Here is a 285,272-nt window from a genome sequence, read left to right as displayed (position 1 = left end):
AATAATTTGCTGTGTTTAGTGTCCTTGAGAAGATTACGGATGTTTCTGCTGTTTCATTTGATCTTTATGACACGCCCAGTAACGCTACGGCAATTTTTTCAAACGGGCTCTTAATAGATGATACCTACTTATATGAAAATCTTAGTTCTCTTACGTTTTTACACAGCTTGCTTTATAGTTGAGTTTACAAATTAATGACTTTTATACACAAACAGATTTTTTTTTAAATCAGATTACCAAAAATTATGTTGTCCGAGTAGGTAGGTACATTTCAAAAGTAAGCTGAACATACTACAAATCTCATACAGAGCTTTGAAGAAATAAAAATTATCCCATCATTACAAATTGTATATAAAAAAATAAAAATTAGAATAGGGTAATACTAATAATAATAGGATAATACTCGTCCGCATACTTCGTAAAGGATACAAAAACAAACTGACGAATTGGGAATTGGGCTGGAAAGTTCTTCCTCAAACACCACATACCCTAGCTTAGTTGTTGCACCAAGCGACTACCGCGTGTTTAAGTCCTGCATAATTATTTTTCGCTGGTGAACACCTTTCAAGAGTCGATGACTCAAAGATACTTTAATTAAAAAGACAAGAGTTCTACCGCGCCGAGTTGACAAATTATGTGACAAAACGTTGAATCTTGTTGAAATTTAATAAATTAAACATTATGGTGCGAAGGTATATGCATTACAGACGTCTTGAAGAGCTAAAGAAACAAAGACTGCGAATTTTGCTAATTTAATATTTAACACATTGCTCCCTTAAAAATTATCATTTCTTGTGTTTTACGAAATAAGTCAAGGAACAAGGAGTAGGTATTTGAATTGTATTTAGCGTCCTGGTCGTCTCGACCGTAAGTAGACCATATAATTTTGTATTAAACAAAGTGACGTCAAATGAGATTATTTTATTTGCCTCTAATAAAGGTTGGGTTCGTGTAATTACAATCAACTAATTACAGTGTATTAAGGCTAACATACTCAGATATACTAAATTTTGTATGCAAATTGTAAAGCACCACAAAGTGGTAAACCTTCCATAAGAGTGCCAAAATGAAAATTATAATTTCTCAAATTTCTGAATCTGGTCATGAATCAACAATAACGAATGGTAAATGTGTATACGTCTGCAGAACAATTTCACTTACAAACAAAACGTTAAGTCTACATGCAAATATTCCGATGAAATGGATAGTGACGCGTTGCTGGTTGCCTAGCAACATTGTTGTCAAGCACGGGAGCGCATGGAGATTAGGGAGTCTCGACCAACACGATTCTCCTTGTACTTCTTTATCAATACGAAAATCGCAATTTTACAATGTGAAAATCAATTTGTACTAACATCGCAAGAGAACTACAATAAACAGTGGTGTTTCCCGTTTAATATTATGTTAAATATATTAAGTGACAATGTCGGTTTTTTGAGAAAAATCCAATTTGGTAGTCATGTGTAAATACTTGATTGAACCGGAATGGAATCTTTTCACTCTCACTATCTTTATTTTGGAGAAAATGAAGACAATAGAAATGAACAAAGGTAAGTTGAATTACGGCCCTTTTAAATAAGTATATGTTCCATTATTCGCTGATTATATTTCTAACTTTCGTTTTAAATTACAATTTGAATTTGGCGGGGCTGTGCGCCCTCTAGGGTTGGTGACACTAAACTGGAAAGAAGTGTTCTAATATTATTCAAAATTTACCCTAGAATAACTAAGTTTGAAAAAGTACGGCGATGATTTGTGAGACAATTTCTGTTACTAAACGAACACTGCTTTTAATTATTTTTAAACATAATTACACAACTAGAACGCAACAAATCCAAGACGTAAATGTCTTGGACGAATTAAATCGTCACATTTGGTTCATTTCTGAAAATCATGTGAACCTGGAAAGAATATAAAAATGTTTTTGCGTCGATTTTGCTCTCATCCCTTGTAAAGAACAGTTCAATAATGTGGCGCCTCAAGCGGTGAGCTTACTTACCTTAAAAGTGGATAGAGCGCACCACTTCGCATCAACTCGCATGAATAAAATCAAAATTACCAAATATCAGCACTGGTAACGAAATAATTACAGTAACGAACAGATAATAAAAATCCACATTTTCGACTGTAATTGGTCCTACTATTATTGGAAATATTATTCGGGAATGAATTCACGCTGACAGGTGCATGTCAATGTTTTGTCCATAACCTTGAATTGGACCAATGGGAGATTGCGCCGCGTTACTTCGACCAATCAGATTTGTCTGCGAGCCAGGGTCAACAAATCCTTGTGAAATAGCCGAGTTTTGTGTCGGCCATGTTGAAAACAACCTTTTCTTCGACGTGTGCTATTTTTTGGTATTTTTCACGTGTTTGTGTGCAATAAAGGCCCATAACAGTCCTACAAGTGTTGTGTCTTGGTTTTCAGTCGGTGATCTGTGCAGTGCATAAATTCCGATGGAACTATTTCGGGGCAGTACGCGGTGTTTTCATGTAACAAGACCTTGAATAGTGTTTGGCTTCCAAGCAAACTTTTCAGTTTTGGATACGACTCATTATGATTTTTTACGAAACAGGTAAAGAAATCTTTGTGCGCATTCATATTAAACCTATTTTAATGTCGAAAGTATGAGAATAATTACATACGAAGCGTATCTTGACTCTGTGCAAGGTTAGGTTAGGTGCATTCAGATTCTAGGTAAATATGCCTGCACAGTGAAACAGTTTTTTTGCTTACTCGGTTAAGTTGCCGGAATGTACAATAAAGAACGCTATTACATATCAGCAATAGTGAAAATTATTTGGTTTATTGATTGATAACACCACATTTTTATTCCCACCTGTCTCGTCTCTACTTTTGGTCCTACCAAGTATCAACTGAATATCTCCTTTTACGAATTGTATGTTTTGCTCAAACGTGTGAAAAATCAATTTTCTGTTTGAAACGACGTTAAATTGTCAAGATAAGATATTATACGTAATTCAACACCTAGTATTGAGTATTAAAAAAACATACAAATAACAGATTAGATCACTCCTAGACACATTTTGTATGTATTCCTTTATCAATTTTTTTTGTTAAATATGTCCCACAAGATGTATTATTTGAAACTGAAATCTATTGTAAATTTTAGTTTACACATGCCATAATATACAGGCTGTATCTAAAATGCGTGTGTTTATTTTAACACGTAGCAGAGCCTGTTAAATGAAACGTTTTTTCTATTTGCATTTTTTACGAAAAAGCATCACAAATTGATTTAATATTTTGAATCAATTGGCGATTCCAGCTCTCAGTGAGACATCTGGTGTGAATTGTATGCAAAATTTTAAGACACACTCAAGCCGGTGGCTTGATTGAAATTTATTATTTAAACATGACTAAAACTAAGATCGATAAAACAAATTGTTGTGTGTCGAAAAAATGAACTAGAAGCATGTTTCTATTTATTTCCGCGTTGTGGCGTAAAAGCAAAATATGTTTTCATCGAAAATATTTTCGGTTCTAAAGACCGGGTAGAGAGAAGGAAACATGGGGAAGTGCTTTATTAATGGGAAAATCTTCCTCTAATTATATGGGGGTCTGTAGAAAACACTTTAAAAAAGAAGACTACATTTGGAAGTTAAATAAATATGTAGTATTTTAAGGTTATATTTTTTAGTGACACTGAAGGCACTTGCTTGTAGACATAATCCAATTTCGTACCTACCTTGTTTCCACCACTTTAGTAACACTACATAAAATTAACTTGGCACACACCTTCCACAACACATCCACTTTCTGCTGTAGCCCGTGATAAACTAAATAAAATAAAGTTTGGTCGTTTTGTGTAACCTTAAAAAAAGCCATCACAAAAACAGCAAATTTACGTAAAACCAACAACTTATTTTAAAAAACAATGCACAGACATAAGCAGATCGAGCGGGAGTATGACTTGGCAACAGTGGCGCCCCCAACGGTAGCCGAAATGGCCAATTAGCCTATGGGTAAAGTTGAATTTGCTATTGTTATAAAAACGGCGCTTTGTCAAAAAAGTTACATTGTTATAGAAAAAGTTAAATTAAAATTAAAATTGTCATGGTTACAAAAAAATAGAGACTTTAAGTACACAACACGACTCGTTTGGTAAAAATTGGGGGGCAAAAAATCTTGGAAAACGAATTTTGCAAAATATTATAGAGAAAAGTTTCATAAAATTGGAGTTCTTCCACTGGTTAAAATTAACACACGTATTTCACTTCACATACACTCTGCATAATTCTTTAGTGGTATAAAAATATTATGGAAAAAAATCTTGAACGGATGTTGAATCAATAGATGTGCATATTATATCACCATACATGAATATAAAATTTTATTAAATCATCCAATATTATCGCAAATGCTAATCGAAAACAACCAAAAATTATACCTATACAGTTTGAGGTTTAGTTATTTAAGCAAATACAGTGTAATTTCGAATTAAGTGCAAGACTTTCCCAGCCTTAGGCGATGTGGTGAAGATGTAAAAGATCCGTAATTTTGTTTTAAGTAGTGTCTAAATCTTTACGTTGATGTTTTCCAATCAATGTAAACATTAACATGACGAAAATACAAATTTATTTTGATTCTGTCAACGCTGTCGATCATTTGGGTTGACGAAGAAGATAAAGAAAGGTCGTTTGATCCAAACTGAATTCACCAATAAAATACTAAAGCAGTTTTATATGTTTAAACAATATGCCACCGAGTTGTACGAGAAAATGAGTTCTGACACTTAGAATGAATTACAAATTTTATTTTTTTTAAATTAATGTTTTACATCGTGATTAAAGTTTATGATAAAACCACACGAATTTGTGTTTTATGTTATTTGTCAGATATTTATAAAGGTAATGCTACGTCTTTTAGTACTTAATTGATTTGATACTCAGAAAAATATAATTTTATACAATCAAGAAAAATGCTATTCAAGAAAAGGAAACTGTAGTAGTACCTACTAATGAGGTAATTTTAACATCCTGTCTTTAGTCTTCCTTTTATCAGCAAAAGTCATTTTAAAACAATTTTAGGTAGAATGAAATGCGTCTAACGAGTAAAATGATCGAACAACAAAATTATGGCATTATTAGTGAATTGATTGGAAAATTAACAATAATATTAGACTAGAGAGACTGTTTTTCTGATGGGAATGATTTTTTCACATTTATTATTTATGAGTTCACGTTGGAAGTTGCGTGTGTTTGTGAATAGTTTAGATGATTTCCAAAGATTCTAAACAGACTAAATGAATGATAATATTTAAACCAAAAATAGTATTGTACTTTTCCAATGTATGTAAAGGTATATGGCCTAATTTAACTAAAATATCGATCGCTAAAAGTTAAACTGCTGCTATCTGTATTGTGTATCACATAATGACAATGAATACGTTTGTAAATAACTGCTTTAAAAACATTATCATTAAAAATTATTATGTAATTAGACGTTACTTTGTTCGTAAAAAAAATGAAACTTATTTGTTTCTATTTAAGCTGTGTGCATTTTTTTTTTGGCAAGTTCTCTTTTTACAGATTGCATAGTTACTAATAAATTCGCAGTTTACACTGTGATTTGTAAAAAATATATAAAGAATCACCATTATCACTTACGCCTACATGTACAAATTATATTTTTACTTTGTTCGTGTTCCTGCTAAGCCGTAATAACCGTAATCAACACCTTAAATACAGATTAAACTTTTATGCTATTATGTATTTTTAAATATACATATGTATGTATATGTATTTTATTTTTACAATTGGCTTTTCATTTGATGGAGCTAACGCAAAAGTGCGTATTTTCCCGGCCAAGTTTTTGCAGATTGGCAAATTTAACTTAAAATATTTTCGGTTTTGCAATCCGTATTTATTTTTTCAAGAAGATTCATCAACAACAATTGTTAGCAAATTCCATATTAATAAAAACAGAAATTATACCGTGTGCCTTCTATTTTGATGTACAATATATGTATTTATGATAGGGTTGTCCAAAAAGTAATGTTGAAATTAAATCAATAACAAATCACGAGATAAGCCACATCAAAATGCATGCATGTGGCGTTACGTCTGAGATTTATTACACCCTGTCTCAGGAGCAATTTATTTACTGTCTTGTTTTACAGGTATTGATTGCTTTTACGCAATTCGTACTGTAAAATTTTAATAAATTGATGATCACGGCGAAGTCTAATTTTTGAGTAATTACACTCTCACCAACTTACAAATTGTTTGAGTACAATAGTTGCTGGTGGTATTTTTTTTTTAATTTGGAGTTTCTCGATGGAACGTAAATATATTTATTTGATTATAAGAATAATTAATTTTAGAAATAGATATGTAGTTGTAAGTACAGTCATGCTCAAATAAATCTAGGACAACTGCTTGTTTGGGTTTTAAATGTGACTTCGAGCAGTTAATTAACATTTAATTTAAAAAATATTTTGGCTAAAATTAACAAATCAATGGTCCTTAGTTTATAAAATACATAGAGTTTACAAATACAATAGTCCCAGTTTTATTTGAACATGATATAAGCGTGTTGTTTGTCTTGTTGTATTCTGTGCAATTATTTTTTTTAATGAAAATAAAGTATATGTATTACCGAAAGGATAAAAGTAACAAGGAAAATTAATTGAATGTTATGGTTTTAATAATGCGTTAATGAAATCGGATTCGCTATCAGCAATAGCGGCGTGCGCTGTTAAAAAAACAAAACCAGCAATATGCCTACGCGTTTCCATTTACCAATATGGCATGTAACATCATCTTCATGTGCGTCGGTCGCCCATATCTGTCTCACTTAATCTTAATATATTGTTGTAACAGGTGAATTTCTTTACGGTTGAATAATTTTACCAATGATAAAATCGCCATGAGTAAGTGAGGTAATGGCGTTTCCGCTGCCATTATTCATTGAACAAAGATCCCGTTGGGGAATGGACAGCAAGACTGGAATCGACGCCGTCCGCGACGTCGTTTTGCTTCACGCCACGAGCGCGGATTTTATGACGGTCCTAACCTATCCCATGGTCTATTGTGTCTGATGTTTGATGAGGCCATCACACTCGATTTATGACCCCCCATAACGACACGAGCAATTTTAATTGCATTTTTCATTGGTTTCACCATTAATCCGCCGTGAACTCGCGTGTTTGTTGTTTTATTTGTTGTTGGACTCTGGCGGTTATTTTCAGAACGAACAGATGTATCAAATTAGCAATGTATTTGAAGGCCGCTGCGATTTTAAAACCAGAATCCATTTACTCTGGTTGTTCCTTCCGAGAAAATCCGATGAAAATATAGATTGTTGGTGCCGATAATATCAACACGTCGCAACTGTGGTGCTTTCGTGTACTTTTTGTTGATCAATCAATGTTTGCTTATTTTTCTCGATGGCATCTTTGCAAAAAGCCCCGACGAGATAAGGTTTCTTGGGTGCTGTTGTTATTCATTTCAGTAAATACATGTCGAATCCGGCGCAGGACGTGTTATCCACTTTTCATATCGTTGTTTGTTTCCTTCGATCAGAGCAATAGAGTTGGTGGTGAATTTGCGGTTTTCCCGTCATTACATCGCCATGGAGATCGGTCCCTAACAACCGCCAACTTTTACTCTTCGAATAAGCTCTAAATTGCTTGTGCCATTTGCAAGCAGTAAGAAAATTAAAAATGTCATTTTCGTCGTTTTCAACGTCAGATGTTTATGCTTTGATATTGGGACGAGGACAATCCTTGGAACCTTTTAACAAAATAGGTTTTGTTGTAGACGTTGTAGTGTTGAAGCTATCAAACTTATTTGAAAGATTAAGGCTTATTGGCGAGAAACGTTGGTGTCGGATAAATGTCTGTATTGTGAAAATTAAATGTGCATCATATGACATAGACGTCTGCGTTGAATCCCAGTTGCAAGGAGACACTTCGTATAGTACACATATTGTAACCGTATTTCCGCTAAATGCGTAACTTTTTGCTCATTGTGCCATCTGTAGACTATGTTGTGGGAGCTTCATTTGATTATTTACATCTTTATCTTCTACAACTGCTACCAATGGTATTTAATTTCAGAATTTAAAGTAACTTGAGAATGTTTTTTACCTCTTTATTTGTTTTTACTATTCCTAGTCATAATGAACGCAATATTGATAAAGTATAATCTTGACGTTATTGACAGATAATTTATGATCGATTGTTATTAACAGTTATTTACGATAAACTTTCTACTTTTACAGCATCGAGATTCTGGCAAATCAAAAATTTGTATTGCCCAGGGTTGTGTGCGTATTTTTTTATTTTTTTAAGTACATAGCTATGTACTGCATATGTGAAGTTGTATTTTCATTCTTCAAAGAAATGTTGTTTAAAATCATATGTAAGTATGTATGTAAATATGTACATACTTACAGTGAAATTAAAAAAAAAAGTGATCGTCAATATCATTTCATGTCATTCAATTTTATGCCAAAATGTGACATTGGTGACCACTTTTTTTTAATTTGACTGTACATAACGGGTGTTTTTTTGGCGCCGAAAAGTCGATTGGGAACGCACCTTCGTATTACAGCTCCGATCAGCTGTTTAATTCTAATATGTATTTTTACGTGTTTTTCTGCCAAATGGTTATTTCTCATTCTCTGGGAGTGCATAGGGAGTGTAGTATGTCGAGGATTTGTCTCTTCAGTAATATTTTTTAGTTCAAACTGGCCCTTGTTACATTTTATTTGTAGGTAATTTCTCTATTTCACAGTTTTACACTTGTTCTATCTGAAGCTCAATTTGAAGAAGTAATTTAATTGTCGAGATTAAGCAACCAGTTAAGAGAAGTGATCTTTTAAATATGTGACATTTTTGTGTACATGTTATTGGTTTCGTGCTCGATTTCCATGCTTGTCGGTGTTACTTTGTGAAAATTCTAATTCGTTTTCTTTAATCTGTGGAAATAAAGTTTGGAAAAGTTCTTACTTGCTATGGTCGAATTACTGATTGTACCAACGGACAACACGATTGTGTCATTAGCAATAAATAAAAACGTTGATTGCAGCACCGGCTATTTACGTCATCCTTCGGAATAAAACGTTTACCGTGCAATAATCGATCCGTTTAGTTTATCTTGGACCAAAGACTGGTATTTTAAGGTTACAATGCAAATTTTATTAGGTTTGGTACTAACCGTTTTGGTCACGTTTGGAATCCACGCCACAATGTTAATGTTGCAGATAGTGATCGAACACGAAAAGAATAATTGATTTTCGCTGATAGTTTGTCATTTTTAGAAAGAGTGATGACGGCGAATAGGACAGAAAGCATGTATGTATCGCATTGTAGCTAAATGAAATAGATAACCGTATGGATGTTATGTAAGTATAATAATACTTGTTTGTTGGAGTGTTGCAATCCACCTTTCTAATGTTGTCGCCCAATTTCGCCTGACATGCTGCTGGTTTTTCCACTGACATCACGAAAGTCCTCCGTTATTCGACATCCGATTTTCGATGAGCGAATCTCGTGCCATCATCCGGTGCCATTCGGTCCTTGGATGTGGCACTGGTGCTACAGGAAGTCGTACGTTTGAGTGCGCGTGCCATATATCGCGTGCTGTACGACGGGCTGCTGGACGTCCGGCGTCCGCTATCCTGGTGCAGTGGTTCCCGATCGGCCTTGTTCGGTCCTTCACCGGTTGTTACCCCGCATTCGACGGCGCTGTTTCCAACACCGCGGATCGCCAGTCACAGCGATGCCTCTTAATTCCCAAGCTAATTTGGATTACGTCGTTTCACTCGATAAACACCAAGGATATAACGAAGGATCAGGACTGTTTAATGAAAGTCAAGAGTCGTAATGACACTTGACTTCTCGTGTGTATTCAACGTGGAAATGTTCCGATTAAACGGGGACCCTGAAGGGTAATTGATTGTTAACGATGTCAGATTACGTCGAGGGTCTCGAGGAAAATAGTTGGTGGCACGTGGTGATTTGATAATATCTGTTTGGTAATCGAATATCGCAGGAGAGATTAAATTTGATAAAAACAGAAAAACTGTACAATAAAAGGGGGTCACAGTTATCGACGTTGAGGATTTTTAAAATAAAATGTTTTTTTAATGAGTGGGTTTTCTGAGATTCATGTCCTTTCCAATGTATCCCTAACAAACATTGACATTGTACGATTCGCTACGCAGAACAAAAACTGATGCTTTTATTTTTTATTAATTTACTAACAATTAAGTGCATCGGTTTGATCGCTTTGCAACACCTTTTGTGTGAAATTAAATTTAAAACTTTAGTGCTTGTTCAAATTGAAAAAAAAACCGCAGAATAATATTTAGTTTGAAAATGTTCAGCCTACACAGTTTGAATTTTGTATGAGATACAGAGAACTTCAAATAGTTATTTATGGTAAAATGTAATTTCGAGGCCAATTTGCTTTACTTATTGTAAAGTGTAGTAACTATGTGTTTTATAAGAACTCGACCATTAAGGAGGATCTCTAAAAGCGTTTCTAGATTATGTCTGCGAGGCTCGGTTTGAAAAAAAAAACATAGTAGTTGCTGCTCAGCAAGCAACTCTAATTACAAAATTTGTCATGTTGTTTTTCTGGTGTGTCTCTGGAGGGTGCTTTTTGGTCGTTTTTTTGTGTTGGTAATTTTGTAAATTAAATTATAAAAATAAATCTACTAAAGTAAATGTGACAATATTAAAGGAAATCATGCTGTTTTATTAAAGAGACTATTATTTACCAACTATTTAGGAAATTGTTTACTTATCAGTTTAATTATTTTACGTATTAAATATCAATAAGTTGTTTCATTATTAAATGTTAGTGCTTTTTTGTTATGATATATAAACTAGTTAGCAAATATTTAGCGGGTTTATTTGAATTATGGAAGTAAAAATTAGATAGATTTTTATATATCGTGTGAGCTAACTAAGTGATGGAACTAAAAGACCTTTGAAACGGTGTGTATGACCTCCCTTGCTCCCTTGCTATTGGAAATTTCAAAGTTGATAGTGCTCTCAGTTCCATCTTGATCTAGTTTTTGTGCGATGTCGATCTATCTTGCTTGGTACAAAAGTTCGAAGGAGAGAGGGGGACTATTTACGCTCAGACTTATGTATCTAGTACATCTGTTGTCAGTAATTATGTGATTTTTTTTCAGTTTTTAGTATATCTGAACACCGAGTGTTGAGAATGTGTAGATAAAACAGTGCGTAATTAATTATCTTCAGATAACCGTAATGACTTGAGAGCTATAAATATTAGGTTCACGCAGCATTGGCGCAATCATGTTTTTTTTTTTTTTGTAAATGTTTCCCTATCTAATTCTCTACGATTTGATTGCTTTAAGGGTGAATTTCTATGTACATAACTGCAAAATGAATGTAATGAAATCGCGAATTAAACCAGTTACGTTGATCGTTCAATACATCAAAGTAAAAATGGTTTAATCATACTTTTTACGTTCTGTACGCTTTGATGCGGATTTGACACAAACCAGGAATGCGTAACCCTAAATAAAAAATATGTAGTTGAAAAAAGAAAAAAAATCAGCTTAAAACATTTTTCAGGCCCTCCACAATTTTAACCTTCTACACTGAACATGTTGCAGATTTGTAATGTCATTAATTAAAAAAAAATGTTTTTATTACTTTGTTACTACAAATATTTTGCCAAAATCAAATTTAAAAAAAAGTTTCATATACAATAAAAACGTAACATTGCACAACTCATTATTGTTTGAATTACGCATGTTGAGTAATGGTTAATATTTTTATATGGCCGGTTTGCAAGCTGACACGCCATGTAGTATAGTGTTGGTATGCTGGATTTATCAAAACCAGCAAGAGACAGTATAACTAGTTTACTATTATGACGTCAGTTGAGTAACGGACCAAGCAATTTTATGTTGTTACTTAATGCTGTGTTAGCACTAAGTAAATGTCTGGCTGGATTTGTAACATTTTAACAGCTCATTATGTTCGATACAACTTATTTCATACCTGTCAAGTTGGGCTTCTATTGAGACAAAGTAAATAGAGAATTCAAACACAAATTTGTATTGTGCCGTTAAATAGAATTTTGTACGAAGAAATATAGATACATATACTAGCCTGTTGCTGAGGATCTTTATTGTTTACTTGTTTAGAGAGTGTTTACAACATTTGTAGTTGGTAGTAGTTAATTGAAACATGTGAAACCGACTTTTTAAACAATCACAACATTATCTTACATTATTCCAATACATATTGTATTTTTTTTTTCCAGAAATTGTATTTAACAAGTAAGCACTAAATATTTAAGGGATAAGTAATCATCATAGTGTGCTTGTCACTGTGTAGTACAGAAATGTATTCGTTTTGCTTGTTTCAATGGTATTCTGACGGATCTTGCAGGATCCAGCGAACTGCTTAAATATTTGAATATATTTGTTTTCTCTGATGGTTTGTAACCATCAGCGCCAAATATTGTAAATGGCTTGCGGCAAATAACAGGGCCCGTCGGTGTATGGATAATGTCTCACAACTCCTTGTATATTCATAAGGAAAGTAGATAACTCAAATTGATTGAAGAGTCCCTTGAGCGATTATATTTTAATTCCCGGTAGCTTTGCCGCATAATTCTGTAGATATAAATTGTGTAGATCACGGTTAATGGAAGACATAGACGGAGTAGAAGCCTATAAAGCATCTGCATTGAATCAACATACCTATTATTATATATTTATAGAGCTAATTATTTTTGTAAAAGGAATGAACTCTTTATCGATTACAGTGTAAACATGATTCACTTCGCTTCGAGACTTACATTAACCATGATTTACTTTGTCTCGTTATTTTTTTGTTTAAATTTAATTCTTATTAATTTCTATCAGTGCTGAATTACGTTGAAATAGGTAGATACTCTTCATTATGTACGTTTTAAGATTACGAAACTTATTTTGTAATCTTGAGGTTTTTTAAATATCCTTTTGCAACATTCATTGCTTTCAACCTGATCGATTGATCGTACTTCCGAAGAACTTCGTTACTTGGTTGACAATGTTTTTTTTTTGGTCGCCTTATTGAAAGAATACTTTTGCTTTCATTGCATTGTAACGCTCCTGTTAACCTGGGCGTAATTATGCTGTTTACGATCTGAAAAGAGATATGTGCCCGTTTCAAGTGCATCATCCCAGAAATTTGCATGTATAAGTTTTTGTACAAATGTAAACGAACGTCCGTTTTCTTTTGATGTTTATGCCAAGCGGCACCTGTGGGCGATGCAGTTGAATGCACTTGCTAAGTGATATTTTAAAATTATAATCCTAATATTGCACTAGTGTGAAATAGACTCTGGACATCTACGAATTTTAGATGACTCATTCTTGTTTTTATGTCTTGTCATCGTCTAATTTATTCAAAATGTAATTAAAGGTCAGAAAGATTGTCCACCATGTGGAACAAATAGTATTTAGATGTTTGAAATTGTATACGTTGGTAGGTTGTCATAAAAATTTGTCAGTGGAAGTAAATATATGTATATTTTATTCATTTTAAATATTTAGTTATAGTTTATTCTTGATTGAGTAATATAAAGAATGAATGTGCATGGCTTACTGCAAGTGTACGCAACAGATGTGGAAAATAGTGCAGTATCGACTTCCGCGTAGTTATGCTCCCACCTTCTAAATTTTAACCGGTTTTACTACACAAAAATACAGTTGCTGGATATTTATGCAAGAAATAAGCTTTCAAAAAAACGCAAGAAGAAATTGTTGACTACCTTTGATATGCTGATATATCCAGTGCATTCATATTTCATTATTTCAAACTGTCATGGTTTAGCCCTAACAGCGTCTACTGTTTTTGAAATTTCCAAATTTCTTTCATGTCTTTCTACAGTGTGGCGCCTGATATTCAAACGACTCATGTAAAAGATAAAAAATTCTCGATTTAAATTTTCATTTTTTGGGGTTTAGGCCTGCTTGGTTAAAGACTAATTTTTAAACATAGTTTTAGTTTTGAAAAGTCAAGAATACCTTGGAAAATTTTAAAAAACCTATTTTTCTATTATCCTACGTACTATTGGAGCAAAAGAAGTGGGACATCAACATCACTGTGTCTTGGCTTTTAATGTGAAATGACCCGTATCTGTCCTAACCCTACTTTGAATTGATTGACGTTGTCATTAAATATTGTAGGTTGTAGGAGTTGTAGTAAGTAAGCACGTACTAGTGAATATTTATTTAATGCAAAGTCCCAATCAAAATCTACCTTTATCAAAAGAAAAGGGCATTTGGAAAAGGAAAATAGGAGTATAAAATAAATTTTTAAACTGTCTGCTAGAATAGTGTCAAATTTCAATGACAATAAATAATCAAAGGTAAAAGGGCAATAAAGCTTGAACTACATTGAATTTTTCAAAACTGACAGAAATTGAATGTCCCACTTTTTATGTTCCCAATAGTACAATTGGTTGCAAAAAAACGGGAACTGTCAGAGTAAAATTGACACATTTTAACAATTTTTCCATAGTGTGAAACTTTCTTACGGGATAGATAGGTTAGAATTATGGTCAAAATTCAATGACATTTAAAAAAAATATTTGATAAGAATTGTCAAGTAGACAATTAATTGACAAATGGACAAAACCAAATTTACATTAGGAAAATTTTCATTTCCCGTTTTTTTTTTTGCAACCAACTGTACATAGTTAAAGGTAAAAAATGTGAAATGGCTTTATAAACATTTTTATCCATTGTATTGCATCATCGAATGACGTTAAATTTGTCATCTGCTGCTACTTTTGCGGTTAAGAGCAATAAATGATTGTTGTAATACGTATTTAGATTTCTTATTTCGATAGTTTTGTTTGTAATTAACTACCTAACCACAAGGATATTGCAGTAAAACACATCCTGTATATTGATAGTGAACAAAAACGTCCAACCACGGGAGACAGTGTAGCCCCGTTCGTGGGTGGTATACCATAGTGGGAAATGCGATAGTGTCTATCAGAGCTGATATATGTCCGACACAGTGCCGCAATATCTTTACGTTCCCCTGTGGATTCAAACACCATTTCGTCCTTTGTTTCTGGGGGAAAAACTGATTAAAAGCTCTTCACCCACAAACATCCACCGCGTGTTCATGGTAGGAAAACAATATACTGCACAGCAGTTTCCACCGCAGATTCGTCATCGAATGGCATCAAGCCAAAAAAATTTTTAAGACATAAAATGGATTGTTAGCATAACATTAAGATTCTCGTCTTTGTCGTATTTGCGTTGGTTTATAACACGGGTTTTGGCTTTGCTGTATTAGGTCGAGCTGCCAGTTCAAGTATGCAAACAAAAATGACTGAGTGGGTACAACATTTCGCGCATAATAAAATACTTTTATGAAAACCGTTTAAACGTGCGACTTCAGTTTTATTCGGCGGCACAGGGACTTTATTAGTGGGTTAGTAGGACGTGCGTGTAATTCATTATCGGTAAAGAGCGGCAAACACCTGTTTCACAGACAAATACGAATGTTAGGTGATTCATAAAACATTTGCTACGATTTTTTTCGCATCTGTCTTAAGATGAACAGATCTAATTTTGAACCTGTGAGTTTTTTTTATCAAGAGAAAATGGAATGTTCAGTGAGGTAGGAAATGGTTTTTTCTACTCCATTAAACGAAAATGGTGTGTGTCAGTTCTTTTTACTGGCACTGAATAAGAACAAAGAATTGTTTAGGTGCAACGAAAACTCAAGAGATTATGAGGTGCACGACAAATTTTCACCAGTTCGTGTAATTTGTATTGCTATTAAATGTGGTAGTTTTACAATTTAATTGAATGTGTCGTTTTAACTTGTTTAACTCTTGATGGTACACAAAAAGTGTCTGTTGCCGCCTCAGCGCCAACCGAGATTAAGTTTCTTGCAAAGCGAAGTCTGTAATAGAATGAATAATAACGTTCGAAAGAGAAGAAACGGCTAAAAAAATTCCGAACAGGAACAAAGACATTCCACAAAACCACAATGGTCGTAAATACACCTGCGAAACAGAAGTTTATCTATGACGCCTTGACACAGCTCTTTGATTCTTCAGACCTTGCCGGTTAAATGTAGGGACGACAGCTTTCGAAAGTGAAGTTAATCAAAATTTTTGTCATTCTTGCGTGCATGCGGGATAATTTGAATAATTTGGGAAGCCCCTATAATCCAAATGGATTGGATCACTTCAGAACAGCCCCGATGCCAATTTGCATGCAATAGTTACAGAGAAGGAAATAAACGCGTGGAATAAATTGAAATGAAGTTGCACCAGCCAACATAATGATCTGCACAAGCGGCGCCCAATTACTTACCAGTTGTTACATACAGGGGTTCGATTTGGCGTCGCGCATTGTATGCATCCCTCACAAATCGCGTTTTAATTAAATTTTGCTGTATTGGTGTCAGGGCTGGTGTTGTTATTACGAAACTTGCCATCACGTTCCCTGGGGATTGAAAAATATGATTTTGATTTATTGGAGCGTTATTGGATTGTTATTGTATTGTAATGCGATTAGTGTTGCATTTATTGAACTAGAAGAGGTCGAACGACCTTCCTATTAAATCATCTCATACTTATAATCTAAGGAACGCTTACAAAAAATATTTTTACCTCGCTCAACGTAAACATTTAACACTAATAAAAGTAGAATAAGCTGTTAAATTCTTCGTCATAGTTCTGTAAAATTGACACAAAACCTTTTGTATTTTTATTGATGTTTGGTAAAGTGGCATTTCTCACTTCAACTTGAATTACAACAGGAAATTTAGTTTTTGTACCTATGCAAAAAATCCTTTGCAATTTTATGATTTTCATTAATTTCATAAGATGAAACCCTCTCACCCTCTTGAAATATTGACCAGTCAATTAATGTTGAGTTGCAAGAATTACATGAAGTATTCCCAAGTATCGAAGTACATATGTATGTACTCGTATTAACCGCTACGAAACGAGTTCTGGGGTACTCGGAGATTATGATGTGGAACGTCCATTTCGTCAATTTATTTCTTGCTCAGTGGACATAATAAGATCCACTAACTTGACAGTAGCCATGCTCAGCACAGAATAATGGTATAAAGTGCTGGCGACCTACCCCACCCCTGCAACTGAGTGATTAACCCCTAGGGGGCAATGATCACTGGGGGAATGGCACGCAGTGTCTTATTTAATAATTACACAAATGGTATGTACGGAATAGTACTGTAAGTACTAAGGGATTGACGCGTGACGTATTTATTTCGAGTAGGTACTTCTCGGGTTGTTCTCGGAGGAAAAGGAAATTGGACTGCTTAATTAAATTAGCTCGACATGTTTCGGGCTCAACTTCGTTAAGTAAAAACGAATACAATATATGATCACGCAGGAAAGATCAATTATTGAAAATAGTTTGATATATAAAGGTTTACAGATATGTGTGTTATCTTGGAAATAGATCAATAATGATCAAGTGTAAATAGATGAGTTCCTTTTTCCATTAACGAACAACAACTGCTTTAAAGTAGTTGAGATGTAGAACTAGAGCAATATCATCCAAGCAGGTCATGTGAAAAGAGTGAAAGTCATTGCCATGTCTCTCTCACTCTTGCCAGCAGACTTGAGCGCTCTCCTTTATTATTGTTAATAAATATATTATGTAAGAACCGTTACTTACATCATTCTTTATCTAACGTTTTAAAAGGTGGTGGTGATTTTGGTATTTATTTTCTAATTTAAATACATTTGACGCCAATATCACTTGGCTTAAGTACATTCTTATTCATAATGTGAATTATTGGTTTTGCACCGAATGTAGTATTAAACCAATACGTAACTTTGTAACTGCGACAGTTGCCTCCAGGTATGCTGTTCAACCAATATGTTCTGCTAAATCAGAAGTGGAAAGGATACATACTTCTGTTTCTTGTGTTTCTTTTTGTTGTTGTTTTATTAAATCGTGATTCATCTTTTTCCTTTAAAATTTGCGTTTTTGAGCATCATGCAATATGCATTGACCGGCAGGCTAGACGGGTACAACGAATGTTGCTGAATCCTAGAAGCGTCACCGAAGCGGAAAGGCGGGCATTTAATGAGGTGTGGAACGTACTTTAACAAACACATCGAAAGTGAGAGTGCATCATGGTTAGCGTCACATGTTTGCCAAAATAGCGAGAGTCACATCCTGGCAATGGGCCATCACCGAGGCCATCATACACATTCTCAACTCCTGCGATCACAGTTGATGGTAGTTTTTACTTTTAAAAGCCCCCAGTACACACTTGGTCACAAACAACTATAACAACGCAGTCACCATGAACACAAAGAAAGTTTAAAAACCAGGTGCGAAAACACGAAATCCCACTTCTCAAAAATAATTAGCTGAGTAATTACTCTGTTTAACCTGCGCAGTGATTTAATATTGAGCAAGATGACGTCAGATGATAATTTGCGGCATTATATTAGTGTTTATCATGGTTATTTTTTAATTGTTAGAGGTCTGATCTAATTACCATTTTTATCTTCTTAATTTCCGGTTAGGTTGTCGAAATAATGCTGGTGGAAGTCTGAAAAGTACTCTGCGACAGCGATTTCGTAATTTCAAATTCAGGTTTCACGTAATGATGTTTTAAAATCTCAAGCAGTTGAGCTTGTCCGACTTTTGAATTTTTTGGTGTGGACATTTACGGATAAGTGTTAGGCGTAGACGTAAACAAAAAAACAACATTACAATTACAAATTTTATGCATTAGTTTTCCGGGAAAAATCATCACTGTAGTTTGTAAAAAGTCAAATTCTTTATGTTGGCGTTCTAGGAATTGACTCTACACTATCATTTAGTAACATTACTTGCAGTTTTTTTGTTGGGCGTTTTGTCGACGCATTTCGTACATTTATGTACATACACATACATACTTAAAATCGATAGGAAAAAGTGTTCTGAACGCATCATATCAGACCCAACGTTAATTTTATAGGCAGCGCTAAAACCTGTTAGCGTACCCATAAACTTCGAGGATTTCCATGTTCTTGAATATCTAAAATACCAAACGAGTTTGTATCTGCATAAAATATATTACAGATGTGTTCGTGGCATGTTGCCGCTTGTTAATGCATCTAATATGCATCCAACAATAACTCTTTTCTGAAAAGTAAGTTTCTGTCTGCAAGGAAAAATGTCGTTTGTTATGGTGCTCTAGAACGCGATAAATTTTATAGCATGTGGATACCTGGTGAGTTGGAACAGTACTTTTGCGATTATTCCAGATTAAAGATGTTGGATGTTATTCAATTAACACGTCTCTTCTCTGTACTCGTACAAAGACAACATTAAAATAACACCGCGCCGGTATCTTGTCTAAAGGCAATAGTGTCTGGCAATCTTGTTAAGATCTCGATCACGAACTGTTCGGCACCCGCTTCTGGTATATGGTTTGCCACGTGGGTACCGGAGACGGAGGATGCTGAAAGAATTATAATAAATTCAGAAGTCCTTTAAGTTTCATTTGGCTGCTTCGGATAACCGATGAGAGTCAGCCTTCAAATTAATTAGTCTTTGAATATAGGCTCGTAGTTATATTCTGTACGGACATTCTGCGTATAAACTTTGTATGGTGATTAGAAATCACTCTGATCCCTAAACCTCGTTAAAATTTTGCTAGGATACTGTTGTTCGCACAATCTAATTAATAGTCAGTCGAAATGTTACGTTGCAAACAATAAATCCTAACGAACCCAACTCTCATATTATATTAATAATGAAGTAGTACGGCTGTTGAATTTGAAACCGCAACATTTGTATGGCTGAATCTGTCCCAGGACGTGATTGAATTGAAGTCTTCTGGTAATGGAAAGATATGTTTAATTTTAAAGTTGACTGTTGGCATTCAGTTATTATTTAGTAATTATCTTCCAAATGAAAAGAAAATATTGTTTGGTGGAGTTTGTATTCCTTTTCAGAATTGTACGAACATAATATTTGAACACAAAAATACATATAACTAACTGTTATGGTTCCCTGGAATCTTTTTGAACCCTGAAAATAATGGTATGGACAGAATGTGCTCACAAACTGTATAAAAATTTAATAGGCAGTGTCATATGTGTCAATGTGCTGAAAGATTTAAAATTTGAATTATATTAATTTTTCTATTGTCAAAATTGAAAATAATAATTATGTACTTACAAATAACACAGGTCAATTTATTTTTTTAAGAAATATTGTTCGGTAAATCTCATTTTCCGCTCTTTTCCATTTCGGCGCAATGACGGCATTGCCATTTTTTTAAGATATAAATTATTAAATTCTCATTTATGATCATGCACCATGCATGACTTTTGGACTGTTGATTCCTGATATATCGATTTTTTAAAAGTGAAAAAAATAAGATCATGTTCGAGGTTTTTTTTTTGAAAAGCTGAAGGAGTAATTTCCAATTTTCCAAACTTTTGCACGCACTGTATGCGACCATGTGGTTATGTACATATTAATTTATGAATTTTGCAAAAAGTTTAGGCGATAAAATAACTGTTTAGTTAAGGAATTGTTGAAAAGTATAATCTAAAACGAAAAATTGGACAATCATAATATTAAACATGTGTATGTATTAAAAGTAATAATTACAAATTATATTATGTATAATTATAGCATAACACCTTTGCATTTATCGATTAATTTACCATAATAATAATGTCAAAGGCTAGTGTTAAAAATTTGCAAATTTGCACGATTTGAATCGCTGTCCAGCAAGTCTGAAAATTAATCGTGAATAATTCGAAGCTTGAATGGTATTTGATTAAATTGTTTTAGACGAACTTATAATAATTGTATGAGGAATTCTAAATGAATGCATTTAATTGAATAGATGGTTGTTAAACGCCATTGTCACGTTCTTAAAAATGCGATTGGTTGAGCAACTGAGGTTTTATAGAAATTTAATCGTAAAACCATCAAAGTTCCTCAAATGACAAATTTTGATTGATGGATTTGGGCATGTATAATAAAATAGTCAACATATAAAATTAAAATTTAATACATTCTTAATAATTAACCGAGATCGTCATGCAACAAGTGATAAAAAGTAATATCCAGATCATAGAAGTTTGGTTTTTCTGTTGTAAATGTGGTTGACATACCAGAACTAGTATGTCAAGTCGGAACAGGTATAATGAAACTATTTTACATTCAACACCACAATTCTTTTAACATAAGATGTCATTTGTAATTTTAGCTGTAGTTGGCCATCTTCCGGTTCTGAATCAGCTAAATGTAAACAAAACGCTGTCTGTTTTAAGCTCGTACAAATGTAGAGATATTTTCGTTTTTCGTATGTCAATGTTTGTGAACATTGTAATGTATAACTGTATTGATTTTAGCAAATTATAATTTTAAATAGCGTACTATTTACATGTTATTGAGATCACACGCGTCATTATCACGATCAAATCGTATTTCTTATTTACATCGTCTGTGGCTTTTCTCCTTGTCATGTGAATTTCTGCCTTCGGGTCTGGAGTTCAATTTAACGTCATTTTATATTTTAAATACTAGATAAATACAATATTAAATTAGCAGTTATATAAATATTTAAAGATAAAAACCGCCATTTTTCAACTATATTTACGTATTTAATCAAATGAATCAATGACACATACAAAACTGTGTACCTAAACTTACATAATTCAGTGGTTTTAGACGCACAAGTGTTGGTTTAAATAGCAACAATATTGATTTTAATACATATGTACATTGAATTTTACAAAATTTGATGGTAAAAGTAAATAAAGAACAAATCTTTCTGGAACGAAAAAGACACCGATATTTACGAACAACTGTTTGGAGGTAGGTAATTTTTTTTGGTTTCAAATTTTTGGTACAAATTGTGCAACGTGTGACAAGTTCGATTGTGGTTCTGCACGAAACATGTTTTTTTAGTATTACGAAACTTACAATTGTAACGATTTTATGAAAGCAAAAGGGTACCTAACCTTTGCAAATTAGCAAAGATTTTTTGTATTTCCTGTGAAAATTAAATTTTTTATACATAGTTTAAAGATCTAAACACTTATTTATATGAATTCTGTATTTGGAAACACGCGTTTTACGTAGCCAACCTTCACCTGATTTTCCCAACGATGAAGTGCAACAACAATGTAGACTGTCGCAATGTCGCGGTTTAATTTTTATAATCACCTTACGCCTTATGACATGTAGCATTTATTATATCCACTATTTTTTACAATGTTTTGAATTACATGAAATGCGTATTTCACAATATGATTATGTTATATTACTTACTATACTGCAATCTTTTGCACTACAGATCCCCCGGAAGAGCATGTTTTATCATGTAGAGTTGATAATTAGCATTAAAACGTTTTTGTAGGAAAATGGAAATCGATAGTATGGTGTTCCTTGCATGTTAGACAAAGAAAGATTACATCAAACTAACCACAACAGAAAAACGACTGTATTTCTTAGAATTTATCAACTTCTAATTTTTAACACTTAAATAAATCGAAGCTATCTGTAGTGTATGCAAATGTAAAAGTAAATAAGTAACAGTAGATTAGTAGAAGAATTTATTGTTCAGATTTGTGGTAAAGTGTTTCTGGAGTCCTGTCATAGAGAATACTCGTACATTCCATGCCAAAAGAAGACGTACATGTGTTTTTACGTATGTAGTACTGATTGCCAGAATATTAATCAGACTTTGATATGAATCGAAAAGAAGAAAACGTAATTTGCAGCATTTCCTCGTTGTCGGTCGGCATGATTACGACGACTTACACGTGTGTTGATTACCCTCCGATTATACAATCTTTGTTGGAGAAACGGTGCATCTGTTTAATAAACGATAATACTTAGATGCAAAAGGGATTTTACTAATTCATGATTTCTGCTTCCCCTTTGTGCTCAAAGGTTTGTTAGAATCTCCCTTATTAAATAATATTCCTGTAACAGAAGCCAAAGCAAAATGTCGGTTATTAATTTGTAATTAAACTTATGCGAATACATCTTAAGGTGGTTGTAAAGCGAGTAAAGGTTTAACTTCACTAGTGTTGTGATAATTGTGCAAACAGTTTTGTGGTTTCGCGTAGGGTTGAGCATTTCGTTGGCCAAGATCGACCGAATCACTCCGGAGCACCAAGTCGGCCCTCTACCGGCATGTTTGTACGAAGCGAAAAGCGAACATTAGTCAACTTGGTTCTGTCGGAGCTTGCTGGCGCGTCGGAGTTGATCCGTTTGTAGTTTGTTCGAGCTGTGGTTTTCACATTTTAGAACACTCGTTCAAAATAATCTTATTGTCGCCGTTAAGAACTGTGTTGCTTCTAAATATATTCGTGCAATATGTTTATCTAATTGGCTTTATGTGTCTTGGCTAAATCCTAGAAATAACGTCTCGTTTAAGTGTTTTTCTATACATTGTTGGTGTTTGAAAACTAGAAGAAGTGTAACGTAATGTATGTGGAATGTTCGTGTTCCCACGAAAGCCACCCCTGTAATTACAGGAGAAGAAATGCTTACGAGGATTGTTTGCACCTGCGCATAATCAAACACATGCCTCAGTTGACACGTGTGTTTTGTCATAATGAGCCCAAATTCTTTAGAACGGGGATGTTAGAAAATAAAAGAACCAAAGGAGTTATTGCGGGAGATCTGGTCTTTTTTTCCATAAGGTCGTGTACTTGCAGTCGGTTGCCAAAAAATGCAAAAAATCCCGCTGGGACGGATGTAATTTATGTGTTGTTTGCCTTAATCCAGAAATTATGGGTTTTAATAACGTCGCTGATGGGATTGCAACGAATCCTTCTTGAATCGAATATCAATTTAGGCACTTATGTAAATATAAACTGAATATTTATAAACATGTCTGGCGTGTTTAAATTAACTTAAAAGGCTAGGTCAGTTTTCTAGCAGCCACAGTTTTTGTTTTTCGTTTTTTTTTATTTCTGAGTAGTGATCGTCGGAAATGTTGAGAAGTTTTCGAAAATTCTAGGAAATTCGACTAGATTGTTACGATCCGGACTCACCGCAATTCTTCCGTTTGGATCGTTCCACTTCTCCGACTTATTTTTATTTATTTTGATCCTTGAGCCAATAATTTTAATGTTTGGTCGAGTGATATTGGACTAGATTTTTTTGTAATTATTTTGAACCGTAACCCACATCTACATGTTACAAATTGAGCTCTTTGAAGTTGTCTCAGGAAACAGAACAAAAATTTTGATGTCCCCAGGTGCAAATGTTCCTTTCAAACAGAAATCTTCTGTGGTCGAGTGCGGAGTGCAATGCTCATCAAGGTCTTTTTTCGAATGTGTGTTTAGTGCTACGTTTCGGCAAACATGGTAGCTAGTTGTTAAAAGGTTTCACCAAGCAGAAATTCCTCGTGTGCCATCATCCTTTGTAAATTAGAACTGCGACAGTGTATTTGTGTCCAAATGTGATTCCATATATAGGAAAGAAGTGCCGTTTGATATTTGATTACAATATGTGCGTCACGGTGTGTACATTCCCATTTTCGTTTAAATAAGGGTTACCGTCAAGCTGTTTTATACGAAAAGAAACAAGGGCGCCGGGGACGGCCCTCGCACTCCTCTGGAGTTGTTCAGACAGGATTTTCCCACGGCAGAGGCGGCGGCCGGTCCAGGCGTCTTTCTCGGATCCTTGGATCGGGCCGATTATTTGCCGCCGCCTCCAGCCGCTTCTCCGCCTCCCGCAGATGTTGCTCAGATGTCCATCGGTTTCGTGGAGAATGCCGGGTAAGTCCACAAATGGTGAAAACAGTTGTGGTTCTCGCATGGGTTAAGTGCGCAAATCAGAAATGGTGGAAAAATGTCGGTGCTCTATCAATTCCGTTCAAAATTTTAGTGTTTCGGTATCAGTCGCGTACAAAAGAGGCCAGAAGGATTTGAACTATGTAGTTGAACAGTTCGGTAATTGGGGATTGTGCTTTGTTAAAAATTGGGTATTTGAAGCGTTGAACGTTCGTTGTAATTTTTTTGAGTGTTCAGCTTCTGTGAAAATATGTCCACCCGACCGTACCGCCTTTGATAAATAATAAAAATGACATTGAATACAAAAAGTGTTTATTTTCGCTAGTTTAATAAATTATACGTTAAATTAAGGTAAAAGACAGTACCGAGGAAGTGTCAAATTTGGTTAAAATGGAAGTAAATTTGTTTGAAGTCTCGATTATTTCAGCAACGTACCTACAAACTTGAAAAATAAATTACGGTTTGTAAAATTAAAGTCACGCAGGTATTACAATAACAAAGTGGTCTTATGCTGTCAGTGAAATTGCCACATCCATTCAACCATGAATATGCTCGCTACTTGACATAATTCAATCTTATTGTGCAATATTTCATGTAAAAATCGCACCATTTGTCATTTGTTACGCTTCTTTGTTATTTATTTATCTCGCATATTTACAGTTTGATAAATCTAACTGTCATTCTGGTTTCAAGGTAGCTAATTATCAATTATTATCGTGGTAAGAATGCTTGATGTTCTTGTAAATCGTTCATTTATGTATCTTTACCATAAAGTGGGTGCGATCGATTTACTGCGGTTTGCAGAATGCAAACTCGTCTTATTAATTGCTTCGACACCTTATTCTATATTGTCCAATCGTTAGGCGTTTCATAAATGGTAATTTTTAGAGACAACACAAAACACACCCTGTAGAATAAAATTTGACGGAAACGTGTAATTTCAATTTCAACGCATCTCTTTGTCAACTCTCGCCTCATGGACTATTAACAGTTCATTAAATTTAAAAATAAGTTTTGACTACTTCCACTACACTCATCTTATTGTTGGGATTCTGTGGAAAGGATGAAACAGCGGACCAATGTCTATGAAAAAATATAGTGCAGTGTATATAGGCTGTTTACAAGAAAAAAAGTTTATGAACAAAAATTTTTTTGCAAATATTTAAACTACATAAGTAATCATAAAATTATTATATTTGCAGTAAACGAGAACTAGCAGACACAAATATTTTATTAAGTGAATTTTTTTTTTGGTTTGTTTAAATTTATTTAAGCGATACAGGTTTTTAATGAAATGTTGCACCATTTTGTATACCGTGAAATTAAATTTCAGTGTAGCGACGTTGCTTTTATTGCTATCATTTTTATTCTTGAATTTTTTTATTTAAATAAAAGTAGTTCAAGGTTTGTTATAGTTAAGTTAGTAAATTTTAATTACGAAATTTCATTTTTGTGAATGAGTTTAGTAGATATTGTAATTGAAATATGTAGTAGTTTTAGAAAGTTGTAGTTTGATGTAACAGTCTTATTTCTACAAAACAATAAGTAATGAATGATGTGTAGAACTTATTGTTACTTAATTATGCCGAATTTACACGACTATAGTAGCTAAAGCAAGTTACTAAATCAAGTATGTACCTAATTGCATTTAGTACATAACTTGTGTTCTGTGAATCTTCCATTTAACACTTGAGACAGTAGGTAATTTAAACACAAAGGTAATTTAATACATTTTAGTTGCTTGAGTTAGTAACTTGGCTTTCGTCTTCAGATTTTTTAATTTTGTTATAAATGCCATGATCCTCTACATGAGTGATGGTGCAAATTTAAAGTTATCACAAACTTTTGAGTCATAAAATTTTGTTTGATATATACTTTCAGTCGTGAAGTTTACATGAAATTTGAACATACAACATACACGTATTACTTTATTAATTAACTTAATGTACGTAATTAGAACATCACTTTCTGCTGAGCGAGAGGATTTCTTGAAGTTCCTCGGAACAACTTTATTAATATTCAGGCGATGTTTTGTTTTTTTCTTACCTTTCAGATTTCGTGATCTTAGAACTTGAAGTTTAGTCTATTATGTGAGAACAACAATAGTTGATATTAAACCAACCGAATTGTAAACCTCAATGTTCCGTGACGTAATTACATTCTATCTAAGTCAATTATATATAACCATTATATAAATTCTTGGTATTAAAGCTATTCTTCGGAATAATTTGCTGCGTAATGTTAGGTGTTAAACGAAATTGAAGCAGTTTGTCTCTCTGATTAAATGGGCTTTTGTGGGGTTGCTTGATAAATTCAGTCGCAGCAAGTTTCCACGATGAAATGTAATATCACTTCGAAATTCGAAACACTCGAAGTCTCGACTGTTGGGTTGCTTGTTTGAGTCTGATTCTTCTCCATGTTCGATCAACAATGGGAGGGTTTTAAGTGTAGGTATAATAAGATGGATAGCCTTGGAAATCCAACATAGTTCGTTTCCAACCGATCTCTCCCAATTTTGCACGGACAATTCTTGTGTGTAACATGTTCTGGCAGTTTGGCAGATGAAGTATATCAAAATTGCTGGAGTAGAGGAATTCGAGAAAATATCTGGAGAAATATGTCTAATCCGCATTTCTGTCATGTTATTTTTCTTGTTTTTAACGAAAAAATACCAGCACATATGTAAGGTCTTTACGTTAAAGCTTAAATGTGCCGTCAGAGATGAGGACGAATGTCGATGGCGAGACATTTTCCCGGCGTGACCACGATTTTCAACAAATCTAATTTTATTCGTCCCGAAGATCAATCATAAATTCAATCCGCCCCGATGGTAACATATTGGGTCTCTCTATTCAGACTTGACGAATCACGTGGTGGCATCGGAGTGGTTGTTACGAAATTCATTATTGCTTTTCGATGTTGGTGCATTATCAGTGTAAAGAAACATTAATTAACAAAAATGATTTTGGTATTTTTCTCGAGTAGATAATATAAACAAACGCGTTTTATTTTTAAAAGGTGTTTAATGTGATTCTATATTCCGATTGTGGGTTATTGTCCCAAAAAAAATGTGACCTTCTCGATAGCTAATGACTCACAAGTACTCCGCACTATTTTGAGGTGCTAAACGAGATGGCGTGCACAGTAATTTGTAAACTGGACACAAGAGCGAGAAGTTTTAAATCTACTCCGTATAGTGTAAGCATGTTGATGTTTGTGCTCATTATCTATTCACTAATACGCCAGAAATTATCTCAACGCAAACATGTTTACTACTGTTAAACGACCAAAGTTGTTTAAAAAAGTGACTGCTATTTCGTTACGTATGAGAAATCGTGTACACGTACGCCATATGTCTAAAAATACTTCTCATTGTGTAGGTCAGGCATCATATCTAAATATTTTTTAAGCGATGAGATTAGTCTATAAATTGAAATTAGAATGTTTAAAACAATAAGATTTTTCAAGATGTTTTTGTTACATTTTTATAAACATTTTTAAATGTGCAATAGCTTGCGAGATACATATGTATGTACATATTTAATTTTAGATCTGCCTTATGTGTAACTAATACTTGTATCAAGTTTCAAGTCATTTCTACAATGTTTCTTTGAAAGTGGAAAAAAATAACGGGAAAATTACATTAATTAGGTTGTGTATTATGTATGACATAATAAATTCAAATTGCATAATAATAATAATAAATAACTAATGGTAGGTACATAGTAATTATGTATACCGATACATTATTTTGTAATTTGTGGAATTTATTTCCTACCACATACGAAGACAACAATTTGCTGAATGTCGCATGAAGTCTTGATAATTTAAATTAAGTAATTTAATGGCACCCCGCTTGTACAACTACATGAATATGAAATCAAGCAAATGAATACGTGAAATTGTAATTATCAATCATTGTACAGTTGTATACAAATATTGAGTTATTATTTAGATTTTTTTTTATACAGTCTTGTTTACTTACATGTGATGTTTTCTGAGTGTACGACTCATATTATTGTAAGTACGATTAAAAAACATGTTTTCATTCCTCTTTGATTGTGCAGAAGATACATTCTTGAATCCAGTAGAATTTAATTGTTTGGAAGAAAAAGGTTTCTGCTGATAACACAGACATTTTCCACCGTTTAGTTTTTATTGCTCACATTAGGATTAAGTAGTTATATAATTTTATTGATGATTTAAAATTATCAATCTGTAGTCAATTGTGCATATCTTAGTTTCATATTTATGTAGAACATTTGTTTGTATAATCGGTAGCAATTTAAATGCCATCGAAAGCATTGTGGTCTCTTATTATTTACAGGTATACAGATAATTAAAGTTTTACAAAGCATCAAGCATAATAATTTAGCAGTGTGGGAATGTTAATATAGGGCATCGTTTAAATTTCAGAAATATTCTTATCAAAAGAACAAATAAACAAAATACTGGACACTTTGACGCTTGGGAAACTTGCATTTATTTTGTATTTAAGGTTTTAAAATAATAATGAAATTTATTTTTGAGACTAATGAATACATTGTTTTACTTTTTTTTTGTACTGGAAAAACTTTCCACAATACATAATTAATTTTTTATTATATGTACCTGAATCATAATCCCCGTTTTTGATACTAAAATGCGTGCGAAAAGGGCCCTTAAAACACTAAAGCTTTAAGGTCGTTTAGGTAACAACAAATTCACCTATATTTTGAACAATGGTAAATAGACATTTATACACTATTTATAATAGCAACGAAACAACAACAATTGACCATTTCTATATCAACGATTAATGACACAGATTACTTCGGAAAAGGTATTTCAATTCACTTTTTTTTGTTATAATTTTCAGATTGTAGTGCAGGTATAATAAAAAATAGCGTATGCTACATGTTTATAAGGGCTTTTAAAGCACTTGTGACGTTAAAAGCACTCCGCTACGCGTCGTGCTCTTAAACTCGTCGCGCGTGCTTTAAAAGCTCCCTTATAAACTTGTATCATAATACATATACTATTTGTTTGAACAATTTTTAAAAGTAAATTTAATACATAATGACAATAAAATTGAGGTGTTCAAAATGTAAGACGAGAAACCTCTCGTAGAGGAACGAATTCTAACCGTCTTCATTGTTATTTTTCGTTAAGTCAATCCACGTATAAAAAGAGACAAATTAAGACAATAATTACCTCGCACAAGTCTGTATATCGATAAAAATGACGTTCAGATGACGAATTAACTAATACACCAGTAAAAAAATGAATGCTAAGTATATTGTGAACAAAAAGTAATGATCAGTAATAATTTTCACCGAAAAAATTGCCCGTCCCATCTTCTTTCACTGCGATTAGTCGACTCTACTGAATCCATTTTTAAGGAAATCTAACAAAAAGCCACATAGAACACAATTTTTCTAATACATACATATTTAGTTGTTGAGATCTAATCAAAATTCAAGGAATTTCAATTGAAAGAGGTTATTCTTAATTAAAAATGTGTTATATTTCTTTAACGAGGAGATGTTGATGAATTCTTATAAATATGTAGTACATACAGAGTATTTGTGTGAGCCATTTTTCAATGCAAATTATAACTTTTTGCTTTTTGCTCAAAATGCTTGGTTTCCAAAAAATGTTTATCGTCATTACATTAGAACCTTTGAATAATTTGTTAGAATTTCAACATATGTACTTAATTAATTTTCTTAGTTATTGGTAATAAGGACTTAGCCTTTGGGTGAAGTTGGTTATTGCATACGTTTTTATTTAAATCTTTTATTCACATTTGTCATTTTCACCTTTAACTATGACACTATGAGCAAGATGAAAAATCTTTTTAAAAATATCATACGTAGGTGGTATCTCTTATTAGTTTTTTCCAAGGAGGGGGTGCTTTTCTGATTATGGATGTACCAAAAGGAATTATGCTGCGGCTCAGAGCATCAAACAGAATTGTCATATACATTTTATTTAAAATATGTACAATGGATCGGTGAAAAAATAAGTTGTAACACATATTATGTAAATGTGCAAATGAAATTTAACAGGGATAATGCAGAGAAAATTTTTATATCTCATGTAACGTTCGTAGTTGATGTTATTATGTAACATTGGGCACGACATAATTAACAACAAAATTAAACAATTTAATTAGCTAACTGAAAAATTAAATTAAATTTATGTATGTTTATTTAAACGAGCAAAAATGAGTTGAAACATTTTTAGCTAATTGTACGCTGAAACTTTTTGCCATCGGAATCGTGTTAATCACCGGTTAATTAATTGCACTGATTTCAGGTAATAGTCGCTAAAGGAATATTTAATGAGGATATGATTGATTTGCAGCACATTCAAATTGCAGCAACGCCATCGTCCGTGAATAAAGTACGTCGTTTTATAGAGCAATAGAATTGTAAATAGAATGAACGATTGAATCGCAAATTGCAGTGTTTCTATCTATGTGGAAAACGAATGGTTTCCGCCGTCCCGTTTGGTGATTTTCATCACCGAACCGGTGTGTCGGTGGCGACGACGTTGTTTACCGCTCACAGCCTTGGCCTTGGCGCGGTGACTGCTCCCGAGCACGCTCCCTCCACTGAGCCCCCCGAGATGCCCCAGTGCCCCCCAATCCCTGCCCGTGTTGTTCAGCTTGCGGCCACATAGATCGCCGCCGACATCGCGAAACCGCGATTCCAAGTCGCACTCGTAGAAAACGCTTTGGTGTTCACTGTTTTTCTGTCTAACAGTTCGCGCTCCATCATGAGCTCCCACGTTAATTGTCGTTTTTCAAAAGCGGAACTTTTGATGTCACGCCGTCAACTTTTTATTTTTGGTTTTTCAACGAAATAGAGCAACGATGAGAGGCAGGTTGGTCGAAAAAATAGCAGTTTTTGACAGCGATTGATTGGTTTTTGATTGAACCAATCTCGTCTTTTCAAATTCAAGAAAGAAATTGTGTTCTGGTTGTTGGTGAATTTAGTCAATTGTACGCAGTGTGTATTTGGAAATTGATTATCCATTAAAAAAATGTAATTCTCTATTCAAATCTTGATGTTCATACTCTTCTAAATTTATACAGTGCGTGTTCCTCGGTAATCAAGAGTATCTTATTTACATATAAATAGATACATATTTATTGACACTTTTTGTGCTTAAAAGTAACATTAATGTCTAATGAAGTTTATAAAAACGTTGGATAGTGTTCAATTTGATTAGAACTGTAATAAATAAAAAGGAACTAGCTAGTGCTGTCTTCATAATTAATTGTGTGTTGTTGGGCGTTTCAATTAATGTAATAATTTATATAGTTGTTTGTACAACTATGTTTAGACTTTTAAAATATTTAGTTGTAAATTAAACCCAAGAATTCACCAACTGTCGTTTTGTAAATTGTCGCAACATTAAATTATAATTTTAACAGACATAAAATATTAATGAGTCAAATTGTTATGTAGAGTTACAAGGATAATTTTGGTTTTTGACCTTTTATTGCATTTTATTAATTCATTTGTGAAACATGAAAAAGGATATGGCAAGTACACTAGCTTGGAAACGTGCTCGATATAGCATATCAACCTTTTTCATGTTCCCTAACTTGTACCTGCAAGTCAAATTAATAAGACAAATAATTGTGTTCGATAAAAAATAGTACGGTAGTTATAGGAATGATTTTTTCACTTTTGAAAAATAGAGTAGGATACGTAGCAAGCAGCGTGAAAATTGAAGTAGTTTCTCGCAGATGTAAAATAATTTATTCGCTTTGACGTCATTAACAAAGCACAGTAACAATAATGATCATTTGCGGCACGCGCAATCAATAGATGTTATACCGTAAAGCTAGTTATCCAAGTGCAAAGGAAACACGCTCGGTTGGAGCCGGTCCGAAATTTATAAGGTGATAGGAAAAGTGGCCCAACTCGTATCGCCTACGGCACAGGACGTGTGTTCGCCCTTCAGTTATCGTTTATCCTTGACGTTTGTATCTTTTTTTTAATAAAAATGGTTTTCACGGTTGTCGTTTATGAAATTGTGACAGGTAAGTGGAAAAAGATCCATATCTGAATCGCCCGCACAGGCGAGACTCTTGCTGACTTCGAGATGGTCTCGTTCGCTTTTATGGATGTCATTATGCCTACATTACGACACATAATGGGGAAGGCATCGTCGAAAGTGAAACGTAAAACGCGTACCGCAATGTAGATTAGTATCTCTATTATATCTACTTGCCTGCACAAGCAACGTAGAGTACGCTACGTACGTGCATGTGCGCGATGACAGCACATGAGTTGAAACAAAGTGATTGTAATGACGATTGCAACTAGTAAATGGCCGTAGTATAACTTTGTCGTTTTATATTATTCGGAAAATATATTGCAACACAAGTCTTAGGTATTAATTTAGTTAAGGATGTAAAATGACAACGCAGAATTTTGTTGAGTTTACATAGTTCAAAACGTAGGTTGCGTATTATATTTGGTAGCATTGAAAAAGTGAGTGAAAATTGAGTTCTAATTTTGTTCAATAAAAAATGTTTGGTGTTTTGATGTACATACGTGTTATAAGAAAAAATTGAGTTGGTCATGAAATTAAAACAGAAATTCTCAAACGATTCCCTAGGGTTTTTTTTTCTTTCTTGCTTTATTCATAATATTTACTCTGTTATACAGTGTGGAAACTACTAATGGAATAAACTCAGAAATTTCTAAACTAATGACATTTGTCGAAAACCCTGAAATAGGTCAATTTTTATTTCTCATAGTATTTATTTTAAGATGCTTCGCTTGTTCATGACGTCATCCATTTTTGAGCTATGACGTCACACTCATTTTTCTTAGCTGACAACCCCCATTTTTTTCGTTCTCTTTCTAATAGACCCTCCTACTACATAAACGATGAATGAAAAAAATTGGTACTTTACGTAACAATTTTTTTGAAAAAAGGACAAATTTTATTTCAAAAATTATTAAGTTATACTGAAAGTGATTTACTTTAAACAGTTTCCATTTCAAGTTGCAATATAACGGGTGACTATTAAAATTTTCACTTAAGGTTGGCTATGGATCATTCTTTGTTTTCCGTTGCACCTTAGACACTGACATGTTTGACATTTCAATAAATGTTTTTTCTCTTAATTTGGTTATGTTTCAATTGTACTGACTGACATTTGTCGTTCGTTCTTGCGTGTGTCTAAAGTAACAGAAAAAATAAAAACTCGTTCAAAGCCAACTCCAAGTGAAAATTTTAATAGTCACCCGTTACATGTGGTTGAAACATTTACTAAAAAATTAACACTTCACTACATTGTGCTGCTCAATCAGCTGTTAAGTTGTCGCTGAAGTGTGACGGTTACTGAGAGACAACTGATAAAATATTCTGCAAATTTCGTTTCTGTTGCTACAGTAAAATATATTGACTTTTAACTGAAATTTTATATTATAAAGTAATGCCATTCAATATGGAAGTGTATTTTTTCTTATTTTAATACATATAACAATTATTTCGCTGTGGAGTTGATAAACGAGAAAATGTTTTTACAAAATTTACAAGTTTGCAATTTGAAGTTTGAAGTGGTTTAAAGGCAGCAGAAAGCGATAATAAGGATATAAAATATTCCAAGTGAGTATTTTCCGTTCTATTAAATTGTGTCTGGACTAATGAAGTATTCAAAGGGTGGAATTAATCTAAATGTGAAAATATTTGTAGTTATTTGTATACTTGTTTTTTCAAGATAATTATCTCCACAGACAATTTTTAATATTCAAGAGGGATTATTCTAAGAGACAACGTTAGGAATTTGCATTGCTAAAAGCATTTTTTTGAATATAAATTGGAGGTTAATACCTTTTGAGCAGATGCCATTAGCAAAATATTTTTGTTAGCATTGAACGGAAATAATGAATTTTTATAGGATAAATGCGTAGTGTTTATCTGTTGGAGCAAATGCAACAGTTACTTGAAGAAAAAACCCTGTTTGCGAGAAGTTCGTATATTGAAAAAAATGTCTTGTTTCTTGTCATTTGTCGCAAGTTTTGATAAAGTTTATCGACATTTGATTAAAATTATTTTTGTGGTTCACTTAAATTTTAAGCTTCTTTACCAGAACGAAGCGAAATTTAGGCAGTGGATTTGGATTGGATAGCGGTTCGGACTTGGAAACTGATAAATGCGGTTCGGACAACATCCTGTGGAGATCGGAAGTGAACACCCTTTTCCCAGATAACCATGTTATATTGTAGGATGTCGATACGGAAATTGACTTACTTACTACATCCTAATGCTATCGATTCAGCTCGTTTCAGACAAATTTCACGCAGAGGGTATGTAAATATTGACGATGTCAGTACAATTTTAAAATAGCCAAAGGCTTTCGGTGAATTCTTTCGACTTGGCCAAGAAAAACGTTCAGCCCTTGTTGCAGTTTGATAAAGACGCGTGATAGTGTTATGTGGCGCCGAGTTGACGCTGCTGTCTGCAATTTAGTTTGGTGGAATCTCGCTTGTTTCTCCGGGAATTTATCTTTATTGCGACAGGGGATAAACGACAACGGCAAAACTAGATGAAATCCTCGCGAGTAAGGGATGTTAAATGCAAAGGGTTGACCAAATGTAGAATCGAGAACGAGCAACAATATTTTGTGATTTATTAATTTGTCTCCATATAGTGTAACATTTGTTGAAAGAGTAGGTATAAAAGATGTATCTAGCAATTGTCAAGAAGCGAACGTTGTGCTGTTTTATTTTCGCTCGGGAGGATGTGTCATAGCTCCAATAAAGGCAGCAACTGCGATAGGTGCAAACCTGATTTGATTTATTGCTATTATAAAACCATTAGGTCTAAGTACGTGCAGGATTGGATTTTATCTGTTTCACGAATGCAACCGAGTGCGACGAAGCGTCACAGTCACACAAATTCAGTTGTAATTTACAGCCAACCTTGAGCCTTGGCTGTAATCGAAATACTGTAACATTGACTCGGATGCACTTTCAGTTTGTCAGGAAGAGTACATTTAGTTTTGCCACCATTAATTTTAACCCGTGTCATTATTGTCTTACAGCGGATGAGGATCTCGAGCGAGTGCGAGAATTCGCTGAAAACTAGTCTATTCATTCGCAGATGCACCAAAATGAAGGCAAAATTATTGTAGTTTGCGTCAAACTACAACAATTGTCAAGCTACAAATAGTATTTATGATAATAATGATACATTTGAACTTGTGTTACTCATACTTGAATTTTTCTTTAGTCCGGTAGCTTTAATTTGTATTATTTATTTCAGGTATGTAACCAACATTTTCAATTATTTGAACAACGTTAATATAGATTAAAAAAAAACAATCGCTACTTATCGAGTGTTAAATGGGCGAGTACTTAAAATTATTGTTTAATGACAGTTTTTATTGTTTATTAATAATTGTTACTTTCTACATATGTATATAATTAATAACAATTAAAAATAAATATGTTGAAGCTGTTCAAGTTTAATTCAACGTGATATACATACTTGTCATGGATTATAATTTTGAAATTGTTTAAGTAAACATCGTGTGATCAAGAAAACTGTAATCAAACCATTTACATGATTTGAAAACTAATACATATAATTTTGGTTGCTAACAATTGAAAACATGCACATAATGTTTTAAAAAAATTCTTGACAGTACGTATAATAAAATAAATCTAATTCATAATAATTAATAACACCGTTCGCCGTTTTTTCTTTTACTTTTTTTCCCATTTTATTTGACGATTATCAGTGCAGTTTAATTACGGACACCATTAATAAGAACTTCAAAATCCAACAGAATTACAATTTCAAGATAAAACTTAAGAATCAACACTGAAATTCGTAGTGGATTCCTGACAGGAACTGTGACAAATTTGCTTCGGATCAATTACATATGTAATCGAATTATCAGACGTTAGAGTGTAGGTCAATATTTGAATTTTAACCTAGCCGTTTTAGTTAGAAATTATTTAATTTGATTACTCTTCTGTTAATGTCAAATTACCACCATGATTATAAATATTTTTTTATTTGGATGCATAGTTTTATTGAATTTACGTTGTGTGGGCTTTGCTTATAAAAAGAAATTCCTGTTGAGTTTAATATTATCGGGTAGTGAAGTATATCGGATGTATACTGCTGTATACAAAAATTAATTAGTTTTGATAAGCCCAACGTATTTTATTGCTGGTACAGATTGCAAATTAACATATTGAAGTATCGTGTGTTCGCAACATTTGTGATCCAAGAGCGGCTGTGAGAAAAACAAAAGCATCGAAAACATGTGGTTAGCTAATATTTACATTATTAGACCATAGATTAAAATTTACACATCCTAACTTTGAATTTGTGAATTACAGTAGAATCGGATCGTGTGTACGGAACTGCGGCTCGGTAAAATAATGTCTGCGGTGACTCATTCATCTAGGAACCATTCTCAAACCAAAACCATTTTTGATCTTCGTTTATGACAGCTATCCTAATATGTAATTAAGCAATGGGTTTTCAAATCTTGCTTTGCTCGATCACGTGCAGCACTGATACAAAAGTGCAGAACCTAACTTTATAATTGTGAATTACGTTGCAATTATTGGCCTTATCTAAGAATGTACCGACAAATGTAAGTTACGGTGGTGTATTCACAGAACCCATTCTTAAATCAAAAATATTTTTTACCTACCTGAAATTGTTTGCAACACCAGCAAATTTCTGACAGTTCGTTCGTGTGACAACTATCGTAATGTTGTCGTTTACGGTTGGATGATTCAAGTTAAGCCATCAATTTGTAAAGTATTTGTTTTTGACAACCGCTTTTAACCAGAAATTTTTGAAACACAATATTAACTAAACTTTGATGTACCTACGTAAATCTCGAACCGAAAATAGAAATGAATGAATTTGCCAAATCTTGCCTTTTATTAAACCACGGAGGTTTGCTCTAACAACTGGGTACTGTACCTAACTACACAACTACACATTGTTTATAATCATTGCCTCGATAATGATAAACTTGGTTAGCAAAGCCATGCTCCTGCATTGCGTGGGCTTTACGCCGAGATTTGGTGGAAGCTTTAACCGAAGTCTGAATAATTCAGGCATTGCAATAACACTTCCGAAACAAGTAATTTTAATCACATATGTTTTTTTGTAAAAACTTATGTTTTATCTGCAATAATCGTACAAATTGTACCGAGAGTCATACTAGATTTCATAAGTGCTAATACGATGTTTTATAAAACCAAGGTTAGACAACCAATTAACAGATTAATATTTTGCCAGTGGTAAGATACATGTTAATATTATTGTAGATAATAAGTCCTCTATTAAAATGACTTCATGGTAATAAATTACCTGCACTAATAAATCATTAGTGAAATCTTTTTTATATTCAAAATTGGTAGTGTAAGTGTTCAACAGGGTCAAATTTAGTTATTGGGTATCTGTTTATTTTCAAATTGTTTGTACATATTTATTTTTAATGGTCTTTATAAATTTTGTGTGTATGGCTTTTAGGTTCAGGTTCGTTTCCCACGTTACATGTGTTGGGTGTGTACACTGCCTAGAGATATAATTTAAGTACAGTTATGCGACAATGAATAAGGTATTCTCTTGGTTCGGATATGATTAACTCCAGGCGAATCGGGTGAACAATAAATAAATAAATAAATAAATATTTTTCAGCATTTTTGTGACTAAAATGCACTGGTTAAAGCGGGGTTTAGTAAGAGGAAAATATTTTTTAGATTATCTAGTTCAGCGTCATTTTTACCAAATGATTATGTTTTTACGTATAACTGCAGGTTATAGATCGTAAGTTTCAGGGAAACATGATGGGTAGCGGAAATAGTGTAGTAGTAACTGTAGGGAAAGAAGTTAAATAATTATGTTATTTTAATTACGTTATATTCATTATTTTTCTTAATCCTACATGAGCGAATTGCTCACCATTCTGTGTAATTTAACCGTCTGTAGTCCATACTCTATGTAGTGTTCCGAAGTTTAATTATGCATATTGAAATGCATAATGGTGTCTCATATTTGATAAACGGAATTAATGTGTCACACCATCGCAATAATGTCGTGGTATCTGATCTCTGATGCGGTCATTAGGGGTCAGTGAGACCAGTCAGTTTAAATGAAGTGCAGCGTTTCAGATTAAAACATCTTTGTTAAAATGGAGAATTTAAAAACATGCTTTTACTCTAATAGAGAATAGTATAATATACCAGTACATTAGCTTGTAAGTAAGCATAAGTTGGTCACACTTCGCTATAATGGTGGAAGTGGAAATGGAGGTAATTTACCGATTTAGAACATTCAGCAAGTGGATGGGTAATTATAGCCAAACACATAGTAATTAAATGATTATTTAAGTTTTAATGGTATTGTACCGTTTATGTAAGTTGTGTAAAATGAAAATACATCAAGAAATACATACTAAGTTTCACTAGTGTTTTTGTGTTTATGTTGGGCTACAAATAAGTTGATTTTCTATTTACGTAGGGCCGAAGATTAAATATCAATCAATTTTTACGTTACGGTTTGGTGATTCAAGTTAGTGTAAATGAAGATGTTGTGCATGAGTAACAGTAAAAATGATGTATTGTTATTATGACCGATATTGTAACGTAATTGTGGGCATTTGAGCTCTTTGATATGGTGGAATAATCACATAACCACATTGTTTCGTCAATGAATCTCGAAGACGGCTGTTTAGTATTGTTGCGCTTTTATTAATTACCTTCATGAATAATAAATTTAGTCACTTAACGGTACTTCATAATGAATTAGTTATTGTAGGAGAGCATTTTTTTCCTTCTTTGAATTCACCTAATTTCTACAACATCACAAGATTAGACATGAATAATCAAGTTAAATGTGCCATTCTTTGTCGGCTGCGAACTAACCGGCTTTTTTCTTTAATAAACCAACAGCTTTTGCGTTCCAGTGAGAACGACGGTCCTTTTTTATATAAGTTTCATTGTACATTGCGAACTCACCTAATGTGTTAAATAGAAAGGAAACTTCCCAATGGCCAGCTTCCACTTAGCTCGAACAGTTAGAATTGTTCAAGAGATATCATCGCAGTCTTGAAGTGTTTTTTTTTCCTTTTGCAACGTCATTTTTTGGCTTAGTCATAAACAACAGATAGTAACTGGGAACGGGTTGTCGAATAACCAAGAAAGACCGAAAGGATGGAAGGAGAGAACGGATGCGCGAAATCGACCTTGTAAATCAACTTGCATTCTCGAAGACATTATTATATGGCATAGCGGACGCAACGCAACACAAAACACGTCGTCGTAACACATCGTCCACCAGATGGAGCAGTGTTACAGGACAGGTAGTTATTGGGGTCGCGACATTATTATACACGGTTTTATGACGTAATTTTGCGTTTCGTTCTTTTGGATTGCTTTACGTGTCACAGGAGCCGCACGAGGAAACAATGTCGAAATTTCATTTTGTTGTTAAACGAGAGTAATGGACCAGGCGAAAGTAGCGATAATGTTAATTCTCTCCTGCAAAACTCCACCGAAACTGAATAAATTAATGTTCATTAATTATAATTACTTGTAAGTTTTTTGAAATAATTACTTTGTGATGTTTAATTAATTCTGAAGTCAGCGATTCGTTGAAAATTCGTGCGATAGACTGCGTTAATTATAATCATTTATTATTATTCCCTAAGGCATAATGAATGTTTTCTCAGTCACCACTCGACAACCAACCGTGCGTCTAGGTTGTGCTTTTTTTTCCTACTGCAATAGACACAAAAGACCGATTTAGAAATTGCAATAGACTCTGAATGGAGAGAACAGGTTTCTCCAAGTTATTCTGCGTCAGACAAACAATATCGCCACCTACACGGTCATCATCACAAGTGCATAATAATTGCACAAGGTTGGTCGCGTCCTTGTGCCGTTGACCAAATAGACTAATGCACAAGAGTTCGCGTTGAAACACGAGCAAGAAGCCATACAAAGGACAAAATTCTGTAGCGTTTCAATTTAGTTGACGTAACGGTGAAATATTGTTCAATATCGGGAGGAGATGTTTATTGGTGAGAGAGACAAGGTAGGTGGAGAGGACAAGATGAATCGGACGTTGGAGAGCTTCTGTCAGCAAATTACCTTTTTTGTCAACCTTCGTTCCAATATAGGAAGATTTCCATGGAAAATTGTTTTTAAACATCAGTTTTGTCAAAGAAAAATGAAAGAGCAACGACTTCTTTTATTTCCTTTCTGCTGCAAACGATTGGGAAGATGTTTGGAATGGACAGCGGCTGCTTAATGTTTACGTTGTTTAGCAGTAAAGTAAGCTAGTAGTTCGTTAAGGAAGAATTTTAGCAGTGTTGCAGGACAGGTCCCAAGTTTTTGGGTCTTTGACCCGTCGAACGTTTCTGATTCCGACCATCGAACTCGGCACACTGTCGATCTAAATTGTTTGCAACACACACTCACACGTTACACGCACACGCAATCTAAAGTTCGATTGGAATTGACTAGTTTTATGGGCGAATTTGGTCGAGTTAAGTTGTTTTATCCGACAACTTATACGATTTTGACCACACGTAAACAATCAAACATTAAGGATATACATAAACATATTTTGCGTCGGAATTGATACAACATCTAAAAAGCTATTTCAATCGGTTTCTAGGACACCAGAGTAAACATAAGTGGTAACTGAATTATTGCTGTCCTAACAACAAAAAAAAGTCAAGAGATCATGGCATAATTTATAAATCATGAGAGGATTCTCATCTTCATGATAATGATTTAAGAATTTTTTGAACAACGCTCTTCTTCTTTTCAGAAGTATACCTACTTTGTTTTATCAAGATTTTGGTTCAATTTAGAGATACATATGTACTTCCATTACCGTCCTCTGTTAAACTGTAGCAATGCAACATAACACAAGGACGGTCTATAAAAGAAGAATTGCGCACATTACCCTATTTTAACTGTCAACTTTAATTGTCATTTACTTTTTGTATGGTTTCGAGAAGCCGGGACCGTATAGATAGATGCCCGATATTTAGTCTATTCCTGTGCAAGAGATTTGGTATGTCGGAAGAACTGATCTGTATCATGACTTCTTATATGGAGGAGGTCAGAGGTCTGCTTACTTCGTCACGCTCGTGCACCCGGAGCTTGCAGTCTTTGCACCTTTTTGACGTACATTAGTTATTTCAGGCAACTCAGGTTGAATGTCAAAGTCGATAATCACTTTTCTTCACACTATGGTCATATTCATGATAATGATCGCATCTCAGTATCCGAACTAATTTGTTTTTTTTTACCAGTTCGACTTGTTGAGTTATTCGAAATTTAATTTAATTTATCGATCCTTAATGTGTATAAATTACTTTACAGTTCTATCGAGATCAAACTGAAAACTGAGTGAGTTGCGTTCTGTATTAGATTGAAGTTGGTAATCTGTTTAAATCGTGATTAATTAAGCGTACAACTCTGACTACAATCCTTAATTGCAGAAAGTTTCAAGAGAAATACACCGATTACAATTAGTTTCAAAGCTCCGCAAACATTTTAGGTCTTTTATGCCGGAAGAAATTTGTTTCATTTAATCTTTTACAGATTTAGTGTGTTTGATGTGTAACAAGTGTAATCTCGGATTTCGTATTTAGTCCGGTTACTCCCCTAAACATCATGCTCAGAGAAACAAAACGTTGATGTAATGATGTATAATAATACGTGTACTCGTACATATAAACAGTAAATATATTTAACTTCGTAAAAAGACAAAAATTGCTATTTATTAATTTATTATACATATATACATACATGTTTTCTACCAGTTAGAAGCGGATCTGTACGCAATGTTGAATGTATTGTTCGTTTCGGATAAAAAGAAATCACTAAACTGTTTCGATAGAAATGTTTTTGCTCCATTGACTTTTCAACGGGCATCGAGCTGCTAATTGTTAATTTGATGTGCTTGACATTTGAAGGTTCACAGGTTGAAGCGATCATAAATAGATGTGTTTCGATATTTGCCTACCTGTCTGCAGAGGCATTTATTTTTCACGTTATCGAGTGGACTTCCTGTCAGTGGAAAATTACATTCCTTTTTTCCAAATAAACGAGTAAAATTTTGTTTTGCAAATATTAAATTCGTATAAAACGATTATCGACACATCAGTTGGCAAATTTGTGTAAATCGAAGTTTGAAATTTTCTTTTAGATTTTCGTCTCAACTTTGCAAGTGTTTGTAAGCAGATTCTGACTGTATTGTGTGTGTATGTAAATTTGTCGCCCGGTACATTAAGGACCCAAAGTTGGAGGAAAACTTCAAATGTAACCTTTCATCCCCCGTTTCACTTTTATATACCGATTTTGTGCGGATCATGTGTATCTCGTTAACGTTGAAAGTGGAAACTTCTTGGGAGGCCAACTTGATTTTTAAAACATAAACATGTTTTTCTGAGTGTTAAACGTTTTGTAAGATATCGGCGTTTAAATCGATCTATTATAACAAAATAAGTAGAAAAAGATAATAGCCAATTTTTATTAGGTTTATAAATTAATGTACGATTAGTGTTACGTCCATTTAAGCATAGTTAATATTCCTCGGTTTCAGGTGAAGAAAAATCTTTAAGGTTTTGGTTTTCTCTTGAACAAATTATTAGGTAGGTATCTTAGACATGTAATCTTCCATTTTGAAGTTAAAGATACACATCACGTTCGCAAGATTTTTATTTTCTCATTTGAAATACATTGAATTTTTACAAAATATGATCATAGTAATTTGAAAAGTGACGTTGAAACTGCTGACAAATAGTAACGGTACTAGGCCGCCACTGAACGTGAGGTGCACCACGGGCAGCAATAAGCTACGAGGAGTTAATCACCATTTCCGTTTGTTTATGTATTTCCGTGACTATACGGTATCCTAATACTTCTGCGGTTAATTACAATTGTCTTTGCGGTCGTTGATGATAATGAATCTTGCAGACGTTCTGAATGTTCAGATGATATCTTACGAAGAAATCGCTATCGTATAGTTCCGAAATTATGTTCGACACACAAGTTTCAACACAATTAGCCATTCTTACTATTAATAGGACAATGTTGTTCTACTCGGCGAAAATGCACAAGTCTTGGCCATGATTGCTTCTCAACTTGTACGAGTATCTCAACAAAACATTGATACATTCATAAAAAAGTCAATTATCATCAACCATATGGCGCTCACTGCGCGTCAGCGGTTTTTTTTTGCCAGTTCATACTTTAATGGTGCAGTGACGGAATTGCTATGACTTTGTTGCCTGTTAGCGTCAGCATTATTAATTTTTGTCTACAGAATCCAGGTGGAATTTAGATTTTTACCACATAGCAGGAGTTTATTCTAAAAGACAAGTATTGTGGGTTGCAAATGCAGTACATACCACACGAATTTTATCAAATCTGACTGCCTGGGAAAGAGTAAATTATTTTTTAGATTATACAGAAGAAATACAAAGTTAACTGATTTTAAAACATAATTTATTGACACTTACATGAGTCATTTGACAATAGAATTGCTTAGTTTGTATGAACTATTGTTAATACATGTATGATCAGTTAGAAGTACATATAACGAAATTATCTTATATTGGTTATGAACGCTATTTTTAGGGACAGTAACAATAAAACAGGCATAGAGAGGTAATTTTTCTACCTGGTATATAGTTTTGTGGAAGTAATTTTTATACTTGATGCAAATAGATTGCCGCTGAAGAATACGATTCTGGTATGTGCCGATTCTTTTTAATGGAATCTTCAATTTGGTGGAATGTTTTATCAGATTCCGAACAAATTTGGCAGGAAATGATACAAAGGTGAAAGTACAACCCATCAAGGTCTCGATTCGTCTTAAACCATTGGAGTTGTTTCATTTGTAGAGTAATATCGAACAAGCTATAAAGTAAAGTGGTAGAAGTGTAAAACAATAAAATTTGTCATTTCTACATGTTTTTTTAAACATGCCACACCCATAACTAATCAACGTTGAAGACTAATATTAACTGGAGAGAAAGTATTTAATTTCACCAATAGGGTTTCACTGTTTTGTGGGGCAACCATTGATCTACCGCAATTAAGGTTCTGGCTGACAGAATCATTTGCACAATCATAAACATTAATTCACACCGTTTTCTTACAGAGTACTAACTAATTTGTAGATTGTTTTCATGGGGAGATATTACAACTTCTATGTTAGTATTCTTAAGTAGAAGAAATTAATTTTTAATGTTGAAGGTGTGGACTCTGTCAGCCACCGAAGGAAATGACGAACAATAAAATTTATTACATCTAGTTCCAGATAATGGGCAGAGGTAGTATAACCTGGAACGAAAAGAATCTACCATCAGTTATTTTACTGCGAGATAATCAATATTTTATTGCGAAGATAACCACTTAATTCCAATGTATGATACTTAGAATTTGTTAATTCTACGAATACACGTTAACGGATCGAGTTTTTACAGAGCCGGCTTAAGACAATATTTCTCATTCAGTTTGCTTGAGATCATCGGTTGACGTCACTGAGATATGGAAAAAAGCGAAAGTTAGGATCATTTGTGGTTACCAGTTCTGAACATCTCGATATGGAGGGACCTCGTATTAAAATTAAAATCTCTTCAGCTTGAAGGTTGTGTTCACAACGCATGAAACGTAATTTTGTTTTTTTTTTTATAAGCACCGTTTTCAGTTAGTTAATTTTTGTTTATAAGTTATGTAAACTTACGACGAAATAAAAAAAAAAATATTCAACTATGTATGTAGTAGAAGCTTGAACAGTCAAATTAGCTTAAAATGTTTTACCGTTCCTTGAGTCTGCTTTAATAACTGAAAAAATAAATTTGGAATTTTCTTCTACTACGATGAACTAGTTTTCTGAAAAATATCTTGATTACCTATTTTTTTTCGTGACTGTGTCAGTACGTACAAGTTTTTACACGATGAGATAATTATAGTTATTTATGATTGTAAATTCTGATCCTTTGTAAGCACAAAGCCGTAGAAAACATTATGGTGTACAATAAGGTGTGTGGTTGTTACGTCATCAATAATAAACAATGATACAACGATCAACTTTTCCACTTGTTTGTTTTCCGTTTCGTTTCTAATTATTCATGAACGAGACGCTTATTTCGTCATAAACCATCTAATTCATGCTACATATAATAACTACAGATATTTAAAATTACGGATCACGTTGAGTTCTTTTCGACAATTGATTGCTGTGAGTTATATCTGATTGCCGTAGAACAAATTGGGAATTTTTTCGAGTAAATTATAGCCACTAAATAATAGAGTATCTGTAAAACTGGCTTAGAATCACGTCGCAACACGTTATGGTTGCAGTAATGTGTTAACAACAAATCTGGTCGCATTCTGTAATTTTTTTTTTGTACCTTCAACAATTGCTGTGCTGTAATAGCCATTGCTCCTTGGAGGTACTTTTGTGGACCACAAACAGAAAATGGAGCCAATTCTTCATTCATAATGAACACATGTTTCGTCCATTATCCAAAATTGGCTTTTGAAAGTTACATAATACAACATAATAAGTAATTTATAAAATTATTAAATCTCTATCCCAAACGAAGCTGCAGAATCGGTCTTTTACGTGAACATGAGATGTAACTTGATTGAAAATTGTTTGTCAGAACTTAATGAAAAGAAAATGTCACAATTTTTGTATTTTATATAAAACCGCTGTAGTTGAAGGCAATATGATTAGTATTTCACTCTTAAGTATGTTAATTTATGATATACCAATACATGAATCATTCTTTGCACAATTTATGGTCACCGGCATAACGATCTCTTATCTTGTTTTGTGGTGTATTTATTAACAGAGTTCCATGTGCATGAAACCAGTAAGTTTCTACAAACACAATTTCATTCGCCATCAACGTCGATTAAATAATAGCATTTGGCGTCTATAGACGTGACAGTCATGTGTACTTACAGATTCAATTATTACCAGTGCTGATTACCTTCTTGAACTGAGTATCGATTTTATAATCGTAATAAAAGCTGTCACAATAATATTGTACTTAGTTTAGTACAATCGACGAGTGCAACAAGTATTTTATATGCATTTCTTGTCGATCTTAACCGTCACATTCCAGTTGTTTTCTGTCTTTGTTATGTGCGATTTGTAAAAAAAGGGAACGTCTGCAATACGGAAGGAACATTTCAACAGGAGTTTATGGTACTTTGGCTACTAATGAAATGGAGAACACTGCCGTAATTCGAACTGTGTCAACTTTACCTTGAATGACAATTACCTGTATTTCCTTTTCGATTTGTATGAATCATTATTCTGTTTGTATACAGTAATACAATAAACCAAATGCCATTATTTTATTGTAAATAAATGTATTGTTGTTATGCAAAATTTAAATCGAATTTGTATATTTTTTTTTGTTTAAACAAATGGAAGTGTTATGTAATAGGCCGTAATACAGTTCTGGTTTACTCTTCGAGTTAATTAATACTGTTACAAATGGCATTTAACGCCGATTTAAGCTCTGCGTACACACGAATTCTATTAATTGATTACAGGTAATAAATAGGTGTACAGTCGAGTTAAAATGCAGTTATGTGATCAGCCTTACAACAAATTAACACAATGCATACTTGTACAATTCTTGGATTGCACGTGTGTTTGGCTAACAACAATACACTGTTTTAGACATGATGTTGATGACGTGAACTGTCATTCTTTTCGCGTTAGAATCCAAAGTCATTGTGACTAAAACAATATTTTCTTTAAACCAGTATTTGCTTTGTAGGAGTTGTACTAGCTCCGCGTTAATAGCGTTATTTGGTCTATCAACATACTCTCAAAATAAATCTAATTTTTCCGAGTAAATTGCATAAATTGTTACTTCTGAAGGTAGCTTTTACTAATTATCGAACTTGAATTCGTTAAGATGTTTATCAATGTGGCGTCTGACGGTTTAGTAGTTAATGAATTTATTATCATATAGAAATTAATTAATAAACGAGAAACGAAAAAATGTTGAGACAGAGGCTGCTGTGTTGGTCTCAGCTTTTTATAGAACTTCAGTAAGAGTTTTGTTGTGTCAAAAGTTGCCTGTTTTGAACAGTGATTTTAATCTCAAGCTACAATTGAATTTCTATTAAGGAAGCAAATGTAACTTCGAAATTACGTTAAATATAGAAGGTTGTTTTCACTAATGTAAAAGACCGATATCAAATTTTAACAAGCAAAAATAAAAAAGTTTTTTTCTGGAAATGTCTGTCCCTTGATATGACCATTTCCGGTTAAAAGCCAGGTGCAGATGGTTTTATTCAGGAGATCTTTTATGTTTCTGAAATACGGCTAGTTAGTGATTTGGTGACTCCTTACAAATGGTTTGTACATACATACGAGTATAATATGTATTTGCATCCACACCTTTAAAAATAAAGCAGACTTCATTATCTTATAGACTAGTAGCTGCCCGCAAAGAAACCCCATAAACCTGTTTTCTCGTGGCTACCAAATAATAAGTAAAAATTTTGGGTGTCATTCCTTTTTAAAAGTTCTAAGTTTATTACTTAAATTGGTGGTTAACTTAACTGGTAAGTTGAGCCAGAGCAATTCACTCTTCCAGCGTTTCATAAGGCGGATAGGTTTAATTTTTTATTGTAGAAAAATATATGTTCATTAGTGTATGTTTTCACTAATTGTATTACACGAACAAGGTTGAACGATATTAGTATCGAATGTCAGCTTCTTTTTGTGGGTCAAAATTATCGTTGGTGCAGTATAGCAGTGTACCTCCGAGCGTTGTTCCTTTCATGAAACTGTTATATTTAATCTCATCCATCTTTTTTTTTTTTTAATATAAAATATGTACATTGCATTATGCAAAAGCTGCTCAAAGAGAATTTTTTTTAACTCTAACGTTAAACTAAATAGAAACCAGTTTGCTATTTGCAAATTCCCCTTCGGTGACAATGTGAATAATAAAAGATTCGCACGGTTTATAATTCTTCAGACTTGAGGTCTATTGAGTTTCACTGTAGGGGATGAAAAATAGTGGTATATAAACAAGTCTTGTTTCGTATTAAAGGGATGTGAGAATCTGGTGCACACTGAAAAGTTGTTGTTTGCCATCAGATGAAACTTATTTTGTAGCTTTCGCAATCTTCTTTTGCGGCGTTATTAAATACAATGCTTTGTGGATAATGAGAAATGTGTCCTTTGGAACAGTAATTATTTCCACAATTTCATAACATTGTACAACAAAGTAATCATAACTTTGAGTTGAAGTTAGAAGATTTCGTTGATCTGCTACGTGCAGGATGTGTGGTGTTGCAGTGTCATTTCACTATAAATGTTATCGGGACAAATTTATATCACATTATAGTATGTATTGGTAGATATATTCTGCTTTTCAAGCAGAACTACTTCAAAAAATTGTTGTAAATATGTATTTGTGTGGTATTTTGTGATCGTTACCATTATTTTACAGATTAACACAGTTTCGATATTTAATAAGAATTAATGTATAGTCACTGTTTGGAGTTATATTATGTTTTTTTTTTCAGGTGAGTTCGCTTGTTTTCGGAGGAGATCTGAACCCTTCAATTTCGTGAGATGTAAGGTTTGAGGAATTTTTTTTTTTAACGAAATAGGCCTAAATTGTGTTCTTTCTTGCAATTATATGTGCACGACATATTTGATTATTCTGAAGATATAAAAAGTGCCAACTGCAAAATGCTTCAGATTTAGAATTAAGATAAAAAAAATTAAAATTCGAGAAATAACCAGCCACTTGATTTTAGATATTTCCAGTTCCGGTAAAAAATATTCGTATTATGGTAAAATATATATTTTTTTAAAGTGGCAGGTGGTGCATTATACTCGTAAATACATACATACATACTTTTAATTAAACTTGAAAAAATATTGAAGTAGATAGGCAGCTGATCCTCATCCACATAGAAACAACATTTTCTTTGGCAGTATATATAAAATTCTAATATTATTAATACAAGCAAATCTGAGAGTTTTATGGTCGAAATGTAAACTGGATTTTCAAAAATATTTTATTCTTCACTGTAAACGCCTTCTGGATATTTAGTTGTAAAGCTTTTTTTTTTTTTGTTGAAGTACCTACTGTAAAGTCCGTTCAAAAATGAAAAAAAAAAACAACCGACGTCGCATTTTCCTCGATAATTACTATCGGCAACGCTGAGTGTAAAATTTGGTTTATTAAATGTCTTGTTTTTCTAGGCATGTTTAAGTAAAAATAAGAAATAATAAGAATCTATTGATCTATTATGTATTTATTAAATAAATGCAACGTGCTGCTAATAAAACAATATGAACGGAATTCAAAGCAATTGAATTTTTTTTTTTTTTATAAATGTCATAATTTATAGTTACCAACATAGTATGAAAAAATATCTACCTAGGATTTTTTAAATTCTACCAACCTAAAGCAACAGGTGGTGGTTTTTTGATTTTTGAATGGACTTTAGATTTGTGTGCATGATCAACTCCCCAAAGAAAGATAAGAGGAGGATTTATAAAAACACTTTCTTTTGATTGGTATCTTTTATGTAGTAAGTAAAGTATTTTAACTTAGCTTTTTGCGATGAAATTAAATGAAAGATGTTCAGATTTGTTTTAAGAAAAATATTTCTTGTTTTAAATTAATACATTTTTTCATATTCCATATTTCATTTTGTACTTTTGATATGATGTGGCAATAAATTATGTTCATGTTTTAATTTGTAAAATTACTGAATATCGTTTTGAGTTTAGTCTGATTATGATGAACTACATATTACAACTACGTTTACCCTTTCGGTAATGTTTGTTTCGGCACAAATCGGAAAAGATTGTCGATAATAATCGAAGTGAAATTTAGTACACGCGTAAAAGATATTTTATTAATGGTGTAAAGTAGTTGTTTGATCACAATTATCGTAGTTTGCGTAACTTCATAAAACTAATGGACTTGATGAACATTGCCGTCGCCGCCACCCTCATTGTAAATGTATAGCTGTTGAAAACGTGAGTGTTTGGGCGGCGGCCGCTTCTCTGCTGATTGTCCTTGACCCTCGACTAACCTGCCCCACGGCCACAGCTCGATACCACCACCGGCAGGCACTGGTATCGATCGAGGCGACGCCGCCGCCGACGACGCACGCACTGCGTCTAGTCTTAACTGAATATCACGACTACACTCGTATGGGTTCTCTAATCGATAGTACAAACCGGCGTCTGTTCTAACGGATTTCAGAAATACAATGCACTACCAAATATATCGTGCACATTTGAGATTTGTGGCGTTATTTTAACAACTGGTTAAGGCGAAGTCCCACCCGGATCCCGACGTGTGCCTTGGAACGTACAACGTGAAAATATCAAAATCGTCGTCCTAATGGATAGTCAAACACGTTGAATTTTTCCATTCTAGTCGACTGTTTTGTTACTGAACGAGCGTTTGCCGATGCTGTTCAAATAGCATTCGTATTTTAAGTATTGTTGTGATTTAAGTACATAAACGAGGAGAATAGCGCAATCGCATCGTAAAACGGCGTTCGTGTAAACGTTGCCGAAGCGTCTGGATGAGCGACCATTAAGACGTCTGGATTCCAACAAGGTGGAACTCCGTCATAAATCATTAAATCCCAGGCTAGAGACGCAAACGAAAGGGAACAACCGATCGCGATTGTGGTGCTTTGAATTTAGAGACTCCTCTTGTTTTCCCCCGTTCTCACTAGAACAGCGTTTGCGGAGCCGTTTCATTTCATTATGTAACGTAATTTTAAAAGTGAGGAAACAGACAATTCTCACTTGGATTGAGTTTTTAACGTCATAAATTGCTTGGCTTTGTGTTTCGCAAAGTAAACTAAACATGAAATAGCGTGTCGAAGAGCGAGAATATCAGATGTGCCTAGATGAAACTTACGCGTGCAGACATTTTTGTGTGTGCTCTTTAGAGCGTGTAATAAATCAAACCTAGGTAGATTTTAACAGTTGTGTGTTAAAGATTAACACTGACGATCTATATAATTGTGTAGATACACCACAAACATGTGGTACATTATATTTTTTATCTGGGAAATAATTTTCATGATTTTTTTTTTGCACTTTGGAAGAATTTATGTTTCCTTTCTTGAATTTTCAAATAAAACATTTCTTTTTTCACTTTATTTTGTAGTTTTTACTACTTATTGATCTAAAACCTGTGGGAGAGAATAATCGCCTAGTTTGAACTAACTGAAGATTAAGTCTCTCTCGCGACACCACCCACATCTGATGAAAGAGCAAGTAAACAACAAAAAAAAAGATAAGTGGAGCTTAAGCGGAAGTGTTTCCTTTGAAAATCTGCGTAACATATGTCATTAAACTTTTTTATGCGATGTCGGCAATGTAACCAACTCCATTCCTATCAAAATTATGCGATAATAACCAAGGCTCCCTATTTTTTTCTTGACATTTAATTTGATAAGAACTGTCGTGACATTTATGCTTTCTGTTACAGTTAATTTCAGACCTTTAAAGTATGTACATATGTATGTACATGTTAAACGGATAAATGCCCAAAAAGTTGTCTTTCACTTTACGGGTCCCTGATTATTTATTGATTCAGTACAGATTTTTATTATCGACATCATCTATCTTAATGTGTAACGGTAAAAATGTACATATTGCTTAAAATAACCCAATATAATTTGCATACTTTTTATGTCAATTTGTAAATAATGTGATTATCCGAATGGTTGGAAAGACGTGTAAATGTTAATGGCTACGACTGTCACAGTAAAGAATAAACTGTATGGGTGCTGATCACAAATCAATACAATTTTCTTTTTTGCTAATAACATCACTGGATTCTCACAAAAATAGGTTTTTTTTAATAAATCAAAGATTTTATTCAAAGAATTGGTTACCATCAAAAATTGATCGTGAACAATTTATGAGAACTAATCTTAACAAGCCAGGTCAGGCAAAATCCTGTTGCCTCTTCTTCATCACCTAAGCAGTTCGAAGCAAAATAAAATTCGTCCCTGATTAACAAGCTTCTGATTGTGTAAAGTAGTATTTTGTGAAGGGTTCTAAACGTACGAATTGTAAAAAAAGTATATTTCAAATTAATCGTACAGCCATTACTGTCGATTATCTATGGGAATATTTTCAATTTATGGGAGCCATTCACTAGTTGTGCCTCATCACGTTCTTTAACGGGCAAAAACTAATAATCATTGAAGGTAAACAGGCCAGTGAAATATTTTCAGTAATTTGTGAAATATTCATTCTTCAGTTTATTGCACATTGCAAATTAATTGTTAATCGTAATTACATACTGTTTACATCAATAAACTGTACTAAAATGTGAAATGTCTTTGATCTCATCATGTCATCATGCTTAAACCTGAATATCGTTTCTGTAGCTGTTTTAATCTTGATGCAGCATCAGACACTTGTTATTTGTTTTAAAATTTGTTTAATTATTATGGTCAATTTTGCCAAGGTGGGTGGTTGTTGTTTATACCTTGACAAATACTTTTAACTTTTATTACAGTGTGTTTTTAGTCGTGGTCACCTTGGAAAAATTAGCAAAATTCATCAGATAAACTAATGGACACTTGGTAATTTGAACATAATGTATCCACAACATTTGAACAACAGTCGTACGGTTTATAAAATGACAAGATACATTTTAGATTTTGTTATAATAAAGGAGGTTACGAGTCTATAGAATATTATTTTATCTAAACATGCCCGATGGAACATGGACAGCATAATACATAATTATGTTATTATTCTTTTTTTTTAAATTACCTGGTGGTACATGTTCTTCACAATTTTTTGTTGCCATAGAATTAACGGAAATATGAAAGCAAAAATAGATGTTTACTGAAGATAAAAACTCGTATTATTCTTACTTAAGTAGGTATGTATATATGTATGTACGTTTACAAGTTATACCGTTAGGTAAAACCATCATAATGATCCGTTGTGGTTAATCCGCTGCCTAATTCATCATCAGCATATGCAAATTGATAACTGTTTTAAAATAATGATTTTTATAAATGATTTCTTAAATATAAATGCGAATAAAATGATAAATAATAAACGTACTGCTTTTAATTATTGTAAACGGTACATTGTTCCCAAAATATTACACAATTTCTAATTCATGTTTTAGGATAGGCAACCAAATAATCAACTTTTTCGAATGTACGTGTAACACATAAGTGACCTCCAATTATTATCTTTACGATAGTATTAAGACAAATTCAAATTAGTACTTGGTGGTTTTTCTTTAAAATGATTTAAGTTTTCTTGTGTGATATTGAAAGGACATTTAGTTACAAGTTCTTGAGGATTAATTGATTCTGTTCCAACGAGGTTTAATAAAACTTCTGGAAATTTTCAGAAAAATTATGTTACTAATTTATGAAATTTTGTCAGCATCTTAAATTTAATTTTGCATTTACTGTAGACAAATAATGTACTTACTTTATAAGCAACAGTTGTTCACTAAGGTAACTGGCATTTTCTTATCTAATCCTGTTGAAGTTTTATCAAAAAAATTCACCAGAACAAATAGATAAAAATTGTGTAAATAAGTACTCCTAAGAGATTTAATTACAAATAAATATAATTATATCAAATTCAACTACAATATTAGTTCCTTCTTTGATCGTGTAGAGATAGGCTCCTCTATTTACTTTGTCTAACTCATAATCAGTTTAAATATTTGAAATACAAAGATCGGTTATTTTTTGTGTGGCTGTTAAACAGCCATTTCGTTGTTAATTAAGGAACAGTTTTGGATTTTCGCAGCTGATAGTGTGTGTCACCTTCTGTGCGAGAAATTTCACCGCTGAAGTAAGTGTGTTGCAGTTCTTTCGTTTTCTTCTGCCGGTGTGTGCATGTGTAAAGAAGTGTATGAGAATTTCTCCGCTGAAGTTTACCTCACTCTGCACAGGATAGATGGCAACATTGTAAATAAACAGTTACTCTTACTTTATGGCTGACATTGATAACAGCTTTCGCGAACACATACACATATCGAGCGGTGACGTCACAGTGACGCTTTCCGTATAACTTGAACCAACCCGAAGTGTGATGGCGCTGCTGTTTATAAAATAAAACATTTTGGAAATTTATACTGTACCCTAATTATTATCAATTATTATATCCTTTGTATGTGAAACTATATGAATTTTTACAATGGCAATCTGGGTTTGTTGTATAATTTAACATCGTCATTGTCAGTAGTGATGCTATTATAGGTAATTAGTTATAAGTGGTTTACAAACTAAAAAATTAAATATTTGGAATCAGTTTCTTTTACTATTTTGTCATTTTAGAGAAATTAGGTTGTAATAACGTATAAATCAGTACACATACTCTCCGATAAAAAATAACCCTGAAGTTATATAGTGTACTGAAGTAGAATTTAAAATGTAGAACTAAAATTATTTCAAAATATGTCACAGCGACTCGGCGAAGGTTTTTATAATAAAACGATAAGATTCCGATTTGATAAAATTTTAAAATAAGGTCGAATGCGTGCGTTGACGATTTTCAACGTTATTTTTTCGTGTGAATTCACATACACGCGTACAATCAAACCTTAAAACAACACATTAAGTGGTTTATTGATTTTTGCTTTTTATGATAATTATCAAAGAAAGGTAGACTTGACAATGTGAATCTTTTTTATTTGGCAAGTCGAAAATTTATTGTTCTTGGGATATGAGAGTTCTTTATATTTTAAACAAGTTTTAAAAAATATGAAGCCAAGTTTTTCAGTTGTTGCACGTTGAATGGTATGTATCATAAGAAGAGACTAGAAACACGAAGATGCTCAAAAGAAAAAAATATTACATAAAAAATAATTACAGATTAAGGCTTATTCAAGACTTTTTTTGAGAACTTTTGAGAGAATTTCATCTTTCTGATAAACTATTTTTTTTTTTAATTTTACATAAATATTATGAGGGTATTAAAATGTGTGATCTTGAAAAACAGTAACACAAACAATTGTTTATAAAAAATATATGTAACAATACATATGTGCTTTTCTACATAATTATTCGAAATATGTATTAATTTTTAGAGAAGCAAAGTACAAACATACCTAAAAAATTTGTTACACAGTCTAGGACTGGTTTACAAATGTATGAGGGGCATGATGACCAACTCAATAGACCGGGACCAATGGCTTAACGTGACTTCCGAATCACGAGACAGAATATAACTTTTTTTTTTTTAATTTCGCCCTGGGTCGGAATCGAACCCGCGACCCTCGCGTCTCTGAGCCGAAACGGACTCCCTTACGCGTCGTCCTGCGTGAGCGACTAGCTTACGACGGTGCGGGCGGTGCGGCCGAACCGGATTTATTAAAGCATGGAGTACTATAGCCCTGTCCTACGTGCGGCCGCGTTGGTCGTAAAATTGTTTCGTCCGAAATCCGGACGGCAGAGGCGATCAAATTCTTTGATTTTTCCGCCTGCGATTCGCCCGAACCGTGCATCTTCGACAGTGCAAATGCGTACGGAATTTCTGATTTTATAATTTTATCGCGTTCACTATACAGTATGTTTTTTTAAGATTGCCCATAGGGTTTTACATGCTAATTTTTCAACCCCTTGTTAACGTTTATTTTTGGGAAAATTACAAAGTCTAGCGCTGTTTTTAGATATTATTTAGTCAATTACTTCATTTGATAGCTAATGATACCTAAATGGTTGTATGTAATAGAAAATTTACAAACAAAATGTTATTTGCAAAAAAAATACTGTGCTATCACCATCGCCAGTTCGCCACTCTCTCGCCGCGCCGCAAAACGGCACGTAGGACACTCAAGCTTCGCCGGACGCATCGCCCGCACCGCGTCGGATCGGCCGCGCCGGCCGGTTCGTAACATTGGTCGCTCACGCAGGACATAGTGTTAGGCTATATTCTGCGTAATTATTGATATTTTGCAAAAATAAAAAAGTCCGTTGTAAAATTTGAACATTTCTGTATTTCGTCTCCGTATTTTTTTCGTATTTTGATTAGATAGATTTCATGATATGGGACACATAAAGAGAAAAAATTGCAAAAATTGAACTTTGTTATCATTTTTTTATAAACAAGTTTTGTTTTTCAGAATCACATATGTATGTATTTTAAATACCTTCCACAACATGCGTAAAATTCAAAAACATCCGTGAGTATGACCGAAAAACTGCACATATGTATTCGTGAAATGACCGTGAAGTAATATTTTTGCGAAAAATAAACAAAATATTTAATGTGCGGTCCATTATTAAAAGTTTCCAACATATAAAACATTTTTTAATTTACATCGTGATATAGCTTAACGGTTGCTTGTTAAACAATGGACACTTAAGAAGGGTTATGCAAGTCTGATTAAGAGCCTGTTTAAGGTGTTAGTTAACATAATTATTTCAATTACATAATTGATTCGATAAAAGTAATTAAAAAAATATAAAGAACTGTTTGTCATACCAACAAAATTTTGAAATTCGCCGAACCACCGTAATGAGGACAATTTGCAAAACAAAGTCTTTATATATTAATAATACGTATAGGACAATGGAATGACGTAGAGGTTTTTAGATAAAAGTCGTGTTGGATGATAACTAAAAGCAATTGCCCGATAAGTCACGGGATGAAAATATTTGTTTAGTTTAAAAAAAAAAAATGAAGCATATCTTACAGAACATCGTATATTGTTTTAACTTTTTACCATTTACATTTACCAATTTACCATTTAAAACGGAAAAAACAAATTTATAATTATTATGTATCTATATGTTTACTTGAAATTGATAATTTTTACTCGATTAATTATTATTATTGTTTAACGTTATCACCATGATTATAATTAATTTTTGCGTTAATTGCTGCACAACTGGCTTTTTACAATGTATTTAATTTTCTTTGCTCATGTGTGCTAGTCAGGTACTGTAGCCGCTTAGCACTGAGCTGTTGGAATAATTATTGTTGTCGTCTTAGTAAGCAGTAAGTAGGACATCCGCACATGACATAGGCATTGTGAACAGCTCATAAAAACCAATAATATAATGATACGGTGTTATCGGTTATAGGTGTCGAAACACAATGCCCCCAAAACGGGGTGTAACTTTTCTGCGAGAATTTTTCTTTTGTTCTTTTTTTGTTGTTGTTAATTAGAATAGCTTAATTGAGATCTGGAAAGTTTTTGACATACATTAGTGTCGCCAAGTTTTGTTTAATCTGGAAATTAAGTCTAAGATACGGCCCCCCAAAATCCAATTTATTTGTAACTTAAATTCAAGGTAATTTTACGTGCTGTTCACATTGTGTGTCGTATCACGCAACAACTGGCTGACCACGGTTAGCAAGAAAGAACCTAGGACGAATGTTGTGTTTGCCACAATGTTCACGTTTTATGTCGTCGCAATTATGTCCATTTCCAAACATGGTCGTTGTGACGATGGTCTACAAAAATTCATAAGTTTGATGGTTTGCATGAGCATCTTCTCGACTGCTCGCTCACACTCTTGCATAATTCAGGCTCTTGACTTTCAAATTCAAGTGTAGCTGAACCAGCTATTTACAAGTTCAACAATAGCGAAGCAGCGTTCATTCCTTTGATTAGTCGGTGATTGTGATGCAATATTGACGCCGATCAATTTCATTAGGTCAGAATCATTGCAGATGAATGAACGGTCTTAACATATTGGTTTGCTAGTTAGTAGTTCCACGTGTTCGTCATGAGAAGAAGAATTTTATTAACAATTATTTAAGCACACTTTGGTGTTAAACGGAAGAATTAACAAGGTACGAGTGAATTCGTTTCTCGCAAGAAAGTGCCAACTGGGAAATCTTTACTTAGCACTGTAATTGCCGCCTTGCTCCTTTTCTCTGTGTAATGGTATAAATTAAGAACGCCATGTAAATGTCTTAATTTTTAAAGTAATAAGCAGGTACACTGCGACGCCCACAAATGACCCTAATGGTGCAGCATGTAAAAACGTTAATTTTGTTTGTTTCCACACTTCTCGTTTCTTGATTTTTTTTTTAAACGAGTTGGATTTTTCATCATTACGTAAGTTTTCTGACAAGGTTCGGGTTTATTCAGAGGTATTTTACCATACTGTTCCTGTCAATTTGACTCATACGCATTTAGTTTAGTTATGCGACATTGACCCACTAACATTGCCTTTATCATTGAACAAGTTGATGACGTTTCGATGAAACCGAAAAAGGAACTATTGGTTTTACAACAAAGTAATTTTGTCGTACCAGTGGTTTTTGTCTGTTGATTATTTCATGTCTCAACTTAAATTACCCGGGTAATGGTTGAATAATCACACAGACTAAACAACAAAAATGAAAGTAATACACCACGAAATATTTGGCAATGATTTTGAAATCGAATCTGCTGGTTGTGGTTATTTTGTTGCTTGTTTGCTGGCTAGCCTCGCTTCGGATCCGTTCATTTTAGTCCCTTGATAAATCCCACGATTACCTTCATATTTACATACACCTATAATTTGCGGGTTTTTTTTTATCAAAATGCCACAATAATTATGTATGTATACCAACGCATCTGAAATGACCGTAGAAAAAGTGATCACGGGTACAAGAGGAATATATAATTTATTTTTAGCGAACGGCCAGCAGCTACCCAAGCATTCGCATGCCTTTGATGTTTTCAAATTATTGCTTCGTTAAAAATCAAAACACCATTTTGTCAAATATGTAACGAATTTATTGTTAAATTGAGTAAATCACCTGGAACTCCCGTACATTCATGATAATGACTAAAACGAATGAAATACGTATACCCAACGAACGGAAATGTATTGACGCTTTTTAATCATTTCTTTTTCTTTATGATAGTGTACAAAGTCAAAACTCGTGAAACCGATTTAAGAAGAAAAGAATGATTTATACAACGAGACATATCTGAAGTCGAAATACATAAGTACGTAGTTCTGATATCGTTTTGGCTATGAACTACGGTGAAAACAATAGTTGAACCGTTGAAAAATATCTTCTGGGTATCAAAAAATAATGACAAGGAGAAAATTTAAAGATAGGTAAAACTGTCATGTTAAATATGTATACGTGGTGACAAATTGTACTTTAAAAACAATTTTAGTGCCAGCAGTTTAATGTTGCTGTTATGATTTTGCGTATGTGTTTAATAATGGAAGCATTTAACATTGCGACGGTACAGCTTTACGGATGTTGTGTAATTAATTGTGAGATTAAATAATATTACAGCTCCGTAATTAGTCCGTGAAATTTTAAATTAAATTATAGTAACTTCTCGCAGGAATGAAGTTGGACAGTTCTTACAAATTCAGGGGAGTATTTTATTTGTTGATCATTGATTTAATGTTGTTAAAGCTGCGTGTTTTAATTTTTTTTGAAGAGTATAAATAAATTTGGCGTTAATTCTGTAGTACTTTTTTTTTGTCAAAGTTAACTATCGACCAAAGTTGGTAGGTATGTCTTCTTATAATTTAATTTGTTGCATATTACGAAAATTTTCAAAAATTTTCTTAACGAAACAGCCTACCATTCTTATGACTTTTTCCAAGTTGATTTTTTTTAATATAGTTTTTTTTTCCAGTGTAAGTTGACCGTTGATTATTTTCTCTAAATTTAAGTTATACAAAATATTAATGTTATTAAAGTTAATCAATCATTAGTGCAAACAGGTAGAAGTGATATATGTACAACTCTTATGAGAGTTTTGTCATTTATGTTCGAAGTTTTTATCGTTACTAAAACTCCATCTGAATTTAGTCAACAGGAACTTTAAGTTAGACATTTCTAATGATTAATGTTCATTTTTCGATAAATGATCAACTTGTAGTTTCCAGTTTTGGTAAATTACATATTAAATAAACATATAAATGCAACAAATAGCGACGGTGTCTGAAAAAAAGATTTTAAAGGTGTTCATATTTTGCATAGATTTGCAAAGTGCAAGTATTAGACTTTATTTTTATGTATTTACCAATTTAGAAAAGATGTAGTTTGATGTATAGAAATCTCATTTTTTGAATCACTTTAATTACTAAATGCAGTATTAATATCAATATAAACGAAATAATCGATCAAATTAGAGGAGTACGTGTACATTTCCATAGCATAAAAATAAAAATAGCACTGTCAATTTTCCCCAAAATATAAATATAATAAAAAGTTATCATTTTTATATAATACATATGTATACATAATATATTTAGAACTATAAAATGAACATATTCTTGTTTTGTCAACATTTTTTAATACTTAAAGGTAATCATTACATAAGAGAGTAAATGATAAGAACAGTAACAAAAATTCTAGGAAATGTTCCGTCCATCCTTTCAACTGTTAAACACGGAATGTTTTGATATTCTGAATAAACGTGAATCGGTGAATACAAATAAATAATTGAGATTTTAGGTTGTAGCATTAAAATTTTTCCACTCGCTTTCACATCATTGTCAGTACATAATACAATTTGAACAGGTTTTTCTAAATCACCGAAACCGATTCATCATCCATCAGTTCCAATAGCACTGTGGTGCAATTATCATGGAAGACCTCAAATTTTGTTGGAATAACCCAAATGGTGAAGAAAGGATGAATCGTCAAATAGTCGGTGACTGATTCGGTTAAAGAATGCATTCGGCCAAAGGAAGTGTTTTAGCAATAGGCGATGTAGCTCTTGTTCACTGTGGTTAGAAAAAATGTTGTTAAATTTTGGCTTTTTAATCCGTTTCAGTCTCAAAAATATATGTATATACTTTTTTGAAACAATCTTTATCAACAGTTGATATCATGCAGAGAAAAATCCACTTGAAATTTTTGTAAAGCAGACTGTGCGTTCATGAGATAATTAGCGAGTGAAGAGACCATTACAGTCCGAGAATGGAACTTTTGCCCGAAAGAGGCTTTTTTGCGATAGGTGAGGTTCGAAAAAAATCCTATTTTCGATCGACAGCCTTGCCGTTTCGATCAAAACGGCGAATCGGCTTCGTTCGCGGTATCCGACTGCGTCACGGCGACCTACTAACCCCATTTGAAATCCTCGCGGCGCGGATACGTCGACGTTGCCATTGAGTCGCCGGCCCGCAAGGTAGAAGTACGTTTGTACGTTGCGTTCCTCAACTTGCTTCTAGTGCGCATACTATACCCGTTATAGTGTTTTTTCATTCTGTTAATTCTGTTCTGCTGTGCTGCCGCCACGAGAATCGTCGAGCCAACGAATTTTGCGCCAAAAGGAAATAATGTCACCGGAGGAAGTCGTCGAGGACCTTCGCTCGTTTGAACCGACTCTGATTGAAAGATGGTGAAGTGTGTTGCCGGCGACCGGATTGTAGTGTTATTGTGAAAATTCCAAGGAGCTGGTTTTAGTCGGGCGTGTTTTTCGTCAAAATAGTGTGTTTGCTGCTTTGAGTTCCACTGTTCTTCTAGTCATTGCCCCTTACCTGTGATAATGTTGGAACACAGTGCTATGTATTTGAACGTGCCTCCACAGTACGAAGACGACACGTCTTTTTTCCCAGATTTTTATACACGGTAGGTCCTTGATTTGGGACTCGTCCAAATCGCATTTTGTTTGTGTTTTCGAACACACTTCGCAAATGTTGCGGACGAACACCATGTTTACAAACATTCTGGTCTTCTAAGTACGCTTTTTGATTACAGGTGAAATTGTCGCGAAGCGTTGTAAAATTGTTTATCTAGATCCGCAACAAGGATCTAGATAAAGTTAAAATAGAAAGATAACATGAATAAACAAATGCTTTCAATAATGTAAACCTATAATATAATAGTTGTTATAATAACTGTTATTTTTAAAGGTTAGCTGTTTGCTGCTGTGATTAGAATAAACTTTATCATACCCTCCAGTAATAGTGCCTTGTCTAATTATTATTGTGTACTAATAAATCTACACGCAACTACACAATTCTGTTCTTAACAGAAATGTGTGCTTTCTTACTACTTTCTGGTAAAGCACCACTGGAAGTGTTGCCAATAACGGTGCGGTATGAGTCACAAAATGATCTAGGATGTTTTCTTTGGTGATTATTGCGACGCCTGACGAAATTGAAGTGACCGATCAAAAAAGTTGCAATGCACGTAATTTCAATTTTTGTTATTTCTGGACGTATAAAAATCAAGTTAATAATGAATTTGTCACTGTTCCAACACAAGCTGTGTACTTGAACATAAAATCGCCACTTTTTACGTGTATTTATGTAACACCAGAACAAAACAAAGTAAATGCTTTCAGCTGGAGCACAGAAGCAATTTTTTAATGAAGTTAATGAATTGGAAACCTTGTTTCGGAATCAGTTTGTAAACAGCAATTTTTATAATAATTGATTAATGGCACAATTGAGTTCGGCAATAAGCTTCGACCAATAGCAACAATTATTGCTTATTTAATATTATAAACACATAAAAACTACAAAGCGTTTGGTCATTACAATTAACGGTTTTTCACTTCAGTCCAAAAATTTTCCTTCATCTAAATATCGGCCAGCAACAAACTCATGGTCAACTTTTAATTGATTTCAGAAAGTATTACTGTATTTTGAAGTGGCAACCCACACTAACACACAAAAAACTGTCTTTTGCACATGATTACATTAAATATTTATACAACAACAAATTTTACATAGTTGTATCGCTGGAAATTATACTTAATGCTATTAGCTTATAATAATACATACTCTTAAAAAAGAAGAGCTATACTAATGATAAAGAAAAACGTTCATTATAACATACGAACGAAGAGTGGTTACAAAAACTTAGTCGATATTCGTAATCATAATTCGTATAATGACCACAAATTTGTACATCCAGTTATTGCAAACTGTTGTCTAACCGGATAATCTGAATTGGCTGAAAAAAAAAAAGAATGAAATCGACGAGGACTTGATGCAATATAGAGTGATTCATAGACGATTTTAATTGCAAATTAAATATTTGTTTTCAAAAATTGATAGGAGCTGTAGGGGCATGAAAAACTTGGTTGCAACATCCAGATCTTAAGGCGGCCTTACACCAAGGCAACATGTTGCCTGTAACATTTTTTAGTAATGACCGGCAACATTAATAAAAAATGTTGCAGGCAACATATTGCCCATTGTTGCCTTGGTGTAAGGCGGCCCCTATGTTTACAATACTGCCATATTTTGGAGTCCAACTAGAGATATTTGTGTAATGTAAAGCGTGTTTTTTTTTTAATTTGGCGGCGAAGTTGGCGTTGAAGAGTCGATTGTAAATGAACCACTCGTCCTTAAAACACAAAGTGAGGTTAGATTTAAACAGCTGATCAACCATTGGCCTTAAAAAACAGATTGATTTTTCAAACTGCATTTTAAAAACACGCAAAAACTGAGGTTAGATTTAAACAGCTTGCAGAGTTGTAACCCGGTGGTGCGTTCACAATCGACTCTTCAACATCCACTTCGACGCCGAATTAAAAAAAAAAAACCGTTAACGTAACGACAATGCTTTTCAAATACGTGCACCAACAATTTAGTAATTGTTTATAAAACAAACAGTTACAATTTTTAACATTGTTGATTGGTCATCAAGACGTGTTTGATTGGTTAAAAGGTGTACTTACTCTATCTATCTTAGAACAATCGAGATAGCTGCAGTTGATTATTAACGGTGAGTGAACTGTCATAAAGAAGATTCGAAATCACATTTTATCATATTTGTATTTGACTCGGTCTAGATAGCAATGGAGTATACTTTGTTTTTGTTTTACTTTTTTTATCAGTTCCCCACATAGTTCGCACAGTATTTTGGGGAATATTGTAGTTGAATGATCTATTTGTAAATGAATGTACGGGGTCCACTATCTAAACAGAAAAAGTCGCCTCCATTTTCATTAGAAGACATGTTGTGGGTTATAATATTGTTTTAATCCGCCCCCAAAATGTAATTGGCTAAGAATATAACTATAGTGTTCATGAATTCCTAAGTAAGCTAGATTAATAGTTAATTACGAACCGAGTGCGAGAAGACATTTTTCACGCATGAGCGCATTATTTGAGGCACGAACGATGAAGGAGCGAGTGCTTCATTTGCGCGAATGTGCCGAAAACGTCTTCTCGAAGTTTATACAACATTTTTTGAAAAGAACATAATGATTTGTCATGTACCCTTTGTGAATAGATAGCGCTTGCCAAAGTGTCAATCGAATTAATTGGGATTTATTTTCACTCTTACGAAATTTTCAACATCCAAATTGGTGAAATTCCATTTTATAAACGTTTTGTAAGTCAAATTATTTTCAAAATACTCAAAAAGGCGAATCCTTTTTGGATGATTTTGAAGGGCTAGTGCGCGAAATCGACGTTCGCGGTTGACTGTTGCGGTCGCGAAATGTCATTTTGAAGGCTGTGAATTCAAAAAGATTTGTAAAAAGATGCCACCGAAACTTCTATTGATCAACAAGTGGAAAAAATGTAAGTTGTGGTTCGAACAGTGAAAACTGCTCACAGGATGCAAAGTAATTTGGGTATTAAAGGTTTGATTGATTTAATATGTACATTTATTTAATCCTTTTACAGTTCCACAAACATTACACATCTTCATATTCTAAGTAGCAATACACTAGAGCGTCGATAATCCGAACTAATTGGGACCGGAGGTGGTTCGGATTATCAAAATGTTCGAATTATCAAATATTGCCACTAAATAGTACAAAATATGTACATACGAGTATAGGATACAAAAATAAAACACCTGCATCCCAGAACTCAAAAGTAATACATATGACTTTTAGGGCAGCCGACTATGTGATATCCAAAATAATTTTCCAGTTAATATCAATAATTTCAAACAATTTTGAATCTTAGAACCACAAATGCTTAAAGGGTCTTAAAATACACGTCAGCATTTACTTGGACAAGTTTTCTTTTCTGAACCTTGTTTGTACATTTTGCAAATTTCCTTTCTGTAACAATAAGTTGCGTTTTTATTCATGCGCATACTATTTTGAAAGGTTCAACGTTTTATGAAATGTACATACATATGCATAATATAAAGTGTGACGAAGAACCTTTATTTATTACAATACTAAAATGTTGAAATAATGATACCTTTTTTAGACAAAAGTTCGTTGTCACTTTTTGTAAACACGAAGTGATTTAAATTATTATTTTACTTGCAAATATATCTGATAATACTACCATAATTAAGAAAAGTAAATGTTACGACTCGACATAGCCGTGAAATCTCTTCTAATATAAAACTGATTCTGCCAATATGAGAAACATAATACAGGGGGGGTCTATAAAAGAACTTATATCAAGAGTTCTCTGGAATTCGAATACATATACATATTTGATTTTTGCCGCTCTATAGCATATTGTGATACCAGATAGAAAAACGGAGGTTATGTAAGTCCATTAATGAGAACTTTTTAATAAAAACTGTTGGAAGATGAAAAGTATGTATGTAATTAGAACATAGAAAAATTGAAAAAAATCACAAGCAAAACAACTAAGGCGTCGAACTCACAACTGACGCCAAGATTTAATAATTTTACATTTGATTGTTGACATCTGATTTGACGGCTTCAACGGCTCGACATATTTCGACACGATAAAATTATACAGCCGCACAGTGCCACAGGACTCTTGATATACGTTCTTTTATAGACACTTTGTATGTACCTCAGTGGAGTAATGTTCATCAAATAATCTCAAAAATATCGTTGATTTTGTTGGAATGTAATATACCTAGATGTTTCCATGTACAAATTTAAACTGTCAAAATCGACCATAAGTGAGTAAGTCGAATGCAAAATCGGATGTGGTTCACGAAAATTTGAGGGTTGAAAGTGTAATTTTTTGGTAAACTACAATTGCAAACAACAGTTTTCCTAGGTTGGTGATATCGACTTAATGCAAGTAAAAGTTGGTTATATAAATGTCGATACATTCAGATCAACTATTCGTGTTAATATTTTATCAATAATTTTTCTGTGGACTGACACCTATCCACAATTTATGTGGTTTATAAGGAAATATCGGTTTTGACATTGTCGATCATTGTAGAGTTGAGTTGACTGTGTTTAACAGTTGACATACTTACATAACTTAATGATCTTACCGTATTCTAAGAGTGTCGAAAAACAAAAACAAATTGCAATATTATCATCCTGATATTTATACAGTTGCCTGTTCCATCCAGTTTGCGACATTATCAGTGTTTAAATTTTACTGCAGTTATCAGAGTTGCCTAAGAGTTTTAAGTACGTTTTGTTTTCGAAGTTAATGTTTCCTCTATTTCGGAAGCCGATGATGATAGCTTTTCGTTTCGTTTTGAAGCACAAGATTGTTTTATACCTTCAATCTAGACTGTTATAAAGTAATAACATTTTATTGCTCGAAATAGACCTTCAAGTATGTATTTTCACTTGGAATATAAACTATGGCGAATAAATCTACTTGAGGTTATCATATCTTATGACATTACAAAGATACAGGATAAAAATAGTAAAGTGTGAATACTGTGCTTGTTTTTTAGTGGTTAATTTAATGTATTTTACATAAACATTTTTCAGAAATGTTTTGTGAGGACAATTGTAGATGATCTTGTTACAATGTATGCTGAGATATATGTAAGTGTATATCCTTAAAAGTTCCACTGGTTGCCTTAATCGAGCAAAAATATAACTAAGCTGCTCACAAAACTTGTTAGACAAGTTATGTTCTATGGCCATGAATATGCAAGCCGTTCCTCCGAAACGTAATTATCAAAGACACGATCGCGAAGCCAGCAGCGACAGCTGGTGAAAAGAGACAACACTACGTATCTTGGCGAACATGTAAACGTACAACACGCCGTACAAGGCGTTTAATTACCTTACAATTGTTAAGACGAAGCATTGTTACTTTACAGAATTTTCGTTGTAAAATCGCCAATTCGTCCCGATTAATTTCCGTTTTGGTACGCTGTGAAGCATGAGATTTGTGTCAAATTGAAAGAAAAAACGACAGGATACGTCTCCCATTCCGAGCGGCTTGTAATCAATCCTGTTACAAAATGAATAATAGTTGTCTCATTAATTTTAAGTTTTAACAGGATTGTGATAAATATGATTTTAATGTGTGAATTTCGGCAATGTTTCTTTCACTTAGAAAACCAAAAAAAGAAAAGAAATAAGAGCGGCTATAGAAAACAAAATTTCTGAAAACGTGCGTCGTAACTTAATAAACTGTCACTTGTTAATTGTGACATTTGTACCTGATTTTTATTTTAAAAAATTTGAAATGAAACTAAGATTACGATGGCTGAGTTTACCATTCACGTTTTTTTTAATTAGAGTTGGGAGTTTTCAGAAGGTTTGTTTTCCATGGTCGCCCCTTATCTCTTTTTTTGTTGATCATATTGTAGGTATAATAAACGTTCTCAATAAAAGTCTAAAATTAATGTGGGTTATGTAAAAAGAAATAATAAATAAAAAATAGTTTAGCATATAAAGTGGTATAACTGGACAGTTAATTCGATTAACTACTTGTAAAACGTATTTATAGATTTTAAATATGTCAAGATTGACAGTCTTACATAGTCATCGCTTTTCTTCGTACTTTTCGTATAATTATTTCACAACAATCAAAATAAAGATTTGTCAAAATCGAACCGGACAGCCAAATTTTATTTTATAGTCAGCATACTTTCCACTTTGGCGAGAGTAAAAGTTAACGTTATCATATCAATTGTTTGGTTTCTTTAACAATTTTATGATTACAGTAAACATTTTAAAATTAAATTTTATTCCTGGCTTTATTAAAGCAGAATATAAATGACTATTTCCTTCGAAAAAGTTGTAATATTTTATTTTTAGCCAATAGCGATCGAATTACAGCGATAATCTGCACTAGAACAATTATCGATAATTTGCACTAGAGCAAAACTGTCGTCAATAAATCACAGTGCAAATGTTATGACCGTCAACGGCCGCAAAAAAATTGACAGAAAAACCAATTTTTAAACACAGAATTACGTTTATTTGTACTTACCAAAATAATTATGTTGTACTGCCAAAATATCCTCTCGTGCATATCAAATTGTCTCATAATTTAATTTAAATTAAATTATCGACAATTTGACATGCACTCGGGATATTACTATTGATAATACGAGAATTGTATGTATGTACCGTGCGATCCAAAAGTCTTTCTATCAAGTAGGTCAGGAATGACAATGGAAACGAATGCCGTTGGGCTGCAGCCTATTTGGCGCATATTTAAATGAAAATTAAAAATATGTTTTATTAGTCTGTCCGTATCCTTTGATATTTTTAATTTCACTTTTTTTTCTTTTATGGTGTAATTATAATAATGTCATGGCTCATTTGATAGAAAAACTTTTGGATCGCTCGGTATTACCACATATTGCGTTTTCGTATGACTCTGAAGGCTCAAGTTATAAAACTATGTAATCAACAAAGGGGAATTTTGCATTTTTGTGCGCTACTATAGAACAGTATACGAGTAAAGTTGAATTTTGCTAGCAACGCTCGTCGTGGAACAATTATCGGAAAAACCGGGGTTTTACATTTCTTACTTGCCCATTAAAGAAAAATAACCCTTGAACTAAGATATTGTTGGGATAATTTCACAATGCAACATCAAAATATGCGAAAGACAACCCGTGTTCCTTTGCTTGTTACAGTTTTGTAGCTCGAGCCTTTAAAGTGAAATGAAAATACTGTAGAACAAAATTGATGTACTCGTAAAATTGTAAGGGTGTTAGGTTTCAACTTTGAATTTTTGTAAGACTATCTGAAACATAAAGTTATCTGATTTTTTTTTTCTTTCTTTTTTTTTCCTCACGAGTTATGTACCAACCAATCCAAAAAGTTTTTTTTCATTTCCTTTTCTTAATTAATGTGTAAAAATGAAAAGACACGGTTGGTTATATAAATTAGTAATTCTGACAATTCTACACCAACTTCGGAGTTATATCCAATTAAAATTTTAATTGGACGGCTTTTGTTTGTTGCAAATATATTTTCTTATATTTCAGTTTTTATAGATTAATAAGACAATTTGAACAGGTTACACATTATATTTTATTTATGAATTTACAACATTTAATCGCGTCTAGTCCCGACAAAGACTTGTGGGTAGCGAAAGTTGTGGGTTCTCATATCCATGTATTTTTAGCAAACATTAATGATTCATAAATATGACGTGGCAATATTTTCTTGACAGGGTTGCATGGCACTTTTATTGCGAATGTATCTTAAAAGTTGACTGCCTATTCAATTTTCAAAAAGGTCACAAAAATGTTGAAGATACGAATTGTATTTCAATATCTATTTGTTGCATGAATCTATTCTTCAATGTGCATAATAATATCGTGCGTTCATTTAAATTTATCCTCAAAGTTGGCGTTGAAAACTCAATTAATTGTGAACGTACTATACGGATAACCGATCACGGATCAGCTGTTTAAATCTTAGGCTTTTATATACACAAGTGGTGCGTTCTCAATCTACTCTCCAACGCCAATTTTCAGGATAAATTTAAATGAACGCGCGATACCAAAACGCACAGATTTGTGATCAGGATTTATGTTCATTTTATTAATCAACAATCACTACAAGACATACATTTTTTGTTTCGGCTTATTAAGCGCTACGGTTACATTTTTTCTCAACCAAGTGCGTCCTAGAAAATTTAAATTTATTCCAAAGGGGTCATTCACGAAACCGGGTAAGGCTCGATAAGACATTGAAAAAATTCAAAACCATGACAACTGACATTGTTGATGCATTGTATTTGCCGTTTCGTTAACAATTTGCAATTTATCTGAGTTTCTCCTACATAAACAATATACTGGGTGTTGTGGAAGTCCACGTAATAAATTTAACTACCAATTAAAATAAACTTTTTTCTTTGTAATTTTTCCCGCAAATTCTTCAAAGTAGAGTTAAAAATGAATATAAATTGAACCCTAAAATTCATACCCGCTCATGTGTTTACACATCCATTGATAACGAAGCACGAACAAAAAATTACTCGATTAAATTACTGCAATGAAAAACAGTAAAAACTTTTAGAACAGCGGTCGTTCTTTCTTCTAAAAAACTGTAGTTTTTATCGCACAAAAATATTTTCACTCACTCTTTCGTTTCAATTGATGATTATCCCATGAGCGAAGTGTCGATTTAAAAAAAATAAATATGTACGTAAAAATTGTTCATTTTAAAGAGATTGGTGATTAAATTTATTACGTGGACTTTCCATAACACCTGTATATGTATGTAGTTACTTAAAGCTGACGTTTACTTGATGTACGTCATACATTTTTGTACATAATGCTGACAAATTTTGGTGTGTAACAAGCATTAAGAACGAAATGATTACAAAAATTGAATGAACAAAGTGGCGTAGTTATAATAAAATTCGCTAGAATTATTTTGGCAGCTAACAAGAAATAAAAGTTTCACGTTGCAATTTCACCAAAATTAGATTCACCCTTTTGCAATTTATTGTACGATGCAAATCGTTTTATGACGGTATTCTATTTTAGTTCTGCGGTGAAATTCGTTTTGATTTTACGACTACGCCTCAGCTGTGATGTTGAGCCGCGACCTGCCTCAACCGAGGTGGCCTAGCGATGCGTAGGCGTTCTTCCAGTGCGTCGGTGGAGACGCAGGCGCACGCGCCTGTTGCGTGCCGACGTCGAGACGCCTTCACTCTTGAGTATTGATTGTTATTTTTCAAGAACGGCGGCCCACCATCTACGTCGTCGTTGTCTGCTTGGTCGCTTGCTTCCCAGATTAATCTTCAGATTTACCTAAAGGAAAAAATATTTCATGATCATTTAACATTTCAACCTGAAGGTTGTACATGTTATCGCAATTAACTGACTAATTGATTAAGTACTTATAATTCCAAAATTAGAACCGTCTAACAAATACACTCAAACCAATGTTAAAATAAAAATGTTATAAGTAAAATTAAAAAAAAAATGTAATGAAAGTCAAATATGAAAATTTCAGTTGATATAACGTAATTCTAAATTTACTTGTTTTTTGCGTTCACTGAACATTATTCAGGCCGTTACTGTATTTTAATGTTTTAATAGGCTACTCCTTTCAGGTAATAATTAAAAAAGATCGTAATTTGTAGAATTTACAATCGAAAACCTTGCTACAACCAGATGGTATTCTCAATTTTAGCACCGTGACAAGACAAGACCTAGCAATATTGTATGTACTTTTTTTTATAAGTAAAATTCCAAAGTATGTAGGCATACCTAAAAATTACAACATCTCTTATTGTTATATTAAGCCTCTTTAAGATTTTGCTGAATCAACAAAACTACGATAACATTAAATATCTAGTCAGATATAATGGAATGGAAGACAGTGCCAATAAAAAGCACATTTCTACGTCCAAAATATGTACGTGTTGCATTTGAGTTACTGTCATACTACTCGACCATACGTTAATTTTATTCTATTGCACGTGATGACAATGTGTGAAAATTGTCATGTTAATAATTTTGATGTGAGGTTTTTAATCGTTTTTGTGTTGTTTCAGGCTCGGTCCGTGTGAGTTACAGGACCCGGTGTGGGCCAAGATGAGTGCTTTGGCCACCGGTGTCAATAAGAAAAGGAAAAAATCAGAAACAAAACCCCAGGCGCAAATGTAAGTTTCAGTATTAGTTTTTGCTGTACGAAAAAAAAAGAAAGAAAACGTTGTCGCTCAAGAGACTTATCGTTCCGCTGACAGATTATTTTCATACATGTCGCATGTGCGGAGTAGAAAGAAGTCTTGACAAAGCAGATACTGTAATCCGCATCTTCTGAGAATCTAGAGACCGATAGGAAGTGCTTAACTGCACAATAGACGAGCGCAATACAGTTTTGCTTTTATCAGCACCACGGCGTGCTATCTATTATTCCTTTCAAGTGGATGTAACCCTTAAGAAACTGTTTGAATATGCGACTAGTCTTCACGTGTACGTTCCAAATTGTTTGTCATTTCATAATGTTGGTTGCTTACACTTTAACAACAATAACAATATTATACCTAGTAGGAGTATATAATGATATCTGGATTTCCCATGCATACACGAAATGTGGGTCAGGTTACGTTGCATGTTGTCATTATTCTTGATATTTTATACATACGACTGGCGAGCAGTGTGTACTCAACATGATGCAATTTAATTACTAGTTGGTCGGTTCTGTTTTTGGTTAAAATAATAATAAAGTCACAAAATTTCAGTAATTTTCCAACAACTGACGGATTAATTGTCGTGCTTCCTCGACATATTTTAATGGGGAAGCGAATAAAGAGATGATGATGATGATGATGGAACATCTAGCTAGCGTAAGAAAAATGTGAACAGGTGTTCTGCTTATATTGCAGGAACGCTTTCAAGATGGCGTGAACCTCGTAACCTCGAGAATTCTTGGGTTTATCGCGGTTAGTCCGCGGTATGAAATGATTAGCATTCGGTGTAAGATAAAAAGTAGATTCCTTCTCGGTTGCTATCCTGCAATTCTAGTGAAAAATAATCAAGTCATGATGGAAGGTTGAGAATTTATAAACTTTTGGTAAAAAACTTTAAAATATAGAAGTTTTCTGTGACTCGATTTGAATGATATAACTAGGTTCCGAAGAATTTTGGTATATAAATATTTCTTTACGTTGTTCTTGTTACTTGGGATTTCACCAAAACATACCTTGGTAACTCGATAGTTTAATAATCGCTTTGTTCCCCACCATCTTTCTTTTTCAGTGTTGAAACATGCTGACCAAGCTTTTTGCGTGTAGTAATAATTGTATGTTATAATCAGAACAGTATGTAGTTACGTTCTAGTTTTGTAAACGAAATGTAGTTAAATGAGGAGGTCTTAAAAAATGAGTGATAAGAGTTTTTCTTCTTGCAGCAATAAATGCAACAATGAAAAACGGCGCCGTGAGCAAGAGAATATCTACATAGAAGAGCTGGCTGAGCTAATCTCCGCAAACTTCGGGGACATGAGCTCGTTGTCGGTGAAGCCAGACAAGTGCGCTATCCTTCAAGAGACCGTCAACCAAATCCGTAGCATCAAGCAGAGGGAGTCCGCGTCGCAATCTTGCGATCCCGTGCAGCAGGGAGAGGTGTCGTCGTCTCGCCCGAACATCCTCTCCAACGAACTCTACGGTCCACTTTTGCTGGAGGCCCTGGAAGGCTTCCTCTTCGTGGTGAATGCCGAGGGTAAAGTCCTGCACGTCACCGAGAACGTTTCCAACTTCATCAAATTTACGAAGGACGAGATCCACGGCAACAGCATATACAACATCATACATCTGGGCGATCACGCGCGTTTCAGCGCTAATTTGATGCCGATGACCATCGGATGGGGTAGCGAACCGACGACAACCCGATCGAGATCCTTCAGCGTACGGTTCCTCGTGAAACCGGACGATCAGGACGAAACCGTGGAAGAGAAACAGCAACGCGTCAGTTGTTATGAATTAATGCACATCTCCAGTACCCAGTTGAGGAACCAGGCGACAGTTATCGAAGACGAGGGCGGCGAGAGCGGACCGTATCTGTTGTGTGTGGCTAGTAGAATTTCTCACAGGGACAAGGGCTCCACCGGGATTGAACAGTTTACTACCAAATTAGACACCTCCGGCAAAATCATCGGCGTCGATGTGTCGGGGGTGTCACAACAGTACTCGCAGTTTCTTAACAAGGACCTTGTTGATCGCGCGCTCAAGGAACTGGTGCCCCAGCGGGAAGTGCCGAAACTTGACTCACATCTAAGGGATACGATTAATGTGGGACAGTCGACCAGTGTCCTTTATAGGTTGCAAGTTGGTCAAGACAAGTACGTGCAAGTGCAAACTAAATCTAAACTGTTCAAGACTAATCCGCACACCACCACCGAAGGCGACTTCATTATGGCCACTCACTCCATAATAGCGTAAGCATTATCTTAAGACGTACCAAAATTGTTCTGCCGTAATTGTATACGAATTGTCGCAGATGAAATATCCGAAGAGATTATTTGTGTAGAAAAACAAACATACTGCGATATCAATTCCTTATCTCTATAATCGAACTAGCGATGATATGTTTATATTCTAAACGTAAACAGAGAACTCAAATAATAGTTCCGTAACAACTTGAAATACAAGTTGACGGAATGTGCATAAGTTCAACATTATTTGGTTGGGATTAATTGTATTCTTTTTTGTATTTACATAAATGCCATGTATTTAGATAAATTTAGCCGATATTTATTTTGTCCGCATTCTTGACTGATTACCAAAAAAATGACGCATCCGTAAATATCTAATTAGCACAAATATCCTTTGTATATTTGTAACTACATCGCTTTTGGATTTCTGTGTTGTTATCTGTACCAATATTATTATTGATAAGCCGATGAATCAATGCATAGATAATTCTTCGTTCTTTGTCAGATGCGGTGGTTTTAATTTACAGTGTTTTACAAATTTGGTAACAACATCATGCTTAAGGTAATTTATGTAATTATTAGAAAGCGCATACGAAAAACTTCAGATTTTTTTGGTGCTTGGATTAGCTTTTTATACAGAGGCGTCATCGTAGTTACCCAGTAATTTTTACGGAATATATTTAAAATACAATTAGAAAACACGCCCACAGTCGAAATTTAAAAAAAATGAGAAACGGATTCTTTTATCTTAATTTTGAAATAATTGCATAAATTTGGTGGGAAAACTCGAAATTTGAGAGAATTTTACAAAACGAACGTTATCCCTCCGGGCAAGAGTTCGTGGAAATTTTGAATTTAATTTTCATCAATTTTCCAGTGAATACGACGCCATCGGCCCGTCAGATCCGGGCGGCGGGGGTACGAGTAGCGTCGGTGGACCCTTGATGACCAGCGTCGTGAACGGAACCCGTAACGGTACCGCCCCCGTCAGTTCTGGTAGTGACAGTTCGACTGCTTCTTCGAACGCATTGATGAACGCCGGCAACGCATCTTCTTTCACCACCTACACCATCGACAATGAGTTTCCTTTCGACATATTTCCGACGTCGACGTTCGAGCTGGAACCGTCCGCTTGGACGGAACCGCGGCCGGACTCGCGGCAGAGTGCGACTCCCGTATCGACGCCAACGCCGAGGCCCCCCAGCAATCCTGCCTATAGTCCTGCAACGACGGTGGCTCAGAGCCCGCTCGCTCCATTCGTCACCCAGCCGAGTCCGTCGACACCCGCCGCTCCCAATCCGTACACTAGTACCTTCCCGTTTAGTCCGTTGCCAGAACAGAACTACAATGTCGAAGAACCAAAAGATACCAAAGCAAACGTTTTGGATGAAGCCTCAAATATGATGGCCGATTCCGGTAGATTAAGAAATTTGTTAACTAAGCCGCCCAATGTAGCGGACTCATCGGCAAACGATGCGGACGGTAGGAATAAGCATAGAATATTGAAAGGTCTGCTGAATCAGCAGGATGAAGATGATAATCGTAACGATAACAGAGCTAGTCCCAGAGGAGGACTCATTAACAGAGGTCCCGTTGCCGGACCGTCAGAGTTACCGAAAACTTCAACAGCTGGAGGAAACAATATGTTACTGCAGGTACGTTATCCAATAGAATATGATCGTGTGTGTTCGCCATAAAATCCTAATAATGCGTAACACCTTCACGTTACATTGTGTACGGTCACTTTTCACGTTTTATAAAAAAAAAAGAGATAACTATTATTCATTTGTTTGGGTTTGACTTTTTTATTGCTTTGTGCAAATTGTGCATTTTTACTATTCGTTGAATTATTTAACTAGAAGTAGATGGATCGATAGATTGCTTTAAAAATATACAGACGTTACAAGTGCATATTTGGGAGCCAAAGATGTTTGACAATCGCTAAAAGCGTAACCCATCTTATTGGTGTTGCTTTGTTCAAATAAATACTATTTGTTGATAAAGTACTAAAATCCTACGTTTAAAGCAAAATTCTAAGATCATACAGTTAGCGCTAACATACAGAAGTAACTTGAAAACAAATTTGAAAATTGTAAAAACGTCTGTCTGTCTGTTGTATATGGATATCCATTAACGTTGTGTGAAGGTGAATTTATTTTCTGCATTTGTGAGAAATTGAAGCTCGCATTGAGAAGTTACTTATGTTGTCGTAGAAGACAATACACACTAATGGATCATCGAAGTGGAGAAGTTCATGTATTTTCTTGACTTCACACAAGACAAGGACATAAGTTTGGAGAGTACGCATATTAACTTATTCATGTTAATTTCCAGCGTTAAAACCTTTGAATATAAAGCCATATCATTGTTGCAGATTTAATCTCACCGTCGAAATACTAGACACATTGTTTTATTTAATACTCCTATCACTTTCTCTGCGAAATAAAGTTTAAGTTATCCTTATTTATGCATTAGAAGAACTTTTATTATACTCTAACTGGGGAATATGAAGTAAATAGGTGCACATTAAATAAACGTCTAACGTAACCTTCGTTAGAAGGTTGACAATTGTTGAAATATTTAAAAGATGTAGATAAATTTAATACAGCTGAGGACAAATTTTTATTTTTGGGTAAACATTCACATGTTACTCTCAAGTTATTTAATTTTTTTCTAAAAGATAGTGTATTAATGGACCGCATTAATACACTATTTTTCATTAATCAACGATTTTTGCGATTTTGACGTTTTGATGATATTTTGATGTATAAACAACCTCGAACATGCACTTACCAACACTGCAGTAGGTAGTGCAGCAGAGTTTTCTATATTTTATAGCTCCATAACTGCACAATTACGAATTCACTTTTTCAAAAGCCGACCTTTTTGGTTATAATTCGCATGTCATATTTTTCAAAGGTAACTAGGTTTTCTTAACAACCGTGGTTTTTACGTGAAATTGCGAATGAGTTGACGTCTTCTGACACTCTTTGTAGAAAAGTGAAGAGAAAGTGTTCAAAAATTTTAAAATGGCCTACACTGAGAACAAAAAAAGGATGAAGGTATTTTATAAGGTCTCATCTTTATCGAAAAAGATGAAATTGGTTTTGATTTGGCTTTAATTTGAAATTTTGTCACAAAAAAAAGTTTGCGGTCAACGAAAAAATTTTGTAATCAACTCGTTTGTTAATTGGCGATTAATAATCCCAACTATTAAAGGCACTCACGCGCTACACTCGTTCGTGCTTTAAACAGTTTCGATTATTAATAGCCTTCATTAACAAACTAGTTTATTAAATAACTATTATTTTGTTATTTATTTTATATTGTCAATAATTTAAATTCTTCAAATTTTTAATTGTCATCCTCATCAGTTATAGTTTAGACTACCAAACTTAAATAGAAGATAAAAAGATTTATCAGTAGAATACGACAAGAAATATCAGATATGATTTGAAACAATTTACAACTGGTTCGTAGTTTTATATAATTTTCTTATTTTTTGAACTGGGAAATCGTATTTAAAGCAATCAGAATTATTAGAATTAATATACATACTCAAAAATAATTAAATAGAAAGATTCAGATCATAATGATCATTCTCTAAAAATTAAGTGTTTGGTATATTTGCCTGTAAGTACATAGGTGTTGTATACCGGGTATTATGGAAGTCCACGTAATAAATTTAATCACCAATAGAACTCTTTAGATACGAGTAAACATTTTTTACATATTGATCTTTTTTAATCGAATATTTTTTTTATATTTTTCTAACCCCTAATTTGACACTTCGCTCATGGGATAATCATCGATTGAAACGAAAGAGTGAATGAAAATGTTTTTGTGCGATAAAGACTTTACAGTTTTTTCAAGAAAGAACGATCGCTGTTCTAATACTAACAGTTTTTACTGTCTTTCATTCGAGTATTTTAATTGAGTAAATTTTTTTTTCGTGCTTCGTCATCAATGGATGTGTAAACACATGAGCGGGTATGAATTTTAGGTTTTCGTTACACCCGGTATACATAGTTACTCAATAACTTGATTGAAAAATCATCACTACAAAAATACATACAAATCAACACATTTATTAGATATCGGAATACATACACCGTTACATAGGTACATATTAAATTTTATAAATTTGATGGTGAAAGCAATATCATTGATGCCACAAAAATGTCTTAAGTATTTTATATGATCAAACATCTCTGCCTTTTTCAATTCCAAGAAATTAACAATTAATTATAATTTTATTATTAAATTTTACGGTTGTTACTGTTGTATTTATCTAATTAAAAAGTCCAGACATGATGAGATACGCATGGAGTGTTCTTATTCATTACTAAATTAAATTAAATCGGAAGGACACGTTCTTAATTATTTTTTTATTTACAAATTAATTCAGTTTATTTAAATAGTTTCGAAACTCATTATGCATTATCAAATTGAACTCTTTTTTTCATTTCTAGTGTCTGGAATAGTTGCTTTAAGCAGAAATAAACTAAATGAACTTTCTTTGTGTCCAGTTTATGGAATTTTGTAAAGTCTGGACATATTAGAATATTTTTATTTAGAACTTTAATTGGTACTTTAAACGGGCGCACTCGAATTCCCGTCTGACTTATTTCTTGTCATAAAGTAATGCAAGAATTCCCGTCAGGTAATTATCAACTGATATAATCCATAACTCGAGTTCCCGTCAAGGGTAAAAGAGCGCTTCAATCCCTTACTTACCTACCCCTCTAGCCGTTGCCAGGTACCATTGTTGTTTACCATTACGTGGACCAAAAAAAAAATGTTTAAAATTTTAAAAAGTTACAAATACCCTGTGATCAACAATTATATATGTACATAGATAAGGGGCGGCTGTGATTTTGACAGTGTCAGATTTTTCGTATCTGTGCTAAGTCAGCTAATAAACGTCAAACAACTGTCACTATTAACCAAATTTTAACGCAAAAATGGTTTTTACTTCAGAACATAGAAGATTCATCATTGAATCTTACTTTCGTAACAGTGCTTTCAATAACCAAGATTTTTTTCTGACGGGAATTCGAGTCTAGAATTTGTGGTGCATTTTTGCCTTGACGGGAATTCGTGTGCAGGATTAAAGGGCCTATGTCCAAGGCCAGGTATAAAATATTATGCTGACGGGAACTCGTGTGCACCGCTTTAAACCTGTGTGACCTTTCAAAAGCACGGATCCAGGCGGTAATTACTGACAACGTGAATATTTTTCAGTATTATTTCCAAATACATACCTAGAATACCTAGATAATAAAACGATGCATAAGTCGTCAAAATTTTAGCATCTCTCAAACCAGTTTGTAGATGTAAGAAATTTTCAATAAATTTTCAAAAAGTTAAGAAGCTATGACACAATTGTCAGAGCTTCTTAACTTTTTGGTTTTAAATATGTACATATGGATGTAGAAAATTAGAAGTTTTTTTGCATGATTAAAAAGTGATTAAACAAGAGTGAAGCATTGGTTTCCGGTAGTTGATTCACTGATGACCCAGATTACATAACACTACATCATTTTGATAACAGATATTTCAAAACGAAATACCTTTTAGCTGCATCTTGCGCCAAAATATGTGGCTACACCTGACAATTTTCATAAATTTCTTTTAAATAATTTTATTGTTATTGTGATTAAGCAAATTAAGTAGATTTCTCATGAAATAAAATCTGTTTGGGCTATTCAAGTTTTAGTGTGGAGCTTTGGATTATATTTTTATTTTCCTTAGCGAATTTGATCAAAGTTTATTATGTGGTATGTATGCCTTCACAAATGCTTTTAAAGAAATTACGAATGTTTGATGTCAGTCACTGAACGCTTCTTGGTGGATGTAAAACCAGTAAGTTCGTGAAATTCTAGCAAAAGTTTGGAGTTGGTAAGGGACTTCTTTACCTGCTCCTGTGCGGCCCTATTATGCCTGCCATTGTAAAATCCTCGGCAATCAACAAATACTGTTACAACATGTACAATATTGAATATCTGGTGCTTTGTCGTTGTCTCTCCCATCTTTCTCGCACGCACAGTATTCGTTTCATTTTATGTACCTACTAAAGTACAAAATATTATCAGATATGCTTTTTCTCAGTTGGCAGTTCCTCAATGTGATAAAGCATTTACCCAACAGACAGGCAAGCAGCAAGACGTTTCGGTGAAACGAGAGCTTATTGTTGTTCAGTAAATTTTTGTTAGAGAGATGTGTGTGTGTGTTGTGCTTGAGTGATGTTAATATTAACCAGTCGATGATGATAAGCGTGCGTAGTGTAAGGATTTTTATTATTATTTTTTCATTAAATAAAAACCGACGAAACTGTTCTATGAGGTTACCTTACCTGCGCTATCAATTGTTTTTTCAAAAATTGTACCATGCGATTTACCGGACATCTGAATAAATATAGGCTTTTGCGTTGTTGCACCAGATGAGACTCGTAGATTTATTGTTGTCATTTATTTGTTTCTTTAATTGTTTATACAGTTGCTGAATGAGAGAAGCGATGACGACGATAATCTCGAAGCGAGAGCCGGCGTAAGGAAGAAAAGCGAGTTGCTTCATCAGCTGCTCAAAACCGAAAATCGCGAAAACGAAGACGAAAAGAAAAACGACGTTCAATCGCACGATGATTCGTTGTTACGTAGTTTGGGCTTCCCGATCACCAGTTCGCCGTCACCTCCAAACGGGGAGCCAGGAAGAGGTAGGAAAAGACCCAGTGACGACAGGGACGACCCTGCTGCGAACAAAAGGACAGCCGACGGATCTCAGGTACTTTTTCTTTTTAATAGAGTTCGTGTTCCCGTTCAAGAATTAAGAAAGATTTCCCTAAAAGTAATTCCGCTGTTGTAAGTTTATGCACTCGAGAACCCTTGATGGATTACTTTTAAATTACTCGTTAAATTTTCATGTTACAGTCCTCTTTATATTTTTAAATTTACAAAAACATATTAATCCACATTTTAAATGTTTGAGAACATCAAGAAAATGTCCTTTCTAATCGGTTTAGTAACACAACAAGAACTAACTAAGAATAGTAATTTTAACTGTATACTTGGTACGTTTTAAGACAATACGTCGAGATTCAGAATTACACCAAAAATGTGATTAGACATTATTTACAATTGAGCAAGGATAAATTAAATGATAACGATTACTTGTTTGATCAGTGATTAAATGTCATGCTTAACAAAAATGGAGTTCCCAAGAAGAAAACAAAAAATTGCATTAAACTTGCGAGCAGCTGGTGTGGACACGACGGAATGATGAATATGATTTTATTACCAAGTCACACCTTTCAATGTGCACGTATTTTTATCCGTTTGTTGTAATAGACGGTTAATGAAAATTTCAACATTGAGATCATTGTACTGTATTCTATGAAACTGATTATCTACTCGTTGAATAGATATTTTTTATTCATATTTGGAATATTTTTTTTAGTTTTGAAATTCATTTTCAGATGCGTCATAAAATTAAACAAAACTGCTTACAGCTATTTATTGCAGTATTTGGTGGCGTTATAGGTATAGTTTTAAATATTTCGCAGGTTTCATCGACGGGAGTGTCGACAGGAAGCAAGTTATGCGAAAGAAACAAGATGTTGGCGTCCCTGTTGGCGAAGCAACCGAGTAACCAACCTATCCCTCATATTCCCTCAAGCATTTTGTCGGCGACACCGCAAGAAATACTACCCCGGATCACACCAGCCGAAGCAGCTAAGATAACCAAGTCCATGCCTACTCGATCTACTACCTCTGTGACGCAACAGCGGACTGTTGTTAAGAATACAATTCCGGACAACATGTCGCGAATGGGCGGCCGACAACCAAGCACCAACTACCTCAATGCAATGTTGACGCATTCGAATAACATTCATCATCAACGAACGACGGATAATCGACAAATAGGTCAAGCAGATTCCGGTTCCTACACCTCACCTGCCACCTCGAGCACGGACGGAAATATAGACACCCCTGTGTGGGGTGACAATAATAATGTGCATTCGAACGATCCTCTGTTGTCGGATATTTTGGATCAAGTTATGGACATCGTTCCGGACGAAGTCGGAAGGGCTTATTCGCACGGCGAAGGCCAACAAGCAAACAATTTCCAAAATGATATGAGCGAAACAATGGCAATTAACATCATACAAAAGTCTCTTATGCAAATTGAATCCTCCGTAAAAAGTCCTTCGTCCCCGACGATTTCTTTGGCGGGAACTCCACCGGCGTATACTCCGACTACAGTAAGTGCATTTTTGGGTGGTCAGATTTGAACTGATGTATATTTTTCGTTTGTATCATAGATGACAAGCCAGAACAACCAAATGCGACCGTTTCCGCCTCCGAACTACCACCAGACGGGATTCATGTCCAAGCAGCGGATACCGGTCAGACCAGGAGTGCCTCAGTTTGCGGTTTCCAGTGGCGCAATCTCTAACGCTCAACAATTGCTAATACAACAACGTAAACAGCAAGAAGAACGACGTCGTCTTCTTCAGCAACAGCAGCAGCAGGAACTATTAATTCCGTCCAATGCTACAGCAGCTGAAAATCCGGGCTTGCAGAACATTGACAGCCTCCTAAATACAGTAGCACCCAATGTATCCTTACAGCGATCGGCTAGTTTACCGGAGTCGCAACTGTCTCCAAATTATGGGGGCCAATTGAATCAGCAAAATCAGAGAATCAATAATCAACAGCCATATTCGCCACATTCTCAACTGGTGTCGCCTATTGGACAACAGGCGGGCTTTCCGCAGACTTCAGCTGCAAATTATCAACAAGCAGGAGCTAGATTGTCGCCACAATTTAATCAGCAGATGTCATTGAGGCAAGCGTACCCGCAGGGAAACGCGCAAGGACAGAACTGGCAACAGTCCCAAGCCAGACTTAGTCTTCAGAATCCCATGCTTAACGCGCAGCTCACGGTCAGTATTTTTTTTTAACTTGTGCGTTACTAGTACCACATATTTATGTAGCATGAACTGCAGTATAATGAACTATAGTAACATAGTATGTATTAAACATATTACGAATAGAAAACAACTGAGACACCATCTAATAATATAACATGTAAACAATCATTTTTGGTCATGTAACATAAGAAAAAAAATTACATACACAGTCTGAGGTTTATTTTATCTTCATAAGTATGTGCTAAGTGTACAAAAGAAATTTGTGTTTTGTACATTGAAAAAATCAAAAACTACTTTTGTTTTTACATTTTATAATCGTGAACGTTAGTGGATGTAATAAATGTAATCTGATGATTTCTGATTTCAGTGTTAAATGGTTTAAATGTAATATATGTTTTGTTTTGTTGTCGTAATTTTTCCCAAAGGATTTTGTTTTGTAATTATACGTTTCGTGTAATCGATGAAGTCACCTTTACACTCTAACACACATTTATATCGTAGGGCAACTATGTATCAGGAGGACCTAACGGTCGAAATTTTCAGAGAGCGCCCAACCAGCAGCAACAGGCTCAACAACAACAACAGCAGCAACAACAGAGGTCTCTCAGCAGTCCGGGAACGGTGACATCGCGGCATTCACCGTACCCGCAGGACTCTTTCCCCCCACCGACGTCCCCGAACTCTGCCGCCTTTACCCAAAATCAGTACCTGAGGCTACAGCGCGCTAACAGCGTGCCCACTGCCACAACCCAGTTGCCAGGTATGTGTCAGTTACCACTTGCTAAAATTGAATTTCACCGAAAACCACAGTTTTAACTACTTAACGTGATGAGTGTGTGATTTCTTCACAGTTTGGTTTTTCATGACTTGTATTAGATTTAGAGAGTATCGATAATTTTTTATTGCAAATTCACTGCAAAGTTTATTGAGATTTATACTTTTAAGTTTTTTATTTGATATTTTGGGACCGTATTGAGCATGGTTTGAATTTGCTACCCATGCATTTGTAGAGAGTTTTAGATCATGCAGTGGTTATATTGCATGGTAGACTTCTAGTTTAGTCTTTCAATGAGAGAACATTGTTTATCAATCTTTCATTGAAGGAATGGTTCTGGTGAGTATCAGAGGGGCGATCGTTGAGCGTCCGGACGCGACGGTCTTTAAATTAGTAGGATTGTATTAGAAACAGGTGGCATAGCCAGATCTGAGAGGGTGGCGTGTGTGTTGCAGGTGGCCTGGGATCCCCCCGGCCATACGGCAGGGAACACCACCCACATCCCTATCCCCCAATTCCTCCCAACCCTCACCAACACCCCATGATGTACCAACAAGACTCCTCCCAGTACTGTTATGATCAGACGGGTTTACAGTTAGCCTACAATGGCGCAGACAGGGGTCGAGCGCCCCAACACCTTCAAGCCGGTAAGTTGTCGGCGGCATAATAGGGGCACTCTCAACACCTCCACAGCAAATCTCTAGAACCGGACCTCCAACAGAAATTGACCCCCTTCGTTTTTGCCGTCTTTTTGTTTTGAAATCTGCACATAAAGAAGGGCTCGGGATTCCGTCAAGAGCACACAGTTCTGGAGATTTATCGGTCATTTCACAAGCACTCATCGGCACATCGCCCTGTGTCTAACACTCATTACATTTACATGTGCTCGCCTCATGGCTGTGCTAAAATTCCACTGGGGTAATATCGTCCTTTACCGTTATCCCTGTTTACCTTGATTACCTCATATGTATCGCCATGACTTCATTGATATGTGTTGTTTTTCCATGCTGTGCTGTTTTTTATGTTGCTTTTAATGTGTGTTCTATGTGCTTTTTATGTTTTTATTTGTTTATTTTTTATGTCACTTTTTGGAAAGTGCCGTTGTTGAATTAAGTCGCTTTTTGTGTTTTAATATTGTCGATCATCACTTTGGCAATAGAATGTGTAGTTGAATAAGGTTTGCAATGAGCATGACATTTTTAATCTTTGTAGATGGCTTCTCATTTGAAACATCTTTTGGTTGTTACATCGCCCAGTTGTAAAAAAGGATAACAAACCGATGAACTATTGTTGATTGTACAATTATCCTACCGATTAAGAATTTTTTAACGATAAGTTCCGGTTAATTTTGTTTGTCATTTCCTGAGTGGAAATTGTAGTCACTGGATGTCATGCACGTTAGCACGTTTTATTATCATTTATGATGTTTCTGATTACATCTCCACACTGTTATTTTTTAGACTTATATTGTTGATTTGAAAATTTTCACTGTTTTGATCAATAAATGAAATACTCGAAGTTGAAACGTGAATGCTCGTTTTTTTTAATCAACCACGAATAATTGTTAATGATAACACTGTGGAGTCGTGCTTTAGTTGGGCGACCCGAAATGAAATGGCTTATCGTGTTAGGTGTGTCCGGAGGTGGCCCCACATCGGAATTCGTCCGGCAAGAGTTACGTGCGGTGGTCGGTGCCAGAACTGGGCAAGCCCAGACTGCTCCAAACAGGACCCAGTCTCAGTTACTCAACCAGCCACAAGTTGATCTCGAAGCCTTAGGACTTACGTTCGAACTGCCCACGACTGGTAAGTTGGTCTATCAGTTGGGCATGCATTACCTTATTTAGAGTAAATATTATCAGATATTTTTTGTACATTATCTTTAGTGAGACTTTATTGTGTACGTGTAAATTCAACTTGGCTTTCTTACTAACGCCCATTCAGTAGTGCCTATTAATTGTAAATACATAATAAAATACAAAACTAAGCTTGGCCATCTCACGTAATCCGAAAATCGAATTCGAACACAAAAAGTAATTTAGGATGTTTCAAATGAATTCTGAAAAAAAAGATACAACTGATTTATTATTTACACATCATTAACATGCTATTAGAATATAAAGTTTTCGCTCTAGTCTTTGGAATTTGCTTTTCTCTTTTCATTGACCGGCGTAAAATATTAGTAATTTTATTCATTTTCATTTCTAATTATATAAATAATAACGTAACCAAATATACACAATTGCGTCACACATTCATAACTTCCCTTTTCTCTTTGTAGATACTTTTAACAATAAGTAGGTGTCCCAAAGTGTGTTATGTTTTGTTTTTTTTTTTTTATTCCTAAGATGAAAATAAATATTCTCTTTTAGTGTTTGCCAAGAGGTTTGGTGCAAAAAATACATTATTTTAGAAATAAAGAAATTGCCAAGTGAAATTCTGTACACACACTATTGAGGCTCCTCATATTTCGACATATTTTTTAGAAGAACGTATGATAACGAAAACAAATTCACCTCCTTTTGTTTTCACTTTCAAACAACTAATCGATGCATGCAACATTGTTTTTCTAATTAAGAAAATAAGGGGTGTTACGTAGTTTTCGTTGTGATAGTGCAGTAGATTACATATCAAGTATGTATGTAATGGATTTACTTAACCAATTACTGTTGTTGCATGTGCTAAAACTAATTTTGTAGTAAAAAAAATCTTTGACAAAGTAAATATGTTGGTGTAGTTTAGATTCAATTAATAACGTAGGTTATTTTATTAATTTTACTAGATACGATAAATCAGGAGACGTTTTACTGGAAGATTAAGACAAGTTGCATAGTTCAGCAGAAATACTTAATTTTACAGCATATTTGCATGGAAATAATACTATTTCTCGAAGTTACTTGTGCATTCGCAAAAATCACCGATGCTCGTATTGGTTTTTTTTTTTTTTTGTAAGTTCAAAGGATAAAGTAGAGAAAAGTGTTGTACGGAGAGTTTTCGTAACGACTAATTTTTTAGTATCATCGTTTTATGAACGTATTACAAAGTGATTTTTGCGATGCAGAAAACTTTCAAATAGTGATTCTGGTACAAAAAATATTTGATAATAGAAATTATCTACAAACAATGAAACCATATTTTCATTCCACATTAAATAATAATTGCTATGTGACATCAGTGCAGATTTTTATCATCACTGCGTGAACGTTCAATAAAAGTCCAATTTAGGCGCGTTTTAGTTGTCCAAAGAAATTAATATTTGCCATTAACTGTAATTTTTATATTTGACTGGCACTCATTTTTATGTTTTATGACATTGTATCGAGGACGTTTAACATCCTTGTATTTGGTACACAGGGAGGTGGTGTTCTCGCATACATCTCTACACGTGACATGTGATCTTTGTGACATACCATTTCCCTGTATTATACTCCCCCTCCATGTGTGTTTTTGTACTTACTAAACATATATAAGGGGCAGAGGGCACCCACGCCGCCTTGAATGTAATTTTTATAAAAAGTTCCCAAAGAAACAAAGCGGCAAGGGTGCTCCTGCAGGGAGTGCGTACAATGACATCATTGTTGCGTGCAGGTGCGAGTGATAGCCCGAAACTTTGGGGTACGATGGGTTCAGATATGGCAATGTCTCCGCAGCCAGCGACCTCCAGGGTAAGCCAAGCAAGCCACAAACCTTTCCTTTTACACGCTTGTCCCGCTTGCTCTGTTACTAACTGCTTGCATGTCGAACAGCGTCCTCTTTATGCGAACGTACAGCAAAACGAAATACGTTTGGCCAACCGACAGTGTTCTGTAACGTGAAAAAATAATTGTGCCAACCGCTTAATCATTCGACATACACTTTACACTACTTTTAAATATAACCGAGAAGTAAAACTGTTTTGTCGTTGTAGTTCGCTAAATGTATCGAATTTTTGTGCGTACGTCCCTCAATTTTCCGTAAGATATAAAAAAACTTATTAGAAATTATTGCAGAGTTCTATGGAGGAGGCGCGGCCAGGTGATCACAGTACCAAGTCGTCGCTACTGCAGAAGCTGCTGTCCGAGTGACCACCGCGTGTACATAATAGAGATATATACTACTAGGTACCTCATCGGTTCTGTACCGCAGGCTGTAATTTAGACAGGTTAGCTGTATCAAGTGCATTACTACGTTGCTTGTTCGTTTCGTTAGGGTAGTGCGGAGCGAGGGAAGGCGCAGAGGGCTTGAGTGCAATTGTAAATAAATAGGAGGACTTTGTTTATATTTATATATACATATTATATATAAATAACAATTATACATAATTATATTTTATTATTGGACTTGTTTAAATTTTGATTATGATTACGTAATTAATGCGGCGGCTGTGCGAAAGCTGCGGCACCACCCTGTTATCAATTATTATTTTGGATGTGTTTAGTGTTGTCTTCCTTTCAGTGAGTGTTCAAGCTACGCATTACCAAAAAACATAAAAAAAGATAAAATGGATTTTAAAATAATAACAAATAGTAACTGTTAATATTTTATACATAATTTAAAATACGTTATTTGGAGAGCTCGTTTTGTTGGACATTGTGATAGGCAACCAAGCCATGTTACTGTTGCTAGGAACGTTCCTAGACCTTATTAGTAATAATAGCATTCATACTTGATTATTGTCAATTACACCCCGCCACTAAATTAAAAGAAATGAACAAATTGACAGACAAAAACATTATTTAATTACACAGATATTTTTTGTACATTATTGGAGTTTTGAAATATATCTATATATATAAATAAAAGTATAATTTCTATGCGTATTTTATTTAAATCGTACTTTCCTCCCTTTTTTTTTTGCATCCTAACTACACACTTCTTTCCACAACGAGCTATATGTATGTATTGTTGAGGTAATTCTGTTTTTAAAAACTTGTGACCAAATATTTAGTTGAATGAAGAGCACTAATCAGCAATTAACGTGAAAGAAAGAAAAAGACAAAGTTATACTGTATAGCAAAAAAATATGATGCATAATGTATTTAAAGAATTTGATTAGAAAAAGTTTGATTAACAATTTTTTTAACTGCCTTAAATGTATTTACATAATGAAAGCGTGTTGCGGACAATTTAAAACTGTTTATTCTACAGTGTTAACTGTATAAGATCGTTGCATATATTCCACGGAATTGTATTTTGTTTTAAATACGTAATTACTAAAATAATATAATTTTAATATTGACAGTTATGTGAATTTTTGTAGTTGGCAACATTTTCTAACCAAATTTGGCTGTCACTGTCAGAGGACTGTCAGCTTCCTCCTTCATTTCTACAATTAGGTTATGTTGATGAAAACACTTCACGATCATTCTATAAAATGTTAATTTCATTGAGGACAGATCATAAAGAGCATTTGAGTCTTTTAACAAGTCAGTCAGTTCAAGGTAAGTTGATTAAATTAAAATGTTATTATCATTTATAAGGCAACATTGCAGTACTGATTGACTTTTGTAAGTTGGCAATTGATTTCCTTCAAAAGGGGCCGAATCTGAAACTGTATGCTGCAGCTGCTGAAAAACTTTCGGTAGAACTAGATACAGTTCAAAATTGCATTCATGGTTTAGTTCATCTTCTTTTACTCAGTTGTAAGCATAAGGTAATTATCTAATTTGGAGAAGGCACATTATTTTAATTGTTGAATTCACTTTCAGCTAAGTGAAGCTGACTTTAAAGATTCCATTTTAACTTTAGGCTTTAATTCTGATCAACAGAGTATCCTTTATAAATTTTATGAATCAAAGAAGTCAGAAGTTGAACAAATTATTTATAAACTTAGGGTGAATGAACCTCATTATCATGATTTAGATTGGAGGTTTGAAGTACAGGTTTGTATATAAGTAAATAAAAAAAAATTAGTGACTTATTTAGATAATATTATTTAGGTAGCTTCTAGAGCTTTATTGCATCAAGTTACACCACTTATAACATTAGATTTGGTTTTAAAAACATTAAAAAATGATGGCAGTAGTTATGATATGGAACATCTACTTTTGCAGACAGATGTAACTAATCTGTTGCATATTACTCAAGAATTAGAAAAAGCTTTGACAGAGTCAAGAAGTAGGCATTCCAGAAAGATTCAAAGAGCCTTGAATAATTTGTAACTTTCTTGTAATCAGTAGTTTTATTACTTTTAAAATACAAAATAAAGTGTAAAGTATTTCTAAATATTTTGTAATAATCAGTGTTGAACCCAACAGTTACACCCGTTTTTAAAAACAAATTGGGAGATGGGATTACATAAAAGAAATCAAACAATAAACATAACAAAGTATTAGTCTTTTACCATGCCTCAGGGCTTGACCACAATTAGATTTTGGTATCTAATGAGACCTCCAGCCACAATTTATTTATTTTTTTGTTGTGTACCACCAAGAACTTTTCGTCTCAAGGTAAACATATGCATATATAACTGTGGAAATACTAAAAAAAAAGGAGAAACAGTAAATAAATGTTTAAATATAATTTTATATGATATAACTTACTTGGAATATACAACAACATCAAAAGCCACAAAGCAATCTGGTAATCAAAAGTGAAGTTCACTGCATTTGGCATTTCTATCGTGAATATTTTTGTTTCACCCACTTCTTTTTGAGCAGCAAAAATACATAACAGTTCTCCTGTTACTCCTATTGGATAGAGAATTATAAAAGTTGTATACCTGAAAATGATGAGATTTTATAAAGATAAAATAAAAAATTTGTTTTGTTTTGTAAGCCCGGATTATTACCTAATTTGATATTATACCTATTGCTTTAGATTGATTACTGTTCCGTGTCGAAGGACCAAAGTATATTTTGCGTGAACTTTGTTGTATCGGCTGTTCGATATCTCATGTATAGCGAGCTCTATAATTTTGAACTTTGAAATCACGTATCTTTTTCTTCTTTGTAGTATTTTTCTCTGATTTATTATTTTAGAGACACTCAGTACCACATAAAACTATTTAAAAACATTAGAAACCAACATTAAATAAAAAAATTAAGAAAAAGCTATACAAATTTGCTTTCAATAAGCAAATTATTATTTCAAGTTTTAACGATGACCACGCATTATTTTTTCGTCACATAATTTAGGAAATTCCACTTGAATCAACGTTAAATAATGAGCGAAAGCAGATATATGTATTTTTATGCATTTTTTTATCAATAAAAATTTGTATATTGAGTAGGTATATTGGGACTTGATTATAAATAAAGTCATGAGCATGCAGTTTTTAGTAGGTAACGAAGTATTCGATCCAATTACATATTAATCAGCAGTTACCTGAATGTACTACACGCAATAAAATTTAACACGGACATAATTACTTTGTGTACCTATTGGTAAAAAGTTACATTAAATTATTATTTTTTTTTTAGTAGGTACTATATTATAGAAGTTCTTATTTTTACAAATGTATTTATGTTTTAAAAATAAGTATCGAAACAAAAACTTTATATGTATTTATGCGAAGCACGCAGTTTGACCTCGAGCAAAAAAAATGTTAGGTACTCATATTTACTACATATTAGTCATTTTACTTATTTTATTATAATTGAATGATTTAAAGACGTCTGTGAATAGAATTAAACAAAAATAATTTATGAAAGGTATCATGAATTGTTTTTTTGGTTGAGGCGTAGCGAAGACGAGGGTAGATCAATGACTACTTATTGTTTACAATCGCTGAATCAATACAATGGAAAATGTTTTTATACAATACTTAACTTTTAGTTCTAAATTCAGAGGTTTGTAGAACTGTTTAAAGCTGCAAGACCGTAAATTAAATAATTTAAGTTTAAACTTTGAAACAATTAACATAGCTTTGCTTTGGAACACGGCAGATAACAGTAAATTGAGTTTCGAAAAGAAAAGAACTCGAACTATATACATACATGAAATTTAGAAAGATAAATAATTTTGTTATGAAGTAGAAATACATATATGAATAAAAAGGAAAAATGATCAAGTGGAGGTCAAGGCATTAAATATCTACGTACCTATGTCATGTAGAACGTCATTTAAAATCGTCGTTTATAAAGTCGGTAACGTATGCAAGTGAAGTAGTAAAGCTAATCGACAGAGGCTTGAAAAAAAGTTCAAAAGATTTCGAAAATATGGGGAATACGAATTAACAAAAAAAAAACGAGTTTGACAAATTAAACGCAATAATATTATAATACTAAAAGTAATGGGACTAGACATATACAGACGGCCCTTTTCAAAGTAGAATTAACTAATTGAGAGTAATGATAATAGTAATTAATAATAGTCAACGGTGGTTCCAAGGAGTAAAAAAGAATATACAAAACTCGAAAAAAGAGGAAGAGACAATGAAAACGAAGTCTGCAAGGTTAATGTATACCTACAGTTACTAACGAGTTAAAAGGCCCATCAATTGTAAAACTCATGCGCTTTGCTACGAGAAGCAAAATATCTAGTCAGTTGTTTTCTCACAAAATATTTGAAAACTTACTAACTTAGACAAATAGATACATAATGAAACACAAAAATCTACTTGTTTTTAACGTTAATCTGTCAATATACGAAATAAAAGCGTAGGAAAAATATAAGTCTTAAATGTGGCGTTTTAATTAATTCTATAACGAAAATATTTGACATACATATGTATTCTAATAATCACAATGACGAATCATTTATACGTCTACTTAAAATCCATGCATATAATTGAATCGGTCATTTCAAAAACAATGTAAGACGAGTAAATGTAATTTTTCAGGAGACGTATAAAACTGGATAAAACGAAAATGAATTCAGTGCAACAAACAACGTTTAATAAATGATTAAGCAATTGCAGATTTAAAACATCGCGATTGCTAAATGATGTTAGAAAAAATATTTTACCATTTCTTTCTGATCTGTGGTTTTTGCAAAGAATGAATTTACGGTTAACAAATATCGGTTTGAAATCATTATAGATTGCGTGTATTCATTATGTGCGGTTTAAAAAAAAACGCGTAGTTTATTCAAGAATATCTATTTAAAATGAAAACAAAAGTTACTTATTACGTCATAAAAAAAATCTACAAAAGTACGACGACCTTGCGGTACGTAATCATAATCATACTCGATGAATTTAACGTAACTGTCGACATTTTCCTCTGAAATTTTTCTATAAAATGATAAATACTCGTACTCTAAAAATGCGACCTTTCGCTTGGTTTATATTTTCTTTTTTTATCTATAGGAACCCAGTTATTGGCTGACGCTTTTGTACTTTATAGGTAATTTTATATGATATATATCAAGATTAAAATGTTCTGTATTAGGCCCCCGATGAAATTTTCTGTAGAAACAATCTCTTTTCAGTTTGTGTCGTAGGTACCTAACTACTTAAAATTAATGCACGCAGATACTACATACAAACGATATACGTACTTATTTTGTTCTTTCGGCACTCTTTTACCGAAACTTAGTGCTAAAACAACGATTTACATATTGTTTTTTTAGCAGTGGATATTGTAACTCCACGCTTGCTATTTAACAAAAAATTCTGAATTCTGTTATTTTAACACAGAACATGTAACAACCTTTGAATAAGAGATTGCCGTTAATTAAAAAACCACTTTTATATTTTTTCTAATTACATTCTTGAAATGAGTGATTCCATTGTTCGACTGCTTCTAGTACATAGGTTACCATTTAAATGGAAATGTTTTTATTTAACATCGAGCAATACAACAACAATAACTTACCTAAGCCACGTGACAATGTATGGAACACCTCCAGTCAAATTAAGAGTGTAATTTCCGTATCGAATAACTTCTGTTATAGCCCATGCAAATAATGCCAAAGGCAAGCCAATAGTTTCACGAGCAGCTTGAGTTACAAGTATTACTCCACAGACAACAATCACTCTTGAAGCCACTTGCATTGCTGTAATCAACGGATTTGATGGTACAATTCGTATTACGGCGTGTACCACTTCTAGAACGGCTGCATTTTGAAAAATAATCAATGACCATTTTACCGTCTCGTATAGAGATTTTGTATTTGGTGCAAACAAATAATACGAGACTAGCTGATACAATAGATACAACCAACTGAAACAACAAATTTAGGTATTACATATATTTTGAATGAGAACTTTATTATGCGAATCTCAATTCTAATAACTTAAAATTCTCATGAAAATATTTTACTATTTTTCCCACAATTATCTTCAAAGTTATCATTACCTCATATTTTTATAAAAGAAATAATGCTGGTGTGTATGTAGGTAGATATAGGGTAAGATTTTATAGATAAGTTTTTCCCTCTCTGAGTCAAATATTAGTTGTATGTACGTATTTTTTTACAAATGGGAAAATAAAACTTGTTGAATAATTATTAGTAAACAAATATTACAGAAATAACAGACCATTAATATTCCACGATTTGAAGGTTGTCTCTTAAAATTATTTATAATATAAACAACTTTTAAAAATGTACCTATACATCATTATTTTCTTAATAAACAACATGCTTATTACATTGTTGTTCATTTAAACAAAATGTCATAAAAATGGTCCAATTATCAGGACTACAAAAATGTAATTTTTGAATGTAAAAAACGTAGGTAGTATTTTAAAATTATGCTCAAAAAATTCAAAAACTGTCGAATTAACATGATACATACAAAATAATAACAAAACAAGCCGCAATCGGTCGCCTCATTAGAAAAACGGTTTTCAATTGTAGGCCATATTTTTCATATTTCTAGGAATTTTTTCTTCATATTCAAATATGTTCTTTTCTTTTTTTTAATTGATTTTAAAAAACTAAGAATGAATTGCTCCACACCAACAGTTGTGCTAAAAGTAGGTATCTATCTATTCTAACACTAAATGCTATGCATTTCAAATGTAAATATAAATTAATAAAAACGACACACCAATGGTACAAAATTTACACGCGACCGATGGCGAGTTAAATAAAATTATCAGCATAAGTAGGTAAGTATATGAAGTTTTCCTGTTATCAACAGTTTCCAGATAATGATTTCTTTTTTCCACAAGATACTTTTTATTGCGACTGTACACACATTTACATGATTTAACCAAATCTTGAAGATACTGAAACTACATAATTGAACCATTTCACTAAATGTGACAGTTTTTATTTAAGAATAATACCGAGTTAATACATAAATTAATAGGTAATAAAATTAATTCACTACACACTTACCCAAAGGTTTCAATAAAATTATAAGCAATTAAATAACTTTTAACTATGGGAGAATTTTCTTTTCTGGGTTTACTTGCTTTCGCGTTGGCCATTTTTTGAGAATTACTTGCACAACGTATACAACACCTGTGCTAACACTGTCCACGAAAAAAGTAATCTGACAAGTGTACGGAGACAGATCTATAAACCATCGAAAGCGGTCAGTGTCGGTGTGTTCAAGTGTGTTACGTTTAATGTTTACGTTAAATATTGCCCCCTCTTATTGTACCAAAAGGCAAAAGGTCATCTGACTTGAATACTTGGAAGCAATTTTCTTTTTTAGGCAACCAACCGTAACCAACTGCACTAAATTAAACTACCTTTGCTACTACATCATTTTAACATTTTTTGTAAAAAAATTTTTAACCCCAAGAAATTAATAACTGCTTGCATGTGCTTTGAAAGTTTCTATAAAATATTAAAATGTCAAAATAACGTCATGTCTATGACTGTGCACTGTGTGACAGTGACAGTTAATGGCAAACATAACCTCAATTGAACTTGTTTTGGAAACGTAGTGCACAACTATTTATTAGTGTAATCATTTGTCGTTTAATCGTTGAGGATGTCGTTGTTTCGAAAACCTAAGAAAACAATACAACGCCGCGTCTTCACCGAAAATGATGACGAAGAGGAGGAGTCGATGGAAGTTGAGGAGCAGCCTCATCATGACCGAGAGCACAAAAAGAAAGATAGTAAATCCAAACATAAGCAGAAACAACCTTTACTCAGTTTTGAAACGGAAGAAGAAGGTGAAGTATTTCAAGTAAAAAAATCTTCACATAGCAAGAAGGTAATGAAGATGTTTGAAAAAGAACGTATGAAGAAAAAGGAAACTAAGGTTGAAAAAGATAATTATAAATCTAAAGTAAAAACAGAAATTGTTACTGACGATTTGGTACTGGTTGTGAACCATAAACCAACTCCACCTTTAATATTGAGCGGTAGAGATGCATTGTGTGCTGGCAAAGATGATTTGTCATCTGAAGATGAGGAACCTACAACACATAAATTTTCAAAACCTGATAATTTTAAAAAAGTGTTGGAATCTGGAGCAATTCCAGATGCAGCTATGATTCATGCTGCAAGAAAAAGGAGGCAGAGAGCGCGAGAAATGGGAGATTTTATTCCAGTTGAAGAGGATGAGCCAGAAGACAAGGGGCGATTAATGAGGGAAGATGACAATGACGGAAGTGACGACGAGAGAATTGATATGGACGTGAATCTCACGTTGCGAGATCAGGAGAGAAGAAGGGAACAGTTTTTAGCTGCTCAAGAATCGGATCAAGAAGTGGATGAATGGGAGCATCAACAAATTAGAAAAGGCGTTACAGGTATTCATATTTGTATTTTACTTTAGTTATAAATTAATATGTGTTGTTTTTAGGAGCATCAGCATCTTTGTCTTCTGATCTTGTGTATAACGAATTTCAATCAGAAACTTCACAGCAGCAGCTGACAACAATTCCAGCTCAAGCAATTGATCCAGGCGTTCCTCGCACCCCTCAAATGATCGCCGATAAACTTCGCGAGCATTACGAAGGTGTTTGCGCGTCACGCGAAATGAACATTAAAAAGCTTCAACAGACTCAACAAGACATAGAACAAATTACGTCTGAATTGGATGAGCTAAAAACTAAAGCACCTAAAGCAGCTGAACGTTTTAAATTCTATCAAGAACTTCGCGGATATATCACAGATTTGGTGGAATGTCTTGATGAGAAAGTAGGAATAATTGCAAACCTGGAACAGCGTGCGATGGATCAGTTGGCAAAACGGTCAGAATGGTTGATTGAAAGAAGAAGGCAAGACGTGCGGGACCAGGCCGAAGAAGCCACCAACAGAGCAGGCATGAAGAAAGGACCAGAGGATGAAGAAAAAATTAGAAGAGCTGCAGAGCGAGAAGGGAGAAGAACGCGAAGAAGAAGAGCAAGGGAGATTGGAGGACAACCAAAGCATGTTGAAGGCATGTCAAGTGATGATGAAATATCACAGCAGGACGTGCTCAATTTTGATAAAGAACGAGAACAAATCGAATCGGAAATCCAAGACGTCTTTGAAGATGTCGTTGAAGACTATTCTTCAGTGGCAAATATCCTAATCAAATTTGAGGAATGGCGCGAAAATGATATAGCAGCCTACAATGAAGCATACGCCACGCTATGTTTGCCGAAAGTAGTGAGTCCGCTAGTAAGGTTGGATTTGATTTTTTGGGACCCTCTGAACGATTCGGTAGACATAGAAAGACTGGAGTGGTACCGAACTTTGGCGCTTTATGGTTTACATGACGATGAAAGCGAGATTACATTAGCGCAGGATCCGGACATAAATCTCTTACCTACGATAGTAGAAAAAATAATAATCCCGAAGTTGACGCAATTAGTTGACAGATGTTGGGACCCCTTGTCCAGTTCTCAGACTTTGAAGTTGGTAGGAATAATTACGAGATACGTTCGAAAGTTTCCTACATTAGGTCCTGCCAGCAAGGCTTTAAGCAACTTATTTAATGCCATTTTACACAAAATGAAATGCTCCTTGGAACACGATGTTTTTATTCCTTTGACTCCAAAGCTGATAGAAAGCAAATCGCCATTCTTTCAAAGACAATTTGCGAGTGGCTTGAAGTTATTAAAGAACATAACAAGTTGGCAAGGAGTACTCAATGATAATACTTTAAAAGAACTAGCGCTAAATTCGCTGTTAAATAGATATTTACTGAGCGCGGTGAAATTTTGTTTGCTAACTGATGCCGTTTCCAAAGTTAGTCTAATAAGTTTGATTTTGCCAAGAATTTGGTTACAAAGCAACACTCCAGAACTGAAAATGTTTAGCAATAACGTTTTAAATTTGTCACAACAATTGGATAAAAATAATCCATTGCATTTAGAGAGTATAGAAATTCTAAACAACATACTAAAAACGTTACGCACTTAGTTTGCATTTGTAATGATCTGTGTGATTGTATTTTAAAAAATAATAAAATGAGTAGTATGAAAGTGTCAATTTCCTTCTGAGATAAAAAAAAAATCAATTAATTAAACGTAAGTTGATATCATTCCTCAATAGCGTTGTGGGTGTTCTAATTCCCACCGTTAATAGTAAAATGAATGTTGAACTTCAAAAACATATATTACACATGAAGCTGAAAACTTGGTTTCGTTATCTCTCTTTTTCTGTTGCATTTGTTTTATTGCAGGTAAATATTTATTAAACTGAGCTGTAATTACCTCATGTTAATAAGTGCACCTTTCAGATTCCATTTAGAAAATTTAATGACATCGATACGGACGAAGAATTTCTCAAAGGAAATACATTCTTGTTGATAGCGACTCTTTTCAGTAAATTAATGAATAACACGCTAATGTTTTTCACGGTACAGTTGCGGATGTTCAAAAAAATTTTTGTCGATTATGATGTAGCCAGTTTAGATAATTTTAATATTTTAACGGATATTTTTGATTATGGTTATGAAATGCAAGACCATTTTTGGAATATAATTTATGTAATAGTGGGCAAGTCATCATGAATAAATTTTAAATTACATCTTTGGAAGTTTTTAATTGAAAAAAAAATTAAAATTTTTGTTTGTAAAAAGATCTTAAAAAATTATATTTTGTATTGAATATTGAAAACACGTTTAATAGTTATTTATGCAACGAGTGCAAAAAGTGAATTATTATTGCACGCGACGTGAAAATTGTCCCAAGAGCCGCAGGCGAGTGGGATAACACGTCAAGTGCAATAACACTTTTTGCGCGTGTTACATACAAAATTTTTTCTACGATCGAACAAAAAAAACGAGAAAAAACCAACGATAAACAACAGTTCAGTCCTGTGCGTCGTGTGTAAAAAATGCAAAAAACACTCACTTTTTGCACGATCGTAGACAGACTGTTGACAGATGCGTGCAATAAAGACTTTATTGCACTAGTGCAATTAAGAGGCACTTTTTCCACTAAAAACAATACAATGAACAAACTTTTTGCACGATCGTACAAAAAAAAAATAAAAAAGTTGCCGAGCCAAAATTGGTTTATCTGGTTTTATTCACTTTCTTATGTTGGTAGCCCCTACTTTTAGTCAAGGTTTATAACGGTTTTGTTTTGTTTTGATCCATTTTAAATTCAAATCGCTGTGTCCTCGGTGTTCGAAAAAAACAATTCGGCAATAATTATCATCTCGTCATAATTAAAAAAGATAAGAAGGTAATGTTTTAGTTAAAAAACAAATATTTCTGATTTATTTAAAATGGGTTGGTTTTCAGTTAGAATTATGGGTAGTCAGGGGAGCAAATTAGAGCAGCGCCCCCAGCAAGTAAATGAGTCCAAAGAAAGTGTTCTTACCGAAAGCGTGCCCTCATCACCTATTTTGACGCCTTTAGACCCCAGATCTCCTAGTGTGAATATTGCACGGACACCTTTGGAAGTGAGTCAAATTAATAAAGTGCACAGATCCTAAAATAATGCTTTATGCAATATTACAGCTTATTTTGGCTTCTGCAACAAATGAGGAGGCGTGTGATGCAATGGAAGAAGATAATGTTGAAACAAAAGATCTTGTGAATGTAATTTTAGGGATAGATCCACGATCCCCAACTGTAGAATTTAATAGAACACCAATAATTGTTGGAACAGTACCTAAAGAAACAACATTAAAATTGCAAAATAAAAATTTGGACAATGTTCGTAAGTCTATAATTCAGACTACACCAGTTACAACTGGAAGAAAACCTGCAAGTGTACCACCAAAATTATTAGGCAGTAGTCCAATTTCAGTCATTTCTAATTACAATAAAAGAAAGTCATTTGCTGGTTTGCTTGAAACAAACATTGATTTTACAGAAACAGATCTGGATACTGTTTGTCAAGCTAAAGATGATTTAAATAAGAGTTTACCAGTAAATATAAAAGATTTACCATTCAATAATCTGAAAAATCAAATGGAAGCTCTTCAGATTGATGGAACAGAGTGTAATTTGCCAATGAAAGAAGACACTATTGAAGATGTGTTAAAAAAAGATAAATTTTCAAGGGAACAAACAGAATTGCAATTAAATAGTGATGATAAAGGTTTAACAGAAAAAACAATCAATGTAACAGCTCAAGTAAAAGATTTTGATAAAAAACTGACAAACTTAATATATCAAGATGAAAGTGAAGAAGATGATAATAAACTGAGTGTGAGATTTTCTAAAATAAAGGAAAATAATCGTACACCTTTAAGTGTAAGAAATGCTAATGAGGAGCCAAAGAAAATTAGATTGAAAGTTAGTGATAAACCAAGAAAATCTGACAACAGTAAAATTCCAGTCTTCAAGGATAATTATGGTAAAAAAATTATAGTTCAGTGTGAAAATACTCCTCCAATGAAAATGGAAGACACAAAAGTTAAATCTAAATCGTCTCATTGGGATGCAGATAAAACATTGATTATTTAATTTTTGTTGTTTTTTTTTTTTAGTTTAGGGCATCTTTAGATGAATTTTGTTTTACTGCAACTGTACATTAATTTGCAGATGAGTACTAAAATGGTTTGTTTATTTTATGTATATATTTGTTTCTCAAGTATGTAAGCATGGCCTGTCACCATGAAGTAATTTAAAATAAATGTTTGTCGATTTTGTGATTTATCTATTTTTTTGTATCAATCATAAATACACCTTTAGTCTTTATTAGTTGGCGTACTTGACATCTTAAGTTGTTGGCAACACTAGTTGAATAAACTGTCAATACTGTCATAAAATTTGTTGAATGCATTTGAAAAACGAAAAATGTAAAGTTTAGTTTGTGCGCGTCTTTTAATAATCGTAATAAATTATCATGCTTGAAGCCATGAGGAGAAAAATTAGTAAATTGAAATATTACAAAACTCCAATTTTGATGATATTCTCATTTTTATTTGGCTGTATGTTGACTATAAACCTAACCCCAATAGATAAAACTTGTAAAATTGAAGACTCAGACAAAGAATATAACATTATGAGAAACTCAAAATTGAAAAATCCAGATCTCATTGTTTTAATTCTCTCAGCACCAAAAAACTTGGATAGAAGAAATATTATTCGACAGACATGGCTTCAGTTAATTGATGCAAGTTCTGAAGATGAAAATGTTAAATTTAAAATGAAACATTACTTTGTTATTGGCAGTTTTGGCTTATCTGTTGATGAAATTTTCCATTTAAGTACTGAACAGTCACAATTCAGTGATATTTTAATTCTTCCAATGTATGATAGTTACCAAAATCTCACTATGAAAGTATTAAAAAGTTTTGAGTGGTTAGATGAACAGTTTGATTATGGATTAGGTTTTAAATATGTGTTAAAATGTGATGATGATAGTTTTGTGCGACTTGATAAGTTATCAACAGAAATAGCAAATATAGAACTGATTTATCTTAAATCAGATTTGAAACATGTAAACACATTGATTGAGAATGCTGCATCTCCATTTATTCGTACAAATATACAACTCAATCCAGATGTGGTGAAAAATGAATTGCAGCTATATTGGGGGTATTTCCATGGCAATGCCAGGATTAAAACCTCAGGAAAATGGAGAGAATCTAACTGGATAGCATGTGATAAATATATACCATATGCACTTGGAGGAGGGTATATTTTATCTAAAAAATTAATATCAATTATTGCCAAAAATAAAGATAATCTGAAGTAATTCATATTAATATTTTGAAGTACTGAAAAAATAAAGTTCTATTTTAGACAATACAATTCAGAAGATGTAAGTGTTGGAATATGGTTATCACCTGTAACAAATATATTGAGAATACATGATATTAGATTTGATACTGAATGGACTACAAGAGGTTGTCAAAACTTTTACTTGATCACTCACAACATATCAAAAGAAGAAATGCAGAAAATGTATGAAAACATTGTTAATATTAACAATCTGTGCAGCACAACTTCCATAAAAAGACGTCATTACTTTTACAATTGGGCAGTGCCTCCTAGTCAGTGTTGTACTCTTAAGGAAAATAAATAAAATAGTTTAAACAAAATATATGTATTTTATTTAGTTAAAACATACATAATAAAATCATTCAATCATCATCTGATTGAGAATCTTTCTTTTCATCATTAACTTCAGGTTGCTTATAATGTCTATATTCAGGTTTCAATTCCCACATATTTTTGTGAGGATTTTTTAAATTATAATTACAAACTTCCTTTAAGATTTCTTTTAAATATGTGATTGGTTGTTTTGTAATTTTTACTAAATCCCTAATGTTGTAATACTGATGCTTTTCAAATGCTGCAAATAACATTTCTAAAACAGCATCTTTATCATCACGAGCCTTCTTTCCTTCAGCCTTCTTCCTTTCCATATATTCAATCTAAAAATTCACAAATAGTAACTGAAAAAATTAAATCTCATGAAGCTACAAACATTGTTCTTATGATCTGAAACAGGTTTAAATGATGTAACAACTCTATCAATTTGTTTAACTTTGCGTGTAGGCAATGAGGCTTTTCTTATAGACTCCAATTTTAATTTCATGTAACAATTATCAGCATATGGTCTACATTCAAGTTTCTGAACTATTTTTCCCTCCATGTATAATTTTTCTGTTTCTGGTATAATAGCATCTGTTTGTGAAGCTGTAATTTACATGACAATTTTAATACAATACTTAACATAATTATATATTTCATTGCTCACGAATCACATGTGAAAAAACTCCTAAAGTTTGTTGGGTAACTTTTGACACATCTAATCGATGATCTTTAGGTATACTCTCTTCACCAGGTTCACTTAAATTTAAAATTGCTGATGAAAGAGTTAAAGAAACCTGCGCCTTTTGTCCAGATCTTTAAAAAATCATTAGTGCATTTAATATACAATGCAAATTGACCTAACTGACTTGGAAATTTTCAATTTGCCCACTTCCATATCACTTGGAGCTTTCTCCCATCTATTTGCCACATATTTTGGAACTTTTACAAGCCACACTCCACGATTAGCATTCGATAAATCAAGGTCTCTATCGATGTGGGAATCTTTAGACATTTTTATATATTTTTTAAATTTTTTAAATATGAGATTAAAAACGAAACAAATCTATTCCACTATTCGTTAATGGGTCAATTCACTATGATCACTATGACTCAGTTGTCACTTCACTTCTACGTTTTAGCGCTTTAGTGCTTTTATTATTATTATTTTTTGTCATAAACCACCGTCGACACAAACACGAAACTCATAAAGCTATCTATTTTACCGACATTTAATTTTTGGTTGTTTCAGTAGTAGTTAGATAACCATCTTTTCCCGTTTGTATTAGAAGTTGCCAAATTATAATTATAATAGACCGAATGACTTGGCGAGAAATAAATTTTTATTTGACTAAATACTCTATAGGTCATTTTCAGCCGTCCTTAAAAATATATATGTAATTACTTCGTGCTCTTAAGCAACTGCTTTGTAGAATGAATTATTTTACCAATTGAGATTTGAGGTATAGTGTATGCTAAAGACCGAGGAAATAATGTAAACATTCAGAAGAAATTATAATACCCGTTTTCCAAATCGCCGTAATGCCAATAGACGAACATGTGCAATGATCACGGTAAAGAACGCGCTGCGCGACTCTTTTTATAAACTTGGAATCATGAAATAAACGCTTCTTTATAAAACTCGTTTTTTTAATATAGGTACTATTATTTCCCCTGTGTTGTGGCTTATGAAACCTTGTAGCTGTTGCCACATACTATCATTATCGTTAAATTTAACTTTTTTTGTAGTAAAATGTCTTTTTTTATTTTTATTTTTTTTTAAACTAACTGAAAATAGTTATTTTTATATTAAGTGCGTGAAGAGAGTGTTTTTTGTGCATGAAAAGGTCTTTTACGCCGAGACGAAGGTCGAGGCAGTATAAGCCTTTGAATGCACAAAAACATCTTCACGCACGAAATATAAACAATATTTTTTCTATAATTGATTCAAAAAATTGAAATTAAAAATTCAAGTCAAGTTTTTTTTTGTGTGTATAAATTGAATCGTAGGTGAGTACAAGAAAAAAATGTAACACGGATAGTGAAGGAAGAAACAACGACCCAAATGAAATGGCACAGGGGTTTTGTAAGACCTATTATAACTTCGCGATATAGTTGTGAATTTATGGCTTCAGTCTATTTTGAAATGTACTCCTGAAATTTGCCAATATTTTTGTAGATATTGTGAAGAACTTATTTCGGAAGAATGGGCAACAATTAATGTGAAATCTTTCATTTAAACGTTTTTCCTTTAAAAATTTCATTAGGAGAATCTGACTCGGAATTTGATTGGGATTTTCTAATGAAATTATGGAAGTTGAAGTTCTTTTGTGTCATAGACAATGGGTGTGTAAATATTTTGCAGAAAGATTCGAATAAAGTAAGGCTTAATAAGTAGGTACAAGATTTTATACAATCTAGTTCTAGGAATGTTTTGGTTAAAATGAAAAATTCATTGAGAAGTTACTATCTGGTTGGTTAAGACACTGTATAGGTGGGTTATCTAAGTGGTGCATAAATTAACAGGAGCCCGGTCCCTACTATTCTGTAGTTTGTTCAAGTCAGTTTCCTGTTTTGTTAAATTGGATTAAAAATGTGTGAGTATTGTTATATTGCAAACTAGTAAAACTGACAACAATGCACTAGACAATGACGCAGTTTATAACCTCAAACTTAGAAAAACATAACCTAATTCAACAGACAGCTTTACTGCCAACTTAAATGCACTTTTTCCATGGCCTCCCCTTATGCCAAAACATCGTGAATGGCATATATGCGTGAATTTCAATTTTTTGAATCAATAATAGAAAAAATACATTTATAATAAATAGTAAGTGCCACCTAGTTAAATACACATGTTAAATGTAACATTGTTATGCTGGATATACATTTCTAATTTTTTTCAAATTACTCTTGACCAGACTTGTATTATTATTACAGTTATTAGTATTACACCAGGTCAGTCGTCTAGATATAGTATAAGAGCTTCCTGGCAAAGTTTACTAAAACCTTTCCTGTTGAAAATGAGTTATGTATAGAGCGCGGATGAAAAGCATTTATTTCTTGAAAAAAGCGCCTACAAATAAGCATTAAAAATAAGCAAAAAAGTACCAAAAAGAGGCAAAAAAGCACGAAAAAAAATGGAATTAATAATAAAACACACCCTTCCTTATTGAAAATTATTATTTCCTAAAACGAAACAGCCATTATACAACTACAAAACACATTATTTACATTAAAAAATAGTGATTTGTGGCATAATAATGGGTAGGCAGCAGGTGAAAGCGATGATTTAATTACACTCGGTACAATTAATTCTCAATTAAAACTCAAAATTCAAAAACTGACTACGTGACCGACACAGAAAAGTTTAATTTTTGAATATCAGTTATCATGATGATAGTATTGATAGTAAAAGGTGGTTTACAGAGATTTTGTTGAAGTGACAAAAAAATGCTGCCCGAAATTTTGATTCCGAGATTGTACATTTATATGAACATTCGTAATGTATAAGTGTTGAGCCGTTGTGACCGTGTATTTTTTCGAAAACAAAGTACAATTGCACGTTGCGACTTCTTATTATTAGCCCCTTGCAAGGGACGTGGACATCTACAATATAGATGTCCCAGAAATAAGTACATCAATTTTAATTGGTAATATGTAGGACTCGTTAATATAAATAATATACAGTGTGAACATAAGGTTTGGAACAAAATTCATAATAACGTTATGTGATGTTTTTAAGAAAATTGCTCGGACAGGTCGATTTATTTCGCAAAATGCCATCATGTGAAGTGCAACTTGTTTAAATGACTTCATTGATTTTTGCACAATGACGTCATTACCAATTTTTTTAAATGACAAACCCCACTTTTTTTCTTTTCTTTCTGATAGACCAAAACGATACTACCAAAACGATGATTAAAAAAATTTAGTAGATACCTACCTTACATAATTTTTTTGAGAAAACGACAAATTTTACTCCAAAAATTTAATTTAATTCTTAATGTAATTTTTTTTTGTATGAGTTTATTTAAAATAGAAGATTTATTTTAATAGACCAAACAGTTTAGAATATTTACGGCAGAGAATTTGCGCTGAAATGGAACAAATAAGCCCTGACATTATTGAGCGCAATGTATAAACTGTCGGTGAGTGCCAAATGGCTGGCGGGCGACAATTTCAACATTTGCATTAAATTTTATTGTTAACCTTAGATGTTTGTTTGTTTTTGTTTGAGGTCAATTAAAATTTTTACACAAAAAATTAAATAAAAGTTATGATTTTCTCACATATTATATACCAAGTGCAAAAATTTTTGTCGGAAATTCTTTTGCTAATGAACGAAAACATCCATAAATGAGGTCAGAAGACCAATAATTATGTATTAGCAAATAAGAGCATGAGACGAAGTCGAGGGCTTTTATTTGATAATTTTATTTGTCTTCTGACCGAATAATTTATGGATGTTTGAGTTCATTAGCAAAAAAATTGTCGATATTAAAATTTTGCACGAGGGGTATACGGCTGATTATTTCCTGAATAGAATGAAACCAAACGCATTATTTCCAATCCTTTTCATTCAAAATAATTTATTTAAAAAAAAAAAATCAGGTACCGACATTTTTTATCAGATTATTGCACATGACGTCATTGCGCAAAAACCAATGACGTCTTTTAAACAAGTTGCACGTTACAACATGACATTTTTCGAAACAAAATCGACCTGTGCCAGCGATTTTCTTAAAAACATGACATAACGCTATTATGAATTTTGTTCCAAATTTTATGTTCACACTGTAGGTATAATACATATACTTTTTTTTCCAAACCTTAAAATTATTCATTAAAAATTATTGGAAGATTTGGTACAAATTTCGTTACCCGCCTATGGGGATGATTTGCTTCGCCGATGCTGATAAGCGTAGAAGAAAAAATAAATGGAAGAAAACTTTCACTTTTACTGCTGCGCCCGTTACTGTGACTTATAATGATAAGTGTGGAAGAGAAAAAAGAGAATCATCTGGTAGATATTAAATGAAGACAATTTTACTCTTTCCAACATACCTCTCTATCTGTATCAATTGGGATCGAATATACCAAGTCCTTCCTGTACCCCCACAAGAACTCGCACGGAAATTCTCTGGGCTCGAAGAGCACTAGCACTCTCGCACGATTCACCATTCACTACACAACACAACTCACTATTCGAAAATAAACAAAATTTTAGCTCAAATCACAGAATCAACACGTAAACACCTGCCTTTTGGCGTGGTATAAAACGAACTGAAAATTTAAGACTCTTTCCTCGGCCGTAGAGCGAAAAAACTGTTCTAAAAACACAATGTTTTTCGTTGATTTTACAAAAACTATTACGTGTTTCACAGTCATTGTTATTGAGTCATATAACTAGAAAATAGACAGCTCCTTAATTTATGGGAGGATAAAATACTGAAATGAAAATTATATTTCGAAAAAACAAATGGTACATAACAATTTAGTTGTTCTTGAAGAGATCTGTCACTGGTTAAAATTAATGTAGGTACATACTTATTTCTGACACACGTTGTATCTATACGCCTAAATCGAAAATACCTGTTCCGATGGGTTTGAGATTTGGTTAAACCCATCTCAGCTGTTTAGTAGACCCTCTGAATATAGATACTAAATCAAGCTCTCAAAACAAACACTTTTATATCTACATATAATTTACATTCAAAGCATTGAAAATTGCTTCTGATCCGAATCTCTTTTGGCAATATGCATATACAAAGAATAAAAGATTCAAGTCTTATTCCAAAATTGATATACATTATGTATTACAACAAGGAAATCCAAAGTGATTTTTTCTACATTTTAAATTTATTTGCCAACTTTTTTGAAAATAAAATAAAAATAAAATGAAATTCGAACCTGACGGCATTCTCTCTTTTCCATTAATGGAATGCCCAAGTACTTCGCTTTTCCATTATCTGTCATTTTCAATCTTTCTCTCAGATCTGGCGTGTATCCTTCAGCTTGGAAACAATCGAGTGTCTGTACCGTTCATAAATAAAGGAAAAAATGAAGGTGAAAATTATCGAGCCATAACTTTACTTTGCAATTTTTCAAATTTTGTTGCATGGTCCTCTACCATACCCCTATTGGATTCTCTCATGGGATATACCAACAGGTTGTATGAGTACAAAATTGGTGACTCTGTCTTACACAGGCGTAAGGCATTACTTTTGATCAGAACGCACAAGTGAGCTTTTACAAATCATTAAAACTTAATAATATCCTCATCATTCAAAGCATTACATGTTACATGGTTGATCTCCAGGCTATAATATTCACAGTGAATGCCTTAAAATTGAAAAAATATAAATTTTTTGCTGAGAGAGCATTTTCTCGAGGCGGTTTTTTGTCCATTTTGTCCGTTCAAAGCTTAGAGACGAGGCGTCTCGTTTTATCTCTATATTTTCTCTTTAAACTTGTCAATGGTATGATAAACTAATGTTTTAGTTTCGACGTAGAATTTTCAAGAACAAATGTACCAGTTTTCACCACTGATGTCAAGGGAAAAAGGAAAATCAAAGAAAATCAAGTAGAGGTTTATTTCCTGTTTTTTCCCAAATTAAATGAGCACCTTCATGGTACTTATTTTTTGGGCAACGAAGTGAAACAGATGATGAAAACACACCTTGTCGAATAAGATCATATCGTACAGTAGAGTCAAAAAATTTATAGGAACTACATAATTTTATTCGACGAAGAATAATTGCATAGTTAAAATACAAAATTTCAGCGTCGTTACGTTATTGTATCAGTGCCCACGGCCTATGTTGACAAATACAATTGCTAAAATCTTCGTTAATATCTGCATTCTATCTTTATTCGAGTGCATAGTGCTTGTAAATTAAACTTAGTAGATACGGTTTTTTTTGCGAGGTAAGATAATTTCATTAAATAATAATTGATGAACTGATAATACCTAGTAACCAAAAATTTGAAGTGTCATTTTCATAGCTCAACGTAAACTTCAATTTTTCAGGATGAAACCTGAACACAGTTTATCTCGACGACCCAGTCCGTTATCCCAAATGGATTCTCATCTTACAATCCTGAGGCCACGCGACGTAAAAAAAATATATTTCTATAACTCATTACCTAGCCAAATTTAATTTTTAGTCTACACCGTCTGAAATTATGTCCACGGTTGGAGCGTTTTTGGTGCGAATTACAAAAATGTTACACCAAAAAATTTATTTTGAAATTCCAGGCGATGAGAGATCGAGAAACTTGGTATCAAAGAGCCAGATTTATATTTCGAATTATATGTTATTGTTTGGGTCCCGGTAATATATGGAGATTTCCACAGCAGTCTTTTACCTACGGAAACGGTATGGTTGTGCAAGTTATCACCATTTTTATCCATAATGAGATATTTTAGCTACTTATATGTATTTGTACATTGCCTACAGTTGGATTTTCGGCATATCGTTATTAGTTTTTGAAATAAGCCTCAGCCAGTATTTTGTTAAAGGCTTCGCCAAAATCTTCACTGTTTGTCCGTTCATGGAAGGTGTACATCACTATAAAATACACATGATTTAAAGCTTTACACGTGACTTAAAAGGATGCACTACAGTCAACATTTTTATAAACCTACTCATCTAAACTTAAGTCACGATTTATAATAATAAGTATATTTAATATTAAATTTTTACAGTACAAACCTAAATTAGAAGAACATTTTAAATTTATGAAGCACATTTTAAAAGTGTTTATAATTTTTTATGTACTATAAAAATGTATTTGAACTATTACTTACATAGGACATTTATTTTTTGAAATTAAAGTTTTTTTTTGAGATATGTAAATACATTTTTGAGGAGCTGAAATATATAATGAGGTATCCAGGTATATAAATTTTGACTGTAGGCTCTAACATATTTTGTCCAGTTACAACCTAATGTTTCTAAATTTTAGGAATAGCACTTTCAATGGCGATTTATTGTCTGATGGCTAATTTGCTTTACAGTATGGTGGGCGTGTACTCATTTATGTATTTGTTTTCTGGATTGTATATGATAATGCCTCATTCGCAATGTTCACAAATTCTACAAACATTTGGATGTGAAGATAACTACACTAATGAAACCAACTCTCCTGAATATATTTATTTCTAGTAAGTTCATAGTTTCAAATATTTAGAATTATTCTTTTAAGCAAACGATAATAAACTTTGAAAAAACTTTATACGCGTTAGAGATATGTACAACGTTCACGCTGTAATCCCTGTCAAAATGAAAACGTTATCATAAAGTTTCCATTTTATCTTTTGCTTTGAATTCTAGCATTCTTACATGTCCCTTTCAGCAACTATGTAGTAAAAGGCATGGATATTCAAGAAGACAAATATAATTTTAGAAACTGTGGACTGTTAGTTGCTATGTGGACGTTGCTGTGTTGTATAATTTTATTTGGTTTGTTGAAATATCACTGGGTAGGTAAAACTACCACTCGTAAGTTCTGCCTTAATTGTTTATATTTTAGTTGTCGATGTGTTTAAGCATTGGGATTTTTATAGTTCTTTTTATCACGACAATAACAAGTTTAACGTTAAACGGCGCTAGTAGTGGTCTTACAAAAATGTTTATTCCCACAACAAACGATATGAACCAACTGACGGTATTAAACTAATTTTCAATTTATTCAGAAAATCTTAAAATTGTTTTTAGACTTGGGTATATCCAGCCGAACAGTCTGTCGTTAGTTTAGGTGTTGGTGCAGGTCCCTTGACAACAGTTTGGTCAGTTTCAAGAATTAAATACTGGTCACATGTTGACTGCATTATGATAAATGCGATAGTATTTTTCTGTAGCTTCTTGTCAGGTATAATATTTTTTAATGCAGCGGGTGTGATTGCGACTAGAAGTAATGACACCATAAGCACCTATGCAAAGAATTGTCTCGGAGGTAAAAATAGTCTGCTTTAATATAACTGTCATTTTCCTTTTTTTTTAGAAACCAACATACATATCTTCCATTCGCATTTGTTTAACACTTTAGATAGAGGTCCTAGTAATTTTATGGTTTGTTTATATTTCCTGATCTTGTTTGGTAGTTGCTGCTTTTCTATGGTAATATCTTACAAATTCATATGACGAAAAAGTTATGATTATTATTATTATTTTGTAGTTAGAACATATTCAAATTATACTGCTTTATATTAACAGTTATCTGACCATCAAGAAGGTAATGCGTACTAGAATAATTATTGGTGTATGTACTTTACTGTATCTTTCTACAGCCATTGGCGCTAGCGAGGTAAAACAATTTCATTTGTACGTAATAGTTAATGTAAATTATTTTTTATAATTTTTTAGGTGGGCTATTCGTTCATAAAAGCCATTGATAAAAATTTTATTGCAACAGCCTTACTGATAATTTTATGTTTTGAAATGATATCTGTATCTTATTTTTATGGAATGCGTAATTTTTGTGACGATATCGAATTTATGATAGGTTTTGCTCCAAATTATTATTATCAAACCACATGGTTTGTTTTGCCAGTAGTGTTCTTTGTAAGTACAAACTGTCATAATTAATCATGATACATATCTAATGCATTGAAAATCTTATCGCTAACGACTTTTGAATCTTGGTAAAGTTTTTCATAACATTTAAATCATTTTTTAAATTCTTTAAAAAAATACATTATTGTCATTTTTATTTTTAACATTTGAGGAAGATTATTATCAAAAATTAATTTTGAAACACTATCTACAGTCTCGGACAATAAATAAATAAAATAAAATAAAAAAAATTCAACAAAATGTCAATAGATTGAATTGTCAATATCACAATTTTATAAAGTAAAAATCATTTCATTAAATAATTTAGTCAATAAAATTTAACAAAGAAAGCATAACAAGTGATATTGCTCTCCACTGTACAAAAACAGATTTAAATGCAAGCAATTCATATGTGTATTTTGTGTTGCAGATACACTTAATTTTATTAAATTTTTGATGAAATTTCTACTTTAATAAAAAAAATATAGAAACAATGTAACGCTCGAGAACATATACATATTATTAATAATACATCAATATAAGCAAAATTTAATGAGTAGCCTAAGTGAAATTTCAGATGGTATAAGTTAAGCATTATTTAAGTTATTTTTACATCATAATTTTTTTATTTCAACAATTTGCTATTAAAAATCTGTATGTCATATTTGGTCGACTTATAGATTCAATACGATATAATATAAAATTTTCAGATCATTTCTGTGGCATCGCTTTATTTAAAATTCAAGAAAATCGAATCCGTTGTTGACGTTGTTGTTTTATGCCTTACGTTGATATTCAGTATCGTTCCAGTAGTTGGATTCGCAACTTACAAGTGTTACATAGCAATAAGGAATAAGGTACATGCAAAGGGATAGTTTGTAAATTCTTATGCCAACTTTTTAGGGTTTGAGAAGAATGTTAAATCCAAGAATCAGCCCCGAATCAACCGCTCATCAACTGTCCAATGTTACTCGATAAACTGAGAATTATTGCACGCTACGTCAAACAGTCTTTTATAAAATTTCATGCAAGTCATCTTTCGAGGACTACTGGAAAAAACCACACACGTGTTCGAATGCAGCAACCTTTCTAAAACACATTTAAAGAAGTTTTTAAGAAGAGGAGTACGAAATATTAAAGATGACATTGTGACGCGCGTGACCCGGCAACATTTCTTTGTCGTGATCGATGACTGATGGTTTAAAACCGTAATAGTTCAACAATCCAGGTGCATTTTTTTCACTTCCTTAACTCGTGACCCCCCATATGTACGCGTTGTACGATTTTTCGTCGCGTGTTTAACAATATGGCCATTTTCTAATAAAACTATCCCCTGTTAAAACGAAAAAAGGGCGGTTTGCGCGTGCTTAGCACGTTCTCGGGAGGGATGTAGGTTCTAATAATAAAAAAACGCAGGGTGCATTTTATGTGTGTTATATACTTCGCCATTTACATAGGGGAGCTGCACATACAATCGACTAAACGAAGGGGATTTTTTTTTGTGTCTTGGGGTTATTTTTAAAAGGGAAACAGCGGGGAATTTTTTTGTAACGGCACGTGTAATCCTGTCATTAGGTGGGTAGTTTTTAGGCGATTTTTTAAGGTAGGTATAACAGGTAACAGTTTTTTATGCGTAGCTCAGGTGCTAACAGGTTGATAAGCGCCATTTTTTATCATTACGTGAAATGTAATCCTTTAAAAATTGTTGATTCTTGAGAAGTAAACGTATGACAGAATTGAATCCGTTTTTTCCTTGTCGGTAAAATAAGTCACATTCAGTCTTTTCACAACAATAATGGACCGTATAACCTTAAGTAGCCGTGTGCAGGCCACCACCTGCCCTTTTGCTGACCGCTGGGTGTGTGATAAAAAATCGGGAAGTGTGCCTGAAAAGAAGCAACTGTCTTTCTGTAAGCACAAGTACGTAACTAACACAAGAAAACACCAGTTCAGTGTTTAAATAATTTATACTGTCCATGGGAAAATATTTTAATAATTGATACATTTCAGTCAAAGTTTGTCTATTATAGATCCATCCGTTTTTTAGATTATCTTGACGTTTATGATTCAGCTGTTGAGGCTGCTTCAAAGATGCACCTCGATAAGAATCAGATGAAATGGGCTTTACAGGTCTTTAAGCAATTTTCAAAAACTTTTTATTCTGGGACATGCGTGCAATCGTGCAAAAAAGTAGAAGATAAAATCTCTCCCATACCTGACAACTTATTCTTAAGTAATGGGCATTGTTGTTGTTACTGTTGCTGATATTTTTCATTAATTGTACCCCTGTACTTAAACAATGGAATATAGTGATAAATTCAAGAACTCATTTGTTTTATTTATTTATCATTGCTGTTGCTGGACTCGGCTTTGCCTCGTCCCACAATTTCCAGCAAATCGTCCGAAATATTTTCTTTTTTGTCCTTACAACCTAAATAACGATTTTTTTAGCTTTGAATTAAAAATATTATAAAATATTTTTTGCAGTCGTTATCAAAAGACAGAGCAGTAACAACGTACTTACTTTCTTTGAATCCACCGTTTTTAACAAAGGACTCGAAAGGTAACTAAACTACCACTTTCAATGGATTTAGTTCTATTGAAATTTCGCTTTTTCTGGGTTACAAAAATGTGCATCGCCTACTTCAGTGAGCGGTCAGATCTTTTCATTGAAGATTCAACCAAGTACCTATGCACGCACATACCAAAAGATTAAAAGCGGTTTTAACAATGAGTTCGATTTTTCTTCTTTCCAATATTTACCTACCTGTGCGATGTTAACGGAATTTTTTTCATTTAAATTTTTTCACACTCTTTCTTGTGTGTGTTCTCTATGATAATCATCTTCTGCCCATTACTGACACTTCAGTAATGTTGTAAAATGAATTTTTTGTTGGAGCAGAATGGAAAGAAATAATTTTTATCAAAATAGATTTAATAATCTATATTTACACGAATGAATGAATCTGCGGCCATATTTGCGCACGGGAATACTGTCCACATATCACGGGACCGGACTCAGGGTCCAGCACCTGGCTAGGGCCGCACATGTGCCATACAAAAGACCTAAATCGTGACAGCCCGACGATTGTCACTGATATTTTATTTATTAGCCCATAGAACACGAGCGATCGTTTTTGTAGATTTAATTTCGACGGACAAGATGTATTTTGTAAAAAAGGACCCCTAGATAAAATTGAAAGTTGTTTAAATATGTGATATTTAAATATTTAAAAAATAGGACTCGTTATTTCTAGAAACTACCACTCAAATGCTCAAAACAAACGGCAATGTCAAGGGAAATTTGTATAATTAATTATTCAGTGGTCATCACCATAAACCGATTTTTAGGCCGAATGGAAACATTCTCGATTTATTTATATTTTATTAGTTGTTTACCTACGCGGTATACAAACATGATTTCACAAAGAACTAAATGAACTATGGTCCCAATTCTCCATAATCACCTTAAATAATAGCCCCCGAATCTGCTCTGTAATCTGCAGTAAGTAAGTACCGTGAAATGTCTATATTATTTACTTTCAACAAAAATACCCACCGAACCGCATATTGTAGGGTAGGAAAAAAATAAAAAGTAAAGGAAGTAGCCTTACCACAATATAAAAGCAGTTACCATATGCCACATGCTGACCAAAAAGAGAAGCGATTTTACCGCCGCGCCAACCAATTTTAACGACATCTCAAGAGAGAGAAAAATACGAAATAATGCCGAAAAATCTATCTACTTACATTGAGCTTAGACTGTGACCGATTTCACCATTTTGAGGCTTTTTTTAACCATTCTGTATTGAACTCGGGCGGACAGCTCTTTGATGGATTGGGCAGTTTTTGCGACACACAATCAGATTACAGTGAGGTCTTTATGGTACAGAAATGGTAGTGACGAGACAGTCATGGTGTTTTTACAGTGATATGGGTGTGCGGGCTAAACGGAAGGACAAAATTGTGAATAATGATGAAAGGAATTCAAAAATGGAAAAAATAAGTCAATGATACAATACTTTCGAGATGTAAAATGACAGCTGATATGGTCGAGGATGGGTGTTTTGATGGATTTGTGACACATACTGAGGGCAGTTTTTTGTAGTGGAAAATGCTACATCATGAAGTTGCCCTTTAAAATCAATTATTTAGCACAGTACAAAATATAAGAATCCCATTAAATACATACAATTTTTCTATGAATTTTGAATTTCATTTTGAATATGTATTTACTTAAGGTTTGTTAGTTTTAGGTATATTTATTTTAGTTACAAAAAACTAAATTTACCCTTCTCAGGTATTGTAAATACATACATATAAAAAACGAAAAAAAAAAATTATTTTTTGTATCTTTCCTAGGAATGTACACCTCAATTTTACTTAAGCAAAAAATGTCTTCAAAAAAGGGTTACACGTCACTTCTAACGGGATTTACAACGGCGGACAGTTATTTGAAAAATTTTACTGTTGGTTTTTACTAGTGTAAAGGGTTGTCAATAACGGTATATTGCCGTTGGTTTCTTATCCCAAAAGATGCAAACCCGGTTTGTCGGCGAATATAAAAAGGGTTAAAGAAGTCGGCAAAGTAAAAACGGGTACCATAAAATAATAAAACCTGAAATGTGGAAGTAACATTTCTATTAACATACTGGCATTCCTCTTACCTTTATTTTAAAAGAAATTTGAGACGGCAAATTTAGTGTAAAATTATATGACAAGAAAACAACGTATGTATTTTACCTAAGACCTTTTTAGCTAACGCGAGTGCACCCACTTAGTGCACGAAATGCATTTTCAAAGATTTAACACAAATTCCTGACCGTTAATAAAGATGTCACAGAGCTTATTAAGCCTTGCAAGTTAATAATTAGTGGATTGTTTGGTAATTATTTTTCCCGGTGTAGTACAAAAATAGTGCAAGAAGAATCACCCTCTGTGATGTATAGAGGGCTGTCAGAGATTTAGTTTTATTGACCGCAGACGTCGATTTTTTTTGTCGGCAGCTGCGACGACTTCAAGACCGTTAAAATGTCTAGAAGTTTTTGGATTCAGCACACCCCTCGAAAAAGTGTAAACGAGATGTATCGAATGTATTGATTTCTTCAGTGAGATGTGCTACTTAAGGCAACAGGGAGGTGCCCTTCGTGAACCAAAATAAAAATTAACCGACGTGGTTATCACAAAGCGTTGCAATTTTGAAGCTTATTTAATTAGTCACATTAATTTCGGCTGCGGTATAATTTAACCTGATGGAATCGAAATTGTAATTAATGATGTCGACGGAGGCTTAACGGCTAATGACATAATGGATCGGAAATAAATATAGCACGTGCCATTTGTTTCTCCGCAAAAGGTTGTTTTCTACTGTGTAATTATAGATTTTCCGTTTCACCATTTCGGAACATCTGGCATTGTTTTAAATCAATTTGTGGGGAGCTAATTTTGAAACAACAAGCTCCAAATTAAGAAATTTAGTCACAATGTAGATGCATTTTTAACAAAGCGTTTTAGTGAAACATTAAAGAATGTCCCATTAGATGAGAATGATGAGATTATCTAACCCGAATATAAAGTAGCTAATCATTCAAATTTCTTAAATTTATATCGTTGATTTTTCCCAAGAACCGTTTGGTTATTTGCCAGGAAGCTCATTTTAAGAATTTAATTTTGTGAGACGCAACCGGTACTAAATTATTAAATGGAAATCTAATTCCACGTTGCCATGAGAGCAGAAACGTCAAAGTCAAAAAACCCAAATTTCTTAGACGTCATGAATCGATTTGGAGATATCACAGAACGAGAAATTGACGAAAATGTCATTAGAAGTGTACCTAAAAACACCGAAAAGAGCAAGAACAGTGTCTGGAGACAGTTTATGTCATTTTGCGCCGAAAAAAGTACACATTTAATCGAGAGAATCCAGTATCCGAACTTCTGAATTTTTATTCGAGAAATATTCTCCCTAAATACTATTTGTGCTTAAAAATTAACCGGATAATTTCCATTCAAGCTTGTTTAATTTCACTCGTTCTTCGAACTCGTGAAACTATTAACAACAATCTTTCATGAAAATTAGCGGTAATTTTTGAGCACTCATGGTTTTACCCCCGAAAATTTTAAATTTTTTAAAATATTTAGAAACCATTATACATACTTATTTAAAAATATGATTTATAATAAAATGCGTGTTAAGAAAATGTTAAATCTATCGTCAACTAAATTTTAAACAATTAAAATCGAGATTTATTTTTTGACAAAATATTTTTTTAAACGTTTCCAGGAGATTTGATTTAAAGAAAACAAAAGAAACAGTATTTTGTAAATTTCCCTGGGTTTCTCTTGACTTTGATGTAAGTATGATCAACGAAAAAATTAATCTCTTCCTAAAATAAATTATATAATTTGCACCTACATATCATTTCAAGAATCTTATGTAAGAAATCTTGTAAGATCCCTTTCTCCATTTTCCACGTTACATATAAATTATCATGAGATAATTGAATTTTCTTGATCTAATGTCAGGGCCTTCCTTTGGGTAATTCGTCACAGCAAATCTTTGAGTATTTGGTGTTATGCATTAAGACTTATAGCTTGTCGTTAGGAGAACTGACCGTTTTTTTTTTAAATTGGTGGTTTATTGAACTCGCCCACTCGCTATAAGACAATCCAGTTGAACAGCAGCCGGGGTTAAATCGGAAGGATCGAAAACACAATGAAACGAAAGAGAATTCGGACAATGGTGTGGGGTGGACACACCATTATTTCCGATGTTACATTTATCACCAACAATTGAAAATAGCGCTTTGACCGTTTCGGACATTCGAAGAAACGCGTAATCCCTGCTTACTAGCCAATTTAATGGCTTTAATTGTCAAATCCCCAGAATTGGACACATGCATTATTAGTTTTGAATTGAAGGGTGGCATATGCGTGGGACGACAGTTGAAACGTACGTCTGCGCCGGAGGGAAACGTGAGAAAATTTCCATTATCGTAAGCCCCCTCCCCTCTACAAAAAGATTCAATAAAAAAATTCCAATACACACTTTATTATATTCCTGAAATTGATATAGTATAGGCGCGTGCCTTTTTTATCCCTGGGGGTAGTTTTTTCTAACGCAATGTGACCCCAGGTATTTACACGGTTAATACCGGAAATAAAAAACCTGCATCATGTGGGGAAAAAACGGCACGCGACTTCCCCTAGTTTTAAAAAGATTCTACTCTGAAGGGGCTTTTTTCAAAGAGAAGGGCGTCTTTATAATTGGTGATGGTTTTTTATGAGGGTTAGATGAGAGGGTACCTGTCGTTTGAAATTTTTATCGAGGGGAACGCCAGGAACAACTTTACAGCATCATCATAGGGTTAAATTTCGAAGGGGAACGTTTTTTATGCTTTTTAACCACGCCTCGTTTCACCGACAAAATGGTGGCTTGATATACGTATACCACAAAAATTCACTAAAAATAAGATGAATTGTACAGAGGTGGTGAGTTCGGTCCTCCACCCTCTACTTCACACCCCAGGACAATTTATAGCGCTTATTTACCGTATTTACAACAAAGTGTTCAGCTGTATTTCTTATTTCGTCCAACAATATATCATTAAATGGTTTTATCAGGGACGTAAGGACCACTTTTCATGGAGTTATTGCAAGGGGTGAGTCATACTGACCAATGGTCACTATTGCAGGGGGTAAATGAATAATTGCAAAATGTCCACGAGGCGTTCTCACTGCGGAACAAATGATCCAACTGGACAAAATTGGCGAAAAATGCAATTACAGAACTCAATACGTACATATGTACAGGGTCTTGACTATAATTAACATACAAGTAAAAGTGTGTTGATCGACTTCGGTTTAATTTACTTAGGGCAAAAAACTTACTGAATGGAGCCACTCAAAAGCTCCGCAAAGTCTTAGGGGCGTTTCCTCACGCATCACGAAGACTTCAACAACTGCGTCAGGACCGTAGGTACTCATCCACGTGCTAGACGGGTCAAATGTCGCCAGTTTTGTTACACGGGCGGAAGTAGCTAAGAGGTTGCACTGTCAAATTCGTCCTCCCCTAATGCCAACTCGCTTACATTTTAGCATGATGTGCCTTGTCATGGCCCGCCGGTTCTTTCTTATGAATGAATCCGTATTTTAAGGAAATGGGGGAAACAGAGAACGCGGAATAAAATATATCTGGATGGGACACATGTGGTATAGATTCAGTTTTTATATAGGGTCGTGTACCTTATTGGAAAAAAAAGAGCAGAGGTTAAACTGGCGTGCTAAGTAGGAAAATGTGGTGAACATTTGCTCTTGTTTCAAATTAAGGGTGTTGCTTTCGTAAAATTAGTTTTTGAAAGGTTTTGAACACTGAAATAAATAAATAGGAGAATTTTGACCTTCTGTCTGTTACGGTTGGGTCGCTCACGCTAATAAAAAGAGAGTATCATTTTTCAGTATTGTATATTGGAAAATTGCTTTACAAAAACAACCATATAGGTATATGGGTGAAGGGAAACAATTTACTGCAAAAAAAAAAAATTTTTACAATATCTACTGCTTACTACATTATATTTTATTCATGTTCGTCATCACTTGCGCGAATTCCTTTCCATTTCAGCTTCTTTCATAACAGTTTTCGATGGTAGATACTTTGACGATGCCAATCGAATCAACAAAAACGCTTATTATCATTTTATTTTTGTGTTGAAAAAGTGGATACAATTCATTTTTAAAATATCGGATAACACTGAAAAACTGTCTGCAAATGGAAATGATTTCTCGTGGAACTAAAATGTCAAATATTTTTGGAATTAGTGGTGTGGGAAATAGAAAATATAAGAAATAAAATATATTCGTTGTGCCATGGTTTATTCCTTGAATCAAACAATAATTAAATACACACAATTTTTGTACAATAATTTTTGATTGTTGCTCGAGCACTGTAATGCTATAGAAAACATTGAACTAACATATTTACAATACTATCAGTCTTATGTCATGGCCCCTTAAGTATAAAAATATGACAATAAAACTTTATTTTAATTATTCAATTCCATTACTACACTCTACAAAAAATACGCTAGGAAATAAATTAGTTTGAGATGACGTGAACAACATAGGACAATGAAAATATATGTTACAACTGGGAAATTAATTACCCGTATATCTCCAAATTGTGATTATAAAATAAAAAATTGCACTTAAAAGCGTAAGATAATAATTATAATAGTATGACTAGTTAATTAAAAAACCACAAAATATCCACAATTAATCCTAATTTAACCTAATCAGTCTTATGACGAATAATAATAATTTACAATGGGTGCGACGCGTGTACAATGTGCAAATAGAAAGAAATTTTATCAGTACACTGTGCCCCGCACATGTTACAGGTGAAAGGGTTATTAAAACCATGGTGGCCCATGTGGAGGTTGTACATTACTACGTCACCGAATGTCATATTGCAATATTGACAGGTATTTTCCTGATTATTGTTCTTGTCGGCGACGTTGGATTCTTCGTCACTTTTTGTCTCCTCGTTTTTATCTTCGTCTTGTTGTTGAACCACGGCTTCAACGTTGGAAAACATGGTGGTCGATGTGTCGTCATCGTCTTCTTCCGACTCCTTAGCGCTGGAGAGATCAATCTTGAAAGCCGGTCCCTTCCGACGATTTTTTTGTTGATCTCCGGAAGAACTGCACCCCGGTTTTCTTAGATCTAGAATATTTGGATCTGGATCTGGTTCTGCAGAACCGGAAGTTGAAGGAGTCGATTCGTTGAAAGAGACACGCGTTTGTCCGGCGATTAACTGTTGGAAAAGTTGAGGGTTGGGAAAACCGGCGAAGAAGGGATACGCCGGAAACGGACTCCCGTTGAGCAGGTTTAGGCCGAAAGGCAATCCTTCCGGGAGTGGACGAGTTTCTTCCATTTTGGGTTGGGATTTAATTCTGGGACCGCGTCTGGTACCGTGGACGTCTATTATAATATCCGGACACGGATTGCCGTCTTCGTCGAGGATCACGTTCGGTTTGTGTCCGTATCTCCGCAAGTGAGTCTTCAACGAGTGACAATATTTGGTGGCGTAGCTGCAGTCATTGCAGCTGTATCTGTATACGTTGGAGTGAGATTTCATGTGTGAGTTCAACATGGACTTGTTGATGCAGGAATATTCGCACTTGGTGCATTGGAAAGGCTTGGATCCTGCGTGCTTCAAGAGGTGGTACTCCAAATGGTGCTTGTATTCGGTGATGAAAGGGCACGTGGGGCAACTAAGCATCTTTTCTTTTTTGATGTGAATCTTGTTGTGTTCCCATTGGTCGTACTGAGTAGAAGAAACATGATCGCATTGCTTACATTTGTAGAGTTTGACTTTGCCGTGCGAGTTTATCTTTGGTACTTTCAAACTTGGGTCATTCTCTTCCATTTCGTCCATCCTATTTGAAATATCGTCGATAGGAGCTTCGTTTGATTTTAACGGAAATAGTCCGCATTTTTCTAGAGACATCTCTAAGCGACGGAGGTGGTCCTGATTTTCCTCTCCTTTGTCGCGGTTCGGGGAAGCACATGGCGTAAGAGTGCTGTCCATGTCACTATCTTCCTTATCGCTTTTCGGAGATACCAACGGCTCGGAATTAGGGGGTGTCAAAGGATTGTGTCTATAAGGATTCACACCATAGGATTGTGGAATCATTGGTGCGGAATAAAATCTGCCTGTATGAGGTTGGGGTGTGCGATGATACGGTTGATCTTGACTGTTATCGCTTCCGGGAGACGAGGAATGGAAATCGCTTCCAGAAGCAACTCCGGAATCGTTTTTATCTTCCTCCGCCGATATCTCCTTCTGCAATAAAGATACGCTGGATTAATACACGTACAGACTCGGAAGTTTTGTTTTTTAAACGGATGAGTTTAGCGGGCCGTGTTACCAAATTAAAAATAGCCAACTGAAGTAATAAAAACATGTTTTGTTTACAACCTAAATTCATATCAATGACACAACGGAGATATAAAAATCTTAGAACGTGCACTATGTGAGGAATCACGTTGGGATTTTTTGATTCAGTCATCGCCTGTTGCAAATTTGTAAAAACTTTACGACAAAAATTTATCTAATTGTCCAGTTAAGGCCTAAACTTACCCGTGTGGTGCCAGCTTGCCAAGCTGTATGTAGAGATTTTGACTCCATAATCGAATTTGACTGATATTTATGTAAAGGAAGAACCGATTCACGTTGCACACATGTTGAATTCATGTTTTTGTCAATCATTCCACTCTCATCCAGTTAAAATATCTGGAAAAAATAAATAAAAAAAAATTAAAAAAAGAAACAGGAAGACAAAAAATAAAAATACCTAGTTACAGTTGAATAAAAAAAAACACACCTACACAAAAACACGTGCACTTAAAACATACAATCAAAGAAATTACAATAACAACACTGACATTAATGATTTACTGAGCAACTACATCACTATGTCCACGTTCGAAGTACGAATGAAATGAGTTTTTGTCGGACCATGCCAAATCACGGATGGCCATGTCCAGTCACCTCCCACCCCACACAGCTTGACTTCACCCCCTCCAATAACGTCATCCCCTCTCATGGACGCTTTCTAAAGCTCGACGATTTACGATACATCGCCATAATAAAGCTTTATACCAGATTAAAAAAGTAATCGTTATTTTCCGAAAGAATAATAAAACGGGACCAATAAAAACTATATTAAAAATAGTTAAAAAATATAGCTCGGTATTAACGTTACGGTCAAACGGATATTAGCGCCGTTAAGTGATTTAATCCGGTTCGATTCCATTTCCTATTATGGCAAATCAATATTAGAACCAAGAACAACAGAAACTTTAGTCATAAAAACATTCTGACGTATCATTTTTTAATCTTGGCGCGCTGTAATATAAAATAAATTGTATTTGATAAATATAGAACATTTGAGTTGAACATTTCCAGACTTGGCACTTTTTGTATTTGTGAGGCAATTAGTGAGTTCTAAAACACAAATTTTTGCTTGAAAGTCTACTGCCAAATGTTGTTTATTGGCCTTTTACAGATATAGTGGCAAGTTCTTGGAACCCTTTCTTTTGAAGTTACTTTTACCTGCAGTGACTTTACGCTTTGATCCAAAAAATCTTACTGACAATACACTTCCAAGGCCCCAACTCCAATTTACATATTTATGGGGTTTACTCTTTCATTTCAGAAAAATGCAGTAAAAGTTAGACATGTAAATCACTTACCTAAACGGTCCTTGGACCGTAAAACTTTTTCGGGTTAAAGCACAATGTTGCTAAACAAGTAAAACACACTCTCTACTGCTTGTACACAAAATTTGAAGTGTCTTTTATGGATGTCAGAGACTGAATGTTGATATTATCAGTGGTTTAGTATGAATATAAGGAAGCAGCACATGAACCACCCCTTATCCCCACTACTCAAACCCCAATCCGGTATAACGAATACAAAACATTGGAGAGAAATCTTTTATAATGTGACCATTAGCATTTTAAGTATTTTCTGATGGTTATTAGTATTGCTGGCTACTTCCACAAGAGAGCTCACTAATTATAATTTCTAAAATGAATGAGAAACCGATCAAGAATTTCGACAGAGAGTTATGATTAATATCAAACTTTTGTGTAGCTCTTTTTTCTTTTATTCAATTCGAAAAGATGAAATACAGTACGAACAAAGTGAGCTAAAAAGCACACAATTTAGGATGGAAAGAAACTATGACGTATAATAAATAACCTGAAAATAGATGTAGACTAAGCTGTTGCGTAAATAGATTTTGTAAAAGACATAAAATATTTCAAGAAAATAATAAATAGTTTAAAACAGTGAGTAGATACATGTATTAGATCATGAAATGTATTAGCACGTAGACAAAAAATGTTTGGTCGATTGCACAATCGCTATCTCAAAAAATAACATCAGTCAAGTTTTACACGCATTTTATAAAATAATAATAATAACACTTTGACTTGTTTCCTAAATAAATCAAATTAAGAAAAATATTTATTTAAACGGAAACGCAATAAAAAAGTCTTCTAAAACAGAGTAATTACTAGACCAAAGTAAAAAGGTCAAGGTTGTGAATTCTTATCGTTTTATAGAAAAAAACACATGTAATCGAAGAATTCTGTTATTGAGGAAGTTTTTAATTCAGATCTGTGACATAATTGGATGATACTTTTAATTCGTGCGTGAACCGCGTGGCGTAAGTCGAGGTAACGTCAAAGAAAACCGTTGGATTTTCGGAGTCCGCGTAAAAATCTTAGATCGGCAATTTTTCCAGTTTTCCCCATTTCCTCGATATCCAATATGCTGTTTATTTCGCGAAATTCATATTTCAGAGCAGCGACCATATTCGGGTTGAGTCCGTCTCGCTCCTTGTTATTTTTTCTCGACGCTGGTCTCCGTTCACCCCCTTACAATTTCACCCTCGCCGATTTGCTATTGGTCACCCCTGCACGGCACTAAAGCCACCCTCAAACGCTACCCTTTGCTATTTTGTTGTTTTTCATGAAAAAAACAGCACAGTCATCGAGTGGAAAGTATTTTTGCAGAGATCGTGGGATGTTTATTGGATCGCGAGTGACCGAAATCGATGTCTGCCGGTTTGTTACAGAGGAGACGTTTTCAACGCGTTATATTCTTGATAAAAGCGTACGCAAAATATTTCGTTTACTTTAGACAATTATCGATTCGTGGGCAAACAACGAGGTTGGGTCTTCACAAAATTTTCTAAACAGACAAACAATAAATGCACTAAACAAATACGTTATATCTAAAAATAACACTCTTATTTTTTCATGGATGCACTTTGGTTTTCTCTGGTAAATAGCAAAAGATACGGTAATCTGGGGGATGCGGATGTCGATAAACTAATTCAAATAAAAATTTATGATATCCGTGCGTTTTTCAGAGACCTCTACTTTAAAAAGTACCGAAAGTTTTAGAACGAACCTATTACGAAAACTTTAGTCCAACAAATTTTAAAGACATTTTAGGCACTAACGAATTTGTAAGTACGTACATCAGTACATTTTAATGATTCAAAGTAATTCTCTACTTTAGATAATCAGTAAAAATAACTTAAAATAACAAAAGAAATCTTCTTGGAGTGTTTGCTTCAGTTTATAGCGCGCCCCTTCTACTAACAAATCAAATTACGTTGAAAAAATTGTCCAATGGTAATTTAAATCCGCGAAAATTTTACAGTTTTTGATTTGTATAAGCGAAAACCGTACTAGTTTATTAACTCGGCATATAACTTCTTTGTACACTGTTCCTGTAAATTAATTCGCAATAATTCTAAAAAAAATAACTCTAAAATTAATATGAAATTGAGATTAACTTTACGTCTTTGTATCTGTATTTTAATAATTTTAAACATGTAAATCACATGATGATTATTGACAAACCAAACAACCAAACAAAATAATGACGTATAAATTATATTTATTTTGAAAATATCAGACAAAACATTCTAGAAATTAAAAGAATGTGACTTAATTGGGTATTTTGATTTTAACCAAATAGGTATAACATTCGCCTGCACAATACGTTATGAATATTTTCATCTTTATTTTATTTGAATATTAATAGCAGGCTTAGAAATTCTTTTCTCTAATATGTAATTAGTTTTACATTGTTTCTTTGTTGGTACATACAGTCATATTGTATACATTTTAAATACACAAACTCTGACCCTGTTGTATTTACTGTTTAGGTATTTGGACTTCATTTATTAATAATTTTTTAATGTCCAGTCGCTCAATCAATTTTATATAATTAAAACAAATTTTCGAAACAAAGCGAGTAACCTATAAACAACCTTAAAACCTCCTGGAAATTTTAATCACTTCACTTTTGAATATTTTTTGTGTGGAATTTTTAGTTCCGTTTAACAGCGAGTCAATATTTTTTCATCTTTGTCCATCTAAACATGTTTTTTTAATGTTAAAATTTATTTGTGGGAGTATTCAAGAAAAGATAATGATTACGATTTAAATAAACTTGATCAATAAAATAGTATATTATGCAACAAGGTTTATAAATGCTTTTTTAGTCACGAGTTTTATTAATCACGAGCTTTGCTAGTGTTTAATTACACGCCAGTACTGCCAGTATCTTGTAAAAAATGGTAAATATAAGAAACGTCATGAGTATGTTATTAATTTAATTAGTTTGAATAAAAATAAGATGAACTAATTTGATTTTATATGAAATAACATATGTTCAATAATAAAAATATGTTTCATTTTATAAATCTTCCTTCGCATAAATTTTCAATAATAGTAAGTCTGCAAAGAATGTAGATGCAATTTTTTACCGGAAGTGGTAGCTTGTACAGTCGCGAGCAATACATTTTGGTCGTCAATGTCATTTTTTGACTCAATGGAAAATGCTCCATTGTAAAACGGTCATAAATATCATAACCTATCATCATGTTGAATGGCATTGACTGTCATTTTTTCCTCATTTTTTTGACACTTTGTTGACATGGGCATAATCAGGCAGGGAAAATTTTTTAATTTGTGACAATCTAACCAAATTTGGCCATTGACGACCAAAATTTATTGCTCGCGACAGAACCTACATTAAACCGCAGGCAAGGTGTACTAAAGCATTCGAGGTAAAAAACATCTCAAAGTGCATACAATATTTTGTCTTCTACCGGGTTTCAAAATAAAATAAAAATTAAATGACATTGCGTTGAATGTTCTGACAATTCTAACATTCCTTGACGTTTGAGTCAATATCAAAAGTTTTGTAATGTTTAGGCAAAATGTTCAATAAATTATGACTGTTCTTTTATTTTACTTACGTCCCGTTGGAGTTTTTGAAACTTTTTTGCCTCTTGTGGATGATAACAAGTTTATGTTCATGTGGTTGTTGCGTACCTCAAACCGGGGTAAAATGACTTACTTAGCTGGTAGTAGAAAATAGTTAATTATGCTACAAGGAATGTAACATTCAAGGAAAATTTTTATAACATTTATATTGAGAAATTAAAAAAAAATACAAAACAATCAAAACTGCATTTTTAAATGTAGGTATAATACATATTCATACATTTAGTGAGAAAAATTAACAAAACCTGTCATTAAGTGTCGAAAAGCTATTGCAACGTTAATTTTATTTCGCGATAGTTGACCTAAAATAAATAAAAAGCATCTTTATCTAATAATGAAAGCTGAAATCACAATAAAACAGTTACTAAAGTTACCAAATTTTGTTACTCAGGTCAAACCAAAACGTACCTACTATAAATAGTTACATAATTATCTACTCGTACATGATACCAACATAGTACAGTGTAATATTGGATAAATAGATATGAAATTACATAATTACGTACTATCTAAATACCTACCATATCCGTATAATAATTAATAACGAATCCTATCACTGTTATGTAATGTACGTTTAGAGTACGTATTATGAGAAAAAATATCAGCGACAATTTGCTTTTTTTGTTAAATTTGTTAATAGGTTAAAAAAATTGTTTCTGTTTTATCTGGAGAAGATATATTTAATTTATATTATTGGAATTACAATCAACATCTATCTTAACACGTGCCGATAAAACAAATTTATTTGTACAATATTTTTTGTTCTAAAAAATGTTGTTATAAGCATAATAAAATTTAACAAACATTCTTCATTAAGCGATAATATCACAAACTTTGTTGATTTTCAAAATTGTAATTATAAGAAATGTAGGTTAATGAGATAGAATATGTCTGTTTCAATACAATGGAGGATATTTATTCACAAAATATCTGTTGTTAGCATAAATAATTAATTAAAAATTTTAACGATTAGAGTAATAGAAATAATTCTTCATTTACTTTAAATCTTTTTTTGAAAATTTTGTTAGGCATATTAAAAGGGCGCGAATTTTGGGTAAAGTCACACTGTTCTCGTCCCTACAACATTTTTTGCGTTGGTATTTTATTGGGTATCTTAAAATTTTCTGTTTGGGACATGAAACATCCCGACAAAGCGAAGCTTTCGAATTTTTTGTTCACATTTATGAATAATCTAAAACGACAGGCAAATGTTCCGAGGCAAATGTGCAAAAAAAGACAATACCATTTTCCTCCCAACAAAAACTCCGCAACCGGACCTTAGAAAAAACACATTACCCTTTTCTGAAAAGGGTGACTGACCCTTTCTAAACAGTATTCAAGGTAAAAGTAACCCTATACTCGAACATCTGCCGCTATGCAAAGGAGAAAACATCTCAGTGAGGGCGGCTACAGTCCTATTTTGACACCTTTCACAAAAATTTGTGCACAAAACATTATTGTACATATTTCACAAACGACAAAAAATTTTACAAATCGACCAAATTTCTTGTTAAAAAAAAATGACAAAGGTGCAAATATTTATAGAATAGTAAAAAACGCATCAATTTCGATACGAAATAATTCACCTGACAGTTCGCACCCCTATTTATCTAAATCTCACGACAGGTATCACACAAAAAACACCTTTCAGTTTTTTTAAGCCACTTGTTACAACACTGAAATCTAAACCTGGCATGTGGGATGCGTTTTGGGGTAGGAAGCGGCTATAAAAAATGACTTTAAAAGATCACCCTAATAAGTAGGCTACTAAACGTTTTACACACCGCAAAAAATCGTCATAAAAAGCGGGTCGTGAATGGGAACCTCTTGTACAAAGATGTTTCGTCTTTTTCGGTTCTGCTTGGAGTTGTTGAGGGTAGAAAGAGAGAGCGAATGACCATGGTAGTGAATTCCTTTCTATTCGAGCGAGAAGCAAAATGGTGAGCCGATAAATTATTGTTTTTTTTAAGCTTGGGTGAAAATTTGACAATGATCCAAGCACCTTCACACGATATTCCGGTGTAGTCACCGATAACGAAATAAACGTCCTTGATTTGCTGCAATTCGTGAAGATTCTTTTACAGAAAGTTTATTTCGTTCTGAGGAAAAGTAATTTTAAAACAATTAGAAACGTGTATAAAATATCTTTGGTTCATCTTCGTCGTACTAATTGAAGAGGAAGGATTGTTTGGAAAACGATTTTTGTGGGACCTAATTGTTTTTAAATTATGTAATGCGAAAAATATTTAACTGCAATTTGTGCGTCACCAGAATCAATTGTAGAATGCAACTTGACCCAGTTTTTTCTCTCGAAGAAAAATGAAAACTATCGCTTGTCAAATTTAGATAAACTTGATAAATTTAGACGCATTCAGAGAAATCTATCAACACATAAACATCATTATTTTAATTACTTGGAAAACAGGAACGTGTGTGGACACATTTTTCAAATCGGAAGTGCTTGCAGAAGGCCGCCTCGTGTGTCTATTTTTTGTTATTTTTGGACTTTACGAACTTGCGTTTCTTCGTAGACTGTCACAATGATTGAGACCTGGCAGATGTATTATTTTAAGAACATGTGCCTGCTTCAGAGACATCCACCCAAGTTTTTCCATAAAGTGCGGAAAAGAGATTTTTAAAATATTTAATCCTGGGATTAATCCTGGGAGCTCTTTTCCGGGGGTAATAAAACTTCCAATCGAGGGTAATATGTGCTTGCACGGCGTGACGTTTGCTCGCAAAAGCTCATAAATTTAACGTTTCATACCTAAAGGATGAAAAATTGTCCGAGTGTTTATCTACGGTACAATTACCGAGGGTCAAAAAATTTAACCCAGGGGGCAGTCCGGACAAAAGCTCGCCATTGTCTAACGAAGTAAAGGCCACCATAAAATTTTACATGATAAGTTGTTGCTTTTGTGCAAATGGCTATGGGTCAGTTTTCTATATAAAACAGATCGTATAAATCAAGCATCGACTTTTGTCGAACTGACCTATGCGGTTGACTTTTGCCCTACATCTGTTCTTGCCCATTCTCTAATGAACGGGGTTGGTTTAATCCCGTTTCGAATTGGTCCATTGTCGGTTTAATGTGCGAATTTTAACTAGTCCAACGTATTTTTCAGTTCTCACGAATGCGTTTGCTCAAGAATAAATCCTAATATAGAGACACCACCCATGAACAAAAGCCCAATTAAATGGAATTATAAGGGCGATATGGGTATCACTGCGAAAATAAATAAAGCAGCATCATTATATTTTTATCAACTAGATCTAATATTGTTTTGACGTATGGGCCCCAGGGCAATGGCGGCCACCCCTATCTGCTCCATTGTTTTATTTATTTTCGTTGCCATTTCCCATCGGTTAGGGTTGTGTTTATTTTTAACCCCAATAAAGGCCGCTCAAATTGATCGTCGACGTTTTTGGTAGGTTCGGGAGGAAAATTTGAAACGTTCCCATATGATATGTAACAGTTGTTGAAATGGCCGCAAATAAATTGAACGCTCAGACTCTTTCAAGTACTAATCTCAAATAATGATTTCGGGGCACCACCCCCGCCCCAATATTCGGACAATAGTCTGGACTTATTGTAGGAGTCTGCTGGACGCTGGTCAGTTCACATGAAACTGAATCTATAACCACAGGATATGCTCTCGACTTACCCATTTCCGATTATTGAATGTGACGTGCCGGAACATTTTTCTCTTCTATTATACAATTCATTATGAAAAGCATTGTTGAATTATAAAAGTTTCAAATGGTCACGTTCAAGTTATCAATGTTCTTCATGAAAAATAAGTTAACACATTTCGTTAACTAAGGAAATTAAATGCTTCTAATGTGACACATTTGGCAAATTCGCTCTAGTGGTATTAATAATTTTATTTGTATAAATTTGACAAAGAGTGTGGCGAGTAAAAACACAAACAACGCAAAAAGTGAGGTTAGATATAAACAGGCTAATTCATGATCCGTAATTCGTGGTACGGTCACAATCGACTCTTCAACGCTAACCTTGAGGAGAAATTTAAATGAACACCCGATACTACGGTACATTATAATAAAATCATAACCATTAAAATTTTGGTCATTACAAATTTTTAAAATAATCTTGGGAGCAAACATTTCTTTTAATTTAGGGCTTATCTAGGCAGAAAACATCATTCCAGTAAAAGGTTTTAGAATTTCCTTGTAAATAATATAATTATTTGTCCAGTTTTAATGCACTTAATTTTTTTTTTTCGAAAAGCCTAGATAACTAGGTACCAAGAATCTCATTTGAAAATTGTTACATTGAGATGTTTTCACAAGGTCAACAATTAAATTTGAAAGAAAGATTTCATTATAATCAGTATAACTGCCCACAAGGGGGTATTGATAAATAGTTATTCTTGGTCATTTCTAATAAACAAAAGCATATGCTTTTCTTATGGGAGTTAAGTATAAACATTGATAAGTGCATGTGCAAAGTTTGACGTTAGAAGGTCCAGTCGTTTTCGAATTATTGTTTTTTCAAAATGGACGTCGAATAAAAATTTGAATTTTGTCAAAATCGAGTGATCAAGTGGCCATTTTTAAAGGGGTTATCCGGCAAAGAAATTGTTGATGACATGTTGATAACATTAGCAGATCAATGTGCTTCCCTTGTTACCATAAAGAAACTGAGTTGCGGTGTTTAAGGAGAGCAAAAAAGATATTAAAAACGAGCAGAGAAATTTTTTTGCATTAACATCAGAAAACGTCGAGGTTGTCCGTCATATGATTTTGGAAGATCGAAACTTTGAACATGTCATACGAACGCGTTTTTCGTATCAGTATCGTATGGGTATGAGAAAAATATCAGCAAAATTGATACCCAAATGCCTGAATGCTGACCAATAGTGAATGATGGTGATAACATCCATTTGAAGCTAGTTGGACTTTATAGTTGCAATTGATGAAACTTGAATTCATCAATAAGTATGAGCCAGAGACCAAAGAAATGCCAAAAGAATGGAAACCTATCGAATCAAAGTTTTGCGTGCAAAAGCTCTGCCGTATAAACTCTCTCCATTCTTTGGGATAGAGATGTGGTCATTTTCACTAATTACAAACAATATTGTGGAAATACGCAATAGAAAACTTTCTAAAAGTTGCTTATTAAGTTGAGTAAAATTGGTTTTAAAGTTGCCGATCATTCAGGATATTGCTCTGACTTGACTCCTTTGGGTCAAGAAAGTCGTAAAAGAATGAAGATCTACGTACAAGATCGCAGTATATTTTTCTTCTAAGTTAATAATTTATTATATCTATTGTAATAACGCACATGGTTCCGTCTCATCAACTTGTTTTTGTTGTTTCATTTTAAAAATTTGTGATAACAGAGTTTTTATATACCCTAAACTAAAATACATAATAAGAAATTTTATGGTTGTGTTTTGTTTTGAGTCCTTGAGGATCTGATGCGCAAATCAATAAACATCTTCATTAGTACACGTTTGAGAAGTGAGTATTTTTTACGTAATAAAAATAACTTTGATAACATAAAATGCGAAATAAAGGTCTTCGTTCAAGGTGATTCTACTAAAGATACCTCAAAATATCTACCCTCGGATGAAAATTTTGTTACGTAAAACATTTGTTACCGCGACAGTGAAATACTACTTAGCGATAGCAGCAACACCATTACACTTTTTTTGTCACTTCTGTGGCTACCGAGATCATTAAAACCTTACGGCATGCCGCGAATTCCATTTATCTCTAAGAATGCGGAGTTTCCGACACCTCTGCTGTGGCGAATTCGCTAACAAGCTGCTGGTTCCTGAAGAAACTGGTAGTTTTTAACAAGACGCAGCCTCTCGGGAACAAACTTCCTGTCTTGTCTCTTCTGGTCAATCCATCCTCTCCAGGAACTACCCGAAGTGGACGGTAAAGGACAAATTGGAAAACAACCAAAACATCGTAAATAATGTGTTTATGGGACGGTGGTGCGTGTCGTCTTAAGTGGACTTCCTCCTGATTTTTTTCCGAAACCGACATGGAAGTCCCAAATGCAACATTTTAGGTAAAGTAACTTTTATACAAATGCGGTTACATCAACATCACCTGACGTCGATAACACTTAAAGCACGTGCTACTGAAAGCTCGCAGCTTGACAGGCGTATCGCGGCGGAATGTATTCAGGGCGATTTTCGTCTCTACGTAGAGTCTCTTTGGGGCTTTCGATAGACTGTTAAAGATAAATAGACCTAAACGTGCGTCTCATTAAGTCTGTCTGATACTGACCTGAGATGTCTAGCGGCGTGTGCGTCACACCCACAATCTAATCGCATTGTTATTATCACAAAACGGGACCCTTATCATGATAAACCTCCATTAGCAAGATTTTTTTGTAATTGTAGTTTACTTTTTAAATGTACAGCCGATGTCGTGGAATATTACTAAGTAAGTAATTAGCCATTGAAACTTGAACGGAACACACACTTCGCCCACCTACGAAGAACAACACGATTTTTTTTATCGGTGAAAACGTGCATATTAAAAAGTAATTTTGTATATTAAAACTGTCCAAAGACGTATTTTTCGTTACATAACTCATTATATTTACTGGCGCCAAGCACAAATTGTGCTATTATACTTGCGATAAAAAAGATAATCAAAAATAGAAAAAAAAGTAAAGAAGTAAGGGAGTCTGTCTCTCGGTCCGTCTAGACAGTAGACACTTTATTCAATCATTTCAATACTAAATAATCGATGCAATATCAACTAGAAGGATAATAAAGACAAAGTTGATGTTATTTCCGTAAAGATTTAAATTTGAAAAAAAAATGTTTGTAGAATGTGCCAGCAGTGCCCGTTTAGGAAACTTTATTTTTATTGGTTGTGGAGATTTCGAGATGAGCAAAAAGCTTTGAAGTTCTTTGAATTTTAACCGTCCGGTAAAGTCATAAATTCAGCCGAACAAAGCCACCGCTACCGTGGAGCATCTGGTAACAAATTTTGACAAAACTGCATAGCCGGGCTGCAATTATGCAACGAGAAAAATGATTTTACAGCTGATGTCATTTAAAAATTGTAAAATGGTGCCATAGCAAGAAGAGTGCACTAGTATCGAGTAAACTAGGTCAATGGCCATCGTATAAATAGTATTTAAAACAAATAAAAAAATGTGGGTTACTCCTAGATAATGCAATAGAAGAAATTTTATATTTAGACATTTAAATTGGACGCTCTCGACCAGGAAATATGACATCTGATCTTTTCTTCGTTCATAAATCAAAGTTAATTTACACGAATTTCGCGCTAAAACATTCTTCGGAAGAAAAACCAGAGGAGCGTGACTTTCAGTCACATATTTTTCATCCCAGAAATTCGACAATAGGCCAATGCAAACATCTTGTTTTGAACGGCAAAAAATCGTTTATCGGCACAGCCGATTGGCTAAGGAAGTGGTCGTAGAAGGACAATTAACGATAATTTCCAAGTAAAATGCGGTTTGTCGTGACCATCACCCTCGAAAAGATCGGATTTCACTGTGTGGCATAAAAAGTTGTGTCCGCAAAGGCGAACACATCCTCTTCCTTCTTGATAACATGTGCGTGGCAATCCCTGAACTCACCCCCGATTTTTTTTACCGGCACCAGCGTTGACTGTATCGTTTTCACACTTACGGTTTGCTGGAGGCTAATTTTCCTAAAACGCAATTAAACCGTTGATGACAAATCAAAGGTGGTCCGTGGAAAAAAGGCGGTTGCCGTCATTCAACGATGACAATCGCCACCCGAAAAGAACCATAATTGCAAAAATGTCAGGATAATATATTGTCCAGACGGTCAGACAATGACTGTTTTTTCGGTCTATTGTGAACGACGTTTTCACTTTTTCAGCTTTAAGAAATTCTTCACAAAGCGATCATATGCAATGAGAGCTTTTATTGCGTAGATGTTGCGCAAAATAGGTTGCATAAAAAGAAATAGAAAGTTATTTCTTGGAAAGTCCAAAAGACCCAACTTTCTTTTTTATAATTAAGTGCTTTGTAACTCCGATTGCGGGGAAAAAACAAATCTTGACCAGCTACTAAATGTCCTCGACACAAGAAATGCGTACAGATACCAAAACTATGATTTCAGTTAGGCTATAAAAAGTGTTGTTATAAATAAAATATAATTTTTATTTATGTGGTACACTGATAAAACTAAAAATTAATAATCAAAATATGGAATTGTTTTATTAACTTAAGATAAATTTAGTATTACGTCACAACTATTTACCAGTCACTTTATTATTTCGTGATTTCTTTATATTTAACACCTGCTAAAATTAATTTATTAACGTAGGGTTATTCTAAATATCTAAATGATTGTAGTCGAAGTAGGCGTGAAAACTGAATGTAAAATTTATGGTTGCCGCTCCACATAAAAAAACATCAAAATGATGTGAATAAGTGAGTACACACCGTTCATACATGGGAGTTAAATTGGGTGCAAAACAACTCATTATTTCTGGATTCAATCGTTAATTTAACAAAAATAAATAAAAATCTCATCACTGCACTTTTCACCTAAAAAATGACAGTGACAGCGACAAAACTGACAGTTCACATGAAAGCGGCAAAAATGTAATAACATGGGCATGGCCTACTTCGACTACAATCATTTAGAATAACCATGTATTTATTGCTGTACTTAATTATGATTGACCAAGTACGGGGTGATCAAATAGGACTGTTTAAGTTGGTAACACTGAATTGTATTTTAAATCGTATAACAGGAGTAACTTTCGGTTGTTGATGGCTTGTCGTTGTTAATGCTATACCTACATCCGATATTTGTCAAATAAACCAACAAAACATACCCGGTTGCAGTGTTATAAATAACCGAAATATAAAATTTTCTTAATTGTACTGCCAACTTAAACAGTCCTTTTTGATCACCCGGTACATTCATTACAAGAATAGTGACGTCAGGTTATAAACACTTAATTTGGTGTAAGTTCTGAAACAATTAAAATGACAGAATTGAAAACAAAATTGTAGTTTAGTAACATTTTCAGTGAATATTTTTGATGTAGGTACACTGATGTATTTATAATGTAGATAAATATCTTTAACACAAACTTGCTCTTTTAAAACACATTTAGTAAAATTTACTTTGAAATAAATGATCTTATTGGGCATTCACGACCTTTTTGGGACCGAGTTGGCTATGATTTTTTCTTTTCATGTTGGACTAACTGACTCAGTGATGCAACGGATGCATTTTTTTTTTTTTGTCAGTGTATGTTCGACATTTTCTTGCCAGATTTATTATTTCAATATTCCTATTTCGTAAGAAACTAAATGATTTATTAAGTGTGTAAAAATAATTTAAATTTCCGTCAAAGGAACAGTCAAAATTGCCAAAATAATTTTATTACGATAAAAAATTTCTATTAAACGATTCAATTTAATTTAAAAAGGACAGACCAGATTTAAGCGATCCGGCAACAATGTACCTATTCAGAAAATATAACCTTAAACTGAAAACAACCTAACCTAACACAAAAAGTGTCACTTTCCTTTTAGGGAATTTATTTATCACCGAGGTGCTGCCAACAAAATCACTAGATGGTCATAGCCAACTCGGTCCCAAAAAGATCCTGAATGCCTAACAACTACAGTCAATTTTAGCCTTTAGGACTGCACAATAACTTAAAACAGTTCTATAGAAACAATGCATATAAATTGTAACATTATTACGATGTTGAGTTTATCGTTAAACAAAGTCTAGATATTGTGATAGACAAGAAATGACACACAAAAATATGTAGGTAGGTAATGCTATTTGGACAATAGAATTTAATGTCATTTTCGGCGAAATCTTAGATCAATAACATTTTCTGGTAGCATACTAAACTGCATACAAATTACAAACCTGCACGTAGCAAAAATATTTGAGAGCGCTCAAGATAAACTATGTCATTTTGTATACATTTTGGTATTGCTTTTGAAATTATTATAATTTTCATTTAGAAAATTACTACATATTTTACGATGCTCAATTTATCGTTAAACAAAGTGTAGATATTGTGATACAGAAGAAATGACACACAAAAATATACTTTATTACTAATTACTAGGCACAATCATTTGACAATAAACAAATAATGATTTGAGGATTGTAGTATCTGTATATTGTTTCAAAATTTTTAATTAACTTCAGTTTAATTTCTTGAAAGTCATTTATATTCTTGGTTAAATATATTTATTATTTTACCAAATCAAATATTTGAAAGGAATTAAGCGTTGCATTGAATAATACTTTTTTCAAAGACTGTTATCTTCAGTCTCTTATTAAATAATAAATTTATTAGATTGTGAAAAAAAAAACGCGTCGATTTTATCTGTTCTGTCTCGGGAAAGCAGCCCCAAGATGAACGAAAGCTGGCGGCGGCGACTCTCACCGCCCTCCAATACGAGTGACAGTCGTCGATATATATGTTTTAGTATCGAACGGTAATAAAATCTAAAATGGCTGGCGAGCTGCGAGGGTTGTTCATCTCTCACCCCCAGCATCCCCAGCCGACGCTGGACGAGCCAACCTCCCCCGCAATCTACAATGAGTCATGCGGGGGTGGCATCCCTTCGACAGATGCACCATTATAATGAATTAAAATGACCACCAGGTATGGTTCGGTTAATTTTGTTCATAAATCGAGATCACGGATTCCTCAAAAGCGTTCAGTAATGAAGGGCCAAGTGGTTATTTTTCAAGTTTCGGTGGTGCCACAAAGAATAACATGAAAGAGGGTAAAAAGGACACAGAATCGATGTGCAAATACTAGATTTCTTTACCTGCATTCGTAATTCGACGTTTTTAAAAAGGGTTGATGGCATGTGGTCTTTTTTGTGTTTCAGGTAAAAATGTGTTTACAAGTTGGACTGGGAAAAACCAGAAATACCAGGCCCGGGGGCAAAAATTTGCCTTGGGTCTAAAACTAAACTGGGTTCTTATCATTTCTCAATATTTGCATTTGATATTTCTTTATCGCTTTTTTTATTTCGGAGAAATGACAAGAAATGAGAAACTCCTATCCCAACAAACATACAGTTGTTGCCGGTCACAACGCACAGAGCATTTCCGTTAATTTTTTATCAGCGTGTTATATCAAACAACTTTGTTGTGAATTGTTGACAAAATTTACACAGAAAATAAAAATTCCTGGCTAGACTGAGCGAGCTGCTGAAATTATTGGTCTATGAGCGAGGGCAATTTGCGAGATTATTTTATGGATATTTATGGTCTTCTTGCGCCACAATCCTTCTAGAAGTTATTCTGGAAAGGGTCAAATGCAATTTAAAAGTTTTGCTCATTTTGAAATGTCACAAACAACCAGCCGTTCGTGAAAAATTTGAAATATTCATAAGTACGACATGAAATGTTGAACGCACATAAAAAAAGAAACCCTTTATTAAATCAAACCTTTGACTGACGGAAACTTTGTTCGTGTTTTAACCGCGAAAGTCATTATAACTGAAAAGGTGAAGTCAATCAAACAACCAACGTAGACGTGATATTAAGGGTCGACTTACAAACAAAATTAGACGTTTTCATTAATTTTTTGCTTTTATAATTTATCAAAACGACATTGTTAAAAGTCAAAGAAATGGACTTACCTACTTGTTTAGAAGAAATGTGACCCATCACGAATGATGATTGAAAATTGTAATTAGGCAACCAATCAAACGCAGCCCAAATATGAACATGAATTTAATTTAATTTATTTTTATATCGAACAGAATTGTAGTTTGAATGTATAGGTAGAATATCTGTCACGAGGACTGAAATCCTTTAGTAAACTGACCAGGGTGACGTATTTATAGCGTTTTGCGAATATTTAAAAAGGTTTAGGTAAACGACGTTTTCCTAGAAAGTTGGCTGCTTTAAAGCGATAAAAATTCTTTTGTATTTATCTAGAAACTCTAAATAAGAACTTGTAGGCTTAAGTTATTTAAAACATTCAAATTAAAATTTGTATTAAATATTATTAGATAACTTTTTTCTTGCTTTCTCCAGACAGATAGATAGATAAATATTGGAGAAATAATATTATTTTATTCAACACAGTCACCCATCAACTTATGCAACAACATCCGTAAAGTAAATCTAACCCCTTAGAAAAAAATTAGTTTTTGTACTCTGCAAACTAGATCACCATCTCTTTTGACGCGCAGATTTTCAGCCTATAAAGATTTTTTTGAATTTTGAAAATAAGTAAATATGCTCGTTGATCGGCAATTTTAAAACCGATTTAATTCAATTTTTGCAGGGCAACAACCTGGTGCATTGTTCTGTGAAAAATGACGCACCTTCAGAAAGTTTTCGACGACGTGTTTCCACAATTTTAGTTCGAAGTTTTGTTAACAAAGAACAGTAATAATCTTCCGTAATCGATTTTCCTTGCTACACGCGAACCTTTTTGATTTGAAAACCAACACGTTTCCACTCTTTTGACATTTCAATGCTTTCTGAGTCATAATTATTATGAATCCAAGTTTCATCTATCGTAACTATATGGTTCAACAATCTTCAAATTGGCTACAAAACAACCTACATTCGCTCTTGACACTCTTGATCAGGATTCAGGTATTTGAGTATCCATTTTGATAATATTTTTCTCATATCGAATTTATTGCTAATGATATGAAAGATGTGTTCATATGAGATGTTCAAAGTCTCTGAAATTCGTTTTACAATGATTCATTGATATTCGTGTTCTGTTGTTGACGCGGAAATCGATCCTCCAACTCTCTTCCCGTCCTTAATTTTTTTACTCCTATTAAAGTATTAAACGTTACAACCCAGATTTTTATGGTAAAACAGGAAGGACATTGATCTGCTAATGTTGTCAACATGCCATTGATTTTTTTTTTTGCCAGATAACGCCTTCAAAAATAGCTACTGAACGTTTTTTGTCAAAATTCAAATTTCATCCGCCATAAATAAAAAAAAACGAGTCGAAAACGACGGGACCTTTTACATCATACATTACACGTACCTACACTTATCAATGTTTATAGGTACTTAATTATCATAAATATAAAGTTAAAAAAAATGGTTCAATTAATCGGTCATTGACAATTATATGTTTTGAACTGAAAATTCAGTCTTTAATTGTTTTTGGCCTGTTAAAGTAATCAAAATGTGGGAAAATAAAAACGTAATACGTTTTCCCAAGATCTGTTTTATATATTTTTTTTAGAGACATTTTCAAAAGAATTGCAATTCTAAAGAACGAATAGTAGATCACGTTCTACAAATTTCATTGAATCCAAAAAAATGTCTCGACAAACCCTTAATTAGCCTTTATTCTTAATTATTGTTGTTACTCTTCTGGGTGAACTTTGAAGTGATCACATTTTAATCCTACATAATTCTAGATTAGTTCGAAATAAACATACATGAAACATTAATTAGCTAATATTAAAGTAATAATAGCAGAAGTAACTTACTGCAAAAATGTGGGTAAGATCATTTAAAGCAAACCATAAAGCGGGTGCCTGATGAAGTGAATTTTTTCTTTAATTTTTGTAGGTTAGATTATCTGTTATACACATCCAAATTTGTGGGTGCCTGCCTGCAAGGGTTTTTTGATACCAGTATGAATGGCCATATGAAAATAGATTCCTATGGATGTAGGTAATATTCACAAAATATGTCTTGAAATTTATTGAAAAATTAAAAATTGAATTGTTTCAAAAATTAAATAAGAAAATTAGTATGATTATTTCTTTCAAAAAGTGTTATCCAATTGGATCGCTGCACAATTTGAATTTCAGCCAGTGACAACCTGTGCAGTGACACGCGGTAATTCATGTGCGTTCAAATATATAAAATACGATTGTCATAAATTACATAAATGTGGCAGTAACAAAAATAAACACCGGTTGCGCATGTCTACCCAGCTCTTCAAAAGGCTGACGAAAAAATGTACATAGGACAAAAACCAGATTACAACTTCCTCTGTGACAATTCACACCTCCAGGGTTATAGAGGTAATCGTAATCGGGTTTTTGTCTGGGTGGAGATGCTTGGCCACTGTCAATTTTTGGTAGTCTTTATTACATACATAAAAAGTCTTATGTATGTAAGTACGGGGTCATTATAAATTATTGTACCATCGTAGGTGGCTGTGCGCTATCCTTTAGGTGTGGCGCTACGCCCACTAGTTGTTACAAACATTTATAATGACCCCGTATTTGCGTACTCCAGAAAATTAGTAAGAATTTGACATGGAAGAGGAATATTTTAGTAGACCTGAAAAAAATTCAAACTAGAAAATATATTTATTAATACGGAAAAAAAATACTTAATTAAAAAAATTTCAAATTTAGCAGCGACCTGATTGCATTACATTTTTTAAACGAAACAGTGAAAAGAAGTTTTCACTTTCAAATAAAAATTAAACATTTTCAAATAAATTAATCAAGCGCTGCATGTCATCCATGGCATGTCCATGGCTTTTATACAAAAAACTGATGAAAGGTGTCAGAACTGACATCAATATCGTAAATCAGCAAACATCTTCGTCGCGTTCTCATCGTGACAATAAATAATAATGTAGTCAATAAGTAATCATTAATGCATAGAATTTTTTGACATTGATTGTGCGATCTATATTTTTATATTAGTTTGATATATTTTAAATATAGATATGTTTGTGTTACTGGAGAATTAGATATCAAACGACGTGATTGCATCAAGTTTGAAATAATATTCATCGAAACGAGTTCACTGGATGTTACAGTGTATGGTTGCTCTTTATTAAGAACGAGTTGTTAACAATATACATAGAAAAGAGTTTATGTGGTTGGCATCTATTGATTAATAAAATAAAGTAACGGAAATCAAGTGTTCTTTGGTGAAGGTATTTTAATTTAAATGTTCACCTACAAGCATAAAACGTCTGCAAGTTTATAGACATGCCGCACCAAAAGCATTCAAGCCAGTTCCAAGCAAGTTATTGTAAAAAGTAAATATGTACATAGAGTACAGTTATGGCTTGTAATTATTGATGGTCCACGAATCGAGAAATTTAATGATATGGATGACAGTGAACTTGAACACCTGACATTTTGGTTTCACTCCAGAAATACATACATATTTGAACCTGAATAACAAACATCTGCCCAAATGTACGTGTAACTCCCAGTAATTGTTAATATTGACGTAAAATATTTGTTCAGTAATTCAAAGCTAATTAAATTCTTAAAAGAATATTCTTGTCTGAGTTTTTCTCAACTTCAAATTCATTGTTTACAGGACAATTAACAGTCGTAAATGTAATTCTAAAATAAACAAAATTATTCAAATTATTGGAAAAAAATATTATAGTTACAATAAGATACAAAAAATTTCGTTAGATAATCTCAGACTGCGATTGAGCCACTTATTTCTGGAGTTCTAATAACCAGCATTAGTGAATCATAATATAAATGCCCCTAATTATAATCTGCTTTTATTTATTGTAGATTATTATTACCGCTTGCAATCATTCGGATAAATTTGCTGAGAAAATCGACAATCCACTTAAAATATACCGTATGTTAAAAAAATTATCCCAGTACAGTGGGACTCTTGCGTAACATGTTTGAGCTTCATGATTTAACACCGTGATAAATGTCAAGACAACAGTTACAATTCAAGGAATGAAGGAAGTGTGATGACACACTTTGATCAAATTTTTTGATTGTTCTATACCTATTTCTCGTCTTATTTTAGCCATCTTCGCACAACCTCTTCTTCCAGTGAAAATTCATTTCAGTAATTAAATTTACGAAATAATTTCTTAAGCAAGTGGTATATTGATACATTAAAATTGTTTGCTTTCAATTACCGGATTGTATTTTAATGTTTTAAACTGAAAAATTGTTCCAATCATTTAAAAATAAATTGTAGAAAAGATGTAAACTGTTGAAAGTAATCAATATCTGATTTGAGGTAATGTCAAGTAGTTTTACGTCATAATTTACCTAGATAAACCTAGATAATTGTCAGCTGTATTAAATTTGATTAAAATACCAAGATAAAATTTAAATGAGGGAAAATCCCACACTGTAACAGTAAAGGAGGAAGGTAAGAAATATTTGTAACGACTTAAGTAGGAACAATTGTTTAAAATACATGATAAATTACTGCAAATGAAATTTTCTTTAATTTGAAAAAACTACAGCTGGTCCATTGCAAATAACAATAAAATGGCTGATGATTCGTGGGATATCGACTCTATCATGGAATTTCATCCATGCAACAGACCTCATGGCATGAAAGATTATGTTTTGTCAGATTTAACTGCAGAACAACAAATTAAGTTAAACGTGAGAAAAAGAGAGCAAATTAGAACTGACCAAAAATACTTAGCGGCTCATCCAGAAGTTTGCAACATGCTACTACTTAGTTTGTGTTCCTACTACACTAATCCACTTACAGATCAGAGGTTTAATTGTAATGATTTTACGAATTCTGTTGAAATCGAGGCCTAAATTTGATATTTACGAAGCCATCGGTCAGTACTTTACAAAATCTTCGGTCGATCTTAAGGAAGAAATCTACGCTTATCTGGAAGAAAGGGTAGGCAGTTTTAATTTTGATCGTTCATAGCTTTATTGTAACAGCACATTATTTGTATTTGATGAGTCCTATTCAAAAATTTTAGCAAAATATTTTGGCTGTCAACAGTACTATAGTAATACAAAAATCGAAAACAGCTTCTCAAGACACGTCCAGTGTCGGATATTTCAGAGACGAAGACGAAGAGAGTGAAAAATTAGTACAAACTGAAGATATGGAAGAAGCAGAGATACCGAAAGAAGGAGCAGAAGAATTGGAGGATCATATTCACAATCTCGGTGTACGTTGGGAACAAGCGCAAAAAGCAAAGCAAACTGCAGAAGAACTAGAGAAAATAAGTTTGAGCTCAACTGGAAAGCTCTGTCAGGGTATCTTGAATGATATCCTTGAAAATGTTTTCGAAGAAGTAAGCATTCAAGACTGCAAAATCACATGATAATGTTGTGCATTGTATTTTTAGGTAGACGCTCCTTCGCTAGGTTCAATTGCAAGTGTTGGATTTCCTGTCGATTACGAAGACCACGCAATTGGGTCGATACAATCTTCAGAAGAATCCCTTGACTGATGAATTTGTACCTGCTTTTTATAATTCTTTTTTTCAATAAAAAATTATGTGTGCTTACTGGTTTTTCTCCTTCACGCACGTGAACATGTAATATTTAAAAAGGAATTTTGTTATATTTTACTTTAATCTTATTTAAATTTGAGTTTCGTTAATTTTGAAATTTAACTTGGTAGTGAAATATTTCACACGGTGGGAAAAGGGCTTTTTTTTAGAAATTATCATGAGAATTATTGATTCATTATTAAGCTCGCTAACATTTTTTGAAGCTAAAGTAAAATAATAAAAAAAATTAGATAAACTCTTAATTAATTATATTAGTGTGTATTACTGAATTACTCAATTATTATCTGAAAAAGTTAACAATTATTCGAATCGAATAATTTAATCCTCGTGGAAAAATTGTATTTAATCATATTTAAATTTAACAATGCTGAAAATTGCGATTTTCAAAGAGATTATGATATGATCACCTTTTCGAAGCGACTATTAAAAACATAATTTACTCTAATAAAGTTAATTAGTCGGTTCTAACGAATTCATTTCCCACATCGATTATACTTCACACTACAATTTACACTTGAACTTGACAATGGTGGTAAAAAGTCGAACATCTTCCTCTGATACGAAGAGGTGGAAGAATATAAATGGTGAACGAAAACAAGCCATCGAAGAGTCCAAGTGAAGACCGTGTCTTAAGCACTTGTGTTGCAACCTCTAGTACAGTTCCAAAGACAGGTATGGAAACTTTTTTTTTTGGTTTTATATTGTCAGAATTTTTTACATTTAATAAATTATTTAAACAAATAGAAATTTTATTTTAAAATCTGAAAAAGTTCTGTGAAACATTGAAAGAATTGAACAATAAGTCTGATAGGTGAGAAAGGTGGTGTGCCATACAACGTAGTAATAAACAAATTTCGTTCAATTTTCCAAATAAAAATCTTAACGGATTCACGATGCACTGGCATTACTTGGCAAGGTAATAAAAGATATCGATAAGATTTAATGTGCAGTGCGGATGAGCAAAGCAAATAGCGTGGACACACAGAGAACTCGTTCTTTGGAATTTCAAAAAAAAAAGATTACATTACATGTACCGTTTATAAGATCTCGTAATATCCATGGATGTTTTGATGGGGCCATTTCCGAGAGCAAGTGAAACTGGACAGTTAGCCGAGTACCCTCAAAAAAATAACAGCAATAATTCATGCCAAAGACACAGCACAAATAAAAATTGATGTCAACCATAACGGCAAAACGTGCGTGTCTTTGCCAAGTGTCAAAACAGAACCAGCAATAATTGATTTGTATACACCGGGAGAAATAATTCAAGTCTGCACTCGATGTGGCCAACAATCATCATTGCTTGTCAAATACGAACTGTCTCGTGAATATCAATTAAACTTACTGCTCTTTACAAGCGTAGCCGTCAGGCCCAAATGACTTACAAGCGTGCTTAAACTTTTTCAGTTCGTTTTTTTTTTTAAGACGGAGATAATTTTTACAACAATTTTGATACCGGTCGTACAGAAAATTGCTTTCCGTCCATTAAATTTACGATAAGACTCACTCAAGTTTTAAAAAACAACACTAATGTAACTCATAAAATAATAATTCGCAAAACAGTTATCTTTAATCTGTATCGGAGGTACAGTCGAGTCTTTTAGAGTGGACACTCAACTATCCGAAATGATTTAAATTAACACTAACGATGCGACAGGTGTAAAAATATGAGATGAGTGTTTGTTAATTTATTTTCGAAGGGTCATTGCACGAAAATAGTACTTCCTTTATATATTTTTTTTAATTTACTGCTAAGTTCAGGAAAATATTCCCACGGATAAACCTTACCATGGTAATTATGCGATAGGTTAAAACGGCAGAACATAAGTACACTAATTAATTACAACTGCTAAGGCGTCCAATAGCAGGGACTATCTTAGGAATGCAGCTCAACTGTTTACTAACTGAATCCATTCATTCACATCAGCATTCATTGTTTATTTAAGTATTTCCATAATACAAATATCCGGTACACACTGCACTACTTTGTGAATGAAATCAATCAATCAATACTACATATTGTAGGTCTAACATGTTTTGTAATTTTTGGTTTTGTAATATTTATTTATTTATGATAATGGGAAAAAGTTACAATAATAATTTGCACTAAATTAAAACTGTAATCTTGACAACAGTCATATCACGTTTGAAATTAATTTAAATTTGAATTAACGAACTGTTGTTAATACATTCTAGGTTATTCGGAAACCATTTTCACCTCATTTTTATTCTACGCTCATTACAAGAAAAATACGAAAGGTCGTCTAGTTAGGACAAGAATAAAATCTATAGCGAGATAAATCTTGAATTATTTTTTTTAAAATAAATGGTTTGTTGCGAAATATGTTTAAAAAAAATTGAAACAAAATGTTTCCTATATTACAATGATTCAATGTTACTTTGTGTCGTTAAACTTACTCCTCTAGTAAAAAAATAATTTGATTCTTGCCAAAATGTGAATGCAACGTTCAAAAACTATATGAACATGTAACGTTGTTATGGCAGACGAATACATACAAGGTAATTCACGAGGAATAATGAATAGAAAATGCAACCCGCAATTCATCAGGAGAAAAACCCGGACATTTACCGCTTCGATGTCCGGCTTTTTGTTGCAATGTATTGTGGGTTGCATTTGCTATTCATTATTCCTCGTGAATCACCTTGTATACCCGATTAAAAAAAAATTATGCAATAAAACTAGATCCAACAGTTACGTATTTGTAAACATAGTCTGTTCCGTTGCATAATTTTATTATGTCGAAATCTTGTCCCATTCATTCAATTCATTCATAACTTCTAGTTAATCATCGTAATAATAATGCATTTGTTTTTTAGAGTGCAGTCATGCAGATTTTTATACTGTTAAATTTATCGGTGCTCATACTCACCGTTTCTTCTTTTGGTGGGAGCGAAGATAAGTTCTTGAAGAAATATGCAATGATGAAGGTAATTAATTTTGCTTCTTGAACAAGTTTCCTAAAAAATCTTTTCAAGATTTATGAGAGCTGCTTCGGTCCTGAGGTTGTTAAACAAATTCGTAAGGAAATGAAAGCAGCTTGTGCGAAATGCTCAGCTTTGGAAACATCACCGTCGCCGCCATCAACTAACCCTCCCAACACCAATGTACCTGAAAATCCTCCTCAACTGCCGAATTTCGATGCAGACAAGTTGCACCAAGCGATTCTGGCTTATCGACCTGTAGGTGGTGTAAAATTAATGATCGCATTGATTATGAAAAATACAATTTGTAGAATTCGCCGCCGCCGACGCCGTTTTACCGACCTTACGCGCCTTCTGCAGGAATGGCGCCATTTTACAGTTTGCCCTACGCCAATCCAGCATATCCAACACCCATGATCTATCCTGGTTTTCCCCAACAATCCAGTCAATTTTCGCCGTATGGTGGTTTTCCTCTAGTTAGCCAACCGTTTTATGGCAATCGCATGTCGGTAAGTCTTAATTTTTCCAAATCAAGAAAACTGTACCCTATGGGAATAATTGTAGCGTGACATGGACATTAAAGCACAGTTGGAAGCTTTAACGTCGAAAATGAGTGGCCGAGTCAAAAACATTACATGCGTCATGCAAGAACTTGGATATTTGGATGAAAATCTGGAGCCAAACTATCATAAAATTTCCGAAAGGATTTCCACGTTGCCGGTGAGCGACGAGCTCAAGCGAGATATGCAAGAAGGAGTCACTTTTTGTCAGCAATTTTCAGTGAGTACTGAATAAGAAGAATTTTAAATTATAATGTTTTTACATTTTATTTTTCCAGCAATGCGTTCCGGATGTGAAGAGAGATAAATCACCACTCTCCCGTGAATTAATCCGACCAATGTTCTTCTTCAAATGTTACAAACATAAGAAATTAGAAGCTTGCATAATGAAAGATGTGAGAGAAAAGTACGCTGGTGTAACTGACGAAGAATTTGATAACGACGTCGAATTGAGAAGAACAGGAAAGGCAGTAAATCAATCAAAATCCGAAAAAGAGATTAACGAATTAGTTTCATCCATGTACGAATTTTTATATGGAAGCGAAAGTAACATCAACATTGACGGAGTTTTATAAAATAGATTTAAACCAAAAAGTGCCTGAAATTCGTACTATAATTTATGTTACAGCAATATTTTTCACTGCAATTATTTATGTATTTAATTTTATTTACGTAATTGAATTTTGACGACCAAACTGATCTGCATTTCGATCAAGTTTTCTTTGTTAAAATTTGATACCTACGTAAGGGTTTTGCAAAGAATAAAAGGATACAGAACAATTTTGTTTTACTTTTTTAAAACTTGAAATTAAACATTTTGATACTTCTATGTTGTTTTTAAACTTGAAATTCTTTATTAGCCGTTTTACAAGCTGAACTTTAATTTGAACCAACTCTCAAGTTTAGAATTTCTAAATAGGTAATAAAGCAAGAAACCATTTTGTTTGACTTAATAAGCAAACATATTATGACTTACTTTTTTAATAAACTGATAACATCAAAGTCTTAATAAACACATTTCCAATTAATTTAAAACTTAGGGCAGATGGGTGTAATACTCTTTGTTAACCTTGAAAAATTGCTGGCTGTTCGCCAATTTTAAAATTAAACGACCCATGATTTCTTCTTAAATTTTTTTAGATAGGTAATAATTTTTTTGGGATAGTGGGTAGGCAGTGAAATAAATTTTAAAGAAATTAGTTCTTTTGCATCTCCATTTATTAGGACTGAAGTTTTAAAATGTAGGTACGTATTCAACACATTCTGTGACATGTGGGCCATTGGTAACCCACATATACTTTCCATTTAGCGATTTTTACCGTTAAAATCTCTAATCACAGGATATTTTTGATATTAAAAATTAATGTTTAATTACATAATCTCATTCAAAGCAGCTAAATTCTATTTAAAAACGCTTCTTGACTTGTAACGTATTTTATACTTCATATTTTTTATTAATAAAACTAGCATTTCTATTCTGAACAGGTATGTTCTGCTGCGTGGGCAGTCGGTGGGCCACGTGGCACGAACGAAAGTTCAGCAAAGCTTGGGCATGAAATACGTTAACAAAATCAAGTGATTGATGATATCATTACCTACTTTGTCATATTTTGATCAGATCACATTAAAAAAAAAATGTTTAAGAAATATGCTACATTAATACAATAAATTAATTAATATCATACCTACATAAACATTTATAAATGTATGTATTATAAATATGATAAATAAGTCACAATTAAAAATATCACATCTAAGAGTAGTGTCACTTATTAATAATTATTGTCATTTATTATTGTCAATTATTTAGATATTTCAATATAAGCTCATCTGGGATGAAAGCTAAAGTCTCAGCCTTAATTTCTAATTTCAATTAGATTCTTATCTAACTGTGGTTGATAAGTTAACAATGCTGCATATTTTTTAAGTAATTTGCGCCAGTAACAAGTTACATCACTCAATTTGAGATTGTTCCATATAACATTATACCCATTTTCAGCAATTTCTTTTGCAATGTCATCATGCTTTATAATGAAGTCTAGTAATTCTTCTAGTTTTTCCTTAGTTGCATTTGCTTCAACAGGTACATAATGAATCCAAGGTTTTAAAGCAGGATAAAAAAATTCCATCCATTCATTTCCCACATGAAAAACTAGGGACTTACACAACAGAATATGCTTAAAACGAAAACTAGCTGCTACACCTCTGAAATTATAAAGATATTTGTATTTGCAGTGGTCTTCAAATGAAACTTCTGAAGCTGGGGGTTGGTGTAAAGTATCCTATTAATAAAAAAAAAACTTATTTTGTATTTTGAAAATAAGTAAAAACATACTGCATCTGATTTCCAAGCCTGGTTTTTGGTATACTGTGCATCAACTAGGTTTGGCTTTTCTCTTGATAACAATACTAAAGGATCTCTTTCTCCACTTGTTCTAGACCCTCTAAAAAATCCTTTAGGAAATTTATCATTCCAAGCAGTTTTATTGCCTATTCTTCCCAACAAATCTCTGTGTACATCCCAACGCCCTAATTAAATACATTCAGTTACAAAATGTGAAAAAGTTTACTTTGTGTGACTGACCTATTCCCCTAGGATATAGAGAAATAGCAGGACCACCTTCCCAGAAAGCCCAAGCTGGGTACATTATGTCATGATAGTCACTGGTTTTACTAAATGAAAATACTGGTCCAAAAACACCATATTTTTTGTGAATTTGTGGCCAATCTCGAGTATTTATTATAAATTCCATATCTGGTAACTTAGGTAAAAGTCTCAACAAAAAATGTTCGATCCCTGCACATCTTGCAGGAAACATACAGTTTTTGTCTCTATACAAATGATGATCTATAATTTGATACTTTGTTCCTCTAAAAATGCTTTAATTAAAAAACAATTCTGTCCCTTTTTTATATTACTACTACTTGGTCTTAACATTGTTTATTAACTGTTGAGTAATTCCTTTTTTAAATGTTTTCAGATCATTCGATATTACAGGAGAATGGCAACTGCATTTTGTTTCGTCACAAGGTCTGTAATTTTCTTTAGCTGTGTTAATTAGATTCTTGTATTTTAAATATTTATTATTAATATCTACAAATCTACGCTTTTAATTTAAACCCAAATAAAATCCATTCATACCTTTTGAATACATATTAATTTTCGACGTATTGCAGTTTCCTTTTTCATTTACCAAGCACACATCACTTGCACTACATAATGTTACAGATAATAAAAATAAAAATTTAAAGTTGGAGTATATCATTTTTTGTTTGTTGAGGTTAGAATTGGGATAAATAAACAGCTGTCATATAGTTTTTGTGGTTGCTGTCAAAACTCTTTGAGTGTCACCACTCTTAAAACAGGAAAGCTAAAGTAGAAAATATTATTTGCTACTTTAATACTTTTCTATTTAACACTGAAGTAAAACAAAGAAACTCTTATTGTTTTTAACATTTTATTTTGCTAGAGAGAACAAGCTATTTTCAAAGAACTTCTTACCTTTTCAATTCTTGTAAAATTGCAATGTTTTCAATTTACAAATTGTTAGAACAATCTACTTGTATTAAGTACGTCAAGTTACATTGTTAGAATTGAAAAAATTATTGCAAATCATGCCTAAACAAAGCCTTTGACTAAAGCAATTATGCTCTTTTAATTGACTACTTATTAGTTGTCAAAATCCGAATTTTATCTACTGTAATATCCATTTTGATTTTGGGCAATGTTATACATTCCCATTGTACAATAGAAAAATGGACTAATAGCAGCTGCAACTAATCCAGCACCTAACATGGGCCTATACAAAATCCAAGCAATGGCAATTACTAGTAAAGACACAGAGACTGATATTGCAAAATTTGTTGATGATGTCATATCCCCCAGTACAATATTTTTCAAAAATGGGATTCTGAAAACTGAGAACATTTCATTAACACATAATGTAAATACACTTACAATTAAAACTCACACAGAATTTTAATTAACTTTGCTAAACAAACTGAAGATGCATATAATATAAAAATTCCTGCTGCTCGTAATTTCCACGTTTCTAATCTAACATCTGAGTGTTCAGCATTGAATATTTGATTTATGTTTAATTCTCCATGACGCAGTAGAGCAAGTCTATGTCCTTTGCTTGTGGTGTATGGGACTAAAACACCATCTTTTTGCATTGCAACTATAGAAACCTGTAATTTCACAATTGAATTAAGCACGACCCGTTGGATTACAACCGGCCTGTTCATTTCATTAAAAATGCATAATGAAAATGTTTCCGAGAAAGAGCTTATTTCCGCCGATGAGGGCGCCACAGGCCGGGCGCTTCACTAAAAATAATAATCAATACGCAATACCAAAGAACAATAACAACGCCAAACACAAAAACAAGGTATAATAAGGAAAACATTCACAAATTTAATTTCGAAGCAGCAAAAAACAAGGACTTTTTTTGACTTCAAATTCAATGTCATTTAAATAAGAAAAGTTCTCGGTGACAAAAACTTAAGACGAATAATATCCCCAAAAAAACGCTCGTTTAATATCGCTCTACGGGGATCGCTCAAATCAAACTATCATACACTTTTTAACAGGCCGGTTATAATAGAGCAGGTCGTGGAATTAAGTAACTGCTTTGACTAAAACTAAACATACCATTTCATTAGCAACTCCAGCATAATAAAATTGAACTCGTATATCTCCCACTTCTGGATTCCAAACATCATCACAATGATAATAAATCCCCATGTGCAACTTTACATCTTTTCTTTCAGGTCTTTCATCACTTGTAACTTCCACATAGTCATTAAATTTATCTTTGATTTCATCTCCCAATGTCAGATGACCAACTCGAACAAAAGGTGAAATATAAGTATGTGACTTTAAGGGGATGTCACTATAAAACTTTGTAAGTTGATTGTAAAAATTCACTACTCTTATTTGTTTACCTGGGATTGTGATGACCATGCCTTATATAAAAACTGCTACTATCTACTACTTTATCTCTCCATTCTGTTACATAGTAATAATCTGAAGTATCATAATTCTGCTCTAGACCATTATCCACATAGTCTCTAGGTCTAGAATGTATTTCCAATTTAACTAGAGGGACATTCTTGCTATTTAGAATCTTACGATCTTTCCTCAACCCATTGGTACATTTGCACACGCCGCTTTAACTTGACAGCTTGTATTGAAATACCATATTCAGGCTCAGTGAGTGGCTCATCTATAAGTAATGCTCCAGTAATATGGACTAAATGTCCATCAAGCTCTGGTCTAATTCGTTCATATGGATTAAGTGAAATAACGCTATTGTAAGCCTCATCTAATGAATGGGCATGGTGAACCGCTCTTCCCTACACAGTACAAGAATATAACATAACCTAACACACGGAAAAATACAATCTAACCTCGTTCCAAGTCAAAAGCCAGATTCCTACACACAGTAAAGCAAGGCCAATCAGGGATGTTATAAAGCTTCTTTGAAACTCTTCGATCAAAGACGAGGAAGATGAAGATGATGGCATAATTAAAAGACGATTATGTGAAACAAAAAACACGCATGCCCGGAGTATAGCATAAATTCCAGGGGCAATAAAATTGCCCAGCTGCAGAAAATGAATTTTTCATGTGAAAACATCAACATTATAGCAAAAACATCAAACTCGTGAGTTACTAACAATCCCCTTTCTTTTATTTTTCATTAATTTCTAATAGAAATTGTTTCTGTTTCCTGTTTATTTTCATATATTTTCGCAGTTTGGGGATATTGATTTTACGGTAGTTGTTTTGGTTGGTAATTCCCATTTTCCTTTTAGGACAATTTGAAAAGGGCGACGGTAATTTCTTTTTCAGATAGTATAAAACAAAGCAATGAGAGCTCTTGTCGTGTCAATATGGGTCTTTATCAATTTGGTGTTCTTTGGCATGTGTGGGTATATGTATTTACTTTGGTCTCAATATTGGATGTTCATGGAACGTCAAACTGGAACCACCACCTCGACTTACGATCAACAGATTTACTATTACAATCGCGGCTATTTGCCTAATGAAATGAATAAGACTCATAACAGTACAGAAAGTAAAATGAGAATTAAACACAGCCTTAAAGATAACATTACGGTCACGTTAATTAAAAATAGTAAACCTAGATTTCCAAATTTGCAAGGAAAAGATTTTGAATTAGACACCAAGAAATACAGTTGCTTAAAAAACGACACTTCCGGTGAATGCCGCAAGAAAACAGCTGAATTTAAAGAGAAATTGTTAAAGGAATTAAGACGAGTTCTTGAAGATGAAGGTAATATTCTTAAAATAGGCATGGAGAATCCTTACAATGTCCAATATGAAGGAATTAAAGGTAATTTTAACAATAAATCTCCAAAGCAAATCATGTGTGCGTTAAAAAAAATTAAACTGAAGACACTTAAACGGGGTGATATTGAGGGTGGTCCGCACAATCTCGGCGATTTTCTTCCCAAGAGAAATTTATTCGAAACGCGAAAATTTAATAGTTGTGCAATCGTAGCTAGTGCCGGGGCACTTAAAGATTCAGGTTTGGGCAAAACCATTGGTGGGTTTTTTGGTTAATACATATTTCGTTTCAATTAACAATTTTAATTTTAGATTCTCATGATTTAGTATTACGCTTCAATCACGCTCCAACTAAAGGTTTCGAGGAAGACGTAGGACGAAAAACAACAATTCGCGTATTGAACTCTCAAGTTGTTACCAGAAAAGAGTTCAAATTTCTTGAATCCGACATGTATAAAAATGTGACTGTCGTGGCGTGGGATCCGAGTAATTATAAATCGACGCTTGATGACTGGCTCGAAAAACCCGAATTTAATTTGTTTCCTACGTACGTCGAATACAAGAAGAGGAATGATAAAGCTCGATTTTTCTTAATAAACCCACAAAGTCTGTGGGATTTGTGGGATTTTCTTCAAGATAATTCGCCCAGTAGGCTCAGGCGAAATCCTCTTTCTTCCGGATTTTTAGGTTGGTACTGTTATTTATCAACGCAAAATAAAACGTTTATAACCAATTAAAGTAGTATAGGTTGTAACGTACATAAATTCATCAATAGGGTTGTACATGTTCCTACAAGACAAAAATTTAAGTGACGTTAAAGATGCAATTATATTTATTTAGAAGAACTCAAACGCCTATTATTTAATTAAATGATGGAATGGTTTTTATTATTTTAATTTGTTAAGTATGGACAGGCACTTTGGAAAATAATTTCTGGATAAAATATTTTTAACATAATTTTATGCATACATATTGCTGTTTCTAAGAAATGAGTAAAAATATTCAGTTAAGTTTTGTTACTTTCACACTACATTTCGACATAGTCTTTGAAAACATTCTTCTTGATTTTTAATGTTCAAAAAAAAAATGCTTGGGTAAGACAACATAAAATTATAACGAATAATGTGCGTATTGTAGAATAAAAAAACTCCACTTTTTCTTCATTTCATGAACAGTTCCAATAAAATTTTATACAATGTTTTTATTTCCCACGGGATTTTAAGTTTTGCTAACAACTGTATACAATGCAGTATTTATATGTTTCCACTTACTTTTTATTTACGCTCTCAGTATCAATAAAGAATAAAGAAGTAAAATAGGTTATTGTAGTCATTTCTGCTTATTGCAGAATTTAAAATATATATAATTTTCTATGTCGGTGCCTTTAAACTTATTAATTCTGTGAATCTGTTTTCCACTTACTGTATAAGTTTGTCATGAGTACAATATGCCGATTATCCACTGGAAAACGTATAATTATGGAAAATTTTCAATTATATGTGAAAGAAATTATTCTATTGTTTTATTAAAACCGCGTGTTATCGCTTAGGCGCTGACAGACCAGAGAATTAATCATCAACTGAGACAGTGCATTTTCTACAAAAGATGACATTTAAAATTTGTGTCGTCTAGAGATGACCTGTGATGAATAAGAATCAAAAGAGTTTTCAAAGCCAACTGAACAAATTAATTATTTATTGATATGTAGTACTAATATAAACAATTATAATTATAATAATAGACGACTATTAATCATTCCGGTCTATCAACCTTTACTCACGTTTAAATTTGAGGAAATACAGCTTAGGAAGTGGTTTATGAATGTTTCAAAATCCAAATCTAATAAAGTTTGTTTTCATACGGAAATGATTCGTTGCGGACTGCTATAGTTACCCAATTTTCATAGTACAACTATTACATAAATTCTGCTCTTATATAGCTTAATCTCGCAATATTGGTATAAAAAATGATTGTTAACCAATAATGAATAACTTTTTGTTGTAGGTCTAGGTATTTTGCTACCAGTGTGCAACTTTATCGATATTTTTGAGTACGTCCCTTCGACAAGAGTCACTAAACGTTGCCATTACTACGATCCTGAAGATAATTCTGCTTGTACTTTCGGGGTTTGGCATCCACTAGCTGCTGAAAAACTTCTTACGTATCATATTAACACGAACGACGATCAAAGGGTTTTCCAAGACGGCTACGTCAGAATCCCCGGATTTAAGAATTTCAAATGCTGAGTAGAAATTGAGGACAGTTTTAATCATTAGGTTTTTCGTTGGGACTCTTAATGAATTAGAGTATCGACGTCAATTAATTCAGAACTGCAGATGTGGTCTTTGATGAATCACCGATTTTTTTTGTCGGTTAATTTCCGTTTTGCGTATTATTGTGTGAGTTATAAGCGGTTTTGTGGTTAATTTGAGAACATCTATCAGCTAAACAACGTTTCCGGAATTTCAAAGTCGTCTTTTCGACATTTTTTGAGTGTAGTTTTTTTCTAATTTCGTAATTGTTCCAAGCCCGATTTTCAAATGTAAACATTGGCGCTGTCACATCTAGTGACAACTAACTTTAGCATTAAAAGACGAATCTTGTGATATTCATGTAATAGTGATAATTTGAAATTTCAATTGGAATCTGGTAGGCTAGCAAATTAAATAGAGTTATGCAAGAATTGTAATTTATTTAATGTAAAAGACACCTAACTGATTAAAAATGAAAAACACTTAATTTTGGAAAGTTTTTTCAGTCTTACAAACCCATCATCACTTCATCACTCATTTCCTTTATTATAATTTTAAACTACTTTTGTTTTTGTTTTTAACATTTACTTTTATCTCCCAACGTGCTTTATGATTAAGAAGCCAGCGGCAAATAATTCTACTGTTCGTGTAAAATGTTTTCACTGAAATGCAAATAAAAAATAAAGGATTTGAATACATACCATTCTAGTTAGGCTATTTTTAATTATCGCTTCTGGCATCATATTCCAGATGAAATTCTTTTACCACAAGTCAGAAGCTTTAATGTAAAAAGGCACAGATTGACAACATTGTGAGTAGTGAAACTTGAGATCATTCGATTTTACTAGAAATACCACTCATTCTTTACCGAAAGTGAATGCGATCTTACTATCTATTTTTCATACACTGAAAATGCTAACATTTTCGACATATCTGAAAACCATTAATAACAACGATAAATGTAGAGATAAGTATGTATTTAAAAGTTACTAAACTGAAGAATTTTTAAATATAAAAAATAAAATCTCAACAATTTTCACAAAAAAATGGCAAATCACAGTGTCTAAGAAGATGAGATTTTTTGGATGGAAATAAATATGTATTATATTATTTTTGAAATTAATATGTGATTGTTTTATTTTTCAATTCAGTTCCTCAAACTTTGATTTCTGATTATATATATTTCAAAATAATACATTTATCAAAATGCAATTAGTTAATTTAGAAAGAAACAAAACATTAGTTTATTCAAGGGACAATAATTTTTGTTCTTTAATTTTACAAAATGTATTAATGAATGAAATAACCACTTTTTAAACAAAAAACATTTTCGTTGGACGGATATATCATAGAGGATTAAACGTTATATACGATTATGTTAATAATTTACGCAAGTTATTAATTGTTGCAACGAGGCATTTTTTAGCTAATAAAATAAATAAAACCGATATTGTGCAGTTGCATCAAAATATAATTAATATATTCGTTATCTCTACCAGATTTCACAATCTGAAGAATATTTACAAATTATATTTATGTACGTATTTAAAAACAAAGTTATAGTTATTTCTGGTTAAACATCTTTAGAAAGTAATTAATTTTTCTGACTATTTTTATTTTATTACATTGTAAAACTAACAATCGTCTGACTAAAGGGATTTTACTTTTTTCTTTGAAGAAACAGGCAATTTATAGATAAACTGTAAACAGATATGACGCTAATTGGGGTGAGGTGTGTTCAATGGCAAGATTAGAGCTCATCCTGTTTATAAATCCACGTAAAACACATTACGTTTGCCAGGGTTTTTCAAAATTAGGAAATTCAACTTACAACCGGTAGTGATTAGTTCCAAATATTTGTTAAACAAAAATAATTCCGAGTGTGTACAAGAAAATGTGATGAAATAAACTTGCTGCTACTAAAATAGTACATAACTGCAAATTCAGTTTTTTTGATTTTTATGGACCCAGTTACTGAACCGTGGCTCAGATAGAGAAAGTGAATTGGCAGCAATCGTTTTATGATAAACAACTTGTGAAAACAAATTCTAAATGTACAGTTCAGCAAAAATGCATCATCGGTAGAAGAGAAAAAAGAAGAGAAAATTTTGGCGTGGAGGCGCACAACTTGCTGAACTCATCGTGTGATTCATATGAACCTTGATAAATCGTCTCTTTTAAACAATAGGTGTTATGATATTAAGTCAAGATAAAATCTAAACTCTGCCGTTTATAAATGGAAGTCGTTTAACACCCCAGTAAAGGAGGATTCCCTTGTATTTTTTTTACTAAAGCTTACCGCTTAATTAAAATTCTGTGCATCCACTTGAAAGATTTTGGTTTACCACAGTGATCATTTACATGTAGTGATCTAATAAAACTCGGGGTTAATTCGTTGATTCATTGGTCGTGAAAAATATTTCAGTAAATGGGTTGGGCAACAAGAGGACATCAGGTGGTTTTTGTTCTTTTTTCTTTTATATTTTATAGCTCATGTGCATACATCTACGACATGCATGTTAAACAAGTTAAAGCGTTTTATCATCATTGCATTGATACTAATCTTAAGAACATAACAATGCAAAAGGAATCATTTAAATATCGTGTTTGTTTGTCAACTAAGGATCGCTGATATATTAAAATTAGATTTGTCTGTTGGTGGATTTTTGACAGCGTTCGAATTTAAATTTACAATTGATTTATCTCAAGAAGTAAACACCATCGGCTCATTCATAAATTTGTTTTAACTGTGTCACAAATTCGATAAGATAACTAATTGTTTTGACGTCGTATTTTCATTTCACAATTGCTGAGTCAATTTTAGTTCCCTAAAAAGGAATTTGGGAAAAATACGCCGATTGATCGCTCTATTTCCATACACTTATCTCAAAACTTCATGCATTAAATTACCATAAATATATTTTTAAAGTCACCGTGATTTAACAAATTCGATTCTGAAAATCATCCGAGGACACATTAAAATATTTAATTGTATGGTTGATGCCTATTGTCAGACCTAACCACCAAAATATAGTAAGTATGCGATTTATATAAAATGATTCACGCGCGCGACAACAAAGACTGGAACAATAGGGCAAACGATTGGACATTGGCTAAGTGATTCAATGTGACAAGTTGCAAAACCACCGCTGGGTTGATGGTAAATCTTCGTCAAGTGAGATTTAAATTGGGATTGTAAAAGGTAAATTATTTCACGCAACGGTGAGTTTCTATTCAATGAACGCTCAGTACATACCCACTATTACGTACGACAAAATTAAGTTCAACCTTAATTTATGGGGCAATTAAAACAATTTGTAAATATTGTGAAAAATTTTTAAACAACAAATAAAAGTCCTCCTTTGGAAATTCTGTGCTTCGAGCAAATGAAATTCAGAAATTGTCTTCGTCATTATCTTACGATAATGCAACTGATAGCTGATAATAATACATAACTGTTTATTTACATCGAAAATTGGACAAATATTTTAATTTTTATAATTACTGTTCCGTTCGTCCTTTCTTGGTTGTCCGAAAAATATATGAACCTTTTTGTCCAAAATTCCGAATCCTTCATAGTGGTTGTACCTAACTATAAACTCAGAGAGATCCTTAAGTGCCTTGCCCAACGCATTTTCCTTCGTTGGTAAAGATTCTACAACAAAGTTTTTCCGCTGTAAGCGGTGTTGAAAGTAGCCAAGCAGCTTATTTTCCAGCTGCTGGGTGACTTTCGGGTTTACATTTCTAACGGCTTCTTTTGATTACTGTTGGAAAACCTTTGGAATCTTTTTCGACGTCTGTGGGTGGTACCTGAGCTTTTCCTATAGTGATTTTCTCTTACACCTTCCAATGATAGATGACATGGATGTTCCATTGAAGTTGTTGTCTCTAGGTCTTCCTTCGGAGCGTTAATTACTCTGGATTTAGTCCTTGAGGATTCAAAGGGATTTTTTTCTATTTTTAACTAGTGATTCATCACGTGGCGTGGATTTACTGTTGTTTATATTGCAAGCTCTCTCTTTTTATGATCAGTATCAACGACCGTGCTATTGGAAGTCGTACTTTTTAGTAACTAGATGTGTCGTACAGTTTATTAATAAGATTGTCTTTTTGTATCACTATGTATTAAAATGTAAAGTATGGAAACTTTAACTGGAATAAAATTCATAACTTGGACATGGTTGATTTTTGTAAAAAATCCCGAAACAGGTCGATTTTTGTTTTTCTTTGCACACATTTTGGCGCATATGGTTTTTGCATATCTCCTCCCGGAAGTGAGCAACTTTTTTGTATTTAAATTGTATTAAGAAGAGCAAAATGATAACTGTAAATAACCACAAGAAGAGTGTTTGTAAATGATCTACCCATTTTTAATTTAAAAAAAGGAAATTAATTTTAATTGATAATTAAAAATAATCGTAGCTTGTTAATTATAAACAGAAATAAAGCGAGCTGTTATAATGAAATAAAATTGGATATAGATATAAGTGTAATAAATAAACATATGGAGTAATTGTAAAACTGAAAAAATATATACTTATGCAATTATTGTGGCTGGACTGTACAGATGTACAAAAAGAAGTGTCTACAATTTTTGAGAAAAATTGTTTAAATAACTTACATCTAACATGAATTTTATTATGTTTAAGTAATTTACGTCGAAGTAAACGAGCGCTGTTTATAAACAAACCGTCCACTGTTTCATTAAACTAAGAATTCGCGATCAACATTAATGTGATTTTTCTATTTTATTTTTACGGTTTGCTTTGCATCGCATTACCTTAGGTTTGTAAAACAAAAACCTTGTAAGCATGGGTTAAGATCTACATCACTTCCCGTACACTTCCGATTTTACTATTCCAGTGCGTATTGATTCAGAATATTTATAAACGCAAATAACGACAATTTGCATATTAGTTTACGCGGAAAATAATTTAATTTGAATGTTAACAATCGATTATTGTTTGCTACCATCTTCGATCCGAAGGTTGCGTTCAAGGTTTAAAAAAAATCACTTCAAAGCAAAGGATGAAAATAAATTTCAAACGATTTCCTTTTTTTTAAATCTTTCTAGAGATCTTACATGGTAATATTGGTAATTGAGGCGTCTTAATTGAATTAACGATCAAAACAATAAGTACATCGAACTTTGGTTCACCGAAACACAAAATCTTCCGTTTACGTAAACAAATCACGTGAAAGATCTTGAAAATAACTGCAGCGATGTTTTCAAAAATTTAAATGGATTGGTGTTGGATGGATTTACTACAGTTTGTAGGTTTAGAGTTGTTTTTATTGTGTGCCAATTACCTCGTTCATTTTTACTACAAGCGAAATGAGTTACTTATTTATACGCATCCGAGAAGCGTAATCTGTTAAAAGAAGTTGTAAAGGGAAATAAATAAAAATAAGTAAAAATAATTATTCATATTTTGTATATTTATTTACGTATGTATGTGTATGTATTCTTTGATGATATTTTAATATACCAATCTTCATTCATCACGCACAAATATAAAAAATATGAATAATTGTTGAAAACGTGCAATAATTGATTTAATTACTCAAAAGGAATATACAACGTGTTTCATGTAAGAGTACGAGCCTGACGAAGTCTAAACGCAACACAAAATACATTTCACAATGGGAACTAGATTCATTAAAAGTTATAAATTGTGGTTTTGGACACCCCTAACTAACACAATCGCTGGAGAGCGTTTCCACTGGTAAAAATTCAGTGTATTTCAGATACACTCTGTACATATAGCTAATATATATACTAATTTAATTAGTAGTTATAAAACAAATGTTTTATCAAATGAAAACTCAAAGTTTTCTTTTAGTTTTCTTCTTTTGTCAATTGTATTTCACTATTTCTCAAAACTATTTCCTGTCTATATTAAATGTCAAAGTGACGTAAATATGAAATAGTTTTGAGAAATAGTGAAATACAATTGACAAAAGAGGAAAACCAAAAGAAAAACACTGTATTATAATTTTAAGACTACCGCACTATGACGTATATGAAGTACCGGTTTGCCAAATATGAATTGTAAATTCGATTTTATGGTGTGTGTCATAATTCAGATATAATATATTTTTAGATAAACCATATTAAAATTGTTCTTTAATTTACATTACTTTGCCGAAATTGAAATATGGAAATTTAGCCATGCGAGTATCATTTGCTTACTAAAGATTTTGTTCTGGAAATGTTGGTGTAAAATTGGAATTTTACTTTTTCACCTTTTTAAAATCTTATCGACAGTCTAAAGCTGTACATAGGATAGAGGCATAGAGCAAAATTTCAGGGTTTATCTAAATCTGTAAAAAAATTGGTTACCATTGAAAAAAATGACGGAAATGGGAAAAGGCGAAAATAAAATTGATCTATCTGCGTTCTTTTTCGAAAGGCTCAACGGGATAGAAAATATTTTCATTATCGAAATTTTAGCTCATTGTATTCATTAGGTACGCTCAACAAAACTTGTAAATTTTCTCAAGAAATCAGGGAAAATTACTTTCCTAATAGACTATGGATTATGATTTTCTTGTTTAAAATTCTATTTTTACATTTGACTGGAATTTAACAAAATTCAGTCTTTTTGTAATAAAAAATATAGACATAACGCTAATTTTGCATTATTGTCATTAAAAAGTGCATTAATTTCAAAGTTAATAAAAACACCACACGTTGGAACGTTTCAGCAACAAACAAAAATCATAGTAGGTATAAAATAGCAAATTGACAATTTTTTTTGACTATTTATTTTTATTACACAAATTTTCTAAAATTTCATTTTATCAAATCTCTTTATATTATATTAATAAATCACCGAAAATGTTTTTATTAAATGTTATTTGAAACTGTTTAATAATTTTATAAGTGCCTGCAAGAACCAGTAAAGAAGAAAGACAAGGAAAGAGAAATATTTTATTGGAATAAAAAAAAAAGTACAAGGCAAGATAAAGAACACAGTAAAATAAATTAAACTCTTGTGTTATAGATTTCACAGTTAAGAAAGATATAAGTACAGTGGGGAGCACGGAATTTCGCACGCCAATTTGTACGTCATTAAAAAAAAACTATCTAGTCTAAGCTTTATTGTCATTATAATCAATAATGAGGTGGGATACGCATGATATATGTGATCATGACTGATGTTTCACCTAAACTGTCACGAAACTGCCGCCAGTAGGTATCTCATTTTAATAAAATTAAGTCAGTGAAATGTCCAATGTGTGCGAAATTCCGTGCTCGCCACTGTACATATCTTCATTTATAGTACATAATTTGAAAATTTTGTTCCCTAGCTTGAGGTTCTAAATAAATTAGACTATCGGATAAAAGGGCTTTGGTGTTAGTTAATTTAACACCGTTGAATGAGAGAAACAACATTAACAAATCGCCATGAAGCGTTGTTTGACCTTATAACCTTATTTTATTTCTAACCATATTATAGTTTTACAAAATGTCTACATTTTTTTCGTTTTTCAGTTATACATAATTAATAGTTTTTGTAAATTAGATTTTTTAAAAGTACTTGGATTACTGTGTAGTAACGCAAATGTGTATTTGTTAAACACATCGTACTATTTTGACAACCACGTTATCAGCACATGTCCTTGCTGATGATCCATTAAATTGGAATTGTCAAAATCTTGAATTTCTATATAATATCTCTGGACATACCTATATTGTTCCAAGGACAACGAAATACATATACCATTAATTATTGAAGAGAGTTATAGGTTGATACCCCCAAAAGCTTACTTACGTTTGTGGTGGATACCACCCATACCATGTCATACCACCCAACACATTATTTCAGTCTCGTGTATAAAATCGCGCGACAGAGCTGTCGCACTCACAGTATTATCTCGCGCGTTGCGTGTTCCAAAGCACCATTCATTACGACCAAATTGACCGTTTCTGTAATTTTTAACATAAAATTAATTAGTTACGTGATTGATTCAGTTTGGTCATAGTGAATCAAAAATAAAATTTCAAAATACTCATGTCGAATCGATGACGAACACCGAACGAGTGCACAGTGCGTTCAGCCGATAAGGAGATAAGAACGAATAACAAAAATTACTCGCGACCAAATTAGTTAGAAAATGATGTACCCAGTGATCAGTTTGATTTTTTTGGCGGTCCTCCAGGCGAGGCTTTCGATTTGCGCTCCCACTGGAAGTTCTGCTCTTGTAAGTATAATTTGTTTCTACTAGATTTACACCAAGGTTCGTCAATATTTGTGTTTTTATTTGGACTGTGTCGAAAGTATTTTCACACACGCTCAGATTCACCCTGATAGATTGTAGGTACATTTTGGAATTTACATTTCTCGACACACCGTTTTTACGTTTTTAAACTATTTATTGCTGCACAGAATTAGGTCTATTTTTTATCACACAAAGAGATAAGTATAACGTATGTATTGTGTACACATTGCTACAAAATAAGTGAATCATCTGATGATTCCTATCATTTTCTTCATCTTAATCATTTCTCATGATCGTTTTAATATCAAAGACAAACGCTTAGTAACAAAAAATTGATCTTCATGTGTGTTACATTTAACAAAGTCTTTGTTAAAACGAACGCCAAATATATGTTAATCTTGACGTAAACGTGAATGAATCACGTTTCCGAGTATTGGCGCCTTTTACTCAGAGGTCGCCGGTTGCTTCTAATTAATATCGCGCTGAATCTTACCGGTGATTCGTCACCGTTGATCCCATAATCGAAGATAAAAACGGAAGGGGGTCGTACCGGAAGGTACAATTTGTTTTAGTGTTTATCTGTTTGTTTTTGCATATTCTATTTTTTAATCATTATCGCGAATATCAGCGCTAATAAAATAATTTGAGTTATATGTCTTTTAAACAGGCAACATGAATAATATCACAATAACCTTCTGGCTTTATTGTTTTGTGTTTGCCCTTGCTCCGTAATTGAATTTGTGTGTGGACCAAGCTTGTATATTTAACAATTCTATAAATTGGTGCCGTTTTAAAGCGTAGTTCTAAGTACGTACTGTCATTTGTGGTTTTTGAAATTTGCGCCAATTGAAAATGATTTTGTGCCTCGGCAATGCGACGAACGAATTACCTGCTTGACAGCCTCGATTGGCGCACAAAAACTGAATTAAATGGAAATCTTTTGACATAACCGAGCACTTCCTCTGTGCATTTGGCGTATTCAAGGTGAATTCCGCTATTTCCGGGTAAATCATTTTATTGAAAAACCTTGACAATTGTCATTATCATGCGACACAGTACCTGCGTGTACCTTCCGATCCTACTTGTCGCTACTAATTTTTTAATTTGCGATCGGTTAACAATATCGCATGATTAAGGCCGAGACTGTCACTGTTATGTAATGATTTGAACTGGGAATTATTAAATAACGTGAGTCTGCCCACTTTGAGCGCAACTATGCCTAATCGAAGAAATCTCCGAAGTCTACTTACCAAATCGTCGATGAAACAAGAAACGTTATTTATACAGACTCTTGCACGATCGAACAGTTCACAATGTCTTTTTGTAATTAGCGATAAAAATCGGAACCTTATGAAATTCGCAAGCGGTCAAGCAAAAATCGGAATTTGTCGGTCATCGGTGAGGTAACAAATTTGATAATTTTTCGTAGCATAGCCTTTTCTAAAAAAAACCGTGAAATTCTTACATAATTGACAGACATTTTTCCGCTTGTTACTTTCCCCCAAAAAAGAAAGTTTAAATAAAAGAAAATCGACAGTTTCACTTGCCCTACACGTGTTTTGCTCCAAAATATGGGTTATTCTAACAGTACGTACCGTCGTTTCTGCATACGTTAGAGATATCAAAGTAAAATGGAAAATTACAAAAAAAGCATTTCCCCAAACAGGTAACCCTCAAAAAAATCTCATCTTGAGACATTTTGAGTAATGTCTATGGTCAGGTAAATTTAGTTTTATTTAAATCATTAAAACAGTCAAAAAGATCGGTCGTCTTTCAACTAATTACAACCTATAAACTGACATTCTGTAGTACTTTTTTGTTTTCAAATTTGTAAAAAAAAAATTTCATAACTCCTACCAGCTAAAATTTGAAATTAAAATACCACCTAATGTGTTTATTTTATATTTTAATCAACAGTTTAAATCACTAAGTATATAAATCTAGTTGCTTATCTATTTATTTTTAGGTCACTAGGTGTACTTAAGGATGAGGTAACAATAACTCCAATGTCGGGATTAAAAATCACATTGTTGTCATTTATTTTTCTATGAATGATTTGATTTTAGTTACGATTTGCTTTAGTTTAAAATTGTTAAAAATTCGTTATAACTTATAATAAAACTTTAATTCAAAATAATCTAAGTCTGAAAAAAGCTATATATACATACAACCTGGAACAAAATATGGCGAACAAAAATGTAACACTTACTAAATAAATTTGGAAATGCTGTAAAATTTTTTAATTACGTAGAAATTAATGCATACTTTCTGAAATTGTTTTTGTGGTTTAACAGACTAGATAAAAAAGTTATCTGATATATTATTTGCATTATTTGTTATCTATGATACCAAGTGATATCTAATAATTTTTTATTAATTTCATTTTTTTATTTATAATTGTTTAAAGAAGTCATTTGACCAAAGGTGTTTGATTTACTTTAGAATTCAACCAAACAATGAATAAAGTGACTAAAATTTACTTATTGTCTTTATTGCTCATGCTTTATCTAAGCATGTATCTACTTAAGTCTGTAAAAATATATCAGAAAAAACTGTATACATACACAAATATTTATGCTGTCGTTGTACCTTCAGTTCTTCGCACCCGTTTTCAGTTGACTTTTTATTTTTGTAAAGGTTTGTGCGCAAATACAATTAAAATTTGGTGCGACCTTTATTTTCAGTTTTTTTGAGTGTGTGCCCGTGCCAACCTATCATACGAGTATAATGAAATAACAAATTATATCAACGAATTAAGTCATGATGATCCCATAACATAAACCTTGTTTGCAACCCTATTTGACCATCAAATGAAGGTGACAATTATAAATATAAATCAAATGACAGCCTTTGGAGGATTCAGATGCTTGCGGAAATAATGAATAAATAATACGCGTACTTCACACACAACTGACTTTATTCAAACTTTTTCCACGTTACATGTGCGTAATGGTGATGTAGAAAATTGTTGTTGACTCTATTTATTATGACAGGTAAAAAGCTCGCGAATAAAATTAGTTGATTCTAAAGTAAGGGTCAAATACTTGCGAACAATGGTCATTGACAGACACTTTTGCGGATGATTGCAATTCCAACCACGTTTCATACTTTATAGACGTGTCCTTGGGAAGTAATAAGAATGCACATGATTTTCTTTACCTTAAAACCACGCTCTTTTACTCGAACTCTATCGATTCCCAACGTGCAACTCGAGCAACTTGACCCTTATTAAAATGATCACTATTTATCAAATTTCACAAGTACCTATGTACGAGACGCAGGACAGGTGCATGTCTGCGCATTCATAAATCGAATTATATTTGGAAGTTCATTGCCACTGTCATTAAAATTATTTATAAATTTCCTGTCGATCCAGCTGAAATTCATGGTCAATGCTTTGTCTAAAAAGCATAATAATTAGATGCATCCCAGTGCATCTGAAACCTATTTTTTAGTATTGCCATACTAATTGAACAAAACGTTTTTTATAGCGTAACGTCTACAACATGTGTTCTCGTGAGTCAGTATATCTTTGTGCAATAAAAAGTATCAACAACATCTGTGGAAAGGATGAGCACGATTTCTGTTTAAAAATAATAATTATTTAATAATGATGCATAAGAGACGGCCGGAATCATGCACACAAGTGGCGCCAATTATGACGTTTTTTCTGATTGCAATTCAAGACCTTCGAAATGGAAGTTTAGAAATTATTTTCAAATGTCTACTGGAAAGAGTCTCGTCTTTCTGCAACTAGGGGTCGTTAAGGCGTCCTCTTACCTAATATCTATTATTCAGTTCGACAATCCAGACGAAGGCTACTCTGAAAGGTCACTTGATTAATAAAATGCCCGACACGCTATCCTATAAAGGGAAATGTTTTAATACTAAGTAGGTAAAGAAAATTATAATACTGCAAGTAGAAATTTACGTCTCCAACATAGGTTAAAATTATAATATTCTCTGGAAATAACCTTTAAGTTGCTTGGGACATAATTATCGTCCAGGAAGAAGTTGTCTGTTTAGTTGTGCTGCCACCACTTACGTCGTCTTTGTTCTTGTGGTACATTTAATTAACCTTTCCATCTACCGCATTTGCACTTATTTTAATTCAGTCAAAGTTGACCGTTAGAAATGAATCAAGACATTTGAACTTTTGGTTTCTCCAAAGATGAAGGCGATTGACTTTACTTATTCATGGATTACAAATCTGCCCACCCACCTGTTTCCTTATTTGTACGAATAACTATATCTACTTAGAATCCGAATGAGTAAATACCTGCACACGTGAGTCACAGATTGAATTAATTGACAAATAATGCTAAAACATTGACCAAGGTCAGTGTTACTACACAAGTCTTATTCATGGATATGTTGGAAATTTTAAGCTAGATTAGACTTCCTAATAACAGATCGATGGAAAAAATGTATATTGCCAACAAAGCGAAAATGTAGAAATTATAGACTGATGTACTTGTACTTTGTACTAACTGCCTCGCTTTGTGTATTAAAGAGGAAATAAAAATAACGACATAGCTTCAACTACTGCTTTGTACATCTACATTTATATTCATTTAAATATTTTAATTGATGTGCACCGTAAACAGCGTTAATAGAGTTATAGTTGAATTTTCAAACGATCATGTTGATTCAGCAGAGATTTCAACACACCTTATTTTACTTGAAAGTGAAACTTCCTTGAACTTGAACTTGTTATGGTAGACACGTGCCATTGTTTTTCATAAATGCAATTTTGCTTAGACCTTTTGACTTCAAATTTTGGTTAGCGGACACATCTTGAATAAGTCATGCTACCTGCAGATATTTGACTACCAAGTCAGCAAAGGAATGAGTGATGAGTTGGTGTGAGTCACTTTTTGGAGTTTTTTTTTACATAACAGTAGTTATATCCTTGGACTTGGTAGTTAATTTAATGTAAGAATCTCGATGAAAATAAACAGGTTGGCGAATGATAAAATTACACACTGCTAATGAAATGTCATAGACATGAGTCACGCCTCTCTCAGATACGATTGACCGAAATTAGATTACGTCCGATTTTCGATACTGACGAAAGGTTTCAAAGAAATCTTGGCTTTTTTTTTGTTTTGGAGCAAATAATTGCGAGTATGATTATATAATACGATTCTGTTGTTACATGCAAATTTCTAAAACTCACAGAAAAATGGTTAGTTATGTCAATTGCAAAAAAGAATTTGCGGTTTAATGGTTCTAACTTTACTGCTTTCTCCTTACAATTGAAGTTTCAAAACAATTCGCTTATTGTTCCAATTATCATAATTCGAGTAAGTACTTTATCTTGTACAAATACAATTTCAAATGTAAGCATCTAAGATAATAAATGGAACGTACGTGTTTCACCACATCATTTAAGCAAATACAATAGAAAACTAATCGGACATGTTGACTTGTTGTAGCTGTACCTGTCACAATTTGGTTACTTGGGGGGTTCTACAAGAAGCGTGGGCAATTCAAGTGCCCTTCAAGATGGACGTGTCCTGCGAAAAGCCATCGAAGACTTCCAAAGTTTTGCCGGGATTCCTGTTACAGGTACCTACTTAATTAATGTTTTTAATCGACAAATCACGATGGTCGTGTAAAAATATGTCAGACCATTATAATAATGTATTTAAAAGGGTAATTATGGATGCATTTTCTTTGTTATGCTATCGGTGTTATCATTTTTAACAGCGAACATTTCATAACGCTTTATGTGGGTTCAACAGTTAAGGTCATGTTGATCATGATGGTACTGCCCTAATAACAGAATTGATTTCGTTGTTTTTAGGGGAACTGGATGACCACACGCTCGAACAGATGCAGCTTCCGCGATGTGGTGTCAAAGATAAAGTAGGAACTGGAGACAACCGTGCCAAGCGGTACGCTTTACAGGGTGAGTCACCTAATTTGCAAATGTTTACCTACTGTTCAATTGGTAAAATGCCATTTACATGTTTGTTTAATTTCGGTTTTGAAGTGCATTTATTCCTGTGAATTGTGGCAGAAATGGTAATGACACACAGCTGTACAAGTCGTTATTGGACACGACTAAATAAATCGTGGTCGACGAATGAAATTTCTCGTTTGTCAGTAGGAGATTTGGTCCATTGCGTACTACACACAACTGCTATTCAATCCGCCTAATACATTTAAACAGCACATGTAAAACGCGCCGTTCGTTCATTAATTAGGTAATTTCGACTCGTTTTAGAAGTTGTAATTGTGATAAATCTCTCGCCCAGCACAGGATGTTCTCAATCATAAATAAAAATGAACACGATTCAATTTTTTGTAACTCTCCTTTTCTCTATGGACTTAAGTAAATCTGTTGGTGCAGGTAGCAGATGGAAGGTGAAAGCTTTAAACTACAAGATCTCAAAATACCCCAAAAATCTCAATCCGAGGGAGGTCGACAAAGAAATTCACAGGGCATTTTCGGTGTGGTCCAAGTACACGGACTTGACCTTCACTCCTTCTAAAGGCAATGCTCACATTGATATTCGCTTCGAAAGCGGGGAACACGGCGATGGTGATCCATTTGACGGACCTGGTGGTACCCTCGCTCACGCTTACTTCCCGGTACGTCAAAATCATTCCTTGGTTATTAGTGTTATTTATCATTCATTTATAGGTGTTTGGGGGCGACGCTCATTTTGATGCTTCTGAGAAATGGACCATTAACAGTTATCGCGGCACTAATCTCTTCCAAGTGGCAGCTCACGAATTCGGTCATTCTCTGGGTTTGAGTCACTCTGACGTCCGGCAAGCTCTGATGGCACCGTTTTACCGCGGATATGATCCTCTTTTTGAACTCGACCAAGACGATATCCAAGGAATTCAAGCACTTTACGGAATGAAGAAGAATAAAGTTCCTAGTGGAGAGCCTGACGATTCCGACTTCGAAGGAAGCAACACGCCTAGTCACAGAGTACCGGCGCCTTCAGCTCCCGACGTGAATTTGTGCAAAAATCCTAAAGTCGACACGATCTTCAATTCGGCCGAAGGATATACTTATATTTTCAAAGGAAATAAATATTGGAGGTTAACAGACGACAGCGTTTCTGCTGGCTATCCAAAGCTTATCTCGAATGGGTGGCCTGGACTTCCTGGTGACATCAACGCGGCTTTCACTTACAAAAATGGCAAAACATACTTCTTCAAAGGATCAAAATACTGGAGATACAAGGGAAGAAAAATGGACGGCGAATATCCTAAGGAAATATCTGAGGGATTCACTGGAATTCCCGACGACGTGGATGCTGCAATGGTCTGGAGCGGAAACGGTAAAATCTACTTCTACAAGGGTGCCAAATTTTGGAGGTTCGATCCGTCGCAAAGGCCCCCAGTTAAATCTACTTATCCTAAACCGATCTCTAATTGGGACGGAGTTCCTAATAACTTAGACGCTGCGTTCAAGTGGACGAACGGTTACACTTATTTCTATAAAGGGGATGGTTACTACAGATTTAATGACCGAGCGTTTGCTGTTGATAAAGCTAATCCAGCCTTTCCAAGGTCGACAGCTTATTGGTGGTTCGGATGTCAAGACGCACCTCACGGAACCATAGGAACGAGTGAGTCGAGGGGATGGCTCCTTGATGAAGAGAGCGGGCAGGATGTTGCAGGAAGTGACACACAGGATACAGGTAAGGAGAAACAGAATTAACGTGGAGAAAGAAATCTCTGTTACTAACCTGTTAAAAGTCTGAAACGACGATAATAATTAAAATGGTAACTGTAACTGTAGTGGTTTAACTAAACTTGCATATATGGATTATTATTAAACCGCTCTCTTCATCAAGTATGTACAATATTTTTTGCTTATTAATGCATGACTTTTGCCATATACATTGCAGTTTATTAACCCTAGTTTAGTGGCACTAATTCTTCGTTTATCACTCATAACAAACTCACTGCTTGAAGTGGTTGCACGGATTTTATAGAGAATGCGAATAGCACGCAAAGGCATGTTTTACTTTTGTTTTGACTGAAAAACAACTAGTAGTCTAGATGACTATATTTAAAACGTAAATTTACGTTTCATCTAATTATCTGTGAATTATTAAATATTGTCATCTTTAAAGTAAGGTTCTAATTTGCAGAGATTAATTAGTTTATTTTATTAGTTTTTCAAATCAAATGGCCATTATTTAATAGGCTCGGCTACATTCCAGAAAACTACCGCCGTCCTGCCAGCCACTGAAGGGCAGCCGCAAATCATTTCTAAGTATGTGATGTCCCTCATTTCATATCATTCATTCATAAGTAGATTTTGCTTGTCATTTTTCTTACCATAGCCCATGTAAAAGTTGTGGTTAATGAGTTTCCAAATCTTAATTAAAAGATAATTTTTAAAAGAGATTTGCAGCACAAAACCCGCAACTTAACGCTTTTATATTTAAATCAATCGATTCTTTCCGGAAAGGAGAAAAAATGCAATTCTGACCCGAGGACAAAGTTAGATCACTAGTAATATTCTCTCGCGTGTATTTTTGGTTGCAGTTTTCTCCTTGACTGGATTACAAATTCTACCTATTGGTAATAATTATTTTTGTTAAATTAAAGGTGAGCATCATGAACAAACTCCAGATCCTGATTTTTATCGCCAAGATAGCGGAAGCGGGAGTGGAAGTGGTGCAGCAAAACCATCCTTAGTACCATTAATTTTGACAGTAGTATTCGTTATTACTTGGTTAAATTTAAAATCAAATTGAGATTATTTCGTTTTATAAACGAAACAGCTCAGACTGAGGACTTTAACTAATTAAAAATTATGAATTAAAGTTTTAAAAAGTTATGTGATGTCAAGATGCAACAAACTTGTGAGAAAACTTTCTTCAGGTGGACCTCCAGATTAAAAGATCCTGCCAAAGTGTATCTACATTTAAATATTATTTATTAAATTTATTAAACCATTTGTATTTTTTATAAAGCTCTATAGACTTTAACTTTGTGCAATGTTGTGATTTGTCATTTTTTTAGTACCATTAAAAACAAATATTGTACATGTACATTAATTTAGATAATAAAATAATTAGACGTATCTAGCTTCTTCTATTGTAGAAAATAAGTCAAGAATGAATGCGCGAATTTTAAATTATGATTATGCAAAAGAAACTTTCAAAGTAACTCACAATCCGATAGAAAAAAGAGGGAAAGAGAGGTTACAACTGATGAAATAATTTGTTGGTTGTGAATTTATATTGCTTTTATTGTTAAAAAACAAGTTACCTGACCAGCGCTTAAAAAATTTAGGATTGCGATGGCGATGATTTCACTGCATGGACATATTTCCATGATTCCAAACTTTTGGCGCTCACTGTATGAGTAACAAAATTAAAATTTGAAACAGGAAATTCAAAACGTGTAGATACATAACAGAATTAACAAAATTTTTTACTTGGCAAACTGTTAGATCATTTTGTGAATATTGTTACCACTCTGGAGCGGTCGAACTGTCGAATCCTCTTCGGGTCGGTGTCGAGCTGTGGACCGATGCCTCTTCTAGGTCATCTCGAAGAAGAGCATCGTCTTTTTGTCTAAGGGTACGTTTATGTTGGAGCTACGATGAGCGATAAAAGCGGCGACAAAAGCGAACTGCCATGGTTTTCAAATGGCAATTCGCTCTTATAGCTCATCGCAGCTCCAGCATAATCGTACCCTAACTCGCTTTTACGGAGACGCAGCTTTTTGTAGAGGGAACGGAGTGAACGAAATGAACATGTTTAGGGCGTTAACGAAAGTGAGCTGAATTTCGGCCGGCCTCAACTATTTATGGGAAAATTGGGACCAAATCCGGCACAAACGGCGCCTGCTCATTGGCCGGCCAATGAGATTGCAGAGTGCCCAGAAAAAACCATTACACAAACGGCGCCAGGGTGACAATATTCAGCTTTGCTGAGCTATTATAGCGGATCGCGTTTAACAGATTTTTTTCGTTTATTTTTTATTTATCTTTAAGACTGTTGCCTCCCATGTGTACTCTCCCGCGTACGTTGCGTACGTCTGTATTGATATTATACAATTTTAGACAGTTATACATGACTGTTTGTTTCATGCAGTACATATTGAAGTTTACAACGTGTCTCAGAAATAAGTACATTAATTTTAACTCGTAATAGAACTCGTTAATAGAAACAATATCTTTAAATATATTTTTTTCCTAAACTTTGAAGTTATCTAATTAAAATTATTGAAAGATTTGGCACAAATTTCGTTACCCGCCTATGGGGATTACTTGTTTCGCCGATGGCGATAGGCGAAGAACAAAAAGCAAATGCAAGAAAACTTTTACTTGTTTTTTTGCTAACAGCGGCTAACTACTGCGCCCATTACTGTGGCCTATACGGTTGGAAGAAAAAAAAGAGAATCATGTGGTAGATATTAAATGAAAACAATTTTAATAATAAATATTTTAAACTGTCCCTAATGAATCACCCATACCTGACAATGAGAAAATGTCTCCTAAAATTAGCATGAAGTAATCAGAGCAATCACTAATCATTACAAGAAGTGTTCAAAGTGACTGCCGTTATTGTCAATACAATAATGAAGGCGCCGACGAAATAATTCTACCACTCTTTCCAACATACCTCTGTTATTGCGAATTGTGGCACGCTTCACCATACACTACACAATATCTACGTATTCACTATTCGAAAATAAACGCGCCATTTTCAGAAAATTTTAACTTAAATCACACTCAACACGTAAACACCTGCCTTTTGAAGTCGGACAAAACTAACTAAAAATGTAATCCTCTACCTTGGCTGCAGAGCGAAAAAACTTTATTCTAAAAACACAATGTTTTGCGCTGATTTTACAAAAACCATTATACCACGGTCACTGTCATTGGATTACATAACTAGGAAATAAACAGCTCGTTAATTTATGGGGGATAAAATACTGAAATGATTAGATTTCGAAAAAATGAATTTTGTTGTTCTTGACGAGGTCTGTCACTGGTTAAAATTAATACTTATTTCTGAGACACGTTGTATAGTTTTTTTTCTGTAAATTTTTCTTGAGGAACTGAAAACTAAATGCAGTTTTTGTTATCATTGTAGCGAAATATGTTTTATCTTCCAGGTGGAGTCTTTGAGCTACCTTATTGTTTTCGGTGACAGGAGTCAAATTTTTATCACAAGTGAGATAAAGTACTAACTAGTGAGTAAATTTGACAGCTGCAATTAACTTGACATAAATTACTCACAAGTGACTAAATTTGACAGCTGTCATTTTACTTGAATGAAACTTCATTTCTTGGATTTTTTGCAATAGTTGCACCTGTAAGATAAAACGTCGTATATCACACGTGATCGAAATGCCATTATGAAACTTGTGAGAAGTGTCCCACTCATGCGCAAGCGCACTCGTCGGTCAAAATTCTCATTCTTGTAAAATGATGCATTTCTATCACTTATAATATAATACAGGTTGTTATTGAAAGTTGTACAGATATTTTAACCACGAGCTACTGGCTTCATGTATTTTTTGACATAGAATTTTTTAGATATTTTTTCCGAGTTCTACATGAAGCCAGTAGCTCGTGGTTAAAATATCTGTACAACTTTCAATAACACCCTGTACAATGGACCAATTATCTATGAACAAAAAACTGGGGAGAATAGGAATTTTTCAAATAAAATTTTGAAAAAACAATTTCGGTGGGACAAAGAATTCATGATCCAAAATCTGGACAACCGGTTACTCCAAGATCTGATGAAGAAAGTTGAATATCTAATGGAGTCAAATGCTTGAATAAAAGTGGTTCATACTGCTTTTGAAGTAAATGTAAAATCTGAAATAATTATGTTAAAAGAAAGTGGCCACATTCTTGAAGAGAAAAAGATTTGTTTCTGCATAATATTCTGCATAAAGGCAGAGCAGTTCAGAAATGTGAATTTATTGAGCTGCGACACGGCGACGCCCACTTATGAATCGTATTTAACACCTTTGGAATTTATTTTTAAAATTGCTGTGGATGAATATTTTAAAAGGCTACTGTAAGAACTTTCTCTTGATGGAACAACAACTTGAAAGATGTTGGAATAAGCGTAGAAGGTAGTTATGATGAAAATGAACAAGTTTTCTAGGCTTACCTTGATGCTTACATGGACTAGGTAAAATTTTATCTCGTATGTCGACGTTAATTCTTATACATTCTTATGTATAACTTAACATACAAAATAATGTTTTTGTGAACTTTAGGCAGATATCAGATGAGTTATTTATCGTATCTACAAAATTGCAAATATGAAAATCTGGAAATTCCGCCAGAGGTCATGTGAGTTAATCAACATCTTAAATTCTTCTTTCAATGAATTCTTAGAAGGTGAAATCTATAACTGGTACCTACTAATTTGTTCGTAAATTGTCGTAAATTGTGATATGTATCAACAACAAAACAAAATTTTACTTTATTCAATGATTAGTGATTATATTGTTGGAAGAGTAAAGTATTTAAAAGCTTATCATTAATCGAAGGTCATATAGGTCATATACATTACCGATTAGAACATTTATAAATTAGCATTACTCCTGTTTTTTCGTGTCTTAAAAGTATTAAAATGATGGCTGTCAAATATTCTTGGCACGTTTTGTTGTTAGTACTATTTATTTTGTTACGATTTAGTAAAGAAGAAGAAATCGATGCAAAGGTAACATGTAATTAAGTAACTTGTTTTAGAACTGTTTTTTTAGAATTTGTGTCTTTAATAGATCTGTGGTTTAATAGATTTTTTAATTTTTTTTTATCAATAGTTCAGTGTATTATTGTCATTTACACCAAAAAACTTCCAATATTAATGTTCAAACTCTACTTTTTAACATCTGTGGCAGATGTAGTTGCATCCGTTACCTTGAATTACCAATTATGTAATACAAAATTCCATAGAATTTGAATATTTAATTTTTTATTTAAAAATTAAAACAAGGGTGCAAATTCTAAAAAATAAGATAAAAAATTCGTTTTATAAGGGCATTGGCGCACTCGTCCCTTATAAATCTCATTCTTTAATATACTATTAATTATAGCAACATTTACACGCATATGGTTTCTTAAATTCTACGAGTGCTGACGCCAAAACGTTAAAAACCGCAATAAAAAAATATCAACAACTATTTGGATTGGAAGTAACAGGTATGTACGATTTTTTAAAAACGACGTAGAATAGCATTTATTTCTGATGATTGTACAATAACATACAACTACAATAACATCACTTAACCTGTGATGTTAACCTTATAATATATCGCGTTTTGCTTTTTCAAAACTTTATTTTGCTGGAATACATAAGTTGAATAAGAATTTTGCTAACCCACGGCCCGTTGAATAATAATTTCAATACTCAGTACTCACTGCAAATATCATAGCAACAAGTTTATGAAAACCAATCGCAAATTTTAATGAAATGATATCAAGTATACAAAGTATTAATTATTGTAAAACGTCAGTTTCAGTTTGTCTAATAATGAAACTTATTTATCAATTTTTCTTCATAGTCGTAGAAAAAGTATAGTATTCTATTGGCGGATAATGGCTATTATTCGCTCGGATGAATTACGCCACTCGCCTGCGCCTCGTGACAAAATCATCCTCACGAGTAATAGCCATCATTATTCCGTCATTTGTATAAATCTTTGATAATCGTTAAAAGTGTTGTCATTGTTTAGGTCATTTTAAATCCTAAGTAAAATGTGATCTAATTAAATGTGCTTTTTCTTTTTATCCGGACAAAAATGGAATTATACAAATCTTCAAATCAGAATTATATTTTAGGAAGCTTAAATGCAGATACCAAGAAAAAAATGGCTTCACGTCGTTGTGGTAGACCGAAAAATATTCCAGAATTTGCAAGCGAAGGTAGTTTTTCGAATGTTTAATAGTAACCAAATTTAAACGTTATACTTCCAGTCGATAAATGGCAAAAATTAGTTGTAACGTATAAAATTCAAAATTGGAGTCAGCCCTTTACTGAACAATTGATCAAACAATTTTTCCAGAACTCAATACAAGTTTGGACGAAAAATGTTAATCTACAGATAACTGAATCTAGATCTAACAGTGGTGACATTAACATTTATTTTACCGAACAAGACGGACCTTCAAATATTTTGGGTTATGCTTTTTTTCCTGTAAGTTCTACTTCGATGTGCATTAATTAAGTTAATTTGAAAATTATTTGTAGGAAAATGGAGATATATTTTTTGACAGCGCCGAAGATTGGACTGTCACAGGTTCTCTTGCAGCCGAGCGAACTTATTTTGGTTGGGTTGCAGCCCATGAGTTGGGACATGCTTTAGGTCTACCACATTCAGAAAACAGGCGGTCAATTATGTTTCCCTATTACTCATCAACAGTTAAGAAACCATCATATTATGACATCAACAATCTAAAAGCTTTGTATGGCGAGGCATCGTTAAATAATTCAATATTTTGTAAAGGAGATTCGATAGATGCATTATTAAATATCGACGGTAATATTGTCATTAAGGGCGACCAATACTGGACAGTGACTGACGCACAATTACACTCTGGTCCTTTTTCGCTCGATTTGCTTCATCCACAAATACCTAACAATATCAGTGCCGCCTTTTCTGTACATAATGTTGTTTATTTTCTAAAGGACGACGTGTTTTATAAATACAAGCTTAAAAATAAGAAACTTTCGAAAAAGCTCATCTCCGTAGGTTTTGACAAACTACCATCGAACATTGACGCTGCATTTTTCGAGACCAAAAGTAAAACCATATATTTCTTTAAAGGTTGTCTTGTCTCTTTTGAACAACTTTTCAAATAATTATAATTTTTGTAGGAAACAATTACTATATGTTCGATATCACCGGATCTGTTGGAAAACGGTTGATGGTGAAAGACAAAAAAATATCAAGTGATTGGCAGGGGCTTCCTGATGACCTAGAAGCTGCAACATTACTGAAAGAAAACAGAGCTTTGTTTATAAAAGGCTCCAGGTGCTATATAACGGATGTAGTTTCTAAAACAGTTTTAGATAATCAAGATTGCACTTCTATGTTTTATAACTGTTGAATGTTATTTGAATACTTGTAAAATATGATCTAATCGTTTTGTTTTGTTGTCTGCATTTTATTAATAAAAAAATCCACAAAAATAAGATTTATGTTCAACTGTATTATAGTTAGGTACTCGATTATTTTATTGCTTACTGCCATTTAGACGCCGTAAGGTACCACTTTATGGACTATTTCATAGAGATAAGGTAAAAAGTCAATAATTAATTAGTATCAAAATAAACGCCAAAATAAATTTCATCATTTTATTCAAATCAAAAAAGAATTACAGAAAACTGAAAATTTTACAATTATAGTTTAATTATAGTTTAGTTATATTTTATTTTATATATAAGTATATTTATTTTTAATTATTGTTTTAGTTATATTGCTTGTTTAAATTACACTAGTCTACAAATTTTAACTTTAAAAAAGTATTCGTCGCGTAAAGTACTTTTTTTTATTAATCTTCATATGCTGAATACAAAATTTATAATACGAGTATATACTTAAAATTAGTTTCCGTTTTCTAGAACAAAAATTACAAGATTTTTGCAAAAATTAACAGAAATCATACTGTTCTTCTAGGTATATATTATTCTGTATATATGTATTGTATTCTGCTTCTGTAACATCTCGACAAACAGTCCAGCAATAATACTCGTCTACAGTGGAAAAATATTCGGAATAATTTTAACTAATTTTTGCTTGTCTAGCCACGCTGAATACGAGTTGATAAGTAAAAGTCATTTACTTATCAACTCGTATTCAGCATGAGTAGACAAGCAAAAATTAGTTAAAATTATTCAGAATATTTTTTCACTGTAGACCAGTGTTATTGGATAGCCGCTCTGAATTTTGAAATAATTTGTCATATTTTAAGGCCTCACATAAATTTTATTAGCACAGTAGCAGAGCCTATAAGCCTATTATTAAAGGTTATATAACTTAATTGTTGTTATTACTGTTCTTTGATAAAGTTCTTTTATTCATGAAAAAAGTTAAATATTTTTTCATAAATAAAATTACAATATAACAATTATTAATTTAATGTTGCTAATAAAGTCCACAAAGATATTTGGTTCAACATCTACAAGGAAGATAATTATTCATCACTGACTTACACTTAATTTTTAAATGTGGACAGTATTTTTAATTTTTTATTAACATTTTATTTTTTTACTATCAATACATAAATATAACTATAAAAAATCTCTTCCAGTGGGGTAGTCTCGGGTAGGGCACCACGAATGCTGGCTGCGTTTCCTCGTTGGATAGCCAAAGAAATACGTTGGCGAAGGAAATATTTCGCCTTCAAATCACCGCTTTCAGCTATTAATTTTGAACCGACGTTATCAATAAAGGAACAAGATGAAGTTAGCAGATTTTAAAGATTTATATTTATTGTGTTTTTTAACACATGCAATTTCTGCTGCGGCTCCAGAACACATTGATGTATGGTTTAAGTATGATGACGCTAGGGTATCAACACAAGTAACGTCCCATATAAGACGTTGACCCTTTGACCACGGAATAAGGGTTGCTCCGTCTGGTCTCTTGCCATCATCACGAGATAAACCATTGGGTTCAAGGGTGCAATGAAAATGAGCGGATGATAAGGCTCGTTGAATAATAGAATTAAGTTCATTGTGTCTTGGAATTCTTCCCAAGCTTTTAACGCAGCTAAGACCGTGAAAACCAGTTTCGTTTGGCATAGAACAACGACTACAAATATGGTTTTCAAAAAGACGGCAACCCAGTCTAAGGCCAACAGAAGTTTGAAAATCTTGCTTGTCTAAACAAGTACCGATGTTCTTAGATGGAAATGCATGTAACCAAGCACCTGATTCACGTTGTTGGATCGCTTTAAAACGTGCTTTGTCAAAATCTGAGTCAAATTGAAGTTCACTCTCAATGATTCTTTTTATATTTATCAAATCCCAGGATTTCTGAGTTTTTAAACTAGCTGGAGTTTCGTTATTTACTGATAGCCACTTATTCAAAGCTTCCTCATAATAGTGTACTTGAATCTTAATATCCATAAAGGGGAGTAAAGAAGACATAAGATCTTGAACACCATGAGAAGAACTAAGGAAAGCCGGAAGACAAATATCAGAAATTCTACGAATACCCAATCCACCAAAAGAAATAGGGAGAGTTGCTTGTAACCATTGTTTGGTATTTAGACCAATGTTTAAAATAGATTCAAGACTTTCTTTGAGTAAAGAGTCCATATCTTCTAGTAAAGAAGAGAATTTCCAAAGAGCACAAGTACGCAGAAAATATGACATTTTTGGAATGAAAAGGCAATTTTTTAAAAGAAAATAAGCCACATGTGGATTAATTTGTTCGAGTCGAGAAATAAGAAGATTCAATTTATGTTGTTTGATTTTGAAATGATGAACATGAGCTTCTTCAAAAATTGGAGCTCCTAATAATTGAAGGTCATCTTTTGAAGTTATACGAATACCTGGACATATTTTTTCGAATTTACTAACAATACTTGAGTCGATACGTTGAGAACAAAAGAAAATTTCACATTTGCTTGTATTCACCTTAAGACCAATTTCAGCAGCCATTTTAATGATAGTATGAAAATCGTTTAATACAGTTTCGGGCGAATCTGAAAGAGTGGCATCATCTAGATACCAAATGTTTAGTTTCGAAAGTAAATTATTGACCAAAGGTTGAACTGTAATACTAAAAGACATTGGACCACAAGGATCACCTTGCTGAACACCAACCTCTGATGATATTGTTTTATTACCAAAAAAAAAGCAAAGAAGGGAACCGATAACTTTGGTATAGAAACGGATATATAAGAGGAAAATTATTTTTAATTGGGATAAGCATACTATCTCTCTCGATAGAATTAAATGCATTTTCAAAATCGATTTTAAGTAAAATGTTATCTCTATTTTCAGGAATGTTGATAAATGTACGAACTGAATGTATTGCTGCTTCGCAGCCTCTTTTTGTAGCAACACCAAGTTGGTGAGGAGCTAAGTATGATTGAATTTGATTGCTCTGGTTAACACAAACTATGCGAGCAACTAGTCTTCTCAAAGCACAACCAATAGCTATAGGTCTGATACCTCCATCTTTCTTTGATAATGCACAAAGAGATGCACCATAAAAGATTGGCTGAATTTCTTCAGGAATCTTAGCAGCGAGGATAAAATTGCAAAGGCTAGTTAATGAAGTCAAAGCTCTTTTACCAGCTTCTCCAGCGGAGAAGGAAATCATGTCCTTTAAGAACTGTGGTCGCATTCCGTCGATTCCAGGTGCTGAGCCGTTTTGAAACGAATTGATGCCTTTTAAAACTTCTGACTCGTTTAAAGACAGATTATGATTATTATTTTCAGGAGGATCAGGATACGACAGATGACGGGAAGGTTTTGGGTGTTTCTTTTTCAAAGCTTGAAATACAGTATCATCAAATGAGGCCAATGAATCTTCAGAGCTTAATAGTTTGATTGCTCCTTTGATGTCAAAATCGTTGACTTTTGCTTCGATCCTTGTTGATAATGATTTAGAAATATTTTTTTTTCTTGATTTTGAATTTGTTGAAGGTGGGTTATTAAAATTTGAAATGTTAAGCTTGATTTTAGAGGTTTAGTTTTTGGTATTAGATTCGTTGATATTAAATGCTTTGTAAGAAAAAAGAAGCAAATTTTCCCATGCAACAGCTGAGTTCGTTTTGACGCAATAATTGATGACAGAAGACAGTTTATCAGCTGAGGAATATCTTGCTCCCTTCGGAATTCTTCTTATAGTATGAATTTTTTGTTTATACGCCATTAATTTTTCACTAATAGAATTTGTTGGTGCGAATCCATTATTACTAACGTCATTTATTTGCTCTTGATGGAATTTTTCAATATGTGTCTTGAGTCGTTTCTGATCTTTAAAGAGGTGTTTAGGTGAAAATGGGCAAGCTATTTTACCATCAAAGTCTTGAATTGAAGAAGATATTTGTGATTTTTTGATGATTTGACCAGATTTTACATCTGTATCCGTATTTTTAGGATCTTCATAACTATCTTCATCACTATCATCTGCAGCATATCTATAAATTGGTCTGAAGTATCTACCAAGAAGTCTGTTAAATCCAGGAAGACCGCTTGAAGTTGAAGGTGCTACTGGATTAGCAGACGGCGAGGACTCAACTTGAGGATGGCACTTGCTGTTATGAATTTTCAAACCTTTGTGATTCTTTAGCTTCTTGTTACAGTTTATACAAACTGAACTGTTATTCCCTTGTAGCGAAAAAAGGTTTTCGGAGGAAATACATGTTTGAGATTGTGACAGTGACATTAGTATTCAATAATTTTTAACATGATTTATCTATTTTTATTTTATTATTTACTACTACTCGAGGACCGAAAACTTCAATTAATTCAATCCTCAAAAATATTTAATCCAGTTCCTTGGAATCGCTTTCGCATCCAATAATCGAACTGAGAAGTGAGATCAGGGGACATTACAGATTTGTATCCTCCCACTTTTCCGACTCTTATAAATGGTGAAATTATTTTGCCTCCCGCATTTTTCATATCTTGCATAAGGCTTTCTTTGTTAACAGCTGGATTCTTTTTCATAGATTCAAATGAAACATGTTGTTGCAGTTTAAGACTATCTTCGTTGGATAAGGTTTTTCCCAAAAGTTTTGCTACCTTTTGCAAAACTCCAGCCAAGTCTTTTTTCATTTCTTCGTATGTCAAAAACAAAATATTTGGTTTATCTTTTACATCCCAGAATGACAAAACATGTTTGTGGAATGGTCCGTAACTAACTAGAAAAATAAATGTTTAATGTTTACTTGACCGTTCTAAATTAAATTACTTTTATTGAAAAGAAATAACTTGCAAAACTCGTCAAACGTTCCTGTGTATCCTTCGTAGTTGGTACCTTGATGGTAATAGGAAACACAAGTATCCATTGGGTTTCTTGTTGTATAAATAATCTAAAAAAGAAAAAGAGAATCACAGAACCTCATTCAAAAATATCTTACTTTAGGTTTCTTTGTGCCGTTTCGAATTTGTTGCGGCAAAAGTGAAAAAGGCAAATGCGATTTGATTGTCCTTGGGTGGTTTAAACTTCGACAATAACCGATCGAATCTAAGATGTAAGGATCATAATATGCAAAATCCGTCCCAGATTTTTTTTCAAACAACATGGAGATTCTGAAAAACCTCTTAAGAAAAAGAAGGTTTACATTAAGAAAACCTTACTCCAACATCCTGACTCTTTTATAACACTCTACTTTCGCTCCCGCATAATCCAAATCGTGAGAAATTAACCAAGCAATTTCAGACATCCAGGTGGTTCCAGTTTTAGGGAAACCACATATCCATACGTCCGAATCGTAAATTTCAAATGCATCAATTTCTTTTTTTAACTCCAAGTAACGCTCTGCCAAGAGAAAATCATTTACATTAACATAAGCACGCCTGAAATTACACGTGAAAGTCTTTCGTAAGAGCTGATCGAGTTCAGCTTCGGATGGAACAGTTACACCACTCATTTTTACGTGGACACACTGAAAGCTAAATATTTTTTAGGTAGAAATATTTATTTACTTTGTCCATAACGCGATAAGAATATATAGTTATTTTATCAACTTGGCGCAATGAAATAAATATTCATATACAACTTTTTAAGCAGTGGCGGCTCGTCAGGGTAGGCAAGGTAGGCGCCGCCTACTCTGACTTTTTCCAAACGTATAGATTTATTCAAGTTAAAATTAATTTAAATATCAAACTATATTTATAATGTAAAAAGTCAGTTTCAGTTTGTCTAATAATTAAACTTATTTATCAATTAATGGCTGTTACTCGCTCGGATGAATCACGCCACTCGCCTGCGGATCATGACAAAATCATCCTCACAAGTAATAGCCATCATTATTCTGTCATTTGTATAAATCTTTGATAATAATCGTTAAAAGTGTTGTCATTGTTTAGGTCGCTTTAAATGTAAGTAAACTGCGATCTAATGAAATGTGCATATCCTTTTTGTCCGGAGAAAAATGGAATTGTAAAAATCTTCAAATCAGAATTCTGTTTTAGGAAGCTTAAATGCAGATACCAAGAAAAAAATGGCATCACGTCGTTGTGGTAGACCGAAAAATATTCCAGAATTTGCAAGGAAAGGTGTTTTTTTGAATGTTTAATAGTAACCAAATTTAAACGTTATACTTTCAGTCGATAAATGGCAAAAATTAGCTGTAACGTATAAAATTCAAAATTGGAGTCAACCCTTTACTGAACAATTGATCAACTAATTTTTCCAGGACTCAATACAAGTTTGGACGAAAAATGTTAATCTACAGATAACTGAATCCAGATCTAACAGTGGTGACATTAACATTTATTTTACCGAACAAGACGGACCTTCAAATATTTTGGGTTATGTTTTTTTTACTGTAAGTTCTACTTCGATGTGCATTAATTAACTTAATTTGAAAATTATTTGTAGGAAAATGGAGATATATTTTTTGACATCGCCGAAGATTGGACTGTCACAGGTTCTATTGCAGCCGATCGAACTTATTTTCGTTGGGTTCCAGCCCATGAGTTGGGACATGCTTTAGGTCTACCACATTCAGAAAACACGCGGTCAATTATGTTTCCTTATTACTCATCGATAGTTATGTAAGAAACCATCACATTATGACATCAACAATCTAAAAGCTTTGTATGGCGAGGCATCGTTATAATACAATATTTTGTAAAGGAGATTCGATAGACGCATTATTAAATATCGACGACAATATTGTTATTAAGGGCGACCAATATTGGACAGTGACAGACGCACAATTACAGTAATTACACTCTGGTCCTTTTTCGTTCGCTTTGCTTCGTCTACAAATACCTAACAATATCAATGCCGCCTTTTTTGTACATAATGTTGTTTATTTTCTTTGGGACGACGTGTTTTACAAATACAAGCTTAAAAATAAGAGACTTTCGAAAAAGCTCATCTCCGTAGGTTTTGACAAACTACCATCGAACATTGACGCTGCATTTTTCAAGACCAAAAGTAAAACCATATACATATTTCTTCAAAGGTTGTCTTGTCTCTCTTGAACAACTTTTCAAATACGTCTCGACAAATGTGTGCTACTCTGTTGAATGCAGAATCAATTATAATTTTTGTAGGAAACAATTGCTACATGTTCGATATCACCGGATCTGTTGGAAAACAGTTGATGGTGAAAGACAAAAAATATCAAGTGATTGGCACGGGCTTCCTGATGACCTAGAAGCTGCAACATTACTGAAAGAAAACAGAGCTTTGTTTATAAAAAGCTCCAGGTGCTATATAACTTATGTAGTTTCTAAAACAGTTTTAGATAATCAAGATTGCACTTCTATGTTTTATAACTGTTGAACGTTATTTGAATACTTGTAAAATATGATTTAATCGTTTTGTTTTGTTGTATGCATTTTATTAATAAAAAATTCCACAAAAATAAGATTTATGTTCAACTGTATTATAGTTAGGTAAGTACTCGATTATTTTATTACTTACTGCAATTTAGACGCTGTAAGGACTATTTAATAGTGATAAAGTAAAAAGTCAATAATTAGTATCAAAATAAACGCCAAAATAAATTTCATCATTTTATTCAAATCAGAAAACTGACATTTTACAATTATAGTTTAGTTATATTTTATTTTCTATTTAATTATATTTATTTTTATTTATTATTGTAGTTATATTTATTGCTTGTTTAAATTATTGGGTAGCCGCTCTAAATTTTGAAATAATTTGTCATATTTTAGGCCTCACATAATTTTTATTAACAGAGTAGCAGAGCCTATAAGTCTATTTAAAGGTTATATAAGTTTTACATGTTAGCTAAAAACTTTATTTAGGTAACTAGAGTTTAGTTTTCGAGGGTAATGCATTATGCGTCCATATGAATACAGAAAAACGAGTTTATTCGTTTATTTACATTAACATTAACTATGTTTATTTATGCGTTATATTATACGTTTTAGACTTAAACATATAATTGTTGTTATTGCTGTTCTTTCATAAAGTTCCTTTGGCCATGAAAAAAGTTAAATATTTTTTGATAAATAAAATTACAATATAACAATAATTATAATTTAATGTTGCTAATAAAGTCTACAAAGATATTTGGTTCAATATCTACAAGGAAGATAATAATTATTTATCACTGACTTACACTTAATTTTTAAATGTAAACAGTATTTTTCATTTTCTATTCACATAATTTATTTATTTTTATTTTATTATTTACTACTACTCGAGGACCGAAAACTTCAATTAATTCAATCCTCAAAAATATTCAATCCAGTTCCTTCGAATCGCTTTCGCATCCAATAATCGAACTGAGAAGTGAGATCAGGGGACATTACAGATTTGTATCCTCCCACTTTTCCGACTCTTATAAATGGTGAAATTAATTTGCCTCCCGCATTTTTCACTTCTTGCATAATGCTTTCTTTGTTAACAGCTGGATTCTTTTTCATAGATTCAAATGAAACATGTTGTTGCAGTTTAAGACTATCTTCGTTTGATAAGGTTTTTCCCAAAAGTTTTGCTACCTTTTGCAAAACTCCAGCCAAGTCTTTTTTCATTTCTTCGTATGTCAAAAACAAAATATTTGGTTTATCTTTTACATCCCAGAATGACATAACATGTTTGTGGAATGGTCCGTAACTAACTAGAAAAATAAATGTTTAATGTTTACTTGACCGTTCTAAATTAAATTACTTTTATTGAAAAGAAATAACTTGCAAAACTCGTCAAACGTTCCTGTGTATCCTTCGTAGTTCGTACATTGGTGGTAATAGGAAACACAAGTATCCATTGGGTTTCTTGTTGTATAAATAATCTAAAAAAGAAAAAGAGAATCACAGAACCTCATCCAAAAATATCTTACTTTAGGTTTCTTTGTGCCGTTTCGAATTTGTTGCGGCAAAAGTGAAAAAGGCAAATGCGATTTGATTGTCCTTGGGTGGTTTAAACTTCGACAATAACCGATTGAATCTAAGGTGTAAGGATCATTTGCAAACACCGTCCCAGAATTTTTTTCAAACAACATGGAGAATCTGAAAAACCTCTTAAGAAAAAGAAGGATTATATTAAGAAAACTTTACTCCAACATCCTGATTCTTTTATAATCCTCTACTTTCGCTCCCTCATAATCCAAATCGTGAGAAATTAACCAAGAAATTTCAGACATCCAGGTGGTTCCAGTTTTAGGGAAACCACATATCCATACGTCCGAATCATAAATTTCAAATGCATCAATTTCTTTTTTTAACTCCAAGTAACGCTCTGCCAAGAGAAAATCATTTACATTAACATAATCACGCCTGAAATTACACGTGAAAGTCTTTCGTAAAAGCTGATCGAGTTCAGCTTCGGATGGTACAGTTACACCACTCATTCTTACGTCGACACACACTTTAATGTATTATCTACTGAAAGCTAAATATTGTTAGGTAGAAATATTTATTTACTTTGTCCATAACGAGATAAGAAAATATAGTTATTTTATCAGCTTGGCGGAATGAAATAAATGAATACTCGTATATATAAGATTTATTGCAATTGGTAAGCTAATCAATCACTAGTTTTAAAAAGTTTATTTATAAATAAACTGTTATAAATAGGCTAAAATATAAATGAGAGATTTTGTTGTTTCGTTTCTTTATGAAAAAGTTAATCTCTGGACTTTATATCGTGCTATCAACAATAATTTAGATCAAAGAAGGCATTGAGATTTTGGACGTATGTCTACAGATGTCTACAGATGCATGGAAGTATTTTTGGTTGCGTATCTGTTTTAATTTAAATTTGGAAATTTTTCCCTCGGCAACAGCGCTGTATGTCCATTGTCCTTTGTTGAAAACAGCATTACGAAACTAAGATTCAATGATGAATATTTTACGTTATGAAGTAAAAACCATTTTTGCGTTAAAATTTGATTACTAGTGCCAGTTCTTTGACGTTGATTAGCTGAGTTGGAAAAGATACGAAAAATCGGTAATTGTTCACTTTAACTACTTCTGGAATTTTCGCGTTTTTTCTGGCTAGACAGCCTCAGGACGTCCTCCTACATAGTTTCCCACCAGTCAAACCTTGTGCAAATGAAAATTTTCCTTACCCTTTAGTTATACTAAGACTTGGCGCGACCTTGACGCGACCTTGAAACACAACAAGAGAGAAAAAAAAGGCATTTGCACAAGGTTTGAATGGTGGGACACGATCTAGGAGGACGCCCTGAGGCTGTCTAGCCAGAAAAAACGCAAAAATTCCAGAAGTAGTTAAAGTGAACAATTACCGAAAAATCTGACATTGTCAAAGTCATTCCCCCCTTTTTCTATATAATTGTTGATCGCACCGTACTTGTTTGCGTAATGAGGAACAAAGAAATCTATGTATTTTTCCTTAACATTAATTTCATAATTAAATCTTATAATAAGACATAAGTAACTGATAACCAGATCATAATACTTAAGTTTCTGTTACAATAATGAAGCAAAATATATTTCAGGGAAAATCTAACGTTTTTTAAAATAACTGTCCACCGATAAGAAATTTTTTCAAATAGAAAACCGAATGAAATCTATCACCGACTGACGTTTCCGATGTGGAGGCTTCAAACATCATGATTGTTGAAGGCCGTGAAGAACAATTACAACGAAATAAAACGTCAAGGTTGAGAGCAAAATAAAAAAATCAGATAACAATACAAACAAGACTAAACTTAACGTTAGTGAAGAAAACCCATACTGATAAGAGGTACCGGGTAAGGAGTCGTTTTCTGTGAGCGACTGAATTATGAGCACCTATGGCTTTATCTGGGACGATGTCGACCCTCTTCAATACGAGAGCTACTGTAAGCTCATTCTAACAACAATTGACCTGAACATAATTTTGACGTCATCGATTTTAAATGTTTAATGTTTAATAGTTTATTCACGCCAAGAAAGCAATTACAAGAAAACACACATGGAGCATTAGCAAGAACAAAAAGTGGGAACAAGATGCATCACTTGCATAGAAGTCTCCTACAGTCACTCTTGAACTTATTTGTCGAGACTCCACAGAAGTCTAACTCGTTACAGTAAAGGTTGGCCAGGCGAAGGGCACTATTCAAGGGTGAATTGTAGGAGTAATTGTGTTTATGGCAGTAAACATGAAACAAATTCGGGTGTCTGAGGTTACATAAAGGAACATTAAAGCCGATACGAAGCAGAGCATCAGAAGAATCAACATTATAGTTAATTATTTTATGTAGAAAACACAGCTTGTGACAATCCCTTCTGGTTTTAAGTGAGGGCAAAGACATGTAAGCGGCTACAGAGTGCAAATCATCAAAATTGATATTTTGAGTTCTCAGCTTATATTTCAAATACTTCAAGAAATTGTTCTGTACCGACTCGATACGTGAAATGTGAGTACCGTAAAAAGGTGACCAGATAACACAATTGTATTCTAATGTTGAGCGGACCAAGGAATTATATAATATTATAATCGCTCTGGTGTTCTTAAAATCCACTGTCCATCTTTTTAAACATCCCAGCATTTTTCTTCCCCTAGAGATCAAGAAGTCGTAATGTTAAGGACATAATACGTTTTTTACATTTGCACCAACTACGACGAAGACCTGCTTAAAGCGCTGTAGTGCAAAACAGTTCCGATTTTTTCCAATGAAAAAGATGTTATTCATTTGAAACGTCTGAACTGAATATTTAAAGAAACCGTTATAACGCAAAGTATGAGAAGAAATATAACATTTGACATCTGTTGCTATTTAAAATGTTTAAGTTACACTCATTTGCGCCATCACTGAGGCCAAAAAGTGCAAGTTTTGGTAAAAGATGAGCATTTAGAATTATACATTAATTTGGCGATGATTTTTGCCAGATGTCAATGACAAATTAACAGTTATTTGCGTTACAGGCCATTGAACTTTTTTTGCTATGAATGTGGCGCCGCACACTAGTTGCGTGCCGCGATCAAACCGACCCCTAAAATCGTATACTAGTTGCGTCCGGGTTGACCATTTTTCTATCTGCGGATTAAAATAAATGAATCTCCATTTTGCCCACTCCTCCTACCTCCTACAATGTTGGTAGGGTGATTGGTTTAAATTTTATGAGTTAAATTATTTTTGCCATCTCAGGATAATTTTGATATAGTTTTTGATTTACCTTTAGAAGGTTCAAATCATTTTATTTAAAATGCACCCCGAATAATGGAAAATGTTCTCCAAACTTTGGTTAAATACGTTAATTTTAGTTTATCACCTGAAATGTAGTTATCATAAATAATAAAAATGGAAGATTAATGTTAGTGATAATCTACTAATGGTAAATTATGTTTGAATAGTTTAATCTTGAACTCAAGCATAAATAATAATGACTTATTAATAATGACAACTTCAAAGTGGGTATATAAAATAGTAGGTATTACCAGCGTGTTTCACTTTCTTAATGGTGCTCTACAGTCCTGAACAGGTTAGCTTTATTATTTTATAATTAGTGCTAGTACTGATAATCAATTTGTTGCCTATCATTAACTAGCCAAACATAATTTTATTACTTGTTTTATTTAAATGAACATGATTCTTTATTTAATTTTACTTTCCATTTGTTAATTTGTATCTTATATTATATATTTATTTTCTAACGTATTAGGTAAATAAAAAAATTTGCACCTACAAATGATGTGGATAGATGATGAAACAAATTCTTATTGTTTTCTACATTGACAGTTATAATTTAGTCTCATCAATCATTAGATACATTTATCTTTACACATTTTTAAAACAGGTATTAAGCACTTGGTAAGATGTATTTTTCTTGAGGGTTTTCATATTTTTTATTACTAAATTTTATTTTGTTTTATATATTTTTGTTTTATTTTTCCGTTGTTTCTTTTTAATAGGTCAGCATGCTTGCTTAATATCAGTTTTTTCTTAAATTTGAAATTCTTATCAGAGATCATTTTACAGAGAACAGTAGATTTCGATTTGAAGTCCTTGACCCCACCAAAGAAAAATGGATATCAACACCATTCCAACGGATAATGAATTAAATCAACTTTTAAAGAAAACTTTTACATCCAGTTTTAGACGTGATTATATTACTGTACAGGATTTCACATTACCGGAACATTACAGAGCGCTAGAAAAAGATATCCGAGAATTTGAAGTTTTCGATACTGACGTGTGGATCTGCGGATTTCCAAAAACTGGAACTACATGGATGTCCGAAATTGCTTGGTTAATTGCCCATGATTTTGACTATGATGGAGCTAAAGAAGAGGATTATAAAAGATTTAGGATGTTGGAGTATAAACTTTGTGTTTGCTTTCCTGGATAATCACTTTTACAGCAAATGTTTTATTTTAGATTAAGTGTTTTGTTCAACAGTGGAAGAGAAGTCCCATTTAGCAGCAAACTTTTACCTTTCATTGCTGATTCAATTAATTACAGTAAGAATCAAGAACATCCTAGAACGATTAAATCACATCTACCTTTTCCGCTTTTACCAGAACAAATTCGAAATGGCTTAAAAAAACCCAAAGTGAGTTTCTTTTTATATGTAACATAATAATTCCAAATGTTTACATTTTTTAGATTATTTATACAACAAGAAATCCCATGGATACATGTATTTCCTATTATCACCAGTGTGTAAATTATGAAGGATACTCTGGCACGTTTGATGAGTTTTGTAAATTGTTTTTATTTGATAAAAGTAATATTATAGTTTTCATACATATTAAAAACATAACAATTGTGGGTTTGCAGTTAACTATGGCCCATTTTATAAACATGTTTTGTCATTCTGGAAAGTACGAGATAAATCAAATATTCTTTTTTTGACATATGAAGAAATGAAAAAGGATTTACCTGATGTTATACAAAAAGTAGCGAGTTTACTGGGAAAATCTATATCAAAGGAAGATAGTCTGCAACTTCAACAGCACGTGTCTTTTGAATCTATGAAAAGCAATCCAGCTGTAAACAAGACAAATGTTATTAAAGACATTGTGAAAGGTGGCGGACAAGTTATATCACCATTCATAAGAGATGGCAAAGTCGGAGGATACAAGAGTACAATGTCTCCAGAAATTATCTCTCAGTTTCAGCACCAAATGAAAAAAAAGTTTGAAGAGACAGGTTTAAATTTGTTGAATATTTAATGTAATAGACGTACAAAATACGTTAAAAATATAAAAGTTACATTATAATAAAGGCAAGTAATGTTTATAACAATATTTTGTACTATAATTAACAAAATGGTTTTTATCGATGGTAATTTTTGGTAATTACTTACTAATTCAAAAGTCTTAAAACGAATATGAAAATACAATAAAAATATCTTACATGACGCAACAATTAAAAGTTGATTACATATTCTGATGTAACTGGATCAGCATTTTTTCTTTATTAAATTAAATTTCAAAAAATCAAATAAACCTTACAGTTCCTTACTTATGGAAGTAAAATATAGTATTAGAAACTGCACCAGTTACTAAAAAGAAATTCGATTTATATTTAATAATAAGTAGAACTCATGGCACAACTTAGAGTCATCATAAAGTGAATACTTTACGTCAAATGACTACTAAAAAAGGAACATAGCTGCATAATGTTTTAATTATAAAAAGTCAGGGATAATGCTGAAATAGAGCTTTGATTTATTGGCATAGTACAAAAAGACGTCATGGGTGAATCCATGCCAACCAAACAGACTGATTCTAAAACCTGGCATTCACATCAAGAAATATTGATTTGTGTCTGTTGAGATGTGAAACACAAATCCTTATTGTCTTGAAAATCAAAAATAAGAAGTAGTACTTATGAAATAATTAAGATTACAGGTTTTCTGTTTATTTTGTGTCTTTGTGAATTTTCTGTGTCCACCATTTTTGAGAAAGAGTCTAAATGAGAATCTATAAAATGTATTTTTAGAAACATATAGCACCTCATTTTTAACTTTATACTTTTATTCTTATCCAAAACCTTTATCAAAAGCAGAGTTATCGTTGAAAGTGTAGAGGTTTTGTTATGGGCAAGTCTTATCTGTATAGGACAGATTTCATTGCATTGCAAATGACGAATCTGAATATTTCATTTGGGTTTAGATTTATAGATAGTCTTTCTTATAATTCCTGTATCGGACAGATCCCATTGCAAATGACAAATTAATCATATTTTATAGGAAAAATAATCATAGTTGTGTCACCTATTTGCTTTCTATAGGAACATAAATGACATTTGGAACGAATCATTTATCGACTCCATGAAGTGTATGATCCAACTTATACATATGACAAGTATTAGGCTCTTAATCTTCATCTTAGTAACATCAGTTACGTAAAATGATGTTCTAAACAGAGTATGATAAACAAACAAAAAAGAGATAAAGGACGTCTATGGAAAATAAAACCTGAGGCGAAGCTTCAATGGCAATTGACAAGTGACAGTTTATCAAATTATTTTGCACATTTTCAGAAATTCTGTTTTCCGTAGTTACCTTTATCTCTTTTTTACACCGTTTGCAAAAAATACTTCACTAATAAGAATAGAAAAACAAACATATAACATAAAAAATCCAGTTCACAACAGGCAGTGTTTTGTTGACATTGGACTTTACTGTTGAATCTAATAAAACCATCGTTCCCATTAACTTCGTTTGTCTACAAGCATCTATTTGGCCTCGAAACAACCCTGAATGTGTATCTTTTTTCGTACTTATCTATTGTTTCTATTATTCATGACTTTTATGTTTCCTCTCTTTCACAAACGGTTTTTCGTTACTGCCTCAGTCGTGTAGAAACAAACTTTGTACAAATGGTTTTGGAAATGAACTTAGATTTTTGTATAAATAGGCAAGAAATAAATTGGTATCCTCAATAAACGTTGAAAGTTGAAATGCGAGTGATCAGCGAGTGATTTTCTAACACCATTCATAATGTGACGTTGTCATGAATGATGCAATTTGGTGGATGCGCCGGGATACGAACCAAACTAAACTGGTAGGTTGTTCGTCCTTCGTCTAAGGTGCGTCGCGACGTCAGCCTGTAAGCGTTCGGTTTTCGACGTGGTATCGTCGATTGATCGGGGGCGGGCGGCCTATGTCGATCGATGTAGGGGACGCATGCGCAGAAGAGCGCCGCCGCCGCCGTGTCAGTGTCGAGCGAGAGACGGCCGGCACAGCTCGCGCCCGGGCGGGGAGGACTGTGAGCAACTAACCTTCTCAAGATGGCGGCACACCGTGACCTCGGAGTCGAGTACGAACGCGTCTAGTGTGTGTCCACCAGAGTGCAGTGATGTGATGTGGTCCGGGCCCTCCGACGAGCATGCAGCATGAGCGAGGGCTGCGGGGGGCCCGCGTCCAGGTGGCCTAGCGGGCCCCGGCGCACGGCCCCCGGGGGGTGCAGTCGGAGCCGCGAGGGGAGGCACTCCGGCCGCCCGCAGCGATGCTCCCGGCGCCCGTAGCTGCCGCCGACGACCGAGCCGCCGCCACCGCGCCCTGCCCCGCAGAATGCCCCGGGCCCCGTCGGGCCTGTCTCTGCTCCTGATGGCCGGCCTGGCGTTCGCCGCCACCCCGCCGCTCGAGGTCGTCACCAGCTGGCTTTCGACGAGCGACCTGCAGTGGGCCGTCTGCTCGCCGGCCCAGACCGGAACCGGAACGGACCCTGGGCCCCTCTGTCCGCCGCCCTGCCCCGCCAACAGTACTAAGAATACTCAGTGCCTTTATTACTTGCAAGAATCGCACAAAGAGGAGGTGTGCGGCCCCGACTTGGGCCCCGAGCGCAGGCGTGACGTGCTGCACGGACTCCGGATGCGCCACTGCTGCGAGCACGCGGTCGACCAGGCCCTGCCCGAAGCCGCCTTCCAGGACGGCCCGGCATGCCGACACCTGCTGGACGCTCTCATCATGACCGACGAACTGGCCGGCCGCATCGCGTGCGGACATTCACAGGTCCTCACCAGATACGACTGCGGCCAGACCTACTCCATCGCGCACCGCTGCCATCACTGCAAGGTATTAAATAAATCGTCGTTCATCACCACCACGACGACGACGACCACTACGTCGACGACGTCTGTGTTTATAACCTTCTCGTCTTACAACTTTTCCCCGTACACGGATCGCGCTGCTGCGTAATATCCTGCGATTCGACGTCCACGCTCGCGCACCACTCCGAATTTGAGCGCCACGGGTACACTCTCACGGCGACGACTGCCAAAGCCTCTGGTCAGGCTGCATCTTTAATAAATCCTTATCATCCAAGTTGAAACTGCTTTCGGTTAACTTAAATATGTATGCACGCTGCCGATCTAAAAATGAAAAAAAAAGAATTAATGATTAAATCAGTCAAATAACCAATGGAAACAAAGCATTGTATTTCTGTAGTAGCCACGTGACTTTATATTTTTAAAAGATATTAGCCAGAAAATAAACATATTTAGCTACATACATATTGGGTGATTCAAAATGATTGTGGCCAAGTATGGCAACTATGTACGAAAATGTATGTGGCAACTGTGTGAATGGGGTAGAGTTGACATTTGTATGACATTTCATAAGCGTGCATTTGATTTTTTCAATTCCATTACACATTGATTTGACAACTTACAAAATTGCGCGACTATGAACTGTCAAGGAAATGTCAACTCTACCCTACCCACACAGTTGCCACATAAACTTTCGTACATAGTTGCCATACTTGGCCACAATCATTTTGAATCACCCAATACATACATACATGCATACCATAAGTATTAATTAATTACTGTGATGGAATATATTACATAATCCTTAATTTATTATGAGAGAGGGAAAATTTCTATATGATTACCAAAGATAATAGTCAGTTCGTAGATTGACTCATATGAGTATAATTAACAAAAGAGAAGGGAAAGTGTCATGTACATCTGTTAATACCATATAGAGTTTTAATTAAAAGATATTTTTACTGACATTCTACTTTTTAAATTTCCTAGTTATGATGTTTCGTCATAAATGACAGTTTACCTTATTTTATCAAATACTTTTTTCTTATTATTAAAAGTATGAAGATGCCAAATTTATAAAAAACGTAAAAAAAAGTCAAAATTAAAAAATAAAACTGAATTTTTAGTCGATTGTGAACGTACCACTCATGTAAGAACACAAACAACGGTAAGATTTAAACAGCTGTTTCATGATTCGTAATCCGTAGTCCGTTCACAATTTTCTTCAAGGCCAATTTTGACTGGAATTCTAAATGAACACCCGATAGCTTATACCACGCGTCACTCACGGTCGTGGCAGTATGTCATTTTTCCACGGGTTGCGACCAAAGGTAAAATTGTACTTGCAAATCATCACACAAGCTATAAAGTTGCTGTAATACAGCACAATATTCAAAGATCATAATAATTTTGAAATGTCATAATTCATATATGTATTTTTTTTCAATAAAAAAGGAAATGAATTCTGATAGTGAAAACGATGAACTGTGTACCTCATAGAAAAACTATCATAATCACTAGCGCGTAATGGCTATTACTCTACTAATCTCTGTAGTTACCGCATGTGAATTTTATCGATTACGTTATGAAAATTCTAGAATGTAATATTAAAAAGGAGCGATTTGATTTTAAATTTATCGTTCGATCCATTGAATTTGTTATTAGAGTTGGCGCTGGAACTGTCAACGCATGTCTAGTTTTGAACTATCGCGACAAACGTCACATTTAATGACAATTGTAAAATAGAAAATGGCGAATTAAGGATTCGAGGGGTTAAGAGGAAAATTACAATGGTAATGTTTATTTTATTAAACAATGTTACAGCAGATGCTGAAAGTGTTCACCATTTTGTTCTAAGCACAAACGAGCCCTTCGTTTAACTCCACTGATAGCATTTTGTAACATTAATTTATACACAAATAAGTGTATCGATTCAAAAAGACCTACGGTTTCAATTCCAGCGCCAACTTTAATAACAAATTCAATGGAACGCTCGATATATTTATGTGTAGGTATGTTGCAGTTTCTTTAGAATAAATAATTAAATTATCGCTTTCTAAAGAAATTGTAAATGTCATTATGAATGGCATACTATGAGTGCCATTTGATTAATCACCTATCAATCCAAATCAAATCAAACATCAGTATGCACCATGGGTTTTTACGTACAAATAAAGCAAGTAGTGTTATTTATCTTCAATATCTATAGTGTAACGAAATCATGACTCCTATGTGTCCGTTATTACGTGGCGTCTAGTGAAGGAGTAAAAGCGCATCCTCAGAAGCTCCACGACCACTTAATTAAAATAGAGCGAAGCTACGGGTGAGCAAGGTAAACAGTTCGTTATGAGGCCTTAATTTTCTGTTCCCACAAGGTCTCAGCACGATGATTACTCGTTTACAGTCAAAAAGTCGAATGAGCAGAATCCATCATGAAAAATTTGAGTTATAAAACAGTTTTTTTTTCACAAAAATGAAACTAAAAAGGTTAATAAATAAAAAAATCACTCCAACAACAACAGACTTTACTTTCCTCGTGTTTATGCCGTATTCTCTTTTTTCTATTTTAGTCATTATTTTTTTCTTTCTTCTTCTGAACTTTTCCTTATTGTGTTTTCGTTTTTTCTTTAATGAACGTATATTATTATAAACACGGGATATGGCATCGAGGCCGGATTTATTTATCACTATGGATATTTCTATCAAGTAACGGTAATTTCTGTGAAACCACAATTTTTTAAACCTTATTATTTACTTTGCTATACACCCACATCAGAGTTTGTTCATACGACATTATGAATTGCTGACAGAACTGAAATCAAGTAATAATGCACTATTATTATTATTATTATCTGCGTTACATTCCTCTGTATTACTGATCATAGGCATGGCTCCTGCTTCAGTTGTTGTACCTAACAATTATAACTGCACAATGCATCTAATGCACTTTAATACAGTTTTCATTTAACATATTCATTCTGTTTCTAACTGTTATTTAACGTACGTATCATCTTCATACTTCAGACACGTTAATTGTCAAAACGAGTCACGGTTTTCTTCATTTTAGACGAGAAAGTAATATTTCTTCCAAAGACAACTTAAAAGCTACAGACAAAATGGTCCCCGAAATCTATTCTCATTAACAGTAGGTATAATGCGGTAGCACATATTAATTTTCCTTTCTGTCACCGATATTCGGGTTGACGGAGATGACGAGCAGTCGCTAATATTAATTTAGCTCCATTAGCGTGTAATTAGGGAACGTCCTTAACGTTTAGCGTCTTCTTCCCTAAGCGTCGTATTAATTCGTTAATTTGCAGCCGCTTCCAATCCACACCAAAAAAGTACATATTTTCGAACACCTAACAATCTGCATTAGAAAAACTGCAACAAAGAGAAATCGTGATATTGTCAAGAATGTTGTTGTTAACGACAACAGTTCTTTTAGACGACAATAATGGGGTGGGCACGGGATTCTGTTCAATCGTTGCGATTGATCAGTAGATCGTTGTTGCATAAAGTAGTGATTTTGTAAAATATTATTATGTGTGATATGAAATTTTTATTAGATTGTGAGTGGTGTACAGAGAAATATTCTTTTTGAGTTTGTAGGTGACAAATAATATGGAGTAAAATCAACCGAAAATGTCTATATTAGTTTAAATACGATATCTAAGTAATCAAATGAGGTTCGATCATCAATGTTATTTTTCAGAATAGGAGGAAGCAGTGCGGAGTAGAAATGTTTGTATAAAAAATGTTCTTTTCTCGGAGCGATTTAAATCCAATTTTCCTGCTTTAAATATGACGAGGCGGTAACTCGAGCCCATTAGCTGAGCAAATTACAGATGCGAATTCAATAATAACGGCCAGTTTAAGGGGTGTGCATGGTATCTGAAAGCTATTTTGCTCATTTTCATTGCACAAATAACGCTATATAACCGAAGGTGGGTGTGAGGAGACATGCGGAGCTGACAACTGGCGATGACACTAACGCGCGTTGACAACATATAACTTTGCACCCTCTCTCACCCCAGACTCCACCAGAGCTTTCCTCGTTAAAATCGAGGCGCAGTAACACGACCTAAAATTTTTAACGCTCTGGAAACTATTCTTGCGTCGGCTCTTTGTTATTTTATGTCAGCAGGTGAGTCCGTTCACGTGGCGGGGCCTCCACGTGCTTGCATCACGTGTCGGACACGGAACGCCTTTGTTGGCAACAAATGCCGTTGCAATTATTTTTAAAATGCAACGGGGACAGCCGTCAACTCGCTCCATCGGCAGGAACGGGGAGAGAAAATGGAATTTTAACGATATGGAGGACCACCACTTGTAAAAAGTGTTTTCAGCAATTGCCTATAATGACTTTTGTGAAATATTCATTGTTCGGTCGCCCTTTAACCTGTGCTAAACGGGAGACAATTGTGGAACACTGAATTTCGTACACAATTCAGTTTGAAATGAAAATTTCCCTTCCCGACCGGTGTTGTAATTAGAGAATTGTGACATTTTCCCTGAAATGAATATACACAAAAGCTTTGTTGTTCGTAATTCACACTTTGGCCCCTCTTCGCTCACCTGAAAGCTCTATTGTCTCTATGTTTCATTCCCATTCCCGATAAATAGAAACGAGCAGCTTAATTGCAGGATATGAATAAAAGTTTGATTTGATTAGTGATTTTCGATTTCCGATAACGGAAACTGGAATTACAAACAAAGCGACCCACAAACACAATACCAAATCGCCCACATTAAACGTATCCTATATGTTAGAACTGATTCCTGAGAACTTGGTCTACTTTTTGATTAAAATGTTATCACATAGTGTAGAAATAATAGACGCGACGAGCAGATGCCACAAATTACTTTTTGCATGTTTTCAGCAACTTTCAAACTCTAATATTTCATGTGAAAATAAAAAGTTCACTGTTGTAAAATATTGCTACGACTTTAAAAATAGCCGTGATCGAACCACGCGTTCAATAAGTGATGATGTCCCAATACAAATAATAAAATAACGGAAGAACAGGATGTGGCTGCGTGTAAACGCACTATTTACGCATTCACTGCGGCTGAGACTATGATATTCCGGGGCTTAGCTGAATCCACTTAACTAATCTAGATTTCCATTTGAAACCGAGCAGAGTCTGTGATGTGGGAAACCATGAAATATTTAAGTCCGTTTTGTCTGCTTTGTCGAGCAAATGTCGGATATTTCACGAGTTGCGGTGAGGTATTATTATTTAACTTTACTATTCGGTTCAACTAATATTTAATTGTAAAAAAATTTCTAATAAAAATAAATTCTTTGCATTTGTGTATTATTTTAAAATTTCGGCTGTAAAACTGCTTCTTTAAAAATGTAAAGAGTACGAAAGTTAATTATGAATTTTGTTGCTCTTCTTGCTCCTGCATTTTTCACTCTTTACCCACGCACGTTCTCTCAACGTAACCACAATCCTCCCTTTTTGGGGATTAAATTAACGTGGTTCCTAAATCCGCCCGCATCAAGCTAAAAATCAATTTGGAAGGTGTTAATGAACTTATGTCAAGTGTTGCGAAAAGTTACATAATTTATACATAGGATTTTTAAAATTTAAACACAAGTAAATGTTTCGATCAATTTAATAAGTTCATTTTTGGTTTTTATATTTATTTAAAACACGGTAGGTACGAGTATATATGCTGTAGTCAAATTGCAGAATCAGAATCAGAATCAAAATCAGGCTTTTTTAAAAAATTCTACCGTTTTGGAAAACAGCGTCTCTTTAAATAATAATAACATAGCCAATATTGTTCAATTATTTCGTCAAATTACATATTTAAAGGTTTAGCCTTTGAAACCTTAGACCCTTGGTGCAAAGAAGCCATCGATTTCGATAATGTCATCGGAAACCGACTTATTGCGGAATCAGGCGATTCAAAATTAAAGAAATTCCTTTTCGAGAGGATTTCCCTTGCCGTTCAACGTGGAAACGCTGCAAGCATTCGGGGCACTTTTCTAGATTCCGCATTATTATCGGAAATTTTTGTGTTGTAAAACTAAAATGTTATGTACTTATCTTATTATAAAATTTTACAATATTTTGCCAGTAACATAATATCGTGTGTTCCACAAAAAACTCACAAAAACTCAAATGAACTACTTCCAGTGATCCTAAAATCGACATGACCAGTCTATCTATCTCTATAGTCATGGCTTACTGCGAGTGAGTTTTTATTGGAACACACGATATATAATATACATAATTATCAGGACTTATATTTCACCCTTCATCATCATTGTTCATACACAACAAGAAGTCACTGAAATTGCCTATCACTAAAATAACTTCTGCACACGTTTCAAGGTGCTAATTTTGGTGTTATTGATGTCCGATGTCTTAAATTAGAAACTGTATAAATCAGGAATTTTTGTTCTGGTTCTGTTACTGACCTGGAATCGTCTTCGACGTCAATAAATAACTCTATTCACTACGGGTTTGTTAGTTCTAACATTTCCGGAGACGCGCTTGTTACAATTTAAGGATGCTAATAAACGAAGTGAATTGAAAAATGTTAAAAATAGTTATATGAAAAATTCAAGTTACTAAAGCAATTACTCTTCGATCAATAATTTTATTCGATGCAAATTTCAAAAGTTTACAAAACAACTTTCAGTGTTTAACAAAAATGAAGTGGTTGCTAGCTAAAAGACATAAAATCTTTACAGGATATTATTTGATCAAATGACACGTACCTACTACTCTAGTATCTTTAACATATTGGTTCGAACAAGGAAAATATCTGTACGATAGTTGATAGTAACGAGCGGAATCAAAAAGATTACAGGAGCATCTTGGAATAAACAACAATTGCACTTATTCGAGAGCGTCATTTTCACGTAATTTTATTTGATGAGAAGGTATCCAGTTTCAAAATCTGTGGAAGATATTTGAGCCAAATTAATGTTTTCCAATCTGGGTTGAATTTAAATTTCTCATTAATGGTCATTAACCTTCTACTAAAATCCATTTTATCTCACCGCACTATCAAGAAATCATCCTCTTAATTTCTCGTCTCTTCTAACACGTTAATCGTTGGTGGAATCTCTGTAACCTACGTCCTAATCACGGGCGAGTTTTGGCGCAGAACCTAGCTCAACGATGTCGTGGTAATAATTTAAGTACAGGTACTAAATGTTCATCTTCTCAAACAATTTGTAGTGATTTATGTCGATAGTTCCCTGTTTCCCGCCTCATAAAATCGATTAGGGGGATGTGGTAAATGATCGCTAAATTTTTTAGCTCAAGGTAACAATTTATAAGTAATCATGACAAGGAATGTAAAAAATCACATTCCTTTCTTACTATGAAAACAAGACAAGGTCTGAAAAATTTAATATTTTTGTAAAATACTCTATGGTCAAGGACTATTCGATTAACCTCTCGCGCTAAAGGTTAACAGATATTCACATAAATTGTAATGACAGCAGAACTGATAATTTTGTACACTTTAACACGCTGCATTTATATTTGATGATAAACGTGTAAATTACGCACTAACAACTGCTGTATGATGTTTCAAAATTTATTTTTACATCTGCCAAAATTTAAAAGAAATCTAACCAGATTAACGTCATGTCATGTTTCACCAAAAAAGCCATATTAATTTTTTTTCTACTCCCATGTTTAAATTGCTTTTTATCGCATATGTTTCCATGACGCTAAGTGATCTTTTAAATACACCTTGAAAAGCTGTGACTTTGTGCGCTTTAGTCACGAAGTGAAGTTAGCAACGGGCTCTTTAGTCACGGGCTCCAGCTATTTTAATCGCAAAAATCATGTGACACTCAAAATCAAGTTAGTTGTCACTTGTCAATTGACGTTTATCAGTTTGCAGTGTTTTGGCTTTGATGTAATTATTTTTAGTAGATATTTGTTAGCAAATATATTTTTTTAAATTTTGTAAATACGATTTTGTTTTACACAATTTGTATGATAGAAATGATGTAAAAAGCAATTTTGAAATTCGAAACCTGGCAATTGTGTGGCCGAGAAACAAGGACAAAAGGTCTTAAGCTAGCGACAGACAATACGGAACCTCGATCAAAGAGTGCCTCAATAATGCAGTTAAACTAAAGCGACTTCTTCAATCGCTCCGAACCAATGATGCACTTCTTTGCACCGAATCTCTCTCCTCGTACTGTCGAATAAACCGAACGGCCTCGCGCGTGTGACGAGGGGTGGGATCGATATCAGGTGTGGAACACATCCTCCTGCACCTGCCCTTACATATCAGGGCTCCCCCGATATGAGTTTCTGATCTCTCGGCTCGGACACAGGCAAGAAACGACACGGCATCGGAATTGCTGTTCCAACGGATTTTCCAGTGAAATGAAACTCTGACATGAGGGGGACGTTATTTTTTAGAAACAAGAGATACCTTCTTTAAGAGAACTATGGCGAAACTTGCTGCTAATTAAAATGGCCGCCGTTCTTATCTCCTGAGGTATTGATCTAGTCGAACGGGGTCGTAGACATACACTTCAAAAATAAATGACGGCGGACAGTCATTGTAATTTGAAACGTTTCGTGCTCTTTGTAGCACCAGCCACGAAGATTTCCAGCGGATGTATTGATTCGGTTCTACTACAGTCCAAGATCATTAGCAGATATTAAAACTTTTACTATATCCAACCAATGTTGTTCGTTTTCTGATTTTCACAACACTGTAAGAATATCTGACGTTCAATTAACATCTGAAGTAAATGAAATTAGTATCAAAAGAAGTTGTTGCTTTTTCTAATTGTCGCTTCTGTTTGGCTTTGTGTTGCAGTCGAGCATTCCAACTTGTCGGACAAAAACATCAAAATAAGATTATTATTTATGTCTTTTTGAAACATGTCTTTCATCACATTTTCCTTTCGTCCCTTCAAGTCATTTTTCTTCACCCTAAAAACTGTCTTTGCTCCTGACGTCAATTCGAGCCTCCTTCTCTGCCTCACATCTTGCTTTCTCACAGAAATACTCGCAAAGATTGTTTTGCAAAACTAACACAACTTATTGAATTTGGTTCTTTGCTGCAATGTAATTATAAGTTATTTGTTTAGTTTTCCCCTTGTTGTCGATATGATTTCAACGGAATTCATAATTAGGTTAAAAGTTGGGGCGTGGAAATCCAACGGTATAAATTTAGTCATTAAACTTTACAACAGGTAAAAGTAAAACAAGGATAGAACAAACTATTCCTCGACAACAATAAAATTAGGTTAAACCTATTCGCAAAACTGGGGAAGCATGCATCTTACCTTTGAATTCAATTTAGTAATTTAACAGAAATTTGCACCGTTCTGGTAATAGCTTTGCGTCTAACGTCATCACCAACCATTTCAAAAATTGCACTGTAAGGAATTACCATTTTGTACAGCATCCATTTCATGACAATAACAAAAATATAAAAGACGTTGAAAATTAAAAAAAAAAGAATTGCAAAGCATACGATTTAGTATTTTTATGGTGGTTAATAATAATAGGAGGAAAAAACTTGCTTTATCTGTGAAAAACAGTAATTTATGCTTTGTCAAACTAATAAAGATATCGACCAACTCAGTGTCATCGGTCAGGTGGTGTCTGAATTGTTTGCACGTCTCCCAAACAAGCAAAAGGAGTTCCGGATGCATGTACATGCGTTAAGTTCCAATTTTGAAGCCTCATAGAGAAAACGACACAAGTATTGATCTCGAAAGAGGAATTTTCCCATCTCGCAGGATAGTCCAGTTCAGTCATTGAAGCTAGTATCTGGTCAACAGAGATGGTAGTAAATTAAGTTTATGGATGAGGAAATGTTCCATTTTATGCTTGAACGCTGAATTGATGCGAGCCTGGCGCTGATTAAGAAGTTCCTTTTACTCGGGCTATGGCTGGCTGCAGGTTACACCTCTGTGCTTTTTAATTACACTCGACCGTTTTATAACTTTGCACAGGAACATCTCTACAGCAAAACAAGGACCGCAGAGGACGCTATATAAATTTTGTACAGTTAAGTCTATAGATGCAATTGTCACAATAATTAGTATCTCGTACTTTGGGAAATGCTTGCTGATTTTCGATTAGAACTCAACACAATATAACGAAATTCGCTACCTCTTGGATGAGAATTTATTCATTTTACCTTCATCACTGAGTAAAACAAATAAAATGATTTTGAGAATCTCTGGCAAACAATAAGAAATTAATTCAGTTATTATAAACTTGTATTGTTTCTAATTTGCTGTTAAATTAAATTGTTAGGAACAGACTAACTTAACGCTGGCGGTGGAAAATTCATCATGTTTTAACCACAAATTTGAATTAGAATTTGAATTACGGACACAATGCTCTTGAAAGCAACATAGAATTCAAACTTATAACTCTAGTTTTCCAACAAAGTTTTTATTTTGATTCATAGAAATATTGCTGACTTCTGTCAGCTAAAATTAGACACCAAGATTTAGAGGTTAAATTATATGTTTTATGTTTATTGTCAAATTTCTGACAGATTTAAATAATAAATTCTCGCATTGTTCGTGAGTATTTATGGAAACTAGTAATCATTCCGGTTCTACTGAAAAAAAGAGTAGGTAGAAGAATATCTACTTTTTGAAGGCAAACATTATCTGATTTGAAAAACTACTATTTTTCGAAAGCTTTCTGTTCCTTAAACTGTAATATAGTTCATCGAATCCAAAAGTTTCATCCTTTTGCCTAGAAGAGATGAAAAATGACGTCCAGCTGTCCTCGCTTTTATCAGTAATTCAGTTAGTTCTTTCGACGGCATTATTAGCGCGAAACTCGCGAAATTCTTAGAGAAGCGTTAATTGATTGATCGAGAAAGGGTTCATGCACGTGCCGCACTCACACTCTTTGATCGACTCGGCTCCACACCTGCCATCCTATAACTTCTCGGTGGCGATATTGCGATAGGCGGCCTATATCTCGAGTGTGGAGTGAAATTTTAATATGGCAACAAAAGCAATCGTTCCAAGACCTTATCTTCGATCTCGGCTCCTTCCCTTACACCGTGATGCGAAATTTTTGAGTTTCGTGACATTGTGTAAGCGATCGTATCAGGAAAAAGCCGCACAATGGTGAGGGAAGTGCAATTACTGAAAGGGATGTTGCGTTTTGTCGGAGAACCGGAGACACACAGAGGAAGAGCTTTTGTTGTGTCGTTATATTGGCGATAGTCCGGGAATAGGACGTAAGCGTCGGCACTCCTGGGACGGCTGGCTAACGCATTACCTTTGTCGGCGGAGAGGTCAATATTGGCACAGCAAACACGTGAATGCATCATCTTGGCGGCCTTTTAACTGCCTCCAACCCTTCATGCTCGCTATGGAATTTACACAGGGGTTCTTCGGGGACTTGCACGACTCCAACGCACCTAATTACGCACGAATTGGGACGAAACATCTTGTTGGGACTTTAGTGTGAATTTAGATTCAGATACGATCATCAAATCTTACCGCCAACTGATATATCAGCATCGACTATCAAGTCGATTACATCGACCACACATTAAATTCTAACTAAAACTCAGCCATTAAAGACCTGAAATGCAGTTAAAAATTTTTACATATTTATGGTGGCAATTTAAAACAATGAAATTCTCAAATTATCTGATTCTGAATACATTTCTCCCTTCGTTTTTTATTTTTTCAATATTTTTTTTAAACAAAAATTGCACTCAATTCTATTTCATATCTAATTATTACATAGTAAGTTCTGCAGTTGATACTGTAAAACAATTGAACTATGAGCAAACAAATTACCAAGTGACTATATGTAAATGTCTGAAGCAAATCTAGTGGGTTGGCTTTCTGAGCCTTATCATTGTCAACATGTCATATCTTCATTCATTTTTTAGTTTGGATTTGTGAGATTTAGGGCCAGTTTATAGAAAGAGAATTAAATATTTAATTCGAATTAAATTTTAATGCGCGACTAACCCATGAATCCGAAACTTCGATTGGTTCAATCTGATCACGTGTTCAGTTAATCTCACATTTGATTGCGATTAACTTAATTTCGCTTCTGTAAACTGGACCTTAGTGTTCTTGTGAATAATCGACGTTGTAAAGAAGATTTTATAAATTCACGTGATATAACTAACATTTTATGTTCGTCCCACCTTCACAATAGTCTGTTTAATTGCGTGCTACAGTTCTTGCAAATCTCTGTGAAATTGTGTAAACACTATTTTTAAAAATAAATGATGATAATGATAATTTTACTTGTTTGTTGGACACTGTCAGAATTTGAGAATTTTCTCCTGTGTGAACGGATTTTGATGAATTTGACAACGTGTCAAAACGAAACGTCAAGCTAATTTTAAAGATTTTCAGCCATTTGGAGCTTTTGGGGGGGCTCGTCGAACAAAAAAACGTTGTATTCAACTCGTTCTTGTGTAATTTGCGCTTTTTTGGCACTCGTGGACCTTTAAAACTCTCGTTTCACTCGAGTTTTAAATTGGCCCACTCATGCCAAAAAAAGCCCAAATTACACACGAACTCGTTAAATAAATAACTATTATTTGACTTTTGGTTTAACATATTTAAATTTGAAAATTGAGTATCTCAACATAAAACTTAAGATATGTTGGCCAATCTAACAAAAAAAGTCACAAACAGTTACAGTCACTTGGCATTATTAAAGATCTCTTTTGTACGTGAATTTCCACATTTAATCGATAAAGATTTGAAATTTTGAAATCAAAACTTGATAAATGTGAAACAAACTGGGAGCTTTAAAATATAGCCTTAGGGGAGAAATAAAGAAATCTTATACGGAAATTATAAACGTCTTATTTATAAATAATAGTCCAAATATTGCGCGAGATAACCGGACACAAAAGCACGATGAACAAATTAATAAACTTTAATGTTTCCTGCCTTTTCCAAGCCATCCTCTTAGAAGTCAACAACGTTCTACGGTTACAGTGTTGATTTAACGTCGGAAATGTTGTAGGCCTACATTCCAGATTTGCCACTTTTTCCTCCAGCTAATATGTTTCTTCTTTCTTAGTGACATGCCCAGATGAAATGGGTCTTGGCGGGTTTGTGTGTTGAAAACGTATACATACATTTTCCTTTTGTTATTTTACAAAATGACAAAAACAATTTATCTCACCGCGACAAGCCACGTGTTGTCAGTACCTTTCAATTGTGTTGACTTCACTGAATTTTCAGAACAGGCCGTCTACCGTTCAAGCTTTTATTGTTTCAAATGTTTATGAATATTTGCATTATGTTATAGTGACCGCAAGATATATAGGTATATTTGAGACAACTGGAACGAAGTCAATTTAAACAGAACGATAAATTTATGTAAAAATGTTAAATCCAGAATTTGTAAAGTTGAAATTGGATCTCGTAAATGTCTGCAAAAAATCCAGCAATAAAGAATTAGGAACACGCGTTCGTTCCTCTTGTAAAATATTAAAGACAGCCGACAAAGCGTCCTCTTTGTTTATTTAAAGCGTACGAGTTCTTCGTGTAATTTATGTAGTCAGCAATAAATAAAGTCCGCAATTGATGGGACCGAAAGCGACCAGAACAACAGGACCCTTCGGCGTCGTAGCGCTCCGTGTCAGGATAATCTCGCTGCCATTGAACACTTCCAATATAGGAGGAGTACAAAGTTAAGATTATTCGGTGACCTCCTGAAGCAATATATTTCAAAAAAGTTAATTATAAATAAAGCATGCGTAGATCCAAACTTAATTAATTTGTAAGTAAATGCAAACTGTGAGAAGAAACATTTTATTGAAAAATGACTCAGCATTGTTTAGATTGTTTTTAAATAAATTAATTAAAGACGAAATCGTTAGGTGTATTTGGAGTAACAAATGCAATTTATGTTGGTATATCCTACAAATTTTAGTAGTCAAATTTTTAGAATTTACAAATATTGTTGATGCTTACTTTTTCATAAGAGTGTGGTAACATTGGACATTTCAATTAACTTAACAGAATTGAGGTGGTGATGCTCGTAATAAACATACATTACAGTAACAAAATATGGTGCACAATAGTTTTACGTTGTAAATAATCAAATTAATAGTCTGACTATTATAATCGTCATTACTTTTCGAGATTGTAACCGTCGCTCGAGAATTGCTCGCACTGCTTCACTAAAAAATTAAAATGTCGAAATGAGGATTACAACAGGCTACGACGCTGTTTTTGTGCACAAATGAAAATATGATAGTATCTACTTGGAAATGTATGATTTTATATTTTAAATGAAGATAGTTATTACTAGCGACATTTTATGAAAATAATATATTCTACAATAAAATTTCATGACAGTAAAAGAAAACCCCGAAAATTTCAAATTGTTATAAGGGGTTTATAAACAACCTTTTACTGTTCTTTTATTTTCAAAACCACACACTTTAATACATTTTATAATTCTCGCCCCAGGCAATTTTTTCTTTTTCTGTTATTGAAATGCGACCGACGATGCACTCGCTCGACAAGTCAAACGGCCAATTATTTTTTCAACGGTGACACATTTATTCTATTTACCTGGTTAATTTGGTCAGTTGGATTCAAAACTGGTGTTGTTTTAATATCTACTTTTTAGCTTTGTTTTAATTTTTCTAGTAAAGTTTTAGTTATGCAGGTTTTTCTCTCAGTAGTTTTGCTTTAGATTTTTTGTATAAAATGATTGTTTATTATTTTAGGATTTTTTAAGAATATATTTTCATTTTTGGCAAGATGTTTTCATAACTCCATGTGGTTCTTACTGGAGTTAACAGTTCAAATACGTACATACAAATTAATGTTTAAATTGTAATTAGCTAAAGTGAGCCTTTTTGAAACAACTAAATCGCTGACGGTATTTTTAGGCCCTCGTTCTTTTTCGGTTTACAAGCATTTACCCTCTAAAATTAACTGAATTCATTATTGGTATCTAAATAAAAATTCTGACTCCGCGTTCCAGTTAGTCAGTGATGGAATGATCAGAAACAACACTGTTGATATTTAAAAAAGTGAATTGGTCGTCCACAGAGCCTAAGGCTACGCCGTGCCGGGTATACTTTGTTATTAATTTATTCTGAATGTGTTTGTTATGCGATTTTTTAACTTTCATCGCACTATTTTTCTAGATCACTTCATTAAATCCTACGTTCGTTTGTGTGCTACATATTTATTTCCCTCGTCGTTGCAGGAAAGTCTCAAAGTTTTATCTGATTTTAAATAAAACCAATCTTTCCTCCCATTTCCACGACCAAAAGTGGTTGTGTTGATATTTTCCAATTTCTTTTCAACATATTTGATATTGCTTTCAAATAACTGAACCTTCTTTTTTAGCTTCGACACTTGTTGGAAACCTATTTATTATTTGCAACAGAATGCTTCGCAGATACTTGATTATTAAGTTCCCATATTGACCCATTAATTGACTAAAATGTTAAATATTGTTTTCTATTTGTTAATCTACCCAATTTTAAACAATATTGTAAAATAATTAATAGAACTGATATAAGAATAAATTTTTAAATGAATAAAAATAAAAGACTAGAACTAGAAAGACGCATCAAGCTACTCTTTGCCCAAAAGTCAGACTTTCCCTAGTACAAGCATCACTCGTCAGTCTGCACAGTAAAAACACAAACAACGGAAAAAGTGAGGTTAGATTTAAACAGCTGATCTGTGATTTGTAATCCGTGGTTCACAATCGACTCTTCAATGTCTACTTGGAGGATAAATTTAAATGAACCCCGATAGTTGTTTGCAAGGCCGTGTTGTTTCAATCACTTGGTGAGATGAAAACCATCTATTAATTAAAAGTAATATTTTATTTCCGAAAACAATACGTTACTCTAAAACAAATCAGTAATTTCGTAGATTTCAAAGCACAGAAAAGCACTTTATGGATATTCAAATTCATATCTCTAAGGCCAAAAACCCGAAACGACCGTTTTCATTCTTGAAAGTTTAGTATGAGAGGATTGTAAGATCTGCACGTTACACCGGAATGATCCTTCCCTGATCCACACAGACAGACAGACACTCTGGCTGGATACGCCGCATCCAGAAAAAGTCTTGCCGAGTGCCTGTCAATTGACGTATCCCATAAGTGCTACTTTTCAGGCCACGATTGAACAAATCCCGATCACGATCGTTTCTCTTATATCACGTACACATACACACTTTTCGTAGTACACCAGGGGTCGCCTCCCTCTTCTACACACGTGAATTATTTATGCCCCTGTTGCAACTTCGCCAAAAATTTAACCACACCGTTTATTGTATATAACGATAACGCGTCCTACATCCAGAGCCATAGAAAATTTTACAGCCACAAATCTGGGTCATCTCACGGTTTATTGAAAAAGTAGTTTTTTATTCAAAGTGGGCGATTTGCGAGACAATCGTGATCGATTTTTCCACGGAAACCGTCACATAATATGTTACATTCAATTTATATTTGTTCGAGATGGGAACTTAGACTTCTCGACTGCCCCATAAAAATAAATTTGCTTAATCATTCACGTTTAGTGCTGACATAAGAAGAATAATGATCTCGAGTTTTGTGGGTCAACGCGCTAAAGGCTTTTAACCTATCACAACCTGAAAGTTATCTGAAAATCTGGTCAGAATAAAATCAAACTAGGTATATGATCAGCTAAAATTATTACTTATAACCGTCAGAGTACTTTTAGAACTTTTTATGGTCCAGGATAAAGTTTTTTTTTTATTTGGATTGTAACGATTACTATTCGTCCCTTTAAGTAGTCTAATTTTAATTTTTTTAAATCATCTAGAATAAATAAGGTTTCATCATCTGAATTTTAAAATTATACGTCAATTCCAAACAAATTTATTACGTCGATAGTATACGTGTATATTTAATAACACACAATTAACTTAAATTATGAAGATTATAATTATTAGGGACCAAAATTGATAGTTAATTAAATTACTCAATGTTACATTTTAATTAATTAATTTACTACATATTACAAAATTAATCGATTAATCAAAACACTATTTGGCATGAGTTTATGGTGTTGTCAAAAAAATTAAGAAAGGATTAATGGAAAGGATATGATATAATACTTAAATTTGAATAACCGCTTACAGACATTTTCACAGCAGTATTAAAAATTTATGATAAACTTAACTTAGATAAAACTCTCAAATGCGTGTTACAAATTTTTGTATACACATAAAATTTGTGCAAAATGTGTCTTTAAACGTGAGAACAAGGTACACGTCCTATTTCTTGTTTTTATTACTTTAGTATGATTTTAACGCGATTTCATCGGCTTCAGTACTTCAACAAGGTGTTTAATTAAATCCAATAAAATTCGTTACATCTTATCATTTTAACCCTAGTTCATTTGCTTATTTTTACCTTTAAAATTAATTTTTGTGTCCAATTAATTAAATAAAATGTATAAAACAATTTTTATTATTGATCCGAAATTATAAATCTGGCCCAACTTTCCACCGACTGTGAGGCTAACGAGATGTTTTCGGTGTCACCTTGCGTGTCTGTCGACGTTTATGCAAAAAAGCAGTAGATTATGGGGTTAGACGTCGAGGTCATAGGCGTATCGAGGAGGTTCCCGCACACAACAGCTCCACGTTTCCAGCGGAAAAGAGCTTAGTCTTGATCGATCTTCGTGTGACCCGAATATGCAAGCTCTCGCACTTCCCGCCCGTCCCTGTCACTGCCGCCACCTTAAAACTCTTTACACCCGCTCGTTCGGTGAGAAGTGGCATCCCTGAAAACGACATGTGAGGCAAATTACCATGACGCCATGAACACACCGCCGAGAACAAGAACAATACGGACGAACGATTTTACAAATCTGCGTCCCTTTAGTTCGCCACCGATAATCTCCCCTAAATGCCTGACAGCATGGAATTGTTTCATTTTAATTTAGACGTAAATTCGACATTTTTATTAATTCGTTACGTATAATTCTATATTTAACACTGGAGACGGATCGGGCTTGTGGCTAGCGTCACAGCTCGGCAGGCTTGCGGTCAAAACATTAAAGTTGACCGTAAACATAAAGCAAAACAGAAGTTTGAAGTTTGGTTATGTTTTCTCGTAAAATAGCCTTGTTTCTTGTTTAAAATTCGGCTCATAATGCAAATAACGACATTATATTTAGTAATATCAAAATAAAAAATACTACCGCGCAATAAAGAAAAGAATTATAATATAGAATTTTTTAAAGGTTAGTTTATGACGTATGAAGGAGTGCAATAGGAAAGGTTTCTTTTATTGCAGCGTTGCAGTAAACTGTAGTAATTATAGTCATGTGAATTACATATATTTTTATTTGATTGATTATTTCAACTACGTACAACCATTCAAACTATAACTTAAATTTTTTTATTAGTCATTCTTAAAAATGTAACGATGGCCACAAACGTACAGTGAAAAGAAAAATTATTATTATGCATAATTATTTGAAAAAACATTTTTTTAATTATGAACAGATAACAGGTTATGTTATCAAATCATTTTCATTCTCTTGTGCGTAGCACTAACAAAATTGAATGTAATATCATGTGTTTCAAAAAATGAATGGCCAAGAGGGGCTGCCGAAGTCAAAAGATTTGAAAACTTTCGGTTTAACTTGGTTCATCTTTCTTGAACTATCATGAAGTAACGAATAGGAATACGCTTGTGTTTCAAAAATTTCAGTAAGATTAAAAATGATTTTGGTTTTAAAACGATTCGTATATGAATATGTAGCTGTTATTAATATTTGTTTCGTAGGTACGATTCAGTTGCACTGTAATTTGAAAATTCAAAGTTATGGTTATGGGAATTTTAGGCTGTGGTTATGTATAGTAATGTAAAGCTCGCCATACGTCTCTCTAGCCATACATTTTCCCGGCGCCTCCAGCATAACTGTGCAGCAGAAAATTCATTATAATCAGTTATAAATGTATATTACGAAAATTAAAACTACTATAAAATAAAATATAAAAAAATATATTACACAAACATTGTGTACTATAATTTAAATTTAAATATGGTTAAATATTTGATAATTGAACATTTATGGATTATGTTAACTTATAACGAGTGACTATTAAAATTTTCACTTAGAGTTGGCTTTGAACGAGTTTTTATTTTTTCTGTTACTTTAGACACACGCAAGAACGAACGACAAATGTCAGTCAGTACAATTGAAACATAACCAAATTAAGAGAAAAAACATTTATTGAAATGTCAAACTTGTCAGTGTCTAAGGTGCAACGGAAAACAAAGAATTATTCATAGCCAACCCTAAGTGAAAATTTTAATAGTCACCCGTTATTAAATTATCTTTTCTTGAATTTTTTGCGACAATTATTCTTAATTCCTGTTTAAGTAGGTAGAATCCCATTAAGCAAAAATACATGCAGTACTCGAACAAACAGACGTCTATTAGACAAACTTAAAACTGTATTCACTGTATTCAACAGAAGGAAACAATGCTGGCTTTGCCTATTTACATTTATAAAACACTTGAAACATTCTGTCAATTTGGTAAATTACTTTGTATTTGCTTAAATTGCCGTGACTTTACGGCTCTATAACAACACGAATACTGTGACAAAATGTAAATTAGATATAACAAGATAACAAGAATCTGAAATAAGAAACCATCTGTTCCCTCCTCCTTGATTATAATATAATTGGTATAAATTACCCGATGAAAGCAATTGCAACAGAATGAAATTTTATAACAGACTTAACACGGCAGCAAAAATTCATTCAATATTCAGCTAATGCAGTAATCGATAGATTTTTTAAATAGTTTAGCAGCAATCATGACAGTGTTCTGGACGGTTTCCAGTTCGCTTCAAATTATGTTCGGTCATATCGCATGCTGATATCTACATAAACCTACTGACGAGCGTATTGGCAAATTTTTATTTTTAATTAAATTTTAATATTATCGTCTACACGTGTGCCTGGACGACCGTTTGTTTACCTCATTCCATCATATTCTCTAAAAATACATTAGGAAATATAATCCGACTGTGCACTTTATAATAAAACAATTTAGTTTTGTGAATAAATAATACATAATTTCATTTACTTTACCGTCGTCATTTCTATAATGGAGGATGTGTAAATATGTTCACGTTTCTAAATGTTACAAGCACGCCATGTTGGTGTTCTATTTAATTCATAATATCAATATCTATTAAAAGCCCTGGTGTAAATTTACTTTTCAAAAACTGTTTTAATCATCTTTATTTAAATAGATCAATACAAAGAGCGTTAAAAATTCATGATCAAGTGACCTACTTTTGTTTCCGTGGAACTGAAAACTCCAAAAAAACTGTTCTTTTTATAAGTAACTAATAAGAATGGGTTTTTTACTGATACATGATGGTTTTTACTTTAAATTATGTCAAAGTATACCAATTGAAAAGACGCTTTGGGTTTGTAAAAAAGAGAGAAAAGCACGAACCGCTTGACCACAATTTTTTTAAACTTTTGTAAAGCTAAACGTAAATAAGTATACTTTGAAATATTATGGGATAAACTTCAACATTGTATTGTATTAAACTAACTTTACGCATATGTTAAAAGTATGGTAATTTGGTCAAAACGGGTTGTGAAATAAATTATTTTGTTTTTTGGGAAGGCCCTTAAAGGCTCCAAATCGCTTAAAGTTTTTAAAATTAGCTTGACGTTTCGTTTTGACAAGTTGTGACATTTATCAAAATCTTTATTTGGTATGTTGGTTAACAGGTTCTCCGTTCACACAGGAGAAAATTCTCAAATTCTGACAGTCTCGAACAAAAAAAATTATTTTAATGATATATTGGCCATATCACGACACCGTTATTAAAGTTGCCGTTAACTAAATTCGTGATTAAAGTAAACATAAAACGATATAGATTTATGAAATTATAACCAGCCAGAAAGAGATGAATTCGTCACCACAGTAATTAAAGTCATGATTAAATTAGTAAGGTTTGTCATAATACGGCCCGTTTTGTTTAGCGCAATTTTAAAAAAATTGTATCTCAATTTTTAACAGCTATCGTGCTACGCCGGTGAAGTTAAAATTTAACCAAGTTTATCATTCGAAAAATAATAAAATGAAATTAATAAAGGCAGAAACATTTTATGGCGGACAGAAAAATTTAGTCAGTAAAATCTCTTTATACTAAATCTCGCCCTTCGTTAAGCCGATGCGGTTAAATTTTGGGGGTGAATTTGAATTTATAAATTATTAAAAGTCACGGCTGTCAAAAATTTGTGTTAAAATATGGAGACGAGGTAAAGGTTAAAGTGCTTATGTGGTATCACGTGAGTGGTTTCTGGATTGCGTCAATTATTTATCTGGCAAAATGTATCTATCGGTGTCAACTAACTAGTGAACACTTGTCGACGGCCCTCGGCTTAATAATCCTCATTATCGGTCCGATTTTGATTAACGTCCTGTACTCTCAATATACAAGCTCAGGTATTATCAGTTTAGTGAAGTAATCCCCGTTTAAACACGTAGTGCCTCTAGTATGGCTCCTATGCACACATCGACAGTCGACACTTAATATATTTATGTAGTTAGGGACGTAGGTTCACATATCACTGTCAAATCAGGGGCGGCGTGGGGTGGGTGGATTACGTTCGAGTGAGTGCTCTGGGGCTGCGGCAGCTTGACAGAATTAATGTGACGTCATGTCCGTGTCGCCACCAGGTGATTAATGCGGATCTGATTTTAGCATAGACGAAGATTTTAACCCAACGCCGCCCCCATTTATAACTTTGACACATGCGAAGAAAGTATTACAAGAAAAATTTCCCGGCCTGGCTGAAAGCGGTATGCGCTGGAAACTTTCGATCCGTGGAAACAAGGACGATGCAGATCATTATTAATTAAGAGGTGATTTCTTTTAGGCACTGAAGACGACCGAGAGAAGCGATAAACGGCGAAAGTTCGATCAAAATTTTTCTCAAACTATGCACTCTTGTCTTGTAAAATTATGCACAAATGGATTTAAACTTGAAGCGTTCACGAAGAAACGACCTACCCCTCTTAAAGTTGCGTTCAAGTTTCGACGCGGAAGTTTCCCTCTAATCTTATTTTAGATTAATGCATCAAAAAGCGAATAACATGAACTAAAACAAAATGCTGCTGTAGTGAAAGGGCGTTTGAACTGTGCAACGAAGGCAGCAATTGCCGACAGATATTAATTTTAAAATATTCTTTGTAAGTAAAAATGCACAAAGTAACGCCTCACAAGCGTTCTTTTCAGGCTTTAAACACTTTCAGAAGTTACACCAGTAAGTCGATAGTGGATTCATTCACGTTCAGGAGAGTTTCATAAACTGTCTTCAAGGACTACACCTAAAACAACTTGAAACAGAAACAAAACATACTCCTCTCTATTATTGTTATTGCCTAATAATAGACAGGGTAGCTTTATGCCAATACGAGTATGAAGTTTCGTACAACATTTGCTAAACGTTTTCACGCTAAAAATGAACATAATTTACGTTAATTTAGATAATTATAATATATAAATAAAAAATATACATTAAAATTCTAAATCGTTCCATAGTGTAATTAATCACCTGTTACACAGGTGATTAATTGCAAATTCAAGGAAAATTTGTAGTTAAAACAAAAAAGAAAACTAGGTGTCGACAGAGATCTGCATCATTAGAATGTTTGACTGACCTTTTATCACACGCAATAAAATCTTTAACGCAGTTTATGATGCTTTTAGGATCGACATTTAGTGAAAAAGGATATGCTATAAAAATCATATACTTAAATCAACCCTCATCTCTGGTTATGGTTTTACACCAGACAAGATTTTTATAAAGAATATAGTGCTTTTTTTAAATAGGTACTAATAAATAAAAACTAACGTTTGCTACATCCGTTGCAAATCACAATAATTAATACAGAAACTGACAGGGAGTTTCCACCTTCTTACTTTATGGTAAAAACAGCGTTTGGTCACTAAATCTTTCTTTTCATTGAACGAAACGTCCATACAAATTAATAACAATAAGTGTTCAAAGTGGCCGATGTTATTGTCCATAACTGGAGACGACGAAATTATTCTTCCACTCTTTCCAGATATATTCTGTGGCTGCGAATCATTGCAGCAGCATTTTTCATCCGTTCTCGTAAAACTTCAGTGGTACCATCGGGGCCATATATTCCAAATCTTTTATGTACCCCTGCAAAAAGAAGTCACACTGGGCTTGTAAAATCCTAATTACAGTAATTACACAAGAAGTTATTTGTACTGTTGTCAGACGTAATTAAAAATAAAATGTAAGAAATAGTATATTATAGAGCGCCAGGATTAGAGCCCGAGGCGTGCCGAGGGTTCTAAGGCGCGAAGGCTATAAGGGACTTCTTCACCGTGATTTATATACTATTTTTTCCAATACTAGATACGTTAAAACCCTTTCAGATAATAATTATTAATCAAATTATTTTGTCTGATACGACGATCCGAGTTCTCATTTTTCAACGGTTACAATGAAAATCGTCTACGTTAACCAATGAAATCAACGAAAATCTTTCGTTGCTAGGTGACGGCTGTTCATTATTCACCTAGGTTAATAATGAAAATTATTATTAACCTTGGGAGAGAAATTCTACTTCTGGGGTCGGTTCGAGAGTCAATAATGACGCCTTCTGAGACTAGTAGTGAAAAAAAAAATATTATGTTATACGCGGAGAAAAATCAATTGACTCTTCTTGTGATGGTCTCCCAACGCGTATCGTCACACAAGCTTCATGTTAAGATCTCTCTCTTATACAAATAATAAATAAATAACTATTAATTTAATTTTTGTGACAATTGTATTATCTATGCAAGGTGTTAAATCACAAAAGTTAGGTAAATACTTTGACTCAAAAACCAAAATTTTCAATAATTTTTTTGAAGTTTATGGGCTCTGTCAAATAAAACAACAAATTGAAATTACATATAACTTTAATAAATTTTATGCATTTTAGAACAAAGTACTAAATATTCTAATCGCATAAGTTACCGTGAACGAAATAATTCCAGAGAGACACAGGACACAGGTACAGGTGCCATGAGGAAATTCACTTTTTATATCTTTTAAGAATAGTACAGCCAGAATATGACCTTATCTCGAACACGATTTTTCACATCATCTGCATACTTCCGTTTTCTTACGAAATACGAAAGTAAAAAACTTTCCACTTATTTTACACATTACATTTAAAAACCTGTCCGCGTATGTGCAGATAAAGAACATGAAACATCTGCTGCATTTTTTAAAAGAATAGCTTTGGAGTGTTCATCCTCTTGCCATCAGAATTTTTTTTGCATTTAGGTTACTTTGAAATATTGTAACTATAACTTAGATTTTTATAAGAATTTACAACAACACTGCGGTAGCCATTATATAGTATGTTTTATCTAACATTAATACATTTAACATACTTAATAGAATAATAGGTAGGTAACTATTTCACAAAAATATAATTTTTAACAGAGTAAATTTGATAAAATACAATTTTTTCATAAAACAATAAGAAATTGATAATTTTAGACTCGGATTATTAAGTTTAGAATTAGTGAATTTCATGAAAAAAATAAAATGCTGGGAGGTCTGGTATTAGTTTTGTAAAATTAAACGTGGCGTGAAAAACCGGTGATGTGTCAATGAATCGTTTGCACTAATTGCGGTAAACGTTCACGTTACAGAGGGCAAATTAATAAATAATGACACAAGTCTGGTGTTCCTGCCAGCCTAATTGGTGTAATGTGAATTAGAGACAATGGCAGGGTAACGGCGAGACTCGTGCTTTAGCCCGGACCAGGAGAGTCGACGTGTTCCCGGCGAAACTCCCAATTTTTAACCAGGAATATAAAACAGCTGCTCTTGTTCTCGGTTTCATATTCATATATCCCGAAGACGCACCAAATGCGTAATGAATAATAAAGCCCGCTCCTTAAATTTCAATTAGCCGAAGTACTTACTAGGTTTTTCCGGTGGCGATAAAGCAACGGACCGCGCTCCGGGCGAAAATGTGCGCTCGCGAAAAATGGTGCGAGATGACTTTTGCGCTTGCTATTTAACAAGTACGTTTGAAATATCTAATAATTGGGAGAGCGGGCGCGGAAATGAGCAAAGATCACCCCTCATTTTCGATATGATCGTTAACAGCAACTTGTTGAAGGCGGGCGTAATGCAATCAACGTCAGTTTGATGAAAGACGATTAAACTACCGGAATTATAACCGCAGTAATAAAATCCAGAGGTGCTTGACTCTGTCGCTGGCTGAATTTCAGGTTTCAGGAGAGTAGCGAAGTGTAGACACATTGTGTACCGCTGCCTGCCAACCGTATTGATTACTCTTTCTTTTCCTCGTGTACTTGCCCCAGTTTGCCCCCTATTCATTCATATATACTTAACTTCTTTTACAATGTGCCTGGCTAAATTGCGGTGCCCATATTACCAACTAGATCTCTCGTCAAATATTAGAACAAGTGTCATTTTATTCTTGAGGGGGATAAGCGGGCCTAATAAATACGCACTTCGACTCAATGCGGAAAGCAGTAAAATGGCACCCTAACAATTAATGAATTTTATCAGGAACGCCTCGGACGAGACATTAAAATTCAGACGAATGAGAAGCCGTATTTCGCGTGTTTATGTGGAAAATTCAAATCGATTTTTGCTTCTTCTATTGAGTTTTGGTCGGGTAAGGCTTCGTTGCGACACCGACGATATTCAGGAGGGTCAAAAAAAAGTCTGGAAAACCAATCACTTTTATAAAAACCCTAAAAGCTAATAAACATATTTTTAAAAGCGCAGTAATAAAAACGTGTCTAATAATAACCTGTTATTTGAATTAACTTCAGTCCTGTACTCATTGTTATCAACATTAACTTTGTCACAGCAAATGAAATGGCAAGAAAGAATCTTAATTTTTCGATTCATCGTCATCTACCCATAATTTTTTAGACAATTTAAACATTAACTGTGTATGGTACTGTCTACGATAATGTTCTTTTTTATCTTTCTATATCTTTCTATAATAGTAGACTATATCATTAAGAGTAGAAGTGAGTCTTTTGTGCTAAGCCTTGAGATTGAAGACCGAGACGAAGTCGAGGCTGCAACTGGGCGATAGTTTTTTAATTTTTATTATCATAGTAGGGAAAATACCACCTATCGGGTTGCCAGCTTTGTATGTCAAAAAGTTTGACATTTGTTATTTCATAAAAATCTGCAAAAGTGCAAAATGAAACATTTGGTCAAGAAAAGTCTAATACAAATGTCAAACTAATCAGGTACTCGGCTTCGTCTCATGTCGAAACCTAGTTGTCGCGCTGTAAAATATCCCTACTGTACTCTAATGTAAATAACGAATTTAATTTTATTTTTAAATATTTTTCAGTTATTCGTTACAAAAAATATTGTACCTTTTTTGCGGGAAGAAATGTATCTTCTCTTACACGTTATGTAAACAACTTACGTACTGCAAAATATCAGAAGTGCATTTGAGCTAAGACTTTATTATTACTTGAAGACAAACGGTTTATTTTAAACATTTCAAAAATTAATGTTACGTAAACAGTAATAAATAAAACTCAAAAGTTTTGGTATCCTTGAAAAATCCCTATCCCCTGTAATGATTCTGACCAAGAGGGTGAAGTTGTCCCGCTGAATTTGTGTCCCTCTCGATGTTAAAAATGTCCTGTTTCGACTTTTTTCACGTAAGACTGCAGTTCTGAAGATAAACCACGTGGGTGATTTTGGTAATAATAATTTGCTTATGATTATTTGCAGCCCTAAATTGCTCTTTGTAAAATAAAAATTCTAAAACATGAAACGTTTATACGTGTGCAATAATTTTTATGAAGTAATTGTTCATTTCATCAAAACCAATTATCTCGAAACGTGGTTTATAAAATTTAGTACACGTGAAATACCCAACACGTCATAACCTGAGCATTGAGTATTTCGTATTTTACAATTAATTATACTCTACCATCATAGTTAATCATGCGATTTCCTCAGTTAATAATTGATAAAACCCTTTGCTAAAATCTAATCACTAAAGTGTTTAAGTGTTCGAAATGTTGAAATGTCTTTTTAGTGTCACCTTTGTTTTGCTTCAGCGAAGGGTTTCACCTGGCAATTAGATGTGGCGCACCCCTCGATGATGGCTTCCATTCATTAATTCCCTCATTCATAAAACAGAATTGTATCTTTCTCTCCGGCAATTATCTAATCGTTGCTCGAATAATAAAGAAAACTTGCACGACAATCATGAACAAAAATCCGACGTTAACTTTGAACATTATTTTTCGCGTAATCTGGAAAGTAAAGGTAAAGTTTTACGTGTGTCGGAGGGAAAGTGGAACACAACGAGTTTCGTGTTATAAATTTGGAAAATCAATGGACGGGAATTATTTGAAGGTGTATGAGAGAGGGCTTTATCTTAACAACACACCCACCATATTTTTATGGGATCATTTCCGTTTTATGGCGAGTCTATATGTTTGGGATATAAGAAGGAGTTCGATCTGCGGATGAAATTGCTGCCGCGACGAGAGCTAACATTTTTAACCCAGCTGCGATGGAGTTTCCACTTTCCTATTTTGATAACACGTTACTGAAATTATTTGGAAATTTTAAGAGAAAACGGCAAGTGCCGCCGGCAAAATCTGCAAAATAAAATAAAGAGAACACTACTATATATAGTAAAGCCCCTTCAAGACACTTTGTTTTTTTAAGGATTTTGCCCTGATTTAAAAAGCAAATATTTCAAAGATTCCGCCCTCATTATAAGGCGCATTTAAAAAATTAAAATTAAAAAAAAGACACTAAGGGTTGTCAAAAATACCCCAGCTGGACGATGACGGAACAAAATTTATAATTGGGGTATTTAATGTTTTCAAGCAAAACGCTCGGACATAAAAATTTTAATTGTGACGTCATGTAATTTTGCACAATGACGTCATCATTGTTTTTTTTCTATGACAACTCCCCACTTTTTTCTTCTCTTTCTGATAGACCTTCGTACGACTTGCGTAATAATAAATAAATATTTTCCGATCGCTTTAAGACCTCTTGCTACGGTAAAAGAGAAAAGAACGTACGCTTTTCTTAATGTGACATCAAGAAAAATTACAAGAAACGATATCATGTGCAATGTGTACGCGCCACAGAAATAAATAATGGTCTGACCAATAATTTTTAATGAAACTAGACGGGAAACGGTTGTAGTTGGCACCGAAGCATTATACGAGTACTGGCCCAGTAAATCTATTGCACCTCTTGTTTATGTGATTCAACAAGGCAGCGTTTGCCAAGTTTAGATTTAACAGGGTTGTATAGCAAAAACCAAATGAAAGCTTCCGTATATCAATGAAGCTCACCAACCTGCAAAAAATCAAAGGGCGAAGAATCGTGGGAGCAGCGAGGCATTGATCAGTGGCGCAACAGCAAAACGTTCAAAATTCAAAAGTGAGTGATTTATTAATGGCGACATTAAAAAGTGATTGGAATTTTCGGTTAATTACACATTTTTTGCGTATCTGCCAATTATCCCTAAAAGGTTGGATATTCGTTTCAAATTGACCTAATTCAATCATTCACTCGAGTAGATGCTTGTGTTAAATATACCTAGGCCGGATGAAGATATTTAATTTCTCATATGGCTAAGAGCGCTTTTTCTTTATTATTTAAAACCCCTATGCTAAACTTAGATTAAGATAGCTTTGATCAACGTATATAAAATGGCTACAACCGACTTTGAAAGCTGTGATTATTATCAGTAGAGCGCATCGTAACACCTAAATATGCCTTACATACTACATTAGACGTTAAAATGTAGATACATCTATCTTAAAGGTCTTAGATTACGACTCCTAATTCTTGTTCTGTTCACATTATTCGTCGGTCAAACCATTCGAATCGATCGCCGTGAACCCGACGATTCGGTTTCAAATATTTTTCCACTCATTAAGTCCTATTTTTGTTGTATTCTAAATGTTATTTTAGAAAATTAGGTTTTACGCCTCTGTTGGATGACTGATGAGTGGTGAATAAGAATGAAGCCAAATACCTATTTCACAAACTAACGTAAAGTCACTTAATTTGACCACACCACCAATTTCAAAACTAACATTATGTAATTTAATTCTAAATCTTACTTTTGACATAGAAATATTTAATTCTTCATTTTTATACTTAAAATGTGCAGAAATATTGCACTGAAATCTGACAGCGTTTTATAAATTCATTCTTTGCCCTCTTAAAGTATGTCATTATTGCATCGAATTTATAATTAATTCTCGCCCTCGGTTTCTTTGAGACCCTAAAAGCCATGCTCATACAATCTGACACCTAAGTCAAGGGTCTGGCATGACTGGCGATGACACCAATGACAGTGAAGAGGATTTATCACTTCAGGGCATACATAGAGCACTTATTTTTTGTCCTTGCGTATGCAGGTGTTTTTTTGGTTCAATTTCTAAAAACAATATTGATTATGTATCTAGTGGCTTCGTGTTAATTAATTAGGTTTTCATCAGCGTTTTTCATTAAATTTTCCCCAAATTGTGTACAAAGCTCGGGTATTAAATGATTTCGCTCCTATTTGATATATTACAATGAAACATCTGATAACAAAGCTGATGTACGTTTTTCATATCGGTCAGTTTACTCGTACAGTTGATACGACCCGGCCGTTTAAAATGTTGGAAAATTTAGTTTTTAAATGTATGCATAATAAAATTACAATTTACAATTACAATTACAAATTACCTTTACACGCTTAACTGTTATGATCAAATTAAGAAATTTGCTATTAGCCTCGTCGTTCTAAGCATGAATGATTTCTGACATGAAAAGAAAATATTACTAGACCTGAAACAATTTTATTTCATTTCTATTTAGGGTATAACGAGCTTGCGAGGAGTGTCATGAAGGAGTACTTATGAAATTTCACAAATGATCAACAAAAATTTAACGTAAATGTAGAAGAGCACTTTTTATTAATCTGCGATCTTTCTACAAATTTATAACAGATTGGAGGATAGACATTTAAAACTTTGGTCCACACTTTCATCGGAAAATTTCTAAGTAGACTAAGTTCAGCAAAGCTTCAACTTTTCTCCCTTCTCTTTTAGAGTATGAAGTCTAATATTAGCGGCAAATATTATTGAGTGAAAAATTGTAGGAAAATAATTGATACTATACTTAGCTGAAGTAATATGTCACTTAAGCTACTATTTTGCTTATACTGAAATTTAAAATTGAAGTGTGTTGAATGGTAATTTTTAAACATCAGTAAGCTTTATGTCCAATCATCTAAATTTAAATAAGATTGCGCCATTATGTTCAATCACCGTGTATATTTTTGCGGAGTTTAACCAGCGAAATCTGCACCTAAAAAATTTACGATCCCTTTTAAACGACCCCACAGGGTTATTAAATTTTTTATTAATTGCACCTGTTGGCCCATTTTTTCTCCATGCGACGTGTGTCTTCGAGTACGGCCTCTGTCACCCGTCCGATATCCCGGCAGGGAACATTGTGCGTGTTTGCGGGGGTGCACGCCGGGGGCACCGCCCTAGCGCCAGCTGTGCTCGGGGATCGATCCCGAGACTCAAAACTGGGTCCTGTGTGCTGGCAGCCGGGAACGGCCGGGCCGCCTCTCTCGCTCCCCTTTCCTTCATCGTTCACCACCACCACCATCCGTTCCGTTCATTCATTCCTTGCACTCTCCTACACCGTGATTTATGTTATCGGCGAATCACTCACGGGCTTATGTTCTTTCGTCCCGAATGCTCTCTAATTATTCAAAAATGCCTAACCCGTGAAGATCACAGTCAACCGATAATTCCATCCGACTGATGGACGTGTTACGGCTTTTTTGGGAAATGTGTGTAGGACGCGGAACGAAACGTTTTAATTGAATTTCACTTCGTAATAACTAAAACGGCATATCAAGCGGATCGACCAATAGTGGTTTTGGGGGCATAAAAAGGTTTTATTAACAGAGCCAGGATTGAAATTAAGGAGAGTTATTAATGTGTGGGGATCGAGTTCATCTCGTGAATTATGTACTGATTATTAGATTCCATTTTCAGAATTATTTTTTAGATTTTGTTAAAACACCTTTTGCTTATGCCGCCTTGTTAAAAGATCCAAGTCCACAACGAATTGCACTCAACAAATAAAAATTTTACCACGTTAAATAATTCTAATAATATTTCTATATATTGTCCTACTACACTATGCATATACAACTGGTCTATTATCATAAATCTTCCTTGAAACTCCTAAGTTTCAAAACTTCAAAATTTTTCGTCAAGTCGATGACCTGCCAGTCGTGCCACATGAATTGCAATATCAATTACGACCCTTTCTCTCATAATCGTGTCGAGCTTTGGTTTTGTTATCGTTAAAGTTGTATTAGAGTAGGGCCGGCCTGAGATATGACATTTGGTGGGGGTGCGCGTAGGGGAAAACAGTCGGACGAGTCCATCTTTCGTAAAATAGGGGTGTTCAACAGATTAAAAATCAGCTGATTGTTACTGTGACCGCCATTCTCTGCTGTGACCGGTTTTGCCACGCCAATGGAATATTTTGTCTACGCAGATTTTCCCCACTAAATGTCATATCTCAGGCCGGCCTTACTTTACGTATATTCTTGTGTAGCTTTCGTTCCATTCCTCGCACTACGTGTTCTATTATGACGTCGCACTAGATCACTCATCTCCATTTGTCATTCTAATTATATTGTTATAAACAATATAAACAAAAACAAGTATCTAATAAGTTATAACATGACCAAAACAACGGCAATTTTTGTATTGTGAAATGTAATCAAATTAAAGATTTTCTTGCTTTTGCATACTTAACTTCGATTGTGCCACCATTGGTATAAGCATGTAAGCTATATAACGAAATCTTGGAAACTGAAAAAACTCAACTGCGCTTCGTTTTTTCAAACTCTCCGTGATTCTGTTAAATTGTACTTACCAACCTTGTAGCGTTTAGCACGACGGTATATTTTACGTACTTACAAGCGTTGCTGTTAGACCATGTAAGTTGTACTGTCGTTAAAAGCGACGGCCGCGAAAGTGAATTTCGCGGCCTGTTTTAGGTGCGCTGGTGCGCGAAATGCTAAATTTCATTAATGTTAACATTACGAAGATGTATGTATTGTGGGTGTAAACACAAACAATTGAGTCGTAAATTTTAAGGATTATTCTATTCTGTTAAACAGTCACCCAGTTTTTCTCAATGTAATTGGCTACATTTATGAGTACATACGTATAACAATTTTTTAAGCAAAAAATATTTTTTGTCATGTATTAAAGTTAATGAAAATTATATTTTCGTCAGTGTCAAAACCATATTTCGATTCCTGTTATGTTAACTACAAACGTTACTGAATTTCCTAAAACAAAGAATTTTCTTTTATTTAAAATATAAAATTCATCACCATCAAAGCGAAATGCGTACCTATGCTAAACAAGTTTCACAAAGGGTATTTTTTTTCTGTAAAAAAATTACCTCAACCGATGAATGTTTTCTAAGCTTTATAACATTTTTGCGCTGCCTTTGAGTCTTTTATATTGTTCATTACAAATTTACATCCAATTTACAAAGTGCAGTTTTGTATTCTGCCTGAAATCCACCAGTTGTAAATTTTGATTCCATTAACAGTTAAATTACGAAATACCATGTATTTTTAAGTACAAACTTAAATGCCGAATGATATATTATTTATTTTCAACTTTCTGGTGTACATAACTTAATAAATAATCCTCTCGCTACCAGATTTTAGTACTTTACATACTCGTACAAACACAGGCAACTGTTGATACATTATGCTATTAATTACTGAATGGCACGAAAATGTGTAACTGAAGAAATACCCTTATTCTGTAGTAAAACAGGCGGAAACCCAAATAACAAATTCATACTAATGACTGGGGAGCCATATTTCCCGCAAAAGATGAGCTAAGTGGTAATAAACATTTGATATGACTAGTGTTCATATGGCTAGTGTTAACGCTTTTTATTGATCCTTGAATTATTAACATTCCTGGTGACCTTTCCGCCATATAAATGTACGCTTTCACAAGATTCTTTATTCACAGTACAATACTCATTTTTAAATGAATTTTGGTCGACCTAAAGTTGGGTAATATGACACTTTCCAAGTCAAATTATGAAATATTAAGTAATTTAGGCAAAATATCTGTAAAAGTATAAATTAGAGAACATTTCTTTCATTTTTTTAGGCTAATGAAATACTGTGAACAAAATGTAAATTAAGAGAGATACCTTGGTTGGTGTTCAAACTTTTTCACAATTTGTTAATTAGCCACGTAAACCAACAAAAACACCCTTTTTCACAATTTTTGCCCCAGAGTCAAGATTGGTCATTTTTAGTCGTTAGGTTACCAACAATTTAGAATATCATATTGCTCCTTTTAACCCTTATATTGGTGACGATTTCGTATTAGGGTACTACAACACAAAACTTCATACGACTGTAATCGTAAGGAAATGCTTTGAAGAAATTTAAAATATGTACATACATATTTGACAAAGTTTTAAATAGATAGAATCATCCAAGGTATTGCAATTTTTTGACACCTAGTGTATTTGATAATAACAGTTTCAATCTGATACATTAAGCTACTGATAAGTCATCCTTGACAGATCTTATACGCTGTAAAAGCTTTGCCCTACCATGAATTGATTGGTACTTTTGATATATTATTTGCAACTACTAAATGAACATTCACACCAAAATTTAGCTAACTGAGAAAAAAAAAACGATAATAATTACTGGACTGATATCAAATACGGTTGAATTATTACTGAATAGTGAAATAAAAACGCACTTAAATTTTCCGCCACTCATTTTTTTAACCTCTTTTTGACCAACACATTCTAGAAAAATACCTCAGTTTTATCCTCTTAGTGATTCACCTTGGATATTTTTTATAGTTCATTTTTTATTTATTACCCGCATAATGTTGCCTGTATTTTATTCGATCATTTTCTGTATCATATCAAATCATCTTTTCATCGTCCTAGCTCTTCGAGAATCAATATAGGGACAGATCAACGATTGTCCTTGGATATTGATTGACATAATCTGACGTTCCTACCATTAATATTTTATTTCCTACTTTACAACTTTCGCCATCTAACCACTTTGGGAAAATACTGTCTGTGTACATACACAGTATCATGCCTTTAACGCAGGTAATCAATAGCGAGAGACGCAAATTTCTAGCTCGAAATCTACAATTTAGCAGATTGTCGGCGTTAACAATTCCCAATCAATATGTACGTTTTAATGTATAATTTAACACTAGGGCAATATGAGCTCTCTATCCTTGACAATTCTATCATCGCTGGCTCGCCAAATTATTAATGGATAGAATAGCCACAATATTGTCGATTGCTTTAGAACAAAATTGTATATTTCGAAGTGTTATTTTAAATTGTTTTTTTACCTCTCCATATAAGATAAAAATAAGTCAACTAAAAATCTTTCGCGCTTGATTTGAGAACAAAAGTCCACAATTAAAGTGAACAAAGTAATAGTTATTTACGCAACAGATGGAATATACATATTATTATCAAACGCAAGTTAATTTACTACGAACTTTCAGAACGTTTTAAAGGATGTAGTGGACATACATTCTTCCGCAAAAATATATAAAATACCTGCCTCTTATATCTACTAAACAAAATTGTATACTTGTAGAAACGTATTGTGTGCTTTGTGCTTTGCCAAGAGTTGTTAGCTCCGTTTGAGAATGTACTCATAAATGTGACAAAATTTTTAAGAGTGAATTTGACTTAAATAACGAGAAAAAAACGGTAGTATGTATTGCAACAATTACACATGGTATATGCATATCATTCACGTTGATGCTCGACTCACTTCTGTAAGAGTTAAACGTGACAACACTGTGCACAGAAACGTCATATGCATAGTTTGTGGTTAGCTGTAACCACATACATTACGTTTTACATAAGAACACGTGCAAAATATAAATCGTAATAACTCATTAACGATTTGGTAATTTTTTTTTTCATATCAAAACTATGAATGGAAAAGTCTCACCAATTTTCAACTCAAAATCGAAATAGAAATCAAGCTTGATTGATTTCAAAATTATAGTAACGCCCTAGCAACTACATAAACAGTAAAATTTAGAATTTTGTTTTTTGTGAAAGTTTGCAACGAAAATTCTCTCTTTCTTTAGACATCTTCTTTAGACAAAGATTTGCCTTCAGATATGTAGAAGCAGCAGCGTCAATAGTTATTTTACTTCTGTTTCGTGAAAAATCACGAGTCAAATATCAATTAGGAACTTGTTTAATTTCCTTTCATTTTATCGTTTATTAATTTAATCAACCAATTTTATTAACTTATATCAAAATCAGATAATATTCTCATCAAATTTCTTTACTTTGATTAATTTGAATTGTTACGTTGCTCTTGCTTTCACTATTTCAAAGACTGAGAAAATGCGAGTTGCAAATTCACGTTTTTGGTGGTGTGGATCGGAATATCACGAGGGCATAAACATGTTAGTCCTGTTAGGTTTTCAAAGAACGACTGTTTAGTAAAACGTCATCTTCGACCTTTATGAGTGTTATTTTCCTTTCTTATAACTCAACAAGCTAATGTGCCCTTTCACACAAAAGAATCAAACTGAATAATCCTTTCATAGTCTGCCCGACCACCTAATTTGTCTTGAACTGAACGTGTTTAAGACATATTGAAACTGGACTGAGTAATTTACCCCATCCTTCGGACAGCGTAAACGATCTTTAACTACAATTCAGGAAACTTGAGATGAGATAGCGCAAGGCAATATTGATTATCTATTCCAAAGCATATCTCAGCTCGTAAATACGTGCATAAGGAAGTACAGCTTCGCTGCATTTGTCTATTTCTATTTTTCAGAATACCATTAGAAATGATTTCTTAATTTCCTAGGCATAAATTTCCACAATCACAAAAATCGGTTCACGTTCACGACAAATATGATTATTTCCGTTTTCACAAAGCGACAACCTAAAAAATCTTCACGCCTATAATTAATTATGTTTGAAATGAGTTTCGAAAGTAAAATAAAGTTTTAACTGTGCTTCCGGTGCTTTATTCCCTTTCGACGTTTACGTTTTCATGTCGTTCTAATCCTCAAAAATTCATTTATGTTATCAATATCGTCTTTCCAATTTTTCCTTCTTTTCAAAGCGTTAACTAAATATAAATTTCACCTTTCTAACGAGACGACAGTCACGTCCAAATGTTTTAGATGTTCAAAACAGTCAGTGGGTTTAACAGCTTTAGTTTATTCCCCAGATCTCGTTACGACTAAGCTGGCAGCGTTACATGTTCCAGCATGTCATCATATCTTCCAATATATTCAACATACTAAAGGAAATTTAGGTTCACGGCTCATTTAATTTTATCAGTACATAGTCAGGCTCTTCCAAATTTGTTCTATCCTTAAAGCGATATCCAACATGGGCTTAGGGGCCTTGTTATATCCTTGATAAACTGATTTGTGTTGCCTAAACTTTCTCTTAATGACATCTGGAAACGCAAATCGTCACCAAGTTACGCGTGAAAATTTTTTGACCACGAGCTTTTCCATTTTTAATGGTTTACAGCTTAATCTGGCCAATTTAGTCGACTCGAATTTAAAATAATACTCTCCGAAATTCTTCCAAATCGAGGGAAATGGGATTTTTATACAAAATTCAACGGCTGGTCTGTTCTGTATCAGCAACGATTCATACCGTTGGGAACTATATAAATATTTAACGAGAAAATTTGCGAACTAAGACAAAGTTTGAAAGCTAAAAGTACACGAAGTTACGAACTAATTCGACTGTTGTCGTCCTATATCGATTTGATTTCATTAAATATTTGGATTGGCAAAAGTGCTTTTTTAAACCTCATTCCTAAGGAACCCGCGCAATAACTTAACGAACTGTTTTAACCTTAATAAAGCTCTTTTCTGTCCCCTTGCTCGGCGTTTTATTACCGAAAGAAAAAATCGAATAATTTCGGTAATTAGTCGAGATGATTAAATCGTCCTTTAAAGGTGTTGCAGTTTTAATGATGGCTCCGATATTTCTCTTTGGGGGAGTTTCATCTTCCTGTTGTCGAACGCGTCGAAATTAGCTGGAAATTTACATTATATAAAAACGAACGTTTTAATTAAAGGCGAATCTTCCTTTAAAAAATCTAATGCTCCTTACATCCCTTTTATATTTAGAGATTAATCTTCGAGGAATTAAAATGTTTCTTTCATTTTGTTGGCGGCACGTTTAAGCCTGGAGGGCCTTTAATTAAATGTAGGACAATTAACAATTGTTTTGTGTTGCTTTTTTTCATCCTATCTGTCGTGCAACCAGTACCTAATCAGTTGAGAAATTGCCAACAGACATATTATAACGCGACTATAAGATATTGCACGTCTAGTTAATGACTAAACGCTTAATACATTTCCGTCGCATTAACAAAATGTATCTGCAAATTAATTATTCGTTTATGAACAGGAAAGTTCAACTCAAAAGGTTCTTTCACTTGACTAATTAACTCTGTAGCTTGTTAGTTGAGTAATTCTAGTTGCGTTGCGAGCATCATTGCAGTGTTAAAAATGTTGTTGAGCCCTTAGAAACCTCGCCGAATTTAACCCGGATTTTAATTTTAATTAATGAAGAATAATTACCAAGTTCTGTTATCCGCATTCAGTCGCGATCCCATTCTACCTGTAATCCACACCAATCCGTCGAGTACTAAACCACCATTTATTGCAAACTGTTCAGTCCTAGATAGGGTTTCGGTAAATGTCAAACATAATTATCAAACGTAGGAAGACTAAAGGGCAATTTGAACAACAGTTCTTTCCAGCTAAACGGAAATCCTGACTCTAAGATTACACATGAGCGTCATCTAGACGAGTATGCAACTTTGCCTCATTCCAACAAGGTTTATCATTCCGTTAAAAAAACACCTGTACGTAAAAGCGTTAAAAAATAAAGCCGCTTGTTTGACTTCCGAATACCGAAGCAAACAAATTTCGCTCTGTAATACCATAATCTTCAACATCGTTCTGCAATTTTCATGAAAATCCCAAATAAATTTCACCTGCGGGAGCTTTAATTCTCTTTTCTCCGGAAGAAGGCAAAATCATCAACACTAGGTATAAAATGAAGTTATTTTACCATTTAACACCTATTATATGTAGTAACGTGAAGTAATTTTATAACGGATCACTTCGATGGCAATTGAAAGAATCATCTACAATTTAGTTAACTAAATTCATATAATTTTAAAATTTTAAAAATGACAGTAATCGACAATTCTTTTTTTTTTCATTTAAGAAACTGAGTCATCATATATCAATATCATATCGATCCTTTCGTCACTGGAGTACATTTTAATTAATAAAAATTAATTCAGAATTATACAAAAAGAAACTGTCAAGTCATGCCAGGAGTGTAAAGGTATCACTGAATAACGTATTACTGGCTGCATTTAAATTTCATTAGGGTCGGAAAGTTATGTGAATCAGTCTGTATAACGTTATGATTGTTTTAAGATAACCATTTTCAACGTTAGAATACAATAACAATAATACATTTTCGGCTTCCCTAACTGTAAAACACACCTTTACCTTTCGATTTAGGTTAAGTTAGCTGCGATTTACCGACGTTATTTTATAAAAATCTACAAAAGTGCAAAATATAACATTTGGTCAGCCCAAAAGTCTAATACAAATGTCGTGCAGTAGTTATTTTACAGCGCTCCAACTCATCAGGCACTCGGTTTCGCCTCGTGTCTAAAACCTAGTGTTCGCGCCGTAAATACCCCTACCGTAATTTAATGTAAATAACTATTGTACCATTAATAAAATAATTATAACTTTAAACGAGTGTCAAAAAAGATATACCTACATATTAAAAAAAAACTTTTAAGAACTGAATAAATTTTGTAAATTAACTCTTTTGCTCGCTTAATTTACATCTATAATTTGTGTTTTAGAAATATGTAACTATTTATTTTTAGATAAATTCTGTTAAAAATAAAAACACGTCTTGACAGTAACTAATAATACACACTTTCTGACTATGTTGTGTTAATCTTTTCAAGTCATTTAACAAAACATCATTAAACAAATCTTGCGTCCGTTTGATTTATTTGAACCATTTTACAATATTGGAATTTTGCAGTAACAATGGGTAATACCAAGCTACACAAGAGCAGTTGTAGAAAGATCTCAACCGTCTGTTGACAATTTTTTACATGTTTTACAACCATCTTAGAGACAACCCCATGTAACTCATGCTAAACTCCCCATTTTTTTTTTACAAATTCAACATCATCAATTAACCATTTTCCCTTTTTAAAAAAATTAAAGAGTTTTTAAAGTCATTATGTAAATTATAGATGACTTTTAAAGACGAAGGTATAGGTTCAATCCTGCAAATTTATGGATCCTGTGATGAAAAGGACTTGTCTGTAGAGAGGCATAATAATAAAGATAATGTCACACACAGTTGTGTAGCTAAGTGTCATTGACTGAAAACGTTACGTTTGTCTTTTCGGCGTTTTCAATTACAATGCCATTTTCAGGACCTCCTAACTCTGTTACAAATTAAATTCAAGATCATTACGGATTTTAAGTTTTTGGCGGCGTGTTTGTGGCACTTCGACGACAATTTCCATTTAATTCTTTTAAACGTTCAAGCCAAGTTTAGCAACAGAAACGATCTTTAAATTATTACAACCTATGCGGTACTGATATTCCTAAACTCGAAGATTATTATATTTTCTTTTTTCAGTAGACGCCACCTTGCAATAATATTTACTCGTAACATCCATAACGTGGACATAGCTGGGTTTTATTAAGATCGGTGTTGAGTAATCAGACGATCGTCGCATTTACACTTATAAATACTTCCATTATATGATCAAAAGACCTTTTCATCGGTGCTTATCTAACAGCGTTTCCAAGAAAATCAATTCGTTCGTTTGTCGGTGAGTCAAATGCAGGTAAACATCTGAGACTTGGCTAAACTGAACCTTAGCTCTTCCATTTCTCTGTTTGGGTAACCATTAACTAAACGACATCACATTGTCTGCTCATAGCAATTTAAAATACATTTTGGGGGAACAGCAAATGTGACCACAGTAATTAATCCCCTTTATCTCCACCTCTTGAACGCAAATAACCATTGGGAACATAAAATTTCCAGTTTTGAATTAGGATCAATTTTGCAGGTCAACTTTATTATCTTCTCATAATGTTAAAAGGCCTCTTGGCTCCAATATCTTTAATAAATTTATTGAATTTATTGAACGTACTGTGTAATATTAAAAAATTTACACCCGAAATAAACGTATTATTTGTCATGTGACTGAAAATTTATGCAAGTATGTTCGTACTTCATATTTAGATGACAAGGTTTCCTTCTTGTTTCATTTTATTATTTTTGTGCGAGACTGCAATTTTGATTCGTTATTTAGATAGAATATATGAGAAAAGAATATGACCACACGACATGCTACCGGCTTCACGAGAGACCATATAAAATGTCCATTTAGTTTTTACGAAAGACATTAATGGAAGTGGAGATGTCTCCACTAATAGAGACGATGACATTTTCACATTCATGTCTCCCTTTAATTCAGTGAATTAATTAATTTATTTATAAACGTTTGGAACAGGGCACAGATCAATCCCTTCTGTTTCACAAATTATATTGTGTTGGAGGGAAATTTTCATTGGCTGGCCAATCCCGTGTACAATTAGAATGAATAAAATATTTTGTAGAAACCTAGAAACCTATTTTAGATCTACTTGGAATCACAGAAATTTACCAAAAGCCAAACAAATTGGGCGTTAAATGAAGTTATTTTTATTATTACTCGGGAAACATCCAACAGCATTTCAAAGTTAACTATCAAAAATTACAGACAGCATTTTTAGATCTTCACTGACTTTTTATGCTGTTAATCATATATATCTTGCTGCCCATTTTGAAAATACGTGTTAAAACATCCAACAGAAGTACGAGTATAAGTTTATCTTAAACAGATTATCTTACAAAATTCTACAAATGTCGTTCAATAAATGTTTGCTAAAGTTTATATTAACGAAAGTATTAAACAACTTACGACTGTCTGGAAAGACGCCAAGACATACAAATGTTGACATTTGCACAAAGGATCGCACCTTTTTTCCTTCTCAATCTCATAAATGTTTTATTTACCAATTGTAAGAGCTGGGAGCTAATGCAGATTAAAATCATAGTCGTAAATTAAGTTCGTTAGTTGTCTCCATTCTTGAGCTTGCTCCTTCTTTATCTGCTTCCATTAATTTTCATTCAGAACTTCACGAATATCAGTTATAATCTCAGTCATAGTAAAACCTGCTAAACATTACCTTACTAGCAACCCATTTAGTGCATCTTTCTCCAAATCAAGGAAATTATTATTTATTCAAAAATACTGATTTGATAGATTGAATAGAAAATAAAATTCATTTCGGTGCACTTTGATCAATTTAGATTATCAGTGATAGTAAAACCTGCTGAACCTATCTAATGTTTTTTAGTCCTTTTCCAGATCAACGAATATATTATTTATTCAGCGATACTGATTTGAATAAAAAATAAAATTAATTTCACGGGACTTTACGCAACGTTATATCGCAGTTGCAGCCCCTTTAGCGTTATTATTACATCTCGATAGGAAGTGATTCTTCAGTCAGCCGCCATGATCGTAACTTGTACCAGGCCGGATCGAAGGTCACGTGACGCCTCAGAACCTTTTACTAAAAGACACCACTTCTTTTTTTAATTCACTGAGTGCAACTTTCAAGCATGACAGGTAAAGACTCTACGCTCCAAATCAACTTGCGTCGAAATGTTTATTATACCATGCGACCGAAAAATATAATAAGCTATATTTAACAACTCTCAAGTTTTCTATTAAAGTTAGACAACTTAAATATGTTTATTTGTCAACAACGACACTTAAACTAGGGCTGCCAAATGCACCATAATAGTCACGGCTAATTTGTTTTTTTTTTTCAATCGCACAGTAGTAAGTAGGTACATAGTGCCTACAGCGGCTGCAATTGTCATATAACGTTGCACCAAACCCGTTTTGAATGTAACTCACAAAATCCTTCCTTCCGATGTAATGACCGATGACAAATCATTTTTGCATATTTGTAATTTACTCGTAGAATAGTAGAAAGAAGCCTTTCAAGTAGCAAACTCTCTTGCAAACGCTTAGAAAAACTTTCATCTGCAGTTGCTTGATTATAACTCTAATTAATTTCGGTAATTTATCATGGTAAATCTTAAAACTATAGCATGGGAAAGACGGCCGATTTATAAAAATGAAACTAAACTCAAATGGAAGTTGCGTTGTCAAAGTAAACATATAGCGACTTCTAAAATACATCGATATTATGATTCATTAAATATAAATTAACCAGTAGTGTTATTAAAAAATCTAAACCACTTTCTCAATTACCACAATCGATAGAGCTTTTGAAATCATGTCAGTTTCAAGGACCTTCCATCTTCCAAAGGCCGCTGCTGTATGTAATCATACTTTCACTTTATAAGAAAATTTAGTGGAACAATCACCAGGAAAAATATCATGACAACATAAATATTTTCTGTATTGTGTAACCGTAGATCACTACAAAACAATTTAACATTTGTATGAATGAAAGTTTAATTTTCTGATAAAAGCTGATGGTCATGAAAGAGTAGCACTATTTTTGTCGTAGGTATATTGTCATTTGCTATAGTTTTGTGGTGTGTTCCAGCAAGCATACCGGCGGTGGGTGTGCAGTTCTCTGGTGCCTCATTTCACACGCGCAGGCGAGCGCGTGCGGCCGTGTCTCAGTGTGTGCCAGGACGTGGAGCAGCAGTGCCCATACCTGCTACCGGGGGACTGGACGAACCAAACCGTTCCGCCGGGGGAGACGGCTCACCCCACGCCACAGTACGCCGGGGAACCCACCTTCCTCTGTCTCGGTACGTATTAAACACAACAGACGTGGACCTCCAGCGCAAGTCAAATACGAAACCCAAATGCCAGCGTGCACCAGGTCTTCACTGTGCCGTCAGAGTGAACAATCACCACTAACTTAGAGCTCATTTAATTTTCATGAGTTTATATTCATTATTTATCAAACTGACAAGGAGCACTGAAAATGATAATCAAGTTAAACCACATTCAAACGGTTGTAACCTTAAAACGAACAGATGAAAATGAAAAATGTAGCCACTGTTAGCTAGAGGAAATGTTAGATGACCTCCCTTTCTGTTTGGAATTTCAAAGTTGACAGCGCCTCCAGCGCCATCTTTGCAGATTCACGCTGTAGTTTTACGTTAAAAAATGGTAAACTCGATACCATTTATCCTATCCAATGTCTTTATCAAGCGTGGTTCAAAAGTTAGGATGGGGTACTTACTATTTACGTCCGCGCTGTATAAAAAATATAAATGAAATAAAATATTGTAATGAAACTCTGGATTTGAATATTAAAAAACCTTTAATTTCCACAATAACTTCATCTCTTTCCATGATTTATAAATAATTTCCCAAATATTACAATACCAACCTTACAAGCTTGACACTTGTTATCAAGATATTTCATACCTGACCTAAATGAAATAACCTAGACCATACTGTTTTAGACCTCAAACAAAAAACTAACAACACAGAATAGTTATTTACAGTAAGAGTGAGGAAGGCAACGCTTTCGTTCACGCGAATTTTAAATAAAAATAAATCACATTTTTGGACGGATCTGTTGCTATTGGAAAAAGTAAAATACAAAATAAACAACGTTCTGTAACTCAATAAAGGGCACGTTGTGGACATTGTGAAAATTGAAGAGTTACATTCCATGTTCCTGATGATGTTCTAGAAGAGGCAAGTGCTTAAAAAATCAAAATTACATTATCAGAAAGAATTGCAAAAATTTAGACAATTATGACTGAATGAAAACCAGTGAGCGAAAAACGATGGGCGAAAGTGAAGTGAACGAATGAGGTACCTTCACCTACTGGTAACAATGGATACAGATTCACTTTCTAGAGAGGTATCGAACAATAAAGATTTTTTTCACTACCTAATACCTACCTACTAATTTAACTTAGTATTTTGACATGAAATAGTAGACTGTCAAGTTCATTGTAACACGTTTTGATATGATGGAGAGGTTGTAATAAAGTGTATGTTGGCATTAAAAATGTTGTTTAAATTAATAAATGTAATTTGAAAGCTTCTACGTTTTATTTTTTGCGGAATAACAATGTCAATGTCGATTCCACAACCTGTCTGAATATAAAATATAGGACTTAAGGTCTAGTACTGAAAAGAATAGTATATTCACCACGACTGAGAAGACTATTATAGCGCCGCTATACTAGTAGTCTTCTCAACCTTGGTTAATAATACACTATTATAAATGTTATATTTTTAATGATCGTTTTAAAAGTGACGGTTTTAGTTATTCACAATTGTTTTTGTTCAAATACTTAATAATTAATTATTATCAATCTTTAAAGATGTTTTAAGATTCATAAGAGTTTATTTTTCTTGTTCAAATTTGTTTAACAATATAATTTGAATAGAATCAAAAAGTAACCAAAGATTTTTTATTAAACCAGATTTCCTAAACCAGAAATATCATTATAACTGGGTACGTCCTTCATCAAATAAGCTTTAACGTACTATTTTTAAATATTATTAAGTAAGATTTTTTACGCTTTACTAAAAATGTCTCTTCGTTGCACTTTTATGTCAAATGAGATAATATTCACAGACTTTAGTTCTGTAGTGTGTCAAGCAGTAGTAGTAATTTCCTTCTGCAATTGTACGGCAAGATCTTCGCATTCGGATAATGTTTTCTTCTTATTACACCTTATTTTCTCCCTAATAACAAAGGTAGAGGGGACTATTTACATATTTGATTAACGGCGTTTCTCGTCTCCTGCAGATTTCGTATCATTATCACCAATCCGTCATTTTCTTTTGAACATGAAAATATAATCTGGATATCCGATTTGCATCACGCCTACGCCCTCGTCGAAAGCCCCACGACAGACTACGTCCCTTCTAATAAGAACAGGTTTTATTAAAACGATATCTGGATGTGCACAGCTTCCAGATAAATATCGCCAAATGAAAAAGAATAGTTTGTGGGGGCAGTTGTGCTAAACCACAATTTAATGCGATTAGGGCTGTAATTGAGATTGGCACGATATCTGAGAAGACGGACGGCCATGCTGCAGGTCACGTCCGTCACTTGGGCAGCTTCGAACTCTTCCAGAGGGACCTTAACGGTTTCGAGATCAATCGATAAGCCGCACGGCCCTCGCGAGACCTTTTAACGACGCGATCACAACTCTTGACGACTCGCTTCAAAGCTATGCCAGTGATTTTTTTCCTTATTTTTGTTTTAAATTTTCATTCAAGATTTACTTTGCACTCCATCCAGCTAATTAAACTAAATTAAAAACAACTTTCCAACTCTTAAACACAAAGTTAAATAATCCTTCAGCCGAGTGATAACACCAAAACTAAATGATTGTGTAGATGTAGAAGATACACTCTTTTTTAAAACATTAATGCACTTTTTCGATATTTTTTATTAAATAATCTGCTAGAATAGTGTCATCAAGATTTTTATGATTAGAGAAGATTTGAGTTTTTAAGTAAGAAGTTCAAGTGGAAAAAACCTATAAAAGCTTTCCGTCGTAATTTTTATGGCACGATTCTTTGTCCTTGAAGTAAAAAAATATTCAATTTCTTTTAAAAAAATATTGATTTAATAACTCTTTTATTTTGCTTTAATTCTAATAGTTGGTAAATCCTTGTTTCTTTATAACGGTGGTCATAATGTTTAACAGAAACATTTACAACACTTACATTTTGCTTTGCATTTTAGCAGTCCTTGTATGCTCAATACACTACACTAATACCTTCCTTTTTCAACGAAACCTTAATTTTTAAAGGGTAGTGCTTTATGCTTCTTTGTAGTTTACGAGATTTTCAATAAAACAAAACTGAATTAGTTTTTGTTGACTATACTCAAGTGGAAGAAACATATTCCTGCAACGTTTGTTTTTTGTCATTTTTAAATTCCTCGTCGTAATTCAAATTACAATTGCTAAATTAACATTTCCTGTAGGCTCGTTTAATTAAATTAATACTGACGTCAACAATTTTGATAATCGACAAAGACCAGATAGTGGTCGTTTACCAAACACTTTAGGTACAGTTACAGTAGAAAAGTTTATCTTCTCCATAATTTGCATACAACCCGCCCATGTTTGAAACCCTAAGCATAATTAACTGAAAGGGACACAGTTGAGGCTTTGGTTTTTCTCTTTATGTTATGGACGCCTTTCGTACCTACTTTTTCTTTCCGCATCCATTCCACACGTACTCTCGCTCAATTTCTCTTTTAGAAGATTATCGAAAAATCGATAGAAAAACGTAACTTCTATTAAAATTGTTCCATTGTTTTCGATAAACTAAAAATTAATTACATTCGTAATTTTAACCTCTGATATTTTTTTAATCATAAACGTTTAAACATTTTAAAAATTGCTCCTAATGCTCCAACCTAACACAAGCAACTTATAAAAACCATTCATTTCCAAATAATTTCTCATAGTTCGCAGATGATAAGATATTTTAGAGAATTTATCATTCTTTACGTAAGCCTTAATTTATTTCTGGGAAACAAACATAATTCCCACTGATGATGCATAACAAAATGCAAGTCGAGCTCGTGAAGGGCGGGGCATCTTGCCAATCGTCTTGACGTAGCGCCTCTAATGGGCGGTTGCCTTAATTAATGCACCTTTGATACGTCGCTATCTTTAGCCCTTAATTTGGCAGTAGAACTGACATAAAGGTAAACGAGAATCGCCCCCGCACAATTAATCGATACCGTCGATATTGCCCGTAATCGGCCGCTTTTGTTTTTCGGATTATTCTCTGATTGTGAGTGATTGATAGGGTGGATAGTGAACGTCAAGATAAGGGGTCGATTAAATTATGAATGTATGTTGCGAGCAACTGAGCCTCCAAGCAGTGCCATTTAATCATTTATTATCTTCAACCAACGATGGAAACTCAGCATGAACGCATCGTTAAATTGGAGGACATTTTTGATTAAAACTAAATTACAAACCAACAACAATACAAACTTCAAAATTAAAAAGTTAATAATTTTACGAGTTTTCTCCACTTTGAGCTTCTATATTTGTAATTTTCACATTTGAAATGTTTATAATGTTATTACAAATCCACTGTCTACATTTAAATATTTATGGTAAACGGAAAAAGAAAATAATGAAGACTGCTGTAGCACTACTAATAAATTTTATCTGCTCCGCAAATTTCATCAGAATCTAAATATATTTGATACTTTTAGCGATATACTATGTATGCCAAGTCATTATCAATCTGAGAGAATTTTCTTACAAAGAAGAAAAACTCGGAGACCACGTTATTGGCTTTGCAAATATCATCGATCTCATCAATCAAATTTGATTCATGTATAATGCCATAGTTAGATCTTTGTAATGTTTTTCGCAAAGATAAATCGTCGAAGCTTTACAAACATTTTTTCAAAGTGACAAGAAAGAAATAAGTGTACTCAAGTCGTTAAAAATGTTACTTAACTCCGTCAGTTGTAGCAATTGTAGCTATATGTATTGTTATTGTAAATGATATACATATTTCTGTGTTGCTTCAATAAAATAGTAGCTTAAACAGATTAAACCGTAATTTTACTAGAACCTCTTAAGTTCACAATTAGAACACCTTACAAACTTGTTTTTAAAAGTTGATCTGACTGTAGAAAAATGTGTTCAAATTAAGCTTTACCGTTAATTACATATACTTTTTTCCATTAAAAACTGCTGCGTTTGTGGAAAATTAATTAATATCTGGCTTTATCTGTAATTATCGTGGGAATTAAAGGATTTGTGATTTATTGCTTCCTGGGAGATTTTACGTTAAGCTACCGAAGATAGAATATTAGAAATTATATCAGATTTTCTACATCTGTTCCATATGTTTAAAGGACAACAAGGATCATTGATCACAACTGCAATTGTGCCCTATACTTTTCTGTCAGTCCATCATCTATCATGTCTCTACAAACAAGACTTGAAGTCATCAATGAATCCCTAAGAGTCAGTATTCTGATGATCTATGATCTATGGTTATCTTATGAACGTCTGTTTCAGTAGATACATTTTGAACTGAAATATCAAGAATGACTGAATCTGTTGATAACAATGAAAATCTGAATGATTTTGGTACCACTGTAATGTAAACGCTTTGACAGTGTTGACAGACAAATTTGAAATTTTCTATGAAAGGTTCATTTTTGTAATAGCATTAACATAATCAACGTAAGCTTCAATTTTTTTTAATGTCGTATCAAGTTGAAATATCCGGTCAGTGCCAATTACGAGACAAAAAAACACCGATATTTTTCAACAGACTCAGTCATTATTGATCACGCTGTATTTTCAGCAGTAGTATGTATCTATTCCAAACGCATGTCAGGTTGTCGACAATTTTCTCGATTGTCGAAATTATCGATAGTTTGACAGTATTTACTAAAAAAAAATCAAACTCATAAAAATGAACTTAAAATGTGAAGATGCATTAGTTAATCCACTTTTGTCCAAAAAAATTAATCCAATCAAATCGTTGCCAAATGACAAGCACTTGACAGCGATATGCACTGGTGCAATTATCGAATACATATTGCACTAAGGTGCACTAGTTCGCTGTCATTGGCATAACATTACCGTTATGATTATGAGTAAACATTCTTATTTATTTCTTATTTAATCTGATACTTCTTAAGATATATTATTATTTAGGTAAAGGTTTCCTTGATAATTACAATAAAGTAATAAATAGTCATAAAACACAACATTTACAAGTCCAAGTATATACTAACTCTGATGTCCAATATTATGGAGAATATAATTTATTAAAAAATAATTTATTTCGGAAACAACGGTTTCAGTTTAAGACGACAATAACGGAAGCCAAAAATTTTTAAATGCTCATAAATATAACATTTTGATTTGTTGCCAAGAGTTCATAATTTCTTATTTTGTGAAATGTCTAAAACAACTATACACATGTAAATACATCATTTTCACTCGTATTTCACCACTTAGAAATATCAACGGGACTGCATTAGTGCATTCTGTTCGTAAATGACAAATTTATCATAAAATAAATGATTATACGTTTTACATTATCAAAAGAAGTGTTTTGTAAATGGGTCAAATTGTCGACAGGTTTTTGACAGAATAGATAGGTGTAAATGATTTTAGAGGAGCTCTTTCGCAGCCTCCTCGAATGCTGTGGGAATATCGAACGTGATTTTCACAGTCAAACATGGGTTTTGTTGACATTTTGTTGAAAAATAAGAATTCCGAGCGATTTGTTTAAATATTTGTCCAAGAAGACAACAAAACGAATCGACTTCAAATGGAGCCGTCGAGAGTAGAATGTCTGATCGGTGTCTGTTTCAGATCCGAACATCCCGGAGACGGGCGAGCAGAGGCTCAAGTCCTCGCGCGGAGACGAAGACTGTTGTTATACGCACTGCGGCTCGCCGGGAAGGGGCGGCAGCGGCCCCGCGGAGGTGCTCGGAGTGTGCGAGCACTGCCCAGGTCGACCTACCAAGAGCAACGCCAGCGACGTCGCGACGTCGACCACAGCCGCCCCGGGCGCGGCCGCCGGTAGGACTTGTAACAAAGTGTCACTACTGTGGACCGCATGGATTATTTCCATTACACTAATAGAAAACACGCAGACCATTTATAACACATTACAATGTTTGTTAGTTCTGTGCGCGACCAGTGTGCGGACGACGCTGCTGCTGACGTGGACAAAGACCAAGTGCGGACCGTGCTCATAGAATTAGGACTGTTAGGCGATATGTGTTCGTCCAAACGCCCGACTGTGGTCTGCTCATGAGACGCACTTGCCCCCTTCGTTATAATCACAAGGATGTGTTCAGCGCCCCTTCATTATGATATTTTAATATAAGGTCACGTCGTCTCATCCTCGATTCCGGGGAACTCCCCCTAACTCGATTCTGTTCAACACAAAGCGGCCGCGGGCCCAGAAATATCTTTTCGTATTGCTCGAAAGACAAATTGAAGAAAAGCCACTTTATGCAGCTATCGTACTTCATGAAAGTACACTTCTAAATTTTAAACTTTCAAAATACCGTCTGTTTTACCAATGCATTCTCCTGAGCTCAGCGTATTCAAAGGTTTCTCTTGTTAGGTAGCAAACTCAGACCGTTATTCCTGTCTCGAAGAAACAAGAAACAGTTACACCCTTTTTATACATCACCGCAAAGTGCAAGACTAAGGTATAAATTTTGTATTCTTAGTGGTTCTGGCGTAGGGGAACCATTTGCTGAAACACCTTTATCTGACAAATACTATTAACTTAAATTAAAAATACTGTTTTATATACTTCACTATACTTTGTATTTTATTGTCTATTTGTGCATATTTTGTCACCTAAACTGAGTTTTTTTGCGAGTGTTAAAATTGCTTTTCTTCATTATTTTTGAGTAATAAGATTAGAGAAAAAGTGATTTCTGCGTGCGCCTCTTATTCTTCAGGTGAATTTGACTCGTACCGTTTTCCCACGTTTTTAGTTTTCGTCTAGATTTCTATTAGATTCGATAACGTTAGTGAGATATTTTCGGCTAATTTGACCGGCCTGGGTTGGGGCCTGCCCTCGAGATCTCTAATTGTGCCATTATCACTCTTGAAACGATGAGAAACAATAATAAACACTATGCAGCTCTACGACTGCCGATTAATATAATTGTAAAAAAATATTTTAATATTTGTGTATATAAAGAATTTGAAAGGTCGTGGACCCCATAACGAATACTTGTTTGACATTAAAGAGATTGCGTGAGAAGTTGATATGGCTTTTTATCGTTTTGTGTTTTCGTTTGAAAGTTTTGGCAGCAGTCCCGCGTGAACAGACCACAACTGGCGAAAGGATTTTTTTAGAAGAATTATATCTTCATGCACATAGAATTTGTCTAGGACTGCAATGTGAATGTAGAGTCAGAGTGATACCGATGCACAAGTCAATTATAAGTTTGGTAATTCACAAAGTTGTTTGAATTTTTCAGTGAATAAAAGGGACAAGAACCGAGATTGGTATTAGCTGACTCTCATTTGTCTAATGGCTGTTGCGAAGTATATAATGAAGACTATATTATATTGTTGATGTTGAAGATATATTACTAATTTTTATTGATTTATTTTGATACTACCTTTGTTGCAATACGTTCTTGTGAAGCGTGCATTACATTAAATCGACTTATAGATCAATACGGATGTAACGTGAGGACTTTCGTTATTTTCCATCCATTCCGGCCAATAAATATCACTCGATGAGAGGAGCAATTCCTAACTAAATTGTTGACGTTATTAAATTTGCAACGGCGCTCCAGTAGCGGCTGCATCGCTCCACTTAAGACCTGCTCAGACAGATTTCAACCAATCCGACGGATCGCTTTTGGTCTACATTTCTTCCGAGTTTAATTGTCAGTCTTCGTGACGGTGCCGCGGCTGTTGGAAGACAACGTGAGCTGCGCTGTTGGTGTTGCTTTCAGTTTCGAAAACGGTTTGTCTACGATTGTTTGCAGAAGGTACGACCAAGACCGAGTCGTTTGTCCAGAACCGCCGCCTCCGCCAAATTTAATATACTTACGAATCAGCCACGAAGCAGTCACCTAGTTGCGATTATGATATACTTTGTTGATGTACAATTTACGTTTGCAGTAACTATTAGTTGAACAACTTATTTGGCAAAAAATTAAATAAAATACCTAGACGTAAAATGCAGAGCGAAAAGGTAATAAAATATTGTTAAATGTGAGATCCTGTAGTTATATTGGAGCGTAGCCAGTTCGAACGGATCATAACGTAGATGCAATTATACTTCAGATAGAGAGAACACCATTTTTAGTTCTGTGCAAGAATGTTTCCCGACTGCCATCAATATATATTTTATGAGTGCTTAGTGATACCAACTGATATAGTGTTATTTTAACAAAGAAATAATTAAATAAACTCAGACGTCAACGACAAACGGCACAATTTCTTCATATCAACAGATGACTTTTCCTGTGCGGCTACCCCACTTCTTCACATATTGGGTTTGATTGTTCACGACAGCTTTGGGAAAAATTGTGTTCAACATACTCTTAATTTTAAGGTTTTTAATGTGCAAAACTCATTTTATACGAAAACGTGCCCCTGGCGACACCCTTTCCGCAGCTCAACTAAATTCCCGGTGTAAAATGAGTTTTTCTCCCGATCCTACTATAAATATTTTATTTATAGGTCCGCCAAAGTAGCTGCCATTTTGCCAGACCTCTAAAAAATTACACCAAACTGTAACAATAAAGATAAACCATTCTGTTTAAGAATTCACCTGTACTCCACATCATTGGCACTTTTATTGCATATTCCCAATGTCACAGCGGTGTTTAAACCTTTACGTTTCCCTTATATTAATCAAAATGGCAGCACAAACGATTTGTTAAAGGTTGATTTGGCAAGTTAAGAAATTCATGATGCATCGCAAATTAAGTGGATCTTTTCCTTCTTTTCTAAAAATGATATCGGTTTGTCCCTTTTTCTACCTAATTTGCGTTTTATGAGTTCTTACACTTGCTAAATGAGCTTTACTTAATTCGAATTTTCAAACTGAGTTACTAAAAAAGACAAGATATCCACAAACAAATAGCTGTACGGAATAAAGCGTTAAACTTTTACAAGTCGCTTGTTTGTATAATAATTTAAATCAGGGTAAAATTCGTATATTATTATATTTGTTAACTTTTTTAAAAAATGTTGAATTGTAAAGAAGCGACTGAAAAGTAACCTGAATCGACTCCTTTGAAAACTTTATGGGTACAACTATTTGTAATAATAAGACTTAATTTTAACAAAACAGAACTTGCATTTGGAGAGTGGTACACTCTGTTTCTTGTAATACACACATACGTAGTACCGTGTGCTCCTCCGGATGCGATTCGTTTTTTTCCCATTCACTGTTGAATTGAAAACCTAACGACTTTCAATGCCCATAGCTACATCGTTAATTTGAAAAGCGTCAGGTCCACGTTGTACTATTAAGAAAAATGTGAAAAATGTTTGTGTGCGTATGTTTTAGTACAGAAATCAAAATATATATATTGTAAAATTATGATACATAATTGGGAACGACTCTACGTAGCTAAGGTCTAGATTCGTCCGCAATGCGAGAGTGTCGCTAGTGGTCTCATGTTACTAGCTGTGTTCGTTAGAGATCTCTGCAAACGCTAAGACCATACGAAGGCATGCTTGACAAAATTCAATGGACAAAGCCGAGACCGTCCCCGGGACCACGATCACACAGCTGAATCCGATAGAAAACATCTGGATGTAGTCGTTAACATGGTCACACCAACAGAATTTCGCCATTGTCCATTAGACATTTCCATCGTTTACACCTTATTTGCAGCTTACTTAGTACGAATCGGTTGTTTTGTACATTTTGATTTTGTAAATTGGAGCTAAACGCGCTCGTGTTTGAAAATACGGAGCCAAGCCTTATGACGCAATATGAAGTGTATGTGTGAGAAATCATATTTTTATATCTCTTCGGTTCAGACAAAACAAGCATGCCTTTGTACCGATTTATAAACACATTTGTAAATTTCGCAAACGTTTCCATCAAAATAACTTTGTAATTTTAATACCTAAACATGTAGACCTGTACCTATTAGTCGGAGATTGCTAAGGAGAAATGTTAACTGAACTGATGGTTTAGTGTTAAAAGTCATCATAAACAATGTTTTACTGTATACAATTTGTATTCTATGATTTGTGCCAAAATAACACCCACAAAAAGTACCCCCGCAAATATCTGACTCGAACCATTTCGAAAGCTCTCTGTTTTATTCAAACCAAATTGCCACGTTTTTTTTACTACTTTATTTATTACCCGTACTGACTCCGAAACTAGTAACCCACATGATTATTTTAAAGTGAACACGTTCCATTTCAAATATGGCTCAAGAATCAATGTAAATGCCTTCAACAATGCAAAATGGATTCTATATTCAACAAAACGCCAATATAGGATCGCAGTTGGGTTAAGTTTCCGACTAAACTACGCAATAATGAGATGAATTTAGCACAACAAATGCAAGAAAAAAACATTTGCTCTGCTTTGCATTGTTGTAATTGTTGTTAATGTTACAAGATATATACTTATTGTTGCTAGTGCTAGCGTTGTTGTTGTTACATTCAGATAATAGTTGAATATATTTTTGTTTATTTTAAAGAGAGAGAGAGTGAGAGAGAAAGAGGCGATGATCTTTCATAAAGTATACATTATAAATTAAGAAGAATAGGATGTAAAAAGTAGATGTAATATTATGGCTCTTTTCACTAAAACTGCACAGATAGTTTCTAGAAATCAAACTCGAAGTAACTGCTTTTATCGCTTCATTGATTCATCACTTATTCCCCTTTTTGACAAGACTCATTCGAAAAAAAATTATAAAATTGTTTCCTTGAGCAATTAATTGAAATACTTGTAAATGACTGAATAAGCATTTTTCTAACAAAAATGTTGTTATTAGTGTATATAGGTATATCTATAAGTATTCTAAGTAAGACTTAATGATAACAACTGGGTTGACCAGATTTTATATGAAGCCATTTCATCTGTAAATATACTTCAGTGTACCTAATTATTTATAAAATAGTAGTAACTCATAATTAAGTAAAAATCTGATTTCTTACCAATTGTTTTTATATAAGTATGAATTCTGTAAGAGAATCACTGTTGTTAACACCAAATTGGATCGGACGGTAATGGTGAGAGTCAGATGTTTGCTGCAGGAATTGTTGGAAGATTTTCGATTTTAATTACCTTATTCTTCCATTGAGGTATTTTTGTGGAAACGTTGTATGATGATGTATAGAGATTAAGCTAAAGTTGCAGGAATTTAATATAAAAACTAATCTATAAGTCCCAACATTATTGAGTTAAGGTTGAAAGTTTTTTTATTAGTGAAAAGTATTATAATATTGAAAAACGATGAAATAAAAAATTCAAACTAGTACTGTTTAATGTTGTTAATAGTACAGTTGACAATAAAGAGCATTTCGGGAGAATTTTTGTTTCATAATAATTTCGGTTTATTTTCATTTACTTTATTGTTTGGTTAAGCCCTCGTTTCTAATTCATCATGATTTCGTCCTCTTTTCTTTTCATTCTAATTAGTATATTTTATTTTAGTTTATATCGTTAAATTTCATCCCATCATACATTGTAAAGTGGGCAATCTATGGAGCTGTGTAAGTATTCTTAGAAGGAAGACGCGTTTACACTACTTAGTTAAAATGCTCTACTTACTTATTCCCTTCATATCACGTGAGTAATTAAAATAATTTTCAATATTTTTGTAGCTTAATAGCAAATGATATATACATAATTAACTTTGATTACCTACATATCGTTTATCTTTTTATAAAAATATAAAGAAATACAACTTTTGTAATGTAATGAAATAGTTGTTACAAAAGTCATTAATGAATCATCACATAATTTTTTTATTCAGCTACAATGTTATCAATTGATAAAACTTAATTAATCTAAAACATGAAGCCCATAAATAGCAATATTAAAACTTAAAAATTATTAAAGCAGACTGAGGAAAATTTTTTGCTAAAAAACCTTACTTTAACCTTTACATTTCATCATAATAATATTAATAATTGTGTAGACCAAAACGAAAAATGCCAAAAATTTATAAAATAAAATGTCGATAAAGACAAACATTTTTGGACCATTTGACGGTAGACCGAAAGACCTTCAAAATATGACAGTTCCTGGTGATGACAGATAAATGACAGATGCAGGCGTGATAAAGGTTTTTAGGTTATGTTTAATTGTGTAATAAATTTTAATTTAAAATGGGAACATTCACCAAAGAAGAACTAACTTTAGAACCTTGTAAATACGAATGTAAGTTACATTAAAAAATATCATGTATAATAGGTATAACTTACTTATACAATTTTAGACTTGGATCACACAGCAGATGTACAGTAAGTTCTTATTTTTCGTTCTGAATATATAAAATGTAAAATTTCTGATTAAAGATTACATGCATGGGGTGATAGTTTGAAAGAAGCATTTGAACAATGTGGAATTGCAATGTTTGGTTACATGACTGAACTTCCAACAGTTGAAATTAAACAGTGTTCAGAGATTGAAGCTACTGGACATGATTTAGACAGTCTGTTGTTTCATTTTTTAGATGAACTTTTATTTTTATTCAGTTGTGAACCATTTTTAATTTGCAGTAAGTTAATCATCACAGAATTTATTGCAGAGGGTGAAGAAATGACAATAAAGTGTAAGTGCTATGGTGAAGAGTTCACTTTAGGAAAACACCCTCAAGGAACTGAAGTAAAGGCTATTACATATTCTGCCATGCAAATAATTAATGATCCAACAAATAAAAAGTTTGAAGTGTATGTTATAATTGACATATGAATGTATATTATTATATTTTTTGTTAATAAAATATTTTTACAATAAAATTGTGATATAATAACGCCTTATTTATATAAACTTGAGTTTAAAAACGAATAGTTATTATCAGTTATAACGTTTACTTTCGGAGAAACATTATAGGCAACCCGTTATACACCGATGCGGTAAGACGTAAATAATTTATTACCGGCGCTGAAAGATTGCAACAACACCATTTTTGTTTTAGGTCTCTTCTTTTCTTGCGTATATATATGTTTAAAATAACTTACTTAAAATAAACAATTCAATATAAAGGTATTAACCGTATCATTTTACCTTCGAAGCTTTAATTAAGATTATTGCTCTGCCTGCAGTAGGTACTACAATCAGAGCTACAATGTAGGTATAATTTATTCGGCTGTACATGACTAATTTCAAAAATCACAACGAAATAAAAAACGTAACAATACCTATTACTTTTTTATTTAATCGAATTAGAAATAGTTACATAAAAATAATAAAACGCCATAATGGCAGAAAAAAAAATTTAGTTTGTCATAAAATATGCTAGTAATTGATACAAGTAAATACATATGTTTAAATTGAATAATTAAGATATGAACAATTAGAATTAGTTACATACAAATAATAAAACGTCATAACCGCAGAAAAAATTCATAAAAAATCATAAAACGTGTTATTGGAACAAATAAATCTGTTCAAATTGAATAGGTAATTTAAATATAAACAATTAGGGGGCCATTTTGATTGTAGGTATTATTTTTATATAAATAAAATATTAAATAAAACAGAAAACAGTTACACAAAGGATAATGTAATATATTTTTCGCTTATAGGCAAATATGACAGACATTTATTAGAACCTACATGCCATAGATTATTTCATGAATAAGTAAAAACATTAAGCCTGAAAGGCGATTCTTAAAATGTTTTGTTTTTATATAAATATGTCTCATTTATTAATTAAACACTAATAAAAATGTCTTACATGCTGCAAAAGCATTAACAATGCTTTTATCACATTTTCACTTTGTACATAGTCGAAAAGAATACAATGTTAATTCCTGAAGAATGTAACGGCGTATTTATAATGTTAATTAGAAGTTATAGACCATATAAAATATGCATATCTTCGAGAAAGCCGCTACATACGTAAATAAAGCTCTCCAGTATGTTCTGTTAATCCAGGAATCTCACCTGAAAGCTCCGGAAAATTTTAAAGCACAAGAGCTTCGCATTCCGAGTCAGTCTTTCACCAACCTCTGTCGAGGATAAAGCTACAAAGTATCAGCTTGAAAACAAAAAAGTTAAGGTTTTAGTTGTTACAATAAATAAAATGCAATTAACTTGAGAAAATTAAATAAGTACTACAAATAAGTAAATAAAATATGGATAGAATCTAATTGAAACCGTTTACTAAATATGATGTAAAAATGGAAAATAAACTGTTTGTGTATTTAATATTTCTTCTAATAATCGATGTTGGATTCTCTATTCGTTGGCTGTAAGTATTATTTCAATTTATCATTCCTTTTCTTCCGCTTAATAAACACTTTGTTTAATGAAAGTCAGACTTTATCCATTCGAGATCCAAAAGAAAATCGAGAATTTATTGTAGCAGTTTATCTAATTCCATTTTTGCGTGCACCAGCACCCCTACAACCCCGTATTATAAATAATTTTACATGCAAGTCTTAGCGGCTGTCAAATCTTTGTTAACGGCTCGTAAAAAACGTGAATAATAGCTGTAACGTAAATAATCTATGAACATGAGCTATATAATAAAGTCCTCAATTCCTTTATTATTTTGTTGGACGTACAAAAATATCCGAAAAAGAAAGATTTCTGAAGTTTAAATTACTCGATTCAAAGCGCAAATCCGGCTTTTCTGCATGGGAATGATCTTTTGTGTCTCGACTTCATAAATATTTGGCGTAGAATTGAAAAGTCTCTCTTGGAATTTTTATTTCACTCATAATCTCAGCTTTAAAAGTGTGACCCAAAATGTTCGTATCATGTTTTTTTAAGGAGAATAACCCAAAACCACCCCAAAGAAATCATTTCTCGTTTTCAAGGAGCAGTTAACAGGCTCGTGCCGTAACGAATTTTGTTAACGAATCATTACATGCAACGTAACGTAGTAATTGCTACGTGTTTGTGATTGAGAGCCGTAAATTTTTTGCTTAATTAGAAACGGAACCTTCATAAATCATTTTTATCGACTTTTAAGCGCATCGTGGCTCGAGCTTATGATCACTGATTGCATCCGAAGTCAAAACTATCTCTTTGTGTGTGCAGTTGGGTCTGAAAATGCCTTACAAACATTTTTAGCAGTTCATTTCTAGCAAATCAGCGACATTATTTTTATATTTGTTCTGATAAGAATTTTGTACGTATTGTTAAAATATGTACTTAGTTAAATGTAAAGTTCATTATTAAAAGTGAAGTATTGTCAATTCAGGTTATAATGATTAATTTCACCCTTGATAATTAAAAATTAATCAACAAACAGGTCGTTGGTTGTTGCAGTGGGTATAAATTTTCAAACGGTGTCCCTCCCTCGTGCATATTTTTGAAGAAAGGGCTGAAAGCAATCAAGAAGGTACCATTGAGAATATCCACCCCGTCCTATTCACATACTTCATTATAAATAATATGTTATTTAGACAAAAGGGCCGTCAGTCTGGCCCCAACCACACCTGTAATTAGTGGGCGCCCTCCCGACTTACCTGAACGATATTATCAAACGTTAATTATAGATTAAAATACGTTCACGCGATCTATTGTCGCCCCCCAAACGCCCTTACGAGATTTTTATCCTTGAATCCTTCAAGGCAATTAGCATGACATTTTCGATTTCGTAAGATTTAATATTAAGTGAAATATGTTTGCGTATTTCATTAAATTAAAAGATTAATGGAATTGTTTAAGATCCATAAAAGCAGCGTTAAAACGCATCTCCTGTCGGCATGGTGATAATAAAAAGGTGGAACTGCCGCAATTAACTTATTGCCATTGTATTTTGTCATACCTGGAGTATACATCCGAGGGTGGAGTGTCGGAAAGAATGTTTATTGTAGTCATGTGTTTGAACTTTTATACCGCGCCGCGTGTGTAGAAGTGTTAATTGTATAGATTTTTTTACGATTATTGCTTATCTAGACATACCCTTATTTACTTGACATAACGCTAAGACTATGTGAACTGTAATAGGACAAAAAATCCTGTTGACACTCAAGCATTACGACACCAAATGCTTCACACTTTTATATTTTTATACAAATTATTCTATAGTTATATCAAAATCGTAGATACTTTATTAACAACAGTCAATTCTGAAAAATACGATTTTTCTATAACTCATCAACAAAAAGTTCATTTTCTTTATTAACTCTTAGCGTTTATTGATAGTGAAAGATCGACGACCTTATTTAATGTATTTTATACCTAACTGATGGGCTGTACTATCATTTAAGTGATGAACAGTGAACATTTTGAGAATTTAACTTGATTTAACTTGGGTCCACAATTACCTAATCGTTTTGAAATTGTAACAAAAATCTTTTCTACCCTATTTAGCTTTTGAACTGTTTGTTCATTTGTTTTCAACCAGGTCAAATTTTGATTTTTTAATCGATAAAAATATCCAATTTCTTAAATTTCAAAATCAAATATGTATGTAGATACATCTCAAAAATTTTCCGTTCCAACTTATCACTTTTTTTAAACAGATATACTAAAAAGATGTTCTCTTTGATAATCCTCAATAAAAATGGGGTTGTCAATTAAAATTGTGAAGTTGGTCTGACTGGAGGCGGCTGAGTTTGCAGTAGAACAACTGTACCTACTACCTAAGTACAGTACGTCTCCCCATAAGTTGACTCGTATTAACCCATCAGTCGTTAATTCATAAAGAATTAAATTCCTACAAATCAAAATTGTTACGAAAAATTAGCGTGTCCCTCCATACTATTAGTATGTATAATAAGCGTTCTTTATTAAAATGTATTTATAGAAAAGCTAACATTTTCTTCGCATTAATTGCAGCAAAAGAAAATAATGTAAATAATGGAAATCATTTGCGTGGGGAAAAATATTAAGCTTACGTTAATAACAAAATAAACTATGTAAATCACGAAATCAACACGCACGCACGTAGATTTCATTTAACTTTTACACTTTTTTAGTGAAACTTTTTTAGGTTGTCAGATAATTATGACCGCGAGCCCCATGAGTTTACTTTATAATTATTATACCTATTTATTCACTCACCCCAAGTTAAATTAACTATTGAATATCTATTATATTAAATTACCTATACGCAGAGTCGGGCATATAAATGTTAACTTAGGTATTGTCCAACATTCTCTAAATACAATCATACATAAATGTTATAACATTTAATATTATTAAATAATACCGTATGAGCAAGAAAATGCCATCAAGAATAGCTTTGACACAGGCCATAATGCGCTTGTAAGTTGCAGGGAAAAATTTCAGGATTCCACAAATACATGACGAATTTCTTAATCAAAGACTTTCTGTTTCATAGCTATCCTTGATGGCATTTTTTTACTCTTACGGTGTTATTAAATAATATCAGTTTAATAATAACATTTAGAAATACTCGAATAAAATGATACAAAGAATCGCCATTCCTAAGTAGGTATTCTAAATTTTTTCAAAATTATACAATGCCGGAATAGTTATTTACGAACCAAGTGCGGGAAGACGATGTTCCCGCATGAGCGCATTTTTTAAAGCACGAGCGACGAAGGAGCGAGTGCCTTTAATTAAAGCGCGAATGAACGGAAGATGTCTTCACGCAAGTGGTTCGTACAATATTTTTTGTACGAAAATTAAATTAAATTTTTTTGTTTTAATACATTAAACATAAACGAACATAAAACCAAGTAGGCAGTGATCTTTGGTTGTTGGAAACAATTGCTTCACTTGATATTTCAATTTTTGCAATAATTTGTGAATTTTGTAGGAACAATTTTCAACGATTATAAATCTTACCGTAATTTTTTAATGGAGGAAAACCCAGGGAAGTTGTATTTTATGACCTAAATTTTATTATTATCAAGACAGATTTTTTTTTGAATGCCTCAAAGGGCCAGTGTTTTTTGCAATTTTTACATTCGAGTCGACCGGGAAGCACTCGTTTCGGAGCGAGCGTTGGATGTTGGAAGCGTTGCTTTCAAGGCTATGAGTACAAAAAAAATATATAGATAGTATGTAGTTCCTTTTGGTCAACTTTTGATTAATATTTTGATATCAAACAAGTTTTTGACGAAAAGAGACCGACAGTGATTCCAGCAGTGACACTAACTTAGTACATATTAACAAAAACAAGAACTGTTGGATCAAACTAAATATGTAGTTCTACGCTCTACTCCAAATGTACACTATCTTTTCAAGACTTCTGGTTTGAAAACTAACGTAGCGAAATAATAATAAAACTATTATTTATTTCCAAAATCATTTTTCAAAATTAATTTTCAATAGTGGATTTTGTCAGAAAGTTTTTATACAAGACTTGGACGATATGATTATAGATTGTTCTAATAGACCGCTTTCATTGTAGGATAGAGGATGAAAAAACCTTTCAAAAAAATATAACGTTTGACCCATACTTATTGCCATTTAAAATGTCTATGACGCCCACCTTGTTCCACCATTGGATGAAATCGAAAAGTGTAATTTGTCCCAAAAGATGACCACTTAGAAAAATTGATTTGTTCGTAACAATATCCAGTGTATCATTTCATATTAAAAAAGTTAAAAGACATTTTTAACTGGTGTAGAAAGTATACAACAAAAAAGTTAATTTAAAAATAAATATTCTGAAAGAAACAATACCTGCGGAGTTTTATATAAACAAAAAACATGTAAAATTAACCTTAGTTTTATTTTAATATTTTAGATCTCTTCAACATTCCAATCTGCACTGGAATTTAAGTTCAGTCAACAATAATCCGGGCAGAGGAATCCGTTCCGGTACCCGTTCGCCATGCGGTGTGGCTCGTAGAAGATACGGTCTGGCAAAACTGCAGGCGAAATTATGTAGGAGTTCTATGGAAACGATGCCACACGTGCAAAAAGCCGCCATTCTGGCGGCAGAAACTTGCCAAACAGTCTTTCAGGACCGTAGATGGAACTGTTCCTCTATAATAACAGCCCCTTATTTAACCCCCGACTTAACCAGAGGTAAATACACTTGTAATTTGAACAGTTACAGTAGCGATAAAAACTCGTGTAAATACGACCCTGTTTATTAAACTGCACTGTTACGTGTATCTATTCCAGTCCGGTCACGTTTGTTCTCACTTTGCAAAAGCATCCCTTTCTTGATAACGATGCCGTTCATTCCATCAACCCCTAGGAAGATCCACCATCCAATCACCACGATTTTCTCGTCTGACGGCATAGAATTCCTTCGATTTGTCTCGATTTTCCCTTGATCCATCAGTAAATTCGTGGTGAGAATTTACAATGGAAACTTTGTGATTTTGGAACCGGCCAGTGATTTTTAAACATTTCCTGGGAAGTAAAAGGCCCAAATCAAAGTTTAAAAACTTATCTAATTCTTCTTTGACCTTTCGCATTTATAAAAATTGGAATAAATTTTTTAAATATGTAATTGTTTCAAAAATTATAAATTAATACCAAACAATGTTTCTTTTGTTGTCAATCAACACATTGTACTTGATCAACATGTATTTTTCTAAAATCTGCTTGAAATAACAAAAAATTGAAATAATATTTTGTATGTATAGCGACCACATTCGTTTGCTTTTTAAAAAAACATTCATTTTTCATACTCCAGCCACAAGAGAACAAGCATACGTGTATGCCATAAGCTCTGCAGCATTAACATATACAATGGCACGTGCTTGTGCCAGCGGCACCCTCTACCACTGCACGTGTGGAAGTAAACCTGATGAACCTCCAAATAGCAATTTCCAATGGGGTGGTTGTGGAGACAACATACGCTGGGGTGTGTATTTTGCTAAGAGGTTTATTGACAATGTTGAAAAGCTAAACGTTAGTAAAACCAGAAAACGCAAAAGAGGTAATGAAAATGATGAAGAAAGGAAAAATAAACTTCTGAAAGAAGAGATTGCCGCGGTAAATTTACACAACAACCGAGTTGGCAGAAAGGTATGTGTCAGTACCGGCAACAAATTTAAAATATACATAATAAAGGTAAAAATCAATGCTAAAGTCATGATCATAAATAAGTGATAAAAAATAGGAACCGTGATTAAAATACAATATTAAATTTTTAAATAACAAAACTGCACAATGATCTAATTCGTTTTGTTTCAATTTTAGATAATACGAGAAAGTTTACAAGTACAGTGTAAATGCCATGGAGTTTCTGGATCTTGCAATATAAAAACTTGTTGGAAAGGTCTGCCGCCAATGATTGAAATAGGGCAACGTCTTTTGACTCAATACACGAACGCGAAAGAAGTGTCGAGGAATTACGTAGAAGGAAATCTTGGACAAAAGAGAGCGTCCGATGAACTTTTATTTCTATCAAAATCGCCAGATTATTGTACGAAAGATGTGAAACTTGGTAGTGCTGGCACCGTAGGAAGGTAATCAATGAAAGAATATCTATATACTTAATTTAGCGAAAATTAAGGAAATATGATATCTTCTAATTTAAGACGTTTTACCGTTATCGTGAATCAGATTAGAAAATATTGTGCCGCCCACAGAACTAGTTTTATTCATGTCATGAGATCTTAAAAAACTATTTGTTTGTTTTTACAGCTTTTAAAAACGTGATAATGTAAACCCGGCCATTCATGATCTAACATCGAGATATGATTTTTTTGGATGCAATTGCTTCTCAAAAAATTCAAATTTCATTACATTGCATCCAATACGATTATACTGTGGCATTAGTAGTACCTACTAAAAAATTCAAAATCGATCTCAATTTTTGTCTTGCGGAATCCTTTCCAGTTTTAAGTTATCTTTCAATTGTAGCTCTTATTTTTCAGACGATGTAATGTAACAACGAATGGCCCAAATAGTTGTCGACAGTTATGCTGCGGTCGAGGGTACAGAACTTTGGTAGAAGAGAAAATAGAAAGATGCCAATGCAAATACTACAACTGCTGTTATGTCAAATGTAACATTTGCAGAACAATGACGCAAATTTACGAATGTGGATAAACAAATTAAATTATATTAAGTGCTACATACAACGTGTCTCAGAAATAAGTAGGTACATTAATTTTAACCAGTGACAGATCTCGTCAAGAACAACCAAATTGTTATGTACCATTTTTTCGAAATCTATATCATTTCAGGATTTTCCCCGCCCATAAATTAACGAGCTGTCTATTTCTTCGTTATTTAACCCAATGACGGTAACCGTGATATAATAGTTTTTGCAAAATCAGAGCAAAACATTGTTTTTCGAATAAATTTTTTTTCAGTTTGCGGCCGAGGTAGGTTTTGTTAGTTAGTTTTATCCAACTGTACGAGGTAGGTGTTTGCGTGTTGATTCTGTGATTTTAACTAAAATTTTGTGAAAATGGCACGTTTATTTTCGAATCGTGAATACATGGATATTGTGTAGTGCGTGGTGAAGCGTCGAGTGCTCCTCGAGCCCAGAGAATTTCCGTGCGACTTCTTCTTGTGGAGGTTCATCAAGGACTTGGTATATTCGATCCCAATTGATACAATTGAAGCTTTAAGAGAACAGGTAGGAAATGCTGCCACAACAATTCGCACTACCAATAACAGGGGAATGCTGGAAAGAGTGGTGGAAGAATCATTTTGTCGGCGCCTTCATTATTGTATTGACAATTTAGCCGGTCACTTTGAATAATAACAATAATTAGTGATTACTCTTATTACTTCATGAGAATTAATAATTTTTACGGATTAATACCTAGGTACACCAATTTTAGGAGACATTTTTTCATTATCTTAGGTATGGGCGATTCATTGGGGTCAGTTTAAAATATTATTTGTAAGTACCTATTAAAATTGTTTTCGTTTAATATCTACCATATGATTCTCTTTTTTTTTTCTTCCACACTTATCATTATAGGTCACATAGGGCGCAGCAGTTAGCCGCTGTGCATAAGTTAGCAAAAAACAAGTGAAAGTTTTCTTGAATTTGTTTTTTCTTCTTCGCTTATCACCATCGGCCTAAGCAAATAATCCGAAATTTGTGCCAAATCTTTCATTAATTTTAATTGGATAACTTCAAGGTTTAAAAGAAAAAAAATTAAATACATAAGTACCTATATTTTGATTGTATTGAGTTTTATTACCAGTTACTTATTTTACTTATTTCTGAGACACGTTGTATAACTGTATATAGCAAAAATCTAATATGATATAACAATGTGGTAATCCTTAAAACTGTGTTGGTGTATCTATTACACGATACGATATACACAACAGATTCTGCAACAGCTATAGATAACCAAATACGTTAAATTCTATCAAGTATTTCAAGATATTGTCCTAAAAATTGTATTGATTGTATACTTTAGAACCAAAATATTGATTAACTCTTAAAATTATCTATGAATTGGAATATTAAGTCAGTAGGAATGTCCCGAGTAAAACTCTTACCCAGTGAACTTAGCAAATTCCCAAAATATAACCTAGAAGATATTTTTTTCTTAGTCACTTCAGTCATCCAGTTTTATCATCAAACGAGTCTGCGAAGTGCAAATTCGACATAAACAATTGTCATATTTTATTTAGCTGTTGACTAATTATTTCTAAACATATTTACTTAAGCATTAATCCCCTTCACCAAAAAATGTACATATTCACGTTTTACAACTTATTTATTTAAAAAATAACTGTACATACTTAACATAGTATTAAAATTAATTTACAAGGTGATCATAATTCAGTATGTGTATCAGTCGTTTCTGTAAAAATAAAAATTAGTCTCCATGAAACTTTTATCCGTTCCCAGTACTTCTCACCTGGTATATTGATAGGATCAGCAGGATCAGCATCTAACAAACCTGAATCAATTTTTTTCTGCAATTCTCTTATCTCTTCATCATAACCTTTCCACTCTGGCAGTATCCTCATTGCAGCTGTCAATTTCGCTTCTTTAGTCATGGGATTATTACACTGTAATTATTGTTGTAAAAAAATTTAACATCCGAATTAAAAAATATTTACCAAATCTATAGTTTTAGCTCTAGGCTTCGACTCATCATCACACCAAGTTTCACACCACAACCATTCTTGGGGTAAAGATTTAATCGACACTTGATGAATCATATTATTGGGCAAATCTTGATCCAAATTAGACAAACTGTTTGGATCTTGACTTAGCGCTTGATACTGTCCTCTCAGTCTATCTCCGGCGGCAATTCTTCTAAATCGCTTCAAATCGACCACGTACAACGCGGAAATGTGGTATTTGCGTCCCTGTAGATGGTTCCGCCAATATCCATGTTTCCAAAATCGAAAACCGTCCATTTCTCTTCTCGATTCGCAGAACGGAGTGTAGCCGTAAGGTGCTCCACCTAAATCTAATTCCTGCAGTTCCTTCAAATCAGCCCTTACGACTTGATCCGCGTCGACAAAAATTATCTTTTTAACATCTAACGGGAAGAGAACGTCCAAAAACAGAATTTTATAACCCCAAATAATTCTTTGCTTTTCGGTTTGTTGATGGAGCCATCTGGGCCACTTGTACTGTACTAATTCGTATTCAAAACCGTATTCTTTAGCCATGTAGGGAAGAAAATCCTAAAAGGTACAAATCAGCAAAAAACGTCTACAAGGACATTTAACACAAACTTTAATTTGAGGGGACAAGTAATTCTTCAAGAACCAAAACTTTACTGGAGTTTTAGTATGTTTCAGCACCGACACCATCATTATTCTTAAGAATCTTTCGTATAGGTGACCTGATGCTAATGAAAATATGTTCAGTTTTTCTTCAGACTCTTCTTCATTTTTACCAAAGGAACTAAAAATTAATAAATGGGTTGAAATTTATGAAAAATAGTCACGACATCTAGACAACCCGTATGTAATTACCTTTTAAGTATGCTGAGAGCATGCAAACAATATCTACAGTACCATGCAAATTTTTAATAGGATTTGATTGCTTAAGTAATTAAATTTTCGTACCTTGTAATAGAATTCCAAATTCCAGAATTAGGTTCGTCTTCTGACAACAAGTCCATATTATATTTGTCTGGTTTCTTCTGGACTCGGAGTTTAACAATGTGAGATCTCAAAGAACTAATAAGTACTTTAATGTCGGAAGAATTCGCTGGTGTGTCGCTTCCGTCGTGGCTAAATCGAAAACGCAATTAACATAATCGAGAGTAAAGAAAAAAGCTGGGACTAACCTAACAATGTCGTAAATTTCGGCGCTTCGACCTTGACGCAACCTCAAGAGCCAAGCGCCAGGATTAGCTTTCAATTGAAAGTATCCCAAATTTGCCATCACTATGGTGTCCACTTTTACAGGCTGACGTTCTGTGCCCAAAGTAATTTGCAAACCTCTTGGAGGGCTCCCCGTTGTAGCCTCAAAACAATGGCCCTCAAGTAACAGATACTCCAACTCATATTCACTAAAAAATATTTTATAACAATTGCAATAACCATTTATACGCTAGCTAGCATTACCTGTGAACATTACTGTCAACATCTTCAAGTCTGATATTATCAAGGTCATAAACCGACCTAACGACTTCAACTAACCAATTTTCGGGCACGTGATAATTTTGGGTCAGTAAGGGTGAAGTTGGCATATTATTAAAACGAGCAATTGGGCCCGCGCCCTGTTTGCCATCTTCAGTAAACTGTACTTCTGGTTCCAAAACAAAACGATAGAAACTAAAATTAACCAACGGTTATGCGGAAACAAACGAAAATTAATAACTAACCTTTTAACTGGCATGTCGCTATTCTTCTCGACACTATTTAAAAATACCCTAATGTCCGCGTTAAGTACTTCTTGAAGAACTTGTAGGATAGGACCTAGCTTTTGCGCTCCTCTTGAAACCGGATCGACAACCGCCACAAGATCAAAAGCCACATTATCAGGATCGGCAGCAGGAATTTTTAAAACCGAATGCTCGTCACCGCTAAACGATATTTCGAATCTTGTTCGCGTGTGTGGTCGCGACACGAGTAACGAAACAATCTTAAGGAACGCGTTACTGGAAAGCTCTGTAAAAAGAGTCGGAGTAGTTAAAAACGCAAGCTTTCGCTTATAGAAATACCTTCTTCATCCTCGGCACCTTTTTCAAGCGCTTTGTTGATTTTTTCTAAGTAAGTGGCAAAACTGAAACGTTCTAATAAAGCGAAATCTTCGATGGTAAATGTTTCGTCGTTCTCGATGGGCCCCAAGAGTCTCCCATTGGCCACCAAAGCTCTTACACCTGCATTCAGATTCAGAACTCGCTTGTTGTAAACCCTCAACATTTTTAAATTGAGTTCGTGCGTATTTACCTGGCCGGCAAGTTCAGGCTACAACATTAAAATGTAATGTTTATTTTCTCAAAACGGAAAAAAAAAAACAAACCGGGAACTTAAGACGTCCTCCAGTTTCAAGTTCGATAGCCGCCTTGTCGTCTCTGAGAAGCGACAAAACATAATCCAACGCTTTTTCGGGAGGCAATTCGGTTAGAGCGGTCAGAACAAGTTTACTGATCATATTTCGCATAGAACCATCGACGTTTGGCAAGAACGTAACCCGTACATGGTTTTCGGATTTCTGCATAATTTTACTTCAATTCTTTGTTACAAAAATGAAAAGAAAAACTTACCGCATGTTCCAAAGCCGCCAGTAGCAATTCACGAGATTCTAAATATTTTAAATCTCCCACTACCCAATAAGTCATAGTGTGCTCTTGTTTACCCTTTTTGGGGACATAAAAATATTTCAAATTATCGATCGCAGTTGCTGTCATATCTCTCGGAGACAACTTCGCCAATGTTTCCACGTCCATAGAGGTGGTGGCCGTGCCTGACGTGTCTAAATATAAAGATTGGTCTTTATTGAGAACTCTTTCGTTCAATCGCGGCATAACATTAGGCTGGTTCATCAAGTAGTCGACAACGTCATCCGAGTCAGTCAATTTGCCACGGTACACGGCTTTTTGTAATGAAGATGTCTGAGACATGACCTCTTGGAGGACAATTTCTTCGAAATCGTCAACGTTCAAACTATTGCTGGGAAGTGGAATTCCGTTGAGAAGTGCTTGAGGAAGCACACGTTGGCCAGTGCGCTGAATGAAATCTATCGCTAATTGACGACCAAAGTCGTAGTCCGAATCTTCTCCTAAAACATCCAAGTAGTCGTCGCCGAATTGCTTTTTTAGTTCATTTTTCACGTTATCTACAGTTACTTCTTCCTCAGCCATGCCCAACACCTTAAATTAAATCACAAGTCCAATAAGCTATAATTGAAAAGTAAAATATAACCAGTAATTTTATATAAACGTTGGTAACGTTTTTTTTTTTTTTAATTAAGGAGGAAGTTGACTGAAATAGTCTCTTCTGTCCAAAATTTTTATTCTAAAAAATTGCAAAATTTTTATTATTAAAAAATTGCAAAATTTTTAATTTTTATATATTTATTAGCTTATATAAACAGAAGAACTTCTACTTCTTGTTTATATAGCTCCTAATGGAAGGAAGGAAAAAATTCATGTTTATCTGCCTCTCAAAAAAAGGAGACAGCAACTTCAATTTATTTATTTTTATCAAACACTGGCGATAAATAGATACTTACAGTTTTGATAAAACCGAGTGCCGCCAGTGGATTTTTCTTCTGTGAGACGTAATTGAATGCGCACTGCATAGCAACACCGGCGTCTTGAAGTCCCGACAACTCCGTTGATGCATCAACAGCAAAAACAATTCCGACTCGCAAAGGAGCGGTATGAACCACAAACGATTCCAAAAGTTTGACTAAATCCCTCGACTTTGGTTCAGTTGGATCAATTATGAGGACCAAATTGAACAGATTTTTCCTAACTTGTCGGATCATACCTGGAAACGTGGGTCTCAATAATTCCATCAAACTTGACGACCATCTGCTGTATTTTGAATCGCTCTCGACGTCATTAATCCAGTTGATTGCGCTGTCACGAATATCAATAGCAAACTCTTGAGCGTTTCCGCTGTCTCCGAAATCCAACGCTAATAGTGACGCCAGTCTCTTGTTTCCCATCCCAATTTTGTGTAAACCTTCCATGGTTCTCAATTCTTGCCTGAGCACATCCAAAATGCCGTACACATCAACCAAATCGACGTCATAAAACATGCCGTTAATGAAAAGTGCCGTATCCGATGGTTGCAAGTTCAAAGAAGAAGCAAAAATGTCAGAATTAAGCTTCATTTCTTTTTTTAACTCGGGATTAACAACCGTTTTTACTAAACCCTTTGCTTGCATTGGAAAATTTTGGGCGACATTAGTGAAAACTTTTAAAGCCTCATCCTTGGGCGCACTCATAATCCGCTCAGCAGCTTGCAGACTTAACTCTTGAAATTGCCACACCTTGAGTGGCGCCATCTCGTTGGACGACTCGTCAAGATATTGACGAAATTTCTCCAAGTCTTTTTTCTGATCAGGAAACAAAGTTCTGCAATAACACCAAAAGTATTAAAAAAAAACGGTTGTTCAATTTTTACTTCAATTTCCTAAAATCGAAACCCTCGATTTCGGCCTCTTCTTCTTCTTGAGAAGATTCTTCAGAACTCGGATCGTCGTGAAGTTCAGTATCATCTTGAACCTTATACTCTGTAGATTTCATCTGAAGTTCAACCCCATAACCTGATAATCTTAATTTTTTATTGCTTGGTTTCTAAAATTTAAATACTTATTACTGATGACAAGCAAAAAATCGCGAGCGTACTTGGACATAATGTCTAAGAATATAATCAATGTTGCCGTTTTCTGCTTCTTGCTTCAGAATATTATGAAATGTTGCAAATTCTTTTGTTCCAAGCTCTCCATAAAGTACAGCCACTTTTGTTCTATTTTCTGAACCAGGATAATGTGTATCAACATTGAAAACATCAATCAAATTTGCATCAATTTCTTTATACTACAAGTGCATAAGGATGAAACTATTTATATGAGAATAAATACAAAATAGTACATTTTCAATGAGGTTCTTAATGTTGCTGGAATCACATGTAAAAGTACCTCCAACATCAACTATAACAGGGCAATCTGGCAAACTTTTCTCAGTAGCAATTTGTCGAAACATTTGTACTTTTGGTGAATAAATATGTAAAGATAACCCCAACTTTAATACTGACAGTTCTGAAGGGGTAATTAATTTAGACGCATGGTCCATCATTACATTATACCGTTCCCTATCATTTTCTAAAATTATGGAAATTTAAACATGTTTACATAAAAGAACATTGTATACCTATATTGCCTAATGGCGGATCTAAGCTGGAAATTGAATTAACAAAGCTCCAGAAAAAGTCGACGCTTTCATCTCCTAAATATTCGACTACTTCTAACACTAAAGGTGTCGTTTCCCATTTAGCTTCTAAAAGTGTTGTAACGGATTTTGATTTCTTAACGCGACAATTTCCTTCAATGATAAATTGTGACTGTACTAATACAATTAATAACAACGCTTGAAACCGCATCCTACAAACCAACAAAAAGGTGTATTTAAATGTACAAAATATTTTTTTTATTCAACAATAATTGTCGGTTTAATCATAACCTAACTTTAGTGTTACCTTGAAAATAAACACTCCTGCATTTTTACTATCACGCACAAATTTAACGGCAGTCACTACGACTTATTGTTGTAATAAAGATTAACAACTCCAAATGTTTCATTTATGATTTATTAAAAAATAAAACTTGCTAACATCATATCTACAACTGACACTGACAGCAATCCAGCTACAACAGGTAACGTAACCCTAGATAAAGAAGAGAACGTAACGTCAAAAATTAACCAATAATAGCAAGCCAACGCTGTCTTGGATTGATATGCGCAGTTGGCACGACTTTGAAAATTGTGAAATTAGTATTTAAATATTTTATTCCAACTCAAAGTTCAAACTATACAATAAGTGCCAATAGTTTGAAATAACGGAAATATTTTCTTTCCCGTCGCGTTTTTCAACGAGTTTGGATAGGTGAATTTTCTTTTTTTAAATGAATATTGTTTCGATAGTTTCCCTTTCTACAGAGTGAGTTAATTTTTTTCTCTACGAAAGAATTAATGCATTCTTGTTGAATATGCAATGAAAGAATAATATCAATTCCACGCCTCGTTGTAGAATAGTGAAATCCACGGCTGTCGGCCAATCGCATCCCTCGTAATTTCATTCTCCAACGGCAGATCGCCAATCGGATGTGTTTGTAAACAATAAGTGGCGCATCCCGTAGCAACCACTAAATGAGGCACAATTTTAATGGTAAAAGATTGTTTTTTCTTGGTGTAGTTGTGGAAAAAGTAAAATCAATAAAATACACAGTTTATTTACTACCTGCAATTTATTCATCTTTTAAATTAAATTACCAATTTGTCAAAATAACGTATAAATATATTGTCTAAGTCTTAATTCGACATAAAATATTTGCTACAGGCTTGAAATAAAATATTGAAATACATTTGCTGCTTGTTTAATACAATAAACCGTTGAATGAGATCTCCTCATTTATCGATTAAACTTCACAAGAGCCTTTACCAGTTATCGACATAGTTCCTCGAATGTCCGTTATTTGATTAGCATCAGTTTCTCCCATCTACAAATATTTATTTACGTACATTAACTCAAAAAAAAAATCTGTAAAAACACCTCATTTTCGTGTTTTCTGCTTTTTTCGTAATACTGCAACTTTTCTTCTGTATACATTTTGTATCCAGTACTCACTGTGGACAAAATGAGTGGTGTCGTCTCTGACGAGTCATCATCACTAGCTAAACCTCCCCACGATCCACTAATACCGCTGTCAGATGCGTAATCTTGATTTGTACAATAACTATTCTTTAATACAAAAAAGAAAAACGTTAGCACAGCCTGAAAATAAATGCATTTAAAAAAGATAAACTAACTGTAGCTTTAACGAACCAAACATAAAGTCATACTAGCCATAATTGTAGAAGTTATTGGAAATCCATAATGCTGTAAGAGAAAACCTCCTAAAGATGGTCCAATAACTTCGCCTAAAGAATAAACGCAAGACCATACTCCTGCTACAACACTATATGTTGAGAGAGTATCACCGCAACCGCTGCTTCTATAATTTTGGGGTTATAAGGTTTTGGAAGTGGTAAAATTTCGTACCTACTTACATAGCACTACTTAGAAGTCCCTGAAAAGTTGGTAAAAGCGCAAGGGCAACTGAGATTCCCAAAATTGAAAGTGCTACCAAATTTAACCACAAAGAGCTGAAAAATCGAAATATTTAAATCGCCACGCTATTATTGCAACCTAAATTTAAAACCTTTTTAAAAACGGAATATAAGGGCAAGGTCCTAATAACAACAACCCAATGGTGCACATAAATAGTCCAGCAACCATCATGGACCAATGGTTGTTAACTTTGTCCGCAAGCCATCCCCAAGCTGGACTTGAAACTCCATAAAGTCCAGAAAATAATAGAAATATCAAACCAATTTTTTCAGGTGTTAGGTTAAACTGCAAATTAACAATTAAAGATTTATAAAAAGAAGAATCAGCACTAACTTGTCTGAGATGCGGTTCCAGGGTAGGATCTAGAAAAGCCCAAGAACTAGATACAATAACTACCACTAATCCTGTAATTACAACTGTTGGTACTTTAATTAATCTACAGATTGAAGGTGGTCTGTTTGTGACGTTGCAATCTAAAAATAAGTCATTACAAATTGATCTGTTAACATTTCAGTGGTTTACCTTCAACCACGGGTAATAACCAAATATTCAGCGGAACAAAGAGAATCATAGTGACTCCTAGAACGAAAAACGGCATGCTGAAGCCGCCTAACTATCTAGAAGCGGAATATACAGATACATTCTTCACAGGTTGCTGACCAAGTACATACCGAATACAGAACTCCTCCCAGCGCTGGCCCTGTACTCATTCCTAAACCTACAAAAGTTTCCAAGATACCCTACAATCTTTTTTACATTTCTGTATAAAGTTTATCATAAAAATCTTACCAGGACAGATCCAATGTTTTGAGGAAACGTATTAACTACAAAAACATAACTCGCTGTAGAGAACGCGCTAGCACCAAGAGCCTCAAATCCACGAATTAAAATACAAAATGTTGTGAATAAGGTGTAATTGGTGACATATTCGAGAGTCCTACATAAAATTAAAGAATTAATGATTTAGCAAAATGACCATTGGGAGTACTTACGCGAATAATAAGTTGCAAGCTCCTGCCACAAACATACCAAACAAAAAAAGGACTTTAGCGCCAAATTTTGGAAGCTTTTAAAGAATTGATTGTAGTTTTTCGATTGGGTTGTTAATGACATAGATACTTACAATTTTGCCAAAAATTGGAGACGTGAGAAACATTACTAGAGCATAAAAGCTGAAAACAAATCCCGATAAAGTTTCGGAGAGGCCCTTTTCTGCTGCTTCTCTTGGAAAAAATGGTGCCATAATAGACATTGAGCAGAAACTTATAAAATCAACTAAAGCCAAAGAAATCAATGTCATCTTTTGCTCTCGAGTGAAACATTTGAAAGTAGACCTTTCCAAACGAGAATTTGTTCTGGAAAAATATATAAATGCAAATTACCTACATTAATTCATTTATACAAATTTTACCTTAATAATCTTTCTTTGATCCTGTGAATTTCTCTCAAAGAATAATTATCGGGAGATATGTTAGACATCGATTTACTTCTATGAGAATTGCGATGAACATGTAAATGATTTTCTTCCGAAGATGTAGAAATATTGAAACTATTCTTACTAGAACTACTGTCGCTTGCAGTTTCTGGTGACGGTAAATCGTTAGACTGCTTCATAGTTGTGCTGAGTGTCTGATCGACTTGTTTGAAGCTGCTTTAACACTTGGCAAGAAGAATTCACGAATCTTGTAACTCTCTTTCAAATGCCTGCATTTAGCAAAGAAGTTTCAAAATTAAACAAACTGCCGAGCACTATGGTTTAAACTAAGAAACAAATCAAACTTAAACTGATAATACATTAGTGATAGCATTGATGAAGCAAATGTTTATCTCAATATTATTTTCTCCAACTCCTAAGTACTTTAAAAGTAAACAAACTATCCAGCTCTCACAGTTCAGACTAACTGATAAATTATCTTTGTGGAAAAATATAAAATTTTGATCCAAATAATATTAGTTTTGATCATAAAGAACAACAACGCAATAGTGATAACATTGAATTTGTTCAACATGATGATGTCATGATTTCCAGAAAACTAAATTAGGTTTTATTGAATCTTATGTGACGTTAAATGTATTTAAATAATATTGATTGATTGCTACATATTTATATGAACTGTAATCTATTTACATACCCAGTTTTTAAGAATTTATTTGCGTTTTAATATAGATCTCCTCTCATCACAGGCAAATTTGTAACATATACATTTATTTCGATAGACAGTTACAAAACCATTAACGTAACAAAAGTGATTTGACCTTAGAAATAACATGCGTTGTGAAAAAAGGATAGAACAACAACAGATATGATAAGAAACTTAATTTAATGATTCACTGATTACATCTAAATTTTCATTGAAAATATATTGTTACATTAAATGAACAGAACACATTGTGATTATTAATTTTACAGTACAAAAAAACCGTGTAGATAATACCCATTAAAATGTTAAGAGCTGCCAGGCTAAAAGAGAAAACAGCGAAGCTGTATTGTTTGTAAAAAATCAAACCAGCGCTTGGTCCCAAAATTTCGCCGACAGCAAAAATAAATGTCCATGTGGAAATGACGTAGCTGTGAGTGGCCACGTTGTTTTCAAATCCTTTTTCGCTGGAATTATAACAGTTGTCAACCAGTAAATACATATAAGGCGCATTACATAACATTGCAAAATGTCCTTGAAGTAAAAATATAAAGAAGGAGCAATAATTTAAGGCAGATTTCGTGTGATCAAGAAAATTTGTAATCGACCAGCCTTGGAGATTGAACCGCATGTCTTCTTCGATTGATATGTTTAATTGTGGTATCTAAAATTACGTCATTTGAAGACGTAATTTTAGTTGCCAAAAATGTATTTCATATAAAACATGTTTTAAACAGACACCTAGAAATTACCTAATTTCTTGACGTTAATTTAAATTTTTGTCAGATTCGTGGCGGACATTTGTACATAATAACATCAAAAATTCTATAAAAACACTTATCAGTAAAAAAATTGCTACGATATAACACGGAGAATATTAGTTAATTATTTAACCAAACCAATAATTTTGAAAAGCAAACATTTTTGTAATAAATCCTCCATGATAAATTACATTTCACTTAAATCATAATATCAATACATACAGTACTGATAGGATTAACTAAAATCCTCAAAATTCAATCTGGATAGTAGTAATCAGCAAGATTTTACAACTTTTTTGTTGCTTGCACAATATTTTCAAAACTAAGGAATTAATTACGTCATAGAAACTAAGATTGTCAAGCTTCCATAATTTTTTAGCTGTCATATCTTTTTAATAAAGAAGCATCTATTAAGCTATTAATCCATAAACGAAATTAATTTTTCATCATGTACTTAAATATTGAAATTTTTTCATGAAACAATTGTATGATTTTTAAATATTTTGATACCTGGAGTACTTTCATACACATAAATTAAAACAAGTCGTACTTACAAAGCTGCCAAAGTAAGACATCTAAATGTTGGAACCAAAGCCATTGCCATAAAAATACCTAACATGCATACATTTATCATCTTAATAACCATAAAACTAAAACGACAATATTAATCCTTTACAAACAACATTAAATATTTAATACTTCTTCTTTGTAGATGTATAACAACAACTTGATTCCAAAAAAATTATAGAAAAACCTGTTAAACACAATCCTGTAGGTATCATCCACTCAAACGTAGAGGCTTTCTCTGTGAAATAATTCCAAAGAGAACTTGAAACCGCAAAAGCTGTAGCTACAGTCAAATAAACGTAGCCCGATTTTTGATATTGAACAAGCTAAAATATTATTTTATACAGTAAATTATGTCAAAGATAATAAATTGTTCGGTTACATCCATGAAATATTGTCCTAAAGTAGGATCCAAAGAACTTGATGTAATTGAAACTGTTGTTATAACACAAAATGTTATGAAAACCGTAGGGATTTTGATAAAGCTTGCAAAAGAGTGGTAATTTTTTGAAGAATCTAAACAACATGCTATAGAAAAGAACTGTAAATGTAATGTATATGTCTATTACCTAGCAGCTTGTCTAAAGAACAGTGTCCTACAACAGCTAATGTAATAGAAAATAATCCCACCAAATAAAAGGGCAATCCAGTTCCTTCAAACTAAAATGAAAAAATAAAAATGATCGAGTTTTTAGAACTGTTACTTACGGTGAAAAGTAAATCACCAACTGCGGGTCCAACTGTGGTTCCTATTTCAACGGCAGTCTCCAAAAATCCCTACATAAAATAAAGGAAAGGTATTCTTTAAAATCACAGTTAATTAAATACTTTACACGTATTACACCGGCATCATCTAGAAATGTTGTAAAAATAATAACGTAACCGCATATAAAATAGGCACAAGCCCCTGCAGCTTCAATTCCTCGTAAAAAGAAAGCTAAAGATGTATAAATTGATACATCAGATATGAAATGTAAAACTCTGAAATAATAGTAACATGTGTGAACTATATTAAAAGAAGTTGTTACGTACCCAAAAAGAGTAGTCGCTATTCGGGATATGATAACCGCTCCTATGAACACATTTTTGAGTTGATGTTTTGGTACCTAAAATGTGTTTATGACTCTTTACTATATTTTTATCACGTATAGAAAACTACATTACAATTATACCCAAGAATAAAGAAGAAATAGTGGTTACAAAAACCGAGAACTTGACTGGAAAATCAAATATATAGAAATGGGAACCCTTTTGAGCCACTTCTTTAGAAAGGAAGAGTGACAAAAATGATATTGAACAAAAACTTGTCATGTTAATAATGGTAACAATGACTAAACCATATTTTTGTTTATTTTTGCAAAACCTAAAATATATATTTTTAACTATTTTCCTACAAAGCAACTTGACAGCATTTAAAACTTACATGTCTAACAGAAATACGTGACCTCTTGAACAGTACAAATGGCATTTTTTAGCAAATGTTCCAATATCGATTATTTTATGCAGCAAATACTTGACCATCAAACAGAGCGATTGACATGATTTGGCTTTTATTTATATACACTTTATATGTAACGATAACCAAAGTTTCAAATATAACGTGCTAGATTGTCAGTACTCCGGAATAAGTACTTACCCTTAAAAAGACAAATATAATTTTTAATTGTAGTCAACACAAAGGAACTGATGAATCTATTGTTGGTACATTAAAACAAATACATTATGCAGATTACACAATAAATTCCACATGTACCTACTCTACCTTCTGTATGCGAAGTTGTTAAAAAATATCTTGATAACAATTTTGAAATTGACATTATCAAATTACCACACTGGCTTTATACAATGTCTCCACTACCGATTTTTTTTTAATTTGTCATTTTTAGTTCTTAAACACATTCGAGCATTCTCAAGCTAGTTTTCTAATACTATCAATCTATGTTACTAACTTTGAAATCACTTTTTCTTTTCAGATAATTATGATTTATAACTTTTATCAATTTCTTGACAACTTACAGATTTTTGCTAACATTTTTGATCGATATAATTATAACACATTATAATGTATATGTATAACGAAATATTGATAGTGACATAAATTGGTTACATAGGTTTAACAATAAAGATTCAAAATCAAGAACGCTAATTAACATCTAACCGATATGAAAGAAATTCAACAAATTTTTCATTAGGAACAAAGTTTTTTTAAAAGAAATTATGTTCTATATACATTTTTGTTGGATTTCTGTAAAAGTGGGTTCGGCATAGGTGTTTTTCCACAATGCAATAAGAAAAAATAATTTTTTCAGCGGAAAATATCACTTATCTTCACCTTTTCTTTAAAGTATACATATGTATCTACCTCGTTCCAAAAAACCTTTATTCGATTATGTGATTCATCATTTTAAGATATTACTATCCTAATATTGTAGTGACCCAGTTTAAAATTTAAATTTAAATTTCCGGTACCGCCACAACAGCGCGCCAAATGTGAAGGTACTAGCGGCTAGACTAGGCACTACGAGCGGAAATATAGCGGGGGGTGAAACGGGCTCGCGCGGGTGGTTGACGGGGGTAGCTCACTTTTGTTTGGTTTTTCGAAACGAACAGACCTTGCGAAGAGCGATCCAATATTCCAAAAATCTGTAAGTTACATCTGAACCGATTACACTACCGTTCCGAGTACATATTTGTGTCTCGTGAAGAATCCGGCGTTTTTTTTATTCACCTGGGTAATTTATCCCACTTTCGTTGCCTGTTTTTTTGTGTTTTGTTTTTTTTTGTTTCGGGACCAGGACCACGTGGTAAGGGTATGTTGTAGATTTCATTTTGTTGCATGCTGTTTCTTTAAGAAGCGCCCATTTGTTAATTTTAAGCGTTATCCCTAAGTTTTCTCCCGGGAGGTTCATTTTTTTTGTAATCTTGTAATTTCGGAAATTCGGAGCCGTCGTCCGTACCGCGAGCGTCCATTTTGTTTCTTTCACTAACATTTTATTTTAACGGCACTCGACCCGCCATCTTTTTGTTTAACATTACCAGCGATTATTGTATTCGTGATTTATGTTGTTTACTGATATTTGAGCCATTTAATGTGGTTCTATTTTATCGTTATTTAACTTCACGTTTTGTTCTCTTTTATTTCCTCATTGTTTAATGTTGTGGTTTGTTGTTTTTGCTTATGTTATCCTTGTTTAATGTTGCGTTTTGTTTTGTTTATTTGATCATTGTTTAATGTTGCGCTTTTTTGTGTTGAATTTTCGCATCGTTTAATGTTACGCGTTGTTCGATTGAATTAAACTCGGGTTTTCTTTATGTTGTTGTTAAGCACCGCTAGGTTTCGGAAGAGTTAAAGTAAAATGTTGTAAGTGCGCCACAATGGGAGTTAGGTTTCAATCAGGAAGTCGTGGGGTTGTCTAGTAAATTCCTGGGGAGGCCACGGTTAAGTTACGACCGTTAGCGGAGGCGGACCTAAGTCCTGCTCGATGCGGCTCTGGGATGCTGACGTGAAACCTCCGTCGCGGTTCTAGAGATCTTAGGTTTTTGTCGGTAAACGGTTGGTTGGGGAAGGTGGAGCAAGCTCTGCTCGAAGCGGCTTGGGAAGCTCATCGTACAACCCCGAGGCGCTTTGTCACTATTTCTTGGTCGGTGAAATAGCCCGACGTTCATTACTAACCTGAGTATCTAGAAACGTCGCTGGTCTCAAGCCGATTCAGATTATTCTTCTGAGTCCCCTCGCGGCCGAAAGTTTGTTACCTCCAGCTCTAAGTTCCCGTCGGCGTACCTTGACCGCGTAGTTCCAAATGAAACATTGTTTTGTCATTAATCGAATTGTAAAATATGAGTAATACCTGGGATACGGTTTTTGAAGAGGGTTTTTCATCCGTCCCTGTCTGTACCTAATAACTGCACCATAATTTGTTTACTTGTTTTGCAAGCTTTAACTGTCAGTTTGTCTGTCATGTGCCGTTTTTCTGTTATGTTAAATATTGTTGCATTCATCTTGTCGTTTATCTTTGTGATGTACTCAACTAGTTAATTTCTTGTACTTCGTTAACTTAAGTTCTGTCCTTTATATTCGCTTCAATTTCTTTTTCATCAAAGTTATTACAGACATTTTTAATAAAAGGTATTTTGCGTCCCTCACATGTGTGTTTTATTTGCGGCACTCTTCCAACTGGAACCCTCACCGTTTGCATTCCGAACCTTTTCCGCCAAAAGAAAATCACAACGTAGGGCTCCTCCGATTCGATGACGATCACGACCACATTTGTTACCGTTTTGCGCAGGTTCAAATATTTGGCGGAAAAAGTAATGTATTCAAATCATTACAGAATGTAACTAAATATTGTCATTTTTAAGATTAAATTGAAATATCACTGCAGTATCGACAATGAGAAACACAAAGAAAGTTTAAGCAAACTTTGAGAAATTAAAACTCTCTTATAAATGGTCAGTTGAATAAAGTTTTCTGGTTAATCAAAAGTTCTTCTATGGAAATGCATAAGTTATTGTCAATTATGAATAATCATTTTTTTTTGTTAACTTAAATCATTATTGTTGTCACTACAAAGGGTGGACTGGTATTAGGTAGGTATGATATAATTTTAAAAATGACAGTTCGGGGTAATTTCAACCATTGCTGATCAAATTTATCTCTTATATGGTTTAAAAATGATAAAGGGTAAAGAATAGATATTACTCGTGCAGAATGATGCTACGTTGTTCTCAAAAATCTTCTCTGGATGTTTCGGTTCCAGATGGTGCTAAATCAATTCGACAAGCTGCAGAGCTATATCTGACAACCGTCAAGTTTGTCTGTTATTAGAAAGATTAGGAATTTAAATACATATATTTTTTGGGTAACAACAATCTTTAAACTGGTGCTGCCACTGAACCGTGAGAGTCGTGGCTACTCAATTTTTTTTCGATCGTACGGTATTTAAAAATAAATTCTAGTTCGTTAACACTGCTTCTAAGAATACGATCAAAGTTGCTAGTTTTAAAAGTTTTTTTTTTAAATTCATAGCATTTTTACTAAAGATGAGGCAGTAGAAAAAATAGTACCTACCTATACATCATTCGAGAAGAAAGATCATCGTTGCATGTTTCATAAATATCATTATTAATGCTCTCCGACAAGTAGTGAGGACTTCTTAGGAAAGAACATAGCAGAAGATTGCTCTCTTCTGCTTTTTACTACGAATTATGTCATATGGAAAGAAGCCATCAAGGAATCAACAATTGAGAAGACAGTAAAAGATGCCCCGATTTCAATAAATTGTTTACTAAAACGTTTTTTTTGATTTTTTATTCAATTTTTAATTCAAAGTGGTTCAGCACAATTTTTAAATAAAGAAACGTATACTTTTGAAGCACCGAACAAGGTTCCAAAAAAAAATAAGACTCATTGTTTCGTCATACATTTATTTTTTCCTCATTACGTTTTGTACCTAATAAAAGCATATTCGCAATTCTTGAACTAAACATTGTATAAGTATCCACCAAAAAAATAACGTGTTTAATGAAAATGAATGTTTTTTCTTTTAACTTATTGAAAACTAAATAATTACTTTGAATTCATAAGATTTTATCACCAAATATTTTAAAATCAGGTGTGTACACTACCTTATGTTAATTTTAATAACGTTCACAAAATATTCCATTTCTCTCGCTAAATATGGCCTTTTTGGCTACTAGAATTGTATTATAAGTTGTAAAAAAAGAAATTACAGATTTTTAAATTACAAACAACATACTATTATTCATACTTGAGAATCTTGAGTTCAACTATCAAAACGTAATCAATGTAGGTACTTGTTACACAAGTAATCTTCAAAATAAAAATAAATACTCTTTACAAAACGATCCAAGATTGTCTCTTAGGTATTTACCAGGTAATGTAAACTATTAAAAATTATAATTATTTATAAGAAAATTCCATTATTTTAATTTGGCAATCCATTTTCCATTTTCTACTGTTTCTATCCTTGTCGCAAGAATTATTTCGGCACTCTTTGGTTTATATTTTTGAAAGTTATCTGGATCCATAAATATATTACAACTTGTTTTAGATTTGTTTCTTAGGAAAAAATACGAGGTTGCTAAAATTGCCACTACGAAATTCAAACAAGAAAAAACCGTTGAAGTTACTGAAAATCCACAGTTTTGAAGAAGGGCACCTCCTAAGATCGGTCCCAAAACTTCACCTAGAGAATATACACAAGACCAAAGTCCAGCAATCACACTATGAGTGCCTAAATTGTCGTCGAAACCTCCGAATCTAAAACCAAAGTTATCAGCACAAACTTACAGAACTAGTTATTTCTTACAAGGCACTGTCCAAAAGTGCTTGGTAAGTTGGTATTAGAGACATGGCCACGGATATACCTAAAGTAGAGAGTGCAACAATATTTAGCCATATGGAACTGCAACAAAATGCTATAAAAATTGTCGTCAACAAACAAATAAAATTACTCTTCTAAAAACGACAATATCGAGGAAGGCCCCAGCAGTAAAAGACTACCAGCATTGCAGAAGAGCCCTATCGTCATCAGCCACCAATAATTGTCAATTCTGTCGGTAGCCCAACCCCAAGCAGGACTAAAAATTCCATACATCGCTGACAATAAAAGGAAAATTAGCCCAATATTTCCGGGACTCAATTTGAACTGAAAATCAAATTGCTATCTTTAAGTCCAGATATTAAAAGGCATTACCTTTCGTAAGTGAGGTTCCAGGGTTGGATCAAGGAAACTCCATGTCATTGCAATAACGGTTATAATTAAACACGTTACTATTACGGGTGTTAATTTTATAAGTTTGGTGAATGAACCGCTTTCTGTCCCAATGGCGCATTCTGAAAACCAAGTGGAAATTGGTTTAACATGGAATAATTATTTTAACCACATGTTACCCAGTAACTTCATTTAAGCAATTTGGCGGTATTCTTTTGTATTAAACAAGAAAATTACAATTTAACCTTGAATTCATTTACAACTAGCAAACGCAGCACTAATTTATATATGTAATATAATAACACATTTGACATTCATCCACAACTTTAGTACAATGAGTTTTACTCCCTAGCATTGAGTACTTACTTTCAGAAGACGGTAAAAGGTAAATATTGAGGGGTGCTATCAGGATAATAATTAAACCGATTACATAAAATGGTAAACCAAAGCCTCCAATCTTCCTAGAGAAAAAAGTTAATTACAAAAACCAACGAATGTTTTAATAAATCCTCAACCCAACTTACCGCAAACAACAGACCTCCAAGGGCCGGTCCTACACTCATGCCTAACCCGACAAAAGTTTCTAAAAGTCCCTGAAAGTCAGATAAATATGAGACGCAATTTTCTAATGCAAAAACTTACCCTAACAGCGCCCGCATTATCTGGGAAAATATTAACAATTATCACATAACTGGCGGTGGAGTACGCACTGGCCCCCAATGCTTCTAGTCCTCTTATTAGAAAAGAAAAAGTAGTAAACAAGGAATAATCGTCTATTGTGTGTAATGTGCTACAAAAAGACAATTAATCGAGCAATCACTTAAGTCTTAGAGCAACCATACCCGAAAACTAAACTACAGAGACCTGAAATTAATACTCCTGTGGTAAACATCGTCTTAAGACCTACTTTAGGTAACTGAAAACATTTTTCACAATGAAAACAATCAAATCCCGTTTATGGCAAATCTTACAATTTTACCAAACACTGGTGAAGATAAGAACACTACGAGTGCATAAAAACCGAAAACGAACCCCGCCATAGACTCCGTCATTCCTTTCGTAGCAGCTTCTTGGGGGTAAAAAGGTGCCATTATTGACATGGAGCAGAAACTCATGAAATCAACAGCGGCTAGCATCACTAAAGCTACCTTTTGTTTGCAGGTAAATTTTTTATATTTCCTGTTGAAAGATAAATGATTTGTTATAATATTGTCATTTTAATTGTAAATAATTTTCTTATTTGCACAACACTTGTTCATTGTCACTGCATTGTTAAACAATTTCTAGAGTGTCTCCTGATTTACTTTTGTCCATTTAGGCAATTGGATTACAATGTGAAACTAAATTATATTAATAAGAACCGGTTTATAATGTACCTATTAATTTTCACATTTTGTAAATAAATCAGGCAAGAAAAACAATACCAAAAAAAAATCAAGTCATTCCAGTTTCTAAGTATGTACCAAATAAATTTATTTGAAGAAGTGGTTTAAATAGTCACATATTTGACAGTTATAGAAAAGGCCAATATTGACGTCATTTGCGATATTATTTTTGTTATTATATTACCATACAGTTACGTTGATATTAATTTTCAAAACTATTTACATAAAATATTCTTAAAAGAATTCACACCAAAATCAATTACAACGCTCCCCTGCTGCTCGTAATGAAGGTACCTACTAATTCAAAACTTTTCTTTTTCAAGTTCCAAAAAATCAATACTGAGGAACACTTCTTTTATTTTCATACAAGAGATGGTTATTGGAGAATGAATAAAATGATAATTATTGAGATAAAGGTCAAGTTAATTTGATAGCAGACGCGGTTTTATTTAGTTTGAACCTAAATGATACGAGATACAATCACAAAATGCTAATAAATTTCACAATATCGATTGAATGATTCATAACTTACTTTTTATTGTCATCACCACATTGAGATTCTTTACAATCATCTTTAATTTCGGCCGATTCAGAGATGGTTTTTATTTTATTCATTTTGAATTATCACCACAGCACGATTTAGATCCATGCAACAATATCAGTTCTTGGCACTTTTACTATCTCTAAATTAAATTTTTCACAATTAATTCTCAATTTTGTGTTGTCATTTACTATCATTGTAAGTATACACTTGATCTGTTTAACTGAAAACTGAGATTCATTCGTATCGCTTGATGAATCATGGAAGAATGAGAGACCTCCGCGACGTGTAAGTCTTTGCTGGATACTAAGAGAATTGTCTGCTTTGCATTCTAGTTTATAATAATTTATGACATTGTATTTGTTTTTATTCGTTTGTTTACTTTAACATTAGTTTGTGCTGCTCCCTCTATACTGACGGAAATATAAACAATAAAATGTGTAATAACTATCCTTTTACATTAAAATTTATTATCACACAAGTTTTCAACATGTGATAATAACATTTTCAGTACTTTTTTAATACTGGAAGTGAGAATGACATACGACGGTTGTGATGAACTAATTCTCCGTCCAATAGAAAATACTAATCTTCCCACTGTTTATTAAGACCTTAATGAAAAGAAAACATATTAAAAACTATTGTTTCATTAATTAAATAAGTCTCAAGTCAATAATTTGATGTCTTTATTAAAGCCCACACATATCTCCATTCGTTACGGAATATTACGGTCAATTCAAGAATGAAAATTTAGTTACTATTATTCAACGGTTATTCTATGTACTTAAAGCCATTGTGCAAAAAATTATAACTGTCACCATGACCAATTTCACTGTAGATGCTAGAATTGCATGACTCTATAAATATGATAAAAAAATTTGGAAATTGCATATTAAAATTCATTTGTATTCTGTTCGCTTAACAAATACATTTAAGATATTAAACTGTTTTCAACCACTTGTGCTATTATGATTAATTTAACGGTGAAATTAATTAATCTGAATTTTATAAATGTATTGGACCGAAGCATTCTTAATTTATCTGAATTGACTCAAATATGTCAATAAATTTAACAGCTGATCTGTTGCTTATTTGATTAATATCTGCGTCTTAAATAACAAAAAAATAATAATGAAACAAATTTATTTGTGTTTAAGTTGGCAATAATTAAATATGCAATTTATTTTTCCAAGTTTTCTTTGTTACGATTATTATTATTATTATTATTATTAACTTCACAACAAACTAAACGATTTACTATTTATAGAATAAACAAATATGATTTTTCTTTTTTTT

General features: G+C 33.6%; 25 protein-coding genes and 4 long non-coding RNA genes across 54 annotated transcripts; 17 read left to right on the top strand and 12 right to left on the bottom strand.

The window, feature by feature from the left end:
- The first annotated feature begins 1,470 nt into the window (after positions 1-1,470).
- tai (taiman) lies at positions 1,471-89,266 on the top strand. 14 transcript variants are annotated; one of them, XM_069048421.1, is made up of 13 exons: positions 23,208-23,472; positions 24,337-24,771; positions 72,387-72,494; positions 73,745-74,770; positions 75,645-76,422; positions 81,266-81,550; positions 82,329-83,027; positions 83,088-83,711; positions 84,201-84,459; positions 84,930-85,121; positions 86,106-86,279; positions 88,062-88,138; positions 88,463-89,266. In XM_069048421.1, exons 2-13 carry the CDS (start codon positions 24,743-24,745, stop codon positions 88,535-88,537), a joined length of 4,326 nt encoding a protein of 1,441 aa, XP_068904522.1. In that variant the 5' UTR covers positions 23,208-23,472; positions 24,337-24,742; the 3' UTR covers positions 88,538-89,266. The 14 variants fall into 14 exon arrangements, with proteins under 14 accessions (XP_068904519.1, XP_068904526.1, XP_068904522.1 ...); XM_069048420.1 differs by having other exon boundaries at positions 24,249-24,771; XM_069048418.1 differs by lacking the exons at positions 23,208-23,472; positions 24,337-24,771 and adding an exon at positions 1,471-1,550.
- Positions 44,284-54,367, bottom strand: LOC138131440 (uncharacterized). Its single transcript, XR_011159813.1, has 2 exons — positions 54,304-54,367; positions 44,284-45,140 (listed from the first exon to the last, which is right to left on the bottom strand). It is a non-coding gene; the product is annotated as an uncharacterized lncRNA (long non-coding RNA).
- A 467-nt stretch (positions 89,267-89,733) lies between the features above and the next one.
- Positions 89,734-90,677, top strand: LOC138131439 (COMM domain-containing protein 2). The gene is made up of 4 exons (XM_069048439.1): positions 89,734-89,893; positions 89,945-90,105; positions 90,161-90,334; positions 90,392-90,677. The coding sequence occupies exons 1-4, from the start codon at positions 89,827-89,829 to the stop codon at positions 90,611-90,613; spliced, it is 624 nt and encodes a 207-aa protein (XP_068904540.1). The 5' UTR covers positions 89,734-89,826; the 3' UTR covers positions 90,614-90,677.
- On the bottom strand, positions 90,668-95,823 carry Hacd1 (3-hydroxyacyl-CoA dehydratase 1). 2 transcript variants are annotated; one of them, XM_069048438.1, is made up of 5 exons: positions 95,682-95,823; positions 94,211-94,558; positions 90,995-91,173; positions 90,848-90,932; positions 90,668-90,788 (listed from the first exon to the last, which is right to left on the bottom strand). In XM_069048438.1, exons 1-4 carry the CDS (start codon positions 95,771-95,773, stop codon positions 90,856-90,858), a joined length of 696 nt encoding a protein of 231 aa, XP_068904539.1. In that variant the 5' UTR covers positions 95,774-95,823; the 3' UTR covers positions 90,668-90,788; positions 90,848-90,855. The 2 variants fall into 2 exon arrangements, with proteins under 2 accessions (XP_068904539.1, XP_068904538.1); XM_069048437.1 differs by having other exon boundaries at positions 90,668-90,932.
- Positions 95,824-96,285: 462 nt separating this feature from the next.
- Positions 96,286-98,716, top strand: LOC138131434 (PAX3- and PAX7-binding protein 1). The gene is made up of 2 exons (XM_069048432.1): positions 96,286-97,054; positions 97,108-98,716. Exons 1-2 carry the CDS (start codon positions 96,286-96,288, stop codon positions 98,652-98,654), a joined length of 2,316 nt encoding a protein of 771 aa, XP_068904533.1. The 3' UTR covers positions 98,655-98,716.
- An 852-nt stretch (positions 98,717-99,568) lies between these two features.
- LOC138131436 (uncharacterized) lies at positions 99,569-101,345 on the top strand. The gene is made up of 3 exons (XM_069048435.1): positions 99,569-99,925; positions 99,985-100,145; positions 100,204-101,345. Exons 2-3 carry the CDS (start codon positions 99,993-99,995, stop codon positions 101,155-101,157), a joined length of 1,107 nt encoding a protein of 368 aa, XP_068904536.1. The 5' UTR covers positions 99,569-99,925; positions 99,985-99,992; the 3' UTR covers positions 101,158-101,345.
- An 85-nt stretch (positions 101,346-101,430) lies between these two features.
- beta3GalTII (beta-1,3-galactosyltransferase 6) lies at positions 101,431-102,740 on the top strand. The gene is made up of 2 exons (XM_069048434.1): positions 101,431-102,390; positions 102,442-102,740. Exons 1-2 carry the CDS (start codon positions 101,540-101,542, stop codon positions 102,722-102,724), a joined length of 1,134 nt encoding a protein of 377 aa, XP_068904535.1. The 5' UTR covers positions 101,431-101,539; the 3' UTR covers positions 102,725-102,740.
- On the bottom strand, positions 102,730-103,903 carry TfIIFbeta (transcription factor TFIIFbeta). The gene is made up of 4 exons (XM_069048436.1): positions 103,605-103,903; positions 103,403-103,551; positions 103,130-103,341; positions 102,730-103,076 (listed from the first exon to the last, which is right to left on the bottom strand). The coding sequence occupies exons 1-4, from the start codon at positions 103,748-103,750 to the stop codon at positions 102,783-102,785; spliced, it is 801 nt and encodes a 266-aa protein (XP_068904537.1). The 5' UTR covers positions 103,751-103,903; the 3' UTR covers positions 102,730-102,782.
- Positions 103,904-109,714: 5,811 nt separating this feature from the next.
- LOC138131554 (sodium-dependent noradrenaline transporter-like) lies at positions 109,715-114,615 on the top strand. Its single transcript, XM_069048618.1, has 13 exons — positions 109,715-109,853; positions 109,906-109,947; positions 109,997-110,117; positions 110,168-110,299; positions 110,707-110,905; positions 111,097-111,223; positions 111,274-111,408; positions 111,459-111,696; positions 111,745-111,860; positions 111,919-112,047; positions 112,107-112,304; positions 113,006-113,152; positions 113,199-114,615. Exons 1-13 carry the CDS (start codon positions 109,770-109,772, stop codon positions 113,271-113,273), a joined length of 1,743 nt encoding a protein of 580 aa, XP_068904719.1. The 5' UTR covers positions 109,715-109,769; the 3' UTR covers positions 113,274-114,615.
- A 6,534-nt stretch (positions 114,616-121,149) lies between these two features.
- On the bottom strand, positions 121,150-124,774 carry LOC138131457 (protein hunchback-like). 2 transcript variants are annotated; one of them, XM_069048472.1, is made up of 3 exons: positions 124,551-124,774; positions 123,436-123,588; positions 121,150-123,138 (listed from the first exon to the last, which is right to left on the bottom strand). In XM_069048472.1, exons 2-3 carry the CDS (start codon positions 123,562-123,564, stop codon positions 121,612-121,614), a joined length of 1,656 nt encoding a protein of 551 aa, XP_068904573.1. In that variant the 5' UTR covers positions 123,565-123,588; positions 124,551-124,774; the 3' UTR covers positions 121,150-121,611. The 2 variants fall into 2 exon arrangements, with proteins under 2 accessions (XP_068904573.1, XP_068904572.1); XM_069048471.1 differs by lacking the exon at positions 124,551-124,774 and adding an exon at positions 123,650-124,288.
- Positions 124,775-144,091: 19,317 nt separating this feature from the next.
- On the top strand, positions 144,092-145,378 carry LOC138132259 (uncharacterized). The gene is made up of 5 exons (XM_069049689.1): positions 144,092-144,265; positions 144,363-144,564; positions 144,620-144,760; positions 144,846-145,166; positions 145,221-145,378. The coding sequence occupies exons 2-5, from the start codon at positions 144,388-144,390 to the stop codon at positions 145,323-145,325; spliced, it is 744 nt and encodes a 247-aa protein (XP_068905790.1). The 5' UTR covers positions 144,092-144,265; positions 144,363-144,387; the 3' UTR covers positions 145,326-145,378.
- Positions 145,379-145,961: 583 nt separating this feature from the next.
- On the top strand, positions 145,962-149,671 carry LOC138132258 (uncharacterized). The gene is made up of 6 exons (XM_069049687.1): positions 145,962-146,060; positions 148,227-148,337; positions 148,386-148,589; positions 148,643-148,840; positions 148,896-149,111; positions 149,170-149,671. Exons 2-6 carry the CDS (start codon positions 148,236-148,238, stop codon positions 149,464-149,466), a joined length of 1,017 nt encoding a protein of 338 aa, XP_068905788.1. The 5' UTR covers positions 145,962-146,060; positions 148,227-148,235; the 3' UTR covers positions 149,467-149,671.
- Positions 149,672-150,091: 420 nt separating this feature from the next.
- Positions 150,092-152,311, bottom strand: LOC138132257 (O-glucosyltransferase rumi homolog). The gene is made up of 5 exons (XM_069049686.1): positions 152,034-152,311; positions 151,817-151,985; positions 151,476-151,762; positions 151,227-151,420; positions 150,092-151,173 (listed from the first exon to the last, which is right to left on the bottom strand). Exons 1-5 carry the CDS (start codon positions 152,155-152,157, stop codon positions 150,748-150,750), a joined length of 1,200 nt encoding a protein of 399 aa, XP_068905787.1. The 5' UTR covers positions 152,158-152,311; the 3' UTR covers positions 150,092-150,747.
- Positions 152,312-152,332: 21 nt separating this feature from the next.
- Positions 152,333-154,539, bottom strand: Tmem43 (Transmembrane protein 43). The gene is given in 7 exon segments (XM_069049685.1): positions 152,333-152,809; positions 152,863-153,082; positions 153,546-153,786; positions 153,839-153,970; positions 154,026-154,249; positions 154,304-154,426; positions 154,429-154,539. Coding segments are annotated over 7 exon segments (1,278 nt in total). The 3' UTR covers positions 152,333-152,582.
- Positions 154,540-154,766: 227 nt separating this feature from the next.
- Positions 154,767-157,946, top strand: SiaT (beta-galactoside-a-2,6-sialyltransferase). 2 transcript variants are annotated; one of them, XM_069049684.1, is made up of 4 exons: positions 154,767-155,193; positions 155,245-155,466; positions 155,520-155,894; positions 157,212-157,946. In XM_069049684.1, exons 1-4 carry the CDS (start codon positions 154,767-154,769, stop codon positions 157,451-157,453), a joined length of 1,266 nt encoding a protein of 421 aa, XP_068905785.1. In that variant the 3' UTR covers positions 157,454-157,946. The 2 variants fall into 2 exon arrangements, with proteins under 2 accessions (XP_068905785.1, XP_068905784.1); XM_069049683.1 differs by having other exon boundaries at positions 154,767-155,466.
- Positions 157,947-160,259: 2,313 nt separating this feature from the next.
- On the top strand, positions 160,260-161,635 carry LOC138132261 (uncharacterized). The gene is made up of 2 exons (XR_011160038.1): positions 160,260-160,661; positions 161,352-161,635. It is a non-coding gene; the product is annotated as an uncharacterized lncRNA (long non-coding RNA).
- Positions 161,636-164,486: 2,851 nt separating this feature from the next.
- On the bottom strand, positions 164,487-165,376 carry LOC138132260 (uncharacterized). The gene is made up of 2 exons (XR_011160037.1): positions 165,238-165,376; positions 164,487-165,152 (listed from the first exon to the last, which is right to left on the bottom strand). It is a non-coding gene; the product is annotated as an uncharacterized lncRNA (long non-coding RNA).
- Positions 165,364-174,749, top strand: LOC138132253 (matrix metalloproteinase-24-like). 7 transcript variants are annotated; one of them, XM_069049682.1, is made up of 7 exons: positions 165,364-165,667; positions 171,124-171,256; positions 171,495-171,599; positions 172,044-172,285; positions 172,338-173,280; positions 173,881-173,933; positions 174,272-174,414. In XM_069049682.1, the coding sequence occupies exons 1-6, from the start codon at positions 165,581-165,583 to the stop codon at positions 173,907-173,909; spliced, it is 1,539 nt and encodes a 512-aa protein (XP_068905783.1). In that variant the 5' UTR covers positions 165,364-165,580; the 3' UTR covers positions 173,910-173,933; positions 174,272-174,414. The 7 variants fall into 7 exon arrangements, with proteins under 7 accessions (XP_068905783.1, XP_068905782.1, XP_068905779.1 ...); XM_069049681.1 differs by having other exon boundaries at positions 173,833-173,933; XM_069049678.1 differs by having other exon boundaries at positions 172,338-173,352; positions 173,864-173,933.
- Positions 174,750-178,205: 3,456 nt separating this feature from the next.
- Positions 178,206-180,840, top strand: LOC138130665 (macrophage metalloelastase-like). The gene is made up of 6 exons (XM_069047271.1): positions 178,206-178,365; positions 178,742-178,847; positions 179,487-179,570; positions 179,622-179,842; positions 179,896-180,472; positions 180,523-180,840. Exons 1-6 carry the CDS (start codon positions 178,276-178,278, stop codon positions 180,753-180,755), a joined length of 1,311 nt encoding a protein of 436 aa, XP_068903372.1. The 5' UTR covers positions 178,206-178,275; the 3' UTR covers positions 180,756-180,840.
- Positions 180,841-185,066: 4,226 nt separating this feature from the next.
- Positions 185,067-186,263, bottom strand: LOC138130666 (luciferin sulfotransferase-like). Its single transcript, XM_069047272.1, has 4 exons — positions 185,971-186,263; positions 185,751-185,922; positions 185,582-185,702; positions 185,067-185,531 (listed from the first exon to the last, which is right to left on the bottom strand). The coding sequence occupies exons 1-4, from the start codon at positions 186,261-186,263 to the stop codon at positions 185,137-185,139; spliced, it is 981 nt and encodes a 326-aa protein (XP_068903373.1). The 3' UTR covers positions 185,067-185,136.
- Positions 186,264-186,438: 175 nt separating this feature from the next.
- On the top strand, positions 186,439-190,212 carry LOC138130668 (uncharacterized). The gene is made up of 3 exons (XR_011159619.1): positions 186,439-186,891; positions 186,943-187,163; positions 187,217-190,212. It is a non-coding gene; the product is annotated as an uncharacterized lncRNA (long non-coding RNA).
- On the bottom strand, positions 188,845-190,166 carry LOC138130667 (luciferin sulfotransferase-like). Its single transcript, XM_069047273.1, has 4 exons — positions 189,874-190,166; positions 189,657-189,825; positions 189,488-189,608; positions 188,845-189,437 (listed from the first exon to the last, which is right to left on the bottom strand). The coding sequence occupies exons 1-4, from the start codon at positions 190,164-190,166 to the stop codon at positions 189,043-189,045; spliced, it is 978 nt and encodes a 325-aa protein (XP_068903374.1). The 3' UTR covers positions 188,845-189,042.
- A 2,713-nt stretch (positions 190,213-192,925) lies between the features above and the next one.
- On the top strand, positions 192,926-195,159 carry LOC138131416 (luciferin sulfotransferase-like). The gene is made up of 5 exons (XM_069048404.1): positions 192,926-193,245; positions 193,743-194,081; positions 194,142-194,316; positions 194,370-194,490; positions 194,544-195,159. Exons 2-5 carry the CDS (start codon positions 193,789-193,791, stop codon positions 194,936-194,938), a joined length of 984 nt encoding a protein of 327 aa, XP_068904505.1. The 5' UTR covers positions 192,926-193,245; positions 193,743-193,788; the 3' UTR covers positions 194,939-195,159.
- Positions 195,160-196,921: 1,762 nt separating this feature from the next.
- Mid1 lies at positions 196,922-253,036 on the top strand. Its single transcript, XM_069047438.1, has 3 exons — positions 196,922-197,790; positions 240,640-240,850; positions 247,406-253,036. Exons 1-3 carry the CDS (start codon positions 197,287-197,289, stop codon positions 247,792-247,794), a joined length of 1,104 nt encoding a protein of 367 aa, XP_068903539.1. The 5' UTR covers positions 196,922-197,286; the 3' UTR covers positions 247,795-253,036.
- A 749-nt stretch (positions 253,037-253,785) lies between these two features.
- Positions 253,786-254,524, top strand: Archease (protein archease). The gene is made up of 3 exons (XM_069047439.1): positions 253,786-253,943; positions 254,002-254,026; positions 254,081-254,524. The coding sequence occupies exons 1-3, from the start codon at positions 253,892-253,894 to the stop codon at positions 254,475-254,477; spliced, it is 474 nt and encodes a 157-aa protein (XP_068903540.1). The 5' UTR covers positions 253,786-253,891; the 3' UTR covers positions 254,478-254,524.
- Positions 254,525-255,742: 1,218 nt separating this feature from the next.
- On the top strand, positions 255,743-264,169 carry LOC138130077 (protein Wnt-11b-1-like). The gene is made up of 5 exons (XM_069046437.1): positions 255,743-255,981; positions 260,407-260,690; positions 261,310-261,644; positions 261,819-262,087; positions 262,499-264,169. The coding sequence occupies exons 1-5, from the start codon at positions 255,911-255,913 to the stop codon at positions 262,671-262,673; spliced, it is 1,134 nt and encodes a 377-aa protein (XP_068902538.1). The 5' UTR covers positions 255,743-255,910; the 3' UTR covers positions 262,674-264,169.
- A 125-nt stretch (positions 264,170-264,294) lies between these two features.
- Uggt (UDP-glucose-glycoprotein glucosyltransferase) lies at positions 264,295-270,412 on the bottom strand. 2 transcript variants are annotated; one of them, XM_069046434.1, is made up of 18 exons: positions 270,219-270,412; positions 269,894-270,123; positions 269,615-269,844; positions 269,369-269,560; positions 269,145-269,317; positions 268,243-269,095; positions 267,275-267,880; positions 267,031-267,222; positions 266,729-266,975; positions 266,390-266,675; positions 266,130-266,339; positions 265,850-266,074; positions 265,626-265,793; positions 265,533-265,565; positions 265,290-265,461; positions 264,663-265,238; positions 264,458-264,611; positions 264,295-264,400 (listed from the first exon to the last, which is right to left on the bottom strand). In XM_069046434.1, exons 1-18 carry the CDS (start codon positions 270,239-270,241, stop codon positions 264,372-264,374), a joined length of 4,599 nt encoding a protein of 1,532 aa, XP_068902535.1. In that variant the 5' UTR covers positions 270,242-270,412; the 3' UTR covers positions 264,295-264,371. The 2 variants fall into 2 exon arrangements, with proteins under 2 accessions (XP_068902535.1, XP_068902537.1); XM_069046436.1 differs by lacking the exon at positions 265,533-265,565.
- Positions 270,413-270,968: 556 nt separating this feature from the next.
- On the bottom strand, positions 270,969-284,531 carry LOC138130259 (uncharacterized). Its single transcript, XM_069046689.1, has 22 exons — positions 283,968-284,531; positions 283,022-283,229; positions 282,893-282,966; positions 282,693-282,840; positions 282,575-282,643; positions 282,417-282,507; positions 282,033-282,172; positions 281,791-281,984; positions 281,646-281,741; positions 281,258-281,596; positions 273,262-273,501; positions 272,974-273,205; positions 272,843-272,916; positions 272,640-272,787; positions 272,522-272,590; positions 272,373-272,463; positions 272,184-272,323; positions 271,942-272,135; positions 271,790-271,885; positions 271,566-271,734; positions 271,293-271,514; positions 270,969-271,239 (listed from the first exon to the last, which is right to left on the bottom strand). The coding sequence occupies exons 1-22, from the start codon at positions 284,048-284,050 to the stop codon at positions 271,159-271,161; spliced, it is 3,198 nt and encodes a 1,065-aa protein (XP_068902790.1). The 5' UTR covers positions 284,051-284,531; the 3' UTR covers positions 270,969-271,158.
- LOC138130075 (MFS-type transporter SLC18B1-like) lies at positions 274,155-280,373 on the bottom strand. Of its 3 annotated transcripts, none has more exons than XM_069046431.1 (11): positions 277,070-280,373; positions 276,740-276,953; positions 276,481-276,679; positions 276,349-276,422; positions 276,150-276,297; positions 276,025-276,093; positions 275,886-275,976; positions 275,699-275,832; positions 275,449-275,642; positions 275,304-275,399; positions 274,155-274,455 (listed from the first exon to the last, which is right to left on the bottom strand). In XM_069046431.1, the coding sequence occupies exons 2-11, from the start codon at positions 276,835-276,837 to the stop codon at positions 274,200-274,202; spliced, it is 1,359 nt and encodes a 452-aa protein (XP_068902532.1). In that variant the 5' UTR covers positions 276,838-276,953; positions 277,070-280,373; the 3' UTR covers positions 274,155-274,199. The 3 variants fall into 3 exon arrangements, with proteins under 3 accessions (XP_068902532.1, XP_068902533.1, XP_068902534.1); XM_069046432.1 differs by having other exon boundaries at positions 277,079-280,372; XM_069046433.1 differs by having other exon boundaries at positions 278,990-280,372.
- Positions 284,532-285,272: the final 741 nt, after the last annotated feature.

Source organism: Tenebrio molitor, chromosome 5, assembly GCF_963966145.1.
Source record: "Tenebrio molitor chromosome 5, icTenMoli1.1, whole genome shotgun sequence".
Taxonomy (NCBI): Eukaryota; Metazoa; Arthropoda; class Insecta; order Coleoptera; family Tenebrionidae; genus Tenebrio; species Tenebrio molitor.
Note: the sequence above shows the minus strand (reverse complement) of the source record. Positions and strands in the feature narration are given on the sequence as shown.

Coding starts and splice junctions, on each gene's coding strand:
- tai (XM_069048417.1), top strand. CDS start 62,291: ATGTTGGAACACAGTGCTATGTATTTGAACGTGCCTCCACAGTACGAA. Junction 83,712..84,200: donor TGCTTAACGCGCAGCTCACG/GTCAGTATTTTT, acceptor TTTATATCGTAG/GGCAACTATGTATCAGGAGG. Junction 86,280..88,061: donor GTTCGAACTGCCCACGACTG/GTAAGTTGGTCT, acceptor TGTTGCGTGCAG/GTGCGAGTGATAGCCCGAAA.
- LOC138131439 (XM_069048439.1), top strand. CDS start 89,827: ATGTTAATTTCATTGAGGACAGATCATAAAGAGCATTTGAGTCTTTTA. Junction 89,894..89,944: donor AACAAGTCAGTCAGTTCAAG/GTAAGTTGATTA, acceptor GCAACATTGCAG/TACTGATTGACTTTTGTAAG. Junction 90,335..90,391: donor ATTGGAGGTTTGAAGTACAG/GTTTGTATATAA, acceptor AATATTATTTAG/GTAGCTTCTAGAGCTTTATT.
- Hacd1 (XM_069048437.1), bottom strand. CDS start 95,773: ATGGCCAACGCGAAAGCAAGTAAACCCAGAAAAGAAAATTCTCCCATA. Junction 94,559..95,681: donor AATTTTATTGAAACCTTTGG/GTAAGTGTGTAG, acceptor TTGTTGTTTCAG/TTGGTTGTATCTATTGTATC. Junction 90,933..90,994: donor GATGTTGTTGTATATTCCAA/GTAAGTTATATC, acceptor CTTTTTTTTTAG/TATTTCCACAGTTATATATG.
- LOC138131434 (XM_069048432.1), top strand. CDS start 96,286: ATGTCGTTGTTTCGAAAACCTAAGAAAACAATACAACGCCGCGTCTTC. Junction 97,055..97,107: donor AATTAGAAAAGGCGTTACAG/GTATTCATATTT, acceptor TGTTGTTTTTAG/GAGCATCAGCATCTTTGTCT.
- LOC138131436 (XM_069048435.1), top strand. CDS start 99,993: ATGGGTAGTCAGGGGAGCAAATTAGAGCAGCGCCCCCAGCAAGTAAAT. Junction 100,146..100,203: donor TTGCACGGACACCTTTGGAA/GTGAGTCAAATT, acceptor GCAATATTACAG/CTTATTTTGGCTTCTGCAAC.
- beta3GalTII (XM_069048434.1), top strand. CDS start 101,540: ATGCTTGAAGCCATGAGGAGAAAAATTAGTAAATTGAAATATTACAAA. Junction 102,391..102,441: donor AAAAATAAAGATAATCTGAA/GTAATTCATATT, acceptor GTTCTATTTTAG/ACAATACAATTCAGAAGATG.
- TfIIFbeta (XM_069048436.1), bottom strand. CDS start 103,750: ATGTCTAAAGATTCCCACATCGATAGAGACCTTGATTTATCGAATGCT. Junction 103,552..103,604: donor GGCAAATTGAAAATTTCCAA/GTCAGTTAGGTC, acceptor GATTTTTTAAAG/ATCTGGACAAAAGGCGCAGG. Junction 103,342..103,402: donor AGTTTTTTCACATGTGATTC/GTGAGCAATGAA, acceptor TGTAAATTACAG/CTTCACAAACAGATGCTATT.
- LOC138131554 (XM_069048618.1), top strand. CDS start 109,770: ATGAAACCTGAACACAGTTTATCTCGACGACCCAGTCCGTTATCCCAA. Junction 109,948..109,996: donor CCACGGTTGGAGCGTTTTTG/GTGCGAATTACA, acceptor TTGAAATTCCAG/GCGATGAGAGATCGAGAAAC. Junction 110,300..110,706: donor TGTTTGTCCGTTCATGGAAG/GTGTACATCACT, acceptor TCTAAATTTTAG/GAATAGCACTTTCAATGGCG.
- LOC138131457 (XM_069048472.1), bottom strand. CDS start 123,564: ATGATTGACAAAAACATGAATTCAACATGTGTGCAACGTGAATCGGTT. Junction 123,139..123,435: donor GGCAAGCTGGCACCACACGG/GTAAGTTTAGGC, acceptor TCTTTATTGCAG/AAGGAGATATCGGCGGAGGA.
- LOC138132259 (XM_069049689.1), top strand. CDS start 144,388: ATGGCTGATGATTCGTGGGATATCGACTCTATCATGGAATTTCATCCA. Junction 144,565..144,619: donor ACTTAGCGGCTCATCCAGAA/GTTTGCAACATG, acceptor ATCCACTTACAG/ATCAGAGGTTTAATTGTAAT. Junction 144,761..144,845: donor ACGCTTATCTGGAAGAAAGG/GTAGGCAGTTTT, acceptor CAAAAATTTTAG/CAAAATATTTTGGCTGTCAA.
- LOC138132258 (XM_069049687.1), top strand. CDS start 148,236: ATGCAGATTTTTATACTGTTAAATTTATCGGTGCTCATACTCACCGTT. Junction 148,338..148,385: donor AGAAATATGCAATGATGAAG/GTAATTAATTTT, acceptor AATCTTTTCAAG/ATTTATGAGAGCTGCTTCGG. Junction 148,841..148,895: donor TTTATGGCAATCGCATGTCG/GTAAGTCTTAAT, acceptor GAATAATTGTAG/CGTGACATGGACATTAAAGC.
- LOC138132257 (XM_069049686.1), bottom strand. CDS start 152,157: ATGATATACTCCAACTTTAAATTTTTATTTTTATTATCTGTAACATTA. Junction 151,763..151,816: donor ATAAACAATGTTAAGACCAA/GTAGTAGTAATA, acceptor AAGCATTTTTAG/AGGAACAAAGTATCAAATTA. Junction 151,421..151,475: donor TCTATATCCTAGGGGAATAG/GTCAGTCACACA, acceptor GTATTTAATTAG/GGCGTTGGGATGTACACAGA.
- SiaT (XM_069049683.1), top strand. CDS start 154,767: ATGAGAGCTCTTGTCGTGTCAATATGGGTCTTTATCAATTTGGTGTTC. Junction 155,467..155,519: donor AGGTTTGGGCAAAACCATTG/GTGGGTTTTTTG, acceptor TTTTAATTTTAG/ATTCTCATGATTTAGTATTA. Junction 155,895..157,211: donor TCTTTCTTCCGGATTTTTAG/GTTGGTACTGTT, acceptor TTTTTGTTGTAG/GTCTAGGTATTTTGCTACCA.
- LOC138132253 (XM_069049675.1), top strand. CDS start 165,581: ATGATGTACCCAGTGATCAGTTTGATTTTTTTGGCGGTCCTCCAGGCG. Junction 171,257..171,494: donor TGCCGGGATTCCTGTTACAG/GTACCTACTTAA, acceptor CGTTGTTTTTAG/GGGAACTGGATGACCACACG. Junction 173,353..174,271: donor AAGTGACACACAGGATACAG/GTAAGGAGAAAC, acceptor GTTAAATTAAAG/GTGAGCATCATGAACAAACT.
- LOC138130665 (XM_069047271.1), top strand. CDS start 178,276: ATGATGGCTGTCAAATATTCTTGGCACGTTTTGTTGTTAGTACTATTT. Junction 178,848..179,486: donor ATTTGGATTGGAAGTAACAG/GTATGTACGATT, acceptor ATTATATTTTAG/GAAGCTTAAATGCAGATACC. Junction 179,571..179,621: donor TCCAGAATTTGCAAGCGAAG/GTAGTTTTTCGA, acceptor TTATACTTCCAG/TCGATAAATGGCAAAAATTA.
- LOC138130666 (XM_069047272.1), bottom strand. CDS start 186,263: ATGAGTGGTGTAACTGTTCCATCCGAAGCTGAACTCGATCAGCTCTTA. Junction 185,923..185,970: donor AAAAGAGTCAGGATGTTGGA/GTAAGGTTTTCT, acceptor GAGGTTTTTCAG/AATCTCCATGTTGTTTGAAA. Junction 185,703..185,750: donor ACGGCACAAAGAAACCTAAA/GTAAGATATTTT, acceptor TTTCTTTTTTAG/ATTATTTATACAACAAGAAA.
- LOC138130667 (XM_069047273.1), bottom strand. CDS start 190,166: ATGAGTGGTGTAACTGTACCATCCGAAGCTGAACTCGATCAGCTTTTA. Junction 189,826..189,873: donor AAAAGAATCAGGATGTTGGA/GTAAAGTTTTCT, acceptor GAGGTTTTTCAG/ATTCTCCATGTTGTTTGAAA. Junction 189,609..189,656: donor ACGGCACAAAGAAACCTAAA/GTAAGATATTTT, acceptor TTTCTTTTTTAG/ATTATTTATACAACAAGAAA.
- LOC138131416 (XM_069048404.1), top strand. CDS start 193,789: ATGGATATCAACACCATTCCAACGGATAATGAATTAAATCAACTTTTA. Junction 194,317..194,369: donor ATGGCTTAAAAAAACCCAAA/GTGAGTTTCTTT, acceptor TACATTTTTTAG/ATTATTTATACAACAAGAAA. Junction 194,491..194,543: donor ATTGTTTTTATTTGATAAAA/GTAATATTATAG, acceptor GTGGGTTTGCAG/TTAACTATGGCCCATTTTAT.
- Mid1 (XM_069047438.1), top strand. CDS start 197,287: ATGCCCCGGGCCCCGTCGGGCCTGTCTCTGCTCCTGATGGCCGGCCTG. Junction 197,791..240,639: donor ACCGCTGCCATCACTGCAAG/GTATTAAATAAA, acceptor GGTGTGTTCCAG/CAAGCATACCGGCGGTGGGT. Junction 240,851..247,405: donor ACCCACCTTCCTCTGTCTCG/GTACGTATTAAA, acceptor TGTCTGTTTCAG/ATCCGAACATCCCGGAGACG.
- Archease (XM_069047439.1), top strand. CDS start 253,892: ATGGGAACATTCACCAAAGAAGAACTAACTTTAGAACCTTGTAAATAC. Junction 253,944..254,001: donor AGAACCTTGTAAATACGAAT/GTAAGTTACATT, acceptor ATACAATTTTAG/ACTTGGATCACACAGCAGAT. Junction 254,027..254,080: donor GATCACACAGCAGATGTACA/GTAAGTTCTTAT, acceptor TTCTGATTAAAG/ATTACATGCATGGGGTGATA.
- LOC138130077 (XM_069046437.1), top strand. CDS start 255,911: ATGGAAAATAAACTGTTTGTGTATTTAATATTTCTTCTAATAATCGAT. Junction 255,982..260,406: donor GGATTCTCTATTCGTTGGCT/GTAAGTATTATT, acceptor TTAATATTTTAG/ATCTCTTCAACATTCCAATC. Junction 260,691..261,309: donor AACCCCCGACTTAACCAGAG/GTAAATACACTT, acceptor TTCATACTCCAG/CCACAAGAGAACAAGCATAC.
- Uggt (XM_069046434.1), bottom strand. CDS start 270,241: ATGCAGGAGTGTTTATTTTCAAG. Junction 269,096..269,144: donor TTCGATTTTAGGAAATTGAA/GTAAAAATTGAA, acceptor GTGTTATTGCAG/AACTTTGTTTCCTGATCAGA. Junction 265,794..265,849: donor GAAATTTACGACATTGTTAG/GTTAGTCCCAGC, acceptor TTTTCGATTTAG/CCACGACGGAAGCGACACAC.
- LOC138130075 (XM_069046431.1), bottom strand. CDS start 276,837: ATGGTCAAGTATTTGCTGCATAAAATAATCGATATTGGAACATTTGCT. Junction 275,977..276,024: donor TTGGTGATTTACTTTTCACC/GTAAGTAACAGT, acceptor TTTTCATTTTAG/TTTGAAGGAACTGGATTGCC. Junction 275,643..275,698: donor TAGGACAATATTTCATGGAT/GTAACCGAACAA, acceptor ATAATATTTTAG/CTTGTTCAATATCAAAAATC.
- LOC138130259 (XM_069046689.1), bottom strand. CDS start 284,050: ATGAATAAAATAAAAACCATCTCTGAATCGGCCGAAATTAAAGATGAT. Junction 272,464..272,521: donor TGGGAGGAGTTCTGTATTCG/GTATGTACTTGG, acceptor GCTTCTAGATAG/TTAGGCGGCTTCAGCATGCC. Junction 271,886..271,941: donor TATATTCCGTTTTTAAAAAG/GTTTTAAATTTA, acceptor TCGATTTTTCAG/CTCTTTGTGGTTAAATTTGG.